General features: G+C 35.9%; 8 protein-coding genes, 1 long non-coding RNA gene and 1 other non-coding gene across 31 annotated transcripts in view; 5 read left to right on the top strand and 5 right to left on the bottom strand.

The window, feature by feature from the left end:
- The first annotated feature begins 6,754 nt into the window (after nucleotides 1-6,754).
- On the top strand, nucleotides 6,755-39,681 carry rbm47 (RNA binding motif protein 47). Of its 6 annotated transcripts, none has more exons than XM_048197536.1 (7): nucleotides 6,755-7,018; nucleotides 14,935-15,096; nucleotides 27,423-28,143; nucleotides 29,672-30,140; nucleotides 32,322-32,525; nucleotides 33,507-33,697; nucleotides 35,732-39,681. In XM_048197536.1, the coding sequence occupies exons 3-7, from the start codon at nucleotides 27,454-27,456 to the stop codon at nucleotides 35,981-35,983; spliced, it is 1,806 nt and encodes a 601-aa protein (XP_048053493.1). In that variant the 5' UTR covers nucleotides 6,755-7,018; nucleotides 14,935-15,096; nucleotides 27,423-27,453; the 3' UTR covers nucleotides 35,984-39,681. The 6 variants fall into 6 exon arrangements, with proteins under 6 accessions (XP_048053493.1, XP_048053494.1, XP_048053488.1 ...); XM_048197531.1 differs by having other exon boundaries at nucleotides 6,756-7,018; nucleotides 32,319-32,525; XM_048197533.1 differs by lacking the exon at nucleotides 14,935-15,096 and adding an exon at nucleotides 9,332-9,392 and having other exon boundaries at nucleotides 6,756-7,018; nucleotides 32,319-32,525.
- A 1,391-nt stretch (nucleotides 39,682-41,072) lies between these two features.
- On the bottom strand, nucleotides 41,073-55,575 carry tyrp1b (tyrosinase-related protein 1b). Its single transcript, XM_048197538.1, has 8 exons — nucleotides 55,514-55,575; nucleotides 52,790-53,145; nucleotides 52,332-52,654; nucleotides 49,742-49,946; nucleotides 46,689-46,856; nucleotides 46,337-46,516; nucleotides 46,085-46,234; nucleotides 41,073-41,600 (listed from the first exon to the last, which is right to left on the bottom strand). The coding sequence occupies exons 2-8, from the start codon at nucleotides 53,142-53,144 to the stop codon at nucleotides 41,401-41,403; spliced, it is 1,581 nt and encodes a 526-aa protein (XP_048053495.1). The 5' UTR covers nucleotide 53,145; nucleotides 55,514-55,575; the 3' UTR covers nucleotides 41,073-41,400.
- LOC125272585 lies at nucleotides 51,119-53,195 on the top strand. 2 transcript variants are annotated; one of them, XR_007185888.1, is made up of 4 exons: nucleotides 51,119-51,330; nucleotides 52,350-52,439; nucleotides 52,526-52,676; nucleotides 52,813-53,195. It is a non-coding gene; the product is annotated as an uncharacterized LOC125272585 (long non-coding RNA). The 2 variants fall into 2 exon arrangements; XR_007185889.1 differs by lacking the exon at nucleotides 51,119-51,330 and adding an exon at nucleotides 51,385-51,683.
- Nucleotides 55,576-55,906: 331 nt separating the features above from the next.
- si:dkeyp-118a3.2 (sodium/potassium/calcium exchanger 1) lies at nucleotides 55,907-64,221 on the bottom strand. 2 transcript variants are annotated; one of them, XM_048197539.1, is made up of 6 exons: nucleotides 62,589-64,221; nucleotides 59,611-59,682; nucleotides 59,345-59,521; nucleotides 58,857-58,977; nucleotides 57,125-57,220; nucleotides 55,907-57,032 (listed from the first exon to the last, which is right to left on the bottom strand). In XM_048197539.1, the coding sequence occupies exons 1-6, from the start codon at nucleotides 63,322-63,324 to the stop codon at nucleotides 56,909-56,911; spliced, it is 1,326 nt and encodes a 441-aa protein (XP_048053496.1). In that variant the 5' UTR covers nucleotides 63,325-64,221; the 3' UTR covers nucleotides 55,907-56,908. The 2 variants fall into 2 exon arrangements, with proteins under 2 accessions (XP_048053496.1, XP_048053497.1); XM_048197540.1 differs by having other exon boundaries at nucleotides 57,125-57,217.
- A 17,797-nt stretch (nucleotides 64,222-82,018) lies between these two features.
- Nucleotides 82,019-179,692, top strand: ptprdb (protein tyrosine phosphatase receptor type Db). 14 transcript variants are annotated; one of them, XM_048197516.1, is made up of 42 exons: nucleotides 82,019-82,571; nucleotides 86,947-86,969; nucleotides 90,365-90,446; nucleotides 95,484-95,523; nucleotides 122,055-122,198; nucleotides 125,493-125,638; nucleotides 125,864-126,005; nucleotides 127,986-128,171; nucleotides 129,905-129,913; nucleotides 134,564-134,581; nucleotides 138,191-138,301; nucleotides 138,510-138,521; nucleotides 140,867-141,136; nucleotides 143,137-143,718; nucleotides 143,830-143,972; nucleotides 144,060-144,201; nucleotides 146,147-146,449; nucleotides 146,836-147,029; nucleotides 150,527-150,550; nucleotides 150,803-150,920; nucleotides 153,105-153,758; nucleotides 154,259-154,356; nucleotides 155,471-155,727; nucleotides 156,546-156,639; nucleotides 156,801-157,010; nucleotides 157,224-157,384; nucleotides 157,787-157,798; nucleotides 157,908-158,023; nucleotides 158,154-158,192; nucleotides 161,425-161,522; nucleotides 161,763-161,886; nucleotides 164,030-164,205; nucleotides 165,791-165,814; nucleotides 166,416-166,535; nucleotides 168,836-168,990; nucleotides 169,863-170,148; nucleotides 170,396-170,574; nucleotides 170,710-170,836; nucleotides 171,351-171,476; nucleotides 172,860-173,014; nucleotides 173,329-173,464; nucleotides 176,780-179,692. In XM_048197516.1, exons 5-42 carry the CDS (start codon nucleotides 122,111-122,113, stop codon nucleotides 176,846-176,848), a joined length of 5,904 nt encoding a protein of 1,967 aa, XP_048053473.1. In that variant the 5' UTR covers nucleotides 82,019-82,571; nucleotides 86,947-86,969; nucleotides 90,365-90,446; nucleotides 95,484-95,523; nucleotides 122,055-122,110; the 3' UTR covers nucleotides 176,849-179,692. The 14 variants fall into 14 exon arrangements, with proteins under 14 accessions (XP_048053473.1, XP_048053475.1, XP_048053476.1 ...); XM_048197518.1 differs by lacking the exon at nucleotides 129,905-129,913; XM_048197519.1 differs by lacking the exon at nucleotides 134,564-134,581.
- A 4,588-nt stretch (nucleotides 179,693-184,280) lies between these two features.
- On the bottom strand, nucleotides 184,281-202,156 carry ptpn9b (protein tyrosine phosphatase non-receptor type 9b). 2 transcript variants are annotated; one of them, XM_048197513.1, is made up of 13 exons: nucleotides 202,028-202,156; nucleotides 199,960-200,103; nucleotides 199,761-199,850; nucleotides 197,325-197,449; nucleotides 197,129-197,234; nucleotides 192,146-192,256; nucleotides 191,153-192,006; nucleotides 190,931-191,027; nucleotides 189,921-189,990; nucleotides 189,758-189,836; nucleotides 188,563-188,713; nucleotides 186,774-186,981; nucleotides 184,281-186,688 (listed from the first exon to the last, which is right to left on the bottom strand). In XM_048197513.1, exons 1-13 carry the CDS (start codon nucleotides 202,058-202,060, stop codon nucleotides 186,465-186,467), a joined length of 2,292 nt encoding a protein of 763 aa, XP_048053470.1. In that variant the 5' UTR covers nucleotides 202,061-202,156; the 3' UTR covers nucleotides 184,281-186,464. The 2 variants fall into 2 exon arrangements, with proteins under 2 accessions (XP_048053470.1, XP_048053472.1); XM_048197515.1 differs by lacking the exon at nucleotides 202,028-202,156 and adding an exon at nucleotides 201,290-201,364.
- A 197-nt stretch (nucleotides 202,157-202,353) lies between these two features.
- trnai-aau lies at nucleotides 202,354-202,427 on the top strand. The gene has a single exon. It is a non-coding gene; the product is annotated as a tRNA-Ile (tRNA).
- A 159-nt stretch (nucleotides 202,428-202,586) lies between these two features.
- exosc9 (exosome component 9) lies at nucleotides 202,587-207,485 on the bottom strand. Its single transcript, XM_048197512.1, has 12 exons — nucleotides 207,319-207,485; nucleotides 207,113-207,207; nucleotides 206,837-206,956; nucleotides 206,648-206,750; nucleotides 206,203-206,340; nucleotides 206,025-206,107; nucleotides 205,675-205,807; nucleotides 203,892-203,980; nucleotides 203,315-203,461; nucleotides 203,009-203,127; nucleotides 202,823-202,886; nucleotides 202,587-202,709 (listed from the first exon to the last, which is right to left on the bottom strand). Exons 1-12 carry the CDS (start codon nucleotides 207,382-207,384, stop codon nucleotides 202,691-202,693), a joined length of 1,176 nt encoding a protein of 391 aa, XP_048053469.1. The 5' UTR covers nucleotides 207,385-207,485; the 3' UTR covers nucleotides 202,587-202,690.
- A 2,144-nt stretch (nucleotides 207,486-209,629) lies between these two features.
- Nucleotides 209,630-213,782, top strand: phox2ba (paired like homeobox 2Ba). Its single transcript, XM_048197511.1, has 3 exons — nucleotides 209,630-211,648; nucleotides 212,577-212,764; nucleotides 213,238-213,782. The coding sequence occupies exons 1-3, from the start codon at nucleotides 211,453-211,455 to the stop codon at nucleotides 213,535-213,537; spliced, it is 684 nt and encodes a 227-aa protein (XP_048053468.1). The 5' UTR covers nucleotides 209,630-211,452; the 3' UTR covers nucleotides 213,538-213,782.
- A 150-nt stretch (nucleotides 213,783-213,932) lies between these two features.
- limch1a (LIM and calponin homology domains 1a) overlaps nucleotides 213,933-230,239 on the bottom strand; it is a 68,188-nt gene continuing 51,881 nt past the window's right edge. The window contains 10 exon segments of the mRNA XM_048198422.1: nucleotides 213,933-216,503; nucleotides 217,954-218,056; nucleotides 218,137-218,245; nucleotides 221,274-221,360; nucleotides 221,570-221,678; nucleotides 223,651-223,745; nucleotides 223,938-224,143; nucleotides 224,216-224,308; nucleotides 227,296-227,409; nucleotides 229,577-229,602. Of these exon segments, the coding sequence (XP_048054379.1) occupies nucleotides 216,478-216,503; nucleotides 217,954-218,056; nucleotides 218,137-218,245; nucleotides 221,274-221,360; nucleotides 221,570-221,678; nucleotides 223,651-223,745; nucleotides 223,938-224,143; nucleotides 224,216-224,308; nucleotides 227,296-227,409; nucleotides 229,577-229,602 (968 nt within the window). The 3' untranslated portion in view covers nucleotides 213,933-216,477.

Here is a 230,239-nt window from a genome sequence, read left to right as displayed (position 1 = left end):
TACTGTGTCTAAAACATTTATTTACTTACTTTTTAGACAAAGTGTTGCCAATTATGTTATGTTTATTTCATTTACTTAGTAAGTTTACTCTTTAGACACAGTATTATTGAATGTTAATGCAAGTGATTTGTTCAAGACTGTGATTTTTTTTTTTTTTTTTTTTTTTTTCAGGAATTAGACATGTTTGTTACTTTGTATAATGTAACGTTTGCTTTAGCTTTATTTGGAAATATCAAGGTCATTAACATAAGCACCAATACTGTGTTTAAAAAGTAAACTTGCACAAGAGACATAACGTAATAGACAAAATTTTCTAAAAATCTTTCAAGTAAACTTGTAGACATTTGTCATTTGACACATATCTGTCTAAAATGTAAACTATTAGACGTAACGTAATCATCAGTACTGTCTAAATGTAAATGTAGACGTAATCAGCAGTACAGTCTTAAAAGTCAACTTACAAGTAAACTTGAAGACACAACGTAATTGGTTTGCTATCTAAAAATTAAACTTACAAGTAAACTTGTAGACATAATGCAATCAGCAGTACTGTCTAAAGTAAACTTACAGGTAAACTTTTAGATGTAACGGAATCAGCAGTACTGTCTAAAGTAACCTTACAAGTAAACTTGTAGACATAACGTAATCAGCAGTACTGTCTAAAGTAAATTTATAAGTAAATTTGTAGACGTAATCAGCAGTACAGTCTTAAAAGTCAACTTACAAGTAAACTTGAAGACACAACGTAATTGGTTTGCTATCTAAAAATTAAACTTACAAGTAAACTTGTAGACATAATGCAATCAGCAGTACTGTCTAAAGTAAACTTACAGGTAAACTTTTAGATGTAACGGAATCAGCAGTACTGTCTAAAGTAACCTTACAAGTAAACTTGTAGACATAACGTAATCAGCAGTACTGTCTAAAGTAAATTTATAAGTAAATTTGTAGACGTAATCGGCAGTACTTTCTAAAAAGTCAACTTACAAGTAAACTTGTAGACAACATAATCTGCAATACTGTCTAAAAAGTAAATTTACAAGTAAACTTGTAGACATAATCGGCAGTACTCTCTAAAAAGTAAATTTACAAGTAAACTTGTAGACATAATCGGTAATACTCTCTAAAAAGTAAATTCACAAGTAAACTTGTTAATGTAATGTAATTGGCAGTACTGTCAAAAAAAGTAAATTTACAAGTAAACTTGTAGACATAATCGGCAGTACTCTAAAAAGTAAATTTACAAATAAACTTGTAGACATAATCGGCAGTACTCTCTAAAAAGTAAATTTACAAGTAAACTTGTAGACATAATCGGCAGTACTCTCTAAAAAGTAAATTTACAAGTAAACTTGTAGACATAATCGGTAGTACTCTCTAAAAAGTAAATTTACAAGTAAACTTGTAGACATAATCGGTAGTACTCTCTAAAAATTAAATTTACAAGTAAACTTGTTAATGTAATGTAATCGGCAGTACTGTCAAAAAAAGTACATTTACAAGTAAACTTGTAGACATAATCGGTAGTACTCGCTAAAAAGTAAATTTACAAGTAAACTTGTTAATGTAATGTAATCGGCAGTACTGTCAAAAAAAGTAAATTTATAAGTGAACTTGTAGTCGTAACATAATCGGCAGTACTCTCTAAAAAGTAAATTTACAAGTGAACTTGTAGTCGTAACATAATCGGCAGTACTCTCTAAAAAGTAAATTTACAAGTAAACTTGTAGACATAATCGGCAGTACTCTCTAAAAAGTAAATTTACAAGTAAACTTGTAGACATAATCGGCAGTACTCTAAAAAGTAAATTTACAAGTAAACTTGTAGACATAATCGGCAGTACTCTCTAAAAAGTAAATTAACAAGTAAACTTGTTAATGTAATGTAATCGGCAGTACTGTAAAAACAGTACATTTATAAGTGAACTTGTAGTCGTAACATAATCGGCAGTACTCTCTAAAAAGTAAATTTACAAGTAAACTTGTAGACATAATCGGCAGTACTCTCTAAAAAGTAAATTAACAAGTAAACTTGTTAATGTAATGTAATCGGCAGTACTGTAAAAAACAGTACATTTATAAGTGAACTTGTAGTCGTAACATAATCGGCAGTACTCTCTAAAAAGTAAATTTACAAGTAAACTTGTAGACATAATCGGCAGTACTCTCTAAAAAGTAAATTTACAAGTAAACTTGTTAATGTAATGTAATCGGCAGTACTGTCAAAAAAAGTAAATTTATAAGTGAACTTGTAGTCGTAACTTAATCGGCAGTACTCTCTAAAAAGTAAATTTACAAGTAAACTTGTAGACATAATCAGTAGTACTCTCTAAAAAGTAAATTTACAAGTAAACTTGTTAATGTAATGTAATCGGCAGTACTGTCAAAAAAAGTAAATTTATAAGTGAACTTGTAGTCGTAACATAATCGGCAGTACTGCCCTAAAAGTAAAACAGAAGTAAAGTAATCTGCAAGTTTGTGTCTAAAAAGTAACTTTACTTTTTAAGCACAGTATTGTTTTAGGTTTAATTTACTCCACCAGTAAAAATAGTTCCTAATGAAACAATACTTTGACTTTGAATAAAGCTACCGCGTGTCACAGAATAACAAACAAGTTGTTAATTCCAGAATAAATCAATGTTTTGAATGAATCGCTTGCACGAATGATTCTTTTACTCACAGTGCATAAAATTCAATCACTTATTGCTATACTGGCATAAAAGGTCTCCGGAATTGTCAAACATACAAACGATCCAAACAATTAAAGTCCCAGTAGTGCTGTTGGCTCACACTCGGTTAATCAAATTCAAGAACCAAAACTAACTGTTGTATATTTTGTTTAATATAGCCAATAGCTGTGAATGACTGGATAATAGGTCTAGTGGACAAAATTAAAATTTATGTTGTCGTAGAGCTGTGAGAATCTTAGTTTGTAGATGGGGATGAATCTTTATTATGTGATTTTCTTGTTTAAGAATTAAGACTCACTGTGATACGCCCATCTCAGGTGAATCAATGTATAAGATTTGAGTATAGAGTTATATGAGATTTTTGTGAGACTAAGACAAAGAGGGAACAGCTTTGATAACAGTATTGTTCAGAAGTGCAGCCAGAGGACAAGGTCACCCTCATACAGTCAAAATATACTTTTTACCACTTTGTGTCTTTTGTTAAAGTGGGAAAGTTTGTGGTAAACGTAGAGCTGATATCCACATCACAAATAAATCTTTGGCAACATGTTAATTTGTTTTAATAATTTATATTTGAAAACTGTATATTGATGAGGACTGAAAAATGAGTTATGAGTCACATTTATTCGGTATTTATCCAAAATATCTCAAATTTAGTAATTTAGAATTTCTTTAGATAGTATCTCAATTGTTAATTTTTAAAAAGATGTTATTAAATGAAAGAAAAATTTGACTTTTGTTAAAGTCTCCAACCTTTTAGATTTGTCACTAGAGAACAATACCCTAGTAATCTCACATAAAATGTCATAAACTTGTTCAGTTAGACCAAGATACAAATTTCTACAATCAAAAGTCATAGAATTCATGAACTCTTAATTTTAGTACAAACATTTCTCATCAAATTCTTAATAAATAATAATTTAACAGATTTAATTTAATTTTTTATGATCAATTGAATGCAGCCTTGGTGAAAACTTCTTTCAGAAACATTAAAACATTTACCAACGTCAAACTTTTGAATGGTTGTGTAAATGAAACTTAAATGAAAACTTCATAGAGATTGAGCAATAAATTTTTCCTCTGGGTGTGTGTATGTGTTTTGGATTGAGGGGGCGGTGTATGTATGTTTTGGGCCTGCAAATGACCTATTGTGTGTATGTTTTTGAGATGCATGTTAATGAGTGTGTGTGTGTGGGAGAAAGTGTGTGATTGCCCCCCCCCCCCCTCCCCTCTTCAGGCGGGAGTGTGATTGGTTTTAAACAGATTAACATTCTAACAGTCAGAGTCTCAAATCCACCCAGTAACACAGAACAAAACTGCTCATTAAAACATACTGACCCTACCACATGGTTTCATTTACCTTTTAATTAAAAGCTTAGTGATTTATGTCACTATAGTGCTCCCTAAAAAAATAAATGAAATAAAATGTTAAAAAAAGACTCCCCTGGTCTAGTTCATGTTGAATTTGCTGTGTCACCGCACAGTGACTCTGCAACCAGAGATGAGGAATGTAATTTTGTCCACTTCTACTGCTTTTGCTTATGTGTAATACACCTGCAAGCCTTTGTCATGTCTAACATTGAGGAAGTGTTTCCTATCTCTCTCTCTCTCTTTCTGTCTCTTGTTTTCTCTCTACATTGTCTGTCTATTGAGAAAGAAGAAGGTGTGTTGAATGCATTGATTGTATGAAAGGCGTTTTCTGTGTGTGAGAATAAATAGAACTCTTCTCAGAGACTTGTATTTCACACATGGGGGTTGGTTCATTCATTTTCGTTTCCAACCAAGTCAAGGAATTCAAGTCACCTTCCAATCAGTGACTAGTTATTAGATGAACCATTTGTTTGCCTGGGAAGACAATCAATGACACACAGTTTAATGAATGACATTAAAGGGTTAGTTCACCCAATAATGAATTAATTTCTGTCATTAAGTGCTCACCTTCATGCAGCTCCAAACCCGTAAGACCTTGGTTCATCTTTGGAACACAAATTAACACGTTAATTCACTCAAAAATGAAAATAATGTCATTTATTACCCATAAGACCTTCGTTCATCTTCGGAACACAAATTAAGATATTTTTGATGAAATCCGATGGCTCAGTGAGGCCTCTATTGTCTCTAATGTCAAGATCTAGAAAGGTACTGAAGACATTTTTAAAAACACTGCTTCGAAGCTTTATTAATCGTTTGTTTTGAATCAGTGGTTCAGAGCACCAAAGTCACGTGATTTCAGTTAATGAGGCTTTGTTTTCGCGATCCAAACCACTGATTAGAAACAAAAGATTCCTAAAGCTTTGAAGCAGTGTTTTGAAATCGCCCATCACTAAATATTGTTGAAAAGTCATTGTTTTGGTGCACAAAATGTATTCTTGTCACTTTATAATATTAAGGTATTAACTGTTTTAAATATGTCTTTAGTACCTTTCTGGATCTTGAGAGGTTCAGTGACATTGCTGGCAATTGAGGCCATCGGATTTCATCAAAAATCTCTTGATTTGTGTTCTGAAGGTCTTAGGGGTGTAGAACGACATGAGGGTGAGTAATTAACGACAGCATTTTCATTTTTGGGTGAACTAACCATTTAAAGATATTTTTGACAAAAAGAAAAAAAATAGAAAAAAATAGGCTGATAGACTGCAACACAATTACCACTTTCAAGGCCCAGAGAGAAATAAAATGATTTTTTCAGAATTTCTTTGATTTGAATATTTTTTGGTAATGCGTCATGTAGGTCTAAAATTTAAATCTTCATGGTCTTAAATTGTCTTAAAAAGGTCTTAAATTTGACTTTCTGAAACCTGCATGAACCCTGAAGGTAGTAAAGACATAATTAAAATAGTCCATGTGACTACAGTGGTTCAACCTTAATTTTGTGAAGTAACAAGAATACTTTTTGTGCGCAAAAAAACAAACAAAAATAACGACTTCATTCTCCTCCATGTCAGTCTCCTATACACAGTTGATGTAGTAAACAGAGTACGGTGCTTCCGTTTTCTACTTCAGAACCCTGCCTCATTATTGGCCGGCTCCTGCGTCAGCATCACTCACGTGTCGTAGTGTTCACGTGAACAGCGTCGACCAATACTGAGCTGGCATTCTGACGTAGAACCTGGAAGTGCTGCACTGTGTTAAACGTCAACTGCATGTATTTATGCATTAAATTACTATAGTAACTGCATGTAAAAAATTTAACAATGACACTGTAAAATAAAGTGTTACCGATTAGGGTGTGGTTAAGAGTTATTGTAATTATGCATAATTTATAGTTATAACAACTTTTGGATAAACTACTGATTTAAGTGTAATTTATGTGTAACAAATGTATTGATTAATATGTGTATGTGACATGTTGTGTCCGTATGACCGCATTTCATGAAGTCATAATTCAAAATACACACAAAAGCTAGAGGTCAGTGGACTGGGTGAAATGGTTATTTGGGAGATGGAGTGATTCATTTTTTTCCTTTTTATTTAGTCATTCCCAGAGGTCTGTGAGAAACTCAAGAGAGTGTGTTCACTTTGAGGCCTTTATTGTATAAATCAGAAACCAAATGGGATGGTGAGTTCTTATATTTGTAAGGTGTATGTGTGTGTGTGTGTGTGTGGAATGCTGCTCTGGCCAGTCTCCAGGTTGAGGGAGGATAGCGTTTCCAATCCGAGAGCCTGGAAGCATTCTGGTTTGGTGAGTTTCTGAGACACACACACACACACACGCAGAAGGGAACAGGTTGCTTGGACCAGCCCGGTGAGAAACGTTTCCCGGTACTAACTGCTGTAGACACAGACCTACACACACACATACAAACACTCTCTCTCTCTCTATTTTTATCAGTGTCTGAAGATTTTATATCATTATATATATTTTGTTTTGCGAAAAGTTTGTTTTTGACCTTCTGGATTTCAGACTGGGCCTGTATTCCTAGATTTTTTTGGTTCATTTTTTCCTCCTCGCAGCAGAGGAATGTGAAGATTATGTCAGTGAGAGGCAGGTACAGAGACTAGCGCTAATTACTCTCTTTCTTTCTCCGCCCGCTCTCTCTCTCTCTCTCTCTCTCTCTCTCTCGTTTTCCCTCCCTCCTCCTCGCCAGTGAAGGAGAGACACAGGGGAACGAACAGCAAGGACGGGGAAGTGAAACAGTTTGGAGACAGAAACTAAAAGAAAAAAAAGAGAAACTTAAAGTTATTTTCATCACTCTGGACTGTCAAAACCTGCAAGAACAGACACGATAAAGGGTGAAATACAGAGAAACAGGGATGAATGTAGCTGATCTGCTGCTCCTTTGATTAATGCAACACGTAGATTCTCTTTGACAGCTATTAAAACGCAGGTAAGTTCGTACATTGTCTATTTGTGATTCTCTCCTTTAGTGTCTCATGTTTTATCTGTTTTCCTTCCTTGTTCTCTCTGTGTCATCTTCTCACAGATGGTCCAGCGATCATGTTCTCCCCTCTGACCTTATTTATTTTCATAGAGTTAAATTGACATCTCTCTCTCTTTCCCTCCCGCTCTCCCTCCTTTTTTTGTTCTTTTTTCCATCTTACAGTTGTAAGGTTAGAATGTCCTTGTGTTGCGAAAACTGTGTTGAAAGTTGCTCTGCGGGTCTTTTGTGTGTGTATGTGTGTTGTGTAACTGCACTCAGGGGGTGTGCTATAATTTAGTGTGTGTGAGAGAATCAGGTTTCTGACAGAGATGGCTCAATCTAAGAGAAAAAAGAACTAGTGAAAAAGATTGAAAGAAGGCCCGTTCTAGCCAATATAAGAGTCTTCATAGTCAATATAATGACGTGTACTTTTTTTTTCAAAGGGGAAAGGCACAACATGAACGGACAAGACGCACTTCACTTTAAAGATTAATAACTTTTTATTAAGCAAAAATTATTTCTAGAGCCGTGGAATCGTGTTTTTTTCTGTCAATGATGTGTGGGAATTACCTCCTGATTCATATAATAAGTGCTTCAGCTTTCATGTGGGTTTAAGTTGTCTCCACAAAAGTAGCTACATCTGATAAAAACCCTAGTTTAGGGATGCCCAAAAGATTCCTTAAAAGTAAAAATGACTTGAATACTGTATATCATATAAACAAATAGTTTAATCTAAAAATGGAAGTTTTCTTTTAGAGTTAGGGTTAGTTTGTAGCAATTATAGTAATTAGATTTATATAAGAACAATAGTAAACGTGTGTGTGGGTGGGTGTGTTTACTTTGCTCTACCTGAGGTACAATTTTGTCTGCAGAAGAGAGCTAAATCATACAAAACCTCCCTTGGGAAATCCAGACTTTTTAAACAGTAAAAACGATTCATAAGTAAACCAAAAATCCATAGAAGTCCAAGTCTTCATTAGATATCATGGTAAATGTGTGTGTTTCGGATATTGTCATCCCCAAAAAGTTGGCAATATCTAAATTCCTTGTCTTTGTGAGGACATTTTTGGTCCCCATGAGAAAAACGGATTATAAATCAAAGTAAATGATGTTTTTTGAATATGTAAAAATGCAGAAAGTGTTCTACGATTGGTAGGTTTAGGGTTAGGGGAAAGAATATATAGTTTGTACAGTATAAAAATCATTACGTCTATGGAATGTCCCCATAAAACATGAAAACCCGACATGTGTGTCTATGAATGGGTTATTTCATGTAGGGGGTAAAGAGGTCAGTGGTCTTGAGAGCTGACACGCTGTGGCTTTGCATTGTGGGGATGTAGTTAAAAAGAAATTAAATGAACTAGAGAAGAATTAACACTGAAGTACAAAGAAAAGATAACCTGTCTCTGTGTGTACACGTCTCACTGGTCATGTGACTCTCTGTTGTTACTCTAAATACCGCATCAGTTAAATGTGTAGGCATGTTTATTTGGTGACAAACCTTTGGGGGCCCAGTAGTGCATTCACTTGTGTGTGTGTGTGTGTGTGCGTGTGTGTGTGTGTGTTTGAAAATGGATTGGCTGTGGCTCTGACTTGAACCAGTTCTCTCCGTCTCCATTCAGATACTTATCTGATTCTCAGAAGCCAGCATATTCAGGTGCATATGTGTTTTTAGAATTTATATACACTTTTAACTTTTATTAATTTTGTGAATATCACAATGAATTTAATTTTCTTTTTATTTGGCCATTAAGTTTCCTAAGGATGTCAATTTTGTCTCGCAAATCGAGTATGAATGCTGAGACAGATATGTGCCTCTGGTTTAAACTTAAGCAGAAATGCCATTAGAGTTTTTGAATTCAGTTAATTAACATGAATCAGTTCAAATAGTCTGTTTTGATGAATCGATTCAATTTTTTGACAGATTTAAATGTTAGGTCAGAAGCAAAAAATGCATTTAGAGTTGTTTGGATAATTTCCATGAATCAGTTCAAACTGTCTGCTTTAATGAATCTATGGGTGGGGAACCAAATCAAATCAGTCACTTTCTTTTCTTGATCCCCACAAACTCGAATGATAAGATTTAGGGACATTTCTCAATTCTACTTTACTTATTGACTCAGTACTTTTGTTTCCTCTTTGCGGGAAACTCACACATTTCTTATTCATCCACCTTCAGCACTTCAGTCAGTCTTTCTCGACTCTTGATGTACTATTAGATATAAAGAAGGAAATGGAGAGAGAGCAAGACAGGTCACCTCTCTTTTTGTGTTCTTATAGTCATATGACTGATCATGTGACCTCCTCAGCATGACTTTAACCCTGACAGACATCTGGACAAGTAAGTGTGTGTGTGTGTGTGAGTGAAACAGGATCTCCTCTCTCTCCCTTCTGCTTTTCTTCCCATCTCTCTCCCTAATACACACCAAATACCTGCACTTCACAATGAATGCATTCTTATACTGTCTCTATAGACAGACTAAAAGAGCTGTATGTGTGTGTGTGTGTGTGTGTGTGTGTGTGTTCAGCATGGTTCTCCTCCAGGTAGTTTGATTAATAGTGACTTCTGAGGGGTGGAGCTCTTTTAGACCAAAGACTTAATTTGGGATATCCCACCGTGTGCCGCACACACACACACATACACACACACACTGGTCTCCTTAGTGACACAAGTTCTGCATGTCCGAATCAAGTCGCTCAATTTCTCTCTGTCTTGCTAATGCTTTTATGCCGCTTCATTACACACTGCTCTCTCTCCCCTTTCTTCTTTACTTTGTTGTAGTGAGTAATAATAGGCCCCATCCATTGAACCCAACAAACCACACAAAAGCAGCATTGGTGTGTGAATGAATACTGTTATATAGTATGTACATCTTAATTGCATTACCAATGTACCACTCACATTTTGATGTTTAAATCTGCTGTAGTGTGTGTATGTGTGGAATGAATGGTTGAGAGAACGCGTTGGTCCCTAGCAGTTTAAATGTAACTATTTAAAACATCACATTCCTCTTGCATTGTTACCGAAGAATCACACATTCACAAGTGTTTCCTTTTCTTTAAGAACACACTGTTCTTTAGCTAAGACCTTCAACGTTGGTTTTTCAACTGGAACAACAGAATAGTACAAAAAAGTAACTTTTTCTCTTAACATTCAAATTAACACAGTGCAAGTGTTAACCAGTGAAGGAGAGATCAACAAAGTGACAGGAAGTCATTCATTTCCAATAATACTTGGCTTTAGTGACAGAGACAAATGGTTCACCCCAAAATTAATTAAGTCATTATTTACTCACCCTCATAAGACTTCTATGAAACACAAATGAAGATATTTTTAAGGAAACCTGAGAGATTTCTAGTCCTTTACTGAAAATCCTTTACATCTGTACTTTGATGCTTCAAAATGTTCATAAATACATCAGAAAAGTATTGCCTGGAAAATCCAGCCTCACCACTGTACCAGCAGATGAGTCTGGTCGTGGCCATTGAATCAATTCGATTTCTAGGGCGGAGCAAATCCGAGCAAACAGGAAGCGGAGTAAACCAATCAGAGAAGAGAGTCAAAAGCGAAAAGTAAATAATTAATGTGTTTTTGGTAATTTAAAACTGAATTCACGGCTGAGTAGAACAAACTCTCGGGTCTCCCGTGCGCAATCTTTGTTGATATTGAAGGGACTTTCGCCGCACTAGAGTGACGCTGTTTGCGTCACTGAAATAAACAAATTTGATTGCACGGTACGGTTTGGAGTTGACTCGAATCGCGACGGAGGGCGGACTGACCAGACTGATATATCTTGTAGAAGATATATCAGTCTGGCCTTGCCAGGCAAAGAAAAATAATCCATATAAATGTTCTGAAGACTTGAATTAAACTACTTGATTCATTCATTAATTTTACGATGTCTTTATGAATTTTTGAAGTGTCAGACTTTAGTGGAATGGAGGAAATCTCAGGTTTCAGAAATCTCACAGGCTTCATTGAAAATATCTTAATTTGTGCTTCGAACATGAACAAAAGTCTTTGGGAATGACAGAATTTTTGTTTTTGGGTGAACTATCCCTTTAAGTTATAGTTCACCCAAATGAGCAGTGACATAATGTGGTGACAACCAATGGGAGTACAGAGACCTCCTCCACACTACCCTTTGAGCATGTGAAATTTCTTTGACACACAATAGATTTGTTCAACGTCGCATTCCTAGGGCTTCTGTTTTTAAATAAATCACAAATCACAACTAATAATCATTTCATAAGATGTGTGTGTGTATTGAGGGGGGATAAAGATAGAATATATAAGTGTGTTTTAGTTTTGCACACATTGCGTCACACATTGCCGGGTAGAGGTAACTGGAAAGACGTGTCTGTGTTTCATAATTTTCACTTTGGCAATACACTTAAAACCTGTAGCTTTAAAGTCAGTCTATGATGTTTGGATCCCCTGTTGGTCAAATATATTCGCACTACGCTAATTCACAGCAGGTCAAAGTTCACTGAAATTTTCTCTTCTAAATAAATCTGATCTTAAGTTTTTATCCTTTATTTCTATTAATGTGCCAATGCACTTTGTATCCCTGCCTACAGTGAAATCTTATTGGCCCAAAATCACACTATGTATTACACTTCAATATGGCTCTTCCATGTCTGGAGATATTTAAAGCTCTTGCGCGGTTGAGCCATCAGCGCAATCACCATCAGATGACCTTGACTCAGAGATCTACTGTATTACTAGCAGAGCGCATGTCTGTTTGCGTGTCTGCGTGTGTCTTTAGTCTATTCATGTATTCGTACAGTGTTGAAGTGTGAGTTAAACCTGATTTTCCAGTTACCTCTACCCGGCAATGTGTGACGCAATGTGTACAAAACTAAAACATACTTATACATTCTATCTTTATCCCCCTCAATAAACACACACACACACACACACGTCTTCTATCCCCGTCACTTGAGGATACAGTTAAGTTTAATTTATGTTTATCTAATAATCTGTCCATTTTTCTGTAAACTCTGTCATCCTCCATATTGTGGAAGAACAGAAGGAAATAGACTTGAAGTCAATGAAGGAGAAGGATTTTACATGTTTATAATGGGCACTGATAAGGCTATAAAGGCAGACTTTGCACCCTCTCAAGGCATGTTGACTTTCTACACAGCCTCACCCTGCTTTATAGCCTACCCACAATGCATCATGTGCTCAGGTTTTATAATGTTGCCAATGATTAAAAAGATAATCACTGATGGTGCTATTTTACATCTCAAGGTTGCATTTTGAGTGAGTGTGGAAACATTTCTGAAATGTTTGTGCGTGCGTGTGTGTGTGTGTGTGCCTGTGTATGCGTGTGTGCATGTTTTTGTAACATATCAGGACACAAATTTGTATAATGACATATGACATAGATATTACAGGGAGAGGGTGACTTATGAGGACATTACCCCATGTCCCCATTTTTCAAAAAGCTTATAAATCATACAGAATGAGTTTTTGTGAGAAAGTAAAAATGTGCACAGTTTTCTGTGATGGTTAGCTTTAGGTGTAGGGTTAGTGTAGGGTGATAGAAAATACGGTTTGTACAGTATAAAAACCATTACGCCTATGGAATGTCCCCTCAATTCACAAAAACAAACGTGTGTGTGTGTGTGTGTGTGTGTGTGTGTGTGCGTGTGCGTGTGCGTGTGTGTGTGTGTGTGTGTTTGTGTGTATTTTGTGTGGTTGCTAGGGTTTTTTGTGATCAGCCAACCACCTAGAACAAAAACTGTTTCGGCTCTTAAGCGCAACGTCATTTCCTGTATATGCACATCCCCTGTTGCACTTCTCTCATCCCCCTCCCTCTTCCCACCCCCAAGATGTTTTACAGCTGAATGTGTAACAAGTGACCATCATCATATGACATCTTACTGACACTGCAGAAAAGTATAATCGGGTAGTTGATAAATAACACTTTCGTGAACTAAGTGTAGAAAGTGTTAAAGGTACACTTCCATTCAAACGTTTTGGGTTAGTAAGTTATTCATGTTTTAAACAAAGTCTCTTATCCTCACCAAGGCTATATTTATTTGATAAAAAATACAGTAAAAACAGTAAAATTGTGAAATATTATTACAATTTAAAATAACTATTTTCTGTTTTAATGTTATTTTAAATGTAATTTATTCCTGTGATGGCAAAGCTGAATTTTCAGCATCATTCATTCTTCAGTGTCACATGATCCCTCAGAAATCATTCTAATATGCTGAAACGGTGCTCAAGAAACACACTTTATTATCAAAGCTGAAAACAATTGTGCCACTTTGTTGAAACTGTGATTTTTTTTTTTTTTTCTTTCTTCTTTGATGATTAGAAAGTTCAAAAGAACAGCATTAATTTGAATTAGAAATCTTTTGTAAGTTTATAAACGTCTTTACTTTTGATTGATTACTTTTAATGCATCCTTGTTGAATAAAAGTGTTAATTTATTAATTTTTATTTAAAAAAATGACTGACACCAAACTTTTGAATGGTACAGTCTTAAAAAATGCTGGGTTAAAAACAACCCAAGTTGGGTTAAATATGGACAAACCCAGCAGGTTGGGTTAAAGGGCACCTATTATGCCCTCTTTCACAAGATGTAATATAAGTCTCTGGTCTGGTCAAGTTTCAGCTTAAAATACCCCACAAATTTGCCCCTGTTTGGGGGTGAGCAAAAACATGCCTTTTTCTATATTGCTATATTGCTGGCTAAAAAAATAAATCCAAAATTGGTTGAAAAAAAATGGCTGGGTGAAAACAACCCAATCCCTGGATGTGTCTATATATTTAACCCAGCATTTTTTAGAGTGTAGTGTACAATCAGATATTTTTGTTTATATTACCCTGACTGTTAGACATAATGGTCAATACAACATATATAAAAGAATGTAAATAATAAAATATTATATATAAAATAAAGCATTTGTGTGTAAATCTCAAATATGTCATTATATTATAGTAGATGTTTTGTAAGTGGCATTTTGTTTTTTAAAGGGGTCTTAAAAGCATGAAATATATATTTTCCATAGAGTATATTTTTCCGATCTGCTGCCTTTCACGTCAAAGCTTATGATAGTCACTAGAAAATCAGTGTTTCCAGCTCATAATTGTCATGTGATCTCAAAATGGCAGTAGACTCGCTCCATGTAAAATGAAAAAGCTACTAGATTCTTCTTCAAACGTCATTTTAAACATATTTCTCACAAGTAATATTTTTTTTTTTTTATGTGTAAAACTTTTCAGTCTGGAAGAAGTATTGAGTTTGTTCACTTATAAATGCTGATAAATGTTTTATATTATGTTTGTTCATTATTGTTTTTCATTTTATATGTGCAGTGGTGGTTAAAACACACACACACAAACACACAACCATTTGCGAATCAATGATTTCCACCTTATCTACGTAACTAAAGCAACACAAAACACACTGTAACGTGTAAGTACCTGTTTCTTAGGAACAGGAATGAGAAGATTTCACAGACCTTTCCAGGTTTGAATGAGCATGAGGGCCGCTGAGCTTCAAACGTTTTGTCTTTAAATGTTTTTGAATGCAGGATTTCAGGAAATTGATTTCAGGTCAGGCTGAATGGTTTTCAGTCAGTTGCCACCTGTAATGAACTGTTGCTTAGTCAGTAGACAACCTCATTCACAGCCCACCGCACACAGTCACACGCACCCGTGCAGACATCTCGTTTGCTTCCAGAAAAACTGGAGAGAAGTGTTCTTGGGTGTGACAAGGAAAAGGAAGAAAGAAAGAAAAATATAGGAGATAGGTGTAGGAGGGGGCACCTTTGCACTGCCCCACCCCTCACATGCACTGAGTAAACACTCTTTTACCAACTGCACCTCCAATCAAACACTCCTCCTCTCTACCCCACAGACTGTGTGTGTGAGAGCGAGAGACTGACCGAGAGAGAGAAGAGAGTAACCGCTGACGCCAGACAGACAGAAGGCCTGAGTGTGTGTGTGTGTGTGACTGTGTGTGAGTGAAACAGCAGCTACACTGCCACTCGGACACACATTCACTCACCTGAAAAGACAGGTAACGTCTGTGTTTGTTTTTTCAATGCCTGTGTGTGTCTGTGACCGCTGGGAAGTATTCTGAAGTACGTGTGTTTTTTTTCTGTTTGTGAGCGCTTGTTTAGTTTTGGCTGATGTCTTATTTAAATAATTGATCTTTACTTATGCGTCTGTGTTGTAACAACCTTTTATGACCTTCAGGGGAACTTTAAAAAGGAAAACGCTATTTGTTTACGTATAGTATGGATATTTGGTGACGTTTTACATTAAGATCTCATTTGTTAACATTAGTTAATGCATTGGTTTACGTGAACTAACAATGAGCAATATATTTTTAAAGCATGTATTAATCTGGTTACTCTTTATTTTAAGGTGTCCATGTTATACATTTAATTACAGAGTAATAATAATTAAGTACATGTACTTACTATAGGGTTAAGGTTAGGATTTGGGGTTTGATTTAGGGTTAGTTGCATGTAGTTATGCATAATTTGTAAACTGTAAAAAGTTATTTTCATGATTTATCACAAAATTTTTTCTTTTGTCAAATCATCTTACTTAATGTGGTTCAGATAACATAATATTTTGAGTTTCTGATTAACTCAGACATTTTTTATTTCAATGAACTCAACATTTTTACTTACTTTTTTTAAGCTAAACCAACCAAAAAAATATTTTTTAGTGTACATGTAACGTGGATCAAGGACACTGTAAACTAAATTGTTACCACTAATGTTAACAAACATTATTTTTGGTTTCAATAATGTATTAGGAAGAGTTGAAATTAACATTAAGATTAATACATGTTGTAAAAGTGTTGTTCATTTTAGTTCATGTTAACTAATGTTGACAAATGAAACCTTACCAGATATTCAAGAGTAATGGAAATAAAAGAAGTGAGAATAGCATCATGTGTAATTTGACTAGCAGCGTTGTGTGTTTATGCAAGTGAGTGTAAAATAGTGTAAAATGTAATTGTGCGTCACAGTACGCAGTGTTGGTTGTTGGTCTTTGGACTCGACTTCTTCGGTCTTATGTTTGCTGTTGGGGTGGGCCCAGACCTGCGCGTGTTACTGTTATCAGAAAGGTTCCCGTATTTCTTCAGTCAGTGGCAGAGGTATCTTGATTCTCCATGTGCAGATTTCTCACAGAAAAATCATCAAGAGAAAGTGATGAGACATCAGAAAAGTGCTTACAGGAGGCATTTTTGAGCAGATCATCAGCTGCGTGTGTTTGTGTCAGAGGATTGTGTTTGATCAGGCCTCATCACATTGTGTTGCAGTAAGTAGATTAACCGCAGGAGTGAAGAGTTCAAACTACAAGATAAGAAACCTCAAGATGTCATCAGCGTGTGTGTGTGTGTGTGTGTGTGTGGTTCATCCCAGTGCTCATTCATGTGCAGTGTAGTTTCAAAGGTAAAACAAAGTGAAATGATATGATTTGTCCACTTGGATCTGTGTGTGTGTGTCTGTCTATGTGTATGCAAAAACAAAATGATTAATTTATGTGATGTTGTGTTTCTTGTGTGCACTTAACCTTAATCATTTCAAGTTTTTCTACTTCCTTCTTCCTGTTTTGTTATTGATTGTTATCAGTGTTGCTATTTTAACCACAATTTAAACTATTTATAATTGTAAAGCTGAAATAATAAATATTAGATGAAAAACTTAAACGAAAATTACCAATGTGGTCTTGGCACCTACACTGTAAAAAATGACCGTGATTTTAACAGTAAAAGACTGTAAAAATGCTGCGGTGAAAAACTGTCAATTGGTTTACAGAAAGTTTCCGTACTATATACGGTGAATAACTGTAATAGATCTAACGGTACATTTAATGTAATTTTACGGTAAAATACCGTTAAATTCACAGTTTTTGGAAGTGAAAAATAACAATTCATTGTAAAATTTACAGTGAAAAACCGTAAATTGACATTCCCACAATTCCCTGCGTGACACTTCATATTTGATATATTTTTGTTGAAATAACTCTGTTTCTTCTTAGTTTTTCTCATTTTTTCTAACCAGTTATGTACATTAGGGTTTTATGTTACATCTAATGTTGTTAAATTAATGTTTATTGCATTTTTTAAATTTCATGCATGTTACCATGATGGTGTTTAGTGTGTGTGTGAATGACACTGTGTGCTCCTTCTATATATTAGTGTTGTCCTCCTCAGCTTGTGATGAACTTTGATTCATCATGTGACTCTCATCACCACTGTGTTTGGTGACTGTCAGTGTATTATAAAGGTACAAAACAAATATTAGTACTTCATTAGGTTGGTAAATTAACATTATATCAGTTAATGAAATACGTTATTTTACCGTAAATTTAACAGGTTTTTTTTTTTTACGTTGCTACTGTATTTTTTATGGTAAAGTTCTGGCAACCACAGCTGCCGTTTTTTTACCGTAAATTTTACTGGGATTTTTTTTACAGTGTAAGATAAAATTAGTTTAACCCTTATGCACTATTCGTTTTGAACGGTATTTGGTACAATAAAATGTGATTTTGTAACATAATAACATATATTTTTTAAAACAAAATGTAATATGGCTCCCTTTATTAATGTTTTTACTCTACATTTTGATTTAAGATATTAAGGTATAAATTTATATAAATAAATAAAAAAAAAATGTTTTTATGAAAACCTTAAAAAGATCCACATTTCTTATTTTCATTCATGGAGATAGCATGGACATTGTGCCATGGATTAAGTACTACAATTACAAAAATCATTCATTTTAAGTTTTTTTACTTAATGCCTTTCAGACGTTTGTACTTGGCCATTTTTGACTAGTTTCTTATTCGTGAGAACAAAAATTGTTGTGTGTGCTTCATATGAATGACTGGATAAATGTTTTACTGTAGCCTGTTTTCATAGAGAATTGAAACTGAGGACTACAGGAATTGAGAATTGTGTTGTGGGTATGACGGTCCCCATGTCCACACGTCTCGCACTGTCTGGCAAAGTTTAAAGGCAGTGTTCTGCTTTAATGTGTTCTTTATGTAAAATCATAGTGTCCTCCTCTGATCCAGATGTTCATCTAGAATACACATAGCTAAAATATAGGATCATTTACACACCGTTTTTTATTCTAGGTGGTTATTCTTGTTAGATCTTTCTCGTTACTGTAATACAGTTTGTTACATTATAGTCATTAAAACAGGAGGATTTGAATGTGCTTAATTTTGAGTTTTTTTTTTTTTTTTTTTTAGGTGAGATATGACAATAATTTACCCATATCTTTTTTTTTAGAATTTCTGTCACTTTTAGTATTTCAGATTGATTGTTATTGTGACATGGAGGTTTATTCTCTGTCTACATGAAGACATAAAGTGCGTAAGCTGTTTGGATCTCATCATGAAGTGCACATAAGCAGATTTATCTGCCGACATTTTAGCCTATAAATGTAACTGCTTGGGCAATTAACAGAAGTGGTTGTTCCCTCATGTGTCAGGTTCAAAATCAATCAGCAGCTTTTTCGCTGGATAACATATTTTCTGCTTAATATGAAAGTTAAATTTAGGGAACTTTAAGTTGAAGTTGTCTAAATATTAAGTATCCATTTGATTTCAGCAGTTGTTCTCATTTGCTATAACTGAATCATATTATGTATATATCACCATTCTATCGACCTTTGATATTGATCACTGGCCACTGGAAAACCCCTATTGCTTGCCCACTAGGGTTTACATAGCCATTATGTATTGGTTAATAGAAAATGTGGTAAAATTAAATGGAATTGTGGATTCTCGTTTAGAGAAAGTTAATGTTAATGATCTGCGCAGTGATTGTGTTGTCGCAAAGGTCAACCTTTGTCAGAGATGAGGTTTAATAATTATAGAGAGTTTTTGCTTAGTCACTGAGAAGGACGCAAGGTTCTGCACTTTTCGGTTCATCATGTGAGTGGTTTCTTAAAATGAGCTGTTTTAAGAGTCTCTTCAGCAATAAACATTAACTTACCAGATTATCTGTTGGCAAGGCAACAAACTTTGAGTGTTAATGCACTGGTCACCTTGTATGAGTATAAATGGAGTTAATCTAAACCTTGTTGACACCCCAACATTCAGACACAAAAACGCTCTCTCGCTCATGTCTTTCAGCCACATTTTACCCCTGAGAGTCCTTCATGACACTCAGACCAGCAGAGTTTTTGTGTCTCTGTGAGGGCTTTTATTTGCTCTCTTGGTTACTCTAAAGAGTGTATATTGTTTGAAGAGCCCTTGTCATGACTAAAGACCTGCCATGCATCTACAAATAAACAAAAAGTCAGACACAAATGGGTCAGTAACATGACACCCAATATCTTATTCAAAAATACATTAAAATGCATTTCATACATGCATTAACTTGAATATGCATATTTGATGGTGACCATGTTTTAAATCCTCAATTTATAGTTATTTTGAAACTTTTTGGGGGAATGAAGTAAAAAAATGTTAGAGTGATACTGATGCAACTTGTCTTTGTAGCAGCATTATGAAAAAGCCTTATTAACCCTTAAATGCATACCTCGGGTCTTTACTGACCCGGGACGTCATTCACTACCCTCCTCCTCGTTAATTTTTTAAAGTTAGACATCAACATTCTTGGTATTCCTCAATCAAGTTATTATAAAGAATATAACAAAAAAAAACAAACATAAAATTATAAAAGAATGCCTATTTTTGTATTCATTTTTTGCAAAAATTGTATAGGGTTGCTAACGACCCGAGGTGTGTATGAGTGTACATATATTTTTTCTGCACAACAATAATTGAATCTTAGATGACAGAATAAGTGCAATTCACTTTTATTCCACAAGGTGGCAATGTCCGATACACAATGCTGAAGTGACGACTCATTCAGACAGAAAACGAAATAATAAGAAAAACATGAAATGGCTCAGCGATTTACTGCAGAGCAAGTACTAAACGCAATCAAATATGACTGTAACTGTTACTGGATGGATCTGGTGAAGCTGTTAGCGATCGAAATATTGATTTTGAAGATGTTGAAAATTATATAGTTTTGAGAATATGTTTGAGATCGTGAATAGGCTCATATTCGTGACCTCAAACATAAAACTAGCCTATTATTTGCTGAATTTACTGGGAAATGAGCTCTGACGAGGACAGTGATGATGGCATAAAACATCTGCTCAAACTGAGCCCTTTCAAGCTCCAAAAGGTAACAAAATATGCTTTATTTTATTCTTCTGTAATTGTTACTCTAATATCAGAGGAGTTTTATATTATCACGACAGGTAGAGATCCTTCCGTGTTAGATATTGATCCGGGTCGATAAAGACCCGAATATGTAAGAATGATTGGCGAAACAGTCATGCATTTAAGGGTTAAAAGAATGAAATTGTTAGTAATTATTATCTTAAGTATTCTTAGGGGAAAATCATATATCAACAAAAACTGTTACACTGCTTATTAATATTTGAAAAACTTTTATCTGTTAAAGCAAAGTCATCTGGTTTGAACAACATGCCAAAACATAAAATAGGAAACGATATCATAGATATCATATCACCACACCCTTGCTCACATTTTTATGAAAATGCAATGATAGTACCGATTAGTAAAATGTCATGTGATGTGGCTCCCAAAAACGGATAATATTTATCAATTCTTCATGATATTTGTAAAAATTTTAAAATAATGATTCAGGTGTGTATACTTACATTTATTCAGTCTAAAGAAAATATGTTACTTTGTACTTGATGGTTGCACCGGTTTTTAACTTTCATATATCAAATTTAAACTTTTGTTGAAAATGGAAAGTTTTTCAAAACCATATGAAACATTTCTAAGTACTGAGTAAGTTTAAAACTAGATTATTTTCCCTTTTCTTTATCGCGATTCATGGACACGCTTATTTGTCATTGACCCAAATGCTTCTTCATTATCTTCTGTGTTTGAGAGTGTGTATTTGAATGCGCACTTTTAAGAGTGTAAAAATCACAACCTTGTTATTCATTCACACCATAGCCGCATAACCACACTACTATCTACAATCTTTTCAAACTGGAGTACAAACACATGTGTGATTATAGAATTTAGAGTTAAATCTCTGTGAATGACTCTTCTCTAAGCTATTTCCCCATCATGCAAAATGTCTTTGTTGATCCATTTTCCAAGCCACGGTGACCCAGCTCTGTACAGCAGGTGTGTGTGTGTGTGTGTGTGTGTGTGTGTTTGCTGTCAGTACAGTTTTCTTTCAGTGGGAGGCCAGCATGTGTATTGTTCTACTCTTCTACATTTCACACTTTTCTTTCACTGAGATTGAAGGAGTTTCACCCAAGAGATACTAATTGATCTTTCTGCACACAAAAGCCTTGTGTGTGTGTGTTCCTCTGTACCTGTGTGTGTGAGTTTATATGTGCTGATTGTCAAGTATAAGTCAAAGATCAGATATTTCTGTCAATCAGTATCTTGGATAATAACAAACCATTATCTTGTGATTACAAACACACAAACACACACTCACACTTTCCAAGAACGGTCCTCTTTCATTAACACACTTAGCCATCATTTTGTGTTTCTATCACTTGTTATTTAGTAACAGGCCATTTATTTAATAACTTTATAAGTTAAAATGACCCTATATAGTTATTCAAAATGAACACACAACTGAAGGAGTTTATGTGGTAACACTTTTCAGTAGGTCCCATTAGTTAACCTTAATTCACAAATTTACTAATATTACATGAGCAATACATTTTACAGTATTTATTGATGTTTGTTAATGCCAGTTAATACATGCGACCATTCATTGTTAGTTTGTTATCTTATGTTAGCTCAGGTCCAATATTTTGATTTTAAAATATATTAGTAAATGTTGAAATTAAGAAGTATTTCCATTTTTAGTTTATAGTAACCAGTGTTTGGGGGTAATGCATTACAAGTAACTTGAGTTATGTAATTATTTGAATTATATATTACTTTTTTCAAGAAGCTAGTAAAGTAACGCATTACTTTTTCAATTTACAACAAAATATCTATTTTACTTTTTCAAATAAGTAAGGCAAGTTACTTTTTCACATTTATTCACTGACAGCTCTCCTGTCCCCATGTTGAGAGAAATAAAGTGCAGAGGTGTTGTGTGCGCTGTGTGAACATGATGGTTATTGTAAGTCCAGACTAAATGTGAACATGCATTCATTATTCCTCAAAATGATTAAAAACAGTAAAATGCAATCTCAGAATTTTACGCAAACCTGTAAAAATTAAATATATTAAATTACACAAATATACTTTATGTATTTAATCTCACTTTATTAACCAATGTCTTTGCTGCTGACCTTTAATTCAAACATATCAATAAGCAAAAAAGATTTTATATTAGATTTAGAAACAGGTGTGTTGAACTTCCTTCCCCTGTATCCTATTCTTCAGAATGGTAGCACAGCTGAAAGGTTTTTTTGAGCTGCGCCTTCTACTGTACAGGTGTAAATATATGCATTTCCTTCAGCCTGAGGCTTATTCATTTCACTTTTGGTTTGAAAGGGCCTTTACTTTTGCCAAAAAATTGACCTTTTTTTTGTTGTTATTAAAACAAACAAACAAGCAAGCAAGCAAGCCCAGCCCAGGTGAGAAAAAGTAATGTAATGCATTACTTGTCATAAAAAGTAACTAAGTAACACAATTAGTTACTTTTTTAGGGAGAAACGCAATATTGTAATTCATTACCTTTAAAAGTAACTTTCCCCAACACTGATGGTAACTAATGTAGTTAACTAATGTTACAAAATTGAACCTTATTGTAAAGTGTTACTGTTTGTGTTTTGCTTTGTTGTTTTGTTTGAAAATTTTTTTTTTTTAAATTGTGCAATTTTTGTAGACGTTTTGTGTATGTCTTGTTAAAATAAGTGCACTTTGTATGTGTGTGTAAATGCGTTTGTGTGTGTACAGCTAGTAATTTGTGTTGGTTAATCATCCACCTGCTGCTGCCTCAGGTTTCCTTGCACCAAGTGTGGGCACACACACACACACACACTGTATATAAAGGTCAACCACTGGCAGACAGGTACAATGAGATATGGAGACCTAATGTTGGCTGGAAAATGAATAATCTTTTTCCACCCTCTCGATCGTTCATTTTCTCTCTTTTGCCACTGATTCTCACTTCCTACTGTTTTCAGTATATCTGTACGGAACAAGGAAACTTCTACAGAGTCTCACTTCCAGAAACACATGAGGGCCTAAAAGATGCTTTTTCATGTCTTTTGTCGTCCCTAATGATTTACCTTAAAAATATCTGGTGTTTAATCACAGGTATGAGTTTATGCCTTCCTGGCAAATCGAACCCAAGACCTTGCCGTTGCTAGTGCCAAGCTCTACTGTTTTAAATACTGAACTTGTGACAACCCCTATAGTGTGCTATTTGGACAACACACCTATGAACAGTATCTCTTTTTTTTTTCATTATGGCCGATGCCAGTGAATGTTTAAAAAAAAATTATAAAATTAAAAACATAGTCAAGACTAGGTATGTTAGGTACCGTAATCCATTTTCCAGTCAAGCTGATTTTAAGATAGCGTGTCAAGATAAAAACTGCCCAGCTTTGATGAGAACATAAATGTGTCGTGTGAATTCCCAAGCTAAAAAGAAAAAAGTTCTAAGAACGTTTTGCTAAAATTCTCATTAAATTAGGAAAACATTATCTCTGAATGTTCTCTGAACATTCAAAATGTCAAGTTTCTTTTTTAGTTTTTTTTTCTCTTGGTTATGTGAACATTAGAGAAAACATTAATTAAGGGAATGTTCAATTTGATCATTTTGCAAACATTTTGGGAATATTACTTTTGAATGTTTACTGGAAGAACTGGAAACCCACACACAGCTTTACTGGAAGACCGTTTGTTCATAACTTTGACAGAAACTTGCCAGAACGTTCCCTGTTAGTCACACAGACGTTTTGCATTCTACTGCTCTGCTTTTCCATTGTTTTATGTGAACATGCGCTAGACAGACGTCTTTCGTAGAGTTTCGCTTATGAATACATTTTTAGAATGTGGTATCATTTTAAAAGAAGTTATTTTTTTTGAGATCTTGCATTTTTTTCATTCCACCTCACTGCTTCTTGCGTTTTTAAATGGCCTCTAAAACATTGCCTGTAACTGCGCTTTGTACGTACGGGTCAGGGAGTCATAATTAATTTTTTTATCACACTATTTTTGTCATATTTAATCGCATGAAATCAATGGACTAAACTGACAGCTCTTATTATTGCTCCTCTTGCTGAGTCACATTTTTTTTTAACGTTTTCTTTCTCTTGTTCAGTCTCTGGCAGAAATTCATTATTTCTTCTCTCTCTCGACCTCTCCTTCCTCTTGATTTTTGCTGAATCGTCTTTCATTGTCATTTCCACTGACCCTACTTCCACCACTGTCTCTCCCCAATTTAATACAAACTGACAACCAGCAGTTTATTTAGAGGCAGTATTTTTATTTTTTTTTTGAGTTGGTTTGTCCTGCAGAATATGCTTTTTTTGCAGTTATTGTCCATTGTTCATATTCCTGAGTTGTTTTTGTACTGTTATTTAGCTTTAATAAAACTAACCCTTTAAATTTAGGCTGTAATAGCTCTTGGACTCTCTCTTGGTGTTTCCACTGTCTCCTTATTTAAACGTTTGCATCAGTGATCATTGAAACGCTACATCTACAGATGCATTATTTAAATATGTGTTATTGGTTGGTCTGCCTGGTCTTTTGATTAGTCAGTCTGCTTTTCTTCCTGTTTCAGCTTGGCCTTGAGCCACACATGTACTGATTTTCAGTATATGTGTGTGTAAGCATGTGAATGAGGAAGTGTTTGTGGATGTCTGTGTGAGAGAGCTTTGGTTTTGTACTGCTGAGTTGCCTGTTATTCCAACCTCACAGTCACATGCTCCTACAGCGAGCCTCTTGAACACATCATGAAAACACCAGGTACCAACTTAAGCACGGTGCGTGTTGTAGTTGTTCATTTATTTGAACTTTATTGCTGGAGTAAATGACTAATTAATAACCTTTACACCTTTGTTGTTGTTTTATGTCCTCTTAGTTGCCTTTGCATGCATTTGTGTTCTGTGTGAGTTGTGTGAACTTAGTTGTGTGCTCCAGGATAAGCTGTGTGTGGGTCAGCATGCTCTGCGTGTGTAACCATGGTTTCATTGCTAAGCAACCTAACTACCTTAAGCGGCATCAAGGTCCGGCTAACTAGAGCCAACTAACAGCTAAACAATGTGACTGAATATATAGAGTATACAATGTTTTATTATGCAGTCTCCTAAAAAATGCCCTTAGTTTCTTTTGTAGTTATAAGTTCTAAGGTTTTGTAGTTAACTTCCATGCGTCTGTGTTCTGCTTATGGAAAATTCTGGACTGTAGGATTTGGGCATTCTGGAGATTTATTCCATGCTGAAGAATGTAAATGCGGCTTAGTGAGGTTTATTAGGCAGCTTTAGGTGTAGAAGAGGATTTACATTTTGTGTGTGTATGTGTGTGTGTTTTATACATAGAAAATAGGACTATAATAATTAATAATAAAATACATTAATGAGAGATATTTGCATCAGTATTGGGTGATATTAGATATTTAATTGTAGATGCTTATTCTTTCCATTTTTCCATTTAGATTACCTTTACCATCATCTAATATTCACTTGAAGTTAATCTTTAAAATAGGGCTGCACAACGATTAATCACGATTAATCGTTTACAAAATAAAAGTCTGTGTTTATGTAATATATGTGTTTGTTCTGTGTATAATAATTATGTATATATTAATACACACACATACATGCATATATTTAAGAAAAATGTTATATTGATATATAAAATATTTATATTTAAATATAATATAATATAAAATATATATATTTATTTATACATGCATATATTTCTTAAATGTATACATGTATGTGTGTATTTATATATACATAATTATTATACACAGAACAAACACATATATTACATAAACACAGACTTTTATTTTGTAAACGATTAATCGCGATTAATCGTTGTGCAGCCCTACTTTAAAAACAATCATAATTTAATAACGCTATTAAATACAATAGCAAACCTCAAATTAATGAGAGTTTTCATACATACAGTACAGTCCAAAAGTTTGGAACCACTAAGATTTTTAATGTTTTTAAAATAAGTTTCGTCTGCTCACCAAGGCTACATTTATTTAATTAAAAATGCAGTAAAAAACAGTAATATTGTGAAATATTATTACAATTTAAAATAACTGTGTACTATTTAAATATATTTGACAAAGTAATTTATTCCTGTGATGCAAAGCTGAATTTTCAGCATCGTTACTCCAGTCTTCAGTGTCACATGATCCTTCAGAAATCATTCTAATATGCTGATTTGCTGCTCAATAAACATTTATGATTATTTTCAATGTTGAAAACAGTTGTGTACTTTTTTTTTCAGGATTCCTTGATGAATAGAAAGGTCAAAAGAACAGCATTTATCTGAAATACAAAGCTTCTGTAGCATTATACACTACCGTTCAAAAGTTTGGGGTCAGTAAGAATTTTTATTTTTATTTTTTTGAAAAGAAATTAAAGAAATGAATACTTTTATTCAGCAAGGATGCATTAAATCAATCAAAAGTGGCAGTAAAGACATTTATAATGTTACAAAAGATTAGATTTCAGATAAACACTGTTCTTTTGAACTTTCTATTCATCAAATAATCCTGAAAAAAAATATTGTACACAAATATTTTGTACAATTGTACACATTAAATGTTTCTTGAGCAGCAGATCAGCATATTAGAATGATTTCTGAAGGATCATGTGACACTGAAGACTGGAGTAATGATGCTGAAAATTCAGCTTTGCCATCACAGGAATAAATTACTTTGTGAAATATATTCAAATAGAAAACAGTTATTTTAAATTGTAATAATATTTCACAATATTACTGTTTTTTACTGTATTTTTAATTAAATAAATGTAGCCTTGGTGAGCAGACGAAACTTCTTTTAAAAACATCTTAGTGGTTCCAAACTTTTGGACTGTACTGTACATCATAATGTTGTGATGCTTAAATGCACCAGTAGCATTTAAAACGATAGATTTTATTTTTTGGTATTTCATTTAAAATGTATTTTTTCTAGACAAAATTATATCAGCCATAACATGGACATGACCAGAATTGCAATATTGGTACATCCCTAATTAACATCAGGCACTGGGATTCCAGTTTCAGTATAAACATCTATTAAAATGAAAAACTATTGAAATTGTATTGTTTATGGAGATTGACTTATAAGCTAATTGTGTTGCGACGTTCATAGTTTGTTTTCTCTACAAAATATACTGACCGGATGAATTTTCTGTCTCTTTTTAGACTCCAATCCTGATTGGATGCTTATTTCAGAATGACAGCAGAAGACTCCGCCTCTGCCGTTGCCATGAGTAACCCTAGCCCTTCCTCCTCTAAGTCCTCCTCTGGGCTTCCGCAACATCACAGCTCTATCCCAGAAGGAGTGGCTGGGGCCCCAAATGAAGCTGCACTTGTGGCCTTGATGGAGCGATCAGGCTATGGAATGGTGCAAGAGAATGGACAACGCAAATACGGCCCGCCACCTGGCTGGCAAGGCCCCTCCCCCCCACGTGGCTGTGAAATCTTTGTGGGTAAAATCCCACGTGACGTTTACGAAGACGAGCTGGTGCCAGTATTTGAGACTGTTGGACGGATCTACGAGATGCGCCTCATGATGGACTTTGACGGGAAGAACCGCGGTTACGCGTTCGTCATGTACACCCAGAAGCATGAGGCTAAGCGAGCGGTTCGTGAACTCAATAACTTTGAAATTCGTCCAGGAAGGTTGCTAGGTGTGTGCTGTAGTGTAGATAACTGCCGCCTCTTCATTGGCGGAATCCCCAAGACCAAGAAACGTGAGGAGATCCTGGAGGAAGTTTCCAAGGTGACAGAGGGGGTGCTGGATGTGATCGTGTACGCCAGTGCTGCAGATAAAATGAAGAATCGTGGCTTTGCCTTTGTAGAGTATGAGTCTCACCGTGCTGCTGCTATGGCTAGAAGAAAGCTCATGCCAGGACGAATTCAGGTTAACACCATTTTCCATTGGGATCAAAGGAATTGTTCACTCAAAAATAAAAAAGAAATCTGTCACTACATACTTACAAAAAGGAGAATTTTTTGAAGAATCTTCACACAGCTGTTTTCCATACAACAAAAGTTATAGATCACATCTACTAAGCTCTAAAACAAGACATAAAGCACTATAAAAGTGACTCATGTGCCCTATTCCACGTCTTCTGAAGCCAATGATCAATTTGGGCGAGGAACAGACTGAAATTAATTTTTAACTAATAATCCTCTTACCCAGTGAGCAGTTAACTTAAAGGGTTAGTTCACCCAAAAATGAAAATTCTGTCATTAATTACGCACCCTCGTGTCATTGCAAACCCGTAAGGCTCATCTTCATCTTCGGAACACAAATTAAGATATTTTTGATGAAATCTGAGAGCTTTCTGTCTCTCCATAGACTGCCTTTAAAACTGGAAATTTTGGAAGGAGATCGTAAAACTAATCCATATGAATTGAGTTGTTTAGTCCAAATTTTCTGAACAGACTTGATCACTTTATATGATGAACAGATTTAATCTAGTCTTTTTCTCACATAAAAACATTGATCAGAGAACATACACAGATCCTCAACCGAACCTGAATGACGCACAAGAACAAACCTCTTCCAGAAGCTCAAACGGCTGCATAACACACAGGAACGAACCTCATTGGTCATTTGAGCTTCTGGAAGAGGTTTGATCTTGTGCGTCATTCAGGTGCGGTTGAGGATCTGTGTATGTTCACTGATCAATGTTTATATCTGAGTAAAAGCCTAAATTCAGTCTATTCATCATATAAAGTGATCAAGTCTGTTCAGAAAAGTTGGACTAAACCACTCAATTCATATGGATTCGTTTTACGAACTCTTCATGAACTTTTTGAACTGTCAAAGTTCATGTTGTGAAGGCAGTCTATAGAGGGACAGAATACTCTAAGATTTCATCAAAAAATATCTTCATTTGTGTTCCAAATATGAAGTGAGTGTAATTAATGACAGAATTTTTTTTTTTTTTTTTTTGTGAACAAACTCTTTAAGGCCGGATCACAGAGTCACTGATTTTAGACTCTAGATCTAAATCAGTCAAATTCATCATCAAATCATTATTTTGAGACCGTTCTTTTCAATAACAAATAGGACTGATCCAATTCTGAGTTCACTGAAGAAGAGGAGTTTTTGTTACTCTACAGTTTTGATTTGTTCATCAAAAAAACTATTGAAAGACTTGGCTCACAAGTCATATGTACTGCTTTTATTGTGCTTTTATCATGTTTAGTTGTGCTTTTTGAAACTTTACAGATATTCTGTTGTTGCAGTGGAAAATAGATGTGTGTAGGTCTTCTCCATTTGTGTTCCTTAGGTGTTTGGATTGACATGAGAGTAAATAAATAATGACAACTTATGTTTTGGGGTGAACTATTTAGTAAATATTTCTAAGACATTTAATTATTACACCTGCCTTACTTTAAACCTCTTTGCGTGTGTATGTTTCTCTCTATGTATACAGCTCTGGGGTCACCAGATTGCAGTTGACTGGGCTGAACCTGAGATTGACGTTGACGAGGACGTCATGGAAACAGTGAAAATTCTGTATGTGCGGAACCTGATGATTGAGACCAGTGAGGAGACTCTACGCCAAACCTTTGGCCAGTACAACCCTGGCTGTGTGGAACGTGTCAAAAAAATCCGAGACTACGCCTTTGTTCACTTCGCCAGTCGAGAAGATGCTGTGGTTGCGATGGACAACCTGAACGGCACAGAGATCGAAGGTTCCCGTATCGAAGTGACCCTGGCCAAGCCTGTGGATAAGGAGCAGTACACTCGCTATCAGAAAGCATCGAAGGGAACACCGGCTGCGCCAACCACCGACAACACCCAACAAAGTTACGTGTATCAGTGTGACCCATATACACTCGCCTATTACGGCTATCCATACAGCACACTCATTGGACCCAACCGAGAATACTTCATCAAAGGTTGGAGAACTCATTCTCTCTCTTTATTCTCTCATAACTTTATGTACTCAAGAAATGCAGTATCATTTGATGAAATCAGAATTACTTTAAAACATTGCTAACAATTGCTTTTTCTTGATGACCTTGAGTGTCGTGCTATTGAATGTATTTGGGAAACTAGATTGTTTTCCAACTCTATCTTGCATAACAGTCCATATTCACACAAGTAATCAGACTTGATCTGTACAAACAAATGTAGGGGATGCATTACAATTAATGTGAAAATTATGTCCCCTTTAACCCAGAGCTTTCATAAGGGCACATCCTTTAAAATAGTGGTTCTCAACCGGTTGGAGAAAAAACAATGCTAAAAACCATAAAAATCAAAACCCATGAACTACGCAAGGTAGGTGTAAATGGGTGCAAAGTACTTAAATAATTATACTTAATGACCATTTACATATTTTGGGGGGAAATTTTTGACTACATTTGCTTAATCTTAATCATATATATATTTCTGTCCATCGTTCTGAGCTTCCAAGCCATTTTTACTTTTAACACTTATGTAAATTAAAAGTGGAAAATTATGCCATCATCAAGTATGTTTTGTCTCGATACGGTACTCATACTTTAACTTAAATATAATGAAAATAAAAATGGTTTGGTTTGACAAATATGTCTTTTGAGCTGACTTCCAAGAGATTGGCTTCCATTGAAATTCGAGAGCTATTTAGAAACCACAATTGTCACTTTTCCTCTTCAGACCTTGCTGTTATGTTAACAATTTAGCAAATTAGTTCATGGTGATATAAAGAAATTTGTTTCCTTTTCTACAGTAAACAAGTTTGGTACTATTGCTGCTATTTGATATCCAATGAAAAAATCCAGAAGTAAAACCAGTTGAGAACGACTGCTTTAAAAGACAATTTTCCAAACAAAAAGCTCTGTTTGTTGCTAATCACATATTTAATATGGCCACTAGATGGCATGCACTTTGAGATTGTTTTGGGCTGAAGAGCTGAGATCCACAAAAAGTTTGATACTGAAACTAATGATGGGAATCTGGTATTATTACATTTCCTAACCCATAATCATCAATTAAAAATGCTTGTGGTTTTGGGTTGGGTAGCATTTGAGAACTGTGATTGCATATTCAATCTGAGACATATTTGGTCATCCATTATATGATTATCTGAAAACAAAACTTTTATCTTTACTTTAATTTCAACTTTACTCAAGCACCACTCCCATCTCAAAGAACAGAGGGAAATTACAAAGAGGTGTTCACACTGACAGCAATTTGAATTAGAATGCTGAAAAGTGATAGTGCCTAAGCTCCACCCTATGTGTAGCCACACCCATATCTTCATCATGAAGTCACCCCATGCGAGCAAACCTTTTATAGAACCTGAATAGAAAGCTGACAGAATGACTTTATTTTAAATGTCTGCTCAACCTTAAAGGAACACTCCACTTTTTTTGAAAATAGGCTCATTTTCCAACTCCCCTAGAGTTAAACAGTTGAGTTTTACCGTTTTCGAATCCATTCAGCCGATCTCCGGGTCTGGCGGTACCACTTTTAGCATAGCTTAGCATAGTTCATTGAATCTGATTAGACCGTTAGCATCTCGCTCAAAAATGACCAAAGAGTATCGATATTTTTCCTATTTAAAACTTGACTCTTCTGTAGTTCTCTTCAGCAGTGCCTTGCAACCATGGAGACATTTGTGAGAAACGCTGCTTAATATCATTGCGCCTGCTGCACCCATGGTACAGCTGCAAAGTTCCTTGATTATTACGCCAGAATGAGAGTACAGTTTCTAGCCATATCGGCCTAGAAAATCGCAACTTTTCATTTTCTGTCGGTCTTAGGTGTAACTACAGAAGAGTCAAGTTTTAAATAGGAAAAATATCGATACTCTTTGGTCATTTTTGAGCGAGATGCTAACGGTCTAATCAGATTCAATGAACTATGCTAAGCTATGCTAAACGTGGTACCGCCAGACCCGGAGATCGGCTGAATGGATTCGAAAAAGGTAAAACTCAACTGTTTAACTCTAGGGGAGTTGGAAAATGAGCCTATTTTCACAAAAAGTAGAGTGTTCCTTTAAGCACTGGGGTTACCAGTACTTTTATATAGGTATGTGCCTCCTTGTGGCTCTGTACCTGAACAGCACCTCCTTTCATTTGTATCTCAAGCAGGTACTGTAAGAGGCCGTGGCCGTGCTGGGGCCGGTAATAGGGGCCCAGGGCCCCGCGGCTCATACCTTGGTGGCTATTCAGCTGGCCGAGGCATATACAGCCGCTACCATGAAGGAAAAACCAAATTGCCGGACAAACCTTACGAGATCATGCCCAATCTAGAGCTGACAGCTGTGAACCCAGTGGGCATGAAGCCTGGCACAAGTCAGTGTGAAATTAAACCACATACATACAGAATTTAACTCAGTTGTGCTCTTGTCCATCCAGTGGAGGCAGAATCTAAAACAATCTGGACAGAATCAGATAAACTATGTTGAGCCACCAGTTAGTTTCACATTCAACTCCTATGTTTAAAAAATTGCATTTGATTAAATTGGAGTTATTCAACAAAATGTGGAGATACATTTTTAAAACTCTACTGCCCCTACTGGTCTGGAGTGGAACACTAACTTCCTTTCATTATGACAGCTGTCATAGCTGTCACTGCTTACCCTAGTAAGCAGGCTTTTGATTTTTTATTGCTTAAAAGCTTTACTTTTTTTAATTATATACACAATGTTCAAACAATGCTCAAAAACTCTCAAAATGTTATATACCTCCAGATAAAATATATCAATGTACAGTCATTTGAAAAGACAGTTAAGGACACTAGGATAAAACAGTCCAGAGAACTAAACCATCAATACTCTGAGAGTGTTTGAGTTTGTTTGTTTGGGCACTGAGTTCAAGGTTCTTTCTTACTAATCAGCTGCTCTGTGTCGAAACTGATCTTGCAGAATTCTGATCTGAGATCAGCGAACTCCTGACTAGAGTATTCTGACGTCACCTAAACCTACTGATCCTAAGTCTGAATTAACGTGGGGAATGAAAAGAGTTTTTGTACATGGAAACAATGTGTGTGTGTGTTTGTGAAAGACAATGTGTGCGTGGCTGCGTGTGGGTGTGTTTTTTGTCGCTAATCTTAAGCTGAGTCATTCACTTGTTGTAAATGAGGACAGGTTGTGCAAGTCTCAGTCTTTTTCCTGCATTTTCCCTTTTATCATTCTTGCACTTTCTGACTTTCTTTCACTTACCTGCCTTTTTCATATTTTAAACGTTTTGTCACCTGACATACAGTATGTGCAAATTTTAACTATACATTGTCCATTTTTTTGTCCATTGTTCTAATTGTACATGTGTGTGTAGTGGCTCTTCCAGCACTTGGTGCCCAGTACCCCGCTGTTTTTTCTGCTGCTCCAGCAAATAAGTTAATGGAGGAAGGAAAGATGCACCCAGTGGAGCACCTGATAAACCCTCTGGCCCTCCAGCATGACCCCACAGCTGCCTCGGCCACTGGAGCGGTCATGCCTGCAGTCTCCACACCACCCCCTTTCCAGGTACTGACCTGCACCTGAGCAGATGTGACACTTTAAAGTTATTATAACACTTAAAGTAGATAACTCTAATACCATGAGCTTATTTGAATGTCCACATCTAAAGTGAAAATGCTGTGCCACATGGCACATTAACAGCCAACGAAAACATATTTGATGTTTATTGTACAACTATGTGGAGCGTGATTATGCCTGGAGCATTAGTGTTTTCTTTCACTATTCCTCTGATACTGCGATCATGAGACATGAATTTGAATGAAAGGAAGTAGAATTAAAATTACCTGAAATTCAAAGACACATATATTTAAATAACTTTTTAATTTTGAAGGGTTTATAAGACTTGATATTCTTCTTACTTAAATTCCAGTTTAACTCCCTGTTCAATTAAAGTTCTAACTTATTAATTGAAAGGAGGCCAATTCTTAAAATATATTCCCAGACAAGCATAAAATGTTATACCTATTTATAACCATAAAATCTTATAAAGTCTATTGGCAGTCTGAAGCAAAGAAATATGGAATTTGTAAAATATTATCAGGAAAATATTAATAGGTACGGATCACAAATACACAATCTTGTACTCATACATTTATGATATGTAAGCAAACATATCAAAAGGAATTTATTAGACAGTTAATGTGCAAATTTTGCTCTTTGTCAAAAACTCAGATTAACATTAATGCTTGTTGCTTTATCGTGTCTAGTTTGGGCATGGTATAGTCAGCATGATAAATTTGCATGGCCAACTTAATCAAGAGTACACCTGAACCTCCCAGTCATGCAGATTCCTATTGGAATTACTAGATTTTGCCCACAAAATTCCACCAAGCAATTAACTCACCTTAACACTTCCCCACCTTTGATGAGATTTTACATAATTTACGACACAACGCTTCCCTGCCATTGACGAGTTTTTCCCGCAGTCTGTGTTTTCGCTGTTATATGGTAGGGCACAATATTACAGATTTTCTGAAATAGTACAGCATCTGATCCAAAAACAAGCGAAAACGCAGATCTGCTAAAACCAGAAGGAGCGAATAGAAATTGCTTACGCACATGATCATCAAACATTCAACAGCATATAAATCAAAACTGCCTAATGTTACTGAGAAAAATGTCAAACCCACAAATAAGTATATGACGGTGCAAGCTTTGTGGGTGTTTATGGACTCGGTCTACTTGATCTATGTTTATATCATGGTTCTAATTCTGATCCAGACAAAGTCTTTGACAAAAGCACGATTTTAATGATTTTTTTGAAAAAAAGATTTTTGTTCTAAATGCATTTTTTAAATGAAACTTACTTATGGAAGCTTGTTTCCACCACTGAATTAAAAAAAAAGGTAATTGTGACTTTTTATCTCACAATTCTGGCTTTTTTTCTCTCAATTTGCAAGTTTACATCTCACAATTCTGAATTGTCAAGTCAGAATTGTGGGTTTTAAAATCAGAATTGTGAGTTATAAAGTCAGAATTGCAAGATATACTCAATTCTGACTTTTTCTAAGAATTGTGAGTTTATATCTCACAGTTCCTACTTTATAACACGCAATTGCTAATTATAAAGTCAGAATTGGGAGCCCTTAAACTTGCATTTCTGACTGATTTCTTGCGGTTGCAAGTTTAAATCTCTGAATTCTGAGAAAAAAAGTCAGAATTGCGAGATAAAGAGTCACAATTACCTTTTTTTTTTTTTAATTCAGTGGTGGAAACAAGCTTCCATAAGTAAGTTTTGTTAAAAAAAAAAGCATTTAGAACAAAAATCTTTTTTTAAAAAATCATTAAAATCGTGCTTTTGTCAAAGACTTTTTGACAACTTTTTTTAGAGTTGGAAACAAGCTTCCATAACTTACCCACATTCAAGTGTTGATAAAAAAAGAATAATTGAAGCTATAGTTGTTTAAAAGTAGACGCTTTGTTCTTTCTTTTGATATATTGACCGTTTACATATTCATACAGCAAAATATTCTGAGGGCCATCACTTTTTTGTAAATCCTGACAGGGAAAGAGTTAACAATCTCTCTCTCTATCTCACAGGGTCGTCCTATAACTCCCATCTATGCTATGGCTCATAATGTCCAGAGAATCCCAACTGCAGCTGCCAGTCTGTATGGGGCCGGATACATGCCTTTCGCTACCCACGCCAACACCGCCACGCTGGCAGCGCTGCAGAAGAATGCTGCGATGGCAGCCGCAACCTATGGGGGGTATGCTGGGTACATGCCTCAGGCCTTCCCTACCACTGCCACCTTCCAGATGCCCATCCATGATATATACCAGACCTACTGAGATACCCGCAGCATCAATCACAATGACTTACAATTATACACACCACATCACCACAGGCCATCAGACATTTACGCTGCATCTATGAAGTCTGCGGGTTAACTGAGCCACGCAGAGTAAAACTGACATACTCACAACAAAAATAACACCTTATGACTCGTGTGAAGCTCCCTGGAAGCCTTTAGATTTGTGCTGGCAGCAAGGATGTAGATTTCTGCTAAATTTACTCCCAGCTTCATCAGACCCTCTGGCCCACATTTATTAATCCAGACGTATGACCTAGACCAAAACCACTTTTATATGCTACTGATTAGCTCACTAAGATAGGTAGACTTTTGTGTTGTATGTTGTGGACTCAAACCCCTGCAATGTGACCAGAACCTCGCCCACTTTCTATTTAGACCAACAGGAAACAGTCCGTCGGTTCGACTTCTTAAAGGACTTGACCACTCTTGCTGATTTCCGAAGCCATCACGCCACACGACTGAATGAATGACAACTCCTGTTCTCGCACGATCGTTCGCATATTTTAACATCATCTTGCAAAGGTGTTGTTTATTAGTTGATCACCAGTACAGCGGTGGACTGACTCCGAGTGATATGTTCATATGAAGAAATTCAAAACAGAGCATTTAAGACTTGCAGAAGCACACCTACTGACATATCACCCGACACATCTTCCCCACACACTCCAGCTGAGAATCGTGAGCCGGAGCGTTCATGTCATTGCACAATCCTAATACCACTCCTCTGCGTTCACGGCCGCAAGAATACTGAAGGAGCGTTGTAGTATTAGTGGACTTTAAATAGAGCGTATTTAATGCTTTAGTGCATTTACTTTTGTTTTGTGAAGAAAAACGAAATTGACAAAACTGTAAATGAACAAAAACCTGCTGAGCAGAAACTTCAACAACCACAGAAGTAGAAGATTTAAAGTGTTTCATGAAAATGCTGTATTTTGAGTATATAACATATTTGCGAAATGTTTCGAAGATGTCGGAATCTTCCGTCCACTGGGTTTTCTGCACGCGAGTCCATACGAGAATACCTGCATTCATTTTTCCTTCTTTACTGTTTATTGCTTATGCATTTTTATATATTTAGGTTATTTTAAGATTGTACTATTTAGTTGGCTTGAAGACTTTTCAAATGTTGTTTTTATTGTCTAGAGGATTTTTTTTATAGATAGACAAACACTGTTTTCCTTCTCACTCAGAGGCAAAATAAGTTTGAGTATTCAAGAAAAAGCAAACTGGAAAAAGAGAGCGAGAGAAAAAAAGTTTTTCAGTCACTTGAATCTATGCTGGATAACATTTGTTCTCTGTTAAAGGGATAGTTCACCCAAAACTGAAAATTCTGTCATCATTCATTCACCTTCATGTCATCCCAACACTGTATGACTTTCTTTTTTCTGTGTAATATTAAGATATTTTGAGAAATACAGTATTCCTGTCTCAAACTGTAGAGCATGACGCTAACAACTTTCATTTTTAATCCATGAATTAATGCAATGTAATTCTCTTTGTGTTTTTTGTTTTGCCAGTGTTTTTTGTTTTTTTCATACAGTGGAAGTCAGTGATAAGCAAAACTTTTTGGTACAGGTTTGGAAAGACGTGAGTGAGTAAATGATTTGCAATGATTTTCATTTTTGTTTAAACTATCCCTTTAAAATGTTTTAAAAGCACAAACTGGACTGACAAAAAGTAGCTGGGTTGAAGATACAGCATCATCAACTTAAGGTCCGTTCACACCAAGAACGATATTAGCGTCATTACACATTAACGCACAATAACGTTCGTATTCTAAATATGTGAGCAGTTATGTCATCTGCCACTTTAAGTGCTCAAGCTCTATAAAGCAGGATGGATTCTGATTGGCTGTCAGTGTTTTCATCAGCTGTGGTGTGGACTGTGCTATTCTTTGAACAATTTTTAAAACTATCTTCATTTTGTAATCATCCTTGGTGAGAATGGGCCTTTGGTTCTGCTGACTTTTGCTGGTTGTGTTTTAGTTAATAGTCGATGACCAACTGTGAGCAGCCCTTATTTTTTCAGACCATTACTGTGATTCCCAGCATCCAGTCCTGTGCATCATTAGGAGAACACAGGCTCCCTTGCATCCGCTTTTGTGCCATTAATACAAATTGCACCTGAAGTACTGTCCTATTTACCGCTGAAGCAATTAAGTTGATGTTGTTTATTAACGCTCTTGAGTTGCAGACCTTGAGTTGCAGGATAAAATCAGGTTAATGGCGCGATACTCTCATTCTCCCAATCATAATTCCCCCTATAGATGCTCGTAGACACAGCTGACGGTCGATAGAGTTTTGTAGTTTGTTTTCTTTTGTAGTTCTAACACTGCATTTTTGTAGATCACACTCCATGTTGTGTAGCTACTGTAGTACGATGACTGTTCTGAGGTGCACTTAAACATTTTCGGGTGTTAGAAGTTCTTGTGTGTGTGTATGTGCTTTATAATATGTGTTTGAGCAGGCACTTTTGTCTTTTTAGGGGTATTTCGATACCTCTAGAACTGGAATGAACTGGACCAAACTGAAACCAGGGAGCTCAGAGAACCTGTTAATATCCTCATTGCCTTTTCAATGACTGCTGTATGTCATATCAATGTCCTCTTGAAGAATGTTGTATGCCACCTTTATGCCTTCTGTAGGACTGCGTATGTCACGTGTGCCTTTATTCAGACTGCTGTCTGTCAAGTGACCTCTTAAACACTGTTTGTAATACCACAGTGCTTCTTCTCTCCTATTTTCTTTCAGAAAGTCAAGCTTTTTTGTTTTATACTGTTGTGTCTATGGGGGCTCTGAGTGTTAGAGCGCTGCTTTATGTTGTATTATGCTTTCATGTTCTAACAGAGTTGATGTTTTATTAAGTATAGCCTGTTTTTTTTTTTAGACGAGACTGAGTGAAAGTTTGGGGAAAACTTCACGATATACAACCAAACAAAGAATGACAATCCATGCAGTTCACATCACGTTAGCTAGAGACACATTTTTGCACACTGCTGCCATCATCGAGGACAATGTCTCTCGGTTATGGCAGGTCTGTGTGTTCTTGAGAAAAGTGAACTATCCCCAGTAGTTTTTCTCTGTCTGTTATCTAATCTTTTATTATGAGTGAAGCAGTCAGGATATATTTAATATATACAGTACATTTGTTTTTGTGTATGAAGTAAGAGGAAATGCTATAATATATTTTAAGAAGACTTTTCCATCTCATTAGATGTGCTTTAGAGGGTTTGACAACAACAAAAACTATTTTTTTTGCCAAAGTGTTCAATGCTACTAAACTAATGCGAATGTGCGTATGTGCGGATATATAAAAGTGGCTATAAGTTGCCAGTGTGGAGTCAATACTGGCCCAAATTGATCTTGCATTCATTGGCAAAACATGCTTTCTTTTGCGACCATTTCATAAAACACTACATGTGTAGCGTTTTTTTTTTCTTTCCTTTTTTAGACTTGTTTTTTGTTGCTAAAAAACAAATGAACAAGACCAGGTGACCTCGGCTGAGGACATTTAGATAATGTAGAACGCTATTGCCAAAATATTCTTATCTTTCCCCTTTTTTTATTTTATTTTTTTTAGATCTACTAGATCTGTTTTCTTTCGCATTGTTTGTTTAAGGCTTTTTGGCATTGTTGTATTTATAGAGGTAGTTTAATAAAGCATTTTCAAAAAGAAGAGTGTGATCTGTGCTCGTTCTTTGCTTTCTATTCAAACTAAATTATATTACTAACATTAGTAGCAATTTTTAAAAATGTAAAAAACTTTAATATTTTGAACTTAACCTTTGTTTTAAAAATGCCTGTTTTGACAATTATCAGATAATGAAAAGTTCACTCGTTTAAATTTTATAGACAATGAGGGTCTTTCTCAATTGAAGATGTCTTCAAGTGTACCAAATGGTTTTAACTATACAGCAGGGGTGCCAAATCCTGTTCCTGAAAAGCTGCAAAGTCTGGTTTCAACTCTTAATATTCTGTAAACATTAAGTATTCCTGAAGATCTTAATTAGCTGGTTCAGGTGTGTTTGATTAGGTTTAGAACTGAGCTTTGTAAGAAGGTGTGTCCTAGAATAGGATTGAGCACCCCTGAACTAATGTGAAATTTAAACATTCAGTTCTGTTTAGATCACTAGGGGGCAGCAGTGCAGAGGGACAAGATGAAGGTTTAAAGTGATAGGATGGGATCTGAGCACCTGTGTTATCGTAATATGGCTGAAACTGTTAACATGTACATTGAGTGCAATGAGGTTGTTCGTTTTCTGTCTCAGGAAGCTACTAAGTAGCAGTGTAACACTTGACATGACATGGCTCGCTGAATTGGTTATTATTGCCACTCCTATAAATATGTGCAAGGTCAGCCAAGAGGAAATGGGCTTTATTTAATGTGTTTTTCTTTGTAAATAGGGTGACATAAGGAGAAGTGGGACAAATATGTTTCATGATTGATTGCCCTTTAAATATCAGCAGAAAATCAAATGTTAATAGTTGCCACAAGGGTAGTTGTCATTTCAAATGTTTTCATTTGCATCACAATCATGCACAACAGTGGATATGATCAAGCTTCAAGCAAATGGAAATGCTCCTCTTAACATAAACACAAGCCTCCACGCAGAATACAAATCACTTACACAAAACATTTATGGTCATTTTTACTTATTTTAATTTTTGAATAATAATTCCAATATGTATTGTTCCAATATTGCACAATTATTTGTGAGGGTCTGTCGTCCTACTTTATTTTACCACTTTTTGTTCTGGACACTTTTGTTCTGATGGATTATGGTTATTAATCATGACACTTATGTCATCACATGAACCATGTCATATAATAATTTGGGTCTGTGAATGAGGATGTGGATACTATCAGGAATTTTATATCTATGGTAACTTCTTGGAGGAGTTTTTTTTTTTCCTTGGAAAAATAATTTATGTACTGTAGGCTATATATAAAATTTACTTAGAACTTATGTAACGTTGACACTCCTTGAAAGCTGGTTTTGTTGCAGTTCCTGCAGAATTGTCTGCACTGTTAAATCAAATTGAAAGTACACAAAAATGAAACTTAAATGAATTTTAAAACTTTTTTTATCAGAGTAATATAAAAGAGGTCACACTGTACAATAACCTTAAGTCATGTGTTCATAGGGCATTCATAAGCACTGTATAAACTCAAGGCGACACATTAAACAAGGGCGCATATGACAGTATTTTCAATGTCTCGCTGGACATGAAAAATATGATAAATAAATAGTCATAAATTAAGCCCCTGTGTCCACAAATTTTTACAATGCTTTTGAACGCTAATAATTCATAATTCAAACTCCTCCAGTACAGGGTGGATGCACAGTGTGCAATAATAAAAGTGTTTAAGATATGTGTTTTTTTAGTTCCTCAGTCACACCACAGACTGAGAAGCATGGCGCTCATCCTCTGAGTAACGCCTGAACTGTTCCCCTAGCAACGGCTCCAGGCCTTCAGCTGAGCGGTAAGAGCGCGCCCGAACAGCACACCCGATGACTCCACCCACCACAGCCACAACAAGCACCACGGCAACGATCGCTATGGTGATGATCTCTGAAACAGTGTATGACCGTGCTGGGGAGGGAGAGAGAGAGAGAGAGAGAGATTTTTGTTTATATGCATCACACCACAAATTAACTGCATTTTTTAATTGTACAAATGTGGTGGCTACCACTGCTCTCAGTGCATCTTTGATGTTGGTTTGCTAACGGCCCTTAAACCGGTGTTGTGATAAATCGGGTCTTCCCTTGAAAATTGGACTCCATCAGGACCCCAAGCGATCCCAATGATTTAAAGAACTTTTAATGAGTACTCTCTTTACTGTGATTCCTACAGTATCCAGCCTGATTTCATGAGAAAACGTATTCTACAAAGTGGAGATTTAGTATGAATTTGTATGATACAGAAATGTACGATTTTTAGAAAAAAAGTATGGCATGAAGGTCCACCCCTAACCCCACCCCTAAACCTAACCATCAGTGGGACGTAACAAAAAGATGGTGCACTCATATTACTATGGGAGAAAAGCAACGCGCAATATGGCAAAATAAGTCCCGCCTTCTAAATAAAAGAACCAATCGCTGATTGTTAAAGTCATCGCATCACTGAAGCAGCAGTTTTAGAAGATCCGGTTGCTATAGAAACAGTCGATGTTCTGAGATGTGCGCTTAGGACTGCACATGCGCATTGGCTGCCAGCCTGACAAATTTCAAATATGAAATTTAATCGTAAGCTTGGTAAACAGCTTTGGAGAATTTGATGTTTCGCCATTCAAAGAGGTAGGAGCTACACTTGCATGACTCATTTTTATAGGCCAAAACCTGGAAGCGAGTTAGCATTTTAGCACTTCTGGTTCCATCGTCCCAAAGTCAATGGTTTTTTTGAATGGGTTTTTGGTTAAATGGCTGAAATATGGTCCCTGGTTAACACAAGCTCAAGATACTTTCACATTTTATTCTACAACATAAAATACATCAGTATTAAAGGGTTAGTTCACCCAAAAATTAAAATGCTGTCATTTGTTACTTATACCATTCCACACCTGTAAGACCTTCCTTAATCTTCGGAACACAAATTAAGATATTTTAGTTGAAATCCGATGTCTCTGTGAGGCCTGCATAGGGAGCAATGGACACTTCCTCTCTCAAGATCCATAAAGGTACTAAAAACATATTTAAATCGGTTCATGTGAGTACAGTGGTTCAATATTAATATTATAAAGTGACAAGAATATTTTTGGTGCGCCAAAAAAATAAAATAATAACGACTTATAAAGTGATGGCTGATTTCAAAACACTGCTTCAGGAAGCATCGAAGCAAATGAATCAGTGTATCGAACCATGATTCAGATCGCGTATCAAACTGCCAACGGCTGAAATCACACGACTTTTGTGCTCCGAACAGCGAATTCGATACACTGATTCATTTATGCTCCGAATCTTCCTGAAGCATTGTTTTGAAATCGGCCATCACTTTATAAGTCGTTTTTTTTTTTTTTGGCGCACCAAAATATTCTCGTTGCTTTATAATATTAATATTGAACCACTGTACTCACATGAACTGATTTAAATATGTTTTTAGTACATTAATGGATCTTGAGAGAGGAAATGTCATTGCTCCCTATGAAGGCTGAGCCATTGGATTTCAACTAAAATATCTTAATTTGTGTTCCGAAGATTAACGAAGGTCTTACAGGTGTGGAACGGCATGAGGGTGAGTAATAAATGACAGAATTTTCATTTTTGGGTGAACTAACCCTTTAACCTACCTGTGATTTTTTTTAAGCTGTTACATGTCTTGAAAATGACAGTTGCTAACAAGTGGCTAAATCGGACTACAGAGGCTGTCGGTGACATTAAATGTCATCACTCAAAAGCTCAGTCCGCTTTTACAGCCTAGTTATGCTTATAACTGTGCTCTTACAAACTATTCTAATTCAAACTTTTTGGGAAAATGTCTTTAGATAAAGACTGAAAGAGTTGTCGGAAGCTTATTGTTGGGGACGTTGAAACCGTGCAACCGTGGTGTAGTTCATTTATAGCAAAGACTTTAGATATAGAAAGACGGTTCACTCCTATTAGTTATGAATGAGAGAAACTGCAAGACGCAATATGGTGGAATACGTCCCGCCTTCTAAGTAAAAGAGCCAATTGCTGATTGATAAAGTCACTGCATCACTGCAGCTGCCGTTAGAGGCTCCATAGAAACCTGAGAGTCGCGCTCAGTGCAGTGGCTCATCTAGCCTGAAAAAAAAGCTTTTTAACGTTATTTGAGCATAACAGACAACATTTACGGGCCAGTTCATGTCAGATTTAATTGCTGATTAGAAATATGTTATTTAATTGTGAGTTCGCCAAGCAGTTTTTGAGATTTCAGGATTCCCCCATTCAAATAGATAAGACTTGGTCTTGGATGCCCAAAATAGCTGTCTGGAGGCGTTGCAAATATGGCCACTGAGTGATGCTTGGTATAACTATTAACTGTATAGACGATCCGATTTGCCATGACAATGGCGGAAGAAGCAGGTGAACATTTCTTCCGCCTAATGGACTGTGCACAGCAAATCAATGGCTTAAATATTATCCCTTAAACAGGCAATGTACACCACAAGATACATACTCTTTAGTCTCTTGTAGGAGGCATGGTCCCACTTTATATTAAGTGGCCTTAACTACTATGTACTTACATCAAAAAATAAGTACAATGTACTTATTGGGTTCATATTGAATTGCACAATACTTTTGCTGCTTTTGAGGTGGGATATGGGTAAGGTTAGGGAAAGCTTTGGTGGTATGGGTAGGTTTAAGGGTAGGGCTAAGGTGTAAGGGATGGGTCAACAGTGTAATTATAAATGTAATTACAGAAATTAATTATAGATGTAATTACATGCAGGTGTTTTTAAAATATAAGTACAATGTAAAAACATGTATGTACACAATAAGTGCATTGTATCAAATTATTAATTTAAATGTAAGTACATAGTAGTTAAGGCCACTTAATATAAAGTGGGACCGGAGGCATGAGAAAGATTTTTTCACCCAATACTTATTATTATTATTATTATTATTATATTATTATTATATTTGAGTCTCTTTTGAGTATGTGGGTCATATGACTTGGTTCAATGTGCTCATTTTGTCAGCCTGACCTAAAACCAACATATTCGCTCATGGTGCTAGACATTCTGACTTTTCAGAAAGTAGACATTAATCTTACTTTTATTCAGTAAAAAAAGCAATAAAACTGCTAATAATAATTTTGAACATTGCCTAAAGATGCTGAAAAAGAAAATTAAGTCATACTTTGTTCATGCTGTTATTTTGCACATTTTGAAACATCCGTATCCCCTGAGATACACTGCCAGATTAGGGTAAGAAAAAAGGTTAATCCAAAATATTGACAATCTATGTATTTTGAGTTTAAAAATGGCACAAATGTTAATATTCACATGTTAAACTGATATTATTATTTAGTTGACTACATTTTCAAATAGATATTTTCTTGCAGGGTAGAACAGGGGGTAGCTAACCCTGCTCCTAGAGGGCTGGCATCCTTCAGAGTTTAGCTCCAACCCCAATCAAATACACCAAAACCTGCAAAAAGTCTTCAGATTTACTTTGAAACTACAGCCATGTGTGTTTGATTAGGACTGGAGCTTAACTCTGCAGGACAGTGGCCCTTAAACCAGCCCTAAGGTTGAAGATGAGACAGTTCAACAGTGTAAAAACACAAGAATGCCTTGATTTTAAGACACTTAGACATGTCATACATGCAGCATATTTTGCATATTACATATTTTTTGCATCACTTAAAACAGAAATATTGATCTTTGGCTTTTTAAATACCTTAATAGGGCAACGTATCCTGGAAGATACAGCTCATAAAATGTCTAGATTATATAAAAATGTGCCATTAAATGATTTTTGCTGATCATTTTCCACTCTTGCCTGTTTAAGGGTTATTTTACTGTTGCAAAACAAACAGGGGACTTGGAAAATGATCAGCAAGTCACATGGACTTTTTTGCTGACAATGAGTACTTTATTAAGTGAGTCATGATGTACTGTCATTATACTGAATTCACCCAACCAGAAGTTAATCTAAAATGAAAAAGGTGTGAGCAAATGATGACAATTTTCTTCTTTGTAAAGTAACCTAACTTATCCATTTTAAGTTAATTAATAAAGCTTTCCAGAAATGAATGTTCACATGGTTTATGGGTTTATAATGGATTTTTTTTTTGCCGTGTGCGCTATGCAGAACCTGTTCCAACATGTTCGTGGATCAACATTTCAATTAACCAATCATATCACATACAGATTATGTCAAGTTTAGGCTTACAACCAGGGTTATGGGGTTCTACATCAATGTTATTCACATATCATTTCCCTCTTATTTTAGGGGAAACTTATGGGTAGGGTTAGGTTTAGGGGTATGGATGGGGATAGAACTAAATTATCGGACCGGAATGTTGTTCCAGGATCAACAAAATACGTTGACTCGGGAATGTGTCTAACTCTGCAAAATCAGGATGTGTGTATGCTATGACCCATCACTCACTTGGCCACTGAACCTCATAGGTGTAGCCCAGGTTGTCTGGGGCGGTGACAAACATTTCAGCATTTCTGATTGGTGGCCAGAATGGGACCATGTTGAACTCTCTGTTGTGACCAATCGGAGCATTTTCCTCAGGATAGACCACTGTTCCTGCTGCATAAGCACAGAAAACACTGGTTATGATGCAGCTGAAACATGAAACTTTTTGATTATGTATGTATGTACTGTATATATGTATGTGTGTGTGTGTTTTACCAGCAGTATGCCTCTGAAGCCATTCATCAAAGATGGCATCAGTGAACGTGTGAAGCAGGACAAAGATGGGGTCGTTTGGTGACAGGTGAGTCTGTCCACCTGTGCCATTTAGAAACAAATGAGCCAGGTTGTGCAGACTCCTCACTACTGGGTCATAGTTTCCCTGAGGAGCACTGTAACCTAGTGACACAACAGAACACCAATTAAAAGTCTCACTTCTCCAAAATGCTGTGAAGGGTTCATGCAGGTGGTTGCCTGTTTGGTGTGCAAGTCTCTTTGTTTGTGGTTCCAAACATATTTCAAAAACCTTTTTTAAGAAATACTGTTATCTGCAGCTGTGTGTGTTTCATACCCTCAATAGTGTTCCTGAAACTCTGAGAAGAAGTCGAGTAATACGGTGGCGTGTCGAAAGTGTTCAGCTCTAGACAGTCAACGACATCCTGTGGTTCTGGTAACCTCTGAACCATGGGTCGAGCCACATTACCAGCAGGGTTTCTTCTGATTGGACTTGACTCCGTACCTGAATACACACCAGGCAGAGCAGGTAAATACTGATAACTTATATATTTTGATGGTCTTTTTTTTTTTTTTTTTTTTGTCAGAATCTATTATTTTGCTTGAAAATACATTAAAATGCAATTTAAATACACTGACTTGAAAACGCTTCTTCAGTAATGGGCATGTTTTTAATATCTGAATCAAAATTAATTTTGATATTTTATTCGGGGTATAAAGTTAAAATGTCTGGGTGATAACTGTCCTGGGCCAGGTTTCACAGACAAGGCTTAGCCTAAGACAGGATTAGGCCTTAGTTCAATTAGGATATTTAAGTAACTTCAATACACTAGAATAATACATCACTGGTGTGCATCTTGAAACAAAACATTGGCACTGACATATTTTAAGATCTGTTAAGTACAAGTTTCTTTCAGTTAAAACAGCTCAAACATTTTAGCCAAATTTAAGCCTTGTATGTGAAACCGGGGGCTGATTTCATAATAAAGAAAAAAACATCTAATTAAACTTCTCATTAAAGGTGCCATCGAACGTTTTTTTTACAAGATGTAATATAAGTCTAAGGTGTCCCCTGAATGTGTCTGTGAAGTTTCAGCTCAAAATACCCCATAGATTTTTTTAAATTTTGGGGCATAATTAGAAATGCGCTGATTCATGCTGCGGCCCCTTTAATTGCTCGCGCTCTCTGCCTCCTCCGAGCTCTAGACTCTATCATTGCATAAACAAAGTTCACACAGCTAATATAACCCTCAAAATGGATCTTTACAAAGTGTTCGTCATGCATGCTGCATTCATACATCCAATAATGTGAGTATTGTATTTATTTGGATGTTTACATTTGATTCTGAATGAATATGAGGCTGTGCTCCGTGGCTAACGGCTAATGCTACATTGTTGGAGAGATTTATAAAGAATGAAGTTGTGTTTATGAATTATACAGACTGCAAGTGTTTAATAATGAAAATAACGATGGCTCTTGTGTCCATGAATACAGTAAGAAACGATGGTAACTTTAACCACATTTAATAGTACATTAGCAACATGCTAACGAAACATTTAGAAAGACAGTTTACAAATATCACTAAAAATATCATGTTATCATGGATCATGTCAGTTATTATTGCTCCATCTGCCATTTTTCGCTATTGTCTTTGCTTGCTTACCTAGTCTGATGATTCAGCTGTGCACAGATCCAGATGTTAATACTGGCTGCCCTTGTGTAATGCCTTGAACATAAGCTGGCATATGCAAATATTGGGGGCGTACATATTAATGATCCCGACTGTTACGTAACAGTCGGTGTTATGTTGAGATTCGCCTGTTCGTCGGAGGTCTTTTAAACAAATGAGATTTATATAAGAAGGAGGAAACAATGGAGTTTGAGACTCACTGTATGTCATTTCCATGTACTGAACTCTTGTTATTTAACTATGCTGAGGTAAATTCAATTTTTAATTCTAGGGCACCTTTAAGAGTCGCATAAATTGTATAAAGGAGCAAATTTTTTCTTAGGAAAAATATTTGAATATTTTAACAAAGCTGCTTAACTGCTTATCAATATTTGAAAAAAAATGTCAGCCAAATCATGTGGTGTGACCAATACAGTCAACTGGTCCAAATGACAAGGAGTAAAATAATAATAATATTTAAAAAATGAAAATGACCCCTTAAAGACCATCATGACTGTGTGTCAAGGTCAATAAGTCTCTTAAATATCAAATAACATTTTTATGATATAATGCAAGATTTGTTCAGGCTGTATAATGTCATGTGGTGCAACTCCCCAAAAACATAAGGATGTTAATGAATTATTAAAACATAATATTTGTAAAAACTACTTTTATCTTAAAAAATATATTTAAATTAGTACGTATACACTCACATATGTGACCCTGGACCACAAAACCAGTCATAAGGGTCAATTTTTTGAAAGCTGAATAAATAAGCTTTCCATTGATGTATGGTTTGTTAGGACAATATTTGGCTGAGATACAACTATTTGAAAATCTGGATTCTTAGGGTGCAAAAAAATCTAAATATTGAGAAAAATCGTCTTTAAAGTTGTCCAAATGAAGTCCTTATCAATGCATATCCACTCACAAAAATAATTTTTTTTATATATTTACGGTAGGAAATTCACAAAATATCTTCATGGAACATGATCGTTACTTAATATCCTAATGATTTTTGGCATAAAAGAAAAATCGATAATTTTGACCCATACAATGTATTGTTGGCTATTGCTACAAATATACCCATGCGACTTATGACTGGTTTTGTGGTCCGAGGTCACATACATTTAAGGTACTTTTACTAGTTGCACCACATGACATTTAAAGTTATTCAGTTAAACATTTGTGAAAATGGAACTTTTTTCAAAACCACATAATGAATAAAACATTTTTTTTTAAAGAAGCTTGGCAAGTTTTAAACTATACTTTTTTTCATTGTGATCTGTCATGTCTTTAGCCAATTAGCCAAATGTCTTCATGAGGTCCCACAGAAAATGAGAAAGAAGCATCATAAGATTGAATATTATACTATTCAGTTTGTCTGCAATCGTGAGTCACGTACTTGCAAATACTATCACATGATCCTAATCATTTTGCCCATATAAGGTTTGATCTTTCTTCTGAGCTCTCGAAATGCCTCAAAGGATTAGTTCAAACAGCATGTGAGCAGTCTTAGGTCTTGGAATGCATGTGTGTGTGTGTGCGCGTGTGTGTCTTACTGTTGCAGATGGTCTCCAATGTCTCACACTCCCCCACACTCTCACAGATCTCCCACCGGGGAGAGGACACAAAATTAAACGTGTGTTTCTGCAGTATTCTGTGTATATGTGTTTGTGTGATGTGTGTGTTACTGGTATGTTGTGCGAGTGTGTCGTACTGTTGCAGATGGTCCCCAGTGTCTCATACTCCTCCACACTCTCACAGATGACTCTCCACTGAGAGAACACAGAGTTGGAACTGATGCCATTGGTGTCAAAGCTGCTTCTGGCTCCCAGCAGGTCATCAGTGCAGATATCACACTCGCTGCCTCCTATAGCAAAGTTCCAGTACGGCAGGGCAAACGACGGGTCCCCCAGCATGTCCTGTACACACACACATGCATATCCCCAACAAGTCCCATTAGCTGATCCTTCTATCAATGGGGAATAGTTGGTATTTCTGTGCACTGCACAAGATAATAAGACTTAAATTGATTTTTCTGGAGTAAAGCATAAATCTAACAAAACTTTAGAGATTTATGCTTAAAGCAATGAAACAAATGAGGTCTTATTATCTCACACAGTTTTTAGTTCTCAAGAAAATTTTGTTCCTAGGATATTTGGATAGTTTTACTGGACAACAACAGAAAAATACTGATTAAAAATGAAATTTAATGAAAATAAATTTTGCAGTTCTTCTACTAAAGCAGACACACATTTCTACCACATCTCAGCTTTTTCAAGTCATAATTATGAGATAAAAAGTCATAATCATAAAAGTCAAAATTATTGCATAATTATTGCAAAATCAAAGTAATTTTTATCTTCATAATATAACTTTATAACCCCAAAAAAATACATTTCTCTCATCAGTTATTCCCCTTCATGTAATTCCAAACCAGTACTGACTTTCTTCCACTGAATACAAATGAAACCTTAAAGACACCCTGTGATGAAAATCAAGTTTTTAATGTTGGTCATTAATGTCTGTCTGGTGTTTTAATATGCTTTAAGACAAAACATGTGCAAATTCATAAGTCAACACCATTGCTGAGTATTTTCTCTTTAAAACTGCAGTAAACCAAAGACAGTCTCTGGGGCCGTTCACACAGAACGCGTCTTTGCGTCTAAAAACGCGAGACGCAGCGCTCAGGAGTGGTTTAAAAAAAAGCGCAGCATAGAACGCGAGAGTCTCGAGACATGCCTTTGAGACGTGATGCAATAACGACAATAGCGGAAATAATAGAAATAGGCAAACTGCAGAATTTACAGATACAAGTTTTGACATGGAAAAAAAGAAAATAAGATAATAATCAGATAATAATGAGCGCCTACTCTGCCATGTTGCCATTATATAAAACAGTTGTCATGCCAACGCGCAACGCTTGCCCCGCCCCCAAGTTCTTCTGATTGGTCCACTGTTTTGGAACTTACATTGATGAGCTGCGCTGCGTGTAAAAGTTGAAATTCTTTTAACTTGACACGGCGTCTTAAAAACGCGGCGCTCATGTGTGAGGCGCTGCAAAAGACGCGAGACGCGAGCGTAACGGTCATGCACGTCCGTCAAGCGCGTGTTTACATAGAAAAACAATGGGAAAGTAGCGCATTGGAATAGAAAAACGCGTTCTGTGTGAACGGCCCCTCAAACCCGCGGTTTGAAAACGCTGGTATTTCTGACGTCACAAACTACCTTGTAACCAATCACGTCAACGTGCCGCCGGGCTTTAGCATATCATTAACTGACCGCGCAAGGGAGTCTCAAAAGAAGGTTATCCCGGCATATTTTTCTGTTGATATGAAAAATCATGTAGATTTAGCAATATGGCAGGTGTATGATGTATATTATGATGTTATGGAGAACTATATGCCTTTCTCCACTGAGTTGTTCAAAGCGTTTCTAAGGTTACTGATTGTTAGAAGGCAGCTGTCTCGTGAACTCGTGAATGTGAACATTGGTTTGTGTAACATTAGCAACACATTATTAGCTGTTTGGTAACGCAGTCAAGCAAAACGCTAATCATATTAATTACCGTTATGTGTCCAACGTTGTAAAAACCAATACCATTGTGCAGCATTTACCTCAGTAAGTTGAACGACTGGATCTCGTCTGAGCTAGTGCAAGTGAGTGGAGGCGGGGCTAATTATCATATTCATAGATCCATGTATATTAAATGAGGCAAGGGTGTAGAGTTACATTCAAGCTATTTTAAGGCATTAAGAATTTTTTTTCACAGGGAAAAAAAAAAACGTTTAAATATGTAATTTTGGTGATCAAAGATGAGTTTTAAGGGATACAATTATTGAATACAGGGGGACTTTAAAAAATTTATTGTTTACACTTTTCTAGCCTACTATCTTTCGAGCTTTAAAAAGAACATCAAACCATCATAAAAGTGGCCTAAACTACTTCTGTGTACTTTTCCAAGTTTCCGAAACATACGATAACTTCGTATAATAAACAGATTAAAATTTAAGTCATAATCAACACATCCCGTTTCTCACTTAAAGCTACTGTATGACTTAACTGATATAGGGCATGAGTCATATTAACTACTTTTATGATACTTTTTAAGTTCTTTTTGAAGCTTAAAATATCCAGTCTCCATTCATTACATTTGCATGGAAAAGAGAGACCAGTGCCTTCCTTAAAATATCTCCTTCCATGTTCCATGAAAGAAGAAAGTCATACAGTTTTGGAAATACGTGGCATTATTTAATAGGTTTTCTTATGTCTATTTCCTGCTGTGTAATTATCATTATCATGATCACCTGCATGTCTCTCTCCAGTTGCAACAGGTGGTACCGGTGCCAAGTGACAAATCCTGGTCCTTCGTGAGAGAAATCCACACCTCCGAAGCTCTGCTGCCCTGGACCCATGTAAGTCTTACTGACCGAATAGTAGTGGGTCCAGACAAAGTAATTATAGATGGTGATGTTCTCAAATTGAGCACTTGCTCCGTCAGGCCCCAAAATCTCCTGATAGCGACGGGTGCAGATAACAAGGTCAGGATGGACGGTTCTTTTAGCCTGGTCCAGAGCGTTCACAAAGGCTCTTTTCTCATCTGTAGACATCTGCATGACGTTACGTCGCACTGGGAACACAAACAGACTCAGGTGAGAAAGTAAGCAAAGCATACAAACATCACATGCATTGTATGTATTTGCAATGCACATTTGTATGTGCAGCGTGAACATGTGTATTTGAGAGTGTGGATGTTTATCCTCACCCACGGTGACTCTTTGATCACAGTTTGGCCCTGTCAGACCATGTCGGCATCGCCCACAGTTAAATCCACTGAAGTTGCCGTTGCATTGGCAGGTTCTGTTAAAGAACCGCAGTGGCCATCGTTCTCTATCATCCCGCCCATCGTGAGGATACTGAGGCCCGTGTGGGCGGCGGTCAGCGGTAATTGACACGCATTGACCTCTGCCAGTACTGGATCCACACTCATCATTGGGCAGTCCAGTAGGTGATGGGCAGCAGGTGCCACTCTGCAGACCTTCTGGTGTCACACACTGACGTGGGAACTGAGCGTGCGTCAGCACAACGCACATTAGCACTAAACACACACTCTTCCACATCCTGGAAAGATGGACCCGCATGCATTAAAATATGCTTAGTTCACCCAAAAATGACAATTTTGTCCTCAGTTATTAAACCTCTTGCCATTACAAACCTCTATGACTTCCTTTATTCTATGAAACACAACAGATGTTGAACAGAATGAGAATCACACAGGTTTGGAGCAGCATGAGCAGTGTTGGGGGTAACGCATTACAAGGCACATGAGTTATGTAATCAGATTACTTTTTCCAAGTAACTAGTAAAGTAACACATTACTTTTAAATTTACAACAAAATATCTGAGTTACTTTTTCAAATAAGTAACTCAAGTTACTTTGTTTTCCCACTTATTGACTGACATCTTTCCTGTCCCCATGTTGAGAGAAATCAGGAGTAAATGCAGAGGCGTTGTGTGTGAACATGATGGTTAATGCAGATCTAGATTAAATGTTAGCATGTGTTTACTCATCTCACTGGAAGACTGTGAAATGCAAACTCAGAATATTATGCAAACCTGCAATAATTAAATATGTTAAATAACACAAATATACTTTATGTATTTAATCTCACTTTATTAACCAATGTCTTTGCTGCTGACCTCTGATGATCCAATTTAACCATATGAATAAGCAAAAATTACTTTAGTTAATCACATTTGTGTTTCATGTTTTTGTTTTGTTTTTATTGCTAAAGTAACAGTGTTGAACTTTTTTTCCTGCATCCTATTCTTCTGCAATCTGAAATGGCGGCACAGCTGAAAGGTTTGTTTGAGCTGCGCCCTCTACTGTACAGGCATGAATTTGCATTTCCTTCAGCCTGAGGTTTATTCATTTCACTTTGGTTTGAACTTTTCCTATTAAAAAACACAAGTAAGCCCAGCCCAAGTGAGAAAAAGTAACACAAAAGTAATGTAACGCATTACTTTCCATAAAAAGTAACTAAGTAATGCAATTAGTTACTTTTTCATGGAGAAACGCTATATGGTAACGCATTACTTTCAAAAGTAACTTTCCCCAACACTGAGCATGAGGGTGAGTCAGTAACTTTTGGAGGATGAAGTATCCCTTTAAAATGGCATAGATTGTGCAAATTAAGTTATTTAACACTTTACACTTTAGTTACACTTTATTTCGATGGTCCACTTCAGCTATTCTACTGACTATAGGTAACCTTGCAACTACCTGTCAACTAACTCTCATTAGAGTATTAGTAGACTGTTAGGTTAGGGTTTGGGTAAGTAAAATAAGTTGACATGTAGTTTCAAAGTTACTAGTCAGTAGAATGTCTGTCGGGGGACCATTAAAATAAAGTGTTAGCAGATATTAAGCAGACAGACTACTAATAATCTACTAATACTGTAATGAGGGTTGACATGTAGTTGTAAAGTTACTTATAGTAAGTAGAGTCTCTAAAGTGGACCATCGAAAAAAGTGTGACAAGAAAAACCTTTTTTTTTTTTTTTTTTTACAAAAATTATTAATAAGTATTTTTGTCTCATTTCCAAGAAAAGATACAGTACCTAAACATAAGATAACAAATTAAATGTAGACGCAAACTGCATGCAAAAAATATCTTTTTAATTAATAGATAATTAATTAAATGCATTTTTAAGATTATTCAAACTCATTATTTTTCTTACCCTGCTGGAACTTTTTCTTGTTTTAAGCATACACTTTACAAACATTTACTAGATATATGCTTAAAACAAGGAAAAAAACCTTGTTTTAAGCATTGTAATTTTAATTTAATTTTTTTTTTTCACAGTTAAATTTGATAAATTACAGGTGAAGAGAAAATTATTTCATCATAAAGCATTATGGTTTTGCTTCGGGAAAAAGAGTAACCCAGTCTTAACCCACAATTTGCAAAAGAAATGGTATCGAAGCTGCAAGAAAAAAAAAATGCAGAGTAAGATCCATTCTTACTGCAGAAGATCTGAAAAATGTAAGAAATGTATTACCCTGTCAGAGAGAAACAATGGAAAGCAACAGTTGATTTTTTTTTTCTCTCTCTCTTTTATTTTTTGAAGTAGTAGGCTTGTATAACAGCCTTCTAGAAGCATCTAAGTTATAGACTGTTCAAACTTCACAACCTCAAACTGTCTAACTTGCTGACTATGTCCTCAGAGTAAACCCACACATAGATCGTGTTAATGGTTCATACAAAATAAAATAATGTATTTCCTTTATCGATTTGTCATCTTGACTCTTATGATAGCAAAAAGAACCTGACAATAAATCACATACATTTAACTCACACTGTTATAGCATCATTAATTCTGAAATGATTTATTAAACAACAATTCATCCAAGTCATGCCCTAGTGGGCCAGAATGTCTTCAGACAATGCAGTGATATAAAGTGTAAAAAAAAGTTAAAAGTTTGTACCTTATATCATCCGTTCTCTCTTTTCTGCCCCACTCTTTCTCTCACACACACTAGTGCCCCCCTGTGCTGCCCCCTGGCCAACTCTTTTATACTTACACCCCTCCTGACTGCACTCATCTCTCTGATCCCTCCATCCCGTGATCAGCAGCCAGCAGAGGGAGAGGAGAGGAGAGAGAGTAAGGGTAAAGACAGAGTCCACAACGTTCTTACCTCTTCAATGAATGTAGCTCTTCATTTGCGTATATTGGTTTGACATTTATAAAGGTCTGATAGATCAGTGGTCTTTGCTTTCATAACAGGCAAAAAAGTGGACTGAAGCAAACCATTTATGAAAGAAAAGACACATGTCTCGTGTCTGTTACGATAAGGTTGTGCAGGAAAGATAGGAAGACATAACATTTGAATTGTTTTTAATTCCGGGAACTTTCAAAGTAATACATTTTAATTAGTAAAAATGCTAATCTTACACAAGTTTTCTATGGAATTGGACATACATTTACAAGTAAATGGAAATAGTATAGCTATTGTAATAGCTATTGTTTGGCTTCGTCAAGACAAATCAGTTTTTAATCTTAATCATTTTCTTTTTTTGTCTTGTTTTTCAGTAAAAATATCTAAACAGTCTTAAAACAAGATAAATATACTTGAGAAGCATGATAAGACTTGATTTTCACAATATAAATATTGAACTAGTTTATTTATCTCACCCCATGGGCAAATTGTCTTTAGATGTTTTGATAAAAACTCAATTCTAAGTATATTCTCTGGAAACAAGTCTTAATATTTTATGCAGTTTTGCTTTTCTAGTAAATGTAACTTTTTTTCTTCAGAATATAGATATTTTAGCTGAAAAACCAGCCCAAAAATGTATACTTTTTATCCTTGGGTACATGCAATAGTCAGATCTACTCTGCTTTTTCACACACGGCTTTTCCTAATATTTTTGTCTTGTTTTCCAGTACATGTATGTAATTATTTCTTAAATCAAGATACATTTACTTGAGAAGGAAAATGACATAAGATATTAAGTCTTGTTTTCTGAAAAAAGTAAACTGGGGTCAGAAAAATGAACTTAATTTAAAGGGAAAACAAGTTATTATTTCTTGTTTCTTATTTCTTTTTTTTCTTTTTACTTGATCTCATATCATTTCGCTTCTCAAATAAATGAGTCTCCAAAGTGACTTGTTTAGATATTGTACTGAAAGAAGATACTATTTTTTGCTGTGCAAAAAATATGTCATTGTACAGTGAATAATACAGTGACATTTTCTGTCAAGGTTAACCAGACTGTTCAATACACATACACACACATTCATAACAGGCACTCAATCATTTACACACACACACACACACACACTTGGACATCTAGAATCACACTCCTTAAGGTCAGCAGTGCTAAACAGCAGAGGTTCTGGGGTCATAGGACGAATTCTTCTCTGTGGAATCCAGGGGGACAGTTGTCATAGCAACGTCCTCTTGCTGGACCTGCGAGTACTCTGGAAGGTCGTCTACAGTAGTTCTGTAAGCGCAAACAATCAGTCACAATGCATGTGTGTGTGTTTATGGTCCTCATAATCAAAAGGTGTATATATGTGGTGGTTGTATACTCACTGTTCATCAATTGGAATGGTGGTATCTGTGTTGTTTGCGTCACATTCTATACCCCCGTTTCCTCCTGCACACAGGTTCTTTGGGGCCACACCGCTGCTAACAAATATATAGGAATATTATCTTTAAAGTAGATACTTTAGTATGCGGTGTATAAAAAATTATCTTTTAGTTCAAATAAATGCAGCCTTGGTGAGCATAAGATACTTCTTTCAAAAACAAAAATCTCACTGACCCCAAACATTTGAACAGTATAGGTGGCTTCAAAGCTATACAGACATGAACTAATTGCCATTAAACTCCAATATTCCTGTTGCTCACTCATAGTCCTAGGGATCTTGTTCTGTAAGTCACTTTTGATTTGCTGAATACATTTGTGTGCATGTGTGTGTGTAATGCTACTTATATTGTCTGTATACACCGATCAGGCATAACATTATGACCAACTTCCTAATGTTGTGTTTGTCCCCCTTTTGCCAGCAAAACAGCCCTGACCCATCGAGGCATGACCTCCACTATATCTCTGAAGGTGTGCTGTGGTATCTGCACCAAGATGTTAGTAGCAGATCTTTTAAGTCCTGTAAGTTGCGAGGTGGGGCCACCATGGATCGGACTTCTTTGTTCAGCACATCCCACAGATGCTCGATTGGATTGAGATCTGGGGAATTTGGAGGCCAAGTCAACACCTCAACACCTTGTTGTTGTGCTCCTCAAACCATTCCTGAACTATTTTTGCTTTGTGGCAGGGTACATTATCCTGCTGAAAGAGGCCACAGCCACCAGGTAATTCTGTTTTCATGAAAGGGTGTACATGGGTAGGTGATTAGGTAGGTGGTACATGTCAAAGTAACATCCACATGGATGGCAGGACCCAAGGTTTCCCAGCAGAACATTGTCCAAAGCATCACACTGCCTCCGTCGGCTTGCTTTCTTCCCATAGTTCCCATGTGTTCCCCAGGGAAGTGACGCACACGCACCCGGCCATCCACATGATGTAAAAGAAAACATGATTCATCAGACCAGGCCACCTTCTTCCATTGCTCCTTGGTCCAGTTCTGATGCTCACGTGTCCACTATTGGAGATTTCGGCGATGGACTGGGGTCAGCATGGGCACCCTGACTGGTCTGCGGCTATGCAGCCCCATACGCAACAAACTGTGATGCACTGTGTATTCTGACACCTTTCTATCAGAACCAGCATTAATTTCTTGAGCAATTTGAGCTACAGTAGCTCGTCTGTTGGATCAGACCACACAGGCCAGTCTTCACTCCCCACGTGCATCAGTGAGCCTTGGCCGTCTATGACCCTGTCACCGGTTCACCACTGTTCCTACCTTGGACCACTTTTGATAGATACTGACCACTGCAGACCGGGAACACCCTACAAGAGCTGCAGTTTTGGAGATGCTCTGACCCAATCATCTAGCCATCACAATTTGGCCCTTGTCAAACTCACTCAAATCTTTACGCTTGCCCATTTTTCCTGCTTCTAACACATCAACTTTGAGGACAAAATGTTCACTTGCTGCCTAATATATTCCAACCACTAACAGGTGCCGTGATGAAGAGATAATCAGTGTTATTCATATTACCTGTCAATGGTCATAATGTTATGCCTGATCGGTGTAGTTGTCTCATATTTACATATATTATATATCTCATCAGTTGTTATAGTGAAGTTCCAATAACCACTTTTCTTTTCAAAGATCCCAAGTCATATAATGCACACGCAAACCTGTTTGGCTTTCTCCTGCACTTCAGAATGTAGACTACGGTGACAGCAGTTTGCAGAATGAGAAAGAAAGCTGCTGCTATGGCTCCTATCTTCCAAGCCTCCTGCCCTATGGCTTTGGTCTCTGAAGCGTGAAAGAGAGACATAGAAACGTAGAAAGTTAAATATATCAAAAAAGAGAAATGAGCAGGTGTGCCTCTCTATAGAGACTACCATCTGGCACTTTCCATGAATAAAGTACAAAATAGGGATACTCTTAAATAAGTAAAATAGTGACAAGTGCACAACCTTCAGAAAACATCAACATCAGGAGCTCAAACTGCTGTATTATTTTTTAGTCATTTTATATAAAATTTGCAATTTTCCATCAAAATGTGTAAAACCTTGATTTAGGTGATTTTTTTTTTTGTTAATGATAAACAGATAGATAGATAGATAGATAGATAGATAGATAGATAGATAGATAGATATTTGTCATGTAGCTGTCATACGTGTAGATTCTACGTGTTCCTCCATTGGTGCATCAGTGTCTCCGAGCCTCAGTTTGAGAATAGGTGTTGGTGGAAGCTCCTCAATAGTATTCATCAACACCGGTTCGCCCTGATCATTTTCATTCGGGTCCCTGGAGGTGATAATCTCATTTACATCACTGGCCTCATGTGTTTTACCTGTAGAATATGAAGAAGTTTCCACACATTCATTGCGTTACATTCATAGAAAGCAGGCGAGAGGGAATTTGTGTCATTAACAGCCTCACCGCCTGTTGCTTTAGACTTCGTAATAACAGGCTCCTGCAACGTAATTGCTCCCTTAGTATCCACGGTGACCTCTGTTGTGAAATGGGGGAGACATTTAACATAGTGGTGAAAATTGCAGCAGAAAGATGGGATGTAGCTGGAGGATACATATGGAATTTAAAATGACGCTCTCACAGTGTATACTTACATGTGTGTGACACAAATACTAGGCCTTAAGGAGTTCAGCAGTGTTGGGGTAATGCAGTACAAGTAATGTGAGTTACGTAATCAGATTACTTTTTCCAAGTAATGAGTGAAGTAACGCATTACTTTTAAATGTACAAAATATCTTTATAATATTAATATGTAATATTACTTTTTCAAAGTAAAGCAGGTTACTTTGTTTTCCCATTTATTGACTTACACCTCTCCTGTCCCCATGTTGGGAGAAATCGGGAGTAAGAATGAAAGCACAGCTGAAAGTTGCGCCTTCTGCACTGTAAAAAATGACCGTGATTTTAACAGTAAAAGACTGTAAAAATGTTGCGGTGAAAAACTGTCAATTGGTTTACAGAAAGTTTCCATACTATATACGGTGAATAACTGTAATAGATCTAACGGTACATTTAATGTAATTTTCCGGTAAAATACCGTTAAATTCACAGTTTTTGGAAATGAAAAATAACAATTCAAAATAAAATAATTTACAGTGAAAAACCGTAAATTGACATTCCCACAATTCCTTGCGTGACACTTCACATTTGATATATTTTCGTTTAAATAACTCTGTTTCTTCTTAGTTTTTCTCATTTTTTTCTAATCAGTTATGTACATTAGGGTTTTATGTTACATCTAATGTTGTTAAATTAATGTTTATTGCATTTTTAAAATTTCATGCATGTTACCATGATGGTGTTTAGTGTGTGTGTGAATGACACTGTGTGCACCTTCTATATGTTAGTGTTGTCCTTCTCAGCTTGTGGAAAATCTGCTTGTGATGAACTTATGAGTCATCATGTGACTCTCATCACCACTGTGTTTGGTGACTGTCAGTGTATTATAAAGGTACAAAACAGATATTAGTACTTCATTAGGTTGGTAAATTAACATTATATCAGTTAATGAAATACGTTATTTTACCGTAAATTTAACACATTTTTTTTACGTTGCTACTGTATTTTTTACGGTAAAGTTCTGGCAACCACAGCTGCCGTTTTTTTACCGTAAATTTTACTGGGATTTTTTTTACAGTGTGTGTACAGGCAAGAATTTTCATGTCCTTCAGCCTGAGGCTCATTCATTTCACTTATCATTCGCCAAAAATAAAACTTTTTTTATGTTATTAAAAAACAAACAAGCAAGCCCAGCCCAGGTGACAAAAAGTAACGCAAAAGTAACGTAACACGTTAAGTAAATAAGTTTTCCTAAGGTCTCTTTTGAACGGTATTTGTACCACAGGTTGTACAGTCAATGCTAAGGGGTTAGATAGTCAAAGATATTGGTATAAGCAACTAATTATCGTTTTTAATGAAGACAAGGGTAAGATTCTTACTCTTATCTTTCTCATAAATATTCTTCAAATCATTAAATAATTCATTACAGATGTTCATTTTATACACGTATTTACCCCATACAAAGAAATGAAGAAAGTCTGATTTATCTGAATACCACCAACTGTGACAGAGGCAATTTGACTCAGTGGAGCATGTAGTGCTTTTAGGAGGATTGGAGAGTAAAGTCCATGCTGTATGGGAATTAAGGTTTAGGGGTTTCTTAGTTTCAGCAGGATGAATGTGTTTCTTTATGTAGGTCACAGGAGCAGCAGGAGCAGAAACATCTAGGACAGTGGTTCGTCAGAAATTAGGCTCCAACTAGGGAGCTTTGGGCATACACCAAAACAGACCACACTCATATGACCATTAGACAGTTGTTAAAATCCAACATGATCTCATTAATACTCGAAGATATAAGTGTGGTTCTAACACACATACGTTTTTGTATATTTGTATAGACTGAATGTATTAATGTGTTGTCAGCATCTAATATACTGTATGAAAAAGCTGCTTCTTATAGGTTCATAGAATATTGAATTGATTAATAGGTTGATTTTGTTGTTTGTAATCAGTGAGATTAATTAAACGTGTGATGCAATCACATTTACCTAATTTGAGAGCGAGAGTGAAAATAATGTCAATACATCCTTATTATGTTTTAGCATATATTGAAACATACAAAATGCATGTGTATTGTAGGAATACATATAATTCCTAATGACATCAGACTATAAAATGACACTGAAGGGAGGTTGCTGAGATTTCTTTAAGCACTTTTTTCAAGCTGTTTCAATCTCCTTTTTCTCATGTAGAGGGAGGTGTTATTAGTGTTTGCAGGTGTTTGTGTGGGCTTTATTACTCTCCATACTCCCAAATGTACTGCAACAAGATACTTATACTTTGATTAAAGAAAACAACTGCTATTCTGCAACACTATTCTGTTGTATTGCATTCTATTTAAATCTATTCTTCCACACTCTATTCAATCTAAAACTGAAATAAAGTGATACCATCTGAATCCCCAGTGTGCACGGCCTGATTAAGCAGTGTATTTCAGTGTATTTCAGCGTGACTGTGTAATTAATGGTGGATAGATGACTCAGAGTGCACCCAGGAGCCAGTCATCTCCAGAGATACATGTTACGAGTCTTTTCGCTGTTATAAACTGAAGGGATGCCCTTAGGCGGCTTGGTTCCTTTGCTGTATATTGTAAGAGCAAAGATCAGACAGTGAAAGTCTAATTGCATTAGGTTTGGGGGGAAAACTCTATCACAATTGGGAAACCATAGCTAACAAAAAAATTTGCCGCTATGGTGCACAACTGGTCTAGAAAATGTTACGCCTCTAACATAACATGAAATTTGTAATTTAATGCTTTGAGGTTCAAATTGATCACCTTTTTTTTGGTTGGAAGTTGTCTTGGGTGGTAAATGTACTTTAATTACCTGGTTCCTGTTGAGTTTTCTCTGGTACAGTTTTGTCGGTTGGAAGAACTTCCTCCTCTCTTGAAACCTTCTGAAGTAGTGCCTCAGATTCAGCCTCTACCTCCTCTCTCCTGGCTTCAACTTCAATCACACTTTCAATCACACTTTCTTCAGTCTTTGCTGCTTCCTGCTTTTCCTCTTCCTGTCTTACTTCATCCATATCAGGCAGACCACCATCTGTACCCATCTGTGCTGTTACTGCCTGCCATTCCTCTTCACTAATCTTCTCTGATTTTGTATCCCCTTCTTGCCTTTCCACAGATTCTTCTTTCTGTGGTATTTCTACTTTTTCACCAATTGTCACCTCTTCTTCCACTATTTTTCCCTTGTCCTCAATGAATCCCTGCCCTGGCTCTCCTGCACCTTCTTCAACCTCTTTGACTCCCTTGTTCATTTCAGCAGCTCCTCTTCCTGATTCATTTTCCATTTGTGTATCAGTATATAATGATTCCTCTGACTGGCTTTCCTCAGTCATTGGTTCACCCACTCCAACAATCTCAGGGTCTTGCAAAACTGATTCTACTGGTTCCTGAATTGCCTCTAGGTCCACTGGTTTTATAACTGATTTCTGTTCTGGCTCTGAAATTGATGACTCCTCCTGAGCTATTAGTCCTTGAATCACCTCTGCAGGCTCTAGATCTTGGGCCAGCCCTTTTTGAGCAGTTTCCTCGTATGTTTGTTCATTTGATTCTGACATAAGCACATCTGGTTCTCCTTCATTGAGCACCACTGCCTCCTCTTCATCTGCTTCTTCAATTGTATGATCTGCTACGTTGTCTACTGCCGGTGACTGCTCTGCCGGAGTCTTCTGTGGTGTGAGTTCCCCTACAACATGCTCCAAGGCTTCACGTACGGCGCCGGTTGTCGAGATCTGTACCGCATGCTCGAAAGCTGCCTTCACTGCATCAATCACATCACCCAGGCTTGGTGGGCCTGGCTCGGGGTCAGGGGAGGGGAGAGCATCATCTGTGCAAAGCAACAAAGAGAGCTAGAGACTTCAGAACAGATTTGACCATGTCAGCAGTGTCAAGCTGCTAACGTGATAGATCTATCTAAGGCCCTTTAAAGTCGTAATTAAATGTGACTACTAACAAAGTACTTTTTTCCTTTTAGTGAAGCACATTTAAGTGTAACGGATTATCAGAAATAAATATAGGGCAGGGACTTGGTTCTGTTCATCAGTTGTTGAATGGATTTTGAGATGAGGCCATTGCATTCAGAAATGAATGCGAGTTTGCAGTCAATTGGGTGGGGTTTAAGCAGAATAAATAATTGGAGAAGTTTGGACTATGTCACCTGAGGGACGCCGTTATCACTGGAAGTTTTGATGAGATGAGTTATGACAGTTCGTTTAAACATTACAAGGTCACATTAAAATACAAAAGAAAGTATTCTTTCACAAAGAGATCTATAACAAGGAGTTACAAAACAAATAGGATGAATTTTTATTTCATGCCGACTTTGAACTTGTTTCAAAACTCACTTGGCAAAGTGTTAGACCTTAAAAAATACAGTATTTGAATTTCTTTGAATATCAGTTAATTGTTATTGTACTTCCTTACATTCAGTTAGTTTTTGCTACTTAAGTAATTTGATTAGAATTTAAAAGGCATTCTGAGTTAAATACTGACTGGTGCACAACCCAGTGCAGGGAGGGTCGTACTGAGTCACAGTTAAAAGCTGAAGCCTTTAACAAGCCAAATATCGTAATTTTAAGATCCAATTATATTTGAGATGACAGTCTGGCTTAGCATTACACTTTCTCCAAGGTAACAATTGCTTTCACTTTTAATCTTAGTGCTTCTTAAAATAGTTATTGTACATTGTGACTCAACACGTATTTTGAGCTCTGTACTTGAATATACTCATAATAATACAACAGAAGCTGAGCTATTGAGCTTGTGTACTGTATGTTGGTAGACTTTTAAAATTACTACTGTATCAACCTATATATTTACTATATAATAACTTATTTTGTCAAAAACATCTTCAGTTTAGTTTTTGGTTTTCACAGCAGTTTTCACTTTCAGCAGGAAAGTGAAATAAATTTGTGTGAATTCCTGTGGAACGTGAGATCTCACAGTTGATTTGCATGAAGGTGTTGCGGTGCTGCGATATTGAATCACTTTTATAGGCCTGAAATGAAGAAGCCAATGTGATCTCAGTTTGGAGTCTATAGAGATATTAGTTTGCTTGTACTACAGCCAAACACAAGCTGAGGCTGCCAGTGCTGTGGTTACAGTCAGCCTTGGCGAACTGATTTGAAGTTGTTATTGGTTTCAGATCTAGTTGACATATTGAAAAGTGGGTTTTCAGCCAATCATCAGCAAAAATGCCTTCGGAATGACCAGGGAAATTGATTATGCAGATAGCACGTCAGAAATTGATTACAGCCTCAGATGCAGTCCATGAATCAGTGAAACGTACTGGCATCTGATGCTGACTCAACATGGATCAAGCAGTTTTGCCCTGAGGTTAATTCCCTAAGAATATAGTATCCTTCTTCCAGTCTTTATATAGACTTGCAATCCGATTCCTTAACATCTGCTTTCAAGCACAAATTCAGTGTCATTGAAGAAAAAGTTACTATACCTTGTGCCTGGCAAAGATGAAACAGCAACATCACTAACAATCCATTATGAGAACACAGTCCCATGGTAGAAAACCACAGATGTCCAAAGCGGCCTTCTTTTTGTAGGGTCTATTTGTTGCCGTGTTTTTTAGTGTGTTTGAGATGGATGAGGGAATTAGCTGGCTCCAGGTGTGTTGAACTCAAAAGCGGAGGTCTCTGGACTGGGATGCTTGATCTTCCTTTGAGTTGGCGTCGGGTGCATCGAGGATTTGCCCTCGTCTGGAAAAGTCGCAAGGCTCTGCGGAATGCTGCGTGGAATCCTCGGAGTGGCGGCACCAAGCCACGATGACATGTCTCACTCGTGTAGTAATTAAGGCCTACCTGTGAGTTCGTCAGGGCAGTACATCAGAGCAACAGGCCCATTCAAGAGTATTTAAGATGTCAGCCTTTCCATTTCAACATTTCTTACTTTTTTACCTTTTTACTTTGATTGAGGTATATATATATATATATATATATATATATATATATATATATATATATATATATTTCTAAACGTACTGTTTCCATGGATTATTAAAAAGTTTGGGTTGTGATTAAATCAGTTTTATATTTTATGTTGAAAAAGACAATATATAAGATTACAGATTTCAGGTTAAAAGATTTACCATGAGATGTGATGGCCATAACAAGCTATAATCGTAGCAAAATAATCTGCAAAAGCAAGTTAAAATTTATCATGTTAGTTATAGTTATAATTTACGAGAGAATATGGGCCAAGCAATATCAAAAAAATAAAACCATCTCGAGATTAAAGTTGTTAAATTTCGAGAAAAAACTCGTTAAATTTCAAGAAAAAAGTCGAAATAAAATGTTGAGAGTAAACTCGTTAAATTACGAGAAAAAACTCGTTAAATTTCGAGAAAAAAGGCTAAATAAAATGTGGAGAATAAAGTCATTAAATTGCGAGAAAAAAGTCGTTAAATTATGAGAACAAATTCGTAATTTAACGAATTTGTTCTCGTAATTTAACGACTTTTTTCTCATAATTTAACAAATTTGTTCTCATAATCTAACAACTTTTTTCTCGTAATTTAATGAGTTTATTCTCAACATTTTATTTAGACTTTTTTTCTCGAAATTTAACGAGTGTTTTCTCGAAATTTAACAACTTTAATCTCGAGATGGTTTTATTTTTTTATTATTGTTTGGCCCTTATCCTCTTCCGTAATAATTAGTTATACACTGAAAAAAGAATTGTTGGTTTAACTTCAAAAAATAAGTTACCTGGTTGCCTTGAAATTTTGAGTTCATTGAAATTAAAAATTTGAGTTAATACAATGAAGGCGATTGATTTAATAACAGAAACTCCAAATATTATGTTATCTGACATAATATTTGATCTGAAAAAAGAAAAAATGTTGTGATAACAAATCATGAAAATATTTTTTTACAGTGTACATTTTTTTTTAAAGTGAACAAATGAAAATTAAAGTGAAAATTATTTGAACATTTAACCATTTGTGTTAAATCAATTTCTTAAATGATTTCATTACACTGAAAATAAAGATAAAAACAGCATGCCAAGAAATCCATTGAATGCTGTACATATTATTTTTTGGACACCCTTTATTCACTCATGCACAACGTTTTGGATCTGCTTTTACAATAAGTAAAGATTCAACTGATTTCCATAATTTTGACTCCATTATGTTATAAAAAACATAATGATATTCACTTAAAATATTTTTGTTGATTAGGTCCAGCACCTGAAATTTCTGCTCACTAATGAACAGCTTAAATGCCTCATGTGTTCAGTCAGCTGGGCTTTACTCCTTCAATTCAAAGAATTCTTGGAATGCTCTTGCCCTCAGTTCACTGTTCTGAATGGGACACAAAGGCAGGCATGATTGTAGTCATTCGGTTCATAACTATTTCACATGACCATCATAGTTTCTGGCACATTGCCCCAGCCCTGAAACCCTTAACTTTTTGTAAGAAGTTTTGTTCCTGCACTTGTTTTGTATAAGAGTCGCTTTGTGTTTGATAACGCTCGCTCATTTGCTCATATGACAACACTACTCTTATAAAACAACTTAATGTATTCCTTAAGGGGAACAGAATAAGGTGAGAGGGTTCAGAAGCCCAATCAATGGCTCTGGGTGAGATCGATGATGTCATAGAGGGCACAAGGGAATTTTGAATGGTCACTAATAGAGCGTTTTGTTGTTTCCTAAATATCAAAGACTGTTTAAAACCCACCGCTGTGGACAGATACTTCTTTTTCAAGAATTTCCTCCTGCTTTATTATTCTCTCAGGCTTTGTTGGTGCTGTGGTTCGTGACTGTACAGAGATTAGACCAGTGTAGTCTGACAGTGAGCTATGCTAATGCAGTCACATGCCGCTCACATTGTGTGCGCTAAGTCCCGGCAGGAGAGAGGCACTGTTAGCTTGTGACTGCACTGGGATTACTGAGCCATGCAACGCAAGACCCAAACACACTCGTACAGCGGGAGGGAGCTGAACTTACACACACACACACTCACACTTGCCTGAGGCCCTGAAATTCACAAGTATAAACAATTCCTTTATTTCAGTTTCAAAGGGAATATTACTGTGACGCTCACTTTTTGAAGATGTTGTCATATATGCATGGACATTGTGATTTGAGATAAGAGATCACTATTAAAAAACACCTTAGGGAATGCTTTCGGGACAGGCATGATACTCATGCCACGTTTTTTGTCTTATATTATTTTTTTCAAAAGTACTTGAATATCAAGTTTCAATGATTTTAAATTTCTAATCTAAAATATTATGTCCTAATATGACAATTAATTGAATTAATTTTTTAAAAAGAAAACCTTATTAATCTAACATAACCTAAACTATGTCTAATTCAATCTAGTTGTCTAATAAACCTGGCATTGTATATTGCGGATAATTGGCTCTTTGACAAATTGCTTTTGTTCTTCTTTTGTGAGTCGTTTGATAAAATCCAGTGAAGCCTGCATTGCCAGCAAGACAATTAACACTTTCAATGCCCAGAAAGCTACTGAAGACGTATTTAAAACAGTTCATTTGACTACAGTCGTTCAACCTTAATGTTATGGAGTGACAAGAATACTCAGTAATAACTGACATGATCCATGATATCATGATATTTTTAGTGATATTTGTAAATTGTCTTTCTAAATGTTTTGTTAGCATGTTGCTAATGTACTGTTAAATGTGGTTAAAGTTATCATTGTTTCTTACTGTATTCACGGAGACAAGACTGTCGTTATTTTCATTTTTTAAACACTTGCAGTCTGTATAATTCATAAACACAACTTCATTCTTTATAAATCTCTCCAACAGTGTGTAATGTTAGCTTTAGCCCGTTAGCCACGGAGCACAGCCTCAAACTCATTCAGAATCAAATGTAAACATCCAAATAAATACTATACTCACAGGAATCGATGCATGATTGCAGCATGAATGATGAACACTTTGTAAAGATCCATTTTGAGGGTTATATTAGCTGTGTGAACTTTGTTTATGCTGTTTAAGGCAGTCGCGAGCTCGGGGGGCAGGGAGCACGAGAATTTAAAGGGGCCGCAGCCTGAATCGGCGCATATTTAATGATGCCCCAAAATAGGCAGTTAAAAAAATTAATAAAAAAACATCTATGGGGTATTTTGAGCTGAAACTTCACAGACACATTCAGGGCACACCTTAGACTTATATTACATATTTTGAAAACACGTTCTACGGCACCTTTAATACTATAAAACATAGCTAAAACAATATTGCTCTGAGTGTGTGCATTTGACCGTGATTCTTGTGCATATTCAGTCAGTGTGGAATCAGATGTCAAGTTCTGAGAGAGCTATTCAGTCCATTATAAATTCTGATTTTGGCCGCCTCTGGAATGGATCAAACCATAGATATTAGCCTACCTGATAACTTCAAGTAAATATGCTGGAAATCCACACTCATTCAAGGAGGTGCATTTATATTATAAACGAATGTGGATTCAAAAGCGTTTTACCAATTCATAATTTAAAACACAATTTAAGCGTCAGAAATTAAACTGAATATATGAAGCGAAGCAAGCTATTTTCTTAAATATCCACAACACAAACAACAAATTGCTCATCACTATAGCAACAGACTCTCCGAGTTGGCCTCACCGAGCCATCGGATTTTATCAAAAATGTGTGTTCCGAAGATGAACAAAGGGCTTACGGGTTTGGAATGATATGAAGGGTGAGTAATTAATGACAGAATTTTAATTTTTGGGTGAACTAACACTTTAAGATGTAATATATTATTACTTTTTACTTGGTGGACAAGAAGTACTTTTCTAAAAACTTGGCACATTGGCACAGGTTTTAAAGTAGATTTGATTTTTTTATTACCTAGCGCAAACCCTTGAAGGGATAGTTTCATAGATATTTTGAAGAATATTTTGAGAAAAGCATTTTGGTTCCCACTGACTTCCAATGTATGAATGAAAATTACAATGGAAGTCAATGGGAACCAAAACTGTTTGGTTACCAACATTCTTCAAAATATCTTTTATTGTTCCACAGAGGGGGGAAAAAGTCATTCAAGTCTGGAATGACACGAGAGTGAGTAAATAATCACAGAATTTTCATTTTGGGGTGGACTATCCCTTTAATGATGACATCATAAGGGATTTTAGAGGACAGCTCTGTCTAACTTTTAAAGTTTCCTTTGGATCAAAGCGCAGGCTCTCCTTTAGTCTTCACAGCTTAATGTCAGAAGTCACTATGCCCAAAAGTGAGAGGCTATGCTTGCACACATTCCTAATACCGTAATTGCAGACAGGTATCAAAACATTTTATTCATCATTTATATCTTCTTATGGTAAAATCCCTCTATAAGTTGTGAACAATAAGGCTTGCCTATGCTCTAGTAAGATTATGTAGTTGCAGGCATTTTCAAAGAGACCAGCAAAAATGCTATCAAAGGCAGATCATTAAAAACATCACGGCTGATATAAACACCCCAATCGTTAGTGAGTACAGGGTGTGATCAAAGTCTCTCATTTGAATCATCATGACAGCTTCAGCTAAAAAATTATTCACTATAGCGTATGCCAACCATGAAGAACGCAACTAATTATTTTAAAAATCTGACAGAGATGATGTCATGGTACCTAAAAATGGTGGCTTTGCTTGTGTCCCTGCATGTGAGTGTGTATGTGTGGAACAGAGAGAGAGAGAGGGAGAGGAGCATGTTTGATGTGGATTTCGAGGTATCTAGGACATCTTTTTAGGTCAAAAACTTCAGAAATTCTGTTTTCAGAAAGCTTCCATTTTTCATATGTAAATCAGCTCCATGGAAGCAACAGAAACAACAGCACCAATGATATATGCGTTATTAATATTCAGAGAGAAACTTCTAATTTATGCAGCCTTCGTTAGAAACTTATCAAAGGGGAGAGCCAGTAACCATAGCATTACCAGTCAAAAGACAAGCTGATTTTGCTGTGTGTTTGTTGGCATGTTTGTTACGTATTAAGAAAGAGATTGTTCCCAACAACATGGATTTTTTATTGAAAGCTTTCTCTCATTTTCGGTTCACTTCAATGATCTAATCCAATTAGGAGGACTGCTATTGAAACAGTACTTTAAAGGTTTGTTTGATGTTACTTCTTCCTATCTCCACTTATGTTTGGGTGGTTAACGTGGCCCTGTGAGCCCCTGCTGGTAGATGCTGTAACACACACAAAAACACATTTATTCATTTGTCTGACCAAAGAAAGGTGGGGAAACCTGTTTGAAAACAGTCATTATGTGTACGGTTCGATTTGGTGACCACAGTGGTGCAGAAAGTACAGTCTTCCTCTAATGTAGCCCCTCAGCTATAAAAAAAATATATGCATGTCTTAATGTAATTACTATACTAATGCTAAATGTAGAGTTAATGCATAAGAGCACTTGTCCAGAAGGTGACTCTTAAAATTGAATCTCTATAGTTTAAGAATGATGTTCTGCCATGATGATTTATTGATGTAACTATGGATTGTGAGGTCTTAAATGTATTGATTATTATGTCATCCAAATGGAATATCATTAACTTAATACCATTTAATTATACCTTCAGACTGAAAGTAAACAAATAGAAATCCACTCTCACTTGATTCTGGTCCAAAAAAAGGATCATAGTTTGATTAGCTAATATGTACACCTAAAGGGTTAGTTCACCAAAAAATAAAATTTCTGTCATTAATTTCTCACCCTCAAGTTGTTCCACACCCATAGGACCTTCATTCATCTTTGGAACACAAATTAAGATATTTTTGATGAAATCCAAGGGTATCTGATCCACACATAGGCAGCAATGTCATTGTACCTTTGACGTCCAAAAAGGTAGTTAAACCAAAAAACAAACCAAAAATAATGACTTTATTCAACAATTTGAACCATTGCAGGCTTCCTTGTTTACATCCAAACGGCAACTCAGTCTTGGCCGAAGCTGAACTCGTGAGCAGCATGACGCATGCATGTGATGCTAATACAGGATCAGGCCAATAATGAGCCAGCATTCGGACGTAAACAAGGAAGCCTGTGCTGAGTTCACCATGTATCACAAAAAGTATTCTTGTGGCTTCATAACATTAGGTTGAACAACTATTTCATTGCACCTTCTGGACATCAAAAGGTGCAATGACATGACTGCCTATGTGTGGATAAGATACCCTCGGATTTCATCAAAAATATCTTAATTTGTGTTCTGAAGATGAACGAAGGTCTTACGGGTGTGGAACGACATGTGGATGAGTACTTAACGACAGAAATTTCATTTTTGGGTGAACTAACCCTCTAACACTTGCTGGTAGATGCTGTATCTACGTATATAGGCCTCTACATTTAATTTTATACTTTCAGTTTTCATTTCAATTTTAGACATTTTATTATGTGCCTTTGTTGTTATAACTTTTAAGGTCTAATGATGATGATAAGGATGCAAAAGGTTCCAAAACCAAAGTATTTATTGAATCAGTCAAACTCAGGTAATCCACAGGTATGAAGGCAACAAAACGGCATGTGGACACAACACAAGACAATGAAAAAAAACCCCCAAAAAAACAAAATAATGACTTATTTAGTGATGGTCGATTTCAAAACAATGCTTCAGGAAGCATCGGAGCACAATGAACAAGTATATCGAATCTGCTGTTCGGAGCGCCAAAGTCACGTGATTTCAGCAGTTTGGTGGTTTGACACGCGATCTGAATCATGATTCGATACACTTGTTCATTCTGCTTCTTCCTGAAGCAGTGTTTTGAAATCGGTCATCATTAAATAAGTCGTTATTTTGTTTTTTTGGCGCACCAAAAATAGTCTTGTCGCTTTATAATATTAATATTGAACCACTGTACTCACATGAACCAATTTAAATATGTTTTTAGTACCTTTATGGATCTTGAGAGAGGAAATGTCATTGCTCCCTATGAAGGCCTCACGGAGCCATCGGATTTCAACTAAAATATCTTAATTTGTGTTCCGAAGATTAACGAAGGTCTTACGGGTGTGGAACGGCATGAGGGTGAGTAATAAATGACAGCATTTTAATTTTTGGGTGAACTACCCTTTAAATACAAAATAATTAACTCAAACACTAACAGGTGTGATCGTTAAATGAGTGTCCATGGCAACTAATGACTGGTGGGAACAACAGAACACACAAACAGGTAACTGAAAGTACAATATGAAAACAAAAACCAAAACAAAGGCAAAACGTGACAGTCGTTTTATTAGTTTTTGTTTCCTTATTTCTGTTTATTTTACTTTATTTATTTATTTATTGTTTTGGTAAGTTTCTAGCTTGGCATAGTGCTATTTTATTAATAAAAACTCTGTATCAAACTCTTGATGATAACGATATCATGATATCTTTGGTTCCAAATCTCAAAACTCATATTGTTGGATTCTACTTTTTTTATATAAAACGTTAGTTCACCCCAAAATGAAAATTCTGTTCATCATATAAAGTGATTAAGTCTCTTCAGAAAATTTGGGCTAAACCACTCAATTCATATGGATTAGTTTTACGATCTCTTTAAGAACTTTTTGAAGCGTCAAAGTGGTAGTTGCGTAGCTGTCAATGGAGGGACAGAAATCTCTCATACCTTCATTTGTGTTCTGAAGATGAATGAAAGTCTTACAGGTTTGGAATGACATGAGGGTGTGTAATTAATGACAGAATTTTAATTTCTGGGTGAACTATCCCTTTAAGAATGATGCTGAGGTCATATATGAATATAATATGAAAGTACTGACCCGCCTGCAGCAAAATCCAAATAATAGCATAGCCTATCATTACTTTTGTTCCTCAGACTCAGTTTACTCTCTAGTCGATGTGGGACAGCTTGCTTAAATTCATGGCTCCCTGTCTAGATTCTGCTGGTTCATTACCAAACTGATGTCATTATTTATCCGAGCCGTATGTAATCAATGGAACCGACAGCGTTCCTCCCTTTTTCGAGAGATCATTAGACAATATCCTGTGCTTAAATGGGGCGCTTATATAAGCATTGTATATTATGTAAGTGGGATGCCTTTATTAATATTTCATAAATGTGTGGTGGTGGTGGTGGTCGTCTGTGTTTGATGTTACTCCTGAATTGTCTGCGTCCTTTGAACATTTTCGGTGGTCCACATTCACTCTGAGCGCGCGCGTGCGCCCGTGAGTTCTACCGTGGGAGGGCGAGGGTGTATCCGCGATCATTATTTAATACAGACAAAGTGTAGAGACAGACATACTGAGTCAGAGAGGTAGATATCTTTCGTCATTCCTACACGCACACCCGCTTTAAACAAAGAGAGACTGAGGGGATTCGTTCGAGACACGAACGAACGGTGAGATAAAACTGGGTGGGTGCTGAAAGGAGAGTGCAATATCTGTGTCTTGTCAGCAGAGGGCGCATGCGACTTGATAGAAACCACTCATATCATCGATGTGAAACCTAAAACCTTACATCAGCATGTACCTTCTCACACCTCCCCCTTCGCTCTCCATAATTTACACTCTTTCTCGCACAAACACCTCTGTTTCTTTATTCGTAATATTATTGTTTTAAACTGTCACTATCGCATGCATAATTTGCAGTGAGAGCGAGAAACAGAAGGAGAGGGAAAAAGGAGGAAAGAGAGGGGAAAAGATTCCTTACAGCATCTTCTCCGAGGCAGAATTGGGTCAGGCTGCCTCCAGGGTGTAAGAGCATCTACCTACCAGTCAAAAAACCTGTGTGTGTGTGTGTGTGTGTGTGTTTCTACACCAGAGCTGCACTTGAGTGTATAACGGTATTACATTTTCCAGTGATGTCTTAAGGTCTGATGTGTCTCAGATTTACTTTAATGACTCATAACTTTAACGCCAGCTATCCCAGCTTCCTGAGTCTTAATGGATTTGAGTGTGTGCGTGAGTATGTGAGATGGATGGATGTTAAAGTAAACGACTGACTGAAGGTTATAGCGTTAGAAAGAATGATTGTCCCCAGCGTAACAGCAGGTTCTCGGCTCTTTGTCTGTACAGGTCACATTTTGCCTACATTGTTGGGGGGTTCAAATGTCCCCACAGGATAGTTAAACCTGAAATCAGTTACAGTTCATTATGGGGACCAGCTAACTGTTCCCACAAGGAAAATGGCTTAATCATCTTAAATTGTTTTGTAATGAAAGCAATCTGAAACTTAATTTTATATGTACACTACCGGTCATAATATACATTGATAACTGATATTAATAAAAACCATTATTCATAATTGAGCACCAAATCAGCATATTAGAATGAATCATGGGACACTGAAGACTGAAGTACGGCCGCTAGAAATTCAGCTTTGCCATTACAGGAATAAATATCATTTTAAAATACATTAAATAGAACACAGTTCTTTTAAATTGCAATAATATTTCACAATATTACTGTATTTTTTATCAAATAAATGCAGCCTTGGTGAGCATAAGAGACTTCTTTCAAAACATTTTAAAAAATTGTAATTATTCCTAACTTTTAACTGGTTGTTAACACAAACAAATGTATATAGGGCTAAGTACTGTGGGCTGGTCATGTTGTAGATTGTACAAAATGAAGGAACAGGTGTTTACAATCCCGCCATTTGGATGTGGACACATAATTTCATCAACATGACAACTGAATCTGGTTTTTTGGCCAAACAGCGGGGGAAGTTGTGCCTAGAATGACAGGCCTCTGCCGTGATGTCATTACAGTCCGTGTGGATTGCCTCAAGAAAAGTTGATATGGGTTTCAATCATTTATTTTCTATTGCCAGATTGAAAAGAAAAAAGTGCCTCAGTTGGATCTAGAAATGGGGAAATGGTGGATGTAATGTCATCTGAGAGGACAGAAGGCTGAACCATTCTTGTATGTGCTCTACTGTAAAAGGTGGACACTGGCTTTGTCCTATATAATAACATAGGTCATGTGGTCTGGGCTCCTGTGGCATTTCTCTGGGGGTAGGAATAGATACAAGACATTGTAGCATCCAAAAGCAAAGTGGTGTAATTTCTAGTTGTGAGATGTGTGACCCCTGGCTGACCAAGAGCACGACACGCACAGTATTTTTCAGTTTGATATGTTTCATGTAATCACTGCTGTTAAAAAATTAGATTTTGTTTTTATTTTGAAAGAAATTATTACTTTTATTTAGCAAGGACACAATAACTGTAGAGATATTCATAATGTTACAAAAGATTTCTATTTTAGATAAATGCTGTTCTTTCTATTCATCAAAAAAGTCACAGCGATAAGATTGTTATTTGTCATGGTTGTTGAAAACTCAGCTTTGTCCTGATGCCATCACAGGAATAAACTACATTTTAAAATGTTTTAAAATAAAAAAGTTATTTAAAAAAAAAAAATCTACATATTATTGTTTATACTATATTGTTTGATCAAATAAAAGCAGCCTTGGTGAGAATAAGTGTACACTTAAAAAAACGCAATTATCACTTAATTAAATTGAAGAAAGTTTTTACACAATTTAATTCAGTTAATTCAAAATAAATCAGTTTAGTTGGGTCAACACAATTTAGTTGGTTTAGGTCAAATTAATTTACTCTAGTACGTTTAAATGTATTACATTAGTCAAACTAAACATTTTTATGTTACTTAATTTATGAATTTACATAGAGTGAATTTTCTTATGTTCAAAAACAAGCAGTTGACTTATTATTATACACAATGTATATAATGAACAAGTAAGAAGAGACAAACACCATTACTGATTTTACCATAGATCTCTGAGTGCACACAGCCAAAATTTCTAATTTCCTACAAATTTCAAAATCATTACAGAAACACCTCTAAATGTCTAACATAACTGAACATTAAACACTAACAAACTAAACTAAACTAAACTAAAAACTAAAACTTTCCCTTTACTTAAAAACACATAACACTTCAATCCCTAAATTTACTCTCCTAATGAAGTCCCTTGCAAAGCATGCAACTACAGATCCACGGCCCAGTTAGAAATTATTCATGTCATTTTAACACAAATTAATTAAGTAAACTTCAGATTTAACAATATTAGGTTGACTGACCACAATTAAAGTAAGTTGTGACAAAATATATATATAAAAAACGTACTTCAGCTCATTATAATTAATTAAACTGAACAAGAAAAAAATAACATATTATCCACTGATGGCGAGTCGAGTTGAGAATGCATGTTCAGCTTATTAAATGAAACACAAAGTAAACAAAACTAAAACATATAATAACTTTGAGTGCTAGGACTTAAAGGTGCAATAGATAATTTTTTGTTATGGTTGAAAGTCTCCTCATATCCTGATAGCAATCACTATGTTAAACGGTCTAAATGTATTTTTATAAATATACATTGTAGGACATAAAATTTCATAAAATGTTCATCCAACCATTATATTCAGTCCTAATGAAATCATACCTGCCTGTAAACTGTTTTTACATGCACCCTGTTCTCGCAGACATCATACATCATCAGCGAGTTTCTGTAGGAACTTGTAAGATGTCTGTCACGGAGCGCTGCAAACAAACTGCAGCCATTTTGTTCCTACCGAATCAAAACAGCAAGCTTATGCTGACTTCACACCATAACCACCGTAATTAAGAGATTGCAACCCGTGATGTTCTAAACAGAACTGTTCACCTCCTCAGACTTGGAATTATGCATTTCCAAATCAACAGTATCAACACTGAAATGAATCTGCAGCAGTCAGGTACAAGCTTTCTAAGTTGTTTACGTTTATTATTATTTAATGTTATGTGCTTTGAGACAGGTAGTTTAACGTTCTCTCTTGTGATGCTTTACAGTGTGTGTGCATGGCTTCATGTTTTGGACGAGGCGTAGCTTTGGAGAGTGCTTTCAATTGAGCGGGGCGGGGGTTATGATTTGAAAGCTAGCTCGCTATTTCTAGCCTTTCCGAAAATGTCCAATTGCACCTTTAACTATAAACAGGTTTGGCAACACTCATCAACAGCAGGTTGCAATAACAAAGCTAGACAAAAGACAATGGAAACAAGAGGCCTATATACACAAATGGACTAAACAAGACATACCTGAAAGCAATCAAAACAATGAACCAAAGGAATCATATGACAATAGGGGAACGGGGAATCACAAGACTTGGCCTGTCCAAAACCCACAGTTGCGGTCTTTGTACTTGACCACTTGTCTATTTACATGTTGTATTTCCAGAATTTGGAACAAGCGTTCAAGTAAGCAAGATGACTGCAAGTGTGAACATTTGATTACCCGATGGGACACACTTATAATATTGCAAAAATGCAAGTGTTTTTAAAATAAACTTCTAAATGTTTGTTCAGTAGTTCAGTAGTTGCCTGCAAATATAGCCTGCATCTTTGTACCAATAAAATGTGCAACACTTTATGTTTTACTACCAAATTATATGTAATATCTAATTATTTTAATGACATTTTGAGTTCCCGCACAAGCATGACTGGATACGCTTAGCTGCGAAAACCGCTCCAAAGTGCGGGTTTGCGCTCAGTGTTCAGAGCTGCGCTTTGGGATTTTTAAGACATGGGACAGTCTTGCACACTAACTTCCTGTCACGTGCATGACCTCTCAAGTAGCCAAGACCTCAAAAGGACAGGTAACATATTTGGACAGGCAACATAGGTGTGTTCGGCTTGAAGTGGCGCTGCGCAGACTGATCTGTGTATGACAGACAGCAGACGGCTCTGTATGTTTTCGAATTGCTCTCGCAGTATTTTGATGTCATACACAAATCGGTACACGCAGTGCCGCTTCAAGTCGAACACAGCTATTGGCTGCATCCTAAATCACATACTTCCCTACTATATAGTAGGTGAAAAACAGTATTCGACAAAAGAAGTATGTCCGAATTCACAGCATTCATAAAAGAATAGGCAAAAAGTATGACCTACTACTTCTGGCGAGATTCTGAAGTGTGCATATGATGGACACTTTACTATCCCATGAAGCCACTGGAGATGATTTGTGAATGGCAGTGAAGCAATGAAACTGACGCTGGTAGGCACCTGATAATGACAACATGGCCGCTGTAGTATGTCCGGATTACATTTATAATACATTCACACTATATAGAACCTAATAGAATAGAACATAATATTATTCACAATTCATACACAGCCATGAACATAAACCAATAAACAGGAACCAAAACCCAAACAGACGTGACATATCCCCCTCAAAGTCTTTGTGAAGGATGCATGACTCAAGCCATGTATCCTGGAAGAAAACTTGCTTACTACTGCTCTGACAATGACAAAAAATCTGAAGACATGAACATTAAACAGAAACTAAAACCCAAACAGATGTGACAAAAAGAGGCTTTCTTTCTTTCAAATGTCAAAAGTTGTCTTTCAAAAACATAAAAATTTATTGTATATTGTAAGAATAACATTAATGTGAAAAGTTTTTCATGATTTTAAAAAAGATCATGTAAATTTAAAGGGGTAAAATGGATTTTCTTATGGGTTTTTGTAGGCACAAAACAATCTGACATTACAAATTTGGTGCATCCTATTGAAAAATGTTCCAACGCCAATCCCCGTATCTGTCTCCTTCTCTATGATATTCCCAAGTGATCTAATGAACAGATGATCAAAGCTGTTTCTGGGACTCTGCTATACGTCTTAATGGTCCCTCTACTGTTTTAGCCCGTGAAGGAGGAGAATATGAGACAAAGAAGACAGAGGAACATGAAACTGAGACTGTGTGCAAGAGAAAAAAAGGAGGAAAGAGTGATAAAGATGTAATGTTGATCTAGCGATGACTAGATATAAGACAAGAACAAAATGCAGTGTGTGTGTGTGTTCAGACCCTAATTAATCTCTGCACTGTCTCTCTGGAGGGCAAACACATTAAACACCCAAGATGGGTTGATTTTTTTTAATGATCAATATTGGATCCCATAATTCATATTTAATTGTTTTTAATTGTGTATTTATGTAACCAAAGCTGATTTATAGGATTAATTGATACATATTTTATTGTTATTTAGAGAATTATGAGCAATAAACATTTAATACATTCTAAAACATCGGTTTAGGAGATCCACGTTGTAATCGTGTTTAATGTGTCCAACATGTTTTACGATCGGGCTTGATTATTTCTTCATTTGCAGTGGTGTGTGTATGTGTGTGCGATAAACAGTGGCTCCTGTGTGTGTTATCTGGCAGTGATTCTTATGAGAAGTGAGACAGTCTTTCACTGAAAGATCCACCACCTGCAGTCTCAGCTGTATGGTGATGAGACACACACACAACCACACATACTCACACATAAGCTCTCTCTCACACATGTACACAATCAACACACATTCTCCTTCCTCACGCGCATTGTCTCCTTATCTCACACTCAGACAAAGCGAGACGAGAAGTGAGAAGAAAGGTGTTTCTTCTTAATTAGGCTTGCATGCACAATCTTATATTTTGTCTATCTTGAATGCTCTTTACTTTTGAGTGTGTTTAATACATTCCATGACATAGTGGCCTACACACAGACACACACACACACACACACATAAACACTCCCAGGGGACCGATTCATAGAGAGTTATAGCTGTGCGTCTTTGACCTCTCATCTATTATAGCAAGGTGCTGAGTTGCAAGTGTGTACAGTATTATGTGTGTTTGTGTGTTTTCGGGCCTTAATAAAGGTGTACACTTGACCTCTGGGTGTGAGGTCAAATGAGCAAAAGGGACGGTTCACCCAAAAATGTTGTTCCAAACCTGTATGACTATCCTTCTTCTTTGTCCATATACACTATAAACTAATCTTTTTTTTTTGTCCATATACAATAAAAGTCTTTGAATATTTTGAATGTCAGTTTCATTTTGAAGGTCTCGTACAATAGGTTTAAATGCATCCAAGATAAAAAAAAAACATAAATTTTTTCATAATAGGCTGTAAATTGCAGCATCACCTCTTTTCTCATAGTGTCTGAAACAGTTTGATAAAGGATTCTGTCTCTCTAAACCCGTCCTTTCCCAGAGCCTGCTCTACTCTGATTGGTCAGATGGCTATTTTATTGAGCACTATTGTGAAACTTTGCAGACATTCATAAACAGCTATAGGCCTGTTATACACACATGAAAGGTAATATCTGAAAAAAGCATACACTTTAAATATATTTTTAAAATTTATTACTTTGTGTTCCACAACTTTGTGTTCCATGTGGGTGAGTAAATTGTGACTTTTTTCATTTTTTTAATCAATTTTATTTATGTAAACTGTCCCTTTAAACACAAATACATTTCCAACAATAAATATTTTTAGTCATGCCATCATTCAAGTTTTTGCCTATTCTCCTTTCATTTATTAAATATTTCAGCTCATTTGATAATGCTTTCAGCTTCCAATAAAAGTACTCCCTTTATGTAATATATCATATTTGAACTATTATTATATTTGAATTCCACAGATTTCCCTGTGGAAATCTGTGGAATTCAAATAACGAACAGATTCTAACTGGGCCTGCTTATTATTCACCTTCTCTTTTCATCTGTTTCGTGTGATCGTATACGGGTATATTTGTAGCAATAGCCAACAATACATTGTATGGGTCAAAATGATCTATTTTTCTTTTATTCCAAAAATCATTAGGATATTAAGTAAAGAACATGTTCCATGAATATATTTTGTAAACTTACTTCCATAAATATATCAAAAATTATTTTTGTGAGTGGACATGCATGGCTAAGGACTTCATTTGGACAACTTTAAAGGTAATTTTCTCAATATTTTGCAACCTCAGATTCCACATTTTCAAATAGTTGTATCTCGGCCAAATATTGTCCTATCCCAATTATGCATCAATGGAAAGCTTATTTATTCAGCTTTCAGATGATGTATAAATCTCAGTTTCAAAAAAAAAATTACCCTTATGAGTGGTTTTGTGGTCCAGGGTCACATATATTCATTTGATAACAAAAGATGGAAATAGCAGGTCATTAAGTGTGGTTTGCATGTTGTGTAATTGAGTGTTTGATGTGTTTGTGTGTGTTTTCCTCACACAGCCCCCATAAGCACAGGAAGCTCTGGGTGGGCTATACGACCTAGTTTTTATTTTCACGCTCAAAATATCATACATCTGCACAATGATGCTCATGCACATTAATATGTATGCTGTTAAAGCATTGTGTTGTGTTGTTAATGAGCTCACACTTCATCTAATGAAGCCATGGGATGTCCTGGAATAGATGCACTGTGTGTGTATGTGTGTGTGTTGTCTTTTGATGAGTTAATGAATGATGATGAGATTTCTGTTGCTCTGAGCAGAGCTCCCCTTTGGGCTTGTATTATCATGAAGTTGTTAAATCGGTCCTCTTTTTCTTTGTTACATCTCCCACATAAAACAAGTGGATTTTCGTTTAAAATGCAGTTTAAATGTAATTGAAAATTTTAAAGGAAAAAAAAAAATCTATCTAAATCTATTCTAAGTCGTCACCCCCCTTTACGCGCGCGCGCGCGCATGTGTGTGTGTGTGTATGGGCTGCATCCTGCATATCTTTGTTCGTGTCTTCATCAGATATGTGTTGAGAATCAACTTGCGCTTCGACTCTTCTGCCTTTTGCGCGACCCCGAAGAGCACCTGAGTCTGGAAGAGAATTTTTAAAAGCAAGGTGCGAGCGCGTCGCTTGAAGCTCAGCACTTCAAAAGCTTCTAAAGCTCTTCACTTAAATCGGGGCTATGCGCGTGGACCCATCTGGTTTTTGAGAACCGTACAGACTGCACTCGCCTTTTGTCGGAGTTACCGGATCTTGGAATCTCACTCGGGCGGATAGAGAGACGGATCTCCACCGGGATCTCCTCGCACCGCGACTGTACCTGGAGAATCCGGTAAGAGCTCGCGCAGATTCAAGATGCTGCGAGGTCGTCCGGTCCTTTGGTCAAGTGTGCGTGTGTCTGTGTGTGTATGTGTGAGTGCTGTGATATTCGTTGAAAGACAAACTATTGTTAGGCAGTCAGTTGAGAACAAATGTCCAGGATTTAATAGTGCTTTCACAGAACATGTCGTTATTCAGCCATAAATGTGCAGAACGCTCTTGAATTGAATTATTTATTAGATTTGTACGGTCTGTCGAACATTTTGGGACAGGATGAACTCATTAAAAGTCTTGAAGTTTTGCTGGTTTTCTTACAAACTTGCAATGACTGCGGGCTATTACAACCCACACTGTAAAAATCTTCGTAACTGGAATAATGCCAAAATGATACAGTAAAGCTGTAAGTTACATTAGCATACATGCCTACAGTAAAAAAAACAAAAAAACATTATAGCCTATTTTAAAAGTACATGAAATACATTTTACATGTAATAAATAAATAAATAAACATAAGTAACCTAAAACGAGTGAATTAATAAATTATTATCTACACATAAAATATTGTACTGATAGGTCTATGTTATGGATTATTATTATTAAAATAATGTTATTTTTAAAAAATATGAATCGCCTCATAGTTACTTGAAAGTGGAATTATAATATCAACATAGTAACATTTTATTAAGTATAAGTTAGCTGCTTCTTTTTTTTTTTTTTTTTTTTTTTACAGTTATGCACATTGGCTTTTTTTATGGTATATTTTATGTTTTTAGTTAATGTTAATTATTTTAGTGCCATGTTTGTCACACTGATGGTGTTTCTGTGGTGTTGTACAGTCACCGAAGAGGCCAATTAAACGTATCTTTGGGTCATCATGTGATTCAATTATGTCATTGTACAGATAGGCCTATTTATCATCACGTTTTACAGAAAGAAATAGATTTTAATAGTTGAAACGAATTGTTATACAAATATTATACAGTTATACAGTATAATGACATATGCAGTTACCAAAATGCATCTTGTCAAACAATTGTCACTGTATTTTTACAGAAAAGTTCTGGCAACCAGCTGTAGTTAATGTTTTTGCTGTTGTCTGTATTTTGCCGTCTATACTTTTAAATGTCATTCAAATAATGTTTATTACATATAGCATGCATAATGTTTTATGTTAGGTTGGGACTCTGCATGCCTGTGAATGTATATGAATGCTCTTGAGAACCAGAGGTCACTTTATTCTAGTGATTCTCTGAGAGACAAGAAGCTTGCATAAGCAGATTTTTATTTCTGTTCAGCCCTGTCATATTTTGACATTTTCTCACAAGACTTGTGTAAAGTGCTGACTTCTTCCCGCTGCTCTAATGTGTACTGAAAAGACAGCCCAGTTTGAATATCCAAGTTCTCCCTTCGATAACTCAGACATATGACCATATAATTTAAAAAGTAAGCGTAAAATAAAATGGAAAACATCAGTGTTGTCCTGGATAGAAGCTCTATAGGCGCTTCTTCTCCTATTTTAGCGCCTGTAGATTTAGGCGAAGTGAAAATGAGAGAGAGAAAGCTAGAAATGAGCTGTTTCTCCCTCGTGCTGTGAGGATGACTTAGTGTCTCTCACCTTCATCCTGACACCTCATCTATTATCATTAGGCACACAGTCAAACAACTCTCTCAAGATGTGGGTGTGAAAGTGTGTGTACGAATGTGGGAGAGAAGATGAGTGTGAAAAAAAGAGAGGAACAGGAAAGGGACTTAAAATCTTCTCTTTCTGAGTTCATGATTGACAGGCCTGGGTCACAGTCGTGACCTGCTCCATTTTTACTCAAACATACATGCGCGACTCTTTTGGTGGTCAGTGAATTTACTTGATGTGACCCTTGAACTTTCAGGCAGTTGATCCCTAAATGATTTCACCCGTAGCAGTTCTGCAGGGTGATAGAGAGACCAGTGTTTCCCAACCTTTTTTTGTCTTAAGTATCCTTTCATAGACACCAAACTAGAATTGTATGTGATCAATAATACAGTAATATTGCGAAATAATATTACAATTTAAAATAACTATTTAAAATAGGCAAGTGTATCCTTTTAAGAAAAAAGTCTTGTTTGGGGAATTTATGCTCTTGACATCTGGCAACCCCAAGCAGGAATGACAGCTTGTTACCAATGCAAGGTAAAGGAATTACCTAAAAAATAAGGACAAATAATCAGCGGGGCAAATATTGCAACGATTATTTTTAATTTGTTATCACAGCACAAGTTGTGCTGTTTAAAACATTTTTTGAAAACCGTGATCATGTTTATTTTAAGATTCTTGAATGAATAGAAACCTAAAAAAACAGCATTTATTTGAAATAGAGATTTTGCAGATATTAAATCCTTTCAAAATCTTATTCTCATCTTACTTACCTCATATTGTGACATAGACAAAATAATTTTTTGCCTGTGTTGTCAAAGTTGATATTGAGGCTTTATATGGTCAGACACTTGCATATTATTAACATTACCAAAAGCAAACTCAAATGGAGTTTTTAACCAGTGAATGTCAGACAGTGGGAGTTTCTTGAGTAAAGAAAATGCTGTACTTATTCAAACAACCAGTTCTTTATTAACCCTTGCAAACAAGCAGAGACGAAGAGTCCAAGCTGTGTGCGGTACGTCATTCAGTATAGAGGCGGGGTGGAGTTGTGAGGTTCGATTGACAGTTTGAGGATCCAATGAAGATACAAAGTTTACTCACAAGCTCTTTTTAATATGTTTCATTGGTTAAATATTTGCAAAAGTAGATTTTGAAAAACGCTGTTGGACATTGTTGATATTTGAAATCAACCCAAACACACCCCCTCTCTTCATTGCTCCGCCTCCAAAACTCACACTCCAATCCTAACCACCCTGATCCGAGTCGGTCTCGAATCGGTCTTGCCCCGGCGCGATCACTGCTGACAGGCGAGGCAAGCGCGCTATCCATGACGCTAAACACCTCATTCTCTAGCGGTCGTCAGTGTGCAGTGGTTTAACAGCAAAACTCTCACTATCTGGCGACTGTTACACACGCAATGCGAAAGTGGATGTCTGTTTATCACAGCTGACGCGCAACAAAATGCTTCATGAATAACAAAGCGCAGGTGATGAATAAACAACAAGGAAGCACAAAAAATGAACGTACAGTACACACGAGTAAATACAAAGTGTTCGTTGTTAGTCGCAAACAGCACAGCAGCTCCAGACAATCATAACCCAGTGTTACTCACATGAGTAGCGGGAACAAAGCAGCCTCAGTGTCTGTTTTCAGGCCTTCCCACTTAACTCACTCCAGGCTGGAAAGCTTTTCTAATATAAACGCACACAGCAAAATCCCCAGAGTTAAATCAACTCTGCTCAGAGTACATATGGTCCCTCTCTAAGTAGTGTTAAAATAACACTGAAGCAGAGTTAAAGTAATGAGATAATTAATCAGTTAATAAGGCTGACTTAAGTCACTTGTAGTTCTTGTGTTTTTTCTTATTTCTTCAGTGATTCTGCTTGTTAACAGCAGGTGTTCATCACTAATGCACAATCATTACTTAATTAATTGCTTAATTATCTCATTAAATTTAACTCTGCTTTAGTGTTATTTTAACACTATTTAGAGAGGGACCATATGTACTTTGAGGAGAGTTGATTTAACTCTGGGGATTTTGCTGTGCAGGTCCTAAAGCACTTGCCCAGTCATAAATCTTCATTCCAGTGATATTCTTTTGAGATCTTTTGTATTGTGTCCCATCTCTCGTTCCGCAGTTTTTATATTTTTCTTTTTTCAAATCTCCTTCTTGCTCGTTCTCTCTCCTCGACCGTCATACGCCCCCTAATGCTGATTGGTTACACGTTTGTTGTTGGAATCAGTCCGACTAACTTCCAAGCAGTGTTTTTGAAATTATACTTACTCCACCTTTAATTTAGAGAGTAATTGTCTTACATTGTTTTACCATTAGAGCGATGAAATAATAATACTAATAATAATAATAATAATTAAAAAATATATATATATTTCCCCTTATTGTAATCCCCACCCCCTAGAAAATGTTATCTGCAAAAATTGTTTAACATTATTTAAATCATTTGATAGCCCTAATACATTTTATTTTAAAGTCATAATTCCTGTTTTAACAGGTTTAAAAAAAAATCAAAATCTTTCCAAGTATCCTCTTGGGTATACGCGTGACCCTGGTTGGGAATCACTGCGTTACATCAACTATGACAGAGCATCTGATATTGCCACAGTTCATGGAGACTGCATTTTTGATCTTTTGTCTGGAAAACAGTTGCATGGTAATGAAGTGTTGGTGTAATGCTGTCATTTTGGATGACTGTATTCATCTCACTCACTTTTCTCTCTCTCTCTCTCTCTCTTTCAGATTGACTCAAATAGAACACAGAGGTAAGTGAGATCTTCACGTTGGTATTTTTACAGCTTGAAAAACTAACAAGCAGTGTGACAGTGAGAATGAGAGCTGAAATGTGGCACATGACAAAGATCAATCTTTACATTTCTTGAACCAGGAACCCTTTTAATTATAAGATATTTGAACAGCCATGAATAGAATCTGCACAGAACTCCACAGAATTGGAACAGCCATCTACATTTATACCGCTTCTTGTGTGTTTATTTAGGAAATATTTGCATAATTTGATAATGCTTTCAGCTATCACTGAAAGTGTAGTACTACCAGCTCCATTTAACACATTTTACTATGTTTAAATCCCCTAAAATCAGCACAGAAAATGCAAAAAAGTCAGCAGATTCCTTCTGGGCCTGGCATGAAAACGATAGTATTCAGTTCCGTTTTTTCATCTACAGTACTTGTCTTCTCTAAATAAAAAGAACGCCTATCCAGAGCAGCTAAAAACATAAAAAGACCACTTTTGCATCTTTTTTCCTTTCATAGCCAGTAGTTAAGGCTTGTCTTGTCTCATATTCAACGCTCTAACACTGTTTAGACGTTTTAATGTGGCTTTCTGTTCAAGGCCATGCTGGAAGGAGCTGATGTCCACTGAGATCAATAAAACCTCCATTCAGTGAGGGGGTGAAATGTCTTCTCTCTTTCTCACTAAACCCTTTCGGTCCTTCTCTCTTAAACACACACACACACATACACACAAAGGACTGTCTGTTTTAGACTCTTCGGTCTATATACTGTCTCACTCAGGAACGCACACTTTGCATATTAGACCGTATGGATCATGTATTGCAAAACATATTATATAATATATAATTAATAATGCTGAATTTATGTACCCAACACATTTCTCAGGTAATTTTTACAACCAGTTCGTAATCAATACTGTGGTCGATGAATGAAAGTGAACAGCACAACCTGGTGGCCACATGTTCTTACTGCATTCACACCTTTCTGCTCTTAAAACCCAAAATACACCCCCATCTGTCAAATCTCACACATGAGCATGATCTCTCACATCTGTGTTCCTCATTTAAAAATAGCTCCTATACAGATGTTTATACAAATACAGTATAAAGCGGGGTCCTTAACTCTTGAGACTACAGTGACTTTTTTTTTTTACATTATGTATTTTTGGGATTATTTCTCACTAATCAAATGTAAACAAATTTGTAGCAACGGTCTTGCTTCCAGTGAAGCACATACAGTAAGATGCTCAATGGAACATTCTTAAATCACTAAAAGCACTGATCATGTTTTACAGAAACTTCTGGAGCCCATGTCAGCTTGAGTGCAAAAGGACATATCAAAAACTTTTCATTTAATTTATAATTACATTATAAACACATTTTCTAATAATTTATAGAGAAAAAAGCAAAACAGAAGCGTTTTTACTAGTGGATGTTTGGGCCCCACACTGCAAAAACAATTTCTTCCTTGAAATTTTTGTCTTGTTTTCCAGTACAAATATCTAAACATTCTTAAATCAAGATACATTTGCTTGAGAAGCAAAATGTCTTAAGATATTAAGTCCTGTTTTCTGAAAAAAAAAATCATCAAAATTAAGAGAGTTTATGTTTAAAACAGGAACAAATATCTGCCGATGGGGTCAGAAAAATAAACTTAATTCAAAGGGAAAAACAAGATTATATAGAACAGATATTTGTTCTTGTTTTAAGCTTAAACTCACTAATTTTGATTTTTTTTTTTTTTTTTTCAGAAAACCCTATCCCTTTTTTTTAAAGGCATGGTTCACCCAAAAATGAAAATTATGTCATTAATTACTCACCCTCATGTCGTTCCCTTAAGACCTTCATCTTCGGAACACAAATGAAGATCTTTTTGATGAAACCTGAGAGCTTTCTGTCTCTCCATTGACAGCTACATAACTACCTCTTTGATGCTTCAAAAAGTTCATAAAGAGATCGTAAAACTAATCCATATAAATTGAGTGCCAATTTATATGGAGACTTGATCATTTTATATTATGAATAAATTTAATTAGGCTTTTATTCACATATAAACATTGATCAGCGAACATAAACAAAAGCTCAACTGAACCTGCTTCACGCGCGAGAACAAACCTCTTCCGGAAGCTCAAACGCGCTTCATAACACGAGAATGAACCTCATTGGTTCTTGCATGTCAAGAAACGATGCTTGAGCTTCCGTTTACCACAAATGATGTCTGAGTTGATGAATGTTTACGTGTATAAAAGCCTAAATTAAATATATTCATCATATAAAGCGATCGTGTCTCTTCAGAAAATTTGGACTAAACCGCTTAATTCATATGGATTCATTTTTTCCAAACTCTTTATGAACTTTTTGAAGCGTCAAAGTGGTAGTTGCGTAGCTGTCAATGGAGGGACAGAAAGCTCTCAGATTTCATCAAAAAGATCTTTATTTGTGTTCTGAAGATGAACAAAATGACATGAGGGTGAGTAATTAATGACTTTTCATTTTTGGATGAACTAACCCTTTAAGTCATTTTGCTTCTCAAGTAAATGTGTCTTGATTTAAGAATGTTTAGACATTTGCAACAGGACAAAAATACTGAGGAAGAAGCTATTTTTTTGCAGTACATTTGCATAATCACATTAAAAATACACATACCCTGTTCAAAAGTTTGGGGTCAGAAAGATTTTTTAATGTTTTTAAAAAGTGTCTTATGCTCACTGAGGCTGCATTTATTTGATCAAACATACAGTAAAAACAGTAATAAATAATGAAATTATTATTAACTTTTCTATTTTAATATAATTTAAAATGTAAATTATTCATGTGATGGCAAAGCTGAATTTTCAGCAGCCATTACTCTAGTCTACAGTGTCACATGATCCTTCAGACATGCTGATTTACTGCTGATTTGGTGCTCAAGGAACATTTATTATTCTATTATTCGTATTATTCTATTATTTATTATATAGCATTTATTTGAAATAGGAATGTTTTGCAACATTATAAATGTCTTTACTGTCACAATTGATCAGTTAAATGCATCCTTGCTGAATGAAAGTATTAATTCTTTAAAAAAAAAATCTTACTGACCCCAAATTTTAAATTTTACATATATACACTGGAGTATATAGGACCATTTTCTGTCATGCAGAGTATATCTAGATACGAAAAGCCTAAAAATAGACAAATTTTCATTCCATCTTGCTAATGTCACAAGCTCACTCCTCATTCAGACAGATGTCTGTTGATCTCAGAGCTTTAATGCTAGAATACCTGAGTCAGCTGTTTCCAAACTAGAAAAAAAATCATAAAACAGTCAAATCCCAACTGGTGCTTTCAGTGAGTGTGTGGATGTTTGAGAGAGAAGGATTTAAAAGGGCTGCGTGTGCGTGTTTAATGAGTTTTTCATCTTTCAGGAGAGTCCTGTGGAGTCTGTCCTTCTTTCACCCAGCGAGAGACATCTGAGTTTAGACTCAGTTTAAACTCATTTTAGCACATGTAAGTTGTTTGCATTCTCACACATTCACACACACCAGCTCTGTCCAAAACCTAGTGAGCCTAGCTAGGCTTCCAAGTCATAAGCAACTAATTGGGAATGCTTTACATAGGTAGCAGCAGCAGCAGCTTTAGAAACATTCCAGTAAACACTGCTAATAGGGATTAGAAGTGAAAAGGGGAGACAATTACATTTTAAAGCAAACATTTGAAAACAAATATGGAAAGAGATGTGAGGATTTGGATTCGTAGTACATTCCAGTGAATTATTCTAGAGATATGTCATAAATTAAATCAGGAGAGCAGACCACAAATGCGCAGTATATATATATATATATATATATATATATATATGTTGTCATTTTTCATATTGTTACGGTGGAATACAAAGAAAAAAAGAAGAAAATAATCAGGAGGAAAAGAATGCAGCAACTGGAAAGAGCTCTTGCCATAGATATTCTTGTTATACCATGTCACATCAAAATAACCAGTGTTGTGTTATTCTTCTGATGTCTGAAAAGGAAAACTGACAGCTTATTCAGTCAAACTGATGGATAAGGATTATTTGTAGTGCAACCTTATGATTTGAAATTATTTGTTTGTCTTTTTGAGTGGAAATTCCCCAAACCAGAAGTGCCTCCTTTAATCAAAATCACAGTAGGCTCGTTAGGAAAAAGGTGGATATAGTTTGAAATTAGCATGTTGCTAATCTAACAACACTACACTTTGCCCACACAAATAGTTGATATAATGCAAAAAACAATTATGCTAAAGTTTAATTATGCTAATTTAATCAAAAATAATAATTGTTTTCAGACAATCTACCATTGGTCAGTCCAAAAGATAACTGCTCCAAATCAATCTACGAATGTAATAAAGATGCAGTTTGTAAATTTTAGCGGCATCTAACGGTGAGGTTGCGAATGGCAATATAGAGAAGCTACAGTGGCCAACACAGGACAAAAATGTCATCATCTGAGACAGCAAAGAGAAGCCAGTCAAGCAAACGTGCTCTGTAGAGGAGTTTGTCCATTTAGGGCTACTGTAGAAACATGCAGGCGCAAAATGATGATTTAATATGTAAGGGGACCCGTGGTGTATGTAGACAGAAATGGCTTGTTCTAAGGTCATAAAAACATAATGGTTCATTATGTAATGTCTTTATACACTGCTGAAAACATAGTTATGTATATTATATTGCATTTGAAGAGTTTGGTTCCAAAACGCGATAAACCCCATTTAAAAAAAAAAATTGAGTTCCCGCCAAAATCAGTATTCTATCTGGTCGGTATCGAAAAGTCCATTTTTAATTTTACGCAAAATGCGATATCCGCCGTGTTATTCTGTCATGTTTTCTCCCTGTCTTTCCAAACCACGACAAACGCCACTCTCCTTTCTTTGCAGAATGCGATACATCCGCTCAACCAATCACAGCGCACCATTCCACGCATTGTAAACAGTAATGGCGGAGCTTTGAATACACCCAGCATCCTAGTTTTCCTTATCTACTTTGTACTTTGTGGTCAACAAAAAAAATAAAATAAAATAATAATAATAATTTTGATGGCATTGATGAACCTGTGGTGGTTTCTGCGGTGGGGAAGAAATGTAAGCCATCGAAATCTAATCATTTACGTGAGGTGATTAAGAAGATGAGGCACTCGGAGGCGGAAAAAAGCCGGCTGTTGCTTGTTCTCACACAACAACATCTAACTTCTGTCACGGTCCCCAAAACTGAATCATGAATGTTATTATAATTAATGTTATTATAACCTAAAGATGCTATGTGAAAGCTTGATAGTGGTTTTCATCTTGCCACTTTCTTGGTAAAGAAAACACATTTTTACTCAATTTAATCAAAATGGATTTATAGCATTTTGGAACCAAACTCTTCATTTCTTTCAATAGATCCTCCTATCGACATTGCACCTTTAATTAGAACTGTCTCTGCATAATAAGCTTATTAAGGTATTTTAAAGGGGTCATGAAATGGATTTTTATTTTTTTTATTTTATAATGTTCTCTGAGGTGCACTTATAATGTTAATATGATTTTTACATCAAATACTTGTCATAATTGAGAAATAAATGGCTATTTTCTGCCCTGATTTTAGGGCTCTGATTTGAAAGCTCTGTTTGAAGGGGTGCGTCTGCTGTGAGACTTCATTGTAAACACCCACTGCTGAAATTGGCTGACACCTTTGCATTTGAAATGTGGAATCCTTTGAATATTTTTACCATTATTTTTATTATTATAGCTGTCGAGATTAACGAATCATGAAAAATGTTGATTATTGCATTGTATTTAGATCTACTCCTATCACATGGAAGATTGCAGTGATTAACATTTAGCAGCATGAATGCAGTGATCTCATCATTGCAATGCAAAGTCGATTGAAAGGGTTAGTTAGTTCGCCCAAAAATGAAATTTCTGTCATTAAGTACTCACCCTTATGTCGTTCCAAACCTGTAAGACCTTCGTTCATATTTTTTATGATTTTTTATCTCCTATAGAAAGCAACTTAATTACCATCATTCAAGGTCCAGAAAGGTATTGAAGACATCGTTAAAATAGTGGGACTACAGTGGTTCAACCTTAAAGGGATAGTTCACCCAAAAATGAAAATTTGATGTTTATCTGCTTACCCCCAGAGCATCCAAGATGTAGGTGACTTTGTTTCTTCAGTAGAACACAAATGATGTTTTTTAACTCCAACCGTCGCGGTCTGTCAGTCGTGTAATGCATGTCAGTGGGAACTTTGTCTATAAGAGTAAAAAAAAACATGCATAGACAAATCCAAATTAAACCCTGCGGCTCGTGACGACACACTGATGTCCTAAGACATGAAACGATCGGTTTGTGTGAGAAACCGAACAGTATTTATATAATTTTTTACCTCTACAACACCACTATGTCCAACTGCCTTGAGCATCCAGTGTGTGAGGTCTGGAAACACGCTCTGATGCCGCAAGTGATGTCTCGCACTCATTGAAGCAAAGCGCGAGAGATCACTGTCATCAGAATGCGTTTTCTGATCTCACCAACCGGATGTGCAGGGCAGTTGGACATAGTGGTGTTTTAGAGGTAAAAAATTATATAAATACTGTTCGGTTTCTCACACAAACCGATCGTTTCGTGTCCTAGGACATCAGTGTGTCGTCACGAGCCGCAGGGTTTAATTTGGATTTGTCTGTGCATGTTTTTTTTTTACTCTTATAGATGGAATTCCCATTAACATGCATTATACGACTGACAGACGGCAGCGGTTGGATTTAAAAATCATCATTTGTGTTCTACTGAAGAAACAAAGTCACCTACATCTTGGATGTCCTGGGGGTAAGCAGATAAAAATCAAATTTTCATTTTTGGGTGAACTATCCCTTAAACGTTATAAAGCGACAAGAATACTTTTTGTGCGCAAAAACAAAACAAAAATCACGACTTTATTCAACAAATTCATTTCTCCCGTCATTCTCATATGCTGTTTACGTTCAGCGCTTCCAGGTTCTACGTCAGAACGCCGGCTCAGTATTGGCCGACGCTGTTCATGTGAGCAGCACGACGTATGCGTGTGATGCTGATGCAGGAGCCGGACAATAATGAGCCGGCGTTCTGACGTAGAACCTGGAAGCTTATAATCAACATTCCGTTTTTTCACTAAGCTTTTTGCGGTGCATTGTGTGGTACCATTCTCTGTGAATGATACATGCTTTACAATTCAGCCTAAAATAGCTATACATCAGAAGGAGCACAGCCATGTGGAACAACCTTCACATGTATGATGTCTTAAAATGCGGACTCAGTAGGCAGCTCATTAGGATTTGGAACAGAGCCAGTCTTAGACGCTTTAGACTGCTCCCCTTTTTACATGTGCAAGTACAAATGCCTCTCTGTATTCCCTACATCCCTGTTTCCCTCTTCCTGTGTTCTCACAGTCGTTCCTGAAGTAGCTTCTCTCTGACCAGCTGCTGTCAAGCCTTGCAGCAAATAAGGCACACATGAATACTGTATATGACCATAAAACCTCAGCGGATTTAGCGCGTTAGAGTGCGTGTGTGTTTTATAGTGCATACACTGCTGCATTATTGAGAGCTGCTCACAGACGCATCCAACTCTTTCTGACAGTGAAGATGTAATCCACTAAAAATACTTACTTACCTCATCTCACTCTCTGTCTCTCCCTCTTCCTGTGTTGGTTTTCTCCCTCACTTTTCTGTCTCTCCCTCTTCCTATCTTGTTCCTCTCTTTTTTTCAATCTCTGTTACTCCCTCTCTCTATTTATTTTCTTTCACTTCTTGATTCACTCCTCATCTCTCTCTTTCTGGCCCTCTCTAGTGTGTGTGTGTGTGTGTGTGTGTGTGTTCGCGTCTGTCTGTTTTAATGTGCTAAACTGGAGCTGCATTAGATGCATTATATCATTTTCCCCTATCATCTCAGTCGCTCAATAACTATCCCTTTCTTTTTCTCACTCTCCTTTCTCTCTATCTCTTTATTAGAGGTGGTACTTATGAATCTGGTAGTGCATTAAAGTGATAGATGAAGATAGTATATTACTCATTGCTCATCTATAAATAGAAGGTGCAAATAAACCATTGGAGAAAGCAGACACAGCAGGGCCTCGTCATCCTCTGTTTATTGGCACAAAATTTGCTGTTAATTTTAAGGTTTTATCGCATGCTGTGAGACTACTGGAGGCTGCCCTCTTCTGGAGGCTGATATTTTAACATTTTAAAAGCCTAGGCCTGGTTTCACAAACAGGGTTTAGATTAAGCCAGGATTAAGCTTTAGTTACATTAGGACATTTAAGTAGAAGTAAAAAAAAAAAAAAAAAAAAAAAAAGAAAAGAAAGGTTTCTGGTGTGTTTCTTGAGACAATTTTTAATATTTAAATATTTTAAGATTTGTCAGTGCAAGTTTGTCAGTGCAAGTTGCTTTCAGTTAAAAACAACTCGAACATGCATTTTAGTCTGGGACTAGGCTTAAGCCTTGTCTGTGAAATCAAAAGATATAAAAATATGTTCTTTTTTTTGTCTCATATCAGCTTCCATAACTCTGACCAGCAGCATGTGGGACATTAAAAGGTAAGAACACTTTGATGCATTTAATAAGTGTAATTTATAACCTCAAGCTCAACACACACTCTTAAAAAAATCAGTAAAAATAGGGTACAATGTACTGTATTATTATCATTAGAGTTGTTTTAGGGTTAACGGAAATGTCTGTAAAATTACTGGATAATGTCCAGGTAATGATCTGCCAGTATACTTTTTCTGTTATTTTAAGGATTTATTTTTTACAGTGCAACACCAGTTAATCCAGTCTTGGTTTGCAGTTTGTTGTTCTGTATTATAGAAATCGTACATATTATGTATCCAACCATTTCTCCCTTAGCCAGTTTTGTGCCTGATTTCACGGTATAAGTGGAACAGTTCTTCCGTGTTGTGTCTAAGGATGAACTAGACTGGCTAGATAATTTTTGCCCCAGGAGTAGTCCTAAATAGCACTGGCCACATAGTTCAGTTATATGCACCCCAATAGTCTGGTGGAGCCAGACAAACCTACAGCAAAATGAAAATTAGTTGGAGATTTGACTTAAAAAGTAATGCTCTAAAATGTTGCATATTATATTATATTATATTATATTATATTATATTATATTATATTATATTATATTATATTATATTATATTATATTATATTATATTATATTATATTATATTATATATAACAGTGCAATAAACAAGAAATTAAAATTGAGTCATACATTTCAGGCAAAATTTGGACAGTTAGCTTCTCTCTCTGCTCATGCACTATCCAAACTTAAATGGTTGTAATAGGTTGGTTTCACGTGACGTCACAGCAGCAGCGCGAATGTGTCCGGAGGGCAGGGAGTGATGTTTCTATATAGGAATCCTATCAAAAACTCAATATTCGTATGTTTTGCGTTGTTTATGGTTGCTCAAATCGTTAAAATCGAGAACCCAGAAGGTGTTTTTATCGTTTACATATCTTATACCGTTTTTTATAACTTATTTAGTTTTTTTAACTTTAAAAGTTGTCGCCTTTTATAGCGTTTTGCGTCTGCTGATACTGAAATGAATATGGATACCTTACCTTTTGTTTTTGAATTGGTTAAATATTCACATTCTTCATGCAATCGTTTGCAGGGAGGAGAAGATATTTTATCCTATTGAATGATAATTTGGTGTTTTAACTTCATTTTTGTAGAATTCCATTCATGTTGATCTGGTTACCATGAAAACAGTCACGCGCTGCTGCTTCAGCCGTGGTATTGTAGAAAATGTCCAAATAAAATAAATGTTTAACAAGCTGACAGAAGTCGATGCATTTCTTTGTTGGAAGCGTGTAAATGTAACTAGTTTTAATGTTGTTTTTGTAAATATTCACTTTCCCATATGACCACGAAGGAGAATCGGAGGGTCACATTCAGGGACAGACACCGACACGCTGTATTTTTGTATTTATTTCAACAAATGACAACCGAAATCAAACCTATAGAAGCTCATCAACAGTTTTGAAGTGGCTGTGTGCAAGTTATAATCATTCACAAGCGAGTGAGTCATACTCACAAACAATGTTAATTAAATATTACACAAAAACCAAATACAAAACTCAGCTAAGTACAGTATGTGTTTATTTTGAGTGAAAGATAGTGGGTTTATTTAGTGACATTATTACATTTGCTAGTCGTCTCACCTTCTCAACCAAGGCAAAAATTGTATTAGCAGTTTTTTTCCCCCCGAACGATATCGTGAGTTCCTATTACAGTTCTCGATTCAGCATAAATGACCAACAATGGCGACATTTTTCACAATCATGACAGAAAATTAAAATACTGCCCTTAACATCACTTGCAGAAAGGCAGCGCGATATAAACAAACCCAGACTAGAACTGAACATGGCGTTACGGCAGCTTAACATCCTCTATATCTACCTCCTCGATGGCAGTCAAGTCTTTCAATTCAGTGGAAATGTCGCTCCTCTTCATAACATAAGTATCACGTCCAACATATGTTGTGATTTTCTGTCTAAATCAGCACAGAACGGACTTTTTCCCATCTCTTCCATTCTAATTTTCACTGCTTGCCCTCCACCGGAATTTCGCGCGTCACGAGAACCACGTGACTGAAAACAACCTATTCAAGAATACTTTGGAGTATAGACATAAGGCTAGTCTTGTTTTAAAGATGAAATTTGGCAGATTATTGAGGTCTGAGAAGTGAAATATCTCATGTAAGTGAAACAGAAAAAAAGTTATAGAAGTATAAGTTTATGAAAAATGTAAAAAGTAAAAAATATAATATTTTATATAAAATATAATAAGTTTTACTCTAAAACTTTCTGCAAGGAAATCAAAGCCAAAAATCTGAACAAGTTGTGTTCCAAATTTCAGATTGATATCTCAAAAAATGAGCTTTCAGTAAGATTTTGTTTGGGCGCAGTACCACACTTTTTCACTAGATGACAACCAAGCTCCATTGGTGACCATATAAAGGCACCTCCATTTCCATATATGGTTTGAGTCATCTGAACCAATTATTTATTAATTATTTCAATTATTTTCATACAATTTATGAAGTAGACATCCTATATAGAAGTAGTATGGGAAGTTTGGCAGAATTTGATATGAATTCAGCCTCTAATAAACATAAAAACAACATGTATGTGGATTATAGATCACCGCCACAATCATAAATGTATTTTTTTTTTTTCTATTAGAAACATTTTCAGACCATTTTTTCTCAAAAAATTGAATGGATGTTATGTTTTTAACTCTTGGCATGAAAACAAACATGTTTCAACTTTAATGATCTTTAATGATTTTTCATGTTCATCGCTATTTCAAAATAAAGGTCTGAACATGCCTTATGAGTATGAAAATATGCTTGTTGCAAATTGATAAATTACTGCTCTGTAATTTATTTTGAAATTTTGAAAACTAGAGATTCTAAGCTTTCAAATGATATATAGTTTGTCAAGATTAGTTTAGGTTTAATATAGAATATTACTGTTTTAAATATGTAATGGCTGTGGGCCCACCGGTGGGCCAGTGACAGTTAACAGGTTTTAAATTGTAATCCCATTTCGGTAACACTTTATAATAACTGCACACTATGAAGCATTAGTTAAGCATTAGTTTATAGTTAATTCATCACTTATAAAGCATTAAAAGACATTAGTAAGTAGTTTATAAATACAGCTACAATTGCTTTATTCTTGATTTATAAGCATATCTATAATGAGTTTAATAATTGTATTTTCATACTTTATTAATAATCAATTTATCATTTCTAAATTAAGTATTACATTATTTACAAACCAGTTATTAAGGAGTTGTCAGTAGTTCATTTAGGAAGTGTAAGTAAATGATTAATAAACTATTTAAACATTCATTTATACATCTTATTTTTTAGACATATAGTAATAGTTACTTAGTGTGTTAGTAAATGTTTTATTAACACATATTCCTACTGCAATTCATAATTAATTAAGGTCATTATAAAACATTTAGAAGCAGTCAGTTAACTATTTTTGTGAGCTCATCTAAAGTGAGGACTATTTATGCTTTGTAAAGCTTTTATAAATGAGATTTAAAGGTTCAGTGATCTTCTGCACTGCTGTTCTCTATAATGTTTTAAAGTTAGTACTGAGGTAGTTTTGACACTATGAATATGTGTTAATAAAGCGTTTATTAACACACTAAGTAACTAATACTATATGTCTAAATAATAAGATGCATAAATGTACATTTAAATATTTTATTAATCATTTACTTACACTTACTAAATGATCTTATGAACCACTGACAACTCCTAAATAACTGGTTTGTGAATAATGTAATACATATCATTTACAAATGATAAATTGATCATTAATAAAGTTTGAAAATACAATTATTAAACTCATTATAGATATGCTTATAAATCAAGAACTTTATTATAACAATTTATAGCTGTATTTATAAACAGCTTACTAATGTCTATTAATGTTTTATAAATGATGAATTGACTATTTACTAATGCTTAACTAATGCTTCATAGCGTGAGTTATTCTAAAGTGTTACCAAAATTGGATAACATTTCTGATTTTTGATGAAATAAATGCAGCCTTGGTGAGCAAGAGAGACTTCTTTCAAAAACATTAAAAACCTTACTTACGCCAGTATTTGTATTTGGACGCTCAAGCTACAATTAAATATGTAAAGTGTCTTTGCATTATATACTATGTCCAACTGCATATATATTATGAAGATATCAAAGTAGAAGTTATAATTAGAAATACACTGTGCAATAAATTTCTGCAACTTTCAATTTGGTATTTTTTTCATATGAAAGTGTCCATGATTTTTTAATCTTCATTTTAAACAAATTATTTGTTCAAAATAAAAATGAACAAATCATGGACACTTTCTGGTAGTCAAATGTTGAGAGAGAGCACGTGTGTGGCTTTTTAGGTGTGCAATAGTGGTAGAATTAAAATATCTGATTATGGTCACTTCATCTGAACATGAGAATAGATAAGGCTCACACGTAGATGAACTGTGACTAACAGCCCTTTGTGTGTGTGTTTGTGTATTTCTTTTGCAAGTCTGTTCAATTTATTGTGTTTTAGTTGAATTAAATGTAGACAGGCTTATATACAGTACAGTATAAGGTCAGCTGGAGTTGATCAATATGAGAATGTCTCTTCTGGTCATGTGATGTGTGTGTCTTTGTGTGTACGAGTTTGTGTGTGTGTGTTAGAGAGATAGGAAGGATAAATATCTGGGGGATGGGTTGGGTTGTTTTTTTCTTTTTCTCTTTCTTTTTCACATACTCACACTCACATAAGAAATCAGATTAGTGTGAAGATTACAGAGCACCAACAATTTCAGAGAAAAACACACAGAGATCGTATGAGAAAGCTGAATAATCTATAATCAACAGAGGATACAGATCACAGATGATAGTAGTTTCTGCTACTCCTTCTTCTCTTTCATTTTCAAAGGCCAAATCGAGATTAATTAAATGTCAGCACGGTGATGTTCGTGTGCGTGCGAGTGCATGTGTTTGGTGTCTTGCTGTGTTAATTTGGTGCAAAATGTCGAGTGTCTCCTGCTCTTACGCTGACATTCTGATTAAAAGCATCGAATACTTCCATCTATCCACCAACGTACTAAAAAAATGTTTATCTGTATGATGTATTATGCATGTAACCTTACATTTGTATGGTCGATTAACAGCGTTTCCAGAAATAACTCTTCCTTATCTGTGTGCGAGTGTTTGTATGCAAGGGCTGCAGGGTCGGTGGTTACCTGAGCACTTTCTGCAACTAAAGCAAATTAATGCCTTCATTTACATATCGCTGTGGGAACTGGGGTACTGATGATGCATACATCTTTGTGACTGTGTGTGTGTGTGTGTGTGTGTGTGTGTGTGTGTGTGTGTGTGAGAGAGAGAGAGAGAGGCAGTGAGCATGAGAGAGAGACAAATTTCATTCTGCATTTATTTTGTGTATTGTTCAAATTCAGCACACTAGAAAAACTGGCAACTCAATTTGCATATAATTGAATTCTGCTGCAGTAAACAGTTAATTAAAACAGTTCATCATAAGTGTCCCTATATTTCTCACTTTCTCCTGAGAATGCAAAAAAAAAGAAAAATGTTTTGCATATATATGTTTTTTTTTTTTTTTTTTTTTTACATTTTGTGTGGAACATAAAGACAATATATAACAATATGTAATTTAAACATATATATTTTAAAATATGTCCTTTTAACATATTTACATAACAAGAACAAGTAAGCCATTCATTAGGCATTCTGAGAAAGCCAACATGACAGCCAGTGGCTTGAGTTTGGGGGCGGGGCTATCTATTCATTTGACCAGTGACAGATGGCTTAGTGTTTGGGGGAAACATGTTTGAAAACAGTGATTTTTTAAAATTCCGTTCGATGAGGCAGAAAAGTATTTATTCATATTTTATCATTATATAATATTTATTAATAATATCATTATACATTACAGTTATAATATTGTAATAATATATAATTATATTATATTATAATAATGATTTATATTATTGTAATAATTATAATATTATTATATATTGCAGTTTATTTTATATAGGCCTATTCTACTTTACATTAATATTATTACTGATATTATTAGTGGTATTCACATTGGTTTTAGGCAATTCTGTCCTACAAACTAAAATTCCAATATCATTTTTTAAATAGTTGGGCAATTAGTGAACACAATAAAACCACATCATGCACAGTTGTTTTAACAGAAAGGCTGAACTGTGCTGGTTGGTACAGGTTGTCAAATTTTACATATTTATAATATTTTGTGTTTCAAAATTGTTTTACTGTTTATGTTTTCCTGAAAAGCCTGTAATAGGGTGTTTAATTGTGGGATAAATTGTGACAACTTACACTTGCCTTTTTCCAATTCAAATTAATAGCCTGTAGCCTAGCTGTATACATTAGTTATTAGGCCTGTGTCACACATTAATATTAGGCTATAATATAGGCTATCTAATTATTCCTTTTTAACATAGGCATTTTAAAACAGCGCCATATGGTCCCAGTAGCTACAAACCAAAATTTAAAAACATTCTGAATAAGGATGTAAAGGATTAATACCCTGGACGGTCACTTTGCAAACTGTCAAATTTGACTGGCCTGGTTTCTGGACGTTTACCTTAAGTCTCTCCGATGTGCAAATGCAATTCCTCCAAATAATTTATTTTCCCTGAACCGGAGATTCATTCCGGGGCACCTGACGTCACTTCGCCGTCGCTGCTGCTGCTGCCAGCCGCTCTGTCCTGCCTCGAGCCCGTCCCCTCATATTCCGCGGCGCGTGAGTGTGTGCGCGAGCGCTTTTGTATGCTCGCGCGCTCGGCTGCACACACAGCATCAGCATCATCAAAAAGAGAGACCTGCGAGCTCTTTACGAGCGCTGGAAACACGCAGTGCTTCCTCTGCTGTTGTGCTTTTTATAGTTCAGCCCTGCACCGGTGAACCTCAGAAAGGAGAGGACGGGCTTCTGGATTATATCTCTGGTGCTTATAGATGAATTCGCGAAGGTACCGAGCCGGCGAGACCCGAATGAAAACCTGAACCCGACAGCGATGTTGATCAGGTAGGCGAGGAGTAGAAGCCTCATCCGCTCCCTGGTTATTATGGAGGAAATGACAAAATAATTTCATTGTTATGATCAGTCATCCACTCGAGCTACAGTTATGTGAATCGATAGTCAATCCTTTTTCTTTCTTTTTTTTTTTTTTAAATCATAGGCAGGCTAATACAGAAGACCATATTGCATGCACATTCCCACTTTTTTGGGTGTTGCTTTGCAAGCATATCAACATAATGATAAGGAGTATTGCATCATGTTCCTAATATTTCTATTTGTCATATTTTTGCAAAATCACACAAACGTGTGTGTATATCTATCTATATCTATCTATCTATCTATCTATCTATATATATATATATATATATATATATATATATATACATACAAGCATATGTTGTGAAATTATAATTTAGGCAATTGCAATTGGCCTTATTGTCTTAAATGACATGCATTTTTGTTGTGGTTTCCCCACTACTCCCTTCATTCAGTGATGTTCGGGGAACCCAGTGCTCGGAGGCATTATGTTGAGCTTAAAGTATTACTGTTTATGACGGAATGTTCTCCATGGATCATTAAAAGCATATTCTTAATGGACCAATAAACTGAATGACTCTACATTTGAACAAAGTTCACATGGAAGGGGATTATATGTGATGACTTTTGCTATACCTCATAATGCTCTTAGTGTGTGAGAGAGACTGAAGGGGGAGGGAGGGAGAGAATGAGGGATATTATGATGTTAGGGTATTAAGGTTTGCATATGCAAGAGAACGGAAAGGAACGGAGAGTTTGGTGGTTGGTCTGAGGTGTAAATGCTTGACCTGTAATGCCCAGAGCATGAGCAGCCAGAATGAGAAAATGACAGATGGAGGAAGAGAGAGAGTGATTTTCTAAGTTTTGAATAATTTATTTCATTCCATACCTGCAGACTAAGGGTTGCTCAGAGCACACTTGAAAACTTGCACTATTTGAAAAGCTGGTTGCCTCAGCTTCAGTGGCATATGGTTTATATTAATAATGTAGACATCACAGAGGAACAATCCCTGTCTTATTGCACAGACGTGCATCTCTGATACCATTTATAGGTGTGGGTCCTAAGTGCTTCTTCTAGTGAAAGTTGTGCTTATGACACTGAGCTGAAAGCGAGCTGTAAAATCTCTTCCTGAAACTGGAGAAGAGTTTAATAGCACTGATGTGCTCAGTGCTTAAGGCTTGATCAGCTCAAGTGTTCTGCATGTGCATTACTGTCAAAACCATATGGTTCAAGGGTACTTTTTGGATATGATTTCTAACCTTCTTGAGAATAACGTCTACTCAGTAAGATGGCCAGATGGACCGGGGCAAGCATGATTGAGTTTCATGCAAGTTCATGGGACTGTGACTGGCTCAATTGGTATAAAACTGTATTTATTCCATACATTATGTTTGGCTGTACTACTGTGCTTAAAGCTACTGTTGAGCGATTAGAGATAAAAAAGAGTATGGAGTCATCAACGTGCGATACATTCGCTTGAATACAGCTAGATGAAGCACAATGGAATAGAACCGAACTTCTGCATACTTTTTGTACTTGACAGTAGAGTATTAAAGAACCCAACGCTCATGGCGCGAGATGCTAAAAAACAGCCTGACGAAGTGCAAAGACGTCCGTTTGGTGCATGTCTAATTTGGACCAACAATTAAAAAGAATAGGATTTTGCAAATACTTGTAGAATAGAATATTCAGTCAGAAAATGATATATTTGAAGAGTTTGGTTCCAAAATGCGATAAACGCCATTTTCAAAAAATGTAGTTTCTGCCAAAATCAGTATTGTATCTGGTCGGTATTGAAAAGTCATTTATTAATTTTGCGCAAAATGAGATAACCGTCGTGTTATTCTGTCATGTTTTCTCCCTCTCTTCCCAAAACGCGACAAACGCCACTCTCCTTTTTCTGCAGAACGCGATATATCCGCTCTCAACCAATCACAGCGCACCATTCCACGCACTGTAAACATTGAAGGCTTTTTTAAAAGCCGTTTTTAATACCATTGTACTCGGCAAATGTGTTTATTTAACCGTGCGGTGGGGCCAGATACTCTTTAATCGGTAATGACAAATAATTCATAACATTAACAAGATGACCATTTTGGGAGCGACGGCTAAATGTATTTTTAGTAAAATGCCTGAATATAAGATAAATATTGGCAAAGTTTAGACTCTGTCATACATGTGAATCAACTTACTTTGTTGTGTATTTTCAATTTGAAAAATAACTTTTATATTGATGGATTAATTGCATTTTGAAAAAAAAAGTGTCATGGATTTATTGCATTTTGGGAAAAAAATAATATGTTTTTATAATAAACTTTTTAAAATCAAAATGTAGATTTGAATTTTTAGTGTTTTTATATCCAAAAGATGCTGTGTGAAAAGTTTGAAACAGAAAATAGGGGTTTTCATCTTGCCACTTTCTTGGTAAAGAAAACACCTTTTTACTCAGATTAATCAAAATTGAGTTATTGCGTTTTGGAACCAAACTCTTCATTTATTTTTCTGAAATTTTTTTTACAATTGTTCATCAGTGCCTTAGGGCCAGAAAAAATGTTGCCAGAAAAATGTGGCTGTGACTATATTATTGTAATATTTGCGCATACACAATCAGCTCACAGCATGAGGAGGATCACAGACAGGAAACAGGATTGTTGCTTACAGATAAAGGGTAGAATAAAGCATGGCTCTCTAGAATATTTAATTGCATTCTGTATTTTTCATTCATTCATTCATTCATTCATTTTTTAAAATGACTGCTAAACTGTATATTTGACATCCAATTTCATACAGAGCTGTTTCTTGTTTAGCTCTTTGTCTTTTTCTTCTTACGTGACAAAAGAATTTAAACTCAAATCAATTTTTCATGTCCATTTATTTATTTATTTTCCAAGTAGCTGTGTAATAAGTGGGATAATGTACTGTCAGATAATTTACAGAGATGGTCATTATTGCAAAGTAAAGCTCAACAGGGTGATCAGAAAGTGGGGTTTATTTTGCAGTAATGACTGGCGGACTGTACATTATCCCTTACTTGTAGTCTATGTTTTGAGCATTTACATAAGTATCTGGGAGGCTATTTTCATTTCTCTCATGTCACATATGTTTTCTGTCATTATGCTTACTGGTATAAACATTTTTAAGGTGACACATCATGTCATTTCAGTGACACTATTGTCACCAAATGGCATCGCAAAATGTTGTCTTCAATTAAGTTTTCCAAACATTTCTTTCCATCTGCCATAACTCTGTCCCAATATATGCCATTAACAGCCATTGTTGATATTTCGGCTAGTCAGGAAGTAAACAGTCACACAATAAATTAACCTATAAATAGCTTCTAGTTGTCTGTACAATAAGCTGAAATAAGAGAAAGTACATTAACATGGAAAAATTTACCACTTTACCTTTTAAAAAAAAGTTTGTATAGTATGTGAGGTTCCATGAACTTGTAGAGAGATCTTGCAGGATGCAAGCATTTTCGAGCTTAATTTCCTTAAGCTAAACATCAAAGAGTGGTGATTGTAGTAATTACAATTCATGAACCTGTTTCAGATCTTTTTTTTAAAGAATTTTTTCTCTGGATAGTTGAGCCAAATGTGAGCAGAAAGCAAACAGCAAAAAATTGTTACTCACATAAGCACCATGGCTTAATGTGGTAGGCAATACAAGTTGTTTTAATAAAACGGTGCACCTGATTCACAAAAAACACTGAATAAAATCACTCATGGTCAGTCTAAATCACTCATGAGTTAATGCTCATTTCAACAACTCTAAGTTCTTTCAAACTGGTTGTTTCATGAATCAGTTCTCTGATTTGTTTACGCCATCAAAAGTGTAAAGTAAAAAAAAAAAATAATATAATTTTTTATATATATATATATATATATATATATATATATATATATATATATATATATATATATATATATAAGAACAGTAAATATCACTGTTTCAGCTATATATTAGGGTATTTATCATAATGACTGTAATTTCTTGTGTTCCAGTTCAGTCTATTCAGTTACACTGTAATAGTTATTGTCTTCATGCCACATAAAGGAACACATTGTTATTTACAGCACTGTTTCTGTTGAATTGAGAAGACTGACTGATCCAAGGCTGGCCCATTCCTCTTTGGAACTTATTTAGAACTATCCATGGTATCCGTGGTTTAGAAGCAGTTTTATTGCTAGTTTTACTGCCCGCTATATGGAGATGGAGAGTACCTTATGAATTATGTTTTGCATTTGAAGAGCTCTTTTCCAAAACGCGATAAACGCCAAATAAATAAAAAAAATGAGTTCGTCATGCCATTTTGCTGTGTACTGAACCTATTCGCTGCTCCATCAATGTTTCATGCCAAATCGCTATATTTCCTTGTTTAAAATGTACTGCAAGATGCAGTTTCTTTCCAAACCGCTATAAGCGCCGAACCTGTTTTTAGCCTAAATGCGATATGTCCTCTCGACCAATCAGATTCAGAAATCGGCAAGCGTTTGATGCAATCTAACATGCCGGTTCTTTGAAGCGAGGGAGTTTGTTTGTGCTCAGTCTTCAAAATGAGTGCTTTAAACTCTATTAACACTTTTGATGGCCTGGATGAGCCAGTGAGACCTACACCTGGGGGCCGGAGTCCGGAGCACCAACTCGGCTCGGTTCCCGAGATAGGGTCGTTTGAATATTAGGGTGTCTCGGCTCGCCTCGCCTCGTGTGTGTGTGTGTGCGCGCAAGTGTGTGACATCGTATCAGGCGATATGTTTAAAACATATAGTCACCCTTTCAATACTGAGATTCTAGATGTTTTTATATAAAAAGGCTAAAAAAAGGATGGATTTGTAGTGTTTTGAAACAAAAAAAAATAAACTTTGAATTTATAATCAACAAAATTGTTGTTTCATTTAACAATCATTGTTTAACATGTTCAGACTGAGCAAATAGACCATTTTAACAGGATAAATTGAACATTAACAAAATATATAGGTCTAGGTAAAAAAAATCATTTTCATGAAAACTATTAAAATGGATTTATAGCGTTTTGGAAAAGAGCTCCTCATTTCATGTTCCACTGAATTTTGAAATACAGTGACTTTTTCATGACAAATATAGTATAAAATAATAGTCCTCTGTCTCTAGTGATCAGGTACTTTAAAATGGCTTGCTGCAAATCCCATTTGTAGGATATAAAATAGTCAATGTATGCAATGTTTTGTCTTCTCAAGTGTGTGTTTAAAAAAAAAAAATTTAAGAAGCATCTATTCTCAAAATATGTATTTTGGGGGTATTCAGATCCATTTTGTTGTTTCCTATTTTTATAATTTATAGCAATAATTAATGCATGATTATAATACTAAAGAAAATAAGTGCAAAGAAACTTTTAAAGACCATTCAATAAGGAGTGGAACTGATGGGTTTTTGTAGCCTGGAAAAATAATCAAGTTACTCATGAACACCTGAAAAGCTCCTCTACACTCCAAAAAATGAATGTGTTGGCTCAAAAAATAAATAAATAAATAAATAAATAAAAATTAACGCAGCAGTTTGACAACTTGACAACTTTATGTTATGACAACTTTGAATGAATTTACATTCAACCAACAAGCTACACTGAGTTAGAGGAACTTAATAATTTGTAGCATAAACACACATTTTTAAGTTGATTACTCAAAAACATTAAGTTGCTCCAACTATCAGAGTTGTAGCCCTGGAACCAATTATCTTATCTATTTCAGTTCAAATCAACAGCTATTAGAGCGCATGCTAGCATAACTTATTTAATGTATATTTAATGAACAAGTAAGATTTTACTTGTCACTGGCATTAGCGCAGTCATTGCTTATAGTCAATGTAGTGTTCACCTTCATGAATCTACTCTTCAGCACAATGGTAACCACAAATACTTCAACATTACAGATGTCATGTAATGACACTGACAAATGTCACTGACAAATGTCAAACATAACAGCATTAAACAGCATTAAAGGTCTTTCCTTTCACTAAAAACAAATAAATTAACACTTAATTTCAACATTTATTCTCCTTATCCAGTCCTATGCAAAGCATGCTGGAAACTAGAAATCCACTGCCTAATTTCCGAAGTTATCAAGACTATTTCATTAAGTATTTAAAAAAAAGAAAAGAAAAAAGCCAATTAACGCAGAAATTTGAGGTTAAATTACAGCCGATATTAAGTTGATGCAATGATCAACATTATTATGTCAACAAAACTCTACAAAATAATGTTTGCAACTTAAAAGTTTTAATTAAAACAATAAGTTAGAATTTTTTTTACTTGCAACCATGCATTAATTTAAGTTGTGGTAACAGGTCCCCTGAATTACTTTTGTTTACAGTATTATCAGTGTTTACCATTGCAGAATATACAAACCTGATTCCAAAAATGTTGGGACACTGTACAAATTGTGAATAAAAAAGGAATGCAATAATTTACAAATCTCATAAACTTATATTTTATTCACAATAGAATATAGATAGCATATCAAATGTTGAAATTGAGACATTTTGAAATGTCATGCCAAATATTGGCTCATTTTGGATTTCATGAGAGCTACACATTCCAAAAAAGTTGGGACAGGTAGCAATAAGAGGCTGAAAAAGTTAAATGTGTATATATAAGGAACAGCTGGAGGACCAATTTGCAACTTATTAGGTCAATTGGCAACATGATTGGGTATAAAAAGAGCCTCTTAGAGTGGCAGTGTCTCTCAGAAGTCAAGATGGGCAGAGGATCACCAATTCCCCCAATGCTGCGGCAAAAAATAGTGGAGCAATATCAGAAAAGAGTTTCTCAGAGAAAAATTGCAAAGAGTTTGAAGTTATCATCATCTACAGTGCATAATATCATCCAAAGATTCAGAGAATCTGGAACAATCTCTGTGCGTAAGGGTCAAGGCCGGAAAACCATACTGGATGCCCGTGATCTTCGGGCCCTTAGACGGCACTGCATCACATACAGGAATGCTACTGTAGTGGAAATCACAACATGGGCTCAGGAATACTTCCAGAAAACATTGTTGGTGAACACAATCCACCGTGCCATTCGCCGTTGCCGGCTAAAACTCTATAGGTCAAAAAAGAAGCCATATCTAAACATGATCCAGAAGCGCAGGCGTTTTCTCTGGGCCAAGGCTCAATTAAAATGGACTGTAGCAAAGTGGAAAACTGTTCTGTGGTCAGACGAATCAAAATTTGAAGTTCTTTTTGGAAAAAATGGGACGCCATGTCATCCAGACTAAAGAGGACAAGGACAACCCAAGTTGTTATCAGCGCTCAGTTCAGAAGCCTGCATCTCTGATGGTATGGGGTTGCATGAGTGCGTGTGGCATGGGCAGCTTACACATCTGGAAAGGCACCATCAATGCTGAAAGGTATATCCAAGTTCTAGAACAACATATGCTCCCATCCAGACGTCGTCTCTTTCGTCGTTCATCTTTCCAACATGACAATGCCAGACCACATACTGCATCAATTACAACATCATGGCTGCGTAGAAGAAGGATCCGGGTACTGAAATGGCCAGCCTGCAGTCCAGATCTTTCACCCATAGAAAACATTTGGCGCATCATAAAGAGGAAGATGCGACAAAGAAGACCTAAGACCCAGTTGAGCAACTAGAAGCCTGTATTAGACAAGAATGGGACAACATTCCTATTCCTAAACTTGAGCAACTTGTCTCCTCAGTCCCCAGATGTTTGCAGACTGTTATAAAAAGAAGAGGGGATGCCACACAGTGGTAAACATGGCCTTGTCCCAACTTTTTTGAGATGTGTTGATGCCATGAAATTTAAAATGAACTTATTTTTCCCTTAAACTGATACATTTTCTCAGTTTAAACATTTGATATGTCATCTATGTTGTATTCTGAATAAAATATTGAAATTTGAAACTTCCACATCATTGCATTCTGTTTTTATTCACAATTTGTACAGTGTCCCAACTTTTTTGGAATCGGGTTTGTATTTTTCCATAAAAACTGAATTGAAGTTTTGGAATAAACAGGCTTTTATTTGTGTTTATACACAGTTATACACTTCCTCAGTATTTTTGTCCTGTTTTCTATTACAAATATCTAAACCGGTAACTCTTTACACAGTAAGGTGCATTAGTTAACATTAGTTAACTACATTAGTTAACCTGAACTAATAATGAACTGCACTTATACAGCATTTATTAATCTTTGTTAATGTTAATTTCACCATTTACTAATACATTATTAAAATCTTGTTAACATTAGTTAATGCACTGTGAACTAACATGAACAAACAATGAACAACTGTATTTTCATTAACTAACATTAACAAAGATTAGCAAATACAGTAACAAATGTATTGCTCATGGCTGGTTCATGTTAGTTAATACATTAACTAATGTTTAACTAATAAACCTTATTGTAAAGTGTTACCTCTAAACCTTAAGGCCAGAACACACCAAGCCGACACCGACGAACTAGTGGCAACGAAAGCAGACTGCAGGGTTTGCTCACGTCGGCAGCGTCTGTGTCCAAAGTTGCCCTGACACACCAAACCGATGCTAAACAGCCGACGGTCAAGTAGCACATCCGTTCTGTGCCTGCGTGAGATGAAATGCCTTTCCAAACCAGCAGACGGCAGTAGCTGAACAGCCAATCAGAATGATCAGATGGCCCGACGGACCGACGAGCTCCAACGCCGATTCAGCATTTCGAATCGGCTGAAAAAAAGCCGTTGAGGACCAACTTTAGCCGACGGTGCGGAACACATTGAGAAAACTTAGTCGGCCGACGAAGAAAAACTGCCCGGCGGCCAACCGTCGGCTTGGTGTGTTCCTGCCTTTAAATCAAGACACATTTACTTGAGAAACAAAAGGACATTAGATATTGTCTTGTTTTCATCATCATCATCATCATCATCATCATCATCATCATCAAAATATCTGCTAGTGGGGTCAGAAAAATAAACTTAATTCAAAAGGAAAACAAAATTATTTCTCTGACCCTATTTGCAGATACTATTTGTTCCTGTTTAAACCTTAAACTCACTTAATTTTAATGATATTTTCAAAAAACAATACTTAATATCTTAAGAATGTTTAGATATTTATAATGAAAAACAGGACAAAAGTAGGAAGAATATATATTGTGACATATGTAAGGGATAATCTAGCTGTGCGATGAATGATTATAATGCATGACATGGGCTGCGTTTACACTGGCACAAAAAAATGAACAAAAAAAGATTTTTTACTCACATCTGACACAGATCAGAATTTGTTTCACATGTATAAACACAAAAATCTGCATGAGATCTGTATGCGTATCTGTTCTGAGCCACTTCCATGTGTGGTTTTTAAACAGATACATAGGCCTCTCCGATATCTGTACATTTGACCTACGTCTAAACACGCATATCCAATTCCCCTTGGAATTCCAAGCCACCACAAGGCGAGGGTGACACGTTTGCCCACAAAGATATCTTTTTAATGTCATATTCTGAAGCAGATATTCCTGTATGTGCTCGCACTATTGAGGTGGAAAATATGGAAAAGATATTGCACACACACAGAAACATTCAGGAGTATAGAAATGTTTTTTTAACCTCTGCCCAGTGAACCGTATAAATAAAACAGCTTCTACTGAAAGCTACTTTATATTTTTCAGCAAAAGGTGATAACTTTGCTGTTTTTGTAATTTAACTCACAGCTTCACTATTACATAGAGATGCTGTACTGACACAGGTAACTAACTTTAGATCTAAACAAACCGTAGATAAAATAAATGAAAAGTATCATTATTTTCCAGTATATATCTGTTCAATTTTACTTATACACAGATATCGGATACCAGTCGTGTCTGAATGTAAACGAAAGTATAAAAATTACATTTTCATCTGTTACTACAGAGCCCTGCACATGGTATGCAGGGAAAAAAATAAATTGTGCGCATGATTTACTATTTTGTTCCCTCGATTTATAAATTGTGCGCATAATTAAGCCTATTTTTTTTCCTGCATATCATGTGCGGGGCTTTGTAAGTTACGGCTCATTAGATCTAGCATTCTGCCCACTTTAAATTAGACGCAGAGATATAGTAGTGTGGTAAGATTACATTTATTTGAATGAATGAATTATTGCATTTATTTGAATTAATCATAGATTCATCATCATTCTCTACTAATAATGAAGCTGTGAGTTTAATTCCTTCAAAAATAACGGTGTTTACCCCTCGTTGCTGAGAATACATATAATGTAGTGTAGCAATTCAATATTTTATTAATAGCAGCTTTGATCATTTTTCTGTTTGTGCAATGTGATCTCTGATAGAGCTCTGAGCGATATAGAGCGATGCTTAAACTGACTGGAACTACCTGTGTTTTAAATGGTTTTAATGCACACCTTCCAGCCAATCAGAATCAAATATTTAGACAGACCATGGTTATAAAGTTATTCAGTGAACTGTTAGTTCTTCACTATTTAGGTTGCCCAAAACGTCCAGACAAGCAGTTCTTTTTGTTTGTTTTGTCGAACAAATCAATAATTCTTTGTTTGGTGGAATGTACCATTTAGAATGTCTTTAAATGTTGAATTGAAGTACAACAGAAGTCACTTGGAATACACAGAAGACCCATGTGATTGTGTCACACAGGGCGTTCCATATGTAGAAGCTTCGAGTCACTTTTCGCCAGGGTGAGACAGATGTGTGTACCTGTTAACTGTCACAGCTGCTCCATGTCAAAGTAACTCTAATTGGAGTTCTGCGTTGTCAAGGCAATGAGTGCCTGCCAGCGAGACTGTCCCACATCTACATGTCATTTTGTCCTCATCTGTCTCTTGCCCTGACAGCTGCATCTGCTGTACAGAGACTTAATGAGGGGTTTTGTAGAATTTGTGTTTGTAACACACTTACATGTTCTTGTGTTGTGTTACAGCAGCCATATGGTCAAAGAATGTTTTTTCCTTGCTGTTATATGTTTGAGTGCTCATGTGATGGGATGCATATTAAAAAAGCTGTTTGAAAATGACAAAACTTGGACTTGACTCCAGTGTACTAGGTACCTAGTACTCTATGGTAATCTCTCTTTTCTGTTAGTGGTTATATCTGATTCAGTGTGCGTTTTTGTGTGTTAGGGAACAAACATTGGGAAACACATGGTAAAAATCACCTTATGTAACTGCCGTTATTATCATGTTCTTTACTGAGACTCACACACGCACACACTACATATATTTGTGCAAACAAATATAAACAAGTTTCACTAGTCTTCCACGTGAATAAACAGAATACTTGGAGGATCAGCAGGGGACTTTAACCTTTTTCAGACCTAGGACCCCCTGGTGGATAAAAGACAGAGCAGGAACCCCCTGTTACATTTGAAGTCTGACCTTTAATAACATTCATATCGTAACAAATTAATGTATTTATATACTTTGTTTTGATGCTTACGTTGTTATGATGCTTACATTGTGGGAGGGACAATAAAATATTTAGCTGAAATTCTTTTTCTTAACTTTGATTGAATTGAAGTTTATTCACCATATTTTTCACAACAACTACTGCAGTACTGTCGCGAACTTCCCATTGAAGACCCCTTCTGTACAGCATTAATAGTACAGCAGCCGTATTTATGGCATTTCAGGTCCATCTATAGTTAATAAGCTACATTTTAAATTGCCTCTCATGTCTATGGACTCTTAGAGCACAAATTGATTTAATAGTTAAAAACTGACGTGATTCAGCAAAATAAGAGTGCATCGCTCAGTTTGAGAGGGAGTTTAGTGGCTTGTCTATAGTCATTCAAAGCCTACGTAATCCTGGTTCATTTTTTCACTTGAAATACAGGGAAGGAATAGTTAAAGGAATAGTCAATCCAAATTCTCATTAAATTCCAAACCCATGTGACTTACTTTCTTGTGTGGAGCACAAAAGGTGAATTTTTAAGCATATCCTGGTCAATCCTTTCCATATAATGAAAGTGCTCAATAATGACAAAAAGCACTGTGCCAGATTTAGATGTTGTGTTAGGTTTGATTTATGTTGATGTAGATGTTGTGTTAGGTTTGATGTCAATGACATCAAGCAGCATTGCTTCTCGCATATCTTGACTGAACGCAGATGAGTTTGTTTGCATGCCAAAATGACAAAAAGCACCATAAAATCATTATAAAATGTGGCAGATTTAGATGTTGTGTTAGGTTTGATGTTATTGACATCAAACAGCATTTCTGCTTACAGATCTTGTGACTGAACGTCAGTGAGTGTGTTTACATGCATGTTCTTAAAACGATTGTGCTTAATAAGCTGAAAACACCTGTGGTCATTCTACCACATTAAACCATTTTCCTTTATTGACATAAAACTGCTTAAGAATAAACCAATTGACACTGCTAGATTTTTGCTCATTACCCCGATGTTACCCAACCTTTAACATATGTTCGCTGGGCTGGTTCTTTCAGCTTACTGAAGTGCGCATGTGTGATATATCAGGAAAGAATCCTTCCTGCAGATGTAAGCACATTCAAATAGGGGTGCGTTTCCCAAAAGCATCATTAGCCAACTAACATCGCATATTCTGTCGTTACTAACATAGTTCAACGCTTTGGTGTTTCCCAAAACCATAGTTCAAACAAACATTTGCAAACTTGTGTGGTTAGAAGAATAGTTTCTTGTTTTTATGACATGTGGACTTAATAAATCATTATCATGAGCAAAATAAGCAAACTGGCATTAAGTACAATTGAGTACAATCGAGTATATGTCAAATGTAATTTTCATATTTTAGTTTGTTAAGAGATTTTAAGCACCGGGTTTGAAGAGTGCATGTGTGTACGTGCTCTAGTAGGTAAGAACGAGGCTATGATTGAATCTGGAAATAAAGCAAAATAACTGAGAAAAATAAGAATTAGTCATCAGATGCCATGTCCATAATCTATAGAAAAATGTAATTAATTAGATCTCAAATGCATTCATTTAAAGAAGTTATTACTCCACCACCTGCATGACATCATTTACCAACATAGGTTACCGACAGCTTTGCGACAATGCGGTTTTGGGAAACAGTCGTGACTAGCTTTGGTTTGTTCAACAATGCATTGTACTATGGTAGTGAAGCAGTGAGTTATGTAGTTGTACAGGAAACGCACCCCAGAGCGAGTGTTTATATTTTTATATATATATATATATATATATATATAGTGGTGGTCAGAATTATTGGCACCCTTGGTAAATATGATCAAAGATGACTGTAAAAATAAATCTGCATTGTTTATCCTTTTGATCTTTAATTCATAAAATTAGCAAAAATCTAACCTTTCATTGAAGGAAAAGAATTGAAAGTGGGGGGAAAATCACATTGTGAAATAAATGTTTTTCTCCAAAACATGTTGGCCACAATTATTGGCACCCCTAGAATTTTTTATGAGTAAAATATCTCTGAAGTATATTTCCATTCATATTTCCATTTTTTTTTTTAGCACACCAGGGTGATCATAAACATGAAATTGTCCTCCATGTTCCACAGGAGTGTAAACATGAGGAAACACAAAGGCCAAATTCCCATAATCATTCATCACAATGAATAAAACCAAAAAATATAGTTCTGATGTGCAGCAAAAGATTGTTGAGCGTCACAAAATAGAAAGTAGTTGTAAGAAAATAGCTAAAGCATTGAAAATCCCCATTTCCACTGTCAGGGCAATAATTAAGAAGTTCCAATCAACTAAAGATGTTGCAAATCTGTCTGGAAGAGGACGTGTGTCTAAATCGTCCTAATGTGAAGTGAGGAGGAAAGTTTGAGTGGCCAAAGCCTCTCCAAGGATCACAGCTGGAGAATTGCAGAGATTAGTTGAGTCTTGAGTCTCAGAAAGCCTAAAATATATATATATATATATATATATATATATATATATATATATATATATATAAACAGCACCTACATCCCCACAAGTTGTTCGGGAGGGTTTCAAGAAAAATCCTCTGCTCTCATCCAGAAACAATCACCAGCATATGCAGTTGTCAGACAAGACTGGAGCTTCAAACGGGATCGGCTTCTATGGCCAAATGAAACTAATAAAAGAGCTTTTTGGCAGCAAACCCACCAGATGGATTTGGTGCACACATGGATAAAAAGTACCCCATGCCTATGGTTAAATATACTGCTGGATTTTTAATGTTGTGGGCCTATTTTTGGGCTGGAGGTCCTGGACATCTTGTTCAGATTCATGGTATCATGGATTCTATCAAATACCAACAGATAAAAAAACAAAACCTGACCGCTTCTGCTAGAAATCCAATAATGGGCTGTGGTTGGATCTTCTATCAGGACAATGATCCTAAACAAACATCAAAACCAACACAAAAATGTGTCACTGAGCACAAAATGAAGCTTCTGCTATGGCCGTCCCAGTCCCCTGACCTGAACCCTAAAGAAAATGAGTGGAGTGAACTGAAGAGAAGAAGCACCAACATGGAGCTGGAATCTGAAGGATCTGGAGAGATTCTGCATGAAGGAATGGTCTCTGATCTCTTGTCAGGTGTTCTCCAAACTCATCAGGCATTATAGAAGAAGACTCAGAGCAAAAGGCAAAAGGAGGTTGCAAAAAGTATTGAATAAAAGGGTGCCAATAATTGTGGTCAATGTGTTTTGGAGAAAAACATTTATTTCATAATGTGATCCCCCCCACTTTCAATTCATTTGCTTCAATGAAAGGTTATATTTTTGCTCATTTTATTCATTAAAGATCAAAAGGATAAACAGATTTATGCAGATTTATTTTTACAGTCATCTTTGATCATATTTACCAAGGGTGCCAATAATTCTGACCACCACTGTATATATATATATATATATATATATATATATATATATATATATATATATATATATACATATTGTACAAGATATTATAAAAATGTGTCATCATCTCGTGTACCTGAATGAGAAGAATCTGTAAACATGAGAGGAGAATATGAGTGTACAAGTTTCCCACTGACATTTTAACATCACAACTCATGTCATAGAATACTGAGTGGAATACATAAATGCTCACATTTTGGCATTTCCAATGTGAAATAACCGTTTTTGTTTGTTTGTTTGTTTTTTTAGTTGTAAACACGGTTTCTTGCATTGCAGGGTTATTGTTTTGCGTGTAAACTGGTAAAACTGGTCATTTCGATTTTAATTTCAAAACTGATTTAGGTAGTTAGTAGCATATTTGTGTGCATGTCAGTGATTGAAAAGCTTGATGCGACTTATCAAAGATGCCATAGTTCATTTGAGAATGGAAGCCAATATTTTCAGTGAATAATTGCAGTTTTAATCTGTTTGTCACTAATAGTTATTGTATGGATTCAGAAGACTTGAAATATATCGCATGCATTATATGGGCCACTTTTATGATGCTTTTGTCATTTTGGAGCTGTATAGCACCTGCCGCCATTCACTTTCATTATGGGGAATGAATAGCCAAGATATTCTTCAAAATATCTCCATTTGTGTTCTGTTGAAGAAAGGAGGCTGTACAAGTTTGGAACGACATGAGGGTAATAAATACTGAAAGAAGTGTCTTTTTTCAGTTTAATTATCCCTTTAACAATGGACTACAAGTGTCTCACAAAAGAAAGCTCATAACAGACACGCATTCACTGTTGTTTGATATGCTGTTAGCCCTCTCATCATGACTAAATATCACCTAACTGCAGGCTAATTGTGTCGGTGCATGTTAACATGATTGGTGCCTTAGTAATAAATATCAATTATTTGACTCGTTGCATCTGAATAAGTAATTAAGATGCAAATTTGTTTAGTCAGCAGCTATATCTCACTCTTCCACAAATACACACATATACGCACTTGCTGTTGGCTTTCTTTAATAGGCTCTCATGTCTCTCTCTCTCTGTCTCTCTCATATGCACACAGACGTAGCCACAAAGCTTAGCTATCGACTTCTGACACAAATGGACTTGAAGCAGGAAATATCAGGTTATCATAATGATCTCTGTTCTTTGCAGATTAGGGAGAGTAGCATATGGCTGTAACACAGGGGAGAGGAAAATAATCCACACAAGCACACACAAATTATACATGCACGCAAAATCCACATTGTCCACAGTCCAAATCGAAAATCGTGTATTCAAATTCTTATTTTAATCTGTACATTAGCAGTTAATTGTAGGATTAAAAGTTTCAAATGAAGAAATGTTATAATATAAAAAAATTTAAGAAGATCCAAGAGTCAGCACTATTGTGACCTTTGTGCAAAAGGTCAGATTTTATTACTTCCATTGAAGCATGCTGTCAAAAGGGTAAAAAAAAAAAAAAAAACACTTTGAATTTCTGTCTGACTCTGAACTTTATTTAGTTAAATAATGTAAAAATGTTTTATTTTTTATTTTTACCGAAGCTGTTATACTCATTAAATTAGGAATATATATATATATATATATATATATATATATATATATATATTAAAAGAATACAAAATAGAAGCATTTTCATTAGTGATCTTACAGATTTTTAGATGAGACGCATCTTTGGTGGATATACTCAGTGTATTTGTGTGTTTGCGTATGCCTTGCGCACATCTACGTATTTTTCCTGATGATAATGATGTGTATTAGGGATTGTGTTAAGCTGTTGTGGAGTGTTTTCCAAATGTGGCAGATGGTGTGTGTGTGTGTGTGTAGGTTTAGGGGTTTGAAGTGCTTCTGTTTTACATGAGTCAGAGATCAGATTGACCCATTTCCTCCACAGTCGAATCCTGACATGTGGAAACACACACTCATTTAGGGTTTGTTTGTGTCACCATTCCCCTCCTTCGCTCCCCGTTTCCTACATCATCATGATTCCCTGCAGGAAGTGACACGTGTGGTCTTTTCTCTCTCAGCACTGTAAAAGTGAAGGAAGCATCAGAGTGCAGTGGAGGAATTAAATATGGATAGGAGACGGGGGAGGCAGCACGGATGAGGGGGTCTGCAACCACTCTCTCTCTCTTAATGATGTGATGTGATGTGACAAGCGTGGTGCTCATGGGGGCAGAGTTACCATAGCGATTCCCAACACGCCCCCCCATCTGTGGCAATCTCCCATGCACAGCATCCATATTTAATGCAACTTTTACTTAGTGCTGTTCAACTGCCCACCCAACTATTTCTCCCGCTCTCTCACTCTCTTTCTCTCGTTCTCTTCGTTATATTTTCAGAAGTAAGTTACATTATACATTTATGGGCTCAATGTAATTATTGAGTTTACGGTAAAGTTTTCTGGCCTGCTGGAGAGAGAGAGGCCTTTAGAAGCCGTCATGTATTATCATATATTCCATGCTGTTTTTTACTTAAAAGTTTTACAGAGTTCTAATCTGAATAACTTCCCAGTTATTTTTATTCCCAATTTTTTTATTAAAACCAGAACAGATGTTATCAGTTTTTGTTCGTCCAACTAAGCTGTTTCCTTTTTCATCTATCCCCCAAAAAACTTTTCTGCTAACTCGGCTGACAGTTTTAAAGGATTAGTTCACTTTCAAATAAAATTTTCCTGATAATTTACTCACCCCCATATCATCCAAGATGTTCATGTCTTTCTTTCTTCAGTCGAAAAGAAATTAATGTTTTTGATGAAAACATTCCAGGATTATTCTCCTTCAACGGCCTCCAAACGGTTGAAGGTCAAAATTACAGTTTCAGTGCAGCTTCAAAGGGCTTTAAACGATACCAGACGAGGAATAAGGGTCTTATCTAGAGAAACGATCGGTCATTTTCGAAAAAATGCAACTCTATATGCTTTATAAACACAAATGATCGCCTTGGACATGGTTCCGCCAAAACCGCACTTTCATATTCTTCAAAAAGCTTACTCTGTATGTCCAATGCCTTCCCTATTCAACTTACGGAAAAAAACGAACTCGTGCTGCATTCGTTCTGTAAGTAGAATAGGGAAGACGTAGGACATACAGTGTAAGCTTTTTGAAGAATACGAAAAAGAAAGAAAGACCTGAACATCTTGGATGACATGGGGGTGAGTAAATTATCAGGAAATTTTTTTTGAAAGTGAACTAATCCTTTAAATTGTCCTTTAAACTTTAATCCTTTGAAGTTTATCACTTAGTAATGTTCAGCACGCTGAAGGAGAATTTCTTTCAGTATTCTCTGAACTAAATTAAAGGGATAGTTCATCCAAAAATGAACATCATTGATTCACCTTCATGCCATTCCGAACACATACACCATTGTTCAAAAGTTGATTCAGTTTTTAATGTTTTAAAATAAGATTCTTATAAGGCTGCATCAAAATCAAAAATACAGTAAAAACAGCAATATTGTGAAATATTATTAAAATTTAAAATAAAGTGTAATTTATTCCTGTGATGGCAAAGCAACTATTACTGCAGTTTTCACTGTCATATGATTCTTCAGAAATCATTCTAATATGCTGATTTGGTGCTCAATAACATTTTTTCTTATTATCAATATTGAAAAGAGTTGTGCTGCTTAATATTTTTGTGGAAACGGCATATTTTTCAGGATTCTCTGGTGAATAGAAAGGTCAAAAGAACTGCATTTATTATCTTTTGTAACATTATAAATGTCTTTACTGTCACTTTTAATCAATTTAATGCATCCTTGCCAAATAGAAGTATTCATTTCTTTCAAAAATTTGTTTTATTTCTTTTATCTCTTGTTTTCTTGGACCACTGAGATCATCTATTGCAGAATTTCTTCATGACACTTTTCTGTAAATGAAAATGAATGGGGACTAGGGCTGTCAAGCTTTAAAAAAACACTATAATTTAAAAAAACATAAAAATACGTAATTTTTGCATTAAATTTAAAATCTTCTGATGCCATACGGTTGCTTTCTGTGAAAAGAAATCGAAAGTCAAAACGAAAGTCATTTAAAAATCTTTCCCTTTGCTGTAGCTGTTAAATGTCATTCACATTTATGCATTAAAAATGATGCATCAAGATGCATAGAGCAGTTTTGATGTCAGTGACAATTGGCCTTGAGGCAGCATATTTGAATATACCTAAACACAAATGACGCAAGTTATGGTAAGATTTTCAGCAAGTTGTATGGCTTCAGAAGACTTTGAATATGCAGTAGCATGAGTCATTTGGACTTCTTTTATGTTCATTCATTAATTCATTCATTCATTCATTCATTTACTTATTTTTTAATATAAGCTCAACAGTCCCCCATTCGGTTTGAAAAAACTTTAGGGTGTAAATGGGTGAACTATTCCTTTAATGAAAGCTAGACTGCTCTCTGTCTGTGAAGGCTGTATGTTAAATGATATGTTCAAGCATTGATTGACCACTCAGTAATTTGTTATCTGATCCTCAGAGAAAGTCTTACACACAGAGTACTAATTGATTAATGCAATCGATTCATGTCATGTGCTGCGGTCTACACATGTGACTGACATATATGGTTGCTTGTTCACATGTGTATTTTAGGTTATGAGTGCACTTACAGCTTGGTGATCCACATAAATAGACAAGCCAATGAGAGGATGGCCAGAGGTCACATGATCTACAGAAGCGCCTACCAGCCGGCACTACTGATTCTACTGAGCGTGCTCCAGCTGGCGCATACGCAAAGTGAGTACACAGACATCAAAAACATATAAAACAGAGACAGAATTCTCTGAAACTCTGTCTCTTTTCATGAAATATTCTTGTTTCCCTCTCCCCACCAGTATAAAGGATAAAGGCACACTTTAATGCAGCTTACAATGTAGTATGTAATTAAAAAAAATAAGGTTTGTGAGCATGCTAAGCAATTTCATAATGCTAAACCCGTTTGATGGATTATAATACTGTCCTCCATTTGTTTCTTTCGCTGCACCAAATGTCCGGATCAGTGTTTACAAGACAACTGTGGCCTTCGCTGACTACGTAAAGAAATGACGTCAACATTTAATACATGGATTTTTTTATTTTCATTTGATGACCTTGACAAAACATTTAAGAAGATAATCAGGCCTGCATTTTGTAAAAGAGGAATAAAATACCATTGTGTTTTTAGTTGTTAAGAATTTAAATGCAGAAAAAATGATTACTTGTCATTTTCAATAAAATATAGTTAATAGTAGTCGCACGCACACTCGTGTAAACGTTATCTGTGCCTGTGCGGATTAAAGCATGTAAAGTGAAGATGAAGAGATTTCATTACACATCATCTGGAGTGATGAAGGGACATTCACCCACGCTCTCACTTCATTGTTCTGTTTGAACCTGAGCTGAGCCTTTGGTTTCTTACACATGCCATTATTTTAGAGCTGCTGGTCAGTGGGTTATAGAGCAGATTAATGTGACATCATCCTTAGGCCGAGTGGATTAGAAACCGCTGCGGACTGCGTCAATCACACTGCTGATCTGCACTTTTCCTCATCTACAAGTTAATTCACTCTGTCTTTCGTATTAACTGTAATGCACATTTAATGCACACATGAAGTCACAGGCTGATTTTTAAAGAGGTTTTATGATTTTAAGTCAGGTTTATTGTAATTTTCAGCGATGGAGGTCAATGTGGCAATTATTTTAATCCTTGGCTTTTTTTTTTTTTTTTTAAGGATTGTTAACACATGATTCTTTCTTGCATCCAAGAACAGCAGGACAGAGTGTAGTGGAATGGAATGGCATAGAATGCAAGGGTCTTGAGAACAAACAAAACTAAATTAAACTAAATAACAATTTATATTATTATTTTATTTATATTATTATATATTATTTTTATTTCATTTAATTTTATTTTAAACATCATTTAAAATGACTGATTTTAGTTTTTAGTGTTTTATTTTTAATTTATTTGACAATAGATACATTTTAATGTTTGATACAATGTAAAAAAGAATTATTGGCTTACATGCAGAGTTACATGCAGGGTTTAAAATTAACTAGCGCCAAATGCAGGTAAAAATTTATTGCCAGTTGGCCCATAAAGTTTTAGTAACTTAAATACAAAATTCTATATTGTATTTTGTTATATTTTATTTAAACCAGTAGCATTTAAAACATGAAAATAGTTATCGGCTTAACTGTGCAGTGTGCATGCCATGATGTATGTATAAGCAGTAAACTTATTATACTATTATATTGCATTTATTATAGTTATATTTAGGACTGCCCTTGACTAAAGATTTTTGTAGTCGACTAGTAGTCATTCATTTAAGCAATTAGTTGACTAATCGCACGTGTTTATTAATAAGCCATATAAATCATAATGATGAGCCTTTAAAGGGATAGTTCACCCAAAAATGAAAATTTGATGTTTATCTGCTTACCCCCAGCGAATCCAAGATGTAGGTGTCTTTGTTTCTTCAGTAGAACACAAATGATGATTTTTAACTGCAACCGCTGCAGTCTGTCAGTGGTATAATGCAAGTCAACGGGAACTTGGACTATAAGAGTAAATAAAACACGACAGACAAATCCAAATTAAACCCTGTGGCTCGTGACGACACATTGATGTCTTAAGACACGAAACGATCGGTTTGTGTGAGAAACCGAACAGTATTTATATCATTTTTTAACTCTAATACACCACTATGTCCAACTGCATTCATCACTCGATTCGTTTGGTCTGATCGCGCTCTGACAGCAGCAGTGATGTCTCGCGCATATACTTCAATGAGAGCGAGACATCAGTGTCGTTGTCAGAGCGCGATCAGACCAAACGAATCGAGTGATGAATGCCGTTGGACATAGTGGTGTATTAGAGGTAAAAAATGATATAAATACTGTTCGGTTTCTCGCACAAACCGATCGTTTCTTGTCTTAGGATATCAATGTGTCATCACGAGCTGCAGGGTTTAATTTGGACTTGTCTAAGCAAGTTTTATTTACTCTTATAGTATAAGTTCCCATCCACTAGCATTATTTGACTGACAGACAGCAACGGTTGGAGTTAAAAATCATCATTTGTGTTCTACTGAAGAAACAAAGACACCTACATCTTGGATGCTCTGGGGTAAGTAGATAAACATCAAATTCATTTTTGGGTGAACTATCCCTTTAATGATATAGCCTATATATAATACATAGCCTAATCAGCTCTCAAGCGCATACATAAAGCATGCCACAGCCGACCGGCAAAAGCAATGATTATGAATGTGTCATGAAAAAACAGAAAGGAGACTGTCTAAACATCTTAATAATTTATTGATAATATTTTCTGTATTTTCGGCTGCAGAGATTAAGTCGACGGTGCTGACTTGTCATCTCCGCAGTAGTGCACGTGCCTTTATGCACGTTTCATACGGATTACATAATCTGTGAATATTTTTTTTTCCACTTGAATTGGTTGACAATTGCTTGACATTTCATGCTATCTAGTCTTATGGCAAGTGTATGCACTGAGTTGTGGTTTATTTTTTTGACGCGGTTAAGTTCACAGAGACCGAGATGGCAGAAAGCGCATCCTGTTTTCTTTATTTTACAAATGCACAATGTTTTCTTGTTATTTTGAGTTTACACAAATAAAATTAGACCCTTTTGAATGGTGTATTACTCTTAACTGTATGACCAAAAATGGTATTTTAAGGTCTTTCCGCTGTTATCAGGAAAAAATGCAAGTGATCGCGCCAGCGACTCCATGTCTTGCATTAAGCATGCTATACTTTAGCTTCCACACTCTGCACAAACACTTGGATATATATCGCCTAATAATAGTGCACATTTATCTTGGTTAACGTTAGAGCGAGCAGCCGTGTAAAGTTGCTATTACTTACATGTTTCAAATAAGCCATATTTGAAGTTGATGGATGATAAGTGAACTTTTGGATTTCTTCTTCTGCGACTAAATTTTTGGTTGACTAAGCCTCTTCTAGTCGACAAACAATTAATTGACTATTACAGGGCATACAAACCACCAATCTATGTCCTTCTCTGCAGCTGCTCCTCGGTTCACTCGGATGCCCACTGATCAAATAGGTGTTCAGGGGGGCGTGGCCTCCTTCGTATGTCAAGCCACAGGAGATCCGCAGCCCAAAATCACATGGAGCAGAAAAGGCAAAAAAGTCACAAACCAGAGATTTGAGGTAAACTCTTGAGCCCCGACTGCACGAATACAAACAGACAGCTTGCTTACACATTTGCTGCAAGCAGCGCTATAAGGTTGTAACACTACTAAAGTGAGATTCCCACAGTACATTTCCTGTAACTTCACACATTTGCCCTGACTTGTGGATTCTATGCACATGGTCTATAGAGACGCACAAGCTATTAAGGGAGTTACTAACACATTTCTCTCTGTCTGTCTGTAGGTGATAGAGTTTGAGGATGGTTCAGGGTCTGTGTTGCGAGTGCAGCCACTTCGGACTCCACGTGATGAGGCGATATATGAATGTGTGGCATCTAATGATATAGGAGAGATCACCGCCTCCACACGCCTCAGTGTTCTCCGCGGTAGGTACAGGATCTGACTGGAAGCTTCTTCAAATCTTTGCTTTATCTTGGACTTCTGAAGTGTGTTTCTCTCAAACTTGCCTGATACATGGCATTACTGAGTATTACTGTTATTTTTAGTGACGCACCACACAGACTTTTTAGAAATACCAATTAGAAGATAATTGTTTTCATGCTGTGACCAATATCCAATATAATGGTCAATATACAGCTGTAGGCCCACACTGAATCTGCACACTTTTTACTCATTTTCTATGCTGATTTTGGGGTAAATTTTGTAGATATTATGTATTAAACCATACTTTTTTAAAAACTTTTTTATACTTTTTAATAGTGCTGTCAAACCGATTCATTGCAATTAATCGCATCTAACATAAAAGTTTGTGTTTATATAATATATGTGTGTGAGCATATTTGTGTGTGTGTGTGTGTGTGTGTGTGTGTGCGTGTTTACACACACATATATACACCGATCAGGCATAACATTATGTCCACTGACAGGTGAAGTGAATAACACCGATTATCTCTTCATCACGCCACCTGGGATATGTTAGGCAGCAAGTGAACATTTTGTCCTCAAAGTTGATGTGTTATAAGCAGGAAGTTTGACAAGGGCCAAATTGTGATGGCTAGATGACTGGGTCAGAGGATCTTCAAAACTGCAGCTCTTGTGGGGTGTTCCCGGTCTGTAGTGGTCAGTATCTATCAAAAGTGGCCAAGGAAAGAACAGTGGTGAACCAGCGACAGGGTCATGGGCAGCCAAGGCTCATTGATGCACGTGGGGAGTGAAGACTGGCCCGTGTGGTCCGATCCAACAGACGAGCTACTGTAGCTCAAATTCCTCAAGAAGTTAATGCTGGTTCTGATAGAAAGGTGTCAGAATACACAGTGCATCAGGTTTGTTGCATATGGGGCTGCATAGCCGCCCATGCTGACCCCTGTCCACCACCAACAGTGGGCACATGAGCATCACAACTGGACCATGGAGCAATGGAAGAAGGTGGCCTGGTCTGATGAATCACATTTTCTTTTACATCACATGTATGGCCGGGTGCGTGTGCGGCGCTTACCTGGGGAACACATGACACCAGGATGTACTATGGGAAGAAAGCAAGCCGGTGGAGGCAGTGCTTTGGACAATGTTCTGCTGGGAAACCTTGGGTCCTGACATCCATGCAGATGTTACTTTGGCACGTACCACCTACCTAAGCATTGTTGCAGACCACGCACACCCTGAAATGGAAACAGTATTACCTTGTGGCTGTGGCCTCTTTCAGCAGGATAATGCACCCTGCCACAAAGCAAAAATAAATAAATATATATACACCGGTATATATATATATATATATATATATATATATATATATATATATATATATATATATATACACACACACACACACACACACACACACACACACACACACACACATACTGTATTATATAAAGACAAACTTTTATGTTAGATGCGATTAATCGCGATTAATCGATTTGACTGCCCTACTTTTTAATGATGACTCCCTTCCTGAAGCATAATAGTAGCTGTATAATTTCATGTATAAATACCAATTTAAAAATACTAAGCATGTTGTAAATATGTTATTTCCTAAATTCAACAGTTTGCTTTTTTGTTCTCACTATACTAAAACCAAAGCTAATTTTTTAAATATTATCTAGAGAATTTTTACTTTTTATTAAGTTGACAGCATATTATAAAAAAACATATGTTTTTTATTTCTTATTAGAGTTGTCTATAGAATATAATTGTAATGCATTTTGGACCGAGGATCAAAATATACTTGTAGCCAATTAACAGTAAGGAGTGTATACACTCATGATATGGGAGGTGTTGCATAGCGTGTTTGTGAATTTGGGGGCGGAGCTATCAAGATCCATTTGGGTGGGGGTATGTTTGTTTTGGGGATTTCAAATGTCAACAGAGGTGTGAGTGTAATGTTTGTTTGTAATTGTTTATTTCAGAGGACCAGCTTCCCGCTGGTTTCCCCTCTATTGATATGGGTCCTCAGCTGAAGGTAGTGGAGCGTTCTCGCACCGCTACCATGCTGTGTGCAGCCAGCGGAACACCTGACCCAGAGATCACCTGGTTTAAAGATTTCCTTCCCATAGATACACACACTCATGGCCGGATCAAACAACTACGCTCAGGTGTGTGTGCTCTGATGGATTTACAGTCTCTGTTCTCTTATTCTTATCATTTGTTTAAAGGTGCACTAAGCAAATTTTCCTGATTTAAAAAATAAATAGTACTTTTTATAAATATATTTTAAATTATGTTCGCTCACATGAGATGAAGAGTCATATCAGTAGCTTAATAAAAAGTGGTTCATTCTGCATGGAGCTAGTCTCCGCATGGGGACAGCCATGTTGAGATCACATGACCAGCTATGTTTTGCTGAGCTTGCAACAAGTTACAAATATTAATAATAATAATAATAATATAATAAGTTTATATGCATACTAGGTATGCACCAATATTAAAATTCTGTCCGATACGATTACGAAAAGCCTATAATTATTTTCATGTTGCTCCCTATAGTAAAATTCTATACTACTGTGTCTAAATAAATTAAAAATACAACACTAAAAACTAAAAACAATCATCTTAAATGCTAAAAAGATAAATGTATGTATCACAACATTATAATTTACAATATGAAATCTGATATTTATTTTGAGATTTGCTTACAGTGTTATTAATTTGTGCTTTTAAAGAATAACTTTAAGTGAGTGTTAAATGCTGGTAGAGGTAATCTAAATGTAACAAAACATTGAATTCACAGTTAAAGGTCCCGTTCTTCGTGATCCCATGTTTCAAACTTTAGTTAGTGTGTAATGTTGTTGTTAGAGTATAAATAAAATCTGTAAAATTTTAAAACTCAAAGTTCAATGCCAAGCGAGATATTTTATTTAACAGAAGTCGCCTACATCGAACGGCCAGTTTGGACTACATCCCTCTACTTCCTTCTTTAATGACGTCACTAAAACAGTTTTTTGACTAACCTCCGCCCACAGGAATACACAAGAGTTGCGTTTGTAGAGTGTGTTTGTCGCCATGTCGTCGAAACGCTGTTATTTTCATCCCGCAGTCCAATCACCGGGTCTGATTCCGGCTCAAATTGATAGGGTAAAATTAAAGACATGTTTACAATAACACTGAGCGCGTACATCTCCATGTTATGGTAAGAGGCGTGACCTTTCCGGGCAAGATGCGCTAAGCTGCTGTCGAATCACAACACAGGAACCGCTGGCACAATCAGAACTCGTTACGTATTTCTGAAGGAGGGACTTCATAGAACAAGGAAGTCATCAGCCCGTTTTTATGACAGTGGAAACAGCGGTATACAGATAAGTAAATTATGTGAAAAATACTGTGTTTTTTTACACGCGAAACATGAACACATGTTATATTGCACACTATAAACACAATCAAAGCTTCAAAAAACCACGAAAAACGGGACCTTTAAAATATCAACCAATACCAATAAATTAATTCATGTATTGGACGATAATCAATGTGGTACCAGTATATGTTTAAATACTATATACTTTCAAAAACATAAATATAAAAGTACCTGTAAACAAGAAACAACAAGGAAACCAGACGATACAATAGACATATAAAAGACACAACATAACAGTGGGAAAAATGAATTGTCCAGACACGCAGTCACTGCAGGACCAATGAAACAAACCATGACATCCAACAACTCCCATGCCGCAAACTTACACACATAACCTCTCTGAGTGCACCTTTAAAGAAATCCTGTAGCCTAATGTCCTTTCACACACACACACACAGTCTCAAACACACTGTTTTTGCTGTGTGACGACCTTAAGTGATAAATGTGCTGTCTCTCTTTCTGTGTTTTAATCTACAGAGTCCTTTGGTAAGTGTGTTATTCTGAGGCACAACACACACTCACACATGTTCAAGCACAAAACACACAAACATGTCGTTATTGGTAAAGCGCATGATATATCTATATATTGAATTTCCCCTAACAATATAGTCACCCTCTCTCCACACACATATAGTCAGAACATAGTGTGTTAACACACAGCATTCACGTACAGTAGATAGTTCTCCTTACCTGAGCGCTGCCCCTCTAACGTGTGGTACTGAGCCTCTTGCTTCCACTCTCACTTACTTTTTCTCACTCCCTCCTTCACTGGCTCACTCTTTCACTTCTCCAAACGCTCACTGCCCTCGGCATTGGATTTCCTGCATCACTACTCCCTCTCACTCTTTCAGATCTCTCTTTCTTTCTCTTACTTTGTTGCCTAGATAGGTTTGAATGTCCTAATGCTGAATGTTACAGTGGCTTTTCACCCAAAACCGTGGCCTTTTTGGCTTTCCTCTTTCTCTGGGCTCGAGTCTGCCTGTCTTAAGTCTCTGTGTTCTTTTCGATTAATTTTATGATCAAATTTTTTGGAAAACAGGTGTCATCCAGAGGTTGTTCTACGAATAATCGTTATCCGTCACTGACAGACTTGGTTGTAAATTTTCCGTCATGTTTTTTTTTTTTTTTTGTCGTTAAACACTTTTGCTGTGATTTTGATATCACAAGAACTTTAGTGGAAAGAGCTTTTTTTAGTAGCAGATTCTTGGCTTTTTGCTTTTGTCCCACTCTTCATTTTTGCAATCTGGTCATCTGATTTAAAAAACAATTATAATAAACTATTGTTTTTCTCCCCAAATCATCATTTGCATTTTACAGGGGTTCATTAAGGGTGTGTTCACACTTGTCAGGTTTGGTTCAATTCAGACAAACTCTGGTGCGATTGCTCTGTTAGTATGAACTTATTCAAACGAACACGGACCAAAGACATCTAAATAAAACAAAAATAGTGTGTGATGTCACAAGATGCGAGGCTAGAAATGCCAGAATCCAAGCATACCCAAGTTTTTCTCATCATAGGAGCTACGTTGTTTATTACAGTTCAGGACAGGCATCAGAAACGGCGTCTCCTCGCAGCATTTCCGTTTGTGTGTGCAACAGAGCAATTTCTGGCACGATTTTGATTCCCTTGATACCTTGACTCTTTGTGAGTTCTCGGTTGGTAAAAATATCATCATATGTATGCACATACAAGGAGCACATTTAGCACAGAGCATTGTTTTGGATGTTTCATAAGTTCCATCTCAAAATATACGTTATAAAAGCAGGGTTTTTTGTTTTGTTTTGTATCTTTAGGTTCAGTGTTAAAAATGACACGTTAAGTGAACGTTAAGAGAACCAGGACTAAATGTGTAATTTTATTTTTTGGTCCAGACCAAAAGAACAGAGAGAACCTAACTACAAGTGTGAACCTAAACCTGTTTGCATATTTGGTTACACTTTATTTTGACAGTCCACTTTAGACATTCTACTAACTATAAGTAACTTTGCAAATACATGTCAACTAACTCATTAGAGGATTAGACTGTTAGGGTTAGGGTTAATAGAATAAGTTGACATGTATGTGCAAAGTTACTTATTAGTCAGTAGAATGTCAATGTCACTTTATTTGTATAGCACAATTAAAACAACACGTTGACCAATGTGCTTTACATCATTTGTAAAATAACATATAGTGCATTACAGTCAGTATGTCATACAGTCAGTCAATGGTTAAGAGCCTTAGAAAATAAGTAAGTTTTAAGCTGTGATTTAAATGCACATACAGTAGTGGTGGTAGTGGTATATATATATATATATATATATATATATATATATATATATATATATATATATATATATATATATATGTGTGTGTGTGTGTATATAATACAGGTGCTGGTCATATAATTAGAATATCATCAAAAAGTTGATTTATTTCACTAATTCCATTCAAAAAGTGATTCATTCAATACACACAGACTGATATATTTCAAATGTTTATTTCGTTTAATTTTGATGATTATAACTGACAACTAAGGAAAATCCCAAATTCAGTATCTCAAAAAATTAGAATATTACTTAAGACCAATACAAAGAAAGGATTTTTAGAAATCTTGGCCAACTGAAAAGTATGAACATGAAAAGTATGAGCATGTACAGCACTCAATACTTAGTTGGGGCTCCTTTTGCCTGAATTACTGCAGCAATGCGGCGTGGCATGGAGTCGATCAGTCTGTGGCACTGCTCAGGTGTTATGAGAGCCCAGGTTGCTCTTGATAGTGGCCTTCAGCTCTTCTGCATTGTTGGGTATGGCATATCGCATCTTCCTCTTCACAATACCCCATAGATTTTCTATGGGGTTAAGGTCAGGTGAGTTTGCTGACCAATTAAGAACAGGGATACCATGGTCCTTAAAACCAGGTGCTGGTAGCTTTGGCACTGTGTGCAGGTGCTAAGTCCTGTTGGAAAGTGAAATCTGCATCTCCATAAAGTTGGTCAGCAGCAGGAAGCATGAAGTGCTCTAAAACTTCCTGGTATACGGCTGCGTTGACCTTGGACCTCAGAAAACACAGTGAACCAACACCAGCAGATGACATGGCACCCCAAACCATCACTGACTGTGGAAACTTTACACTGGACCTCAAGCAACGTGGATTGTGTGCCTCGACTCTCTTCCTCCAGACTCTGGGACCCTGATTTCCAAAGGAAATGCAAAATTTACTTTCATCAGAGAACATAACTTTGGACCATCCAGCAGCAGTCCAGTCCTTTTTGTCTTTAGCCAGGCGAGACGCTTCTGACGCTGTTTGTTGTTCAAGAGTGGCCTGACACAAGGAATGCGACAGCTGAAACTCATGTCTTGCATACATCTGTGCGTAGTGGTTCTTGAAGCACTGACTCCAGCTGCAGTCCACTCTTTGTGAATCTCCCCCGCATTTTTGAGTGGGTTTTGTTTCACAATCCTCTCCAGGGTGCAGTTATCCCTATTGCTTGTACACTTTTTTCTACCACATCTTTTCCTTCCCTTCGCCTCTCTATTAATGTGCTTGGACACAGACCTCTGTGAACAGCCAGCCTCTTTTGCAATGACCTTTTGTGTCTTGCCCTCCTTGTGCAAGGTGTCAATGGTCGTCTTTTGGACAACTGTCAAGTCAGCAGTCTTCCCCATGATTGTGTAGCCTACAGAACTAGACTGAGAGACCATTTAAAGGCCTTTGCAGGTGTTTTGAGTTAATTAGCTGATTAGAGTGTGGCTCCAGGTGTCTTCAATATTGAACCTTTTCACAATATTCTAATTTTCTGAGATACTGAATTTGGGATTTTCCTTAGTTGTCAGTTATAATCATCAAAATTAAAAGAAATAAACATTTGAAATATATCAGTCTGTGTGTAATGAATGAATATAATATACAAGTTTCACTTTTTGAATGGACTTAGTGAAATAAATCGACTTTTTGATGATATTCTAATTATATGACCAGCACCTGTATATATATATATATATATATATATATATGTATAGTGTTAGCAGATATTAAAGGGATAGTTCACCCAAAAATGAAAATTCTGTCGTCATTTACTCACCCTCAAGTTGTTCTTTCTTCCAAGTTCCTTTCTTCTGTTGAGCACAAAAGAATATATTTTGAAGAATATGGGTATAACCAGACATTTGACTTCCATAGAATTGTTTTAAGGTCTCCGTGTTACAGTGCAATTATACATTTAAGTACTGAGTAATAATAATTAACTACATGTTCCTACTATAGGGTTAGGGTTAGGAATAGGGGTTGGTTTAGGGTTAGTGGCCTGTAATTATGCATAATATATAGTTATTACTACAGTAACTGCATGTAACGTGTAACAAGGACACTGTAAAATAAAGTGTTACCGTATTTTTTTCCTACTATGGAAGTCAATGGCTAACGTCAACTGTTTGAATACCCATATTCTTCAAAATATCTTCTTTTGTGTTCAGCAGAAGAAAGAAACTCATACAGGTTTGGAACAACTTGAGGGTTAGTAAATGATGACAGAATTTTCATTTTTGGGTGAACTATCCCTTTAAGCAGACAATCTGCTAGTACTCTAATGACTGGTATTTGACAAGTTTCTTCTGGTTAGTAGAATGTCTAAAGTGGACTATCGAAATATCGAAGTGTTACCACATATTTACTATTGGGATTTTTACAATTTTTGAAATAGGGATATGCAACAGACCAGATGCTTTTTTTTTATCTGTGAAAAAGGAAATAAAATTAAAGCATTTTTTAAATTATTTTTACATTTTTATTCATATTTTAAAATATTTATGAAATATAAACATTATAATCGTCAACATTTTAAAAACTTGCTAAATGACGGAAAATTTTCATTTCTTTTTGTTTAAGACGACCTCTGTTGTCATCTCATAAAATTCCAACATACACTTTGCACTTAAGACATGAAGAGTCTCCCTCCTCCCCTCTTTCTCTTTCTTGCACACTTTCTTTTTGCTGTTTCTATTTTATCCCTCTATCTTTCTGTTATCTTTCTCTGTATCTCTTTTTCACTCTCTCTCTGTCACTTTGTTTTTTTTTGTTTTTTTCTCATTCTCCCTCACTGCACTAACTCGTCTTCTCTTTAATCTCCCATCTGCTTTCATTCTCACACATCCAGGGGGTACGCCTATCCGAGGTAAGAGACTAAAGCAACCCACCACATCTATTTTCACCTTATCGCTCTCTTTCTTTCTTCCTTTTCCCTTCCCCCTTCTTCTCTCTTTCCATCTCTCTCTCTTTCTCTCTCTCTCTCTCTCCCTGATTGTTTGACTAACCGTGTCATTTTCAGGGACTGTTTATCATGATTAATGTTTGGGTTCTGTCGCCATGTTAAAACTACCTTCCCTTTACGCAGATCTTATCTGAATGTGTTATTTTCATGGTGAATTAAAATCCAATAAACATTAATTTTGTGAGTTGATAACAATAATTTGAAATCTATACTTTAGGGGAAAAAAATGAAAGAGGGTTTACTTTTAGTGGTTGTTCAGTATGGTTTGTTTTTTAAAGGCCCCATGACATTGTCTGATGCCGTTTTCTTTCTTGTGGTGATATATTACATATTGAAAAAAGAAGTGTGGGCAGGACATATTGAAAGGCTCATCCCTAAAACGTATGTACGTGCTGTTAAGAGGAGGGACATTCTCATTCTAGAGAGCATATTCTTTGACCAAAAAAAAAAAAAAAGATTGAATGAGTCATCTAGTTTTTGGTCTGTTGTCCCCAAAGGCTATATACATTTTAAATGTGTATATCCTCTAAAAGTGCATAGCATTTCAAAGCTAACAGGCATGGACTAAAAACCACAATTTTTATGGGGTCTTTAAACTTTTATGAGTCATTCCACGAAACCGGGACGATTTGGACTTATGCATTTTTATAAAATTTTCCCAAAATGTATTACTTTTCTGAACGCCCCACAACATTAATGACATATTTAACTTCCAGAAAAACATATTTTACCATCTCAAGCATCAAATCCCTATTATTATTGGTCATTATTTTAAGTTATGGACACTATTGGAGCTCTCTGAATATTATTATAAAATGTATCTGTGATGATATCAACATTTTCCTATTAGTCAGATGTCCCTCACACTAATTCAGTAATTGCAAATATAAAAGTTACATAAAATCTCACGCCTTTGCTATACTAAAGCCTGAAATGGAAACTTTTTGTGACAGAAACCTCATAATGTTTAGCTTAACTTCAGAAGCTAATACTTAAAATCAGTATTCTTATGATTGCTCTGAACATTTCAGACAGAGTTCAACAAATTTTAATTACTTTTTCATAAACTTAAAAAAAAAAAGAATAATAAAAATGTAGGTGTGACGGGGTTGTGATTTTTTTGCCCAAATTGGCCACTGCTCTAAATCTAGTGAATAAATGGAGAGCGCATGGCATGCATGATATTAAGAAATCATGAATAATGTTGAAATAACAAAGATAATTTTCACAAGTAATAGTTTTATATCTTTAAACAATGTAATGGGGTTGAGACGTTAAGCTTGACAAACACAATTTCAAAACATAATTTAGTTATAATTATTAAAGAAGGTGGTAACTTGCCTGTGTCTGCTCACATCGTTGTTCAGAAGACTTCTATGATGTCACTTCCTATTAATGGTGTCACATAAGTATCACTTCATTATTTTTATAGGGGGAGAATGGTTTGTGTAACGGGGTTGAGGGGTTACTGAGGTACGGAACTAAATAATATGACTTTAATGAATAATCATGAATTTTTAAAAAATATTACCAGCAAAAAAGCACAGATGGATATTTATGGGAATGGCAAAATGACTTTTTTCGCATTTTATTATTCATATCCCAAGTACACTTTCATAGAAGGCCTTGAGGGACATGACAAAATAGGTGGTGTCAACTGAAAAAATCTAAATCATTTCTAATATAAAGATAAAATGTATGTCATGTTTTTAAACATTATTAAAGGAGACATTTCAACTAATACAAAAAGCTTTTAACAATATATTTTGGTGACCCAGTAGATAAAAAACACTGAAAAAGGTCAGAGGGACTCAAATCATACCCGTTTCGTGGAATGACTCTTATGTTTGGCCACCCCTCCAATCTTGAATGGTTGCATCATTTGCTTGAAACTGTAAAAAAATATGATATATGCTTTAATTTTTAGTAGAGGAGCAGATATCAGAGATGACTTTTGTGTTTTCCAGCTAAAGATGGGAAGAGAGAATCGATTAACTAAATTATCTTAGAATATATTGTGAAATATAGACCAATTCTGGCTTTTTCAGCAATTTCAGTGACACATTTTATTGCCACTGACATTACAGAAAAAAATGTTTTTTTTTTCTGAAATGCTGTTAAAGCATTTTTTTTTCTGTTTCTGCTGTTTTTCTCATGCTCTTCTGATCCCTCTGTGGATCTTTTCACTTCTTTCTCTCTCTAATTAAACATCATTTCATTTTTCAGCTAGAAATGTCTACTTGGATGATAAATCAGGCTATTTTTTATTTTTATCTTGTCTTTTTAATGAAGCCTTTTTAGAATCTGCTCTACATGCAGTGCAACAGCCTGTGTCTCTTTTTGGAGCCATTTCCGTCTGTCTATGTCTATATCTAACTATTAATATTTAAACAACATTAAAAAAAGAGGCTGAATGCTTTTCTTTGTTTCTCTTTGGCAAGAACAATTGCTTGATTGCTTTGTTTTTAATATATTAAGGCAGTATTTTATTCTTGGAAAATGGCAGAGTTGTTCCAGGAGTTTTTAATACTCTGATGATTTATATGTTGTTTTAACTTTCTTGGCCACTGTCATTTTGTGCTGATATTTACATGTAAACCAGTTTGTATGTTTGCATTTTGTTGGTATGTCTGAGTTTCAGTTAACAAAATTGTTGAGCTCTATGAACAGCATCTGTGACATATTATAGATTTTTCACAGAAAATAATTTTTACTCATCCCTTAAAGGATTAGTTCACTTTAGAATTAAAATTTCCTGATAATTTACTCACCCCCATGTCATCCAAGATGTTCATGTCTTTCTTTCTTCAGTCGAAAAGAAATTAAGGTTTTTGAGGAAAACATTCCAGGATTTTTCTCCATATAGTGGACTTCATCAGGCTACAACGGGTCCAAATTGCAGTTTCATTGCAGCTTTACACTATCCTAGCTGAGGAATAAGGGTCTTGTCTAGTGAAACGATCAGACATTTTCTAAAAAAAAGAATTATATACCATTTAACCACAAATGCTTGTGTGGTTGCACTGCTCTGCGATCCACCACGCATTACGTAATCACATTGGAAAGGTCACGCGTGACATAGGCGGAAGTACTGTGGTAGGGCGAAAAACTCCATCTCATTTTCTCCTCCAAGTTCAAAATCGTCCGACATCATAGTTTTACCTTTTTTTTGTAAAGACTTAGTCTTTGTACGTTCTCTTTGTAGACTCTAGATCGGTACTTCTGCCTACGTCATGCGTGATAAATCATGACACTAGTGTTATAGAATCGCTTACTAACATTGTGAAAGGTATGAAATTACAGTAATTATATTAACTTAAATAAAAAAATATACAATATATAAAATGTCTTTGTTTGGTGAGTCAAATTATTTTCTGTGATGATCAACAGCATGCCACAGATACCGTCGATAGAGTTTAACTTTCCTTCCAAAGGACTGGGCTGGTGACAAAGTCTGTGTGTGTGTCGTTGTGTTGTAAATGTTTTGCCTTTTATATGTGCATATGTATCCAGGTGCACTTCAAATTGATCAGAGTGAAGAAACTGATCAGGGTAAATACGAGTGTGTCGCGACCAACAGTGAAGGAACGCGCTACTCGACACCAGCTAACCTTTATGTCAGAGGTACAGCTTTGAGTTACTTATTTGAGTGCTGTAGAATTAGAAATTAACTAACACATTCTTATGAATAGCTACATGTCAAAGCAAATCTCTGTAGTCTGATCTGTCTGATTCTTCTTAGATAATCTCCTTTTACATACTTTAGACATGTAGTCATTGTTTGTTTGTTTCTCCCTGTTGGCACACTTCTCACTGCTGGACTCCTGTGTAGAGTTAAGAGATGGTAAGTGCTCTTCGTCTCAAACCAGTGCTCTGTTTCTTACTCTAATCTGAGCCTCAGACCCTCACATCTACATAATCCTTCCCCTCCACTGGGATTCCCTCCCTCCGGACAGTCTAACTCACTTTCCAGATCCTAATACTGCATATGTCATTTGACACTAATCCGCCATATTTCACCTGATCCTACTTAACTGCATTCCATAACATCATGCTGATAGCAAATGATATCATAGTAATGCCGTGTACCCATTTGAAGATTTGATACTGTGAAGTTACTGCTCCATCTTTTTCTCTATTATCACAATTTTAGGCATCCCAGTTTTGTTACGTATTATTAGCATTTTCATAAACCAGCCAGAAAAAGCAAATATTTTTTAAACTTTTTTCAACATTTAAAAGACAAACTCACAATGGGCCCTATTTTAACGATCTAAGCGCATGATCTAAAGCACACGGCGAGTCCACTTTTGCTAGTTTAACCCTTAAATGCATTCCTCGGGTCTTTAGTGACCCGGGACGTCATTCACTACCCTCCTCTTCGTTCATTTTTTAAAGTTAGACATCAACCTTCTTGGTATTCCTCAATCAATTCATTATAAAGAATATAACAAGAAAAAAAATCATAAAATTATAAAAGAATGCCTATTTTTGTATTCATTTTTTGTAAAAATTGTATAGGGTCGCTAACGACCCGAGGTGTGTATGAGTGTACGTATATTTTTTCTTCACAACAATAATTGAATCTTAGATGACGGAATAAGTGCAATTCACCTTTATTCCACAAGGTGGCAATGTCTGATACACAATGCTGAAGTGACGACTCATTCAGACAGAAAACGAAATAATAAGAAAAACATGAAATGGCTCAGCGATTTACTGCAGAGCAAGTACTGAACACAATCAAATATTACTGTAACTGTTACTGGATGGATCTGGTGAAGCTGTTAGCGATCAAAATATTAATTTTGAAGATGTTGAAAATTATATAGTTTTGAGAATACGTTTGAGATCGCGAATCATGTTTGTGACCTCAAACATAAAACTAGCCCATTATTTGCTGAATTTACTGGGAAATGAGCTCTGATGAGGACAGTGATGATGGCATAAAACATCTGCTCAAACGGAGCCCTTTCAAGCTCCAAAAGGTAACAAAATATGCTTTATTTTATTCTTCTGTAATTGTTACTCTAATATCAGAGGAGTTTTATATTATCGTAACAGGTAGAGATCCATCAGTGTTAGATATAGATCCGGGTCGATAAAGACCCGAACGTGTAAGAATAATTGGCGAAACAGTCATGCATTTAAGGGTTAATGACAGGAATTGGTCTAAAAGAGTTGTCCCTATTTTCTTAATGAGTAATGGGTCTGTTTTGGGGGTAACATGCAATACACCAATAAGAGTCTCATCTCCAATTCCCTTTAAAAACAAGTTGCGCTCGCACCATGGCGGATTCGCTATTTACATGGTAGAATTTGCAAGTGGAAAAATATTTTAATGCAAATATTTGGCATGTTTGTGTGCTGCTGCCCTGTGTGTGTAATAAGCAGAGTGTACGCATGTTGTGCGCTCTTTAAATAACAAAGAAAATATTGTGCCATTGACTTTAGACCAGGTTTCAGTTTGTCAGTGGCGCAATCTATTTCAGTTCCCTCAAAATAGCAACGCGCCAACAATGCGCCTGAACACACTTCGTTTTCAGACCAGCATGCCCATGAGCCCACAACTGGGCACAAATGCATTTGCTATTTAAACAAATTGGCGCAGGATGTGAAAATGAAAACTGCGTCGGGCTGAAACTAGCAAAAAACACTTGCATTGCGCCAGGTGTATGATAGGGCCCTATCTGGCACACTTTACCCCACAGATACCATTTGAAGAGATAATATTTCATTTCAATCATGGATAATCCTTAGCAATATATACCTGTATTTATACTCCAGCAATTCACCGAAATATATAATATATATTTTTAGACCAGGATAAATTTTCTTTGACAAAAAATTAACTCTACTTGCCTTGTAGAATATGTACTTTGTCGTGCCAAAAGAGTTTTTAGCATAAAAAATGCATGTCACTTTTCTCATGGGCATCTCTCGATCACAGGGAGTTGTATTTGATGGCTTCTTTAAATATATAGTCACCTGATAAGAATTATGCATAGTTTGATACATTAAAGAGGTGACATAGCCACATCTTATCCCACTCTTCTCTACAACACATATTAATAACCTGCAGCGTATAACACCCTGAGGGCGTATCTTATTAGACACAGTGCTCTCTTTAGCATTAATAATGTCTTTAGCCTGAGTTAGTAAATGGCTCACTGTCTTTCACACCCTCAGTGCGTCGCATCCCTCCTCGGTTCTCAGTGCCACCGATGGATTATGAGATCATGCCGGGAGGAAGTGTGAATATCTCCTGTCAAGCGGTGGGCGTTCCCATGCCATATGTCAAATGGATGCTGGGAGCCGAGGATTTGACACCAGAAGATGACATGCCTATTGGGCGGAATGTTTTGGAGCTCACAGATGTACGCCAGTCTGCCAACTACACGTGTGTCGCAATGTCTACGCTCGGAGTTATTGAAACTGTTGCCCAGATCACAGTTAAAGGTACACAGGAGTGATGTTAAAAGACTCTCAAAGAAGATGCCTAATGTTTTTGAAGAAAAAAACAACCATTTAGTTAAACAATATGTTCCTTAGGCAGAGCCAATATTAAGGAAGCAGGGTGGCTGATGGTTGTTCCAAAGCCTAGTGAGCTGCCTTGCTGTCTCTTGCCTGGCTAACTAAAATGTAACCTCATAAGTCAATGACTTGGAACACTCTTCATAGGCTATGACTCACTCTGAGTGCACTTCAGACACATTGATTTCAAAAGGCTTGTTAATTTTTTTTTTTTTAAATAAAATAAGCATAAAAATTACCTTCCCTGTGAAATAATTTGAGTTCCTGCTTCAGAATTTGGCAAATATTATCTATTGTAGGAGGCAGTATAATAGCTGTTTATCTTTTGGAACAACTTTTGCATTAGGAGCATCTGTGATGCCTTAAAATGCTATCATATGTCATTTAATTTAATGATACTAAATGAAAATTAGTTAAATTCTAAAATTTTCTGAAAATAAATTTTATTTTACACAGCTATTCATAAGTTTGGGGTCGGTAAGATTTTTAAAAATGTTTTAGAAAGAATTCTCTTATGCACACTAAAGGATTAATTCACTTTCAAATGAAAATTACCCCAAGCTTTACTCACCCTCAAGCCATCCTAGGTGTATACGACTTTTTTCTTTCTGATGAACACAATCTGAGAAATATTAATAAATATCCTAATGCATTCGAGCTTTATAAATGCAGTGAGCAAGGATCAACGAGTATGAGCTGAAGAAAGTGTCTCCATCCACATCCATCCATCATAAATGTGTACTCCACAAGGCTCCGGGGGGTTAATAAAGGCCTTCTGAAGTGAAGCGATGTGTTTGTGTAAAAAAAATCCATATTTAACAAGCTATGAAGTAAAATATCTAGCTTCCACCAGACCACCTTCCGTATTCTACTTATGAAGAAAGTGTAAAACTCTAGCAGTTCAAAAAGCTTACGCTACATCCTACACCTTCCCTATTCAACTTATGGAAAAAGTGTAACTGACGCAACACGATAATAGAAACTTTTTTTCTTAATTTAAATACGGAAGGCGGTCTGGCAGAAGCTAGATATTTTACTTCATAACTTGTTAAATATGGATATTTTTCACACAAACGCATCGCTTCGCTTCAGAATGCCTTTATTAAACCCCAGGAGCAGCGTGGAGCACACGTTTATGATTGATGTGGATTGTGACACTTTCTTCAGCTCTTACTCATTTGGTAAAGCTTACTGCCATTATAAAGCTCAGATGCGTCAGGATATTTATTAATATTTCTCAGATTGTGTTCATCAGAAAAAAGAAAGTCACCTAGGATGGCTTGAGGGTGAGTAAAGCTTGGGCTAATTTTCATTTTAAAGTGAACTAATCCTTTAAGGCTACAATTATTTGATCTAAAATACAGTAAAACAGTAACATTGTGAAATATTACATGTAAATATATTTTAAAATGTAATTTATTACATTTTGAATTTGGCTAAACTTTAATCAGCTATTACTCCAGTCTTTAGTGTCGCATGATTCTTTAGAAATAATTCTAAAATGCTTATTTGATGCTCAACTGATATTATATTATATTATATTATATTATATTATATTATATTATATTATATTATATTATATTATATTATATTATATTATATTATATTATATTATATTATATTATTATGTACAGTTGTGCTGCATAATATTTTGTGGAAACCGTGATACATTTTTTTCATGATTCAAAAGAATGTTCAAAAAAACAGCATTTATTTTAAATGTAGGTCTTTACTGTCACTTTTGATCAGTTTAATGTATCCTTTCTTAATAAAAGTATAAATGTATATTACTGACCCCAAACGTTTATAGTTTATTTGCTTTTAACATTATAGCACACAATATTTAAGTAAATATTTACAATATTTATTTTAACATTCGAAATAAATTTTCCCTAATTTATTCATCTCCTTCTTCAACTCCATAGCCCTTCCCAATCCTCCAGGAACTCCAGTTGTCATGGAGAGATCTGCCACCAGCATTACTCTGATGTGGGACAGTGGAAATCCACTTCCTGTTTCTTATTACATCATTCAATATCGGCCCACCTCCTCCACCGACACCTTTAAAGAAATCGATGCCATAGCAACAACTCGTTACAGCGTGGGTGGACTCAGCCCCTACTCGCACTACCATTTCCGGGTGGTGGCGGTGAATTCGATTGGCCGTGGCCCACCGAGTCAGACCGTGGAAGCTCGTACAGCCGAACAGGCGCCTAGTTCCCCTCCTCGTCGTGTCAGAGGTCGCATGCTGAGTGGTTCCACGGCGATGGTACAGTGGGAGGAGCCAGAGGAAGCCAATGGTCAGGTGGTAGGTTACAGGGTGTATTACACGTCGGATTCGTCACTGCCCGTGAGCCAATGGGAGAAGGAAATGGTTCGAGGGGCTAATTTTTTGAACGTACGAGACCTGACACCGAACAAAACATACTATATTAGAGTGCTCGCCTTTACCGCAGTCGGAGATGGACCTCTTTCCAGCGATCTGCACATCATTGCCAAGACAGGAGGTGTGCAGTTTGTGAAGTTGGGATTATTTTATAGATTCTAATATTGCAGCTTATTTTGTTTCGGTTGCATCATTCTCTAAGCATTGTCTTTCTGCCTCCACTCGTTTCTAGTCCCATCCCAGCCTACAGAACTGAAGGCAGAGGTGAAATCAGAGACCAGCATTCTTCTGTCGTGGATCCCTCCAGCTCACAGCGGCACAGATGCCATCACTGGCTATGAACTCATTTACAGGCTTGGAGACCAGCCAGAACAGGTACACACACAGATACGCACATACAAATTGTTTACATTTTGTAGTGTCTGGTTTAAATGCTAATTACTTTAAACTTCTCTTTTTCAGAAAATATCATTTGATCCAAGCTCCAGTTATATGCTGAAGAACCTGAAGCCGTTTTCCACCTACATATTTCAACTAGCAGCACGCAGTAAACATGGCCTGGGGGCATTCACCAGTGAAATCACCGTTCAGACTCCACAGACACGTATGTACCGTGCAAAGCTTTTATATAAAACAGACAAAAACACCTTTCTCCTTGCTGAAAAGACGAAGCTATGTGTTTTGGATGCTGGATTCTTAAAGGATTAGTTCACTTTCAAATGAAAATTACCCCAAGCTTTACTCAGCCTCAAGCCATCCTAGGTGTATATGATTTTCTTCCGTATTCAACTTACAAAAGTTGAAGTTTCATAATTTGAATACGGAAGACGTAGGGCGTAGTATAAGCCTTTTGAACTGCGAGAGTTTTACACTTTCTTTGTAAGTTGAATACAGAAGGCTTGGGGTAATTTTTATTTTAAAGTGAACTAATCCTTTAACCAGCAAGATGTCCTTGCTCAATCAGCTTCAACATAAACATCATATTGGTTGACCAGCTTTACTAGCATAATTTTCAGCTTGGTCCTTTTTCAGCTCGGTCTTTTCAGCAAGAAACAGTAGCTTTCCAAATTACAAGCATTTTTATTTAGTTTAATTTAAAATTTGCCAAACTACAATCAAGCTTCCCCTTTTTAAATTTAGTAAAAAGTAAAAGTTGCTAATGATATTAAAGCTATTTAAGTGGCAAATGTTATTTCACATATATAACCATCAGATTATTATTTACACTACTGTTAAAAAGTTTGGGGTCCTTTTTTTGCTTTCATTCAGAAAGGATGAATTAAATTGATCAGCTGATTAAATTGGTGACACTGAAGACTGGCGTAATTGCTGCTAAATTCAGCTTTGCCATTACAGGAATAAACATTTAACATTCAAAAATGTATTCAAATAGAAAACAGTTATATTAAAATGCACAATATTACTGTTTTTACTGTGTTTTTACACCTTGGTGAGCTTGGTGAGCATAGCTTTTTTTTTAGACACTAAAAAGTCTCACAGATCTCAAACTTTTGAATGGTAGTATATCTTTCAAAAACAAGGGTGACAGCATTGAACTTGAACAGATACTGTAAACCTTAAGCAAAAACATTAAACATAATTAAAGAGATAAATACAGCTATTAAAACTATAAAAATCAGCTGCATTTAACTAAATTACGTGAGTCATGAATCTTGTGTACCTATTCACTGAATCAATCAGTATGAACTGATTCACTTGAATCAGATTTCTCCATGCTAGTCATAGAGAGTACAGGTTAAAGAGAGAGTTCACCCAAAAATTAACATTCTATCATCATTTACTCACCCTGAAGTTGTTCCAAACCTGTATTGATTTATTTCTTGTGCTGAATACAAAAGAAGATATTTTGAAGAATGTGGGTAACCAAACAGTTTCTGGTCCCCATTGACTTCCATAGTTATCTTTCTATACTATTGAAGACAATGGCGACCAGCAACTCTTTGGTTACCAACATTCTTCAAAATATCTTTCTTTATGCCCAACAGAAGAAAGAATTTCATACAGGTTTAGAACAACTAGAGGGTGATAAAATAATATTGACCGAATTTTTGGGTGAACTATCCCTTTAAAAGAGCAGGTTTTTCATTGTTCATGTTATTCACTCGGCTGTAAAGACTTTTACTTGGATTCTGACATGACAGCGCTACTGGTAAGAAGTTGTTTGGTAAAGATACGGTAAACGATTGTCAGGCTATTGAAAATTTGGTCGAGTGTAAAGAGCAGGTAAGAAAATGAGACATTCATTGAAAGGATCTGGAAAGAGGGAGTCAAACAAGTAAGTTTCATGTTGAATGTATTTGTTTTTCATTTCAGTTCACCATATGTGGACGATCATTTGCAGTTTGATGTCTTGCTTTATTTTATCTGTGACAACACCACATTTTACGTGTCAATTTTGTCTTTTTTTGTGTTTTTTCTTCTGATTTCATTTCATTTCCACACATTATCATCCACAACAACACTAAAACTAACCACCGTTGCCTCAACACACACAATTAAACCACCCAATTCTCTAACCACCCAATCAGAGTCCATACCCCTTCCCCAGGAAGTCAAATGCATAAGCCCCTCCTCCACAAGTCTACTGCTCAGCTGGGCTCCACCCCTCACAGATGAAAACGCAATCATAACAGGATACTCCATCCGATATGTGGCAGTGGAGCGGGAGAAAGACCCCGTGCAAAAGATCTCGAACATCCCATCTAACTGTTTCCGGTACCGGATAGAGGGCCTGAAGAAAGGGACCCTGTACTCTGTGACAGTGGCTGCCCACACTGACACAGGTCAAGGACCCGAGAGCCTACCGATATTGGTCCGCACAGAGGAAGACGGTATGTCTATGTGACGGTGCCTTAATTTGACCCTTGACCTGAAGCTGAACCTCTCCTTCCTTCGCCTACCAAAGTCACATTTGTCCTTTCAACATTTGCCCTGTCCTGGAGCTAGTGGTTGCAATACTTCTCCCAAGTTCCTCTTTGGATTCCCTTCTTTCAGAATTTTTTACATCTGCATAAATAATTGAAATTTTTGTCTTATTCACCCTGGTGATGATATGGTCCGATCCCTTTCCATGGCAAAAGCTTCTTCCCAAAGGATTTATCGAGATAATTGAACCCCAGTACCATACCTCTTTTCCTGACCTTTTCTGTCCTTCTCCTGTGAGCTGAAAGGAATGTTCATCTGTGACTACATGTCCTTTACTAAAATGCCCCTTTAGTGCCCAGCGCACCCCCGCGGGGTGTGGATGTTGTGGTCTTAAACGCCACCTCTGCTAGAGTGTCATGGAAACCTCCAGTTGCTGAGCGACAGCATGGAAATATCCGTGGTTACCAGGTGACATATGCCAGACGAACAGCAGGGGAGAGAACTGTCTCTCCCAGAATTAGGGAACTCCTACTGAGAGACCCACAGGTAGGAGACTTCACCTCAAGGACACAGAGACACACACACACACACACACACACACACACACACACACACACACACACACACACACACACACACACACACACACACACACACAAATACACTTCTGAAATCATTATGTGCCAAAACTGTTCTTTAGAAATGTGGTGTTTATTTTTGTTTGAAAATAACGAATTCTTAATCTCAAAAATCAAGGACTCTCAAAATTCAAGGACATGCCGCTTCACTCTTTTGATACCAAGATATTCTAAAATCTATTTTTTTTTCCCCCCTAGAAAATCTTAAAATAATGTTTAATGGTAATTCCTTATTCAGAGTCCTCTTCAGTAAATCTATAAAAAGTGTAGGTAAATTTCACTTTTAATAAAAAATGAATTCATATTTTAAAGCTTTTGCTGCACTGTTTTGAGAAAACTTAAAGTCCCCCTGTAGTCAATAATTGTATCCCTTAAAAGCTCATCTTTGATCACCAAATTGACATATTTAACCCTTAAATGCATACCTTGGGTCTTTAGTGACCCGGGACGTCATTCACTACCCTCCTCCTCGTTCATTTTTTAAAGTTAGACATCAGCCTTCTTGGTATTCCTCATTCAATTCATTATAAAGAATATAACAAGAAAAAAATCATAAAATTATTAAAGAATGCCTATTTTTGGATTCATTTTTTGTAAAAAATTGTATAGGGTCACTAACGACCCGAGGTGTGTATGAGTGCACATATATATTTTTTTCTGCACAACAATAATTAAATCTTAGATGACGGAATAAGTGGAATTCACCTTTATTCCACAAGGTGGCAATGTCTGATACATAATGCTGAAGTGACGACTCATTCAGACAGAAAACGAAATAATAATAAAAACATGAAATGGCTCAGTGATTTACTGCAGAGCAAGTACTAAACGCAATCAAATATGACTGTAACTGTTACTGGAGAGATCTGGTGAAGCTGTTATTTGATTGATTTGATTTTGAAGATGTTGAAAATCATAGTTTTGAGAATACATTTGAGATCACGAATGGGCTCCTATTCGTGACCTCAAACATAAAACTAGCCCATTATTTGCTGAATTTACTGGGAAATGTGCTCGAGGACAGTGGTGATGGCATAAAACATCTGCTCAAACGGAGCCCTTTCAAGCTCCAAAAGGTAACAAAATATGCTTTATTTTATTCTTCTGTAACTGTTACTTTAATATCAGAGGAGTTTTATATTATCACGACAGGTAGAGATCCTTCCGTGTTAGATATAGATCCGGGTCGATAAAGACCCGAATATGTAAGAATGATTGGCGAAACAGTCATGCATTTAAGGGTTAAACATTTTTTCCTGTGAAAAAAAAACTTTATGTCTTAAAATAGCTTGAATGTAACTCTACACACTTGCTTCATTTAGTATACGCGGTCTATGAAGATTCGAATTAGCCCCGCCTCCACTCACTCGCACAAGCTCAGAGATCCACTCAGTCAGCTTACTGAGGTAAACATTGCACATGTTCCTGTTCACCTTGTCAGAGTCAGACAGCTGCCTTCTAAAAATCAGTATCCTTAAAAATGCTTTGAACAGCTCAGAACGTCAGTGGAGAAAAGGCATATAGTTCATCATAACATCGTACTATACATCATAACCTTACGGAACAAAAGCATATGGGAATATACTGCAAAATATAATGCGATATATTACATAATACATTCCCATATATGGGAAACTAGTGCTTATATTTTTCAATATACTGCAATATAGGCATTCACCATATATGGCTAAATATTGATACATAAACAATGTTTATAAATGAAAACAAAAATAGCATTACATTCATAAAGTTTTATCCTTTATTGTGTGCATATATTGCACATACATGTTCCCATATAAATGTGAATGTATTGTACACACATATGCACACATTCATGGAATGGGTCACAATCAGTGGTTACAACAAACTTCTAGTTCCCAGCATGATTTGCTACAGACTGTTAAAGGAGAGTAAATGTTAAAATTAAGTGTTATTTCATGTGTTTTGCTCAATATTGATATAGGGGGAGATCTGTTAGTGTTTAAAGTTGTATTATTTTGGAATTTAAAAGGGTTTCTGGTATGTGTGAGTTTTTGGGGTCACCACTGTGCTGAAGAGTAGAGCCTGTGGTTAGGTTTATGATTGGCTGAACACCATTAAGACTATAATAACTTTATTTAAAAAGTAACAGCTGCGCATGCTATAGCACAGTGATAGTCTCTTTGGTAGAGACTTTAGTACATGCAGGTGTGCTTTTGTTAACTAACTTGAAAATATGAAACATTTAAAATGTAAATAATTATAAAATATAAGAAATGTTACATAAAATATTTTACGATTTATGTGTTTATACTGCATGAGTAAATATATCTGCAATATATTATGCATGCAGTACCATATCTGATCACATATAAACCTATATATTATGAATTATGTTACTAAATATAAAATTACATACATTATGATATATTAGTAAATATATTATCACATATTTTTCAATATATGAAAAGCGTCAATTCCTTATGTATTATTCAATATATTGTAATATATTTACGCAATATATTTTTCTGTATATGTTCAAATATACTGTTAAATCATGTAATATATTGATCATTCATATATAGGGAAATATTTTCTTTCCATAAGGGATACACCCACTATATTGCTAAATCTACACGATTTTTCATATCAACAGAAAAATATACCAGGATATATTCTGTTGAGAGACTCCTGCTTTAGGGCAGTCATAGTTAATGATATGCTAAAGCCCGCTGGCACATTGACGTGATTGGTTACAAGGTAGTTTGTGACATAACAAACACCAGCGATTTCAAACCGTGTTTCTGAAACTGTCTTTAGATCACTGCAGTTTTAAACAGAAAATACTCAGCGATGGTGTTGACTTATGAATTTGCACATGGTTTGTCTTAAAGCACATTAAAAACACCACATAGACATATAAACATTAAAAACTTTCACCACAGGGGGACTTTAAAAATTGGACTAGTTGGTACAACATTTGGGCAAAAGTTTTCATATAGCTAGCTGAAACATAGTTTGAAAATGTTTCATTTTTCAAGGTTTCAAGTAGTGCCGCTAAGTGAAGAATCACTCATACACTAGAAACATGATGCAGATCCTAACTATCTCTTGATCTGGATGAGCTGTTTGTTTGTCAGTAATTAGGCTTCTTAGCTCATCTAATGCTCTCTAAATGGACTTTCATTTTGCTTTAATCATCAGATAACATCAGTATCTGCTTATAATCCGCATGCTAAGACAGAACCTCTGATAACTATCTCAAAAACTAAGAGCATTAAAACCACCATGTAATTGTTCCAGTGAACCTTTCACACTATTTATTCTCAGTAGACTTTTATTCATTGTGTTGTTGTGAATAATCATATTACATCTTGGCATTCAAATTCATTTTTACTATTTATGTCTCTTTTTTTTTGTAAACAGCCACAGAATGACTCGAAACAATATGTGAGTATATCTATTTTGGACATGGCCCAGAATTTGAATACATTTACATAAACCAAAGTCCCTTTAAGGCAAATCAGTTCACTCTGCGGCCATCTTGGTAATGTTCCAGACAGCTATTTTGTCCTTTTATCTAGGCAGTGAATGGGAAAAAAATGAATCTGTATGAATATAATGAATTTCAAATAAAATAGACATTTGGTTTGATTTTTTTTTTTTTTTAATAGTTTTAGTAAGTGCATATGTGTTTATTAGGACCTGATTTTGACTGATTTGTGGCCGAACACTGAATACTCTGTGACCGTGGCTGCGTTCACCTCAAAAGGCGATGGAGCACGCAGCAAGCCTATCGTCATCAGAACTAAACCATCATGTGTGTACACACTCCCACACACATACACATTTATGTATTGTTATACATACTTATGTTTATCTCAATTTTAAAGAGAAAGGTCACGCAAAAATGAAAATCATTTACTTACCCTCATAACATTCTGTATCCAAACCCATATGACTGTTTCCCCCACCGAACACTGAAGGAGAAAATTTGAAAATAGTTTTATGCTCTTTTCAATGACAATTCCCCTTCCTCTCCTGTAAGCTGTTAACCTCTGCAAACTTTTCGAATTGTAAGGTGTGAGCTCAACTTTTTGATTCATAAACGAATCATTTAGACCAGTGGTTCCCAAACTTTTTAGCGTGGAGTACCCCCTGAAGGCATTACCATCCTTCCACGTACCCACTCTCTTCCACTTTGACTGCAGTTACACCTTTACCATTAAGGGACAATATTTGTCCCCTAAATTGATTTTCCAGTGCATTTTTTTACCTTTATGAATAACTTTATAAAATAAATAATGTTTTAAATAAAAATGTTCAATAGAGAAATATGCAATGATGGTAAAACTAAGTAAAACTTTTAAATGTTAAACTAAAACCGCCAGTAGGTGGCAGCAAGTCACTGTTTTTATGAGTCATCGAGTCATTCATTCAGTAACGAAGCAAGTGGCTGTGAATGAATCATTGAATCATTGACTCTCTCGATTCGTTCAAAGCCGCAGAATTGTTCGAGAAACACAGACGTGTGTTGTAGTTCTGCTGTGGTTTTCGTTATTATTTCATTGCAAAATAGAGTAAATACTGGCAGTACTGTGTTTAAAATGTACGTTTTGTTTTTTGACCTGTTGTATAGACCTTATGTAGCCCCGCCCCTTTTCAGCGTTGCGCTCGTTGTCTTTTGACTTCCGGTTTGTATTTCCACAGCGATATTACGTTTATGAATGAACTGCTCGTTTTAAAATCTTCCCGATCTACTGACATTTGTTAAGACATCTGCTTTAAACATAACAATGCTCATGATAACTTTCATTAACTCTACAACATGTAAATCCACTTAACCATCTAATTATTCTTTGACAGCGATGCCATAGAAATGTACAGAGCTACCGCAAAACGGAAGTTAAAAGACAATTTCATAAAGATGGCGGCGCGCTTGTTTCTCTGGTAAATAAGGTCTATAATAATGTCACGTTTGCAGTCATGTGGATATTTGGGAACAATGCATTCTTGCTCGTTATCATCATTACATACAAGAACTCTTTTTGACTGAGGTAATTTGATTTGATAGAATGTACTGGATTTACGACATTTTGGCAGTTAGAAATACATGCTCTATTTTAATATTATTTTAATGTAGAATTAAATGAACTACTCAGCATTTTGTTCGCGTACCCCCTTTTGTCACCTCACATACCCCCAGGGGTACGCGTACCCCAGTTTGGGAACCACTGATTTAGACCAATTATGTACACTAGGTCAAATGATTCACTGAAAAGATCTGCCTCAAAATAATTATTTGCTAACAAATCTACTTTTTTAACTCAAAAATGCTTAAAAGAAAGCTATGGTTAATATATTTAGTGAATAACACTGGATATTGAGTCTGTGAGATAAACTTTTCGAATTCATAAACAAATCTTTCACACAACTTGTGAACCTGATCAAACGATTCACTGACTAAAAATAATTATTTGCTAACAACTTGGACTACTTCAACTTAGAGTGGATGTCAAAATGTTTAGTTTTTAGTAACTTTTTAAATTGTAAGGCATGAGTTTTTTGATTCATAAACAGGTCATTCAGACCAATTTCGTGAAGCAGAACAAACGATTCTGATTTAAACTAATTATCTGTTAACAAATTGGACTACTTCTCTTATTTACTCTTAAAAATACATCAAAGAAAGCTATGGTAGATGTCAAGATTTTCAATGAATTAATTTTTCTGTTAATTTAGGAGTCTTTTCATTTTAAAGGTTAAAAGCTTCAGTCCCTGCTCATTGTAATTTAGTTGAAAAGAACACTGTCTTCTTTTGTGTATTGTGCAAGAAAGTCTTTTTTGTAGTGGTGAAGAAAAGAACACAGAATTTTCATTTTTGAGTGAACTATTCATTGAAGTAACCACAAAATCAAGTATTTCACTCAACACAACACATCATGACTTAGTTCCAGCGCTACATATTTAGTGTTGATCTACAGTAATGTTCTCTACTCCACAGTGCCAGGTTTGCCCCTGCTTACAGTCACGTCATCAGAAGATGGCAGTGCCCTACTAAAATGGCAGCCTCCCCCTGCTGGTCTGTCCCCTGTGCTGGGCTACAGGCTCTCATATGGCCAGGCTGACCCGACCTCAGACTCTTTCATGGTGCAGGAGCTAGACGCTGAGGAACGCACCTACACCGTCTCGTCTTTGAGTGCAGGGGTGCTGTATGTGTTCCGTCTCGCGGCCCGTACCATATGGGGTTATGGTTCAAGCGCTCAGGTCACACTTTTAATGCCAAACGTGGTGCAAACAACCACAGATGACATGGTAACAATCCCAGGGACAACAGACGGCCAAAATGTGAGCATACAGGAAACCGTGCCACTTTTGGCTAACTTAACGGCTGAAAACATAAACTCCTCATCTGTGATCCTGAGATGGGAGCAACCAAGAAGCTATGACCGGATCCAAGGTTACCGCGTGTGGTTCGCTGTCACCTATAGTAATGGCACGGATATTGCCATGGAATCGGACGTTTCGGAGGCTACAGTGGTTCTTCATGGCCTAAGGGCAAATACCGAGTATGTGGCGAGAGTGTGCGTGCTTAGCAAACGTGGCCCTGGGCCCTATAGTCTCCCCATATCCATCAAAACACAACCAGCACAGGAAGGTATGACACATGTATATCCACACACACAAACATTTACTGTCAAACAAGCCTTCCGAATCAAAACCACTACATTTTCTTTACTCTGGAAGGATATTTTCTGTTTATGTCTGGTCATTTTTGTCTGTCTTTGTTGGTCTGAGTCTCTTGTTTGGTGACATCCACTAAGCCACTAAGTGCAGATAAAAGGTGAGAATCTTTCTGTAAATGGGTCTAGGTAAATGTGGAGCACTCCATAATCTCATAAAATGGTAAAGGTGAGCCCTGTGGCAAATCCTTGTCGGCACTACAGTATGAGAAAAGAGTGACTAGCTCTTTTTTCTCCTGTCGGCTATGTGCAGTGTGAACCCTTTAATGATAACCTGATGTGGTAGATGTTTTTAGTAGAAACGGTTGAAAAGATTCTTTGATGTTCTGCTCATGCTGGGGGCCAGAGGTTCTGCTCAGGTGAGCTGAAGTATTGAAGTGTGATGTGTTGATCTTTTGTTTTATTTTTTTAATAGTGTTTGCGGTGAACTTCAGAGTGAAAGCTGCTATGAAGAGTTCGGTAATGCTGACCTGGGAGTCACGAACCACCAGTAATAAAGCACAGTCTCTCATTGTAAGTACTGCAAAAAACTGCGTATGTGTCTGCGTGAATCAGGTTTTGCCTGATTGTGGGTCTACATGAAGAAAAAAGGGATAGTTCACCCAAAAATGAAAATTATCCCATGATTTACTCAAGCCATCCTAGTTGTATATGATTATTAAAAAATATCCTTGCTCTTCCAAGTTTTATAATGGTAGATTACTCTTTTGGTGTAAGTTGATTTGGGCCATCTGCCAGAAGCTAGTTATTAAATATGGATATTTTTCTTACAAAACCCAATGGCTTCACTTCAGAAGGCCTTTATTAACCCCCTGGAGTTGTGTGGATTACTTTTATGATGGATGGATGCACTTTTTTAGACTTCAAAATCAGGAGCACCATTCATTCCCATTCTAACGCTCGGATAAGCCAGGATATTTTTAATGGCCATATACACCTAGGATGACTTGAGGGTGAGTAAATCATGAGATTATTTTCAATAAAATCTAGATATGTGAAAGAGTTAGGGTAGTGGTTCTCAACCTTTTTGACTCTAAGGCCTTCCATTATCCAAGATAATATTCAAAAGCCCCTCATATGGACAAATATATTTCTGCTTGTATAAGTGTAGAAATTTCTATGACTTTGTAAGATTCTAATAAATTCTTTTTTAATTCTAATAAATTCTCTTACCAAGACCATGGGAACCCCCATTCTTTATATAAAAATGGTAGTTGTTGTTGAGAGAATACATTTAAAATAAAAAACAGAATATCAGTTTGCTTTTTGATTTTTTTAGCTGTCTTAGCTTCATTTTAAAGCTGGTTTTGTGTTATTGTAAATAATTTAAAATAATCTTGTGGTCCCTATAACAGCTGTGTTATGTGATAGACAGTATTATTAGCTCAGTATAAAAACAAACGTTGGGTGTGTGTGTTGTTCCTCCATCGCTACCCTTCATGCAACATATTTTAGTGGAATTGTGTTAGACAGTGTTGGTATAAACGTGTGAGCAAAGTGTCTGAGATGTCAGTCTTAATCTCACTTTCTCGAGTGTGTGTGTGCCACAACATGCTCACAGTCTTTGCTTTTTAATTGTGCATTTTTAGTGTATTTTATGCTTTTCGATTCTCTCTTTCCCTCTCAGATCTCATATGGTGATGGCGAGAGTGTGGAGGTAGATGGGCGGCTCGGGCAGAAGTTAGTGACTAAGCTGAAGCCCCAGTCTCTCTACTCCTTCCTGTTAACCAGTAAAGCTGACGGCACTGGAGGCCTGCAGCACCGTGCAGATGCCATGACCGCTCCAAACCTGCTGACCAGGAAACCCCAGCTTCTGGACAAGACTAGCTCTCAGAGCATCGCTACCCTACAGCTGCCCGCTGTCCAGGGACAGGCTAATGTCAGGTCAGCAAAACACCATTGATTTCCAGTGTGCTCTCAGAATTTTAAACTCAACTCAATAATGTATATTATTATGCATAAAATATACACTACTGTTTTATAGTTTGGGGTCAGTAAGATTTTAAGTCTCATCAAGGCTGCATTTGATCAAAAATACAGTAAAAACTGTAATATTGTGAAATATTAATAGAATTCAAAATATCAGTTTTAATATATATTATATATTATCATATTCTATTTTGTCATATTTTAAATGTAATTCATTCCTGTGATGGCAAAGCTGAATTTTCAGCAGCCCTTACCCCAGTCTTCAGTGTCATTCTTCAAGACTTTATTTTTCAGAAATCATTTTAATATCGTGAAAAAAAAATCTTCCTTTTTATCAGTTAAAAACACTTGTGCAGCTTAATATTTCTGTGGAAACTGTGATACTTTTTTTTTATTCTGATGAATAGAAAGTTCAGAAGAACTTTTTTTGCTGTCACATTTTTATCAAATTTATGCATGAAGAAAAGTATTAATTTCTTTACAAATCTTACTGCAATTTTTTGAATGGTAGTATATATATTACCTTAGTATTTCTTGTACTAAATTCAGTTTATGCTGATTTTAAACAAATATATATATATATATATTTTTTTTTTTTTTTTTTTTTTTTTTTTTCATCTTTTATTACAGTAATCAGAATGATATTTTCTTCATAATTACACAATGCAAAAAAACTAATGTAATGGCCTTCATTTTATTTTTGGGCAGGAAAATAAACATTTCTCTTTATGAGATTCACCCATAATAATATAATATCATGTTTTTAATGGAAGGGGTTTCTACATTGTGGTTGTCCCTCTGAAGAGGCAGAGAACAGGAAACTTCCAGAATTTATGGAGTGATCCAGATGAGATGAACATTGATGAGGTACTACATTTTTGTAATGAGATGTTGATTTCGTAATTTAAATATGTTTTACATTTTTGATCAAGTTGTTCACTGTCTTTGCTGATGGTTTTAGACACATGTTGGTTCAGCATATGTTGTGGCTTGTGTCATGTGCATGTCCTGTTTTCTGGTTTCTCTAGCTACTGAGGGAGATTAATGGCACCGGTCGCTCCGTGCGTCTACGGAGGCAGGCGGAGGCAAAACCATACATCAGCGCTCATTTCCAGAATCTTCCAGCTGAATTTAAACTAGGAGACGGTCGTGTGTATGGAGCATTCCTAAACCGACCGCTTGTGAACGGACAGGAGTATGTGTGCTTCGTGCTGGCTATTCTTGAACTGGGCCAGAATGTAAGTCCTTCTTTTCTCTCTCATGTTGGTGATTTTTGAGGTCTACAATTCTATATTTAAGCAATAATGTATTAAAAATTTTGAATATAATGCCTGCAACCCTTCAACTGTCTCTGTATTCGCAATACCTTTTCATTTTTAATATTAAAATTTTGTATATATATTTTTTTTTATATTTTGTGTGCTAATTTGCTAAGTGTCCTTGCTTGACAGACTGTATACTCCACAAGTCCATTCTCTGATGCCGTGCTGTTCTCCGACGTTGAGCCGCAGCCAATCATAGACGAGGAGGAGGGTCTTCTGTGGGTGGTTGGGCCAGTGCTGGCTGTCATCTTCATCATCAGCATTGTCATCCTCATCCTCCTCTTTAAAAGGTGAGAGAGGAGAAGAATCGAGAAGAATCTAGAAGAAAAGTGATTGAGATGTAGGTTAAATGACATTGATGGGAGTTCCTAGAGAGGAAATAAAATGGAAAAATTATAGTGAATTAATTATGCTCTGCTCTAAAATGTTCTATAATCTAAAATTTTACCTGCTAGATATTGCTTTTGTGTAGAGTAAAACTTGAAATCAGTCAATCCTTTCAATGAATCTCTTAAACGATTCATAAAATTGGTCTGAATGATTCATTCATTTGACTGGTTTTTAAGAAATGGAAAAGAACGAGAGGATAAAATGCAAAGAAATAAAAAATGATTGATGTTTTATATTTTACTTATGCAGAAGCTGACTTTATTTTATTTTTTCTTCCCTTGCTTTATCTGTGCACAAAACAGCAAACCAGACAGGTCTGTGTATTATGTTTCTCTGTAAATCTAATTATGCTCGAAATGCAATATAAACTATTTCCTACTAAGTGAGTGTTGCTTTAATGCTCCTACGCGTGTGATGTTACAGGAAGCGGGCAGAGCTGGAGGGCAGGAAGTGCAGCTTTCCCAGCAGCAGTAAAGCCATGAGTTCCCAGCATCCATCTGACCCAGTGGAGCTGCGTAGAATCAACTTCCCAACGGCTGGTAATATACTGATGAAAAGACATGTCACTAACACACACACACAGGTACAGAGTGCTGAAGAATTAATTTTCCAGTCCCAATTTGATGCACACACATTATTGGTATCAAAACAGTGTTGTCTCTCTTTTAGGTTTGCGTGCATCTATCATCGGTTATCGACGGTTATCAAGTTAGTTGTGTTTTTTGGAGCTCCAGCTAATGATATTATTGACTGCTTAACCCCCATATGCTCGCACATATGCAGTAACTGGTCTGGCTTTTTCATTCTCCTAACTCATTTGAGTCATAACAGGGGTGTATGTGAACACCTGCTGCAGCGCGTGAAGCTTTTCTCTCTGCTCTGACTGACGTCACAACTGGCTTGCAAACACCTGTGTACACACACTTTCCATTATGCTGAACTTTCCTTTTTTGTTTTTATATTTAGCTAATGATATTTTCTATCTCCTAACCCTACCTTAAACTTTCACAAAAACCTTTCTGCATTTTTAGAGTTTCATTAAGACATTGTTTATTAAGTCATTTCCTCATGGGGACCGTTGGCTGATCCCCACAATGTAGGTAATTTCAGGTTTTACTATCCTTGTGGGGACATTTAATCCCCACAATGATAGTGTAAACTGATTTAAATACACACACTTATAACTAGCTCTCTAAGAAACATTTTTTAAATAAAGCTATGTATAATAAAGATTACAGTAATAATAAATTCAGTTTTGAATTAAAGGGTTAGTTCACCAAAAAATTTAATTTCTGTCATTAATTACTCACCTTCATTTCGTTCCAAACCCGTAAGACTTTCGTTCATCTTCGGAACACAAATTAAGATATTTTTTATGAAATCCAAGAGGTTTCTGATCCCCCATAGACAACAAAGCAATTACCACTTTCAAGGCCCCAAAAGGTAGTAAAGAGATCATTAAAATAGTCCATGTGACAAAAGTGGTTCAATCTTAATTTTATGAAGCGAAGAGAATACTTTTTGTGTGCAAAAAAACAAGCAAAATGACGACTTTATTCAACAATTACTTCTATTCTGTGTCCGTCTCTGATGCTGTTCACTTGAGCACCACGATGTATGCGTGTGGTTTTCCACACAAAAAGTATTCTCGTCGCTTCATAAAATTAAAGGTCGCGTTTTTCGTGGTTTGTCGAAGCTTTGATTGTGTTTATAGTGTGCAATATAACATGTGTTCATGTTTCGCGTGTAAAAAAACACAGTATTTTTCACATAATTTACTTATCTGTATACCGCTGTTTCCACTGTCACAAAAACGGGCTGATGACTTCCTTGTTCTATGAAGTCCCTCCTTCAGAAATACGTAACGAGTTCTGATTGTGCCAGCGGTTCCTGTGTTGTGATTCGACAGCTCTGAGCGCACCGTGCCCGGAAAGGTCACGCCTCTTACCATAACGTGGAGATGCACGCGCTCAGTGTTATTGTAAACATGTCTTATCAATTTGAGCCGGAATCAGACCCGGTGATTGGACTGCGGGATGAAAATAACAGCGTTTCGACGACATGGCGACAAACACACTCTACAAACGCAACTCTTGTGTATTCCTGTGGGCGGAGGTTAGTCAAAAAACTGTTTTAGTGACGTCATTAAAGAAGGAAGTAGAGGGATGTACTCCAAACTGGCCGTTCGATGTAGGCGACTTCTGTTAAATAAAATATCTCGCTTGGCATTGAACTTTGAGCTTTAAAATTTTACAGATTTTATTTATACTCTAACAACAACATTACACACTAACTAAAGTTTGAAACATGGGATCACGAAGAACGGGACCTTTAAGGTTGAACCACTTTTGTCACATGGACTATTTTAATGATGTCTTTACTACCTTTCTGGGCCTTGAAAGTGGTAATTATGCTGCAGTCTCAAGCTTTTGAATTTCACAAAAATATCTTAATTTGTGTTCCGAAGATGAACGAAGGTCTTGCGGGTTTGAAACGACATGAAGGTGAGTAATTAATGACAGAATTTTCATTGAGTGAACTAACCCTTTAATGTTGATCTATGACTTTGTTCTTTGTTGAACAGACTATTGCTGACATTAAATGAACTCTTCTCAGTTATATTCTAAATGCAGCAATATTGATTTTTGCTTTAAGTTTAATTTGATCTGATTCAGCAGTTTCAATGCTAATTCCATCTTGCTTAATACATCTGACTGTATTGTAATCTATACCCTCCACCACACATCATTCATTATAGTTCAGAAATTATTTATAGAGATTTTAGAGTGGTATGTGAATATGCCTAGGTGGAGATTTTAAGGGAGCCCCACTGCCACTGTGTCAACAACCCCTGCCCACAGCCACCAAAAAAAGTTGTATATCATGAAATCATATTAATAAAGTTTTCTGTGAGGCAGTTTACTTCACTAAATAAAACATTTGTGTATATTCTTTCCTACTGAGTAGGAATGCATTCCCTGCATTTTCAATAACCTACAACTATTCCCAGACAGAAAACAATTCTATTTAAATAATATTATTTAAATAAATTAATTTATAGATGCCTAATGGTATTACTTTACAGCATTTGTCATAAAAAAACCACATGACAAATTTACAATTGACCCATTTCAAATTTCTGGGTTTCTCTGAAGCAGAAGTCATCATAAGACTACATTAAATATATTTTTCGTGTTCCCATTTGCTCAAATAGCAAAAGGAAATTAGTGTTTTCACAACTTTCTAAAGAGGAAAAATATAGAAAGAGATTGTTAATGGCAGTCAGTAGAGAGAAAGATGTCAATTTCAAAGCGTTACTCCCATAGCCGCTGTATTAGAAACACCCTTGCAGCAGCGTTAACTAGTTTTTTGTAATTTGATGCAAAGATAATATAATACTAAGTATAGTGTTATAAATGTACAGATTTTTTTTTTTAATTGAAAATATAAAAAACTTTGCTGTATTTACGATGAAAAAAGTCTGTGTAAAAAAGTCCATTTGTCAGCTTTTAATTGTTATTGTTCAAATTTTTTCTTTTGTGTGGAATTACCTTTCATAGCTGTTCATTGCACATTAAATGTATTAAAACATTAATTATATATAACTGTCTCCCTAAAAGTAAATTGAGCCCAAACTGGCTACTTCATTTAAATTGGTCTAAACCATGTGTGAATTAGATTCGAAAAATGATTGAATTAGAGTCAAATTTTATATAATAGCCTGCTGTGAATCCATGACTATTGCTTGCTGGGTACAAACAACTAACCTACTGCACTAATTCTTTTGCATTCTTTTAGCAGTTTTCTCTTCAAAACACACACTCACGAACCCTAGTGCTAAAACATCGATGAGATCACTAACAGTCTCTCACACTGCTCAGAGCACTCTCTGCCATGTTCTCAGAGTGTGAACTGATCTTTGTGTTTGTGTGATTGACAGGCATGACCAGCCACCCTCCAGTGTCCGTCTCAGAACTGCCAGCTCACATAGAGAGGATGAAAGCCAATGACAACCTGAGGTTCTCTCAAGAGTATGAGGTCAGATCTCACACACACGCACACCCCGCGGGAGTACATTAAAAACACATTGGCCAATGAATGATGTATATTAGCACCGCAGTTCTGCATACTATAGCATGCTTTAAGTTCTTTTTCATGTCCTTTTTTGTGTGAGCACTAACTTCATTGCATAGGCTATGTGATGTTTGTAACGTGTGAAGTACCGTATGGGGCATGTCCAGCGTCATGTGTAATTCATGGCGTGCTTCTCTCTTGTAGTCTATTGATCCAGGGCAGCAGTTCTCATGGGAACATTCTAACCTTGAGATTAACAAGCCAAAGAACAGATATGCCAACGTCATCGCCTACGACCACACCAGAGTATCACTCTCCAACAATGATGGTGAGCGCGTGTGTGCTCAGTGTCTCAATATGACTGTTTCTGTGTGTATCCATTAGAAATAATACATTTTCTTATCTTACACGGATATTGTCATGGGAAATCAACTTATTAAAAAGTTATTACCTGTTCACGTTGCTTCTAGCACCATTGCTGTTTCTTATCTCTAAATGTACACATACTGTACCAGTGTTGTTATTGTTTTAAACTAAAACTATTAAAAGTCATTTTCAATAAATGAAATGAAGCTGAAATAAATATATTTAAAGGGATAGTTCACCCAAAAATGAAAATTTGATGTTTATCTGCTTACCCCCAGGGCATCCAAGATGTAGGTGACATAAGCCCTATTCGGACGGGACTAGTTTCACAAGGGGACGTTAGAGAAATTTCTGTTTCACAGACGTACTTTGAGATTTTAATCCCGTCCGAATCTGCCATGTCTGTCTTTTTCTCACACGACCTCTGTAAAAATTCCAGAGCAAATTACTTACTGTTTTTCGTCAAACTCGGCGGTCCTCAGAGAAATCTAATCCCGTCCGAATGCGAATGTCTGTGATTTCCGAAAATGTTTTTTCCAAAACGCTTTTTCTTGTGTGTTTTGGTCAGCGTGAACTAGGCTACTGTACAATCTCTCGCTATCGCGCCGGTATTCAAGTTTCTGCTTTTTGCGCACCGATAATGGATGTAGATGTGTTTGGTACATTGCGAAGAAATAAAAAAAATAAATCACCAAGAAGAGCCAAATCACGTAAACTGTTAAGACTGGCTACTGTAATATCAGTTTCAGGTAAGATTACTTTCATTTCTGCACTTAGGCTAATTACATAACGTGTAAATTAAGTTAAAACTTTTTATTCCAGTGGGTTTATTATAAGAACCCAGTTCTATTAAATCATGATGATAAATGTATGTTTAGTTTTTTCACACTACAATTTTTATAAAATGTTTACAAAACACTAAATGTGTTAGGACGTTTTACTTTATATTTCAAAGTGCATTCTGAACACGTGATCTTCTGAAATGCCCACATGTAAAACACAGACACTCCTACCTCGGTAATAAACACGGAGATGTTAGTCCCGTCCGAATCCGTACATAAAATCACAGACGTAGGTTGATAAGAATTGTTACTCAAACGTCGTTTGGAAAACTAGTCCCGTCCGAATAGGGCTTTTGTTTCTTCAGTAGAACACAAATGATGATTTTTAACTGCAACCATTGATGTCTGTCAGTCTTATAATGCGAGTCAATGGTAACACAATTTATAAGAGTCAATAAACACGCACAGACAAATCCAAATTAAACCCTGCGGCTCGTGACGAAACATCGATGTCCTAAGACACGAAACGATCGGTTTGTGCGAGAAAACGAACACTGTTCGTAAATACTGTTCATTTTCTCGCACAAACCGATCGTTTCATGTCTTAGGACATCAATGTTTCGTCACGAGCCGCAGGGTTTCATTTGGATTTGTCTGTGCATGTTTATTGACTCTTATAAATTGTGTTACCATTGACTCGCATTATAAGACTGACAGACTGCAACGGTTCGAGTTAAAAATCATCAGTTGTGTTCTACTGAAGAAACAAAGTCACCTACAGAATCCTACACCTACATCTTGGATGCTCTGGGGGTAAGCAGATAAACATCAAATTTTCATTTTTGGGTGAACTATCCCTTTAAGTACTAAAATTACTCAAACTGAAATAAAACTAAATATAAATGTATAAAAAACTAATAAAAATGACTTGAACTAAAAATTAATAGGAATAACTGAAAATATAAAAATAAAAGCCAATTCAAAATATTAATAAATAAATACTATGACTGTAAATAAATAATAGTAAAATAACACTGATGCTAATGACTTTGTCCATGATCCGTATATTCTCTGAACATTTGCAGAGATTTTAAGTTAATATCCTGTTGTCTTTTTCCAGTTAGTATCCCATATACTGTGGACTTCTGAGCTTGATTTTTGCTGATAATTCATTTTTTAAATATTAGATCTGACACACCTCTAATGAAATTGAATTATATCTCGCATTTACACCCATTAAAATGTATTAAAGGCAATTTAGATTTTTTTTCTCTTGTTTACTTGAAAGTGATTTCGTTTTTTCCATTCCTTCTTGTTATGCAGGTGTTCCTGGCGGCGACTACATCAATGCCAACTTCATAGACGGTTACCGCAGACAGGGCGCTTACATTGCCACCCAGGGGCCCATGCCAGACACGTTTAGTGATTTCTGGAGAATGGTGTGGGAACAACACACAGCAAATATCATCATGATCACCAAACTTGAGGAGAAATCCAGGGTGAGTGCGCTAAATTATACATACACAGTCGCACAAGCTCTGTTCCAAAACCTAGTGTGCATCCTTGCTGTCTACTACCTATATAGGCAGCATCTTAACTAAAAAAGCACACTTATCTCATGATTCACTAATTTGAAAGACATACAGTCAAACCAAAATTTATTCAGACACCTTTAACATTTCATTCATTAATACGGTTTATTCACTATAGTTTAAAAAATGGTAATAAAATATGACAAGATCTCAGAGTTAAACTGTGTCAGAAAAAAATAAACTTAATTATGTCAGATAACACTTAAGCAAAACATGGTCAGGTCAAAGTGTCTGAATAATTTTTGCTTCCAATTTTTTTTGTCAATTGTACTGGTAGTCCACTGTATGAAGAATTTTTGGGTATAATATGTCTCACTTTATTTTGCTATCCTCTCATACATAAATGAACTATAGTGTCCTGCACCCACTAGTAAAAATATATCAAAAATATCTAAAATGTCTGAATAATTTTTGGTTTGACTGTAAGAAGCAGCTCCTCAAAGCATGTTTCTCTTGTTAGCATGTTGCTAAGCTAACAACAAAATAGTCTAACAAGCATAAAAATACTCTGCACACACGTTTATCATTGATTTTCTATATTTAATACAATATAGATTATGTATTTCTAATCACCATTTAACTTCTCAACTTCATCTTTTTGATTTTTTTCACTGACCTTATTGCAGTGCATTCTGTGAAAGATATCTGCAATGCTGTATTAAGTTCTTCTATATTAAGCTTTTCACAATGATTTAACTGTCCTGTAAGATATAAGATGCTCTTCTGCAATGTACACTACCGTTCAAATGTTTGGGGTCAGTCCCATTTTACCCAGGCTGTTATTATTATAATTTAAAATAACTATTATAATTATTACATTTATTACAATTTTAAACAACTATAGTTAACTAAATAGTTTTCTAATGTACTATATTTTGAAACGTAATTTATTCATGTGATGGCAAAGCTGAATTTTCAGCAGCTATTACTTCAGTTTTCAGAAATCATCCTAATATGCTGATTTGAACATTTCTTATTATTATCAGACAGTTCTGCTGCTTAATACATTTGCATTTATTTGAAATACAGAACATTATAAATGACTTTACAGTCACTTTTGATCAATTTAATGCATTCTTCCTGAATAAAAGTTTGCAAATATTAACTGCAGAAAGTTTTAATAGCAAGAAAGCTGATTGCTTGTCAAAATCATATTTCTTTTAGAAATGGTACAGATTTTTCAAAAGCTATGGCCATTTATGCAGCCTACCAAATACATTAAACTAACTAAAAACTGTTTAACTAAAATCTGAAACAGTCTTTGCATCAGGATGCCTAAAAGGCTGTCTAGGTAGGCAGCAGACTAGATTTTGGAACAGAACTATTGAGATACTGAACACTTAATCAAACTCATAAACACACGCACACACACACACATACTAACCTTGTTTGATCGAACACAGCATTGATATTTTCCGTATTTCTCAGTGAGTCTGTTGTGTGGTGTTACGGAGCAGAGTAAGTCTTATGATGTTTGTCTGTTACTCTCCAGATGCCTTCGTATTTCTTCTCAAAGGCAAGACGTCTCACTTGGCTAATTAGACCACTCTCACTTTTCACTTGAATGGTTGATATTTCGTGTCTCACCTCTTCCCTCCTTGTTATCTCTGCCTCATCATTTTCTTTACACCTACACTCTCTTCTTCTGATCTGTCTCTTCTCGCTTCCTCCTTCCCTCACTGACTTCAGAGACACATTTTGCCACAAGTCACAAAGTGTAACTTGATATTTTTGGCTGATTATCACACTATCACTGCATGCCAAAATGTACTCTCAAAGGGTGTGTCTCAGTCTATTCCCTAGTTCCCTTTTAATGGGAGTTGGTAAAAATTAGGTATTCTGTTAATTTCTAGCGAGTGAACAGTTCAATGCACTGGAATGATTTTAATAATAAGGCAACCCACTCCCTGGGTAGTATACTTACTATTAAATTAGTGAGCAGACTGACACATAGCCATAGTGAGTACTGTTACTGCTGGAAAGCAGCCAGACTGAAGAGCAGCTGACTGTCAGTGTTTATCTCAGCTGGTTCTTCAGCTCTCCTCTAATGTTTCCTTTGACATTGAGACATATGCAGCAGTGAGAGGTTTACTAAGTGTCTGCTGAACTGTGTGCAGAATAAGTGTGATCAGTACTGGCCCAGCAGAGGCACAGAGACATACGGACTCATGCAGGTCTCTTTACTGGACACGGTGGAGCTTGCAACCTACTGCGTCAGGACTTTTGCCCTCTTTAAGGTAAGGCAGTGATCAGCGAATAAACACAATATACCATTACTTCATTACTCTCACAAGTGTAACCTAATGTCAGGTTTGACCCGTAGGTTTGTGAGACTCTAGACGGAAACATTGCCATAACTTAAAAGTACTTGACATTTTACTGGGACTTTTTGTATGAATTTTTAATAAACTTTCAATGAAAAAGTTTATTTATACTTTTTTTAATTATTTGTCACACTGCATGACTATGTAGTGACATTACTATGTATTTAAATGCTTCAAAATCATTGTAAAAAAAAAAAAAAAAAAAAAAAAAAAGGAACTATGAACATGCTTTAAACTTTGTTCAAAATTGTGTGTATGAGTCAAACCACTGCAAGTGAGGAAAAAATAGATATGAAATAATGAATAAATAATTTAACCCCTTAACTGTCTCCCCCCCCCCCCCCCCTTTTGTGCATAGACATGAAAATGCTCTATCCAAACTTGTAATTCAAGAATGGTTTGGAATATAGACCTAAGTATGGTCTTGCTTTAAAGAAGACGCTCAGCAGATTGTTGCTGAAGTGAAAGCAAAAGTTATAGAAGTTTAAATTTACCGTAAATAAAATGTACTGTACTAAATGTTTTTTATTTTATATAAAATATATATATTACAAAATATTTTTACTCTAAAACTGTTATAAAATCAAAGCCATATGTCTAACCAAGTTGTGTTCTAAATTTGAAGTTGATATCACAAAAATTGAAGTTCCCATGAGATTTTGTTTGGGCGTTGTACCAAACATAGCCACCGGGAGTCACCGACATTTCATTGAAATGTTTTTGATGCATTCTCCTGTAACAAACTAATACATTTCTGTCCAAATATCACTTCTATCACAAAAAGTATATGAAATTTGTCTGGCTATCACCAGACCAAGCTCAATTTAAAATTGAACATTGGTCTGGGGAGTTTGCTATGTATTTCCTACTGCACAAGAGGCGTGAATAGTCCTTCAACCAATCAGATCAACGATCCGGGTGACGTACTTTGCAGAGCGATGCAAAAACTCCAAACAGGCTTAAGTTTGTATTGGTTTGTAGCGTTGATCAGCGGTTTGTAGCATCGAGCAATTTTTGCAGGTTGTGCAAAAAAACATGAAAGTGAGTGGTATTTACACCCACTCGAGCGATTTGTTTGGTAAACTAAAAAAGTCATTTAGCATCGTTGAGAGGTTAAAAGGAATTGGATTGACTGTCGTGCGAGAGACGTCAACGTGTTATACCCGCCCAGAGCCATAGAAAAAGCTCTGTACCCGCCAATAGCGAGCAAGGTGGATAAGCTAGTCTGTGATTGGTTCCCGCAAAAGTGTAACAGATGCAGCAGAAATGAATGTACGGGTTTCCAGACTGAGTTGCTGGGCGAAATCAAATCGCCGGCAGATCAGGCTGGGTTTACCCAGTCTAATATGAAATATGATATGATCAAATACGATAGCTTGAGATTCAGACCTTTCCGATGATATGTGTTTTGTCAAGATTAGTAAAGTTTTCACTATAAATTAGTTAAAATAACTTCTGTAATATAAAACATGAAAACGCCAACTTGGGGGAGGAGCCCGCTAAAAGGATTTAAAGTACTGTTTCCATGGTAACGCAAAGTCCAAAACAGTTTTGGTCCAATTCCATTTCAAAACAGTTTTCACAGAATGAATTTTTAAGCTTTTGAATGATACTTAATTTATGATGATTAATAAAATATGTGATACATAAAAAGGCAATAAATAAAAACAGCGTCAAGCTGTCTCTTCGGCAATGTCTGATTTTCCTCTCCAAAATCATGCAAAAGTACTTTAAACATTAAACAGTGAGTACACCAAAGACTAGCTTTTTCGTGACTTATTTTTCTGCTAAGCGCAGGAATATTTTAGCAAGCTATGGAATCTGGGGATAAAACACTGTGATAAAACACAGTATTCAAATTCACAGCAATGCATGAATAAATTATGCAAATTACTGTGTTACTCTTTGTTGTTTTGCTATTTGCTGCTTTTATTTATGCTGTTATATTTGTCAACAGTTTCAATTATTTGTTACGTGTTGATTATTCAGATCTCATCCTGTAAAGTTTTTTTTAGTTTGTAGTTTGTTACATGCTAGATGGGAAGCATGTTGAATAAATTAAGATTGATCTAGTTTTGTTGCGGCTTGCTGCTGATTGGATGAGTAGTTTGGATGAGATTATGTTGGATGTTATGATTTGTGCATTTATTATGGACTAAATGTATTGTTCTATAGTACTATATGGTACTGAATTGTGTTGTTTCTATGTACAGAGTGGGAGTGGTGAGAAAAGGGAGGTTCGCCAGTTCCAGTTTACAGCATGGCCAGATCAGGGGGTACCTGAACATCCCACTCCCTTCCTGGCCTTCCTTAGACGGGTAAAAGCCTGCAACCCCCCAGACGCCGGACCCATTGCGGTCCACTGCAGGTAACTAGTACAGAATTAACAAACACATTAATATCCAGTCAGACATGAAGGGAAGATACACCTCTTACACTGTAGGGAGTATTGAATAATTGGCCTAAATTGTATTGACTATATAAGATCCTTATCTTATATTATGCTGACGCTCAATTGTTTCTCTCGGCCAATACTCTCAATGCTGTTTGTGGAGTATGAGAATTTTTTATTTTTTTATTTTGCTTAGACACAACAAAGCAACATTACTATATACATCGATAAGGTTTTTACAAATGAACTGACACAGGAAAAAAGCAGATTACATAAAATTGCATTTCAGAATACAAAAGACATACAGAAACACATTAAATGTCTTAACTGTGAGAAAGCTCTCCTCATCTCTTTTCTGTGGTTTTCGTCTGACTTCCCTTTCTTGCAAGCACTTTAAACTCCATCCTTAGCATTGCAACATTACTATACATTTAAAGAATTATAATGTTCTCTTTTTCTAAATTTAGATGATTTTTTTCACAGGGTAAATATAGGTCATTTGTGAGTTTTTCTATTACATAAATACATTTTTTTTTATTGCATCTTTTTTATTAACATATTAACCACTTACAACATAAACAAAACTGAACGAACAAAGCTGACACTTACAATAGAGGTAAAAATACATGGGGAAAAGAAGAAAGCAAAGAGAAAAATTAAATGATGATTTTAAAATATATTATGTATAAAAAAAAAAGTGATAATTTAAAAAATTGTGTTTTCTCAGGATTCCCTTGTCTAATATGAATGTTTTTATGATATGAAACTATTTAGTGAGAGAAAATCTCAAATACCACCAGAATGTGCTAGTATGAGTGCTTGTGACAAGCATTTTCTCTCTCTCTCAGTGCTGGTGTGGGCCGAACGGGCTGCTTCATTGTGATTGATGCCATGTTGGAGCGTGTGAAGCAGGAGAAGACGATAGATGTTTATGGTCATGTGACTCTGATGCGATCTCAGCGAAACTACATGGTGCAGACAGAGGAGCAGTACGTCTTTATTTATGATGCGCTGCTGGAGGCCGTTTCCTGCGGCAACACAGAGGTTCCAGCTCGGAACCTTTACGCCTACATCCAGAGACTGTCACAGACGGAACCGCCAGAGCACATCAGCGGAATGGAGCAGGAGTTTAAAGTGAGTTCATCCCACGAATGTAATTTGCGAATTTAAATTTAACAATGACATAATTTGTTAACAAATTAACTGAAAAAATAAAAACTGAAAACATTAAAAACATCATTTTTAAGACCAGCTTTTGTTGACTACGTTAGATCCATTTGTCTTATAAACAATATATAAAATACTATATTATTTTGTGTTCATAAAATGTTAGGGTTCATAAAATGTATGCTTATTTCTTTTTTCTGTATCTCCTTTTCAGCGGTTAGCTAATGCCAAAGCGCATAACTCCCGCTTCGTCAGTGCCAGTCTTCCATGCAATAAGTTCAAAAACCGACTGGTCAATATCATGCCATATGAAAGCACACGTGTGTGTCTGCAGCCAATCAGAGGAGTGGACGGCTCAGACTATGTCAATGGCAGTTTTATAGATGGTTACAGGTACATTGTGAACTTTTTTTTTTCTTTATATTTACTAGTGAAAACTATAAAACAAACCATGGACACAACGTTTGAAAGAAAGCTGGTGCCATTCTCAGTTTTTGAAGCTTTCATCTCTTTCTCATCACTCTTTAGGCAACAGAGGGCGTATATTGCGACTCAGGGGCCTCTGGCAGAGACAGTTGAAGATTACTGGCGGATGCTTTGGGAACACAATTCTACTATAGTAGTTATGCTTACTAAACTCAGAGAAATGGGAAGGGTTAGTTCACATATATACACACATCAATACGATAACTGTATTAGTGTCCACACCAGCAGACAATATCTTTCAGTTTATACTTATATCTTTATCATCATTATAGTTATCATCTTTGGTGTAAACGGGGCTTTAAATGTGAATGCTGATCAGTGTTATTTTAGTATTATTTATATACTATTACAGTTTTTATTCATATTTTGAATTGGCATTTATTAGTTTTATTACAGTTTTTCTTTTTTTATTTGATTAAATTTTCATTTTAGCATTTTTGTAATGTGCATTTGTCATGTTTATTAGTTTCTTGTTCTTTTTAAATATTACTATTTAGGTTTAATTTATTTTTAGTGATTCAACTTCTACTTCAACTTCTAATTTAGTTTAAGTTTTTCGTCAAATATTTATGTTTTATTTCAGCTTTATTTCAATTAACAAAATAGATTTTTAATAGTTTTTAATAGATTTAGTTTTAGGTAACAATAATAGAAGCTAATGTGTTAACTTCTTTCATATTCAGGAGAAATGTCATCAGTACTGGCCATCTGACAGGTCAGCACGCTATCAGTACTTTGTGGTGGATCCCATGGCGGAGTACAACATGCCTCAGTATATACTCAGAGAGTTTAAAGTCACAGACGCAAGGGTATGTCAAACACTCATTAAAATGTCATAGAAACTTATAGAGTGAATATACAATTTCCTATCTACTGTGATGTAATACCTGGCCATTAAAATATTCTTAACTCTTTCCCCCCACCAGCTTTTACCAAAAAAGTTGCCAGATAGCGCCAGCATTTTTGATCACATTCACACAATTTCATGGCCCCCAGAATATTTTGTTGTCCGCTTCTTCTGGACTGTGTCTGAAATCGAACCCTACACCCTCATTCACTATTTCCTACATTAGTCCACTAATATAGTTCACATTGTGCTTGCTGTTTAATAATCATTTGAAACTTAGCAAACTATCAGGTCCAGTAGTAATGAAGATATTTATCTTGAACTCTGTCATGGAAACTACAGTATGCATAAACTTGATTAAACAATTTAATAATCAGTTAAAAAGGAATTTATACCTGTATGATATTACGCCGTACCCACATTAGACCAACGGTTTGTAAAATGGATGGATGATTGAGCTGCGGGCGCCATCTTCTGGTCAGACGTGGGAATTCATTCTGCACGCGACTCTCACAGTGCATTATGGTTATTCTCTAGCCGTTGAGCGTGCATCGGTTGTACACTCATTGTTGCGGTGCATTATGGGATTGAATGAGTTCACTCGATAATCTCCACTATGGTTTTTGACAACACTACAAATGGCTGGCCCCTCAAATATTAGGCCCTGGGCTGTGTCCGAAATCGCCCCTATACCCTTAAATAGGGCACTATTTGAGGGGAGCTGCTAGTTTGCTAAGTTTCAAATAATTATTAAACAGTAAGCACAAACTATGCAAAAGCTGCAGCACACTCAGTGTCCAAATTCGCTCACTCATTTTTATTCACTCCTTCAAGTGAACTATATTAGTGGACTAATGTAGGGAATAGTGAATGAGGGTATAGGGGGCGATTTCACACACAGCCCTGGTTTACGCAGATCTTCTTCTTCACTTGTTTTCTAATTCTGAGATGCTGTACTATTTCAGAAGGTATGTAACAGCGCCCTATACCATATAACAGTGCAAACACAGATTGCCAGAAAAATTTGTCAATGGCAGGAAAGCAGTGCGTCATAAATGATGGAAAAACTCGTCAGTGGCAGGGAAAGAGTTGATTGGCTTTTATTGCTTTTGTGTGAAACTTGCATTAGTGCAGTCTGAGTCAGTTCTTTTGAATGATTCAATCAGAACGATTGGTCTGCATGAATCTTTAGCATTGGGATTTCCAAATGTACAGACCAGAGACCCCCAGCATAAAAAAGCTGTTAAATTTTATATGATTCCACGTTTTATGTAACTTCTCCACACAGAACTCTGGTTAAAAATACTGCTGCTTCCTGTCTCTCATTGGTGTGCCTCTCTTCTAGGACGGCCAATCCAGAACAGTCCGGCAGTTTCAGTTCACGGATTGGCCAGAGCAGGGTGTGCCAAAATCTGGTGAAGGCTTCATTGATTTCATCGGTCAAGTGCACAAAACAAAAGAGCAGTTCGGTCAGGATGGGCCGATCTCAGTACACTGCAGGTGAGGAAAAGGAATGGATGTATTTCATCCTTTTTTTCCATTATGTGTTCAGGGGTTATTTTGCAATCATGACTGCCTGACATTACATTTTATATCTTATTGCAAGATTACCTACCGAATAAATAAAAAATGGAAATTAAATGTATAGATTTGAGTCGAATTACTTTATTTTCTGCTTCAGGTCATCATTGTAAAAAAAATATTTAACCGCAAAATGTCATGATGCCATGATTTAAAATGCCAATCAGAGTAAATAAAAAGTAAAAAGAATTCATTCACGTGATTGTGCCTGATCTTCTGTGGTGTGTGTGCAGTGCTGGCGTTGGGAGGACAGGTGTATTTATCACTCTGAGTATAGTATTGGAGAGGATGCGTTATGAGGGAGTGGTCGACATCTTCCAGACTGTCAAAATGTTGCGCACTCAAAGACCAGCCATGGTGCAGACAGAGGTAAGCTTGCAATCCATATGAACCCACTACTCAGTTCCATGATTTCTTTAGACTAGTACAAGTTAATCATTTTTAAATTTGCTAAATAATTCTGTCGATGTTAAAATAGTTTTTCCAATCATAGTTCAACATGCAGAGTTGTAGGTTGAGTATCTCTAAAACTGGAAATGTGTCTATATAATGTTTTCATTGTATAGCTCTATTTTGAAACACTGGCTCAAGCAATGCCATGTTGTGTTTTTCCAATTATTGTGACTTTATATCCCATAATTGATTTTATTTCTTGCTATTGTGACTTTATATCTCACACTTGTGACTATTAAATTTTGACTTTATATATCATAATTACGACTTTGTTACAGTTGACTTTATTTCTTGACTTTATAGCTCATAATTGCATCTATTTCTTACAATTGTGACTTTACAGTCAAACTAAAATTTATTCAGACACCTTGAACATTTCATTCATTAATACAGTTTATTCACTATAGTTTAAAAGAAATGGTAATAAAATATGAAAAATTCATCTTAATCATGTCAGATAAAACGTAAGCAAAACATGGCCAGGTCAAAGTGTCTGAATAATTTTTTGTTAATTTTTGGGTATAATATGTCACAGTTTACTTTATTTTGCTATCCTCACTTACATAAATGAACTATAGTTTCCTGCACCCACTAGTAAAAATATATCAAAAATATAAAAAATGTCTGAATCATTTTTGGTTTGACTGTGTATCTCATAATTACAACTTTATTTCTCATTATTGTGACTATAATATCTCAAAATTGCTGCTGTTTCTCATAATTGTGACTTTATATATCAAGGGCTGTATTCACAAAACATTTAATCTTTCCACTAAGAGTTCTCCTAAATAGCAGTAAAAGTTCTTAGCTAAGAGTTTTATCTTAAAACCTATTCACAAAGCTGCTGAGACCAACTTTTACTAAGGAATAGTCAGAAGTCTTAAGCTAAGAGTAAGGGCGGGGTTGACCTCGTTGCTATGGTTGATGTCAGCACGCTTACCAACTATGCCCACAGTGATTGGCTGATGGAGGAGGGGTAAAGATTTAAAAAATAAAGATTTTAAAGTAAAAATCGTGTCATTCAAATAAAGATTTTGAAATAAAAATATTGTCATTCAAATAAAGATTTTAAAATGTAGGGTAATTGTCATAAATTAAACTCGTATATGTTCAGCTAATTGTCAGCCTCTTACAATTCAAGTTTTATAAACAAAGTGTGGGAGGAGCACGTTCAAACGGTCTGTCTAATCAGCTCAAGAGGAGGCATAAATATGTACACAGCCGACTCACAGTTACCTCGACAGTTTTCTGCATTCCACCGCCACCCTGACTCCTCACTATCAGCTGGTTAATATTCCCAGGATATGGGGGAGTACTCTGGGTTTGGGATAAATTCCAAACTTGGAGCCTCCCCTCAGACAGCACGGGATCGGGAAAGGTCCATGAGCCGGAACACCCGAGCTTCCCACAAGGCTATCGGCCCCAACGATAGTATATTATTTTCAACTTGACCGCAATGTTTTATTCTCCATCATTCAATACATTTTGCCTGTACAAATGAACCTTAATGTTGTCATTGCAGATGAATAAATCTATGAATCTATAAATCAAAATATTTATTGCATTTATGAAGAAAAGGCTCATCAAGGTTCTATCACTTATGGCCTCAATGGTGTACAATTTTTTGGGGCGGATTGCTGAGGTTGATTGCCGGTAACAACCATTTTAGGATTGTTTGTGATTTGGTCTTAGTGACTTGGGAGTCCTCTTGACTTTTCACAGATTTAGGAGCTAGTTTTAGCACTAAAATGCTTTCTTAAATACTCTCAGAGTAAAAATTTAGGAGTCCTAAATTTAGGACTAACACACCCATTATTTTTAAGAGTTTCTCCTAAATCGGCAAGTTAGGAGCTACTTTTAGCCTTAAAGGTGCCATAGAATTACGTTGGCATAGTTGAATAACAAGAGTTCAGTACATGGAAATGACATACAGTGAGTCTCAAACACCATTGTTTCCTACTTCTTATGTAAATCTCATTTGTTTAAAAGACCTCTGAAGAACAGGCGAATCTCAACATAACACCGACTGTTACGTAACAGTCGGGATCATTAATATGTATGCCCCCAATATTTGTATATGCCAGCCCATGTTCAAGGCATTACACAAGGGCAGCCAGTATTAACGTCTGGATCTGTGCACAGCTGAATCAACAGACTAGGTAGGCAAGCAAGAACAATAGCGAAAAATGGCAGATGGAGCAATAATAACTGACATGATCCATGATAACATGATATTTTTATTGATATTTGTAAGTTGTCTTTCTAAATGTTTCGTTAGCATGTTGCTAATGTACTGTTAAATGTGGTTAAAGTTACCATCGTTTCTTACTGTATTCACAGAGACAAGAGCTTCATTCTTTATAAATCTCTCCAACAGCAGAGCATAGCCTCAAACTCATTCAGAATCAAATGTAAACATCCAAATAAATACTATACTCACATAATCCTATGTATGCATGCAGCATGCATGACAAACACTTTGTAAAGATCCATTTTGAGGGTTATATTAGCTGTGTGAACTTTGTTTATGCAATGTATTATAGAGTCGCGAGCTCGGGAGCGGGGAGCGCGAGGATTTAAAGGGGAAGCAGCCTGAATTGGCGCATATTTAATGATGCCCCAAAATTACAAAAATTAATTAAAAAAAAACTATGGAGTATTTTGAGCTGAAACTTCACAGACACATTCAGGGGACACCTTAGACTTATATTACATCTTTTGAAAAAGCATTCTAGGGCACCTTTAAGATGTTTTGTGAATACGGCCCCAGAACTGCAACAATCTCACAACTGTGACTATATCTCATAGCTGACTATTTCTCACAATTGTGCTTTATATCTCATAATTGGCTTTATTTCTCACAATTATGACAGTTTCTAGTTATTGTGACTTTATTGCTCATAATTCTATTTCTTATAATTGTGACTTTACATCTCATAATTACATTATTTCTTATAATTATGACTTTATTTCTCATTGTGACTTCATGTCTCATAATTGTTACTTAGAATTGTGACTATTGTTGTCTTTTCATATCTCAAAATTGCATTTTTCACAAAAATGTACAAAGTTTATTTTACTTTCAATTTTATTTCACTTCCACTTTTTTTCACTTTCAGTTTTACTCATGGTGTAAACAGATTTCAGTCGTATACTGATCAAATAGTATACTTCGGTAGTATTATACTTCGAATCAAATGACGTTTGTGTGTGTGTGTGTACTTTCCACAGGAGCAGTACCAGTTCTGCTATCGAGCAGCACTGGAATACCTGGGCAGTTTTGATCACTATGCAACCTAAAACCTTCCCCTGGACCAAGGGCCACATCATCACACAGCAAGACCTGCGTCTGATCAATCTGACTGCCTCTTTGTGTTGCCCAGACCTCCAGATTCTGTTTGATTTCTCCAGACAGCACACAATTTAACAGCCAGACAGCCGGGATACAGAATTGTCACAACAAATTGTAGCAGCAATCATATAGCTGAAAGTTGTCAAGTCATATTTGTGGCGGAGTAAAGCTCTGGCATTACAGCTAACCGGCCAACAGCTCCCATGAAATCTCCTGAATAAACCATGTGCCGTCTGGACCAATTCAACAGACAAACGAGACTCCGAAAGCGTGGGAGGAGACAACAGTCAATTTGATGGTACTTCTTATGTGTCATAATTTGTTTAACACCAGACCACCCCCAAAAAACAGTAATGTTTTTTGAGGGATGCAGTCCGGGTTTAGAGTTTCCACTGTTTTTTGTCACCAGTTGTATAGTGGATCCACCAACTCACTTGTTTAAGTGATACATACAAAATGAAATTCAAAAACACCCTAAGTATTGGTGCTTATGCCAGTATCATGTTCATTTATCTGTAGCACACACACACATAGATATATACGTACATATCTATCACAGATGTAAGACAAGGAAAAATAACAGAAGCTGAAAATGGAGATTTGTTTCAAAAACTGTGCAATATTGAACGTGACCGCACCTTCAAGTTTTAAATCACTCAAGTATTAGAGATATTCTCACTGTAATTATATTGTCTCATTAATCCTATATGATAGAAAGTATAAAACAAATTTGTAATTATAAATATATATATATATATATATATATATATATATATATATACACATATAAGCTGTCAATGTATTGAGTGATATACTATGTGAGTGAGGTACTTGTCAGTGCACATAAGTTAAGAAAAGTACTGATTGCAGTAAAATTTAGTTTTTTTTGTTGTTTTTTTCCACTAAACTTTTACCAAAACAACTATTTACATGCTTTCAGTCAGGTTTGGAAGTTCAAATGTTGAAGCTAAACTCTCTAAACATGAGGTGACGGGTTCAAAACAATAACATAATGGATCATTTGACACTGGTAGTGCCTTATCGTAGTCACATGTTTAAAATGGTTCGCTATTAAAGTTATATGTTCCACATTTATGGATATGAACCTGCTTTTATCTAAAAAAAAAAAAAGAAAAAAAGAAACGCATATAAAACACTATATATAAATATAATACGTAATAAAATAAATTAAATAGTTACATCCGCCTGAGTGAATTTTAAATATATTTCACACAGACCAATTTTAAGTACCAGTGCGGTTTATTCATTCAAGTGAAGTACTGCCAAGAAGACTAGACAGTTCTATTACTGAAAGCCAATATGTGTCCATTTTTGAGAGGGCACACGTTTATTGCATCTATATTGGGCCAAGAGAACTGCATATTCCATTGCATAATAAAATAGCTATTACATTATAAATGATTTGTATTTGAAATTGTAATTCAGTATAGCACAGGAACTAGTTTCAGTTTCAGTCCATACCGCTGCAGGAAACTTTCATTTCTAATGGTTAATGTTTGCATTCTTGTTTATCAGCGTTGTGAGGTGAGGTGTCATCATCTTCACATATGTTTGAAAGCATCAATGATGTTGGTGTGTTAACATCGACAAAAACACGATATGATTTTTTTTTTTTCATGCTGGTGAGGACGCATTTGAAAGGGGGATTTCAAAAGCCAGAGCTAGTTGCTTCAAACTAAATCAAATAAAAAAATTTTCACTGCAAGTTTGATGTCTAAAAGTTGAATCATAAAACATCAATGCATGACAAATTAGACCTACAACTTTTATTACAACACATAAAAACGGCCCTAATGTGTCTATATGAGTATAATGGACCATGACAGTCTGGTTATGGTTTTGGAAATGACTGCACTCTTGTTCTCTATGCACTAACCCTTACTATTTCTTCAACACAGAATGTTATTTGTATTGAATGAGATGAATTTCACAGTGTTGCTCACAGTGTGTGCATGTTAAGAGAAAAATAAGTTTTGGTTACAAAGCTTAAGACAATATGCGCATAACGTTATTGTTGAATACTTTAGATGACAGGGTGGTATAAAATGAGTGATTTTCTTTCATCGTTCAGTAATTCCCAAGGAAGTCTGGTTCACTGCGAATTTCAGCTCATTTTACTTTCGGTGTAAGGAAATGATTCACTTTCTTTGCAACATCTTTGTTTTTTAAACCAGAGTTGAGTTAGTTTTGTATTTGAAAATCTTAACTTGCAAATCTACCTTCTCCGTATTGTTACACCTTATAGCATATTAATATCACAACCAAGTTTCAGGGTTTTTCAAATTTCAACTTTTGTTGAAACTAGCTATGCTTATTTTTTCAAGAGGATATCAATTAGCATTTGTGTAATGGGACATTATCTGCTAATCTCAATGTCAATGTTTTGAGAAAAAAAATAAATACATCTATTTTCCAGTGCATGACAGTCCCCATTTGTACAATATGAAGGCACCATCTGATTTTGATGAATCATGACGTTGTTTCATGTGGAAAAATAAACTAGCACAATCTATATCATGTAATCTGACCAAATATGCATTGTATCACAATTTTCATATTGTCAAATGTTGTGAGTGGTTTTACAATTTCACCCATCAATTAATGTGAAACACAAAAGGGAAATCTTTTACCTCTGATTTTGTAGTAAATGTAAATATTTCAGAGGACGTTTTCTTTTTTAATTTTCCTACTTTATGTTGTAAGGACAGATGTGTGAGAATACAATTGTACTGGAAAAGTTTTATTTGTTACAAATAAAATGGTAAGAATAATCCAGCGAGTCATTATTTCCTCTTGGCTTGTGGGGCTTTCCATTCTTCATGATCAGTGATTGGTTATATTGACCAGCCAAAATATACAAGTACTTTCACCATATAACGCCTACTGTATCATATTTGATAGGCGATTTTCTATAACGTATTTAAAGGCCTCTAAATTATCAGCCTAAAACTGCAACAAAAAAAAAAGTTGTACACACTAATAACTACATGCCTTCTTTCGATAGTTGTGTGTATATACACCGATCACATTATGACCACCTTCCTAATATCATGTTGGTCCCCCTTTTGCAGCCAAAACAGCCCTGACCCGTCAAGGCATGGACTCCACTAGACCCCTGAAGGTGTGCTGTGGTATCTGGCACCAAGATGTTAGCAGCAGATTCATTAAATCCTGTAAGTTCATGGACCGGACTTGTTTGTTCAGCACATTTCACAGATGCTATTGGATTGAGATTTGGGGAATTTGGAGGCCAAGTCAACACCTCAAACTCGTTGTTGTTGTGCTCCTCCTCCTTTTGCTTTGTGGCCAGGCTCATTATTCTGCTGAAAGAGGCCACAGCCACCAGGGAGTATCATTTCCATGAAAGGGTGTACATGGTCTGCAACAATGCTTAGGTAGGTGGTACAGTACGTGTAAAAGTAACATCCACATGGATGTCAGGACCCAAGGTTTCCCAGCAGAACATTGCCCAAAGCATCATACTGCCTTCACCGGCTTGCTTTCTTCCTATAGTGCATCCTGGTGCCATGTGTTCCACAGGGAAGCGACGCACACGCACCCGGCCATCCACGTGATGTAAAAGAAAATGTGATTCATCAGACCAGGCTAACTTCTTCCATTGCTCTGTGCTCTGTGGTTCTGATGCTCACGTGTCCACTGTTGGCGCTTTCGGAGGTGGACAGGGGTCAGCGTGGGCATCCTGACTGGTCTGCAGCTATGGAGCCCCATACGCAACAAACCCTGATGCACTGTGTATTCTGACACCTTTCTATCAGAACCAGCATTAACTTCTTGAGCAATTTGAGCTACATTAGCTCATCTGTTGGCCTTCGCTCCCCACATGCATCAATGAGCCTTGGCCGCCCATGACCCTGTTGCCGGTTGACCACTGTTCCTTCCTTGGCCACTTTTGATAGATACTGACCAATGCAGACCGGAAACACCCCACAAGAGCTGCAGTTTTGGAGATGCTCTGACCCAGTCATCTAGCCATCACAATTTGGCCCTTGTCAAACTCGCTCAAATCCTTACGCTTGCCCATTTTTCCTGCTTCTAACACATCAACTTTTAGGACAAAATGTTCACTTGCTGCCTAATATATTCCACCCACTAACAGGTGCCGTGATGAAGAGATAATCAGTGTTATTCGCTTCACCTGTCAGTGGACATAATGTTATGCACACGCACGCACACACGTATGGACAGTTCGCAAGAAAAAGTATGTGAACCACTTGCAGAATCTGTGAAAATGTTAATTTTAACAAAATTAGGGAGATAATACAAAATACATGTTATTTTTTATTTAGTACTGTCCTGAGTAAGATATTTTACATAAAAGATGTTTACATATAATCCACAAGACAAAAAAAAATAGCTGAATTTATTAAAATAACCCCATTCTTAAGTATGTGAACCACTGATTCCTAATACTGTTTGTTGTTACATGATGATCCATGACTGTTTTTATGTTTTGTGATGGTTGTTCATGAGTCTCTTGTTTGTCCTGAGCAGTTAAACTGAACTCTGCATATTTGAACCCTTTACAGCAGTGACTGAATGATTTTGAGATCCATCTTTTCACACTGAGGACAATTGAGGGACTCAAATACAACTTTAAAAAAAGGTTCAAACAGTCACTGATGCTCCAGAAAAAACATGATGCATTAATAGACGGGGGGTGAAAACATTTGGAATTTGAAGATCAAGGTAAATTGTATTTAATTTTTTCCCCAGGAAACATGCAAGTATCTTCTGTTACTTCCGAAGGGCGGTACTAAATGAAAAAAAAAAAAAAAAAAAAAAAAAAAAATATATATATATATATATATATATATATATATATATATATATATATATATATATATATATATATATATATATATATATATATATATATATATATATATATTCAAGCAAAAGAAACATTTGGACCTCTTCTTCCTGTTCAAAAGTTTTCACCCCCCAACTCTTAATGCATCGTGTTTTCCTCTGGAGCATCAGTGAATGTTTGAACCTTTTTTAACAGTTGAGTTTGAGTCCCTCAGTTGTCCTCAGTGTGAAAAGATGGATCTCAAAATCATACAGTCACTGTTGTAAAGGGTTCAAATACGCAAAAGATGCTGGAAAACAGAAGAATTTTTGGGACCTGGAGATTTTTTTCTGAAGAACAGAGTTCAGTTTAACTGCTCAGAACAAACAAGAGACTCATGAACAACCATCACAAAACAAACAAACAGACAGTCGTAGATCATCCAGGTAACCACACACAGTATTAAGAATCAATGGTTCACAAACTATATTTTAATAAATTCAGCTATTTTTTTGTCTTATGGATTATATGTAAACATCTTTTATGTAAAATATCTTACTCAGGAGAGTACTAAACAAAAAATAACATGCATTTTGTATGGTCGCTCTTATTTTGTTAAAATTTTGCAGATTCTGCAAGTGGTTCACATACTTTTTACTGTATACAGTATGTGGTTTACGGGGACTCACCATAGGCGTAATGGCTTTTATACTGTATATTCTGTATACAGTTTTTTATACTGTATATTCTATCCCCCTACCCAACACACAAAACTGTCTGCATTTTTTGAATTTCAAAAAACAAAACAAAAAAAAAACACCACCATTTAGTATGTTTTTAAGCCATTTAGTTTACAAAGACACAAGTGTCCTCATAAACCATGTTTACGTTGTAATATCCATGTCATTATACACATCTGTGTCCTCATAAACCATATATATATATATATATATATATATATACACATACACTTTTGTGGCCATATAAATATTAGCAACTGCACCAAATTGCATATTTTTGCTGTTTGGGCCTGAACAAAACTGAGGTGTTTTTTCCTCCTTGAATCTGACTTCCATATTTTCCTATAAGGTTTCATAAAAACCTAAAAAAAACGATTTTGTCTAAAGGTTCAATGAAAGTGTCCATTTAAAAAATAATCAGAATATTATTTCATATGTTTATATCAGAATATTGTTTCATATGTTGGCTTTACAGTTAAAAACTATCTCACCTGGTAACAATACTTTTTTGTTATTTTGTTACAATTGCTATTTTGTTTTCCAGCACTGATGCAGTGATTCTTGTTCTGATTTGACCATTTTGAGATTGCCAACAGCTGTTAGCGCCCCCTAGTGTCTTTACAATAAATTAATGGTAACACTTTCCAATAAGGTTCATTAATGTATTAACTAACATGAACTAACCATGAGCAATACATTTGTTACCGTATTTACTAATCTTCGTTAACATTAATGAAAATACAGTTGTTCATTGTTTGTTCATGTTAGTTCACAGTGCATTAACTAATGTTAAAAATGAACATTAACAAAGATTAAGAAATGCTGTATAAGTGCAGTTCATTATTAGTTCTTGTTAACTATTGTAGTTTACTAATGAACCTTATTGTAAAGTGTTACCAAATTAATATTAGTTTTACCCCCCGAAAACTTGTACTGACTTATCTTTTAAATAAATCAGAGCCATTGTTTTGTCTCAAGATGCACACCAGCAATGTTTTTTTTTTCTAGTGAACATTTATAAAAGCTACTTAAATGCCCTATTTGAACTAAGGCCTAATCCTGGCTTGGTCTAAGCCCAGTCTGTAAAACTGTTTTAGTAAATTTGGATTAAATATTGTGTAAAAAAAAATCATTTAATGTTAACATTATTGCGTATATATATCTCTTTTGCTATTAAATTGTATAATATGCATTTCAGCATCATATCAGCTATCAAACAGTCGCCCAATAATTTTTCAATATTTTGTATAAACAATTAAGGTAGTTCATTTTAATTTAAATCAATAGTAAGAACTATGTACAGAGTGCTGGCTTTTTATATTTAATATCTAATTCCAGGAACTTTCATGGGGCCAAACATAAGCTGAGGATAACATTCACCTTCTGTTATGAACAAGTACAAATCCATTTTATAATTCCTACGCAGCTTTCTGTTGGAATTGCACACAACAAGCAAATCTCTTTAGTCTCAGGCATCAATTTGATAGTTTCTTTACTACTTTTGTGTGTGAAGCTTTCAAACCAGCAATCAATAAAGATCCAAAGTGAGTTAAAGCAATATGCCGTTTGGCTCAAAATACACCAAATCGCAGCCAATTCTGAAATAAATCACTCCTTTCTGAAAACAAAACGGTTATATATTTCAATAGTCACTGTTTCACATTTCAATTCTCATTTAACACACAAACACACGCTCAGTTTCAGAATAATATTCACGTTTAACTACGACACTACTGCAGATGTCGGGTTAAAGAGGCCATTACTCAATCACGAGAACTTTGAGAACCAAAAGAAAAAAGAACACTCACATTGCATTCCCGACTGCTTTAATAAATCGGAGCCAAGTGTGTCTTCCACTTAGTCTCAATCAAGCAGGAATCAGCTGTATAAAACAGTCAAGCATGTTCTGCACACCTGCATTGGACAAGTCAGTCAACAAGTAAACATTAGATGAGCGGGACGTTCACACATTCACTACCATCTGTCATCATACAAGCACTGATTTTCAAGGAGAAAGCATTCCAAAGTTCTCCCAAAGACAACGTGGTTATCTAATCATAACATTCAAGTTCATATCTTGTATTTTTTTTTCTTTTCTTTTTGGTTTTCTTACATGTAAAACCTCTTTCTGTCCTATTGATTGGCAAATAGTTAAAAACTGTTAGTGGCAGCCGTGCTGATGGGTCACATGTATGTTTCAGTCTTGGCCCTTTAACAGTTCACAGAGTATGAAAAAGGTTCTGCTACAGGCATCTGGAAAAATAACTGATTTGTTTTTCTCCCAAAACACAATGCTGAGTAACATAAATCCACACTGAACTAAAAAAAACAAACAAACTGATCAGTCTTTTGTTTTTTTGTTTTTTGCGGTTTGACTTCTTTAGCTTATCTGTTTAAAATAGTATGTTCATTTTTTTCGTACCAACATTCAAATTTCAATACTGCTGAAGTTCTACAAAGGCATAAATAAAAACAGAATACAATACAGGATGTTGTATAAAATTCAAAATAAAATTTGTATACTTTTTTTTTCTCCTTTTTTTTTTGGAAATAATTACCAGAGAGGCAAATGACGTTTTTTGAGAGCAGGAAAACACCAAGTATACCCCTGAGATTAAAATAAATTCCCTATATGCATGTGAGACCAGTTGTTCTACTCGTTGCCTGACACTACACATTGCGCTACGGAAAACTTGAAGGCACAAAAACTGAGGCTTTTTGACCCCAGGACTCCACACGTCGTACAGCCGAAGACCCCAGTTCACTCGTAACAAATGACTCCTACACTTCACATCAGAACGGAACACTTAAGATAATCGTGGTAACAGAATTAGTGTCCGTGCGGCTCAGGATACTTCAACTTGGGGCTCATAGTGGAAAGAGATATCTTTTTTTAAGTAGAAATAAAAACAACCCAGCTGAGTCAAAGTTCATACTTTAGAAGGAGCAAGGCAGTGATTGAAGGTTAAGGGCCAGAATTCAAGAGAATCTCACAGTTGAGACGCTCTGTAAATGATAGATGCCCTGCATTAAGGCTGGATAATCATGGATTACGGTTAGATGAAAATCAAAACTGCAGGACCTCCAGAAGTCACCAAGATATACCATATATAACATAGTTGTGTTCCTCCTCCTCTTTTCATATTGTTTTAACCCAACATATACTTATACATTATTCTATATATATATATATATATATATATATATATATATATATATATATATATATATATATATATATATATATATATATAATTCTGAAGAAAGTTAAAAAAATTATATTAAAACAAGGCTTTTCAAAGGTTGTTATGCACAATATATAAATGTATGTTACAAGATATACAAGGGTTTAAGTCACAACGATCATTACGGATACATCCAAGCATTCGACACCATACCTTTGGCTTGTAGATTAGTTTAACGATGAAGAACACAAATAATATCAACAAAAAAAAATAAAAATAGAAAGAAAACTGTTGGAACCTGTTCAGACACAAATAAATTGCTATTTTAATCTGACGGAGAAGGGAAAAAAAAGAATATTCAAGTTTTATGTTCTTACACTTTGATAAAAAGTGTGAATTTAACCCCAAGTTGAATGATATTGAATTTCGACAACACTTTGAGCAAAAAAAAAAAAAAAAAAAAAAAAAAAAAGAGAGAGCAGGTAATACGATAAACTGGATTTTTCAAGTTTGTCATTCCACATGTGCAAGTCAGTATTTATATTTATATATATATATATATATAAAAAATGCTACAACTCGTACACCAAGCCACAGTCTCCGATCTCATCCAGATCAGAGCAAAAAGAAGGGCTTGAAAAGTGGCAGGATAAAAGCATCCTCCGCTCCTCGTTTCTATATCTCCGCATCTTCCTCGGCAGAAAAGAGGTGGCAGTGGAGTCTACCTGTAGCCATGAGAGGGGAAAAGACGGCTTCTTTTCCTTCTGTGCCTTTTGCGCCCTCTCGTGCGAGTTCTGTTTTTCCTGATTCACTCGCTGTCGGTCTCCAGCTCTGTGTCGGACCACTCCACGGGCTGCAGCAGGCCGCTCTGTTGGGCGTACTCGATCACTGCTTTGTAGCAGAAGTAGTACTGGTCCCAGGTTTGGATGCTGAAGGCACGCTGCGTCCGCATGCGACGCACCGTCTGCTTAATGTCCACTGTCCCGATGTCCTCAAGACGGGAGAGACAAATGTCTAAAGTACAAAACGTGCCTGAGGGAGAAGAAAAAAAAGAAAGCTTGTAAACACGCCATTGTGCAGTTCAGAAATTAGATGAAAAACGTATGTAGAAGCTCACCTGTTCGGCCGATGCCTGCACTGCAGTGCACCACCACTGGGGGGCCTCCCGGAGGGCCCGTCCAATCGGGATACAGTGTTTGTAATGAGGACTCTTGTCTCTGTTTCACGTGTGCCCGGAAATCCAACATGGCCGACGCTGACTTCGGAACACCAAAATCTGGCCAGCTCATGTAGAGATAATGTGACACTTCCCTACATTCCCCTGTCTGAAAGAGAAGCTTGTACTGTCATTTATATTTCAACAACATTATTATACACATTAACATACATATGAAAGGCCTCAACATCTCCCTTTTAACTACACAATAAGTGTGTGATCTAAGGGTGTGTTCACATATATTGCCCATTACGGTTCTGCGCAGGAGTCGGAAACACCGTCACCTTGCAACAGATCTTCATTGGTGTGCGCAAAGGAGGAATTCCTGGAGCTGTTTTGACTCCTTTACACATTTTATAAGCTCTACACAAGTTTTCAGCTGGTAAATAGGGCTGAAACAATTAGTTGACAATATCAATAATAAAAAATTGTTGACAATTATTTTTTGTTGTCGAATAGTCTTGATAGTCCTATTTTAAGGGCTTGCAATAACATGGTTTGACCAGTGGGGCACTGTGAAGCAAGACTACAAAGGCCCAGGTATACTTCATTTTTCCGCGTTCTGCTCTTTCAAAGTATACTCCTTTGAAAAAAAAAACTGGGCTGCACGCAGACGGGGTGTGTGGACGTCCTCATCTCACGCACAATCAGTGTTTCAACCGGGAAAGACGTCAATAACACAGCTTGTCAATATTGTCTCATAATGTTACATTTATCTCTGAAACCATAAACCATTAGCTAGCTTTTTTTACTTTTTTGACTGTAAATTTTAACCTTTAATATTATAGTAATGTACCAGCTAACTGGGTTCCCTGCATAGTTTACAGCATTAGTTGAGAGAGAAAAATTAACGGAATCAAATATATCTGAATCGGATTGCAAGCTTATGAATAGAAACTGAATTGTGAAATGTGTGTCAATGCCCAGTCCTAATAAAAACAGTATCGGTCATTATACCAGCTGGACTACTGATGACGTCTGAGGAGGACAGAAAACCTGAAGGAGATTAGTCTGTTCAGTTGGCTTGAATTTCATTAAAAAAATAAATAAATAAAAAACATTTTCAAAAGCTGAAATTATTTCCTTGTTTTACTTTTTAGTAAAAAAAAAATATAACTCAATATTTTAACTAATTGCAAAAGCTGAATAATCAAAGCCTACGGATTAATCGGTGAAATAATCAACGATTAGTCGATTAATTGTTTAATAATAGTATGATTAATCAATTATCTAAATAATCATTTGTTGCAGCGCTAATGCACGCACTTACAACTTACAGCAGCATTGTTTTGGATGTTCAGTAAGTTCTGCCCAAAATGTGTCACAAAAGCCGTTTTTTTTGTTGTTGTTGTTTGTTTTTGTATTTTTAGGTTCAGTGTTAAAAATGACGGTGTAAGCCCTAAGCGACAGGACTTCATTGTACATATTCATGTATCATTTTCTTTTTTTTGGTCCGGAAACAAAAGAACTAAGAGAACTGAACTACAAGTGTGAACACACCCTAAAGCATGCTGTTTCCTGGCTAGAATAAGCTGAAAAGTGGACCAGACTTTATCTTGATAGTCAAAACGACTGGCTAATTTAACATCTATGGCAGAGCCAGTGCTCATGGTATTAAAATAAAATTAAAATTAATTAAAAAAATATATATTAGGCAATAAATGTTAAAAACAGAGACTGACAGACTGACCTGAGTGTTAAAGAGCTCCAGGTGTGATAGCTTAAAGTCCTGAAACATCTCAATATGGACATTTCTCACCAAAAAGTACCCATAATCCTCAGTGCGGCCAGCCTCCAATGGCCAGTACTGTCCACATTTCACTCTGCCTCGCTCTACAACTCTGAAATTGACATAGATAGATTGTCAAGATTTATACTTGTCTTTTTTTTTTTTTTACCAGACATTAATCCTTATAAATATAAAGAAAAAAGATAAATTTAATAAAAAAGACAGACATTCTATTATCAATTCATATCATTTAAATGACTATTTCTGTCATTCAACTGCATAAAATGTCTTTTCTTTCTTTCTTTCTTCTATCTTTATCATAGGGCTGCAACAATAATATAATTTCACCACATTTATTTTTGCATGTCAAAGAAAAAGGACAGTGCGAAGAAAAGGAGCACAATAATTTTGACTCACATTTTTGAATTTTATATAACAGTGTCAATTTTTTTTAGAGCTAAAAAAAAAACAAAAACAAGGCTTTTTTAAATTGAAGTATTTGACAACCCAGTACACTGCCGTTTAAACATTTTGGGTCAGTACAATTTTATAATGCTTTTGAAAGAAGTCCCTTACGCTCAACCAAGGTTGCATTTATTTGAAGGTTGCATTGATTTGAATTACAGTAAATAAAAAAAGTAATATTGTGAAATATTATTAAAAACTGTTATCTAATTTAATATTTTAAAAGGTAAATTTATTCCTGTGATGGCAAAGCTGTATTTTCAGCATCATTACTCCAGTCTTCAGTGTCACATGATCCTTCAGAAATCAATCTAATATGCTGATTTGGTGCTCAAGAAACATTTCTAATTATTACCAATGTTGAAAACGATTGTGCTTGCTTAATATTTTTGTAAAAATCGTTATGCTTTAAGGATTCTTTGATGAACAGAAAGTTTAAAAGAACAGCATTTATTTAAAATAGAACAATGTAAAAGTCTTTACTGTCACTTTTGATCAATTTTATGCATCCTTTCTGAAAAAAGATTATTTCTTTAAAAACTAAAATCTCACTGACCCCTAACTTTTGAACGCTACTATATTTGTTAGTTGCAGCCCTCTATTAGAGTATGTGTCCAAAATCCTGTTAAAAGCATCATTAAAACATTTCTTAAAGGAAAAGCAATATAATGTTTTATAGAAGGAAACTTACCTTGTAGTCATAACAATGATTAAAACCACTTGCTCCCACACCATTCGCCAAAAGTCTCCAAACGTTTTTGGCAAAGGCCCTGAAACAAGCCAAATTTTTACATTTACACATGTATGTGTACTTCACAATACAATGTTTAGCTCTGAAAAACAAAAAGTCTCACCCTGAGTAGCGATGTAAGCATTACTCCTCTTGTAACCATCCATGAAACTTGCGTTGATGTAGTCAGACGTCTATTAAAAAAAATCAAAAAAAAAAAAAAAAATCAAATGAATAAGTGTTGTTATCAGGTGGTGTTGTCAAAAGTACAGACTTTGGTACAGAGTAGGTACTGAAATTTGAAACGTGACGCTTTGAGTGGATTTGTAAACACCTTTGAACCTTTGATTGGCCACTGTGTTCACGCGCACATCAGATATGTCTGTGATTGGCTACAGTGATCAACGTGTCAAAAAACATGTTGTAAAAAGACATCAATAACGCTTTTCACCGAGCGCTTACACAGATACACACAGGAGTGTTTTAAAGCAGGCATCCATCAGTGGACCGGTCCACTGATAGATGTCTGCTTTCAAATGCTCCCGCTTTTAAACACTCTCGTGCATTGATTATTGTAGCCAATCACAGACATACATGTTGAGCGTATGAACATAACGGCCAATCAAAGGCGTTTACGAATCCGCTCAACAGCGCTAAAAGCGTCACATTTTTTACATTTCAGTACCGACTTGGTATCGAAGTTGGTACTTTTGACAACACTATTATCGGTAACTAAAGCTAATATATTAAAAACTGTAGTAACTGACATAAATCTAAAAACAATATATAAACATTAAATTAAATACTTTAAAAATTTTTGAAAGAAAATTTTAATTGTTGCCTTGGCAACTAACTGAAAAAAGTTTCAGTTGAAGTACTAAAATTTCTAAAACTAAAACAGAAATACAAATAAATTAAAGTTAAATAGAAATATTAAATAAAACTGCAAAAACACAAATTTACTAAGACAAAATAAAAGTAAAATGAAAACAGAAAATAAAAAATTTAAGCTAATTCGAAAATAATAAATACTATAATAAACTATAATAGTATTTAAATAATACTATAAAATGCCTGCAATGACCAATGACAACCATGAAGAAGATCATAAGGGGAAATGGGCATTACTCTGACCTCGTCGTCCTCATCATTGAGTGGACAGAGTCGAACACGTGATTGGTCAAGGCAAAGGACATCACTGTAGCGATTCTTTATCTGGTTAGAGGCTTTCCTGTCAGAATAGACATCATATTTATACAAGCAAACACATTCTTGGCCTGTAAATGTATCGTCAAATACATTTACAGACAAAGAAGTGTATAATATGTCAAATACCCAAATGCATATGTTACTTACTTAGAGTAGTCAAAGGTTCCAGCAGGAGGTTCCTTGCGGATCTCCTCGTACTCCTGATAAATGCCCTTCTTCTTTTTGCGTTTCACGTGCTGCACCAGATCCTGCACGCTCATTCCGCCCGGCTCAGCCACATGCACGGACAACGCAGCCATTTCTGTCGTCGTTCCCGGTAACCAGCTCATATCTGGGGTGGGGCTGTGATGGAAGGGTGGCGGCCTTGATTTCAGTGGGAGGGGTGGAACGCCATCTCCCCCATCCACTTCCTCTTCCAGAAACTCCATAGCCTGATGGCTGTCCTCGGCACCGTTGCCATCCTGCCTACTGTCGACTACACATGCTCCTTCCACACTCATATTCCCTCCTCCTCCTGGTACTATAGCACCGGCTGTGTGTTTTTGATGCAGGGGTGTGTCTGGTGGCGTGTCTGACTGTGGGGGCGGCTGACGGCCACGGCCATTGACGACATTGGCGTTGGCCCCCGAAATGGCCCCTGGCAGCACAGAGCCATTCCAATGCGCGTGCCCTGGTGTCCTGTGGTTCTGCAGGTTGGCGTTGCCGTCATCTAGTATGGTGCAGTTCGAGTTCAGTCCGTCCCCCAAGAGGGTGGCCCCTGAAGTATTGGCAGTTAAGGGGTCAGCTGAGGTGTTCTGGCCGTGCTCCATGGAGTAGGAGCGGAGCAGACTGCCCAAGCAGTCCGCAGTGACGTAGGAAGAGTTATTAGGGTGATTGGGGCTGGAGTTGACACAGGACTGGATCCAGGCAATGTGACTATACTGTGACGAGCCACCCAAATGTTCTGGAAGGGAGCTGACCGGGATGTGATTAACTAGTTCGTGGGCTTTTACAGTGCACACCTAAAGAGGTAGAAACAAATAAAAAATAAATTACACAAATACAAATAAGCAATCACTTCAATTCAAATTACTCCAACCTCCCAAGAGTTTCAAAGAGTTTACTGTTTGCATATTCATTTCTACAGAGCTCTAGACATACCCTCTCTCTCAGTTTCTCTCTCACAAACAGACGGAGTACCGCAAACGGTGCTCGGAACCACAGCGGAGACGACACAATGAAGACGCATTTCAGACGAGCAGGGAAAGCCCCCTAAATCACAAAAAAGACAAACAGTAAGCACAATACACAAAGGACTGTGGCATTTCCATTCACAGACCCACCCATTAAACAAACCCTCTAAAAAAATCAAGAACATACACAACGGTTCAAAAGTTTAAGGTCGGGAAAATTTTTAAACGTTTTTAAAAGAAGTTTCTTATGCTCATGAAGGCTGCATTTATCAAATGTACAGTAAAAACAGTGATATTGCGAAATATTATTATAATTTAAAATAACTATTTTCTGTTTCAATAATATATTTTAAAATGTCATTTATCTCTGTGATGGCAAAAGTGAATTTTGTATCAGCCATTAAGGCCCATTCATGCCAAGAACGATAATTATAAAGATAACTTTATTAGCATCCAGGGCTCGACGCTTACTTATTTCCCAAGGAACACATGTGCACTTAAGTTGAAGAATTTAGGGGCGCATTAAAAACTTTAGAGGCGCAAAACAAATTTTTCCATTATTTTATACATTATACAGCTTTATAAATAGTAAATTTAATAATTAATCATAAAACTTACAGAAAATTCTTTCTGAGGACCACAAGATGAATGGCTGCTTCAAGTTCCTTCTGTGTTGTACTAACTTTAACCGATGCAATTAACTGAATTTAACTGTCTTGGAATGTTACTTTGGCAACTATTTTTAAATAAGGCTAATATGTATTGATATTGGCATCAATAGCAAACATTAAACATTTAATAAATGATCCAGAACTATGTAATTATTTGTAGTCCAACTTTAAACTGCATATAGGCATGTGACGTATCAAATTTTCATTTAACGATAATTGCTTAAGCTTTTATCATAGTAGCCTATATGGTATCACATAGCCTATTGAATTAGGTTAGAATAAAGTTGTCCTCCAAACAGGTTTAATAACCGTTTTCTTACAATACAAAGAATTCTGAACATTTAAATATACAATAAGACAATACACACACAAAAAAATTATAATGCAAACAAATGTTTCAAACAGATTAAAGTGCAAAAGAACTATAAAGAACAGTAGGTAACACTTTACAATAAGGTCCCATTAGATAATGCATTAAGTAGACTAACATTAACTAAAAATGAGCAATAGCTACATTTGATAAAGTAGTTATTACTCAATTTTCCTTGTAAACAAAACTCAAATACCCCATTGTCAAATGAGCCAGGAAGTAGCACAGCTGCTTTTTTTAAGGGGTTACCGGGGTAACAGCTGCATTTCTGCTGTTCCATCAGCAAGTCTACTTCACACTTTTTGCCATGCTGCTCATCCGTGTTACTTATTTAATTATTACATAATCACCTTTTAAAGTTTAATAATCATATTAGACTGTATCGGTGTTTTTCCATAACCAAACTGAAAACCTCTTAAAATTATATTTAAGAAGTTTTATTCACACTCATACTCCTAAATACATTTTTCAGTTAAAATGCTCACACTGTTGAGCCCTGGCATCCCCACCAATGTACATAGGTATCGTCCTTGGTGTGAACGGCCTTTACCTTACGTTTCAGTATCACATGACCCTTCAAAAATCATTCTATGCTGATCTGGTGCTCAGGGAATATTTCTCATTTCTCAACATTATCTATGTTGCAAACAGATGTGCTTTTAATATTCTTGTGGAAACTGTAATACATTCTTTTTTCCAGGATACTTTGAATAGAAAGTTTATTTATTTTACAAATCTTTTGTAAAAATGTAAAAGTCTTTACTGTCACTTTTGATTAACTTAATGTGTCCTTGCTGAATACAGTTTTAAAACATATTAATTTCTTTAAAAATAATAATATTAATTAAAAAAGAACCTTACTGACCTGAAACTTTTTAACAGTGGTGTATCCGTGAATACACTATATGCCTAAAAGTGCAGATATATGTGCTAATTAATTATGTGTGATTGCTGAACCATCTGCATTAATAGGCAGTACATCCCCTCTTTACTGCAGCTTTCACTCTTCTGGGAAGGCATTAGATGTTGGGAATTTGCTTCCATTCAGAGACTATAGCATCAGCGAGGTCAGGCAGTGAAGATGAGTGATGGGTTCTGGCTCGCAGTGTGCGTTCAGATTCATCCCAAAGGTGTTCAGTGGGGTTCAGGTCCAGGCTTTGTGCAGGTCAGTCAAGTTCTTTCACACTAAACTCAGTAAATAATGTCTTTTATGGATCTTGCTATATGCACAGGGGCAAAAAGGGCTTGTCTCTTTCTACTAAAAATGTTTGTCTAAGGAGGCCATGCGACTGTGTGCTAGGTTATATGCACCTGTTATGGGCGGAGCTAAAGAAAAATCTGTTAATTAAAAGTGGCTGTCTACATACATTTTGCCATTTCTGGACAAAGCAAAGAGACTTTGTCTCATGTTGCACTCAGAATTATCCTTCTAAGGACTAATTAACAGTCTACCTAATTAGCAGGACTCAACCACAAACAATTTTCAAGAAATTTCTTAAGATCCGGTCATTATTTCCTCTAGTGCCAATTTTTTGAACCAGAGGAACCCTCTTTTAAAAGAAAGAAAAACAAACAACCACTGTTTCCAAGGAGAAGATTCAAAATGCAAGAACTAAAACACTGCAAATCTAGTTAAATGAACCCAAGAAATAATGATGCTTAATCATTTTCATTTACACTACAACTCAAATGAGGGTCAGTAAGTTTTTGGTTTTTGAAAGGAATTAAAACTTATCCAGCAAAGACCTTTACATTGTAACTAAAGATTTCTATTTCAAATAAATGCTGCTCTATTCATCAAAGAATCCTAAAAAATGTATCACAGTTTCCACAAAAATGTTAAGAAGCACAACTGTTTTCAACATTGATAATAATAAAAGTTTCTTGAGCAGCCATTCAGCAGATTAGAATCATTTCAGAAGGATCATGTGACACTAAAGACTGGAGTAATGATGCTGAAAATTCAGCTTTGCCATCTCAGAAATAAATTACATTTAGTAATATATTAAAACTGAAAACTATTACTTTTAAGTTTTTAAAAAAATATTTCACAATAATATTACTGTTTACTGAATTTTGGATCAAATAAATGCAGCCTTGGTGAATATAAGAGACTTCTTTCAAAATCTAGTGAACTCAAACTTTTGAATGTTAGTGTATATGAACAAAAGTAGCACAGCAACGCATTATCAACATTTTAATCACTAAAATATTCAGTAGCTTTTGCTACTGAACTCAGACACTATTAAAAACACTCCTGCCAGTTGCAAGAAAAGCAAGGATTGGTAAACTAGTGTAATGGCAAAATCTTTAGGAAACCTTTATTTTAGTCAAATAAAAAGTAAATAAAATCATAGCGATATGTACAATTCTGTTATATGATATGCTGTAAAAATTCATTAAATCGCCAGCCATTGTTCTATGTGATTGAGAATTAATAAAGCTCCAGTTCTCCACTAATAACAAGTATAACAGTTAGAGCTGTCATGGTGAAGGAATTTCCCTTTCAGTGATTTTAAATGTCTCAATATCGCAATATGCAGAGTTTATTTTTAAATTTATGATTTTTTTATTTTATTGCTGTATAAATAAGTGTTATAATGTGGTCAGCAGGCACAAAGACTAAGGAGATTCAAAAAAATAAAACAGGCTTTCTTAATAATCCAAAAAATCTGAATGAACACGCAGGAGAATAACGCAGACCACACAATGCATAAACGAGAACTGACCAAGAATGACTGAAACACAGGGCTAAATGAACAGGGGTAGATCAAAGGAAAGTAAACTAGACATATGTGAAATTAATACATAGCTATAGAAACAAACAAGGACATAATTAGTAACCAATGAAACTGAAACTAAACAGAGCAGGGAAACAGGAACTAAAGGGAACAGAACAGAATGTCAAAATAAGGGTCCACATAACAGAACATAAAACTGACAATAAGCTTGTTGGACTATTGTTAGTATAACATTTGGTTCTGATCCACAAATCTGACTGGACGAGAGGCTTTCTAAGACAGCTGATATTTCACCAGTATCAGCACAGCTAGTCTCTGCATGTTCTAGACAGGCTGTCAGACAGTGCAGTTACATTATTACGCCACTTGGTGGCAGCCAAGGACTGTCTTTGAGTAGATCATTAAACAATTAATTTAACTAATACGTTCAAAAAAGCTAATTCATTCAATGAAACACGGTGTTGAAATTATTTTAACTTTGAGGACCACTTTACAAGGCTCAACCAACCAGCAATGTATCACTGGGGTAATGCTGAAGCTTACGCTTCACTTCATAGACCAATGGCATTTATTCAATCCATTGACCGGCGCCAATGACATTCACGGGAAATACCCTTAAACGTTGACAGGATACTACGACAAAGATTTCGCTTTCCTCTTCAGACATTGCAAACTCTTTTTTTTTTTCACGAATATATGACTTGACCTGAAGAGGGACAGACGCAGGTAATCGCGATCTCTCTCACTCTCACTCGCTGTCTGTTTAGGCTTGTTTAGTACAAATCTACAGAAGCCTCTGTACAAATCACAATTGTACACAGAGTCTTCTTAATTAAAAAAAAGAGCCAGTTGGCGGGAAAAAATACATTCTTCACACTTGTTATTATTAACTTATTTAACACTGAATACAAATGCATGAAGTGTAAAACAAGAAGGGCATAGTCTTATGGAAAAAAAAGTGTGAACATCGTGGTTGTGGCAGTCGCTTGCATTCCTCAGTGGTTGGCTTGTCTATATAGTGGTAATACAATACAGCCCTAATAACTGTAAATACAGATGAAAAGCTTCATATATCTCAAAAGAGCAAATCCAAACACCATCGAGTTCTATTGATGCCATATGAACACACTGTGAAACAGACAGATGGGTCTTGAAAGTATAACACTTACTTTAAGCAGATTCAAAATCTTGACGCAAAGCTCATAGTCAAAGTTGCCATATGTAGAGTTAGTCATATCATAGATGAAAATGAGCCCATCTCTCTGTGTCTGAACACTAGGGGGGAGAGAAAGATGTTTTAGATGAAGATGCAGAGCCATTAACCACATTAAATTTGATCAGATTTATGGATGTGGTCTATTTTACCTCTCAATGGCCTTGTCCAGCTGATATATAATGGCTTGAAGAACAGCCTTATGGGTAGTGAGGTCTGGCCGATGGAGACGTGCTGTAAAAAGTGCCAATGCTGCACCTTTCGCGTCACGGCCGGGCTATAGATACAAAAGCCAAATTAATGCATTCACAACTTACATACACAACAACATACTTGAAATTAATGAATATAAAACATACAATACTTGCAACTAATACACAGACACACATTAACAGCATGTGCAAGTGAAACCAGCCAATTTAATGTAGAAGATGCATTAAAGCTGATTATTCCTTATATCATTGGAACAGTTCTTTTGCATGCTCAGTGATCAGAAAACTGTTTAAGATGTGATGAATACATCAGGCCTGCCTACACAAACACTTGAGCAAACTGTATACAGCATGATCCTGAATGAAAAATGGCTGAAACAAACAGTAACGTCCAGACTAAACAAAGATCATGGAACTGCTCTGTGTGTGATGGTGTAAGATCAGAGATTAAATTTCCTGCGCCGTCACTTTAGCAATGATGGTGGCCTTTATTTTCTTCTTTATTTACAGGAACAGTAACTATGAATGATTGCGACTTACGCAGTTTTTCGTTCGCATAATCTGAAAGTGATTAAAAATTCTTGTGCCCAAATTCTTCTTGTAGTTGCAGTTGGCCAAAGCTTGGGTTTCTTACTTAGAGTCTTTAGTTCTTCTGTCTTTCACAAAGTGCAAATGCAGATATAAACCACTGTTTAAAAGTTTGGGGATTTTTTTTTAAATAAAAGTATCTTATGCTCAACAAGCCTGCATTTATTTTATCAAAAATACAGTAAAAACATCATTATTGTGAAATATTGTTACAATTTAAAGTAACCGTTTGCCATTTTAACGTATTTTAAAATGTAACATTCCTTATTTTCAGCAGCATTTACTTGAGATAAAAATCTTTTGTAACATTTTTGAAGTTTTTACTTATAAATGTACCCTTGTCGATGTAATAAAATGATCAATTTCTTTAAGAAAATAAATAAAAAAAATTCTTAAAGGTGCAATATGTATGATTTTTGCAGTAAAATATCCAAAAACCACTAGGCCAGTGTTACATATTTTGTTCACTTGAGTACTTACAATATCCCAAATGTTTCCAACTATTTGTAAATCGTGAGAAAATTGCAATTTTAACCAAGGCTCCAGGACGTGTGAGTCGCCGCCTGTCAATTGCGTCATACCCGCATTACCCTCGATTTCCGGTTTTATTTTGTAGAAACCATGGAAACACCAAAGATGCTTTAATATATTACATGTTTTAATAAACAAGGGAACACCTGTTTTGATACACTTATAGACAGAAAACTATTGTTATATAGCTCACTCTTTTAGTCTTGTTTAAATCTAATTTAAACTAAATCGAGTACCATGCTTTACCATGCCTCAGAGAAAGACACTATTTTATCAAGTAGCTAACATAGCATAACCAGATGCAGCTTTATTTTTAGTAACAGTGATACAGAATTTTCTCCATCATACAATACGTTTCAAAATGAATTGCATGCCATTTATCAACACAAACCACCCAGTATTTAATATGATATTCTAAAATCGATCTATCTTACTGCAGTGTGTCTCAAACAAGTGTTTCACAGCAGCCGCCGAGCGAACACACAGAGTAACGTTGTTATAACATCATTTTCAACACACTTAAATGTATCTAATATGATAAACAGAGCTGTGTTACCGCATACTGGAAAAGCGGAAGCGGCGCCGGCGACTCTGGCATAATAAAAGTTCCGCTGCCCGTGAGGCGTGTGTTGCGCAATCGCTCCAGCGGCCTCGTTCAGCTCCCACAACACTCGGTTCTGCTCTGATTCATACTACAGTAACGTTAATAATTGCATCCATGAACATGATTTCTTCCCGAGTCCTATCCCGATTCTTTTGCACCGTCCGTTGAGATGGAGACCACATGTCCCAAGATTCCGCGCTCAAACTTGCCGTCATCAAGCTACGCCTTTGTTTTGAATAGGCCTCTAGCGACCTCTAGCGGACAGAATTCTTACATACTGCACCTTTAATGACCCCAAACTTTTAAACAGTAGTGTACCAACAGCATTTTTGTCAGTGGAAAATGAAAAATGAAAAAAAAAAAAAAAAAAAAAAAAAAAAATGAAAATGGATCAGAAAGCTCATTACATTCATGTAAATGTAAGTGATGGACTAAATGATCAGATGATTGAAAATGTCAAAAATCTGAAATAGTTTTTAACAAGCCGATCTGATCACAAAAACAACAATGACTTAAGTCTACAAATCATGCCATCTCCAATCTGCACAACTAAAATGTTCTTACAGCAGAGAAGCAACAACAAACTGGTCACAGCCAAAAAGCTGATCTGTTCATCAGTAATGTTCACATGTTCATCTGAAAATCATACTCACCAGAACTGTGAATTTCCCACTGAGTAACTCGCTCCTTAAAGGCTCCTCATTTGGGTTAATATTGTAGATGCCTTCCTTTATTCTGGTGTTCTGCAGACACACACAAGCATTAGAATGTAAGTGGACTCTCTCATACATATTGAGTGTTATCATATGAGCAACCACACACACACACACTTTTTACATTGGGTTACTGTACCTTGTAAGCTTGGAAGAGGTCAATGGCTCTGGAAACATCAAACTTTCTTGCCATGAGGAACTTAACCGCTGTCATCTGACTGACAAGATCTGCATTCTGAGACTGTTCCCGACATCTCAGCTCAGCCAGAAACTCCTCCACCGCCTGGCGCACACACAAACATAAATTTCATCTGAAAAACCATGTTCAATGTTAGTTACAGAGCATCTACTTTTTCTTTTTTCTTATTTTTTTTATATTTATTAGAATAAATGTTTTCCTATATAGTGTTGATTTTGTCTGTCAGCTATTACTAATGCTGAAAATATATAAACCTTGATAAATCAGCTGATATTTGGCATTCTGAGATTATCGGCATGGCCACTAACCATGATGCTTAGCCAAAGTTCGGCTGATTAGCATGACACCATCTGGCTGCAAACAGCATCCTTTTCATCGACAGCCATTCAAAAGTCACTGTTAATTCTGGCAAAATACACTGAGATGAATGGGAATGCTAACGGATGGCTTTCTCCAGGTATTATAACAGAAATAATAACTCTCCCTTGTCAAATCCAAAATCTACCAACAGCCTTGTCAATGAATATGGCAGCTGTTTTCAGATAGTTTAAATGAATTTTGAGTGAATCATTATGTAATTATTTTAGTGTACAATGACGTGTACATTAAAAAATTTAGGGTCAGTAAAAAAAATTAAAGAAATTTTTAATCAGCATAGATGGACGAGATATTTCAAATAAATTATGTTCTTTGAAACTCTCCATTTATCAAAAATATCTTGAACAAAAAGCAACATAGTTTCCATAAAAAACGTTTTCAGCATTGATAATAAGAAATGTTTCTTGACCACCAAATCAGCATATTAGAATGATTTCTGAAGGATCATGTGACACTGAAGACTGGAGTAATGAATGCTGAAAATCAGCTTTGCCGTCACAGGAATAAATTACATTAAAACACATTAAACAGAAAAAATCTATTTTATATTGTATTATTATTTCAGAGTATTGCTGTATGTTTGATGAAATAAATGCAGCCTTATTGAGCATAAGAGACTTCTATTAAAAACTTTCACAAATCTTACAGACCCCAAAATGAAAAGGTAGTTTATATATTTACTAGGCTATAATAACATTACTGACCATCCCACCCTCTAGTTATCCATATTACCAGCCATTTAATCACACTAGTTAATGCAGTAATAACGTTCCAGTCTTTCTATAGTAGCTACCTCACATTACCTGATTATCCAAAAGGTTTCCAATAGCAAAAATAAACCAGTTTTGCCAATGCAAAAAATAAAATAAAATAAAAATAAAAAAACATTTACTTCTGCAGTGCCCAAAGATGATACTACTCAATCAAATGCATGTGCAGAAGCAGAAGAAGGAGGATGATCTGACATCTGTAAAGAGAGACGGATCGTGTTGACAGACGTTATGCTACACTCATATTACACCGTTTCCTCAACGAGTCAGAACAAATGGCACCTCCAGCACTAGATGAGTGTTCACACGGTGGTGAGACAGACAGAAGTGATACCTGTCTTACATTTTCCAGCATTGAAGCACATCACACACCCGGTTCGCTGTTATTTAACGATAGCGACCTGGACATTCACATATCCTCACATATGACAGGACAGAGATGCAGAATTGTGTTATAATAGCTTTATTTAATGCAGTCATGTTGGTTTAAAACTAAACAGACTAGATTGAGCGCGAGTCGCATTCGCGTTGTATGCCAACCTAATGCACATGTAAGGGTCGTTTTGCTATATATCAGTTCCCCAGAAATCTACAGTCATATCTGTCGATATATATTTAATAAACCGTAATATATGTGCATTATTCTGTTAAGCGTCGCTAGCTCGCTAACACGGCTAGCATTTACCCCAGCTACCTCCAAAAGGGCCGCGATTCGCATTAACACCCTTGTTAATAAATAAACCACAATCTGTATTATCTGGCATATCACCATAATACATGCTACAAAGGAGCTGGTGGCGGCTCAGCGTGAAACGCCACGGAATCGACGAAGGACTTGTGAAAATATTTAGGTATCTTACCACCTCCTCTTGAGTTGTCAGGGCTTCCGCCATCTTGAAGCCTGAGCAGCAACGTCTACGGGCGCGCCCTCTCTACTGTCGGGAACGCGCCGCTGGTGCCTGTCAAGCGGCGTGCATCAGGATAGACGCGCATGCGCAGTAGGCAATGTGGTGCTTAGAAGTGAGCATACAAGATATTTATGAAAGTTACTAAATAGGCACGAGGAGAATAGACTGGGAGAAGTATATTTTGAAGATTTATTTATTTCACGTATGTATATTTTTCACGTTTTAAATCTGTAGCATCGAAGTTTGTTAGCTCATGTGCCTGTTTATTTTAATCAGATGGCCGGTTAGCTCAGTTGGTTAGAGCGTGGTGCTAATAACGCCAAGGTCGCGGGTTCGATCCCCGTACTGGCCATTCATTTATTTATGCAACTTACAAGCACGTGTTTATGATTTAATGTGTGAGAGGTCTTAAAAATCCCAAGTTCAAACATTTGTACACCTGTTCATTAAAATGGCTGGAAGCTTTATTTACTTCTTTTCATTTCACTTTAATAACTCAAAAACAAAATAATTCATTTTTTCACATTTTATTTTGTAATACAAAAAATATCAAATAGTGTCCAGTGGTATGGAAGTCTGATATATAATAATTTCTTTCCTCTGCAGTGCTGAAGTTCATTTCTTCTTGGATTTCCTTAAAAAAAGGATTAGATTTGGTTATATCACACTGTATAAGGATATGCATTACGGGGGTATGTTGTACTTCTATGAGTGAGGTAAGAGAACAGATTTATTGACTTTACTCACTGGGCTTCTTCATTAAGAATGACAACTTCCTCCTCTTCACTGTCTGAGATTATCATCACCTCATCTGCACGGACACACACACACACAAATACATTTTTGGGCAGACAATTTCTCCTCAGATTTTAGAACAAACATATATAGTGTGTTTATTACTCTACAGCACAAAAAGTCTCACACACAATGTACCTGTTTTTCTGTCCTCTGTCAGAGGCTCATCCTCTTCATCCTCATCGAGTCCCCATGAGTTCACAATGCCCTCACCTACCTGTGCAGTTCCCGTAGCAACAAGAACAGGAGAGGGAACACTGGCTCTGGGGTTAAGGAGTAATATTTGGGTAAAATAATTTACCTGGCACAGCAATACAATATTCATAGACGTCAAACCATCACTCTGCTTTTTCTGCGTTCCTAAACAAGATATTAAAACATTCTCAATCAACATGAGTTTTTCTAAATCTGGCTATTCCCCATGTTATATGGGCATTCAGATACACTTCTGTGGTAGTTTCTGTTCTGTTCACAATGTCATTAGCTGTCTCTTCAACATCTGTCATCTCCACAGGGGCTTTGTCTTTCTTAAGGGTTGTGATGCGCTCTTTGGGCATGGACTCAGCAAAGCCAAACTTTCCACCCTCCTTTCTAAAAAAACAAGGGTTAAATTAAAGGGTAATTTAATATAAATGTATAATATAAATGTGAATTATTCCATTGCTTTATATTTGCTCTAATATGACACTAAAGGGCTTTTCACACTGTCATCATTCTAAACACCACATTTAACCCCGGGTAAAGGAACATTTTACACTTGTAATTTAGAAGCGGGTTTAGCAATGTGAAATGTCATCTTATGAATACCCAGGATTAATTGTTAACCCCGGGTAAATATAGCAATGTGACACGTGAAGCAAGATAACCCAGGATTCCATTTACCCGGGGTTTAGAATGACCCAGGGTTAACTATTTCAAGTGTAAAAAGCCCTAAAGAGTGATAAAAGCCCTTGTATGAATTTAACATCAAATTCCAACATTTTATTTATTTATTTTAAATCATCTTAAACTGCACACAAACCTGATTTTTCTGTCATTCTCTAAGGCTTTGTTGATGAGCTCTGAAATTTCAGAAACTTTTACGCTTGCTATTTTGCTGCATCTTAAAACCTGCAGAAAAACAAAATGTCTATATGATTATACTACACTGCATAAAAATGCAGAGTACAGATTAATAGTGAAAAACAGTTTTATGTGATAAATCAATGCAATTAACTACAAACCCGATTCCAAAAAAGTTGGGACACTGTACAAATTGTGAATAAAAACAGAATGCAATAATTTACAAATCTCATAAACTTATATTTTATTTTTTTCACAATAGAATATAGATAACATGTCAAATGTTGAAAGTGAGATATTTTGAAATGTCATGCAAAATATTGGCTCATTTTGGATTTCATGAGAGCTACACATTCCAAAAAAGTTGGGACAGGTAGCAATAAGAGGCCGGAAAAGTTAAATGTACATATAAGGAACAGCTGGAGGACCAATTTGCAACTTATTAGGTCAACTGGCAACATGATTGGGTATAAAAAGAGCCTCTAAGAGTGGCAGTGTCTCTCAGAAGTCAAGATGGGCAGAGGATCACCAATTCCCCCAATGCTGTGGCGAAAAATAGTGGAGCAATATCAGAAAGGAGTTTCTCAGAGAAAAATTGCAAAGAGTTTGAAGTTATCATCATCTACAGTGCATAATATCATCCAAAGATTCAGAGAATCTGGAACAATCTCTGTGCGTAAGGGTCAAGGCCGGAAAACCATACTGGATGCCCGTGATCTTCGGGCCCTTAGACGGCACTGCATCACATACAGGAATGCTACTGTAATGGAAATCACAACATGGGCTCAGGAATACTTCCAAAAAACATTGTCGTGCCCTTCCGTTGCCGGCTAAAACTCTATAGGTCAAAAAAGAAGCCATATCTAAACATGATCCAGAAATGGCAAAGTAGAAAACTGTTCTGTGGTCAGACAAATCAAAATTTGAAGTTCTTTTTGGAAAACTGGGATGCCATGTCATCGGGACTAAAGAGGACAAGGACAACCCAAGTTGTTATCAGCGCTCAGTTCAGAAGCCTGCATCTCTGATGGTATGGGGTTGCATGAGTGCGTGTGGCATGGGCAGCTTACACATCTGGAAAGGCACCATCAATGCTGAAAGGTATATCCAAGTTCTAGAACAACATATGCTCCCATCCAGACGTCGTCTCTTTCAGGGAAGACCATGCATTTTCCAACATGACAATGCCAGACCACATACTGCATCAATTACAACATCATGGCTGCGTAGAAGAAGGATCCGGGTACTGAAATGGCCAGCCTGCAGTTCAGATCTTTCACCCATAGAAAACATTTGCCGTATCATAAAGAGGAAGATGTGACAAAGAAGATCTAAGACAGTTGAGCAACTAGAAGCCTGTATTAGACAAGAATGGGACAACATTCCTATTCCTAAACTTGAGCAACTTGTCTCCTCAGTCCCCAGACGTTTGCAGACCGTTATAAAAAGAAGAGGGGATGCCACACAGTGGTAAACATGGCCTTGTCCCAACTTTTTTGAGATGTGTTGATGCCATGAAATTTAAAATCAACTTATTTTTCCCTTAAAATGATACATTTTCTCAGTTTGAATATTTGATATGTCATCCATGTTGTATTCTGAATAAAATATCGAAATTTGAATCTTCCACATCATTGCATTCTGTTTTTATTCATAATTTGTACAGAGTCCCAACTTTTTTGGAATCGGGTTTGTAAAAATAAGTCAAATTAGACTAAAGAAATTATCTAACACACACTTACCTGGTCTTTCAGTAGCATGATCCCTCCACTGGACTGAATGGAGCAGATCTCCTGATGTTTGTTCATGGCTATCACCAACAATCCATCCTTCACTCGCTCTTCTCGTTCACAAGGGTCCACAAGCAAATACGAGCTTAGGAAGGAATAACAAGTAAACAAAGAAAAATAATTTCTCTTATGTCAGCTGAAAACTTAATTACTGTAAACAACAGCATGAACAGAAGAGAAACTCAATACATAGTAGTATTTGCAATAAGTAAACTGCAGTGAATTCATTTTTCTAATTGCCTGCAAAATCAGATCAGTGAAGAGATTGTTGTAAGAGATTGTGTGCATGTGATGTTTCTTACCCCTGCAGGAAGAAAGCAAAGCTGACACATATGGGCATGTGATAAATGCTCAGAGGAATTGGATCTCTCTCCTCTGGACTGAACTGCTCAGAACATACACAAAAAAATTATAGAATAAACCACCAATATGAAAGATATCATCTGCCAAATGAATCTATTCTGGGGTTTCAGGACTCACCACAGTAACATCTTGTCCCTGAATAGCGACATCTGGCCGCCTAAAGTGTGAGAGTGCAGATATGGCAGCAATGCTTGCTGCATCCATCAAGTTTCCATCATGATTCAACACATGGACATCAACCCGTATCTGCCAAACCTGTCAATAACAGAAGTACTAAGTTATTATTATTATCTATGTTGAAAATAGTTCAACATAGATAATACATAGAAATGTATGACAACATAGAAATAGTTGTGCTGCTTAATAAGTTTGTAGAAACCATGATATATTTTTCAGCATTCTTTGATGAATTTTAAGTTCAAAAGAACAATATTTAACAGAATTTTTGTAACAATTTCTTTACTGCCACTTTAGTTCAATTTAATGCATCTTTGCCGAATAAATTAAATGAAAAATTTCATTTAAAAAAATAAAAACATTCTGAACCCAAACTTTTGATTACCTTTTCTCCTGAAACTACACATAAAGACTCGGTGTCTATGCATTTAGAATTCCTTAGACACCTCTCGAGCTGTCTGTTTAACAACACCAACAGCTCAGACTGCCTATAGAACACACACAGAAACACACAGGGGGGTAAGAAAACACACAAGAGAATAATTTACATGATTGTATGTGACTGAGTGCGAACCTGTTTGGCTCAAAGGCTGGTGATGCCATGGGAGACAATTCCAAATTAAAAAACATGATGCCTTCTGTGGGACGAGAATCTTTTGGAGGGACCAACTCACAAGATACCTGACACAGCACCCTGAAAAGAAAAACACGTGTTCAAAATGGGATTTACCCAAACAAAGTACTAGACTATCTTCTCGAAGATAGTAAGCAAAAGATTGTTTGTTATGGCTTCAACTCAGAATTGGTGGTTTATAAGCTCTGTAATTGCTAAAGCAACTATAACTGATACCTTGTTTTTCCAAGTTCCACGATGCAGCAGCCGTAATCGGTTCCAAAAGTGATTTTAATATTCCGGTAATCGTATGTCTGTCTCCCATCTAAGCGCTACAGAAAACAGATATATGGTTCAACTACTCAGCTGGAGATGAGGATTATAGAATGACAATAATTACAAGCTTCCATTGCGAATGACATTTTTTAATAGGTACAACTTACTTTTTTCTCTTCTATGGCTTTAAGAAGAAAAAGCCTCTCGCAGTTTGACAGCGGAGTATCCCTCATTTTGACAGCTTGAATATATCACATAAACAACTCGATTCACCACTGCATCCTCTCACACGCTTCTTTCAGCGGAGAACCTGCGCAATGTTATGACGTAAGTATAACGCTGGCGCACGGTATTTGCGTAAGAACTAGATAAGCGGGGTGAACGATGTCGCAGTTTTCTATTTGATAAAACGCAAAACACAATTTCCAACAAATAAATAAATAAATAAATATATTTTTGTTCGTACTAATAGACATCACTTTAGTAAAATATTAGCCCGCTAAATATAGTTTCACGAGTTTAGACATGAAATCAAAATAAAGTAATACTATGGAGTTAAATTTGTGCCATATAACTAAACAAAAAAATCCAGCATTTTGCAAACAAACACGATCTGCTTTGCAAAGGAAAACTCGACTCGCAAACAAACAGAAAGTGATGTGCAGAGGTCAGTGAAAACGCAGATGAGTAAGAAATATATTGTGTTTTACAAATATAAATAAATGAGCCAACATCATATTTCAAAAATAAATACAAACCAATGACATACCAAATCTAGTGCATACAAACGCACACTTGTTACGATTATTAGACACTTGCCTTTTTATGAAATGATTTTCTCTCAAATGTAGTTGAGTAACTTCCTCTTCCAAAACAGCAGATGGCGCTTTGCTATGGGTCAATTTACGCTTTTCTCCAGAGAGGAGCCCCAACACATGCGTTTATAATAATAATAATAATGATTATTATTATTATTATTATAAACAATAATAATAATAATAATAATAATAATAAACTTTGTTATAGCACCTTTAAAAGTTGCATCTCAAAGCGCTTTACAGGAACATACAAATAAAATGGATATTTTATGGCATGCTGTCCAGTGGAGGGGTCCGAGCTCGGAATTTGGCCCGAACCCAGAGTACTCCAGCCAAGAGTGTGGTGGGGTGATGGAGGGATTCTGTTAAACTTGTCACGGGATAGAGGTGAGTGATGGCTTTATATAGGCTATCGGCTTCCTCTTGCACTGATTGGTTGATTACCTGAATGTGCACCTCCCGAATTTTGTTAAATAAAACTTTTCCGAATCTTGCCAGAATTGGAATTTTTTTTTTTTATTTTTTTATTTTTTTTTTTTTTTGTTAAAAAAGACTATAATTTGTTGTAGAAGTGATAGCCTATTACATAGGCTAGCCTACTTGTATAGCTGTTGTAGTCTGTTGTAGACTGTTTTAACCTTTTTTTTTTTTTTTTTTTTTTACAGTCTATGGTTTTAACAAATAAAAAAGTTCCAGATCAGCACCAGGCACACGTGGGATCAAGAACTAGTTTCTACATTGTTGGCTTGTTGTTAGGCTATAGGCCTTGCCCAGAGGTTCCCAAACTGGGGTACGTGAGCCAAGAGGGCCAAAAGAGCCAAAAGGGGGTACGCGAACAAATGCTGATAGTTCATTTAATTCTACCTTAAAATAATATTAAAATCGAGCATGTATTTCTAATTGCCAAAATGTCGTAAATCCAGTACATTTAATCAAATGACCTCATCTTTTGCAGTCAAAAGTGACTCTATCCACACAAGCAGCATGCATATGATAGATCGCGTGTAGAATCTGCTGCCTTAAATCGCGCTAAATTACTGTCGTTCTCGACAATGCACCTTTATAAAAGTAGAGATTTGGCACTTACTCGCATGAAGAACAAATATAGACACAGATAATGGATTAATTTCGATTTAAGACTCAAACTTTCTCCGATACAAAAACATAGGCTACCTTGTGTGAGTTCTTGTATTTAATGATGATAACGAGCAAGAATGCATTGTTCCCAAATATCCACATGACTGCAAACGTAACATTATTAGGCTATACAACAGGTCAAAAAAACAAAAAATAAATTTTAAACACAGTACTGTCAGTATTTACTCTATTTTGCAATGAAATAATAGTAGGCCTACTAACGAAAACCAAAGCAGAACTGTCTGTGTTTCGCGAACAATTCTGCGGATTTGAACGAATCGTGAGAGTCAACGATTCAATGATTCATTCACAGCCACTTGCTTCGTTACTGAATCAATGACTCGATGACTCACTCATAAAAACAGTGACTTGCTGCCACCTACTGGCGGTTTTAGTGTAATGTTCAAATGTTTTACTTCGTTTTACCATCGTTGCATATTTCTCTATTGAACATTTTTTTTTTTTAAACATTGTTTTTTAAAGTTATTCATAAAGGTAAAAAAATGCACTGGAAAATCAATTTAGGGGGCAGATATTGTCCCTTAATGGTAAAGGTGTGACTGCAGTGGAAGTGGAAGAGAGGGGGTACGCGAAAGGATGGTAGCTAATCCCTTCAGGGGGTATTCCAAGCTAAAAAGTTTGGGAACCACTGGCCTAGCCTATATTTCGAATATCTTGGTGATTTTTTGTGTGCGTGAGAAACATTAGCTTATTCTGAATTTTTGTATGCAATTGCCTTTGAATGTATTATGTATTATTTTAATATTCATATATATCCAGCTGAAACGGCTAATTGCACGAACAGCGATATTTTACCGATAGATTAATCACTTTGTTGTAAGAAAGGTCACGGGCAATACGAGGCTTGTGCCTATACACAATGGTCTGTAAATGTGAAAAAAATGATTTATTAAGAAATTAAGCGTTTATTAAAAAATAGACTGATTTATTAACCAGTCCCCTTTCAGTGCAACAATTTGGATCATTTGATGGGTCATAATCTCGTGCAATCTGTAACCAAATAATGTGATTTATCATTTGATATCATTGGAAAGCTATTGTTACCCCGAATGTGCCTGTGGCAAATTCACATGTACGCAGATGTCCCTTTTAAAAAACGCTGTTAATGGTACCAGCCGAACACGACTAATCAGGCAGCGTTGTATACTAATATTGTTCAGCTGGTGCTCTTGTGTAGGACTGTTTCTCTCATAACGTTATGATGGATGGGCTGCACACTCGCCAGTCCTTTGAGCAGCTCAACGTGATACCCGCTTATTCAGCACAAAGACACGTGGATATTTGCATCAAAACCCACTCTGTCATCTCCTGTCTCTTTTCCACCTACATATAAACTTACACGACACAATAACTATTTGACCTAGTTCATGTCAAATGTCATGCAAGGTTCAAACTAAGTAAGATCAAATAAATGTGAATAGCTAAAGGCCTATGAAGCCAAGAAACTTTATACAAAATGTTTGGTTATGAAAAATTGCTGCATATTTTCACAAGTGTTTTAGTAGCTTTAAAGCAATCACTATTCCCATTATTTGCATGCAATAACATGCATAATGTGCATTTTATGTTTTTGTTGTTCTGAAACAGCTTACAACCTCGTTATTTTAGTCCTATTTTAACATGCAATGTGTGTAATATGGACTGTATAAAAGGCTAGTAAAAAAAAAAAAAAAATCAGCTTCAGAAGTGTGGAACGTTCTTTTAATTTCTAAGATGACTAAATAAATACATATTTCCACAAACGACAAATCAGTGCACTGAAAAAAATTATATTCTCAATAAGTTGACAACATATGTTTTTACATTGCTTTAACTCATCAAAATAAGTTAAGCAATTTTCAACTTTTTTAAAGCCAGTTTAATGTATTTTAAGTTGAAATTACTTAAACATCCAAGTTCATTGTAATTAAAAATTAAAGGCAGCAACTCTTTTTTTTTAAAAGAGCGTTATGTGTTGTATAGGAAAAAAATCAGGTTATTATTATATTCACACAGATTTGTGGTAGGTTATGGGATTTGCTTTTTAACTTTGTACTCAAAAAATGTTGTATGCATAATACACAAAATTTTGTAGGCCTAAATGCAAAATATATTTGTAATCCAATAGTAATATATCATTAGGCTGCTGGATGATATGATGCAGGTGGAGGCAGAGATGATGGAGAGACATGTCAAAAGCATAATACAATGAGACCCATAGCCACGTGTCAGTAACTGACTTAATCAGCTGAACTTCGGGGCTAATAAAAGCCACAGAGCCCTCGCATAAGAACAGTTCAGAGGACTGCACCAGAGAGACTTTGTGAGTAGCCTATTGCAGTACTTATGATGGAGTACAGTTACCTAACGTCTACTGCATACGAGTCTGGGATGGACACCGGGCGAACTTCTAGCCGCTCCACGGAGTTCAGCTCCTGCAGTCAGCCCTTCAGCTTTCAATATAACAGGTGCAATTTAGGTAACACAAGCAGTTGCCATTTCATTGCGCCCGGTTCTCATCAACCCTCACACTACATAACAGGTTGGTCTATGCTTTAATCATATTAATTAGTATATTACATTAATTAAGGATGTAATTATTTGCATTTGACTAAGATTTAAAACTTAAAAGAGCTATAACCCTTTCAACTGCAGAAAAAAACAACTTTTAACTGGAAAAGTAGCCTACCCTTATGAAAAGCAAAAAGTATGCTATTAGTATACTTCTTTTAAACTAAAAAAAAAGAGAAAGTATACTTTCAGTCTACTTTTTATATACTTCTCAGAAATATACATTATGTACTTCTGAGAAATATACTTAAAACTTGCACTTAAGTACATTTGACTTATATTGATATAAAAGTCTAAGTATATTTGGCCTATACTTACATTCAGTCTTTTAGTGCAAAAAAAGTGCAAAAATAATATATAAAAAGTAAACTATAAGTGTGATGTTATGTTGACTTAAAGAAAACTTACAAGTATACTAAACTAGTAGTTTACTGAGAGTATATTTCAAAGTGTACTTTCATATACTAAAAATGTACTAGTATTAAAACAGTTAACTACTAGTATACTTATAACTTGTAGTACAGATGCAGAGAAACGTAGCTATGAACTAGTTGTGTACTTAAAGTTTACTACTGTTACACTTTTAGAACACTTAAATGTATACTTCTATTGGGCCAATTTAGTCCCAAGTGGTATTAAAATAGTACACTTACAAGTTTACTAGTATACTTACTACTACATAAAGTATACTTAAAAAATTACTTGAACATTACTTTAGTATACTTGAAGTATACTAGTTTCTCGTAAGGATATCACGATTTCCACCAAAAATATAAAGCTGCATAACAGTTTTAACTAATTATCAAATATTTCTTGAGCACCACATAAGCATATTAAAATGACTTCTGAAGGCTCACTGAAAACTCGAGTAATAATGACTAATTTCATTTAATTTCCAGTTCATCACAATCTTTTGAGTTATGAACGAGGCATCCAGGAGAGACGCAAACAAAGACGCGTCCGCACCATCTTCACCAGCGCGCAGCTGAAAGCGCTCGAGCGCGTGTTCTCACTGACTCATTATCCAGACATCTACACGCGAGAAGAGCTCGCGCAGGAGATCCATCTTACTGAAGCTCGAGTTCAGGTATATGTTCTTCTGTTCTTATCTTATGTGTCATGTTCCGTTTGGTATCAGAGAGTTCAAGAAGACCCCCTTCATAACCGTACAAACGATTATAAACAAGAGCGTATTTTTTAGAATCAATGAGCAGGCTAAAGGGGAAGAAATAATAATTTTTTTTATTTGTTTTAACATGTTCAGAGGTAGCTTAATAATATATGATAGCCATATAACCTATTTTTAATTTATAATAAATAGCCTATCTAATAGTGTTGGTTGTGTACTATTGTATATGGCAAAGTGTTCTAGGGCTAGTTGTCGTCGCTGAAATGAATAGGCTACAATTCTTCTGAACCACTATACATGCATGTATAACAGTGATTAGGCTTTAGTAGGTCAGGCGAGTTTAAAGTATATTTATTAAAAAAAAGGGTATATATTATTTTATTTTATTTTATTTTATTTTATTTTATTTTATTTTATTTTATTTTATTCAGGTCTGGTTCCAGAACAGACGCGCTAAATTTCGTAAACAAGAGCGCGCGGCCACATGGATTGAGTCATCATCTAAAGTGCACAGTTCGCCTTCTCACGACAGCTCCAAAACAACGACGGTTCCTGACCCAGACAGCACACAACCCACTCTTACCCTAACCGAAAACCAGAAACAGGACAGCAGCAGTCTCAGAGAGAGCCAAGCTCCGGAAGAACTGGCCTTGTTAGGCGTAACTTCTCTGGAAGCACAGAGGTCAAGCCGTCACCAAACTCACTGTGCAGCAGCTGCGTGCATGTGTTGAGCAGTGAAAGACATGATGTGCCATTTCAAACATCACTGTTTAGATCTCAGTTAGTGCCATTTCCTAACCTTATTTATCTGTTAGGATCTCATGTAAGAGGTCATGCATATTTTGCAACAGCGCTTGGGAAAACAACAACAAAAAAGTTTGTATGGATATGGGAGACATGCTAGAATTATCTTTTTTTATTGTATTGAATTCATGCAGTTGGGTAGAAAATCATTCCACATACTGTAATCTTTTATTGCTTTTTGTTCTAAAAGAGAGAGTTTTGCTCCAGTGGTTTATACCACATGAACAACTAATATCATGTGACAAAAACTGCACCTTAAAATTACATTCCTATATTCAGTCTCCTTGAAGTCACAAACACAAGCAGGTGGGTCGAATGCAACTGCATTTAAAATAGTTTATTATAGTTTATTTAAAAACATACACTTGCTATAAAAGCCATTGCATTTCAGCGTCTTGTAGGTTGTCTTATATCGCTCATTTTTAAAAGGGTATAATAAATACAGAATATGAAATGTATCTGTCACACACATCTCACTCATCCTTGGCTAATCTCTCCAGTAATTATTATTGCCTTACTTTTGTTTCAGTTCATATTCTTACAATGTCACAAAATAAAACAAATGATATAGAAGCAAAAGTCAAAACCCCCCGGATCTAAATGATGATGTCTTTTAATCAAATTTCAAACAGAAAGCATAAGCAGAAGTTATAAAAGCAGGAATTATATGCTATTTTTGCTGAATATAATCTGTCGTTTCTTGTATTTGAAATTTCAATGACATTAGGAATTCCACTGAATATGAAATCCTTGATTTAGATGAATATAAATATGGCTATTTAACAATTTTACATCTCTAAATGCACATGAAATGAGTGAAAAGCTTACAAAGGGTGTGCTTTTCATTTTTAAATCTCTTGCTCGCACATTCATAGAGTGTTTGAATAAAGTACAAGGGTCAAAGCAGAGTGCTCAGTGCATATGCATAATACTCTCACCAATACACATTGGTAACTTGAAGCTTTGGATGCAAGGACACTAGACATTATCTAGGAGCGCATTTCTAAGGCACAACATTGCAGAAGAGAGAAAGGCAACAGAACACATAAAAAAAACAAAAACAAAAAAAAACGACTTTGAATATTTTTAAAAGCTAACAAAGGGTTACACTTTACATTACATTGCTTAAGTTATTACATCAAATATTTTTGATTACGTAGAGCTGCTTTGCACACTGTTAATGTTATTACTTCATTTTAGTAGCATGTAATGTGTGTGTAACATTGACATTGTAATGTAAAGCGTCACCAAGGAAGGTTTCTGGGATCATGCAATTTTCTTACCATTCAAATGCAGAGCAAAACATAAATATTAGTAACAAAGTTTGAAAAATAATCGAATGGAAATGTAAGATCTACCTGCTAGCAACATGCTGTCTAAATGGGTTGTTAAACAATACCGCACAAATAAAGTATCAAACCCCTCACTTATCAAACAAGATAAAACAGGAAATGCAAAATGGAAGAAGGAATAGAACATTAAATCAAATCCACTCCAGTTCATGAAGACATGTTTTTTTCAAACCATAAATAAAGGTAATGGACAATCTTATCAGTATTCATTTCATGTTGTCAGTTAAGGCATCAGGACAAATCAGCTAAGCCTAAGAGTCGCACATCATGCGTTCGTCTGTTAGTACAACATTTATTAATAATGTGAGAGACCTGCAAGACCTTTACAAAAACTGAGATTATTTATTATTAATAAAATAACAGATGCAAAATTTTCTTGGATGAAAACTGGATGTTTGTGCTACCTCACAATAGAAATGGATTCAGTCACACTCTACATTACAGTGCCCATGTTACAGAGTACAAGTATATGAGTAATACTAAAAGTTTGCTTGTGAAAGTTTTTTAATTCCATGTCGTTACTGTAGTCTTAAATAAGTACGCGAATGCGGGCGCTTCTAGCTACACACCCTTAGTAGTGTATGTACCATACTGTGACATTCATTTCACCCTAAAAAAATGTCACTGGCGAAAATATCCACCAAAATGAAAGATCTTCCATTTATAAGTTGCTTGTTTTGTCAGAATACATTGCTACTTTTGAATGGCTGTCAATGGGAAAATATGTTTTTTGCTTTCATAATGGTGTAAGCCTTGACCCCTTGGCTTCTACAGTCAGTTTTCTTCTGTCATGGCAGAGAATCTTGCAGAGAATTTAGATCTTATATTTATTAATCTTATTTCTTATATTTATTTTTGGAGTGTGTAGCAGCCATCAAAATCAAAATTTAGGCAGAACATTAGGCTGGTCAGTGAAAACATTGGAAATCTTTTTTGTACTTTTCAGTCAGTTAAATAAAGGTTAAAGAGAATCAACAAATCCCACATTTTATTGCATTTTACAAAATATCCCAACTTTTCTGGAAATGGGGTTGTATTTGGGGTTAAAATGGCACACGCATTTGATATTATCTCTATCTCCCCATTAACTACTGAGGTTTGTTGCTGATGCATTTAAACAAGACCGTACGTCTGCATTTGCGTACAGTATGTTTCTGGCCTTATTGCTATTGAAATGTGTGTAACATGGCCACTGTGAGGTAAAGTGCAACCAGTACTTCTCATTCTAAAGTGTAAAATTAACTGTACGAACAGACTCGCTGTAATATATTTTATGGACTCTTTTATCATGTCATATTTCAGCGAGCACAAAAAACATTCAGTCAAACAAAGTCCAGAGGAAAACCCATCATGCGTTCATGATTCCAGTTTTGACGTTAATGTCTATGCTTGATTGTGCTGTAAGTAAAATAGTTGGAAATGTTGTAGAAACATAAAATCCAATCTTCTTGGGTCTGGTCCTGGCTTGGTTTAACCTGATTTCGGTTCCATTTCCTTGTCAGAAGTGCAGAGGCATCACAATGTTGTTGGCTGGCCAGCAGCTGTAAGGAAGGAGGAGCGCATTATAACTTGGCTGAAAATTGTCTTGAAAATGTGAATTGTATAGCTTTACTCTTGTCCCAGACCCATTAGTTCACTTCAGAATGAAAATTTCCTGATAATTTACTCACCTCCATGTCATCCAAGATGTTCATGTCTTTCAGTCGAAAAGAAATTAAGGTTTTTGAGGAAAACATTCTAGGATTTTTCTCCATATAGTGGACTTCAACAGGGTTCATCACATTGGATAGGTCACGCATGACGTAGGCGAAAGTACCAATCCATTGTCTACAAAGTGCATGTGCAAAGACTAAGTCAAACAACCTTTACAAAAAAAGGTAAAACAATGATGTTGGACAATTTTGAAGTTGGATGGAGTTTTTCGCCCCCACCACTGTACTTCCACCTATGTCCAACATGATTATGTAATGCGTGGCGCATCACAGAGCTAGTGCAAGATGAGCATTTGTGGTTAAAATGTATATACATTTTTTTTTTTTTTTTTTTAGAAAATGACCAATCGTTTCATTAGATAAGACCCTTATTCCTCGGCTGAGATCGTGTAGAGCACTTTAAGCTTGCACTGAAACTGCAATTTGGACCTTCAACCCGTTGTAACCCCAGTGAAGTCCACTATATGGAGAAAAATCCTGGAATGTTTTCCTCAAAAACCTTAATTTCTTTTCAAACAAAGGAAAGAAAGACATAAACATCTTGGATGACATTGTGGTGAGTAAATTATCAGGAAATTTTAATTCTGAAGTGAACTAATCCTTTAAAATATGGGGAAAAAATAAGTCATAAAAATCACTTTCATATTTGTTCAAATACATTTACATAAACAATTACACATATTATAAATGTCTCTCAGTTTCCACCAATTTTACTACTAAACAGTTTAAAAATAAATAAATGAACAAATAACAAATAGAAAACTACCAAGGACAGAATGTCAAAGATGAGCTTGATATGAAATATGGGACGTGATGTATGAAGAAAAAAAAAAAAAATCAATGCAATTATCACTAGACTTAATTATTATTTGCACTGTGCAAAATTTCCAGTAAAACTGTCAAATTATGTAAAAAGTGTGAAAATATTATAATTAAACTGTAATTAATTAAATTAATTTTACTTATATTTTTAACATTTAATATTTAGGATACACAAAATGTTAGCTATGAAATTAGCCAAAGGAGTTCATTCTGTTAAAAAAAAAAAACATTCATTACAGAATGCTATTAAACAGCACATAATTGTATTGTGGTTTGCCATAAAATGAAAAAGTCTTATGTGATTTACATATATTGACAAATTAAAAAGAGTTTATTTTCTAAAGGTCAACAGGTCCCAACTTAAATGAATTAAAAGCTAATGTCATTTAGAACATGTTTTTGATCACAGAGATTATCTTACAAAATTCAGAAAAACTAGAAATCATCAAAGACTCACCCCTTGATTTTATGTAGCATTCTTGACAATTAAGAAGTCCATTTCGAATTCTGACGTCAGTTCCAGCACTTGTGTCGCCAAGTAACCCTTTACACACGCCGCACTAGAACACATGAGATATTCATATAAGAAGATGTAGACATTGCTCACGCACACACAGAGACTAACACAAATGAGCATTACCTTAAAACACTGAATGTGGAAGTACAGCCCCAAGGTTTCAATGATCATAGCTGCTCCTTTACCCAAAGGATGTGCACAGCTGGAGCAAAGCTTCTTTCCACTTACTGACCTGCAGAGGGCGCCATACAATGCCATATATTAATGGGTGCATCTCAATCAGCTCCCTATCTTGCCTAGGTAGTAAATCATGTACACAAATTTGGGCGCTGGTAAGTAGAGTAAGGACCATAGCTTACTACACATTGGGACAATGATGACACTATTTCTGGTAACATGACAACGTCCTCATTGTACAACATCACTATGGTATTTATGAACAACAGCAGAGCTGACATTATGATAAATACTTTGCTTGTTACACATACGTGCAACTTTTCAGCTGTAAATAAATTATAAATGTTAGCTAGATTATGTTCATTACCTTTCTAGCAATGTATGTTTATGCTGAAATATAAATAATGGTTTGTATTAAAAAAAAAAAAAAAAAACTATCATGTGTCATTATGTTTAGTGAGTGAGTTGGCTCACATGATGTTTTGTGCTTCAGAATGTCCGTTAAGGGAACATTTATGAGCATCGATGCTCGTAGGGAATGAACGTTTCAGTGCACTGGAAGTATTTTGCGATTGAGACAGCCCGACTCCCTGATCAGCTGACTGAGATGCACCCATTATAAAACTTTAACAATGACTTCTTGAAATAAGAACAATTACAATATCAGTACACTTTACAATAAGGTTTCATTTTTTAACATTAGTTAACACGAACTAACAATGAAAAATGCTTCAAAGCATTTATTAATCTTAGTTTCAACATTTAATTTCAACATTTACTAATGCATTATTCAAATCAAATGTATCTCTTTATTGGACATCAGCTAACATGAACTAACGTTAACAAAGATGAATACATACTGTTACAAATGTATTGCTCATTGTTATTTAATGCGTTAACTAACGGGACCTTATTGTAAAGTGTTAAGGTGTGTTCATGCCATGCCGTAATTACCGTAATTACGAGATTTCAACTTGTAAAGAGCGTTCACTTCCTTGTAGAGTGTCCTCGTAATTACAACTTGTACACTGGTGGGAATTTTCTGAGAGCTCTTACTTGTACCACATGACCGCTGTACCATCTGACCACTGCAGATTCATTTAGGTGTTGATAGTGTTGCCATAAAAATGCATTATTCCCAGCTCAAGGACGTGAACAGCTCTAGGTAGAACGGCAAAGGTAGAGTTGAACGTGTTGTCATCTCAAAATTACGATAATTATAACATGGCGTGAACATAGCTTTATCATAATACAGCATCTTTATGACTATAAATAGTATAATAAATAGGTTTATGTAGAGTGGGGTCCAAAAGTCTTAAACCAAAATTATTGTCTATTTTAATAAAATTGTTTTCAATAAAAATTCTTAGGGTTTTAATTTTTTTTTTTTTTTTCAAATCCTGAAAATTTATTTCCAGGTTTAAATGAAATAAAAACAACAGCAACAAAATGGTCCCACACTTACGGAAGAGGATTAGGGCCAAGCAATAATAAAAAAATAAAACCATCTCGAGATTAAAGTTGTTAAATTTCGAGAAAAAAACTCGTTAAATTTCGAGAAAAAAGTCGAAATAAAATGTTGAGAATAAACTTGTTAAATTACGAGAAAAAACTTGTTAAATTTCGAGAAAAAGGTCGAGATAAAATGTTGAGAATATACTCATTAAATGACGAGAAAAAAACTTGTTAAATTTCGAGAAAAAAGTCGAGATAAAATGTTGAGAATAAACTCGTTAAATTACGAGAAAAAAACTCGTTCAATTTCGAGAAAAAAGTCTAGATAAAATGTTGAGAATAAAGTTATTAAATTACGAGAAAAAAGTCGTTAAATTACGAGAACAAATTCGTTAAATTACGAGAATAAATTCGTTAATTTAATGACTTTATTCTTAACATTTTATCTTGATTTTTTTCTCGAAATTTAATGACATTTTTCTCTTAATTTAACAAATTTGTTCTCGTAATTTAACGACTTTTTTCTCGTAATTTAATGACTTTATTCTCAACATTTTATCTCGACTTTTTTCTCGAAATTTAACGAGTTTTTTCTCGTAATTTAATGAGTTTATTCTCAACATTTTATCTCGACATTTTTCTCGAAATTTAACGAGTTTTTTTCTCGAAATTTAACAACTTTAATCTCGAGATGGTTTTATTTTTTTATTATTGCTTGGCCCTAATCCTCTTCCGTACACACTTTTGGACCACCAATGTATATATTTTAAAGTGGTAACAAAAGCAAAATGCAATGCAAATATGCTATTTAAATGAATGGGATTGTGCGCACATAAGCACTTGGCATGATTATGTAACTCCTGAAATGAAAGCATTTATATGGTGACCATACACCAAATCAAGGCCATAACCACCATAAGGCACTGAGTGAGAAAAGTCTCTCCTAATAATTAGAAATGGACAAATCCCCCCAATATTTGATATTCTTGATACTGCTCAGCTGCACTCCATTAGGTATGCACTGCTCTCTTTTTTGTTAGGATGACAAACAGTTTAAAAAGTTACATTTTTAGGCTGGTCTGCAGCCTCTTGTCAATGTCAAAATGATGGCCAATCAGATCATAGTAGGTGGGGCTTACTGTTCACAGAAGACGAGTGTGAATGCAACAAAAACGCAACGCTTTAGTTCTTACAGTGAAAGAGTGCGTGGTAAGATGTAAATAGCCAAACATTTAATATTTTTGCAATTGTTTTACAATAGACATGTTCAACGACACACAGTGATGGAAACTACTGAACTGTTTTATGGAATTTCGCCATTTTGAATTGAAAATATGCTATAATTTACTTGATCCATGTCATTCATAACTGAATGTGAAGTCAAGAAACATTTTGTTATCCCCCCCAAAAAATGTTTAAGATATGGTTACAGCCTTGCACTAAATTGAAACCAATACTTTTGCATTTTAAGAAGATGCATTAAACTTTATAGGCCAGTTCAACAGCATGACACAGTCACTGTTTCTGGCTGAAGCACACAAATGCATTTGAAGCCTATTACTGAAATGCTCCACATACACACACACACACACACGTGATCGAGTATATGTTGGAGGGAAGGCTCGTACCTGCTGGGTGATGGAGGTGGCGTGTCTTGTGATGGTGTGGGTGATTTTGATGGGTGTGTCCCTAAAACATTTTCACACGACCCAGTCCTGCCAGCAGCCACACACACACACAAGCACACAAGCACAGAAACACAAAACTGTGAAAGCAAGTCATATGCAGAAATGTTCCATGTGCATGAAAAAAAAATCTGATCTAATCTTTAAAACATCCTCCACTCATAGCAAAGCCAAGCAGCATTTTGGCAAACATGTGTGGTAGCTAGCCAGCATGCATTCCCACACACACACATACACACCTCCTCATCCCTGTGGTCTGGCTCTGGGGTGGACTCTGTTTACGATCAAGTGAGGCAGTTTTCTTCAAATCCTCTTGCCTGCCTTTAGACTTACAGCTCCAAGAGCCATCTGTAATAACACAGAGAAAAAGGTTTGTCTGCTAATTTGCTGGTTTAACTGAATATGCTTTGTGATTCATATATATATATACATACAGCTATGGAAAAAATTAAGAGACCACTTAACATTGATTTCTGAATTTGGAGTGGTCTCTTAATTTTTTCCATAGCTGTATATATATATATATATATATATATATATATATATATGTGTGTGTGTGTATTTTTTTTTTTTTTTATGAAAGCTTTGTTAAGGTCAAATGTAGTAACTCTAAGACAAGCACTTGATATTCATGACTCAAAAAAATATATTTTTTAAAACATAGAATGATATAACATTATATGTAGTGTCATATAATTAATAAAAACAATAATGATTTTTTATTATTATTATTACAATTATTTTAAATAATATATTTGTTAAAAATGGGCTGAGGGCAAGCTTTCTTGCTCTGCCTTCCCACATTATGCACCGTGCAGGTGTGGCAATATTAATATTATTAATAATTAAAATATTATTAATACAATAATATTATTAATAATACATTATTAATTGTATAATTATATAAATAAAATGTGCTATGAAAAAAATCGGTCTGTGTGATGAATAAATTTACCAAAGTAGCACACAGTTTTGCTTGTGTGTGAAATAATAAAGAAATTTGAAGTGAACATATGCAAATCCATACATTTTTCTCCACTGTAGAGAAGCGTACAGTTTTTTTTTCTCTCAGTGGATGCTTAAGATTTCCTGACAAAAATTAAGAAATTCTGTCACAAATTTTTATCATAATTGAATATTTTATAATAAAAACTTAGGCCTTTCTAATGATTTATAAATAGCGTTATTACAGCTGTAATATTATTTTGTTTGATATTTTTATTTTGTATAAATACTACTAATAATTAGTCATGTCGACAGGCCTATATAAAACCAACATTTTTGGCCAAATTGTGCAGCCCTATAAACAAGCACAACAAACCTGGTGTTCTTTGTAATTTTCCTAGGGAACACTCCCATAATTCCTATGCAGTTTCCACAATGCCATTTCCTCAGCTAGTCAAGCGAGTAAGATGATGACAGACGATGACATTTTCAGGGGCTCAACCAAAACGGATGGATGTTGTTTGGATTGTGATTAGTGATATTGGGATATACAAACAAAATTGACAATGTTAATCAAGAGGTGTTATGTTCCTGCAGTCTGCCATATTTCTGGCACATTAGGTTTGTGTGCCCTGTATGGAACATTAATGCCATTTGTCAGTCACATGCCTATTTAAGTGATGAACTGCACTACTTGTGGTTGTTTACAGATAATAATTATTATAATTAATATTAAATTTGTTTGTAGAAGCACTTTTCTCAGCCATCAAAGCACTTTACATGGAAGGGCGAATCTCCTCAACCACCTCCAACGTGCAGCCCATTTGTTAAATGTATAGTTCAGTATACGAGGCTTCGTTACGTCATAAGTTTTTCGAAATTTCAATGGTTCAGCACTGGGGCGTGACATTGGCAGTTTGATACATGCTCTGAACCACTGATTCGAAACAAAATATTCGTGAAGCTTTGAAGCTCATCACTAGATAATGTTGAATGAAGTCGTTATTTTGTGTTTTTTTGGCGCACAAAAAGTATTCTTGTCGCTTCATAACATTAAGGTTGAACCACTGTAGTCACATGAACTGTTTTAAATATGTCTTTAGTAGCTTTCTGGGCATCTGAAAGTGTTAATTATCTTGCTGGCAATGCAGGCCTCACTGAGCCATCAGATTTTTAAAAAAAATATCTTCATTTGTGTTCCAAAGATGAACATTTTTAGTGTTTTTTGTAGATTTTGTATATATATATATATATATATATATTAAATGTACAAAATGAACAAACATCACATTTAAGAACTTTTGCACATGTTTACTTAACTAGATATTCAAAAGATTTGACCCAGATTGACCCAAGGCTGGTGTGTGTTTCTTACCCTGTATAAACTGCAGTTGTGGTGTGGCTGTTTGGCTCTCCTGAGGTTCAGTCCTCTGACCGTTCTGCTGAGCTGGTGTGACTACTTGATCAGGGCTAGAGAGGCACAAAGACACTGAATTACCATAGTAACATAGTAAATTCCCATAATAACATAGTCAATCACATTATCACTCAGCTCAGTGTAAACACAAGCCATTCTGAGAGAGGTTCACAGATCACCTGGCTCAGCACCATTTCGGTGGAAAAGGTATATGTGTTTTCTAATGAATTTTGCATATGTTTCACCTGTGTGTCAGGCTGTTACTTTGATTCGTCTGTGACTGTTTCTCCAACATTTCCTGTTTCTTGTCCCAGTCAGCCAAAGAGAGGACAATAGTGTCACGAGGGGCTGAGGGTGGGGTGAGGGATGGAGCCTCAGTCACGCTACTGGATGATAAAACTGAGGTGCGAGGGGTCAGTGGGGTCACAGTTTCCTCCAGTATCCGTTGCTCCTATAAATTAAGAACTAATAAGTTGTCAATAAGAACTAATTAGTTGTCATGTAAACCAATTAAAAGACGCACCTCTTCATGGTGTCTCCTCTCCTCCTCTTCCACTTCTCTCTGCGCTCTCTCCCACTCCTCCTTCAGCTTCTCCTGCTCTCTCTGATATTTCTCCTGCAGAAAAAGTAAAAGTGGTGTTAAAGAAATAGTTCACACCTTTCTTTCTTCCATGGGGCGCAAAAGAAGAAATTTTGAAGAATGTGCTGGTCGCTCTTTTCCCTGCAATAACAATGAATATAAATTTTTATATATACTTTGTTTAGGTCAAATGGAGGAACTCTGCAACACTTTATTTTACAGTGTCCCTGTTACATAGGCGTCATTTGAGGGTGGGACATGTCCCCACCACTTTTTGCCAGGGTCGATATTGTCCCCACCACTTTTTGAAACATCTTGCGGCATGGATGTACAAAAGAAACATCTCTAGTTGATTAGCAATTTGTTTGTTTCTGTTAAACAATAGGCAATCTGGCGCTGGGATGTGTTGTTTTTGAACACTGAGTGCTCGTTGCCGCTGTTATCAGTGGTGCAACAGTGTTCTCTTGGCGCTTGTGCACAGACTTCACACGGGCAAGCTTTTCAATCTATCGAGACTCTCTATCGTTCTGGTGAAATCACAAAAAAATGTGTCCCTGCTCTTGATATACCATCAGTGATAAACATTTTTGGTTTTAATGAGAAAAAAATAATAAAATAAATGATACAAGGTTGGATTAGAACCCAGAACCCAGCAAAAATTCTACACCTAGTCCATCAGGACAATCTAACAATAAATGCAGATCCATGTATTTACTGACTATTGTACATACTCTCGAGACTAACAATATATATATGGATTATAGTAGATGTAAGGATGAAACTATCATTTTAAACATGAGGTCTATGTCAATAAATTTTGTCAATAAAATAAAATTACAATACAATACACCCCACCACCACACACATTCCTGTCCCACCCACTTTTTAATAGAATGTTAGGTTACACTTTATTTTACAGTGCAGTAGTTACATTGTAATTACTCAAATAAGTACTGAGTATTATTAATTAACTACATGTACTTACTATAAGTACTATGAGTCAGTTAGGGTTAGGTTTTGGTTGAGGGTTAGTTACTAATTATTCTAACAGTATGCTAACAGTATTTATGCATAATTTAATTTACTGTTACTATAGTAAGTACATGTAGTAACGTGTAACTACGGCACTGTAAAATAAAATGTTACCGAAAGTTACGCCACTGCCCTGTTACACCTTACATGTACTTACTATAGTAATAACAGTAAATTATGCATAATTACAAGCAAATAACCTCAACCCTACAGTAAACACATGCTGCTAATTAATATTAATCAGTACTTATTAATATAATTATACTATAACAAGAGTATAGAGGGTATGCATCGACGTCACTTTCCCGCCGAAAGCGCGCTCCCTCAGCTGGACTGAGTGGCAAAAGAACCTGCTTCATGACTGGATTTAATAGGGGAAACTGCGAAAACGTGAGTAAAACTAACGAATTACACTAAAGGTTGGATTTGAATGTGCTCCTTACAACATGTCAAATAAACCTAATCCATGGATATTGACATGCAGCCTGGAGTCGTGTTTCCTGACATTTATATTTGCCTGATTTCGACGGCGGGGAAATACATAAAGCAAATCTGCCTGTGAATATTTTATATAACTACAATATAGGTAGGTTTAAATCACTTATATCAATGTATATATATCAATGTTATATCGTCATATTGTCCAGCCTTAAAACATATATAGTTTTATAGTATAGTTTTTGTCAGTGTTGTTTATTTCAAAACACCCAATTATGCAGAATATAAGATGGTAAATATTTAATTGATGAGTTGTCAACATAATATATAACAATACAATATATATATATACGGTATGATCTTACCTCAAAATCCAACAATTTGACACAAAATGATGACTGCAAATCCATGTTTCTCTGCCTGGAGTCGAGTTTTTTCTGTGAATTACAGTGATCCATTTGCTTTTTTCCCTGTTGTTTTCTGCAGTTTTTAAATATATACCTCAGGGTTTGTGTCAAAGCTATTTGTACAGTCAACAAAGCTCTTTCCCGTTTTGGATGTGTTTTGTGTGTTTTTCGCGACATTCACAGTCTTTTGCCACTCAGTGGGCGTGGCCGCAGTCGTAACGTGCATAACCTCTATAACCAGGAACTCTAAGAAAACTACTTGATATTTAAATATACTGATATTCTAATGTATATATTTTCACCTTGTATGTTTGAAAATATTTTTGATAATTATTTTTGTTGTTTATTATTATTATTGTACATTTTTAGATGTTTACACCACTTTTTAGTTTTAGAGGCATACATTTTTTAAATAAAAATATAAATGCAAAAAAGTGTTTAATGTTTTTGAAAAAAGTCTCATGCTCACCAAGGCTACATTTATTTGATCAAAAATACAGTAAAAACAGTAATATTGTGAAATATTATTACTATGTAAAATGACTGTTTATATGGTGATATAAAAATAACATATTTATATGTTAATATATATTAAAATGTAATTTATTCCTGTGATGGCAAAGCTGAGTTTTCAGCATCATTACTCCAGTCTTCAGTGTCACGTGATCCTTCAGAAATCATTCTAATATGCTGATCTGCTGCTCAAATTTTTTAAATTATTATTACTTAAGTTGAAAACAGTTATAATATATATATATATATATATATATATATATATATATATATATATATATGTGTGTGTAAAAGTCACACTTTTTTATATGAAACCACACACAAGTTTATTTGTGTTCTTTTTGAAATTTCAATCATCATTCATTGTAACTGCATGGACAAGACTGACCAGAGCATTCTTCAAAATTTGTCCTTTTATATTCCACAGAAGGAAGAAAGTCATACAGGTTTGGTTCCGGTTATACGGAAGTCAACAAACAGTGTGATAGATAGGACAGCAGGTGAAGGGTAGACAGGAACAGATAGGAATATCTCATGCTAATACTGACATCTACACCGATAACAGAGGAAGTTGCTGCTACAGAACAGCAAGTGTGCACTTCTCTCAGACAAACCCCAAGCTGGCTATTGTACCTGAAGCAGGCGTTCCTGCTCCTGTTGCCATCTCTCCTGCCGTCTGCGCTCTTCATTAGGATCCCACGTCCAGTGATCAACCCTTTTTGCAAGGTTTAGCATTGGGGTTTCAATCTGATTGACGCACACACACATACAGAAGAAGAAAGGAAGAAAAGGAAAGGAATGTAAGAAGACAGGGGTGCACCTACACTGTTCCAATAGGGTGTAAGCGTGAGCACTTTAAAGTGAAGAAATGATTAATCATTATACATCATTTGTGTAACTTGATGTTTAATGTTTTGTTAAGGTGGCATTTTCGGTGGTACTGTACGGTTTAATTGATGGAGTGGGATGGCAACTTATTTCACCACTATACCTAGTTACTTAAAGGGTTAGTTCACCCAAAAACGAAAATTCTGTCATTTATTACTCAGCCTCATGCCGTTCCACACTCGTAAGACCTTTGTTAATCTTCAGAACACAAATTAAGATATTTTAGTTGAAATCCGATGGCTCTGTGAGGCCTTCATAGGGAGCAATGACATTTCCTCTCTCAAGATCCATAAAGGTACTAAAAACATATTTAAATCGGTTCATGTGAGTACAGTGGTTCAATATTAATATTATAAAGCGACGAGAATATTTTTGGTGCGCCAAATAAACAAAACAACGACTTATTTAGTGATGGCCGATTTCAAAACACTGCATCATGAAGCTTCGGATCATAAATGAATCAGTGTATCGAATCATGATTCGGATTGTGTGTCAAACTGCCAAACTGCTGAAATCACGTGACTTAGGTGCTCCGAACAGCAGATTCGTCACACTGATTCATTTATGCTCCGATGCTTCCTGAAGCAGTGTTTTGAAATTGGCCATCACTAAATAAGTCGTTATTTTGTTTATTTGGCGCACCAAAAATATTCTTGTCGCTTTATAATATTAATATTGAACCACTGTACTCACATGAACTGATTTAGATATGTTTTTAGTAACCTTTATGGATCTTGAGAGAGGAAATGTCATTGCTCCCTATGAAGGCCTCACAGAGCCATCGGATTTCAACTAAAATATCTTAATTTGTGATCTGAAGATTAACGAAGGTCTTACGGGTGTGGAATGGCATGAGGGTAAGTAATAAATGACAGATTTTTCATTTTTCGGTGAACTAACCCTTTAAGTCTTTGTTCAAACGGGCAGAAACAAAAAACCTATTTTAGTGTAACCAATCCATATATATTTAGCCAAAACAGCAAAAACTCACATCAAATAAAATGTTTACAATTCTGATTGAAAACACATGCATATTAAGTTTGAAAATCTATTCAAATTTTTTTAAATGTTTAAAAAAAAAAACGTTTTGGTACTTGAAAAAAGTGCTAAAGTGTGCAACTGTGTCAATGTTGTTCTGTTAAAGGGCTAGTTCAGCCAAAAATGAAAAATCTGTCATCATTTACTCACCCTCCAGTTGTTTCAAACCTGTATGAATTTCTTTCTTCTGCTGAACACAAAAGAAGATATTTTGAAGAATGTTTGCATCCAAACAGTTGATGGGTGCCATTGACTTCCATAGAATCTTTTTTTCCATACTATGGAAGTCAATGATGCCCCACAACTGTTTGGATTCCCATATTCTTCAAAATATCTTCTTTTGTGTTCAGCAGAACAAAGAAATAGAAATATTACCTATACAGGTTTGGAACAACTTGAGGGTGAGTAAATGATGACATTCATTTTTAGGTCAACCATCCCTTTAACTAAAACAAATTTTTTGTTAATTGAAATTAAGCTGAAATAAAATAAAATAAAATATAAATATTAGATGAAAAACTACAATTTAAAAATCTAAAACTGAAATAAAATAAAGTATTAAAAAGAATAATATTAAAATAACAAAAGCACATACAATTACTAAAACTGAAAATATAAAAACAATTTCAAATATTGATAAATATTATAATATTATATAAATAATAGTAAAATAACACTAAATTGTGTGCATTGCGATCCAAGCCTAATTTTGAGGCATGCAGCAGTGCTCAAAAAACAGTACGGAGAGGATGTACACACAAGAAACTGCTAGACTGCTAATTGAACACTTTTTAACAGTATTTAAAAACACAATCTGCACCCCCCAAGCCACCTTGAGTACTCTAGCAGCCAACATGACTAAAATGCACATTTATAGTTACAATGAGTGACTAACAAGGGAAAAAAGACTGAAAAGAGGTGCAGAAAGAGGAAATAAGGAGAGATTCTGGAAGAATGGGTGTGAGTTTGGCACGACTGAAGTACTTACACATTCAATGGAGTAGTCAATCCCATCTGTGGAGGAAAGAAGAGGGAAAAAGTGGCTTTAGAAACTCATTATATACTTAATAATATCTTCTTACGCTAATGAAAGCAATAGCACCACAGGAGTTTAAATTAGTGCACAGATACACAGAGCATAAAACATTAAAATGACACAAACAAAGAGATAAACAGAAAGTGAGAGACAGAAAGACTTGAGACATAATGGCTCTGTTAACACCTGATACTGACATGCATCTCATGGTCCTGTTTCAAGATAGATCCTTCTTTATGCTCATTACAAATATTTTAATCACATGTGCCTCAAATGCACCTCCTGTAACCACGGGATTTTGAGGGTCTCAGATTTTGTGACTGTTTCACACTACAAATGCAGTGTGGTCATGTGTATCTGACCACCTTTGATCACAGATTGTGATTGTATCACCTGAGATGGATATGAATACCAGGTATACATGGAGCCAGACATGGAAACAACAGAAAAAAGAGAAATATAATACAAAACATCCTAATTTCTACATAATTAATTTCTGCGCATGACTGCACAATGATCAGACTAAATAAATCTATTCTATGCTTATGGAGTGCTGACATATGTCCATGCTACAGATGCCTGATGAGGACAAAATGACACACAAATCTATGTTTA

Source organism: Megalobrama amblycephala, linkage group LG7, assembly GCF_018812025.1.
Source record: "Megalobrama amblycephala isolate DHTTF-2021 linkage group LG7, ASM1881202v1, whole genome shotgun sequence".
Lineage (NCBI taxonomy): Eukaryota > Metazoa > Chordata > Actinopteri > Cypriniformes > Xenocyprididae > Megalobrama > Megalobrama amblycephala.
The sequence above is the reverse complement of the archived record's forward strand: the minus strand, read 5'-3'. Positions and strand labels throughout refer to the sequence as shown.

Excerpts from the sequence above, each read along its gene's own strand:
- ptpn9b (XM_048197513.1), bottom strand. The coding sequence starts at position 202,060 with ATGGCGGAAGCCCTGACAACTCAAGAGGAGGTG. Across the intron at positions 197,235-197,324 it reads CTGGACAAGGCCATTGAGAG|TGTTCAGACACAGAGAGATG; the intron begins GTAAAATAGACC and ends TCTCCCCCCTAG. Across the intron at positions 189,837-189,920 it reads TGCTTACATCGCTACTCAGG|GGCCTTTGCCAAAAACGTTT; the intron begins GTGAGACTTTTT and ends GGCTTGTTTCAG.
- phox2ba (XM_048197511.1), top strand. The coding sequence starts at position 211,453 with ATGATGGAGTACAGTTACCTAACGTCTACTGCATACGAGTCTGGGATG. Across the intron at positions 211,649-212,576 it reads ACCCTCACACTACATAACAG|TTCATCACAATCTTTTGAGT; the intron begins GTTGGTCTATGC and ends TTTAATTTCCAG. Across the intron at positions 212,765-213,237 it reads TTACTGAAGCTCGAGTTCAG|GTCTGGTTCCAGAACAGACG; the intron begins GTATATGTTCTT and ends TATTTTATTCAG.
- exosc9 (XM_048197512.1), bottom strand. The coding sequence starts at position 207,384 with ATGAGGGATACTCCGCTGTCAAACTGCGAGAGGCTTTTTCTTCTTAAA. Across the intron at positions 206,341-206,647 it reads GTGTAGTTTCAGGAGAAAAG|GTTTGGCAGATACGGGTTGA; the intron begins GTAATCAAAAGT and ends TGTTATTGACAG. Across the intron at positions 203,981-205,674 it reads TCATGCTACTGAAAGACCAG|GTTTTAAGATGCAGCAAAAT; the intron begins GTAAGTGTGTGT and ends GTTTTTCTGCAG.
- rbm47 (XM_048197532.1), top strand. The coding sequence starts at position 27,454 with ATGACAGCAGAAGACTCCGCCTCTGCCGTTGCCATGAGTAACCCTAGC. Across the intron at positions 30,141-32,318 it reads CCGAGAATACTTCATCAAAG|CAGGTACTGTAAGAGGCCGT; the intron begins GTTGGAGAACTC and ends TTGTATCTCAAG. Across the intron at positions 33,698-35,731 it reads CCACACCACCCCCTTTCCAG|GGTCGTCCTATAACTCCCAT; the intron begins GTACTGACCTGC and ends TCTATCTCACAG.
- tyrp1b (XM_048197538.1), bottom strand. The coding sequence starts at position 53,144 with ATGTGGAAGAGTGTGTGTTTAGTGCTAATGTGCGTTGTGCTGACGCAC. Across the intron at positions 46,857-49,741 it reads ACTGGGGACCATCTGCAACA|GTACGGAGTCAAGTCCAATC; the intron begins GTACGACACACT and ends GTGTGTATTCAG. Across the intron at positions 46,517-46,688 it reads TTTCAGGAACACTATTGAGG|GTTACAGTGCTCCTCAGGGA; the intron begins GTATGAAACACA and ends TTGTGTCACTAG.
- ptprdb (XM_048197516.1), top strand. The coding sequence starts at position 122,111 with ATGGCCAGAGGTCACATGATCTACAGAAGCGCCTACCAGCCGGCACTA. Across the intron at positions 143,719-143,829 it reads CATCATTGCCAAGACAGGAG|TCCCATCCCAGCCTACAGAA; the intron begins GTGTGCAGTTTG and ends ACTCGTTTCTAG. Across the intron at positions 171,477-172,859 it reads TTAAAGTCACAGACGCAAGG|GACGGCCAATCCAGAACAGT; the intron begins GTATGTCAAACA and ends CCTCTCTTCTAG.
- si:dkeyp-118a3.2 (XM_048197539.1), bottom strand. The coding sequence starts at position 63,324 with ATGTCAGAATCAAATGAACAAACATACGAGGAAACTGCTCAAAAAGGG. Across the intron at positions 59,522-59,610 it reads GAAGTCTAAAGCAACAGGCG|GTAAAACACATGAGGCCAGT; the intron begins GTGAGGCTGTTA and ends CATATTCTACAG. Across the intron at positions 57,033-57,124 it reads ACCATTCCAATTGATGAACA|AACTACTGTAGACGACCTTC; the intron begins GTGAGTATACAA and ends TTGCGCTTACAG.